General features: G+C 56.4%; 13 protein-coding genes across 27 annotated transcripts; 7 read left to right on the top strand and 6 right to left on the bottom strand.

Annotated features, from left to right (window-relative positions):
* Window positions 1-2,358: 2,358 nt before the first annotated feature.
* On the bottom strand, window positions 2,359-15,621 carry SPPL2B (signal peptide peptidase like 2B). Its single transcript, XM_084795189.1, is given in 16 exon segments — window positions 2,359-3,652; window positions 4,289-4,449; window positions 4,982-5,059; window positions 5,332-5,431; window positions 5,520-5,582; window positions 5,654-5,728; window positions 5,904-5,985; window positions 6,934-7,050; window positions 7,503-7,599; window positions 7,764-7,903; window positions 7,992-8,131; window positions 8,212-8,301; window positions 8,619-8,755; window positions 8,758-8,800; window positions 9,683-9,802; window positions 15,465-15,621. Coding segments are annotated over 16 exon segments (1,743 nt in total). The 5' UTR covers window positions 15,516-15,621; the 3' UTR covers window positions 2,359-3,403.
* A 25-nt stretch (window positions 15,622-15,646) lies between these two features.
* On the top strand, window positions 15,647-18,194 carry LSM7 (LSM7 homolog, U6 small nuclear RNA and mRNA degradation associated). 2 transcript variants are annotated; one of them, XM_084795190.1, is made up of 4 exons: window positions 15,647-15,694; window positions 16,120-16,213; window positions 17,125-17,196; window positions 17,922-18,194. In XM_084795190.1, the coding sequence occupies exons 1-4, from the start codon at window positions 15,689-15,691 to the stop codon at window positions 18,062-18,064; spliced, it is 315 nt and encodes a 104-aa protein (XP_084651316.1). In that variant the 5' UTR covers window positions 15,647-15,688; the 3' UTR covers window positions 18,065-18,194. The 2 variants fall into 2 exon arrangements, with proteins under 2 accessions (XP_084651316.1, XP_084651317.1); XM_084795191.1 differs by having other exon boundaries at window positions 15,649-15,694; window positions 16,123-16,213.
* A 9,545-nt stretch (window positions 18,195-27,739) lies between these two features.
* Window positions 27,740-38,198, top strand: LINGO3 (leucine rich repeat and Ig domain containing 3). The gene is made up of 2 exons (XM_084796684.1): window positions 27,740-27,831; window positions 34,946-38,198. The coding sequence occupies exon 2, from the start codon at window positions 34,992-34,994 to the stop codon at window positions 36,759-36,761; it is 1,770 nt and encodes a 589-aa protein (XP_084652810.1). The 5' UTR covers window positions 27,740-27,831; window positions 34,946-34,991; the 3' UTR covers window positions 36,762-38,198.
* A 3,385-nt stretch (window positions 38,199-41,583) lies between these two features.
* On the bottom strand, window positions 41,584-44,234 carry OAZ1 (ornithine decarboxylase antizyme 1). The gene is given in 6 exon segments (XM_084796116.1): window positions 41,584-42,002; window positions 42,074-42,159; window positions 42,236-42,408; window positions 42,486-42,572; window positions 42,574-42,631; window positions 43,996-44,234. Coding segments are annotated over 6 exon segments (684 nt in total). The 5' UTR covers window positions 44,142-44,234; the 3' UTR covers window positions 41,584-41,868.
* A 124-nt stretch (window positions 44,235-44,358) lies between these two features.
* JSRP1 (junctional sarcoplasmic reticulum protein 1) lies at window positions 44,359-55,186 on the top strand. 3 transcript variants are annotated; one of them, XM_084796114.1, is made up of 8 exons: window positions 44,359-44,571; window positions 49,900-50,375; window positions 51,487-51,609; window positions 51,928-51,965; window positions 52,927-53,038; window positions 53,148-53,330; window positions 54,428-54,528; window positions 54,641-55,186. In XM_084796114.1, exons 3-8 carry the CDS (start codon window positions 51,492-51,494, stop codon window positions 55,115-55,117), a joined length of 1,029 nt encoding a protein of 342 aa, XP_084652240.1. In that variant the 5' UTR covers window positions 44,359-44,571; window positions 49,900-50,375; window positions 51,487-51,491; the 3' UTR covers window positions 55,118-55,186. The 3 variants fall into 3 exon arrangements, with proteins under 3 accessions (XP_084652240.1, XP_084652239.1, XP_084652241.1); XM_084796113.1 differs by having other exon boundaries at window positions 44,359-44,643; XM_084796115.1 differs by lacking the exon at window positions 44,359-44,571 and having other exon boundaries at window positions 49,816-50,375.
* A 1,060-nt stretch (window positions 55,187-56,246) lies between these two features.
* Window positions 56,247-58,607, bottom strand: AMH (anti-Mullerian hormone; the record flags this gene model as incomplete). Its single annotated transcript, XM_084796112.1, has 5 exons — window positions 56,247-57,127; window positions 57,228-57,390; window positions 57,479-57,587; window positions 57,772-57,914; window positions 58,205-58,607. The coding sequence occupies 5 exons, from the start codon at window positions 58,605-58,607 to the stop codon at window positions 56,281-56,283; spliced, it is 1,665 nt and encodes a 554-aa protein (XP_084652238.1). The 3' UTR covers window positions 56,247-56,280.
* A 307-nt stretch (window positions 58,608-58,914) lies between these two features.
* Window positions 58,915-64,952, bottom strand: SF3A2 (splicing factor 3a subunit 2). The gene is made up of 9 exons (XM_084794788.1): window positions 64,826-64,952; window positions 62,935-63,096; window positions 62,671-62,742; window positions 61,441-61,487; window positions 60,913-61,022; window positions 60,317-60,366; window positions 60,103-60,243; window positions 59,939-60,007; window positions 58,915-59,855 (listed from the first exon to the last, which is right to left on the bottom strand). The coding sequence occupies exons 2-9, from the start codon at window positions 63,058-63,060 to the stop codon at window positions 59,013-59,015; spliced, it is 1,458 nt and encodes a 485-aa protein (XP_084650914.1). The 5' UTR covers window positions 63,061-63,096; window positions 64,826-64,952; the 3' UTR covers window positions 58,915-59,012.
* A 114-nt stretch (window positions 64,953-65,066) lies between these two features.
* On the top strand, window positions 65,067-69,746 carry PLEKHJ1 (pleckstrin homology domain containing J1). Of its 4 annotated transcripts, none has more exons than XM_084794790.1 (7): window positions 65,067-65,439; window positions 65,544-65,611; window positions 65,682-65,748; window positions 66,545-66,643; window positions 66,756-66,846; window positions 66,960-66,987; window positions 67,054-69,746. In XM_084794790.1, the coding sequence occupies exons 1-7, from the start codon at window positions 65,346-65,348 to the stop codon at window positions 67,162-67,164; spliced, it is 558 nt and encodes a 185-aa protein (XP_084650916.1). In that variant the 5' UTR covers window positions 65,067-65,345; the 3' UTR covers window positions 67,165-69,746. The 4 variants fall into 4 exon arrangements, with proteins under 4 accessions (XP_084650916.1, XP_084650915.1, XP_084650918.1 ...); XM_084794789.1 differs by having other exon boundaries at window positions 65,128-65,439; window positions 66,924-66,987; XM_084794792.1 differs by lacking the exon at window positions 66,545-66,643 and having other exon boundaries at window positions 65,128-65,439.
* On the bottom strand, window positions 67,979-108,730 carry DOT1L (DOT1 like histone lysine methyltransferase). 3 transcript variants are annotated; one of them, XM_084794785.1, is made up of 29 exons: window positions 108,389-108,730; window positions 98,805-98,848; window positions 97,175-97,249; window positions 94,587-94,650; window positions 93,222-93,450; window positions 90,974-91,068; window positions 90,489-90,551; window positions 86,409-86,464; window positions 85,716-85,795; window positions 82,861-82,929; window positions 82,307-82,413; window positions 81,417-81,458; window positions 80,472-80,579; window positions 80,158-80,389; window positions 79,831-79,944; window positions 79,311-79,402; window positions 79,121-79,222; window positions 78,767-78,904; window positions 77,649-77,774; window positions 77,013-77,497; window positions 76,775-76,910; window positions 76,206-76,352; window positions 75,434-75,563; window positions 74,346-74,902; window positions 73,929-74,134; window positions 73,015-73,079; window positions 71,804-72,757; window positions 70,597-71,230; window positions 67,979-69,912 (listed from the first exon to the last, which is right to left on the bottom strand). In XM_084794785.1, exons 1-28 carry the CDS (start codon window positions 108,467-108,469, stop codon window positions 70,632-70,634), a joined length of 5,196 nt encoding a protein of 1,731 aa, XP_084650911.1. In that variant the 5' UTR covers window positions 108,470-108,730; the 3' UTR covers window positions 67,979-69,912; window positions 70,597-70,631. The 3 variants fall into 3 exon arrangements, with proteins under 3 accessions (XP_084650911.1, XP_084650912.1, XP_084650913.1); XM_084794786.1 differs by having other exon boundaries at window positions 71,804-72,754; XM_084794787.1 differs by lacking the exon at window positions 70,597-71,230 and having other exon boundaries at window positions 108,389-108,727.
* Window positions 108,731-120,967: 12,237 nt separating this feature from the next.
* On the top strand, window positions 120,968-157,625 carry AP3D1 (adaptor related protein complex 3 subunit delta 1). Of its 2 annotated transcripts, none has more exons than XM_084795488.1 (31): window positions 120,968-121,342; window positions 130,257-130,352; window positions 132,917-132,997; window positions 134,348-134,428; window positions 136,270-136,377; window positions 137,022-137,151; window positions 139,840-139,979; window positions 140,066-140,139; window positions 140,657-140,706; window positions 141,699-141,748; window positions 142,194-142,242; window positions 144,094-144,239; window positions 144,499-144,878; window positions 145,712-145,943; window positions 147,137-147,282; window positions 147,656-147,797; window positions 148,213-148,284; window positions 149,085-149,160; window positions 149,250-149,437; window positions 150,458-150,531; window positions 150,969-151,137; window positions 152,025-152,096; window positions 152,448-152,555; window positions 153,443-153,580; window positions 153,766-153,813; window positions 154,223-154,412; window positions 154,938-155,026; window positions 155,141-155,226; window positions 155,536-155,657; window positions 155,829-155,908; window positions 156,574-157,625. In XM_084795488.1, the coding sequence occupies exons 1-31, from the start codon at window positions 121,247-121,249 to the stop codon at window positions 156,667-156,669; spliced, it is 3,609 nt and encodes a 1,202-aa protein (XP_084651614.1). In that variant the 5' UTR covers window positions 120,968-121,246; the 3' UTR covers window positions 156,670-157,625. The 2 variants fall into 2 exon arrangements, with proteins under 2 accessions (XP_084651614.1, XP_084651615.1); XM_084795489.1 differs by having other exon boundaries at window positions 120,969-121,342; window positions 152,019-152,096.
* A 1,161-nt stretch (window positions 157,626-158,786) lies between these two features.
* On the bottom strand, window positions 158,787-161,507 carry IZUMO4 (IZUMO family member 4). 3 transcript variants are annotated; one of them, XR_014781824.1, is made up of 10 exons: window positions 161,140-161,505; window positions 160,971-161,051; window positions 160,818-160,889; window positions 160,338-160,364; window positions 160,152-160,227; window positions 159,996-160,043; window positions 159,888-159,902; window positions 159,629-159,698; window positions 159,409-159,423; window positions 158,787-159,109 (listed from the first exon to the last, which is right to left on the bottom strand). XR_014781824.1 is itself a non-coding variant. In XM_084795611.1 (9 exons), exons 1-9 carry the CDS (start codon window positions 161,381-161,383, stop codon window positions 159,022-159,024), a joined length of 666 nt encoding a protein of 221 aa, XP_084651737.1. In that variant the 5' UTR covers window positions 161,384-161,507; the 3' UTR covers window positions 158,787-159,021. The 3 variants fall into 3 exon arrangements, 1 of the variants encoding a protein (XP_084651737.1); XR_014781825.1 differs by lacking the exon at window positions 159,629-159,698 and having other exon boundaries at window positions 159,725-159,902; window positions 161,140-161,504; XM_084795611.1 differs by lacking the exon at window positions 159,629-159,698 and having other exon boundaries at window positions 161,140-161,507.
* A 323-nt stretch (window positions 161,508-161,830) lies between these two features.
* MOB3A (MOB kinase activator 3A) lies at window positions 161,831-178,418 on the top strand. Of its 3 annotated transcripts, none has more exons than XM_084795614.1 (5): window positions 161,831-162,069; window positions 166,773-166,874; window positions 170,146-170,644; window positions 174,132-174,334; window positions 176,708-178,418. In XM_084795614.1, the coding sequence occupies exons 3-5, from the start codon at window positions 170,224-170,226 to the stop codon at window positions 176,735-176,737; spliced, it is 654 nt and encodes a 217-aa protein (XP_084651740.1). In that variant the 5' UTR covers window positions 161,831-162,069; window positions 166,773-166,874; window positions 170,146-170,223; the 3' UTR covers window positions 176,738-178,418. The 3 variants fall into 3 exon arrangements, with proteins under 3 accessions (XP_084651740.1, XP_084651741.1, XP_084651742.1); XM_084795615.1 differs by having other exon boundaries at window positions 166,668-166,874; XM_084795616.1 differs by lacking the exon at window positions 166,773-166,874.
* Window positions 178,419-187,667: 9,249 nt separating this feature from the next.
* On the top strand, window positions 187,668-198,331 carry MKNK2 (MAPK interacting serine/threonine kinase 2). Of its 2 annotated transcripts, none has more exons than XM_084795566.1 (14): window positions 187,668-187,806; window positions 187,949-188,065; window positions 191,630-191,717; window positions 191,809-191,910; window positions 191,990-192,087; window positions 193,738-193,817; window positions 193,944-194,017; window positions 194,182-194,286; window positions 194,367-194,422; window positions 194,527-194,622; window positions 194,857-195,051; window positions 195,384-195,548; window positions 195,958-196,001; window positions 196,300-198,331. In XM_084795566.1, exons 2-14 carry the CDS (start codon window positions 188,015-188,017, stop codon window positions 196,523-196,525), a joined length of 1,380 nt encoding a protein of 459 aa, XP_084651692.1. In that variant the 5' UTR covers window positions 187,668-187,806; window positions 187,949-188,014; the 3' UTR covers window positions 196,526-198,331. The 2 variants fall into 2 exon arrangements, with proteins under 2 accessions (XP_084651692.1, XP_084651691.1); XM_084795565.1 differs by having other exon boundaries at window positions 194,527-194,631.
* The last annotated feature ends 5,057 nt before the right edge of the window (window positions 198,332-203,388 follow it).

Raw genomic sequence — 203,388 nt, 5'->3', positions numbered from 1 at the left:
CCCCAGATCCCCTACAGGCCAGGTGAGCTCTCTGCCACCCCAGCACCCTGAACTGTGTTTGTTTGTTGGAGGCAGTCTCATTACATAGCCCTGGCTGTCCTGGAACTTGCCACGTAGACCAGGCTGGCCCGGAAACCAGATTCTCTTGCCTCCCAAATGCTGGGATTAAAGGTGTGTGCACAATACCCATCTCATTATTTACTTGTTTTTAGTGGTTTTTTTCTTTGTTGTTGTTGTTGTTTTTGAGACAGGGTTTCCCTGGCAGCCCTGGCCTTCCTGGGCTCACACTCTGTAGACCAGGATGGCCTCAAACTCAGAGATTTGCCTGCCTATGCCTCCCAAGTTCTGGGCTTCCCAACACGGATGCTGGGGACAGAACTCAGGACCTCCGCATGAGCAGCAAACACCCTCACCCCTGAGCCGCGTCTCTACCCATCTATCTCTAGCCTGTTTGCTCCCAGGCTGAGTTACAGGACGGCAGCCATGTCTAGCCAGTATTTACATGGGTGCTTTGACCGCTGAGCAGCTCCACAGCCTGGGAAGCATCTTTCAAGCTTGTCTTGCGATTTCTTTGAGGAGAAGGGGTGAAGGCCATAGGGAGCCATGTGCAGCCTGGAACAGGGGCCTCACCTGGGTGGGGTGTCACCTGGCCTCCTCGCCACTTGGCCCCCAGCCAGGTCCCCTGGCTCTACTGCGTCCCTTGTCCAGCTGACGGGTGCTGTGTGCACCCGGCTGGGCTCATGATGGCCTTGTGGCTCAGTAGCTGAGACCGGGCAGGTGTAACTCTCTAGAGTCCTGGGTTTAGGCTGGGCTCCAAACCCCTCCCTTCCTAAGGATGCTTCCGGTCTGCAGAGAGGTGCTGTCACTTCACAGGGACACAGAATGTCACCTCGCAGCTCTGCTCCTCACTCTTGGACCAAATGCCCAGGGCTACTGCTGCTGCTTTCTTCTTCTTCTTCTTCTTCTTCTTCTTCTTCTTCTTCTTCTTCTTCTTCTTCTTCTTCTTCTTCTTCTCCTCCTCCTCCTCCTCCTCCTCCTCCTCCTCCTCCTCTTCTTCTTCCTCTTTCTCTTCTTCTTCTTCGACAGGGTTTCTCTGTGTAGCCTTGGCTGTCCTGGACTCACTTTGTAGACCAGGATGGCCTCGAACTCACAGCGATCCGTCTGCCTCTTGCCTCCTGGGTGCTGGGATTAAAGGCGTGCGCCACTACCTCCTGGCTTCCCTGGACTTCTGATAGCCCACTAAACCTGCCAGTGGGAAACAAGTTCCCCAATTCCTGCTAACCTCAAGGCTGCCAACACCCACCCCTCCCTAGCTGGGCACCCACCTTTCCAAATGCTCCCTGTGGGTCCCTTAAGCGACTCCAGTGATCTCGTCCAAGCAGCCTGTGTTTCAGAGTAGATGTGGGTCTCATTCTGTCCCATCAGGCCAAGCCACCTGGGACAGAGGTGGGTTTTGGACTCATCCATGACACACATACATCAGAGGAGTGTCTGAGCCTTCACTCAGAGAGGGTGAGCAGGGGTGATGGATGCTCTGACCCACGCATCAGCAGGTGGGTGGGTGGGTGGATGGCTCCACAGTGAAACAGGACCACAGAGCCTCGGGCAGGACAGGGAGGGGCACTGTGAAGTTAGCAATCTTGTGGAAACACTCCTGTCAATAAATACCAAACCAGCACAGTGCAGTGTCTGCGCGCAATGGAATATTACTCAGTTGTGGGGGGAATATAAGACTGTATGGCACTTCTGTCTTGTAACCCAAAGGTTGAAAGCAACGTCTCAAACAGTTACAGGGACGTCCTTAGCTGCACAGGTCACAGCAGCTGATTGGCAGGAGCAGCTGTGTGTCCACAGAGATGGTGGGTGGGTGTACTTGGGCCTAAATTGATTTTTCTTTCTTTTGGTTTTACAGGCTGGCCTGGAACTCTGATTTGCCTGCCTCTGCCTCCTGACTAAAGGTGTGCGGCACCACTACCCTGGTTTTGTGTTTTGGTTTGTTTCTTTTGTTGAAGGTAGGGCCTTACCACAAAGCCCTGTCTGGCCTGGATCCTGTAGTACAGACCAGCTGGCCGTCACCATAAAGACGCACCTGCTTGTATGTGGATCCTGCAGTGTAGACCAGGCTGGCCGTGAACGTGGAGATGCACCTGCCTGTGTGGGCCACCACTCTGTCAGCTCAGCAGGGGTTTGGGGACCACACAAATCTCTGGTCCCTTCATGCAAACGAAAGCAGGGCATCATGGAGACAAGTGGTTAGGAACACGGGATCCGAGGCTACGGCTCCACCCACCCCAGCCACACCCTTGAGCACAAGCCACACCCTGGCTTCCACCACTCTGGAAAGACAAGAGGCCAAGGTGAGTATGAAAAGCTGTTTAATCCCTGACAACCTAAGCCAGGGCCCTCAGGCGGCACAGCCCAGAGCTCCTCCGACCAGCTCAGAGACGGAAGAACTGCATGGACACCCAGTACAAAATGGCTTGTTACGTCCGAGTGGCAGAAGCCGGTGGCTGGGCCACAGCGCTCCTGTGCCTGTCCATTCTGGTCGGACAGGGTGCCTAGGGACCGTCCTCCCTCCCACTCACCCCCGAGCTCTAGGAGCACCCCCAGCTATTGCCACCTGCCACCCTGCGGCAGACACCTCTTTCCATGCAAGTGTGGGTGGACATGGGTCCCAGGCTCCATCACAGCGTGTGGGGACCGTGGCCTCTGCCTCGGTGACATGCAGCATATGTGGTGGGCTCCCTGCAGGCAGATCTGTCGTGGAGTCCAGAGCCTGGTTGGTGAGGTAGAGGTCAGCTGCCCGGTCCAGAAGCCACCGTCAGGGCAGAGAGCTGCGGCCGTGGCGCGGAAGGCTTCCACATCCGAGCTGAGGGCAGTCTGCTGGGCCGTGGACCCATCCACGCCCGGCCAGCATTCTCAACTCCATCTTGATGTGGAACCTCCTGAAGGGGTTTGAACCCCAGCGTCGGCCTGGGCCTTTGGGCAGGGTGCCCACATTTAGGCCCCTCATGGCCGCTCCCAACACAGAAACCTGTTTGGCTGGCGGGGATGTTGCTCTGGCCCCAGAGAGCCCTGTCCTGTGGGGGGAGGTGTGGCCAGTTGGGTGCATCCTCAGGGCGGGCTAGCATTGGCAAAGCACCAAAGGCAGCGGCCTTGCATGGAGTGGGCAGCAGATGAAGCTCTTGGCCTGGTGCGAAGCAGAGCTGGGTGCTGGGGTGCAGCTGTGGGGGGGAGGACAGGCGCGAGGCCTCAGAGGGCTGAGCACCATGTTAGAAAGGGCACAGCGCAGGTCTGTTTACCCTGGTGGGTGGCAGCTGTCCCTGTCCCCTGCAGGTCCCAGGTGGCCAGCATCTGTGTGGCATGGAAGGCTGCGAGGGCCCAGCTCTCGCGCCTCCTCTTCCTAGGCCGAAGTCCCTGGCTGCACCACAGGGCTGGGCTGGACTTGGCCCACATTTGTAGGGTTGGGGGTACTGTCCCCTGAGCTGTCAGGGTCTGCAGCTCCTGCGTCCTCAGGCAAGGCTGCCTCCTCGGTGGGCAGGGGGCTCTTGGCTAGCTCTTCACTTGGAGGCTGCTGGGAGAGGGCTTCATCTGCGTTCCTCGGAGGTGCCGGCCCCTTGGTGGGGGCCCATGGAGACTGAGGTCCGTCCTTCTGCAGAGAGGAGGGGGCTGTGAAGCTGGGACAAGTGTGGGGCAGAGCCAAGCCCAAGTGCGGGAGACTTGAAGCAGGAGGCGTGCACAACCACCCAGAGCCAGAAACACCCAGCTCCCACCAGCCAGCTCCAGCGCCATCCAGGCCTCCTGAGGCCCAGGGCAGCTAGTCCTGGGAGCAGCTGTGCGGGCCCCTGTGCTCCCTCTATACACTGCACCCACTCACGCTGACAGTCAATCCCACCTGTGGCAAACAGTAACCCTGACCCAGCCCTGGGCAGACCTCTGCCTACCCCAGCAGCTGCCCATTAGAGCAAGAAGCCCTAGCTCATGAGGCCCATGGGGAGCCAAGTGGCATCCACTGCCTAGGGGGGCAACTCCCCATCCCCTCACAGCCCTGCACCGTACCCTCCATGCTCTCTGGCTGGCACAGGACCTAGGGGTTTTTGCGTCAGGAATGCTCACAGCCTTGGGTCACGTCAGAGTGTCCCCCACAGAAAAGCACACAGCCTACAGCACCATCGTCCAGAAGCAAGGAACCCGTGCCAGGGGCCAGCGGGGCACAGGGAGGTTGGACTCAACTTGACCTGGCGGCCTTAGGGGGCTATCGCCGCAGTCATAGCAAACTGGTATTCACCACAAAGCCGGTGCCCGTCCAAAAGGCACCCATCTCGCGGCGCCACAGTGCCACGGTGCAGCTGGTCATCAGTGTGCAGGGGACCAGGTAGAGCAGCGCAGGCTGGCCACTCTGCATGAAGACAAGCGCCACGAAGGTCACCAGGAGGCCCAGGCCGTAGGCTGCATGGACAGAGTGGGTGTCAGGTGCCTGGTCAGGGCACTGCTGTGGGCAACAGCGGGGAACAAGGCCAGGGACTGGGGACAGCACGGGCCGCAAGCTGGGCACCCAGAACCACGCTCGCTGAGGCAGACAGACTGTAAATGGCAAGCCAGTTGGGCCACAGGCGGCTGAGAGAGAAAAGGAGTCGCAGCTGTGCAGGTCAGGAAGGACGGCCGGGGCCTTGGGAGCCGTGTGGGAAGGGCACCACCACTCCCGGCAACCTGTGCCACACACACCAGGCACCCGACTAGGTGACATTTAAAACCAGCCTGGGGGGCTAGAGAGATGGCTCAGAGGTTAAGAGCACTGGCTGCTCTTCCAAAGGTCCTGAGTTCAGTTCCCAGCAAGCACATGGTGGCTCACAACCATCTATCCTGAGATCTGGTGCCCTCTTCTAGTCTGTAGACAGACTACTGTATAAATAATTAAATAAACCTTTAAAACCAGCCTGGGACAGGTGGGTAGAGAAGCGGGACAGCAGCCGCCACCTACCGATGGTGCAGGCCACAAAGTAGATCCTGGGGGACTGTACCTGGACGTCAAACCTGTGGCAGTAGGCTACCAGCAGCCCTGCGGGGAGGAGAGCGCACCATCACCAAGACCATTCTTGGCCACGGGAGACCATGGTGTGACAGGGTGGTGGCACCAGGCCCACACCTCAACAATACCACAGTGACCCACAGGGGTGAATGAGGACCTGGAGGGGTCCTGCCACGTGGATGTGGCAGTGAGGAGGGGCGCACAGGAGGCCACCTTGCCCCCAGACCCTTCCTGAACTTCCCGCATGGGCTCCAAGTCCCACAGCCCACCTGCTGGCCCCGCCCCACACACTCAGCCCAGACCTGGCACCAAGATGTCTCCAAAGCCCAGGAGGGAGAAGGGCCGGTCACACAGGGACAGGGACGAGGTGTTCAGCCTGGGCACCTTTAGCACCATGGGCAGCTGTGGGGAGAGCAGAGCTCAGCTGCAGCTCACACCCACCACCTCTGCTGGGGCCAAAGCCCAGGGATCGCGTGGTGGGGTGGCGTACCTTCTCCTGGGTGGATGAGTTTGTGGGCCCGGTGGCCACCTCCACCATGATGCTGTTGCCACTCTGCATGAGACAGGCCTGTCAGCCAGGGCAGGGGAGGGGAGCCGGCAGCTGGGAGGGCAAGGCGGGCTTACCTTGGTCAGGAAGGGGGTGATGAAGACGAAGAAGACGTCGTAGATGAAGAGCACCAGCAGCAGCAGCGTACAGGCCTGCAAAAGCCAGTGCCTGAGGGGCCACCCAGCCCGCCGCCCATGGCCAGTACTGCACCCGGGACCTGTGCTTAGGACCAGAGGCCCAACCAAGACTGCGCCTCTGATCACACCCCACACCCTGGTCCTCAGCCTCCGGTGTGCGGCGCACGCCCGGCCCGCTGGCAGCCCTCACCTTAAAGGTGGGCAGGCGGATGGTCTTCAGCATGTACAGGCAGAAGGCGATGCCCAGGGCGTCCTGCAGAACCCAGGCCCACCTGGGAAGAGAACGCTCAGTAACTTGGCACTCGGTGCCTCATCTTGCACCCGCACAGCCACCACAGACCCGCCCTCACGCGGCCTCAGACCCCAGAAGCAACAGCATAACCATGGCCAGGTGGCAGGGCCCCAGGTTGGCTTCAAAGACATGTGGCGTGGGGCTCCATGTGGCGTGTAAGCCAGAGTGACGGCTCCTGTCCCATCTGAACCTCCCCAGAACACACAACCGTGGAGCTCAGGAGTTGCGGCTGCCCAGAGCAGAGCCGGGCCGCTGTGGGAGCATGGCTCTCCTGCTTCTGACCGCTGCTGTGGCCACCATGTAGGACATGTGGGGACAGTAGAGACCGACTGAGTCTGGGGAGGGGCTTGGCCGCCCCCGTTCCCTCTCCTGGTAGCGTCTGTTGAAGCGCCAAGTAGCACGGAAGCCAGGAGTGCTTGGCTGCCTGGGGAGAGGGCTGAGTTGTGCCAGACAGTGTCAGCGACAACCAGGAGCCAGGTGGGGACAGGCAGGCTTGTCCTCTGGGCCACGGCGCCAGGCCTCTGCCTTGAGGCGGGGTGTGTATGCATAAAAACCCCGTGGGAATTCAGTGCAGGAGAAAATGGAGTCTCCATCACCATGGGGGTGGGCGTGGCAAGTGGCACCCGGGCATCAGGTGCTGCCTGAGCCCACGCCAAGACAGTGGTGACAAACAGTGGCTGTGGGCCAGCATGTCCCCTTGCCCTGCCCAGGAGCTGGTGAAGGGCGGACAGGACCCTTATCTAGATCCTATCAAGGCGTGGGCTCCAGGCCAGGCCTGATGAAATGGGACACGGGCAGCAGCCGCCGCGGTGTACAGCCCTCCAGATGGGCAGCAGCAGGCCAGGCTGGGCAGCGGGGGCACCCGAGGACAGCAGCGAGAGGTTGACAGGGTGGCCCTCAGAGGGGCCTGGGACGTGGCAGCACTTACTGGTCCTCATTGCGGAAGATGCCCCACACTATGGTGACAGTGACACAGAAGAGTGCCAGCAGCAGCATGCGGGCCTGTGGGCGCTTGTGGAAGTACGGCAAGTTGTTGTCGGGGACCCTGGAGGGGACCACCCGTCAGCATCCCTCCTTCCCAGGCCACGGGCACCTCCCCTCACACCACCCTGAGCATGGCCTCCTGGCTTGTGCCTGCCGTCCCCGCCCATACCTGACTATGTGGCCTGGTCCCTCTGGTTCCAGGGACCCTACAGGCCTCCACTCCGTCCCTGCTGCTCTCAGGGCCCGGGGCTCCCTCGCCCAGCACACCCCAGGTGTCTCTGAGCAGCAATGTAGACCCCTGGAGGCCTGCGACGTTGACACGTCTTCTGAGCCTACCGTCCTTGGCTGTCCCCTCCCTCTGGTACCCTGAGCCAGGCCCAGGCACCTGGAGCCCCAGAGCCCGCCCACCCACGACCAGCACTTAGTGTGCACCTGCTGCCTCTCTGGATGTGCCAGCAGGGTAGGAGACTACACGAGTCGGTGGGAGAGGGCCTGGTCAGGCCTGGGGCTCACCTGTACGTGCAGAAGGGCAGCCTGCGCACACAGGGCGCCAGACAGCTGTAGAGACCCGTGGAGGAGGCCAGGCAGAAGATGCCGATGATCACGTAGACTTCGGGGTCAGGCAAGCAGGGCACCAGGAACAGTGAGGGGCAGGAAGGGCAAGAAATCAAGAGGGAAGCTAAGGCCTCTAGGCTCTTGGGCGTGGCTCTGCTCAGAGAGGGAAGGACCCTGGAGTGGGCGGGGCTCTGGCGGGTGGGCGGGGCGGTGGCATACCCAGTCTGTCGTAGAAGTAGTAGAGCAGCACAAGCATGAAGCAGCACATGACAACAAACACGCAGATCATGACCGGCGTCACGTCCACCGCCTCATCTTCCTGCTTCTCCGGCCCATCATCTCGCTTATGCTTCATGTACCTTCTTGGAAAATACCGCGGTCACCCAGGGCCACCGCTCTGCCTGCCTCTCAGCCCTTCCCGCATGCCGGGAGTCCAGCCTCACTCACTTCTTCACGTCGCGGATGCCAGCCCAGTAGCCCCCGAGGGCGACGGTGCCCACAGCCATGAGGAAGATGATGACCATGTTGTAGTCCATCACCGGCTCGCTCGGCGCGTACAGCGACACCATCACCGCGTGGCCAAAGCGCTGTCCCCAAAGGAGAGTGGATCAGAGGGTGGGGGCCACTGCGTCCTAGCCGCCCGCCCTACGGCCTGCTGGCTGCCTACCCTGAAGATGTCTTGCAGGTCCCTGTGGCTAAGCAGGGCCACGGGGATGCTGATCTCCTCATACTGTGTCTTGTTGCCTCCGGGAGGGACCTGTGGTGACAGGAGCTGTGGGCTCATCCCAGCCCTCGGGGACAGCACCAATCCTTCCAGGCACCCTGAGTGCCCAGCTCTGCACACCCTGCTTCATGAGGGCAGTGCGTCCTGGGCTCCAGGTTGGCAGTGCCAGGCACCAAGCCCTGGGGCTCCTCTGCACTGCCCCCACAGGGGTCACTGGTTAAATCACAATTCCTGTGGCTGTGGTGTCCTCGGGGACCCTTCATGTCCCATGGTCCTTTTAGCATGCAGAAGCCAGGGCTCCCCAATGCTTCCCTACCACCCCAAAGGTTACAGAGACCTGGGCACCCTACCAGCTTCTCAATGCTGACTATCACCAGCCCACGGGCCCCATTGCCCTGGGCCAGCCGCACTTTCTCGTAGAAGGTACAGTTGCCCCTGGCCACCAGCACGACTTGGTTGGTGAAGTCCTCTGCAGGAAGATCCAGGGGGAACAGAGCTGCGTCGAGCTTAAGTCTCGAAGCTTCAGGAGAGCCTGTAGACGGGGATGGGGTCATGGTCACCAAGTCCCACAGACAGACAGGGGGGCAGCACGCACTAGCTGTCCCTGTCAACAGCCACACCAAGGCAGCCAGGCCTGTTGTCCCCAGCTGGTGTAGGGTCAGAGGGCTGCTCTGAGGATCCTGTGAGGGACACACACGTTCATACAACATGCAAAGCCAGGAACAGGTGCACTAGGGCTCACAGAGACCTCACCCCCCCACACACTGCACGTCCTCCAAGTGCCTAACAGGTGTCCGGGCTTCAGTACTGGTCACAGTGGTGTGAGCGTCATTCAAGGCTGAAAAGGCATGCTGCCCCACTGTGAAACTGTGAACCTGGAGGCTGGGCCAGCCATATACAGCCCACGTATGCACACTCGTGTGCGCGCGCACGCGCACACACACACAGAGAACACAGAAGCCCATGCATACACCACTAAGTGTAAATGGGAGGGGTGGGTGGGGGTCCTCTCAGAGGAGCAAGATGCACAGCCAGCCACCAGCTGGGGGCTAGGGTGACATGCAGAAGACATGGAAGTGTAATGCCAGACCTAGGATGCCATCCTGCCTTAGACTGTCACTACTGAGGTACCCTCTGTCCTGGTCCATCACTGTAGACTAATGGTGACAAGCCTCCTCCCCACTGCTCTCAGTCACTTTCTCCTCCTGAGCATAAAGACCCAGGCGCAGAGGGATGGAGGGGCTACCCACGGACCCCCAGGTGAGTGGAACCCACGGACCCCCAGGTGAGTGGTAACCCACGGACCCCCAGGTGAGTGGAACCCACGGACCCTCAGGTGAGTGGCAGGAATCAGACTCCAAGAACGGGTGTCACCAGTAGGACAGAGGAGTGTGTGGCCCAGTGTGATGCTCACCACTTTGTTGAGGTCTTGTGGCAGGTGGGCCCATTGCGGGTTGTAGAGGATGCAGTAGTCCCTGCCGCGGGTGCCACCTGTCTGGGACACCACGCGCAGCACGCCGAACTCACAGGCCACCTGCAAAAGCAAAGCGGTGGCAGGGACACCAGACAAGAGCACCTTCCTGAGCAAGGTAATGGTGGCACAGGCCTGTCGTCCCAGCACTCGGGAAGCTGAGGACGGATTGGCATGAGTTTGAGGTTAGCCTGGGCTACAAAGACTTTGTCTCAAAAGAGGGGAGTCACTTCTGTTCCTTGCACTCTCCTCCTGGGGCTGCAGTGCTGGCCATGCCCACAGGCAGCAAGTCACTGAACGGCTCTGAGGCGCCTCCAAAGCAGGGAGCTGCAGGTACATGGCTGCTTCCTAGAATCAGCTAGGTGGGACCAGCACTTCTGAGGGGTCTGGCCTGCAGCCTGTCTGTCACCTATCAGGCCCACCTCAGCCTCTCCCTGGTGACTTGCTACTTACTGGGGCTGCGCAGGGCCCGAGGGAAGCCAGTCAACGCTCGACTAGAGCAGAGAGGGACCCTAGGACTGAGGCAATGCTGCTCGCACGCCTCAGAAGCCCGGCTACGGCCCTGAGCTGGGGATGCTCCCCAAGCCACATGTGGAGCTAAGGAAGGATAGCCGCAACCCATGAGGGTCACAGAGCAGGCCACAGTTAGGCCAGGCACACGGCTGAGGCTCAGCTTCTGTCCAGAAGGAGGCTAATGTCCTGGCCCTGTAGGCCTCTGATCAGGCGGGGGGGGCGGGGGGGGGAGGGGGAGGCAGCAATGGAGGTGCCGGCTGGCCGTCACAGCTGGGAGGATGTGTAAGTTAGAGCGGCATTGCCTGGGCTGCAAAGACTCAAACCCACGGCAAGAAAAGCAGCAGATGGTGGAGCACCTGGGAAAGGAGACTGATGACGACCTCAGAGCCACCCTATGCGGCTAGACACTGAGCCCACAGTTGGTCACACCTGTAACAATCAGGCCACTATTGCTCCAGCAGGCACATACCCCATGGCACACAGGGTCCCCCAGCAGCCTGCAGCGACTTCCCCGGCTACAGCAGTTGTGCCTGGAGCAGGCTGCCAGCTTAGTCCTGATTTATGTCTTTTGCAGCTACTTTGTGGTGTCTTTAGCATTGGGGACCTGCTGTGGTGTGACACTTTATGGTGTTTTTACCAATGTGTGGGATAGCATTATATAATGAAACTACACATTTAAAAAGCATTTTGTGAGCCGGGCGTGGTGGCGCACTCCTTTAGTCCCAGCACTCAGGAGGCAGAAGCAGGCGATCGCTGTGAGTTCGAGGCCAGCCTGGTCTACAAAGGGAGTCCAGGACAGCCAAGACTACACAGAGAAAGCCTATCTCAAAAAATAAAATAAAATAAAAATAAAAAGCATTATGTGTGTCAGTCTGTGTGTGCTTGCGTGCACATGCTACAACACACATGATGCTATAACATATGGAGGTCAGAGGACTTTTCTTTTTTGAGACAGGGCATCTCTGGGGTAGTTCTGGTTGCCCTGGAACTTGTTCTGTAGACCAGGCTGGCCCCCAACTCATAGCAATCTGGCTGCCTCTGCCTCTGCTGTGACTTGAAGGTGTGCCCCACCACATCCGGCTCTGGGAACCTTTCTGTGGAGGCAGTGAGGACCCATTGGGCCTGGGCAGCTAAGAGGAAAGGACATCAGAAAGGGCACACTGGCCAGGGCCACGCTAAGCTCGGGGGGCCACTTCCCTCAGCAGGGAAAGGCTGGGTGTGGAGGCACGGATGGGGAACCCTCCTGTAGTTCTCTGTTCCCAGTCAAGTCCCGTCAGCTCTCTGGTCTCTACACTCTGAACCCTGCTGCTGTGGTTGAGGAGCTGGGCAGGGCTGCCTTGCATGGCTCTGCCCACTCAGGCTCTGTGGTGGAACTCCCTATGTAGACCAGGATAGCCTATAACTCACCAGCCTCTGCCTTGAGTGCCAGCACTGAAGGAATGCGCCACCAAGTCTAGCCCAAGGCTCAGGGCACGTCACAGAGGAGAAAGGCCTGGGAGGGGCTGGGGGTGTCTAAGGCTCAGGACTCTACCATAACATCCCTAGGTTCAGAGAGCTGTAGGCCTGTTGCAGAAGCTGAGGCCACACAGGCAGCCCTTGTTGGGGAAAACATCCCAGGGCCCACCAAGCCTGTTGGGAGCCCTAGGGATGCCGCACTCTCAGGACACCAGCTTCTCAGTGACAGCCACCCATGCTCCTGTAAGGACATCCCATAAGGTCACTGCTTCCCTAAAGCTCCACCTGGGTGGAAGCGTTTCTGTCATGTGGGTGACCTATCTGAGGCAAGCAGATTTTGTTACACTTTCCCAGAAGTCACTCAACACCTGGGCTCTTGGAGCTCACTCCTCGCTCAGGGAGAGACTGGGTGTCGCCTGAAGACCTGCTGTAGAAACAGGCAGGGAGCATGGTGGCACTGGCTGAGGCTGGCACGGTCCCCACCAGAATGCCTGGGTTTCTCACACAGATCTGGCTTGCCAGCTTTTAGGGGTGCAGCCCCAACTCAGATAAGGGGCCCCCAACTCAGCATGAAACACCCTAAGAGGCCCTGGGTGATCTCACGATGGCAGCATGGAGAAGGCCCCCTGACACAACTGGGGACCTTGTTTTTAAGCACCTGACACCAACCTTCCCCACAAGGACCGTGTCCCTATCTGCCTCTCCAGGCTGCGGGGTGTGTCCCAGGAAGACGAGCTGAAGGGAGAGAGAGGCAAAGGGCAGCAGAGACCACAGGGCTCAGAGCACTGGCTCACTCCGGCCTCCTTCCTACCTCCCCCCCTCCAAAAGCAGCAGAGCCAATCCCAGCGGGCACCCCTCAGTGTGGCCCTTGAGCCATGTGTCCCTCCCTGGAAGTTCCTTTCACGAGGGATTTAGGGGTTACATGGGAGCCAGAGTCCACATCCCAAACTCCTCCTGCCATCTGTGTTTATAAAGTTTTATTGGTACACAAATAAGTCTACTCCTGTGGTAGGCCCACAATCCGGCTCCCTCCACCCTTGGCCCCAGCAGCAAGGTAGCTGTGACAGGGCCTGGAGAGCAGGGAGCATTGCCACCACCCCTGCCAGAGGACAGGCAGCCCTGCTGTGGCTCAGGATGGGCTCTCTGTGAAAAGTGGCTTTTGTGTAAAACGGAAATTGAGAGAACTGCCTCTTCACAGTGGCCATTTACCAGCACAAAGGCACATTCACGGCCACCCACCCCGCAGTGCGCATGGCAGCCTGGACTCCAGCACCACAGCTGGAGGCCACAGTGACACTCTGAACAGGTCAGGCTCTCCCAAGAACCAGCCTCTAAGGCGCCACGTCCCGGCCACACCTGACAGAGAATGCTCACTCAGACTCATCTGAGCGTCAGGCCCCAATACCACCTAAAAGGGGTGGGAAGCCGAGAGAACAGAATACGGTCACCTGGGAAGGAAGGTGGGGGCCCCTCAGGAACACGCGTGGCCTGCACAGTGCCCCTTAGACCCACTGCACACGCCGCTCCTGCTAACAGGGAGGGGGAGGGACAACTCAGAGTCAGTCCCAGTATCGGGCAACTGGGCCAGGCTGTGACCCAGGCAAGAACGGCACCCTGTCTGCCACCCACCAGATGTGGGAAAGGGAGGTACAGGTGCTTGCATGCAGGATAAGATCCAGGTGACACCCATCATCTGCCCAGTAAGGTCCCCAAGCACCCAGCTTCCCTGTCCAGCCAGGCCCAGGCCCTCCTGCGCTCACTGCCTCTAGCCCTGCCAGAGAACAACTTCTCCAGGAGCAAGCGCACTGGGCTGAGGGGCAAGACCCTACGTGCAAACTCCAGTCAGCTCATCCTCGGGGAAAATGCCATCTCTCACACCCTGGGCTAGCACCTGCTGCCCACAGCAGCCAGCCTCTCCCATCCCTCCTAGTCATCCTTCAGAGCCTCCCAGTGTCACTGTCCCTGAAAAGCCCTCCATCAGACCAAAAAAAAGAGACCCACAAAAAAGCACAAAAAAGGGGCAGGGCAGCCTCAGGACAGGTCCAGCTGAGACAAGATGACCAAATAAATAAATAAATAAATAAATAAATGAGAGAGAGACACAGCCCGGCCTGGTGGCGCACGCCTTTAATCCCAGCACTCGGGAGGCAGAGGCAGGCGGATCGCTGTGAGTTCGAGGCCAGCCTATTCTACAAAGTGAGTCCAGGACAGCCAAGGCTACACAGAGAAACCCTGTCTCAAAAAAAAAAAAAAAAAAAAGAGAGAGAGAGAGACACACACACACACACACACACACACAAAGAAACAAGAGAATAGCCTCAATGGACATCACCCGCCCAAAGAGGCCAGCTTCCAGAGACAGGCCAGTGGCCTGGTAAATATGGAGCCCCTGGACAGCTGGCAGGATGCAGCAAACCCTGGCACACTTTCAAACGCTCATGGCTAGCCAAGAGTGAGATGAAGGCAACCAAAGGGAGAAGTGGGCCACGTGCTGCAGAGGCCAGGGACCACACATGTGGGGAATGCCTTCACGCTCGGCCAGTCAGGGAGGCACATACCAGGGAGGCCCGCACTGGGGAGGGAGGCTGGGGCAGAGCTGCAAGCTCACTGCCAGCCTGAGCTATAAAGGGAGACCCTGTCACAAAAGTCTGTAATCCCAAAAAAGAACAGAGGAAGTGCTTTGAAAGCGATCCAGGCCTTTGTCCCACAGACAGAGTCCACAAAAGAGGAATATATATAGTGTGTGTATATATATATATATATATATATATAGAGAGAGAGAGAGAGAGAATATATACACATATATATCTATATACATATATGGATATGTATACACACACACATATATATACTCTCTCTATATATATAGTAACATGCACTTGTAATAGTACACACAGACCCCTTCCCACCATCCCCAGTAGAACCCAACAACTGCATGGGGGGGGCGGTGCCCGAGGCTGTAGCACTCCCAGATCTACTGGAACTGGAGGCTGGTGCCACCAAAACAAAAATCAAACAAACAAACAAATAAAAAGGAATCTAATAACTCAGCCAGGTGTCATGACGCAAGCCTGTCACCCCAGCACCTGAGATAAAAGAGGCAGGTGGTTTGAGTCCCAGGCTAGCCAAAGCCCCATAGGGTGCTCAGGGCCAGCCTGGGCAACATGGCAAGTCAGAGAGACCATCCAGGACTGCAGAGCAAGCTGGAGGCAAGCCTGAGCTGCGGAGCAAGTTGGAGGCCATCCTGGACTGCGGAGTGAGTTTGAGGCCAGCGTGGGTTACAAAGTGAGTTCAAGGCTAGCCTGGGATACACACTGAGTTCAAGGCCGGCACGCGACCTGTCTCAGAAAACAAAGCACGCCAACAGCCAACCCCCTGCCTGGGCACCAAGTCTGGAGTCTTACAGGGGGGCCGCATCCCGTGCACACCCCTAGGTCCCCACAGCCGCGGCTCGTCCCCGCGTTTTGCACCGACCCTGAGGTGGGGACCCCATCCAGCCCAAGGTCACGGAGCAGAAGCCGGGGCTGCAAGCACCTCGGGGGCCGCGCTGGACGCCTCCGGGGGAGGAGCGCGGGGACTCGCCCCATTCTGCAGAAGGGGAAAGTGAGGCTGGCAGGGGGCTGCGGCGGCGGTTGGGGCCCCGGGGCGCAGGGCGGGCTAAACCCGGCCGGAAGTCTGCGGTGGCGACAGCGAGTGGACCGCAAGGTCACGGCTAGTCACGAGTGGCGCGGCCGTGCCGACCCGCCGTGGCGCTCACCTGGGCCGCGAGCAGCAGCAGCAGGGCTACGGCTAGCCGCGCCGCCGCCATGTCCGCCGGTCCCACCGCAGCTCCAGGCGGAAGGTTTCCCGGCAACGCCTTCGGGGGGGGGGTAAGACCCCGCGACGCGCATGCGCCGAGCCTGCGCGTGCGCGGACGGCCCTCCCCACCCTGGTTAGAAAGGGGCGGGACGGCGCCTGCGCAGAGCGGCGCGCGGCGGCAAGATGGCGGTGAGCATTGCTGGGTATCGGGGAGAGCGGGGCTTCGGGCACGAGGGACGGTGGGAGCGAGAACCCAAGAGCACAGAAGGAGCAAGAAGAGGGTGGCGGACGCCCGAAGACGGATAGGGAGACAGGGACGCGGAGGGAGTGGGGGTCACATGGGACCGGGCGACAAGAGATGCTAAAGAGGGGGATATGGGGTTGCAGTCGCGGAACGTGGGGGTGCAGACCAGGCGACATGGGATGCTGTCTGGGGGACATGACGTTACAGATTGATATGGGGATGCTGAAGGGGGTGGAATTCAATTAGGACGGGAGATGACGATGAGCCTGCCCACAGGGTTATGGGGCGTTGGCGTTGTGCCAAGCCCAGGTAATAGGGATGTGAGAAAGCAGGACCCTCTCGTCAGCCCCACCCCTACCCCACCCTCCAGCAGGACAAAGAGAAAAAGAAGAAAGAAAGCATCTTGGACCTGTCTAAGTACATTGATAAGACCATCCGAGTGAAGTTCCAGGGTGGCCGGGAAGGTGAGTCCCTAACACAGAGCTGGGCCGGGGTCACAGCAAGCAAGGGAAGCCACACAGTGCAGGCATTCCAACTAGGGCTAAGCTTGGGCCGTCCTGTACCGTCAAGAAGTGTTCCCCAAGTGTGGGTGGGGAAACTGAGTCTCAGGGCAAGGGAGCCAGGTGGGGTTAGCACCCAGACCAGTATGGATGTATCCTGAAGGAAGAGGCCAGTAAGCCATGAGGAGGTAAAGTAAGCAACAGGAAGGAAGGAGTGCCCTAAAGTCCCAGGATGTAGCAGGAACCCAGAAGGCTTCCCAGGAGTGGGAAGATTGAAATTTCCAGGCCATTGTAAGCTATGTAGCAAGACACTGCCTGCCAAAGTTGGCCAGGGGTGGGGCTGTAGTTCAGTGGGTAGAACATTGGTTCAGCATGCGTGAGGCCCTGGCTTCCATCCCAACACCGTGTACACCAGGCACGGCTGTACAAGCCAGCCATCTTGCCACTGGGGAAATAAAGGCCTGTGCAAATGAGACCCTCTCAAAAAGACAAAACAAAAAAATAAAGACAGCCGGGCACCGTGGCGCACACCTTTAGTCCCAGCATTTGGGAGGCAGAGGCAGGTGGATTTCTATGAGTTTGAGGCCAGACTAGTTGTTTTGTATTTTATGGAAACTATGTGGAATTTGGTTTGGGTGACCATAAAGTTTTATTGACAAGTGGCCCACCGTGAATTCACTATCTATAGCCCCCATCCACACTGGAAAGAAGGGGGTTGGAGTCAGTCACTGGACCACCACACCAGGACACGTCTCCCTATGAGTTCTCTGCGGTGTGGCAGCTGTCCCTGACCTGTCCTTGTACTGGGGATGGGGGGGAGTTAGGGGATAGCTGACCTCGTTCTCCATCTCTCTCCTCCCCCCATGTTCCCCAAGCCAGCGGCATCCTGAAAGGCTTTGACCCACTGCTCAACCTGGTGCTGGACGGGACCATTGAGTACATGCGAGGTGAGCTGGCCGAGCTTGTCACAGCAGTGCTGCTGGGGCCTGTTCCTGCTCCACAGCTGTGGGGTCAGGTCGCAGCTGCTGGTGACCTAGGGTGCAGGCTGGGGTGCAGGTTACTTCCTGATAGCTCCAGCGTCTGGTCACCAGAAGGAAGGGCGGCAAGGCCCCCGACGTGAGACTTCCAGCTTAATTCTCCTCAGCTAGCTGGCTTTTCTCTCAGCCCTCGGGAGGGCAGGAATGGTGGCCTCTGTCCTTTGCCTGGGATGTCTGCCTGTGTCAGTGGTTTCAGGGCCCATGGGATCACAGCAGGCCCACCCCATAATACCCTGAAGAGTTCCTTAACCATCAGGCTATAGCCTCTCCAGTACCTGTGACAGCTACTTTCTAATTGCTTACCGGCTCCACCTGCTGTCTACTCTGTCCAGGGCCTTTGCTGTCCCCACAGATACCCTTTGGTGTTTATGGGGTGAACATCAGCCCTTTAGGGGTCTTGTAGCACACTGGAGGCCGGTGGCTCTTGCCTCAACCACCTTCGTGGTGCGGTAGTATAGCCCTGCCGGCCTGACAGGTGTTCCCGTCCACAGTCAGCTCTGAGGGCCAGAGTGTCTGCGTCTGTCAGTCCGCAAGAGAGAGCTGGAATAAAAATTCCCAGGCCCTTCTGAGGTCCTGGCTGTGGCCTGCCGGGTGGGAGGACACGCCCTCAGTTCCTCTTGCCTGTCAATCCCCAGACCCTGACGACCAGTACAAGCTGACCGAGGACACGCGGCAGCTGGGGCTTGTGGTGTGCCGAGGTACCTCCGTGGTGCTCATCTGCCCGCAGGACGGCATGGAGGCCATCCCCAACCCCTTCGTGCAGCAGCAGGACACTTAGCGGTCGGCTGGCGGAGAGGCCAGGACCAGGGGCCTCCCTCCCGCAGTGAACTTCCGTTTGGTGTTTTGGTCTTTTTGGTTTTGTTTTGTTCTGTTTGTTTTTTTAATAAAATTGCCCACTTGAGCATCCAGCTGCCCTCCCCCACCCCTTCTGCTTTGTCACTTTGGTGTCCTGAGCAGCCAGGGCCAGGGCAGAGGCCTGGGCAGGGCTGAGTGCAGCACAGCAGGAGAAGGAAGCAGCACTGTGCCAAAAAGATGACACCTGGATCTGGCCAGGACCTGGCTCCTCCCCCCTCACCCCCCACCTCCCCACCCCCTCACCCCCACCCCCGCATCCCTCAGCCCTGCCCAATGCTAGTTCCCTTTACCCCAGAGAGCCAGTGTAGCAGTGGCTGGCTGGGAGCCTGGAGCCCCGAGGTCCCTCAGGCCGGCATGACACCTGCCACTAGGAAGCATCTTGGGCTGGGGCAGGGCTCCGCCTGAGGCGACAGACCAACAGCTGAGTTGGGGACTTAGTCCTCACAGTCCCTCCGCTCCATCTGGCCTCCCCCTGCAGCCTTTGCCTCGTGGAGTGCAATTACAAAAGCTGGGTTGGACACCTCGGCCACAGCCCCCAGGGAACGTCAGCCCACTCTTTAAGTGTGGGAAGGCCAGGCAGGGTCCCTACTCAAGAAGAGTGTAAGACTTGGAGCCAGCCTTCAGTGCTGCCACCCTCCCCTCAGCTCCCCCAAAGTCAGCAAAGCTTGTTCCTGGCCCTCCTCAGAATTGCCACTACTCCTCACCTCCAGGAGGCAAAGCCCCTGTCTCCCAGCCCTCCCTCCTCCTCTGAATGCTGTGTAACTTAGGAGGAGTGTCCGCCCTTGCTGAACTCCAGTCTTGAGGGAACACAGAGGCCCTGCCCTACCATAGAAGGAGCAGCGTAGGCTCTGGAGAGTCAGAGCTCAGAAACTGGCATGGTTTCGCTCCACTTCACCTGGGAGTGATGGACCAGTTCCTAAAAGAGCTGCCCTTCATGGGGGTGATCTGCACAAAGTGGGGTGCCCCCTGCTAGCTTCCAGCTACTTTGTTTGCCTTATAGTACACGGCGTGATGCACTGTCGTACACCACAACAAAGTGGTGGATGTTGTGCTGGGAACTTAGCCTCGCTGGCAAAGGAGCACAGAGTGTCCCTGTTCCCTGTAGGAGGGCCCAGAAGCCGCAGCTATGTGGGGAGGCCAGCATAGAACATGTTGCCTTGGAGACGCAGAAAACTGCAGACCCTATCAACTCTGGTCCAGTGAGTGTCTTGAGGCCATGCCTGTCTGTCAGCCCTGCGCTTGGGACGCCGAGGCAGGAAGGTGGCAAGTTCCAGGGACAACCTGGGCTGCAGAGTAGGAGCCGCCTCAGCAGTACAGCAAAAGTGGACCGGCACCAGGAGGGCGTGGCGGGTCAGAGTACTTACCCTCAAGCCTGCTGACCTCAGTTTGGTGCCCAGAACATACAAAGGTAAAAAAGCAAGTCCCACACATGCCATTGACACTTGTACCCATGGATAAAAACAGACTGTCCACACACGAGAGGTGATTAAAGAGCTGCAGGCTGCTGTCTGTGATACAACAGCACAGACATCGGCACAGCCCAGGGACAGCTGCGGGCTGAGCACACACTGTACAGATGAGTCCCCACTTGGGGATTTTTTTTTTTCTCTAGAAAAAAATTAGCCGGGCATGGTGGTGTGTAGGCTCAATTTTCTTTCTTATCAATTATATTTTATTATGAACCTATTAAACGAGCCCACCTCCCTAACAACCTGACTAATCCAAACAATCGGAAAAGGAGATTAAAGAATACCATAATGAAACCTTAAGGATATCAGTTCTGAGGCCCTTCAGTGGTGCACACCTTTAATCCCAGCACTTGGGAGGCAGAGGCAGGCTTCTGTGAGTTCGAGGCCAGCCTGCTCTACAAAGTGAGTTCCAGGATAACCAGGGCTACACAGAAACCCTGTCTGGGAGGGGGGGGGGAATTAGAAAAATTATTTTCTCTAATTTTTGTGATTTTTTTTCACATGTATGGATGTTTTGCCTGTGTGTACTTCTGTGCACTATGTGCCTGGTGGTCACAGAGGCCAGCAGAGAATAGAGAGTCCCCATGGAGTGGGAGTTACAGGCGTTTGTAAGCCACCATGTGGATGCTGGGACCCAACACTGGACCTCTGCAGCAGCTGAGCATCTCTCCAGCTCCTAATTTTTATAAACATTTTTAATATTGTGTGGCACATGTGGATGTCAGAGAACAGTTATGAGAGTCAGTTTCCTACGTCCACGTAGGGATAGAAGACACTCTTCGTCTGGTGTGGTGGCAAGCAGCATTGCCCACTGAACCATCTTGCTGCCCCTAATTTTTATTTTATGTATTTTATCTTATTTGAATTTTTTTTGTTGTTGTTTTTTTGAGATGGTTTCTCTGTGTAGCCTTAGCTGTCCTGGACTCACTCTGTAGACCAGGCTGGCCTCAAACTCACAGCGATCCACCTGCCTCTGCCTCCTGAGTGCTGGGATTAAAGATCCCCCCCCTAGGCCTGGCCTCTAATTTTTATTTGAAACTTGAGATTTTGCAGTTGTGTGACTCAGTTTTGTAGACAACAGTGTCCTGTCGCAAAGTCAAACGGTTGGACATGTCTCAAGAGTCTCTTGCCACCTTGGGACATGAGAAAGTGTTCAAAGGCCTTGGCGAGCCGGATCCAGCTCTGAATGTTTTAAATTTTTTAAAAGGAGAAATTTAATATTTAATGTTTTTCCTTAATATTACATTGAAATTTTAAATTTTTACCAGGTGTTGGGAGGGAGACAAGCAGATATGGACGGGGACACGATGGGGATTTAGAGAGGTGAAGAGGCAGAGGGGACAGAGCAGCAGAGAGGATCCAGGCTTCCGCCACCCACCCCGCTGCTTGCCCTGCCAACCTGCTGCCCCCAGACCCCGCCCTTCCTGCTCCCCAGCCTCCGCCATTGCGGGCGCGGGGGCTGCAGCAGGGGCCTCTGGCCATCAGCCCAGGGACCCGGCCTGCTGCACGTGCTGGTCACCACAGCCCTCCAGGTCTTTGCTGAGAGGCTGCGGGTCTTGTGCAGGGAGGCCCCACTCTGGGAGACCCTGCAACTGGGGAACAGCAGACATGTCACAGCTTGACTGCAGCTCATCCGGACAACCCTTGAGACGCCAGGTCACAGCAGCTTCCAGAAGCTTCAGAAAGTGGGCCAGATCCTCCAGGCTCCGATGGTCAGCACCACTTGCCTTGTCTGGCTCTCCCTCCCTCCCTCCCTCCCTCCCTCCCTCCCTCCCTCCCTCCCTCCCAACCTCTTCATTAGTCTGCTTTCTGCAACGGGACCATGCGGCTGTGGCCCAGAGACAGTAAGAAACTTCGACCTAGCGTCACACAGCTCCTTAACTATGGGGACATGGGGATACAGCCCAGGCGACATGGGGTGCTGGTGAGGGGCACGGGGATGCAGGTACCACAAAGTGGGGGGCTGTGGGGGCCGTGGGCATAAGGGGTGGGGTTCCAAATCCAAAGGGGCTATTGCTGTAGCTTAGAGATAGACTGCTTGCCTAAGCCGGTCATTCCCCACTGGGGACGTGCTTGGAGGCAGGAGGATTAGAAGTTCAAGTTCACCCTGTCTCAAAAAACCAAAAATAATTAAATAAATAGAAGTTCAAGTTCATCCTCAGCTATAAGGGGATGGGGACTGGGGAGCAAGCAGGTGGGGACAGAGTGTAGCCAGGACCACAGAAAAGGGACACCTCCTCTCTCACAGGGAGGCCTCGCCCCAGCCCGGGTGCTGTTCCGGAAGAACCCCAACAGCTCCGTGTACACTGGGACCTTCTGCCACCTGACCCCCTGCATCAGGGACAGCGTTGCCGCTCTCTGCTCGGGGAACTGGACAGATCAGGCCTGACCCAGCCTAGCCATGAGGAGTGGATTCCCACAGGAAGGATCCAAGGGGCTGTTGGCTGCCGGGGAACACCCCAGGCACAGGATGGATGGAGGTTGGGCGTCCCAGGAAACCTCTTTGCAACTCTTCCACAGCACCTGTTGCCTCCTCGCTCCCCGTGGGCTCTCCAGCTTTCCCCACGGGGTGGGGGGCGGGGCCAGGTCTCTTACACAATAAAAGTCTATAGTAGGTGATCTTCAGATGCTACAGCCAGGACCTTGCTCTACCATATCCGGCAGGGCACGGTGGCCCCGAGCAGCAGAGGCCACGAATCTCCCAGGCACAAAGGTCCTGTGACCACTAACATTCTCATGCCAAGCGGCTGTGTGAGCGTGAAGCCAGGGCGGACAGCAAAGGCAGGAAATGGAAGCTGAGAGGGTCAGACTGGGTAGCACATACCTCTGAGCCCAAGTATGGGGCCACTGTGGCAGGAGGATCGCCAATTCAAGGCCAGTCTGCGCTATATATTCAGACCCAGTATCCAAAACAAAAACGGGCTGGCCAGATGGCCCAGTGGTTAGAGGCACTCGCTGCCTGACTTCTGTCGCCAGAACCCACATGGTGGAAGTGAGGACCGGCTTGTCCTGTGATCTGAACATGACCAGATCTACACCCACTTGGGGAACTTGGAATCAAACAAGCCCCACATCGGCCCACACTCCCACTTCCAGCTAGTGCTGTCAAAAATAGGCCCGTGATTCAGCCATATCCATGGGTCACCTGACACCACGCATCCCCCTAACTCCATCCGCCAAGTGAAGTGACATCAGGGCTTGTGGACTTGCTCAGGAATAGCGACCCACAGGGGGGCTGGGGGCGTGGTCATGTGAGGAGCCACCACTTAGAATTCCCCAGTGAGGGGCTGGGGGTGTGGCCAGGGTGGAGCCCCGCCCAGAATCCACCAGGGAGGGGCTGGAGGCGTGGTCAGGGTGGAGCCCCGCCCAGAATCCACCAGTGAGGGGGGCTGGGGCGTGGTCATGGTGAAGCCCCGCCCAGAATCCCCAGCGAGTGGGGAACTGGGCGTGGTCAGGGTGGAGCCCCGCCCAGAATCCCCCAGTGAGAGGCGGAAGTAGAACTCCAGGGTGAGCACTTTGAGCGCTGACAAGCCCTGGATTCATCAGCAGCACCACAAAGCCACAAAAAACAAATCGATCTGGAAGCTCCCCAGGAACTCATGCCTCCAATTTTTGTTTGTTTGTTTGTTTGATTTGGTTTTTCGAGACAGGGTTTCTCTGTGTAGCTTTGGCTGTCCTGGACTCGCTTTGTAGACCAGGCTGGCCTCGAATTCACAGCGATCCACCTGCCTCTGCCTCCCACATGCTGGGATTAAAGGCTGTGCCACCACGCCCGGCTCATGCCTCCAATTCTTAAAGAAACTAGAGGCAGAAGGAGTATTTTCCAACGAGTTCTGAGGCAGCAGGCCCCGCCGGAAGAGGTTGAGACAGAAGCCAGAGGCTGGGGCAGTTAACCCAGACTGGTATGGGCGAGACACACCTGCGTCCTGGCTTTTCAAACCACAGGTGCCTACATCGAGCTCTGAAGCCAGCATGGCAGAGTGACACCATCTCAGGAAAATCTTCATTCATAGGCAGCCAGGCCTGGTGGCCCATACTGGCGTCGCATTGAAAAATGCTGAGGCAGGAGGATGACGAGCTGCAGGCTGGTTTGGGCAGTGAGATGGTGCTGGTCTCCACCTGGCACTTGGTGATAGCCAGAGTTCTGCCCTGGGACCTTCACAAGTTGACCTCTGACCTCCGCGTGTGTCAGTATGCATGACCCACTCACAAAATAAATGTAAGAAATATAATTTTTCAAAAATGATTCCGGGCCCCAGTTCCAGATGTTGCATGCGCCCTTAATACCAGCCCTCAGGAGGCAGAGGCAGGCGGATCTCTAAGTTCGATGCCAGCCTGGTCTACAGAGCGAGTTCATGGACAGCCAGGGCTACAGAGAAGCCCAGTGTGTGTGTGGGGGGGGTTATCTGTGTGTACCCCAGCTTTTGAATTCTGGGCATTTGAAGTGAGGTCCTCATGCTTGTCAACAAACACCTTCACCGACCGACCGAGCCAGCTGCTAGCCTTTTCTTCTTCAGTATACGTATCGGCGCGTCGCCTACATGTCTGTACACGTGTGGGCCATTTCTGAGCAACTCAGAAGGGGCTGTCAGGTCCCCCCGGGACTGGAGTCACAGGTGTATGTGAGCTGCCCTGTGGATGCTGGGAACCGAACCCAGGTCCTCTGTGAGAGCAGCCAGTGCTCTAATCACTGAGCTATACCTTTAAAGCCAAGAGACCACTCTCCTCCCTCGCTCCCTCCCTCTCTTTCATGTTTTGAGCCTGTGGAACAAGAGGCCATTTCTTCAATGATTTCTAGTAAGTTCCCTCTGGGAGCGGAGTCCACATAGGAAGGGCCCTCCCACACCGCCAGGCAAACCCGGCTGTAATTCTCTCGGCCTAGAGCTTTGTGTGTACCTAACTTCCCTTCCGGTACCGTTTCCGACGTCACCACCCCTGTGACTGTCCAGACACTTGTTGACCACAAGCAGCTGTGGGGACAGCACATATCTGCTCAAAGCCGTGGGGACATTAACATGATCCACGGTTTACAGATGGGGCCATTAGGCGTCAGAGAGGTCTGTCACTGACCTGAGGACACACAGCAATGAGCCTGTGGGCCCAGAACACCTGGAACCCTTCGCCTCAAACCTTAGTAACACAGGGGAGCCCACTGGTCGGGAGTTCAGGGGTACAGTAGCTCTCAGCTGCTGAAGGGAAGATGGAGGAAGAGGGGGGAATTCGTTTCAAAATTCATTCCTGCGTGTCAGCATGGGGACCCCCACGCTGTCCCCAGACGACTCGGAGTTGAGCATGCCTGCCCTCCCTCCAAGGCCGTCACTCATCCCCCCCAAGCCACACCCACGCTTGCTTCCTCACAGGCTAGAGCCACCCTTTCCACCCAGGTGGTCCATCTCCATGGCAACGTCACATCTGCAGGTGGTCGTAACCTTGGCAACCAGGTGCTAACCGCCCCACTGCCTGGAAGGCTGTGACCCTCCTGTCACTCTCCCACGCAACCTCCTCACCGAAGCAAGGCAGCTCTGAAGAGCTGCAGGGTGGGGGTGGGGGAACCTGTGGAGGACACTGAGCTCAGAGACGGCAAGAGACATCCCAGGGTCACACAGCAGCCGGGCCTGGGGACGCCACACCCACCACCCTCAGTCAGGCCTTACACACAAGTTTGCTATCTATTAAGTGCCAGCTGTATGTCCTCAGCTGACTCCCACGGGTGACGCACTGGCTGAGGGGATAGGGGAGAGAACGCGGTGGCCTTCGGAAGCCCCCCACTCTCTCCTGCTCAGGCCACGCCCATCCTGTTCGCCGTCACCTATGCCTTTAGTTCAAGCGAGAGCCTGGGACGCCGAGCGTGTGCAGGGAGGCCTGGCTGCAGGGAGACAGGGGGAAGGGAAGACATAAATATGATGAATGAGTAAATTATAGGATATCTTAGGAAATTGCAGGGAGGCTGGGAGCGGGGGACAGAAGGCGGCTGGGTGGGGATGTGAGTCAGGAGGAAGCAGGGGCGGGCAGGGCAGACGCTAGGGAAGGCAGCACTCGGCTCTGTAGCGGGAACAGCATGTGCAAAGGTCCTGTGGCGGGAGCCAGGCCCCTCCGCTGTCCTGCTCTCACTCTCCCATCTCCAGAGTAACGAGAAGGAGCTGGACGGAGCGCCCCACCCACCCACCACCCGCCCCAAGCGCCCTGGACCCCTCCCCGGGTCATTAAAGCTGTAGTCTGCAGTGCTAGGTACCGGAGCTCCCTGGTCCTCAGACTTGGAATATCCCTGGCCCTCCCTGGACCCACCCCTGGCTTTGGTGGTAGCTGTCTCCTGATCCGCGGAAAGCCTGGTATATACCATGTAGTTTTGTATGCAGTAGGCACTCAGCACCACCTGTCCATCAGTTCCCAGAACCAGGTTGTCAGAAGCTCAGAGCCACAGGAAACCTGCCTGACCTCACATAGCATATCAGTGCAACGACAGGGCCCACCTAGTGTGGAATTGGGGTCTACCTCCAAGGATATTGGGGTGGTCACTTCTTTTTCTGGGCCTTTCCTTGGCTCGGAAGGGAGTTTCTCACTTGCTTCCTGACCACATGGCTCGAGGACGGACCTGGTCTATGGCCTCCCAGGATGCAGTTTCTGGGCCTCAGGCCAATGCGACAGTCTGGGAACGGAGCCTGCTTGAGTCACAGGTGGCGGAGTCAACGCCAGGCTGCCACTAAACCACTGGAGGACACAGAGGGCGCACGAGGGGTGTTGGGGGGGGGGACAGTGCAGGACATGCCCCAGCTCCCTGCAGCGAGGCCCACAGGTCACCCCTCACCAGGGACAAAGGCAGCAGAGCCTCCAGCGCACTCACATTGTCACAGCAAGGACGGGGCCATGTGGAGCCAGTTCCTTGGGATGGATGCTCACAGGGCCTCTGCTATAGGGTGACACCCTCTTCTTTCTCACACCTCCCACCCTGCACCCCTCGGCCTGAGCCCCCAACTGCGGCACTGCTGGTCCTAGACAGTCCATACCTCAGCTTTTTCTTCCTCTTCTCCTTTTTTTTCTTTTGAAAGATTTATTATAGAACATACAGTGGTCTACATGTACCCATGCAGGCCAGAAGAGGGCACCGGATCACATTCTAGATGGTCGTGAGCCACCAAGTGGTTGCTGGGACTTGAACTCAGGACCCCTAAAAGAGCAGCCAGTGCTCTTAACCTCTGAGCCATCTCTCCAGCCCCATACCTTTGTTTTTAAAGATTTATTTTGTTTTGTTTTTTTGAGACAGTGTCTCTCTATGTAGCCCTGGCTGTCCTGGACTCACTCTGTAGACTAGGCTGGCCTCGAACTCACAGCCTCTGCCTCCTGAGTGCTGGGATTAAAGATTTGTGCCACCACCGCCTGGCTGAGACTTATCTCTCCTCTCTCTCTCTCTCTCTCTCTCTCTCTCTCTCTCTCTCTCTCTCTCTCTCCCCACCCCCCACCCCTACCCTGTGGACACGGGAGGGCATCAGACCCCTTGGAACTAGAGTTTCACAAAGTTGTGAGCTACCATGTGGGTGCTGGGATCTGAACGCTGGTCCTCTGCAAAAGCAGCCAGTGCTCTAACTGAGGAGGCTTCTTTCTGGCTCCCCCTCTATCTCTTTGTAGTGTATGCATCTGTTACCTACACCAGGCCTCATGTGCCAAGGTGCACAGCAAGGTCCGGGTGCAGGGAAAGACTCCAAGGGTTACTGTGGCAGCCACAGCCCTAGCTGGCAGGTGGAGAAAGGCCAGCGGGGAGCAGTGGGGAGCCTAGGAGCTCTCAGGAACTCAGTGAGGAGCAAGGCCACTGGGGATGAGATTTGGCAGTCCTGACAGGTGTGCAGTTCCATGCAGATAGAGGAGGTCTGGCTTGGGGGGAGGGAAAGTAGAGAGTTGGCGGTTTCCAGAAGGTTCCAATGGGACAACCTGCCCTATCTGAGGAGCTCCCAAGCATTTCTCGGTACTCAGTGTCTGCGGAGGCCGGGAGGGCCCGGAGATGCCAGGCACGCGGAGTGCCCGGGGGCTGCGTCCCCGTCTGCCCCCAACCTGCTCCAACACGTGTCGCGCGCGCCCCTTGCAGCCCGCGCGCGCCCTGGCCATGCGCACGGGGATGCGCAGCGGGAACGCGCACGGCGGAGCCCGGGAGGCGGCGGTGGCGGCGGTGGCGGTGGCTCCTGGCGGCTCCGAGCGGCCCCCGCGCCCTGTCCGAGGAGGAGCCGCCCAGGTGAGTGTCAGCGCTGCATTCCGGAGACCCCATCCCCCGAATCCCCAAGCGCGCTTCTCTCTAGCCCTTCTGCGGCCCCCGGAAAACTTCGGGGTCCTCCTCGCCTCTGGAGATGCAGAGCCTAGGGAATCGAGGGGCACATCTCGGGGAGCACCCTGGGGGACGCGGAATGGGGATGCGCACTGCGGCAGGGGGACACCCGGGATGGAGCCGCGGCTTGGCCACCTGAGATCGCCGGCCAGCCAGTGCAGGGCGATGTGCGCGAGGTGAATTGGGGGGGTCTGCACGCAGGACTCACGCATATTTGGGGTCCCGATCCCGTGGGAAGGGACTGCGGTGCTGGGTAGAGCCTCCCACTGGGCAGGCCTGTGCCCCGTAGCAGCCACGGTGGTCGGAGCATCTGTCCATCCCATGCCAGAAGCCAGGCCTGGTGTCCCCTGGGTACTGGGCCTGACCAGGGAGGCCACTGGGCCCCATTCAACAAGTTGGGAGGTGCAGAGCTTGGGTTCCAGTTGGACAGGTGTTCCCACCCCATCTTAGAGTCCCCAAGACACAGGTGTCCTTCTATCCTGTGGGGGAGGACTCAGAAGTTGGGGGTCTGGTGCATTGGGGAAGCTGCGTTGATACCAGGTGGTTTCTTGGTGGTCGTGGTGGTGGCAGCGGGCAGCGGCGGCACCCAGAGCCCAGGCTGAGACTCTGTGGCTCTGAGTTGCATGATGGGGGAGTGGGGCGAGGGGCGGGGTGGGATCGGATGCCTGCAGTTTGGTGGCGGCAGGAGGGGCTATTTAGGGGTCGGAACCCGATGGGAACTTTTAGCCAGAGCAGAACTGTCAGGCGAGGTAACCCAGGAGGACTCCCTGGAGGAGGCTTTAGGCTACACAGGTTGTCAGAAGGTGTTAAGGGCGGAATGACAGGAGGCAGAGGGGCTCAGCTGGAAACCTTTTGGGGGTCCTGAAGGCTTAAAAAGCTCAGCCCTGGCTTGGATAGTCTCAGGTAACCCCATAGGTGTCCCTTCCACACAGAGGCCCGGATGAGGTGGGGAGGAGGAGGAAGCCACCTAGGATAGGGTGGGAGGCTCAGTGGGGTACCCCTCAGCTTTTTAGTTGCTCTCCATCCCTGGTTCCTTCCTACAATTGACATCCCATCGCCCCCAGGATCAGGGGGTGTCAAGGCTGCTCCACCCTCACCCGGAGATTGCGCCAGGGCCACTGGGAAGTTCGAACAGTCGGCTCCCCCCCCCCCCATGCAGCACGCATGCGCGGCCGGCCTCAGTGTTTCCATCTGTAGAGTGGGGGTGGCCGCTGCCACCCACCCCCAGATGCAGCCAGGCATGTGATCGCGCCTCGAAGGAAGGGCGGGAGCACACAAGGTCCTGAAGCCGAGGCTTTTGTGCCTCTACCCACAGGGCTGTCATTCCTGGGCGCTCCTGACTCACTACCGACTCACCAGGTAGGCAGCCTGGTAGGAGAAGTTTACCCAGCGACCCCGTGCGTTCGGGGCGGGCAGCCTGGGTGAGCCGCCCACCGCCTCCCATGTCAATCTCGAGCTGAGAATACTGACGAGTTGGGATTTAGTTTAAAAACAAAAAACAAAAACAAAAAACAAAAACCAGAGCTGGTGTGATGCTCAAATTCCAAGGCATGATCACTCTGGCCCTGAGTCCCCTTCCCCTCCTCCCACAAATGTCGTGGCTTCTGTTCTCAGGGCTGGTGCATGAGTGGACACTGTGTACACTGAGGGCTTGAGTGTTCGATCATCTAGAACCTTCCTGTCCTTCACTTTTGTGGTGGGGAAGCCCACTACGCCCCTCGGGCACAGGCTACTAAGGAAATTGGGTCAGGAGGCCCCCCTACCCCCCAAATCGGTAGACAGGGACCCATGGCAGATGGGAGGCTAATTAGGGCTTTAATGAATTGTCATGGATTAAAAGCCCCAGGAGAACCTAGATCTAGGACAGAAGAATGTTCCAGGCCTGGAGCTGGAGGGGGGGGGGCTGGGAAAGTGTCCCCAAAAGTGTGGTCAGAGAGAGAGTACTGTGTCGGGGTGTTGCCAGGCCTGTCCTCACCCCCAGTTTATCCCTATTCTCATTGTGGGGGGGGACCAGGGTTGAAGGACAGGTGGCCACTGACCCATCTCCCCACGGCGCCGGGGTTCATCCTTTCCCAGGGCCTCAGAGTCTTGCGGCCTCCAAGCTGCTCCATGGGTGTAGATCTTGGGGGCCTCTATCAGTCCTCTGCACTGTGGCTTCGGCAGATGTCGGACCCCTGGGACGACCCCATCTTCCCCTCAACAGGAAACAGTGCCTGGCTGCTAGAGGCCACTCCCTCCCCGAAACCACAGTGACCCTGGGTGCGAGTTCCCCCAGCTGCCATAGGAGCTCATCCCCCCTAAGACCTAGGCAGTGGGGCTGGCCCAGGGAGCACCCCAGGGCTCTCATCTCCTGTCACCCTCCTTGCCACAGCTCCAAGGTGACACTGGGCCCCAGAGCATCCAGGGCAGTCCTGAGCTTTTGAGGGCAGTGAGTTGGAGACCTGCTTCTAACCTAGGTGGAAGGGTCTAGAAGCAAGCCAGTCAGCGGACAAGCTGAGTTTTGCTCCCTGCCCCAGCCCAGGGGACCTGCTGAGCCTTCAGCAAAACAGGAAACTGGCACTCAAGAGGGACATGGCAGAGCAGAGCTCTGGACCCGGGGTGTGCATCTGTGAACACATATGTGGAGGTCACGGGACAACTAGTGGCGGTCTGTTCGTCTGTCCCACCGTGTGGATCCGGGCTTGGCAGCAAGTGCTTCATAGAGCGCGTTTCTGACCACGCGCCACTCTCTTGTCCCGTGTTCCACCAAGCCTCCCTATTGTCCCCTGCACTGACTGGGACAGGGTGACCTGGTCTCAGCTCTGCAGCCCCTCCTCACTTTCTCCACCACCTTCGGTTGAATTAGTTATTCGTATTTATTATGTTTGTTCACCCTCAGTGAGCGACAGGGACGCAGTAGGACGCACTAGGGCACCGTGGTAGGGACATATCCAGGATTTGTGGGTACCCAGGGGCTGGAAAGTGGAAGGCATGATGACTCGTGGTGCTGTGGGTCTCTTTTGGGGTGATGGAGATCTGAGTTAGAGGTGTCTGTTATATGTGGACGTGCTTAGAGGCCCTGGGAGTCCACTTGAAATTGTGGGGCCCCAGCTCAGGGTGACATGACCTACGGGTTGGGAGAACAGTGACCAGTGAGCACTCAGGACCAGCCCAGGCTCCAGGCCCTGCCAAGCCACTGCGGTGGCTTCTCATGCATATTAATGAGTCATGTCCTTGAAGCCTTAGCTGACTCTTTCTTCCACGGGGTCCATACCGGACGGATGTGCCAGACCCCCACGAAGCCCAGCCAGGGCGGTCTCAATGGTGGCTGCATGAGCCGGCCCAGGCAGTCTGGCGTCAAGGGTTCCACCATAGGCATGGGGGTGAGAGGCCAGAAGTCTTGAGATTCTGGTCTCTGAGGCAGCTGTCTGCCCCCGTGGTCAGGTGCAGAGCCTCTGAGGGGCCTTTGGGACAAAGCTGCCCCCTTGTTATACCTTTTCTATTCTTAGTTTTGTGCTGTTAGCATCGGGGTCTCTTGCAGGCAAGACTAGTGCTCCACTCCTGGCCACGCCCCCAGCCCCTCACTGGGGGATTCCGTGTTGGGCTTTACCCCTTAGCCACACTCCAGCTTTCTTTTTCTGTTTTTCTTTATAAATTAAAAAAAAAAAAACTTATTTGGGTTTGGAGGATATGGGTCTGTTTTTTATTTCTTGGTTGTTGTTTTCTTTCTTTTTTTCTTTTTCTTTCTTTTTTAAAATTAATTATTTATTTAATTATTTTTGAGACAGGGTTTCTCTGTGTAGCCTTGGCTGTCCTATAGCTCACTCTGGCTGGCCTCAAATTCACTGAGATCCACCTGCATCCACTTTCCAAGTGCTGGGATTAAAGGAATGCACCACCATGCCTGGCTAACGGCCCCCCCCCAACTGATGTATTTATTTTATATGTAGAGTATTTTGGCTGCCTGTATGTCTGACTGTGCAGCATCTGTGTGCAGTGCCCCTAGGAAACCAGAAGAGGGCATCAGAGCCCCTGGAAATACAGTTACAGGGGGCTGTGAGCTGCCCGGTCGGTGCTGTGCTCTGCCGGATGAGCCGTCCCCAGCCCCTCGCGTTTGTTTTGAGGGAGCAGCTCACTAAGTTGTGGCTTGTCCTGGAACTGACTGGTCCTTCCTCCGCCTCTGGGGAGATGGGGTAGCAGGTGTGGGCCACTGTTCCCATAGGTTTGAGGTGTCTTTTTATTCTTATTTCTTTGACAGAGCTGCCAGCACCTGGTGGGTTGCTCTGGGGGTTGAGCAGAGCACCCCTTTTTTTCTGGCTTGTCAGAACACAGGGTGGAGCCAGGACAGCTCAAATCCCCAGGTGTGAGCTTCAGATGTGAGGGACCAATCTGGGAGACACCAGAGAGGTCCCTGTCCTTGGAGCTGGATTGAGGGGGAGCCCAGGGGGACTCACACAGGACAGGCAAGTGACAGAGTACTTAGCCAGTGCTACTGCCTCACACCTGTCAGCGCTTGGGAGGCTGAAGCAACTGCAGGATTGACAACAGCCCGAGGTCTGGCTGTAGGTCTCTCTGAGCTAGTCTCAAAGTCAACAGCAAGAACAAAAAAGCCTCACAGTAGTTGGTTGAGTCCTCAGAAGGTGAGAGACACTTCACCTCGGGCCAGGACCTCCAGAGATGTCTTTGTGGGTATCTGTCCCCCAAGGCCACAGGGCAAGAGGTGTGACAGAGAGATCAGCCATTGAGCTAGGCACAGCCCCCCAGCCCCATTCCCAGTGGCCCGGAAGCCTTCTCTCTGCCTGCCTTCTTAGACATCAGGCACCAGCAATCCAGAAGGTTCTGACCCTACAGTGATCCTCAGGTCTTCCGGGGCTCCTATCATGCCTGCCTGTGCCATCCAGCACCCCTAAGTGTGCAGAGGTGGGGAGGGCGTTCCCACCTTCCCGCCCTCCCACGCCTCGGTCAGCAAACACCCAGAGAGGGCAAATCAGGCCCCTCAGTAAGCACACAGTAAAAAGGGGCTGGGTCCAAGTTGGGAACTGGCAGTTGCCTCAGACAGCTGCCCGCACCCCCTCCCACCCCACCTCCCCCCTGCTGTTTTTCTGACATCCTTTGGAGGAGATGACAGCAGCAGGCCTGCCAGGAGAGGTTAGAGTTGAAAAACTAGGTCACCCTTTGAGTGGCCCCTGCTGGGCTGGCTCAAGAGATCTGCTGTCCCTGCGTGGTGGAGTAATTATAGGGAGAGCACTCGCTGAGCCCTGGAGGGATCTTATGGCTGAGGTTTGACAAGTGGAGGCCAGAGCGGGTGCAGGGGCCATCAGTGATCACCCAGGGAGGCTGTGGTTCAGTGGCTGCGACCCAGAGACACCTGACCTATCAGTGCTTGGCCATGTTTGCCAGAACTCGAGGGTCTTTTCCAAGCCTAGGTACTCTGGAGGCAGAGACTAAGATCAGGTATTCAAGACCAGCCACACAGACGGCTCCAGGCCAGCCTGAGCTACTTGAAGTCCCATCCCCCCAAAAAAATATACACACAGCAAAGTCTGCGAGGGGCTGGGGTACAAGGAGTGGACGCTTGTGTGGCTGTGAGGCAAAGAGGTGACGGTGATGGCTCAGCGGTGAAATGCTTGCTGCTCAAGTCAAAAGACCTGAGTTCAAATCCCCGTACCCCACATAAGAAGATGGCACAAAGGCACACTTCTGTCTAAAAAAGTAGGAGGACCCCTGGAGCTTGTGGCAGAAGAGTCTGGCTCAATCAGCAGACGTTGGGTCCCACTGAGAGACATGTCTCAAAACACAAGATTGAGAATGAATGCACAAGACTGTGTCTAACTCTGGGATCCATACGAGTGAACACACAACAAGAAAGACAGACGCAGCTGGGCATGGTAGCGCAGGCCTTTAATCTCTTGGGAGGCAGAAGCACGCAGATTTCTGAGTTCAAGGTCAGCATGGTCTACAAAGTGAGTCCAGGACAGCGAGGTCACACGGAGATACACTGTTTCCAAAAAGAGAGACAGAAGACAGGATTTAGGCAGGGCTCCACCCTGACCACGCCCCCAGCCCCTCACTGGGGGATTCTAGGCAGGGGCTCTCTCCTTTGTGCCTTTGCCTTCAGGTCAGCCTCATAGGCCTGGCTTACTCAGTCAGCAAGGCTGCTGGTATGCTCTGTGGAACACTGAGGAGACAGGGAGGCCCGCACAGACTGAGAGGTGCTAGTAGTCTTGCCTGGGGGGCTTCAGCTGCTAAGATGCCATAAATAGCTGCCTGGCAGATGGAAAGCTGTGTTGCAAAAGAGGCCAGGCAGCTCAGTCCAGCTGTCCCTCTGCCACCTCAACCCCTGGGTCCCGGGTACAGTCAGGCTGCCTGGGAGAAATAGAGGTTCAGCCTAGTCAGGCAGGCACTGCAGGGTTCTCCTGCCCTCTGTCCCCACCTGTAGCTCAGTCTCCCTCCATCCAGTCTTAGGGCTTTTGTCCTGGCTGTCCCTCCAACCTAGAATGCTTTCTCGTAGCCACTGAGACTTACCATGAGTCACCAATTGGGGGGCCCACCTGTCACAGTCCCAGACTCCAGACAGCCAAGCTCAGTGTCCACTAGGCCTGGTCCCTCTAAGGTGCTGGGCAGGGACCTTCCTGTCTCTTAGGTTCTGAAGCATAGCTATACCACCCAGTTCTGCCTCCATCTTCAAAGTCAGCCTCTGCTACGTAGGGCCAGCCTGGTCTACGAGCGAGCTCATCCTGGGCTTACGAGCAAGCTTCTTTTTGGCCCCACCCACTTGTTCTGAGTGTTTCTTGAATTCTCACTGAGTGGCCTTTGGGGACTTGGTCTCTCATGGAGCACAATGTCCTCAAGGGGCCTGCAGGTGTGGTTCGGAGCCTCGCTCCATTTCACTGCTGAGTAATACTCCACCGTGGATGGCCCAGGCTGTTCCTGCTGTCTGTCCATGGGCTCCGAGTTTCTATCACGCATACTGTCACTGTGGGCATCCGTGTTAAGATCGTGGGTCAACGTCCCTGATGCCCCCCCCACTTGCGTCCCATTCCAGGTGTCCTGGACGATGCTGGCGTGGCCCTAGGCCCAGACCCTACACCATGACCTGCTGGCTGCACATGCTGGGCTTGCACTTGCTGCTGCTGCCCACGGCGCCCCTGGCTGTGGGCTGCCCCGCGCGCTGCGAGTGCTCGGCGTCCACCCGCACCGTGGCCTGTGGGCGCCGCCGGCTGACCGCCATCCCTGAGGGCATCCCGGCCGAGACGCGCCTGCTGGAGCTGAGCCGCAACCGCATCCGCTGCCTGAACCCCGGGGACCTAGCCTCGCTGCCCACCCTGGAGGAGCTGGACCTCAACCACAACGTGATCGCCCACGTGGAGCCGGGGGCCTTCGCCAACCTGCCCCGCCTGCGCATCCTGCGTCTCCGTGGCAACCAGCTGAAGCTCATCCCTCCCGGCGTGTTCACGCACCTGGACAGCCTCACGCTGTTGGACCTGAGCGAGAACAAGCTGGTCATCCTGTTGGATTTCAGCTTCCAGGACCTGCGCAGCCTTCGGCGGCTGGAGGTGGGCGACAACGACCTGGTGTTCATCTCCCGCAGGGCCTTCGCGGGGCTGCTGGGACTGGCCGAGCTCACGCTGGAGCGCTGCAACCTCACGTCGCTGTCCCCGGAGTCGCTGGGCCATCTGCGGGGCCTGGGCGCTCTGCGCCTCCGCCACCTGGCCATCCCCGCCCTGGAGGACCAGAACTTCCAGAAGCTTCCGGGCCTCTCGCATCTGGAGATCGACAACTGGCCGCTGTTGGAGGAGGTGGCCCCAGGCAGCCTGCGTGGGCTGAACCTCACGTCGCTGTCCATCACGCACACCAACATCACGGCTGTGCCCGCCGCCGCGCTGCGACAGCAGGCCCACCTCACGTGCCTCAACCTGTCGCACAACCCCATCAGCACGGTGCCACGCGGCTCGTTCCGAGACCTCGTGCGCCTGCGCGAACTGCACCTAGCCGGGGCCCTGCTGGCCGTCATAGAGCCACAGGCCTTCGTGGGGCTGCGACAGATCCGCCTGCTCAACCTGTCGGACAATCTGCTGTCCACGCTGGAGGAGAACACGTTCCACTCGGTGAACACGCTGGAGACGCTGCGCGTGGACGGCAACCCGCTGGCTTGCGACTGTCGCCTGCTGTGGATCGTGCAGAGGCGGAAGACCCTGAACTTCGACGGCAGGCTCCCCGCCTGCGCCACCCCCGCCGAGGTGCGCGGCGACGCTCTGCACAACCTCCCCGACTCCGTGCTCTTTGAGTATTTCGTGTGTCGCAAGCCCAAGATCCGGGAGAGGCGGCTGCAGCACGTGACCGCCACCGAGGGCGACGACGTGCGCTTCCTGTGCCGCGCCGAGGGCGAGCCCGCGCCCACGGTGGCCTGGGTGACGCCCCAGCACCACACGGTGACGACTGCCAGCCGGGGCCGGGCACGCGTGCTGCCCGGGGGCACGCTGGCCATCGCGGACACGCGGCCCCAGGACAGTGGCACCTACACATGCGTGGCCAGCAACGCAGGGGGTAACGACACCTATTTCGCCACCTTGACCGTCCAGCCGGCCGCCAACCGGACCCAGGGCGAAGGGCACAACGAGACACAGGTGGGCGTCCGGTTCCCGCTGGACCTCACCACCATCCTGGTGTCCACCGCCATGGGGTGCATCACCTTCCTGGGCGTGGTCCTCTTCTGCTTCCTGCTGCTCTTTGTGTGGAGCCGCGGCCGCGGGCAGCACAAGAATAACTTCTCCGTGGAATATTCCTTCCGCAAGGTGGACGGTCCGGCGGCCGCGGCCGGCCAGGGAGGCGCGCGCAAGTTCAACATGAAAATGATCTGAGCCAGCCCCATTGATGGGCTTGGAGTGGGAGACCTCCGACCAGTCTCAGATAATTTCCACCTATGCATATTTTTTCCCAGGGGTTAGGCACCGCGGCTGCTACAAGTCAGCTCACAGGCAGAACTTCCACGTTTTTTTGTAGACATCTGCGGACTGTTTTCCAGCAGATCACACCTTTTGCAGTTCCTGAAGTGTTTTCTAAGGGTTTCAACCTGTCTTTCCCGCCCTCTGCTACGGCTGCTGTGCAGGGACCGGAAGTGCTGGGGACACTCAGGGTCCAAGGTTCCTTATGCAGGTGCAGGCTGTGGCCTCCAAGTCCTTTGTCCTCTGTTTGCTCTACTCAACAGTCAGGTCCCCCAAATGCCTATAGTGGGGTCCCGGGACACAGGACAGACAGTGTGGCGAGTGGTTCCTCCTGGGCTGTGACACCACCTGTGTCACACACATGGCCCAGGGCTATAGTAGGGACTGCACTGGCCCAGCTCCTGCTCACTGCTAATTGGCCAACCCAGGGCTCCCCCAGGCTCGCAGCCACCCTGGGAGCCCTGCCCCCCCTCTCCATCCCTCCAGGAACTTCTGGGCCAGTGGGGCCACCTGCCAGGAGAAGCCATGTGCCCATGACCCCTCTGGATGGACATCTGCTAGCAGGTCCTAGGATGGACATCCTAGGAGCCTCTCAGGCCAGCCACACCCACTCTGGGATGGTGGGGGCGTGGCCAGAGGCAGGGCTGGATTGGAGCGCTCAGAGGTCCGACAGGTCATGACCCAGTAGCCTCTCCCACACAAGTTCCTCCCAGCCTCCACCTCTGTCCCTTCACAGTTAGGACACTGTTGACAGAGGGGACTTTGTGGGACTTAGCCAGAAACCAGGAAAACATGGACATTGTAAGACTGCAGCTCTCCTCCTACCTGCCCAGCTGTGACGACTGTGGTCCACTGGGACCCTCCGGGTCTGAACTTGCCACCTTTGCCTCTGTGCCAAGGCCAGGCCTTGCAGAGGCCCCCAATTGTGTCCAGACAGAAAGTCAACTTCATGCAAGGAAAGACTCAGGTCAGGCTTGGCTGGTCTGAACTTGGCTGGGAACGTGGGTGCCCTCTGGTCCTGCCTTCTCTAACCTTTGCATCCATAAAAAAGCGTCCCCAGGATGTGAGTGGAATGACATTTTCAGACTCCACCCCTGAGCCTGACAGGATTGACCCCTTTGATCCTGGAGCATCCTCTTCTAAGCCCCTGTTGCTATGGCAACCCCAGGGCCCTCAAAACAACCACCAACGAAATCCAAGTGCCTTTAGAGTCATTAAAAGACAGGAGGGGTGCACTCCGGGCAAGGTTAGGGTTCACAAAGTGTCAGTACATTACAGTGGGGTTCCCCAGTCTCAACAACCTCTTATCTTCTGCTGTGTTTGACTGAAATCCAATAAAAGAACCTGATTTAATACAAGTCAATTTTTTAGGTGGTATTATTACCATAGTAGGGGTGGGGGTGGGAGACATGGTGGCTGGGTCCCTTCGTTGAGATTTGGAAGCTACGTGGGTCTGATTGCAAGCGTGATGCAGGAGAGAAGCTGGTGGTGGCAGATACCAGGTGACCAGACACTGGAGGTGGAGGCAGGAGGATCAGGAGTTCAGGGTCAGCCTCAGCTTGGAAGCTGAAATGTTTATTGTCAGGGCTGGGGCTCACCTTGCATGCGGGAAGCCCTGGCTGTCCCCAGCACCTCAGACACTTGGTGTCACCAGCAGCTGTGTAATATGTCTGTTATCTCACACTAGGAGGCTGAGTTCAAGGGCAGGTGGGCTACTGAGGGAGACAGAGTGTAGGTGACTGTGGCAGGCAGGATCTGGGAGGTGAACACCTTTACTGCAGCACCGAGGAGGACAGTGATTTTCCCACAGCCACACAGCAAGTCAGGAGAGGGCTGGGGAGTTCCCTAAAGATAGCCACAGCTCTGTACTCGACGGAGGCACCAGGGACCTCCTAGATGCCCCACCAAAGAAGACACAAACTTCGGGGAAGCGAAGGCCCCACGATGGGCTGCTTTGGTTGTATTTTTCCATAAAGAGAAGGCATCGGAGCACCTGGCTGGAGAACCCAGCCTGTCCTTTTATAATTTATTTCTTATCTATTATTTTTGAAGACAAACTCACATAACCTAGTCTGGCCTCAAACTTACTATGTAGCTGATGGTGATGTATGTCACCACGTTCATCTTTGTGCCTCCCCTGCCCTAGGGCCTGCTCACTTCAGGATCTCACCTCCTGGCTTCTGTCCCCACAACATCCCATCCTTGAGGGTGCCAGAGGTGAGAGGTAGCCCTGGGAAGGTCCCATCCTAGGTCTGGCTTGTCGGCATGGGTCTGACACGTGGGTAGAGGGGGCCTGGTTGTCGCTGAGTTCTTGGGGACCACGTCTCCATGTGTCTTCCTGTTCTCTGGACAGGACGTTCTGTTGTCAGACCTGTGGTGGGTGCTTCCCAGTACCCTGAAAGATGACTGACATACCGCTTCACAGGTGAGAGACCGAGTCAGCAAGAACAGGCCACGAGGACCGCACAGCACCATGCAGGTACTGCCACAGGACCGGAGTCCAGGTGACGTCTCTGTCTCAGTGGGCCCTTGGAGCAATCTCCACGATCTGTGCACACGTGCTGTGTACATGTGCCCCAAACCCCCACAACAGTAAGGGCAACTGGAGGCATACACGGGGAGTTGCTGAATTAACAGCCCCTTCCTGACCAGCCCACCCCACCCTCAGCCAGCAGCTCTATTCAGGAGCCCCACTGGGGCAGATACCCAGGCTGGGCTGGGTACACTCACTGTTCTAGGCCACAAGCACTTTATGGTCCAAACAAGAACAAACCATTTCCCAGCTGTTATCCCAGCTATTTGGGAGGCTGGGGCAGCATTACTTCAAGGAAAGCTTGTGTGTTGTGAGATCCTGCCTCAAAATAAAAGTTAAAGTAGGAGGCGGATGGTGGTAGCACACGCCTGTAATCCTAGCACTCAGGGGGCAGAGCCAAGTGCATCTTTGTGGCCAGCTTGGTCTACACTGCCAGTTATATGCCAGCCAGAGTTACACAATGATATTGTTTCACGAGGGAGAGAAGTGGGCCAGAGGGATGGCTCAGTGGTTAAGAGCACTGTCTGCTCTTCCAGAGGTCCTGAGTTCAATTCTCAGCAACCACATGGTGGCTCACAACCATCTATGCCCTCTCGTGTCCTCTTCTGGTGTGCAGGCATACATGAAGATAAAATAAGTAAAATCTAAATAAGTGAGAGATGGCGAGAGGAAGAAAGCGCTGTCTTGGCCTTGCTGGGGAGGCCAGGCAGCTAGCTGGCTGCTTGGCAGCCTCTTGGGTCTGTCTGTCTGCTGTTAACACTGCATGTGACCTGTGTATCCAGTGAGGTTGCTGGACATGTCTCTGACCACACCTCTTTGGGAGCAGGGAAAAATAAATGTGAACACCTGGGGTTCCTGAGCAGAAAGGCAGTTTCTCAGGCTTGAATGGCACTTCTGCTGAGGATAGCCTCCACCTTTTTCTCTGACTGTGTAGACGAGGCTAGCATGGAACTCAAATCCTCCCGTCCCAACCCTCAGATACTAGGACAACAGCTATAGCTTTGTAGTTCTGAGGCCTTGGTCAGGGAGGGATGCCTGCTAGGAAGGATCCCTAACCTGACCCCCAAGGACTGGACTACCAGGTTCCTGCATGCTAACATCTCTGCCTATGTGGGCACTGGCGGATGTGCAGGTCATCCTGACACCCATGATCTAATGTCTCTCACACAGCTGACTTCCTGAGACCCTGGCCCCCAACACCCCTGTGAGAATGGCTGTCATTGGCTGAAACCTATCAGGGTCCCTGGAAACCATGCATTGCTTCCTGGTCAAAACAAAAAAGCTGGAGTAGCAGCACATGCCTGTCACCCCAACACTCAGGTCATCCATCCTTGACCACACAGGAAACTCAAGAGTAGCCTGGCTATGAAGGACCCTACCTGAAACACAAAGGATCTGTGCTGCTGGCCAGGGGTCCAGGTCTCCACGAAGTAGGCAGTCACCTCACTGATTAAGACGGCCAGCTGTGCAACCACACACATGGAAGATATTGAGGGTCTTTGATGCCTGAAACTTGGGGCTACCCAGGCCCATGTACATCCACACATGCCCAGCTACTTGCACATAAATTACTTCTTGTGACCAAGTTCTCCCAATCTATCCACTGGTCCCCAATGTGGTGGGTCCCATGAGACACAGGAGCCCTGCACCATGTGGCACTGTGCACTGGTTTCTCAGTCAAACCCCAGCAAAGGGGTAAAAAAAGGCTTATACAGAAGCCTCGCACCTTTCCTGTTCAGCCACCGTTCCCTACTGCGCTCAGGGCTACACTCCCCACCACAGCTGCTAGTCTCCTGGCCCACCCCGCATGCACCCTTGCTGGATCCTCTAACCCACGGTAAGCAGTAATGCTGCATTTCAGCTCCCATGTCCTGTCTACAATCCAGCTCCCACCCTGCATGGCTCCAGTGAACAAGGCACCCCTGCCCAGGCTGTCCCCCATCCCAAAGTGGCCAGCAGGCAACACTGTAGCCCTGTACCTCATATCCTCCACTTTCAGCCAGTTGCCCGAGGAACAATCACAGACCCCACAACCTCTCAAGTGTCCAGGACCCCTCAGCCCCACCACCTACTTAAGCAGGGACTCAGCAGTGACTGGAGGCCAGGGCTACAAGACCCCAGGAAACCTCCTCCCTGGTGGAGACCCTGGACAACAGCTGACAGGAGCCCGACCCAGCCCCAGGGGCAGGACACAGACACAGCCAATGAACGAGATCACTTTATTGGGTTTGAGCCAGGGGAGGTGACACTATCTATCTTGCCAGACTTCAAAGGAGGCTGCTCTAGCACAGGTCACCTGACCACCTTAAACAGCAATAAAAAAGTAAAATAGAAACCTTTATTTAGAATTAAAGCCAACACTTGAGTGTGACAAACACAGCATTCAGCTCGAAGAAGCACCCCGCTAATGGAGTGAGCGTTTATTCTGCACAATCACGACATGTGGACAGACCCAGGAGAGGGCGCAGGGACACTGGGCAGGGCTGGCACCTAGTCCTCCTCGCCCGGGTCCTCTCTCTCCAGCGTGTAGACCATGAAGCAAGCGTCGGGTCTCTTGGGGACGAGGGGATGCCCGGGTCTCACAATCTCAAAGCCAAGAAAGCTGAAGGTTCGAAGTAGGGCGGCTGTGGGGGACACAGGGTCAGAGCTTGGGGTGCTACAGGTTCCCTCCCCAGGTCCTCACCGTGACACCCACCTCTGTCCTCGCGGTTCTTGGGGAAGCAGATGAAAACGTGGTCAGCCCGGAGCTGCTCCTCTGCAAACTCCAGGAGAGCTGCAAAACTGAGGACAGCACACGGCCATGAACCACCTGCAGCCAGGACCCAGATCCCTTCAGCCCCAACGGGAAGTGACCCACCTGTCCTTGCTGCCCTCAGGCAGAGGCCCAGCTGGGAGCTCGATGTAGAGGCCGCCACCGTTCCACACCGCCCTCCAGGTGACCTGCTTGGCCTCCGTGAGCGTGGACTGGATGCTCAGGACCCTGGTCTTGTCGTTAGACGTTGGCTCCTCTGTCACATTCAGCCGCTCATCCTGGAGGGGCAGGGCTGTGAGGATGGCCAGCCTGCTGTGCCACTGACAGCCCCCCCAGGCTCCCCAAAGGTACTCACGGAGTACAGGATGCTAGCTGAAAGACTGTGATCCCGCTGACTGTTCCCTCGCCCACCTGGGATCTTCAGGGGTGGGTGAGGGACATCAGGAGCACCACCGAGGCCCCGGACCCAGGTTACTACAGCAATGAAGGGCGACCCTAGAACTGTAGCAGAGACAGTGCTCAGGTGGCAGTCCTGGCCACTCAAGACTGGAGTCAGTGGCCCCGGGTCACTGCCCCTCACCTCGGTGGCTCTGCCCTTCAGGACCTCAGGCTGTGTCACCTCAGCACTGTGGTCCACCCCACTCCCCATGCTGCCAGCTCTGCCTCTCACACCAGGCCACTTGCTCCTTTCCAGACTCAGGCCCAGCCCTCCCCAGCCCCCAGGCAGCAGCTACCAGTGATCCCTAACTCCACCGCACCCCACACCTCTATTATGCCCTGGAGTTGCAGACAAACCCAAGGGCCCTCCATTTCACACGGCCACCATCCCAAAGGCCACCCTCTAAACTTACGCCCTTCCCAAACGAGTCCCCACCCCATACCCTTCAGGTGAGACTCTCCATCCCACCCAAGTCCCTGCACTGAACTGCCCAGTGAGCACAGAGTTCACACCCCTGCCCAGAACCAGACTCTCCCCCCCCCCCGCCACCCCCAAACACTGACTCCATGCCCTCACAAGTTAGCACCTTGAGCCGTCCAAAACCTGACCACTTCCTAGGTGCTCCTAATGCTAACCAGTCACTCCGCAGTACCGCAGTCAACATCTTTTTTAACCAAACCCAACCTAAACCCTAAATCTAACCCCAGCCTCCCTGCAACCTGTGACCGTCGCCCCGAAATCGACACAAGCTCCTCCCCCCAACACAGCAAATCAGATCCCAGATTCTACCATTAAATGAGTCCTCAACATAACCGGAGTCCCTCCCAAAGCACCCCAAACCCGGGTCTTCTGCGAAGACTTCCCAGACCCGAGAGGAGCCCCTCCTCTGGAAAACATACGATTTATCAACCCAAGCACCCGCCCATCTAACCCCAAACTCTCCACCACCTGACATGAGAACTGAGTCACAGATCAGAGAAGCAACCCCCACACTCGGGTTTCTAATCTCCTTCCCAAATCTAGGGCTCATCCCCCAACCCCCTGAATCTGACTCGAACCCCAAGTCGGATCCCAGACTTTCGCGCAACGACGCCTCCCGTCCTCCAGCCTAACCAACCCCGAGTCCCCGACCTGTGACTTCCTAATCCCACTCGAATCCCAAATCCGAGCCCGTGACCCGCGCCACAGGCCCCGCCCCGCCCCGCCCCGCCCCGCCCTCGGTGTGATTGTGGCCGCCACAAAGGGGCGGATCTCGCGCTGCCGAGACTTATCTGGCGCCCCGAGGCCGACCCCGCTCCGGGCCTGCGCGTACTGCGCTTCCCCCCCCCCCCTCGCCAGGGCCTGCGCGGACGCTGCTTCTGGCAGCTTTGCTTCTGGAAGCTTCGCCGCGGCGGGGGGCGGGGGGTGGGGGGGGCAGGGCTCTCACCTCTCGCTGCTGCAGCCGCCGCGGCTGTGCTGACTGAGAAGCGGCATGGTGCGGCTGGCGTGGAGCGTGGCGCTGCGTTTGTCCCCTTCCTTCTCTCTGGCGAAGCAGTGGCTGTTGAGGATCCGCTGCAGGGAGGATTTCACCATCCGGCCGCTGGGGTCCGAAACCAGCAAAACCTCCGCTGCACTCTCCGCGCCGCTGCTCGCCGTTCGCAAAATGGCGCCGGCGCCGACGCCCGCTTTTATACGCGTCGTCATCGCAGGCCACGCCCCTACACGCAGGCGTGAACGCAGTAGCGTGAGGCGACGGAGGAATGGGATGGGGCCACGGAGGCGGGGGGTGGGGGGGCGGGGAAAACAATACCTCCCGCCTCCTCCGGCTTCTGATTGGCGAGCAAGGACAGACAGACGGAAGGTTTCCGTTGGTGATTAGTCGGGGCGCTCGTAGATTCCCGCCCTCGAGTGTTGCGTCACTCTGCGGGCGCTGAGACAGGAAGCCGCAGAGCCGTCCCGCCTCCACAAGACTCTGATTGGTCAATGTAGGAAAACGGACGGCGTTCGGCCCCACGGAGGATTGGTTAGAGCCCGGGCTAGTCCCGCCCTCGGGACGTCACGGCGTGGGAGGGGGCGGAACCTCCGTCAAGTCGCCGTACGTGACGCAAGCCCTGTCCAGCGCGGTGCCCAGGGCTAGGCCTCGGGGTCCCCAAGGGCCGCGCTAGGACCTGGGCCTGTGGCACTGCAGTCTCGTCGTCTGTCACCTTCTCTACCTCTCACCATTGTGGTCCCGCCCAGCGACGCCACGCCCCTAGCGGCTGATTGGCAGGACGTAACTGTCAAGAGCCTCTGAGGCTGAACTAGGCCGTTTGACGGGTGCCCATCCACCCCCACCCCCACCCCCACCCCCACCCCCACCCCCACCCCCCACCCCCCACCCCCACCCCCACCCAGGACACAATTATTCTACTGGTCTTGTAATAATGGAAAATGACGTTCTAGACTAGAACTCTTTGCTTTGAAAACAACTTACGATTTAAAAGAAACACAAAAGTTAAGACATTATATTCTAGAGAAATATTTATTTTTCTTTTTATTCTTTATTTTATTTTATTTGGTTTTTCGAGACAGGGTCTCTCTGTGTAGCCCTGGCTGTCCTGGACTCGCTTTGTAGACCAGGCTGGCCTCGAACTCACAGCGATCCGCCTACCTCTGCCTCCCAAGTGCTGGGATTAAAGGCGTGCGCCACCACGCCCGGCAGTCTAGAGAAATATTTCATGTCAAATTTGAATTTAAACAAAAAAATTTTTCTCAGACCCAATTTGAAGGTTTTTTCCTTATTATTATTATTATCTTATAGAATTTACTTATTCTGTTTTTATTTTCCTCTTTTTTTCTCTTTTTTTTTTTTCTTCTTTTCTTCTCCTTGTTTTTCAAGACAGGGTTTCTCTCTTTTTTTTTTTAAAGATTTATTTATTATGTATACAATATGATCAGATCACATTATAGATGGTTATGAGCCACCACGTGGTTGCTGGGAATTGAACTCAGGACCTCTGGAAGAGCAGTCAGTGCTCTTAACTGCTGAGCCATCTCTCCAGCCACCAGGGTTTCTCTTTATGGCTCTGGCTCTCCTGGACCAGATCTGTAGACCAGGCTGGCCTTGAGCTCACACAGATCCTCCTGCCTCTGCCTCCCAAGTGCTGGGAAGGCACACACGACCACCACCTGACTGTGAGCAAACTACAGTGTGATCCAAACAAAATCCTGAATTCAGTAAAAGTCCGTGGTGGTGATGAAGGTCATTCATCCAAGCTGAGGCAGGAGAATTACTGTAAATTCCAAGTAAGCATTTTCTTCGGGAAAATCCCTTGTTTTGATAAATAGACGGGCCTGTAATGGTGGCCTACGCCTTTGCTCCCTGCGCACACACATGCACACATACACACATAAATACACACACATACACACATACGTACATACACACACCATTAAAGTTGAAATTTACTAACAATAATACCTTTTTCTTTCTTCCTTTTTTTCTTGCCAGGGTCTCTCCCTATAGCCCCTGCTACCCTGGAACTCCATGTGTAGACCAGGCTGGCCAGTTTAATCCTGTGTCTTCTGAGAGGAAACTTGGTCAAATGTTGCCCATTCTAACAGCAATTTGACATAAGCCACCATCTTTCGCTTTTGAGTTAAAATCAGAAATGGTTTCATCTTAGGAGCATGGGGGGGGGGGAGCGTAGAGGGGAGACTAGAGCTCACAAGCGCCTGGAACCGCAGCTGCAGGAGATCGGGTGCCATCCCCCCATCTTCTGGCCTCTGCAGGCACCAGACAGCTTCCTCCCCTGCCCCTCCCCCCCCCGTCTCCCCACCTCCCGTCTCCCCTGTCCCCTTGTCCCCCTGTGTCCCCTGTCCCCCTGTCCCCATCTCCCCTGTCTCCCTGTCTCTCTGTCTCCCCTGTCTCCCTGTTTCTCTGTCTCCCTGTGTCCCCTGTCCCCCTGTGTCCCCTGTCTCCCCTGTCCCCCTGTGTCCCCTGTCCCTCTGTCTCCCCCTGTTTCCCCTGTCTCCCCTGTCTGTCTCTCCTGTCCCCCTCTGTCCCCTGTCCCCCTGTCCCCATCTCCCCTGTCTCCCCGTCCCCCTGTCTCCCTACAGTGGAGAACAATATTAGCTCTTTGGGGGGCTACTGGCATTGTGCCGTGGATAAAGGGGCTTTCAGGCAAGTGTGGCAGCCTGGCTTTGATCCCGGGGACCAGAGCGGGAGGAGAGGCCTGGCTCTTGATTGCTGTCCTCTGACCTACACTAATGTGTACGCACACATAAGAAAATAAAAACCCTGCCCGCTGTGGTGGTTCACACTCCTAATCCCAGCGTTCCAGAGGCAGAGGCAGGTGGATCCCTGAGTTCAAGGCCAGCCTGGTCTACAGAGTGAACTTCAGGACAGCCAGGGCTACACAGAGAGACCCTGAAGCGGGCATGGGTGAGGGTGGGGGTGGGGGTGGGGGTGGGGGTTGGCAGAGACAGACACAAAAACACAAATGAGGGTCTCATTAGTTTAAGGTTTCTGTGCAGGAGCCTCTGCTAAAATTGGCAACAGAAAGTTGCGAAAAGAGGAAGTGTTTACCGAACTCGGGGTAGTATCTCCTTCAGGGTTTGTTTTTTATACTCACAAACTGGCAGGCACTCTGCAAAACGGGAAGGGGTGTGGTCACCTGACCTCCTCTCCCGCAGCAGAAAGCTGTGGATTAGCACTCCATCCCCACATTTTAGGTGGTGCTGGGGATGGAACCCAGGGTTCTAGAAACAGTTTCACCCCTGACCACGCCCACAGCCCCTCACTGGGGGATTCTAGGCGGGGCTTCACACTGACCACTCCCCCAGCCCCCTCACTGGGGGATTCTAGGCGGGTCTCCACCCTGACCACGCCCCTAGCTCCTTGCAGGTTAAGAGTATTGGCTGCTCTTCCAAAGGTCCAGAGTCCAATTCCCAGAAACCACATGGTGGCTCACAACCATCTGTAATGTGATCTGATGCCCTCTTCTGGCGGGCAGGTGTACCTGCATACAGAGCACTGTATACGTAATAGATAAATCTTTAAAACAAAACAAAAACAAAAAACAAAACCCAGAAAAGAAAACAGGATAAACAAAACTAAAAGGCAGGTCATGGTGGCTGACTCCTTTAAGCTTGTTATGAAAGAGACCCAGGCAGATCTGTGAGGTCATGGCCAGTACGGTCTGCATAGTGTGTTCTAGGCTAAATCAATAAAATATAAAAACAAGCAAAAATAACAAGTTTTAAGGGCCAGGAGGAAGGTGGAAAGGGCTAGTCTGAAGACCACACTGCTGATGAAGACTCAAGGGCACACTACACCCCTCACTGCCCCGCAGCCCTGACTCAGCAGGGCGCAGGCTGACGGGACTCAGTGGCCACAGGCCCTACCCTAGCTGCTGCTCAGCTAGAGAGCCTGGTCACTTGGCAGCAGAGAGGAGCCAGGCTGCCACACATAGTCCAGAGGGTGGGTCGGTCTGGGGACCTAAAGTGAGAGAGCAGCTCTTAGGGTGGGAACGTGTTTTCCACTACTATATTGGCAGTATTTTTATTTTGCATTGCTTTTCTCAGTTGAAACAGAGAGAGAGAGAGAGAGAGAGAGAGAGAGAGAGAGAGAGAGAGGAGCATTATATAGTGGCGCACGCCTATATCTCAGAACTTGGGAAGCAGAGGCAGGTGGATCTCTGTGAGTTCGAGGCCAGCCTGGTCTACAAAGCAAGTTCAGGACAGCCAGGGCTACACAGAGAAACCCTGTCTTGAACCTCCCGTCCCCTAAAATAACGCTCCCAAAAAAGAAAGAGTGAGGGGAAAGTTCAAAAAAGAAAATAAATAAATAAATAAAAAGAAAGAAAGAAAAGCAAAGAAGAAAAATGTTTCTTTTTTTTTTTTTTTGGTTTTTCGAGACAGGGTTTCTCTGTGTAGCCTTGGCTGTCCTGGACTCACTTTGTAGACCAGGCTGGCCTCGAACTCACAGTGACCCGCCTGCCTCTGCCTCCCAAGTGCTGGGATTAAAGGCGTGCGCCACCACGCCCGGAAAAAAATGTTTATTTTTCAATAGTGTGTGTATATGAAGACATTGGATAATTTTTTTTTTTTTGAGAAAGAGCTTGTTTCGAGAAACCCTGTCTCGAAAAAAATAAAAAACAAACAAAAGAAAGAGCAGGGCGGTGGTGGCACACACCTTTAATCCCAGCACTTGGGAGACAGAGGCAGGCGGATCACTGCAAGTTCCAGGACAGCCTGGCCTACATAGGACAGCCAGGGACAGAGAAACCCTATCTCGAAAAAACAAAAGAAACAACAAAAAAAAAAAAAAAAGAAAGAAAGAAAGAAAAGAAAAGAAAAAAAGAAAAGGAAAAATTTAAAAAGTGAAAACTTTGTCACAAGAGTGACAATGATTTGCATATGGCATGATTGGTCTGGGCTGTGTTTGTTGACTGACAACACAACTACATAGCAGGTGATAAAGTCATGCAGGAAATGTGTCATCATGAATCGCTTCCTTACTGCCTTGAGGTGTTGCAATGCAAAACGCAGGCTCCCCAGCAGGTGGCACTATTTTATTTTATTTTATTTATTTATTTAGGTTTTCGTGCATTCAATTTGTAGACCAAGCTTACAGTGATCCACCTGTCTCTGCCTCCTGAGTGCTGGGATTAGACACATGCGCCACCCACCCAGCTAAGGTGGCTATTTTGACACAGTGTTCTACTAGAGGAAGTCCTGAAGGCAGGGAACACTTTTCTTATTTATTTATTTACTTACTTACTCACTATGTTAGTGCTCTGCCTGCATGTACACCTGCAGGCCAGAAGAGGGCATCACACCACATTACAGCCGGTTGTGAGCCACCATGTAGTTGCTGGGAAGTGAACTCAGGACCTTTGGAAGAGCAGCCAGTGCTCTTAACTTCTGAGACATCTCTCCAGCCCCTCAAGGGAGCACTTTGCTAACCTGAAATCCCACTTTGCTCTTGAGGAAACTGAGGTCTAACCCGGGGTGTCACAGGACCTAGACTCCTCATAAAAGCCTTGTTTACCTGACAGTGTGAGATGAGTCCACCTCCAGGAAGTCGGCCCTTGACTCCCGTTCCTTATTCCAGCCTGTATAAGCTGCATATGACACTGTTATGTCACTGTGTCCACAGTATCTACCTAGAATCCCCCAGTGAGGGGCTGGGGGCGTGGTCAGGGTGAAGCCCCGCCTAGAATCCCCCAGAGAGGGGCTCGGGCGTGGTCAGGGGTGGAGCCTCGCCTAGAATCCCCAGGGAGGATCTGAGGTTCTGGATTCAGTCCACCTTATCCCAAAATAGATAAATCAAATTAAATAGTCTGTCTTTTTTTTTCTTCCGTGACAGGGTTTCTCTGTGTAGCCTTGGTTGTCCTAGACTTACTTTGTAGACGAGGTTGGCCTCGAACTCACAGCGATCCGCCAGCAAATTAAATAGTCTTAAAAAGAAACCGTTGTAAGTGAGCCTGGAACGCAGGGCGGGGATGAGCCTGACGAAGCCAGAAGCTCCCGGGACAGCTGCTGCTGGAATCACAGATGCGGAGGCCACCGGGCTGCTGCGGCCTTCAGACACCAGCGCAGCAAGCAAGGTCCCCTGGCTCGTGTGCTGAAGGAGGCGTGAGTCACCCCTCAGCCAGCTCTCTGCTCCGGACCAGTGTTGGGGTGGAGACCACTCTGCCAGTGACTGCGTAGAAGTCCCTCCTCCTGGCTCCCTGGCTCTGTCCAATTGGTCCCCCAGCTGTCTCTGGCCACCTGTTGCTGTCCATCCCAGGCCTCCCTTCTGTAAGCCATCCTGTTTGTGAGGCCCAGCTCGGAGGCTGTAGGGTAAGAGGGGCTGTGGGGGAAACCTGGACGGAGGTGTGGGTGTGGGTCCCTAGAACTTGGTGCAGGGATCTCTGGTGTCCGTTAGAGTCTTCGGCTCCAGCGACTGTCGCCCCCCAACACGCACACGCACACACAGAGGGAAGGGTCAACACACACGCACACACAGAGGGTAGGGTCAAACTCCTGCCTCTCCTGTATTTTGGGCCCCTCACCCACCCACCCCTACTGGGAGAAACCTTCCATGGTTTTATTGTTATTTCATTTAAAAATACTTAATTAAAAAATAAATTAAAAGTAGGTAATTTTAGATGTGAGGATGCCCGATTCCCTCAACTGGTGTTACAGACAGTTGCGAGTCACCATGTGAGTTGCTGGGATCTGAGGAGTTTCTCCCTCCAGCTGTGGGGTGTGAGTAAAGGAGATCAAAGCATTGGATTCAGACCATGTGGCTGTTGAGCCATCTCGCTGGCCCATCCCTTCCCTGGTTTTAAAGCAGTGTTTCTGTCTGGGTACATGGCCAGGTTAACACTGGCACCCAGAGGCCACAGAGACGCTGCCTTTTACCTTATAAGCTAGGCTTGTGTCTGGCTTCCATTTGGCCCTATGGAAAGGGGCAGCAAGGCTAGCATCATGACTGGAAAATCCTCAGGACCCTTGTCCTGCCCTGTCACAGCGAGGGCCAGCCAGACCAGGCTGCTGGGGCTTCGGCACCCCCTGCCCCCCGCCGAGTCCCAGGTCAGGTAGGGGACTCAGCGCTAGGTAGCCAGCTGAGGGGGGTTGGTAGCAAAGGCCTGGGGACAGGCTGGCCTGCCAGGCTGACCCGTCCTGTTGGCTTTAGACACTGGATTAAAAATAGGGCATGGTCTGAGAGAACATGAGCCGGCCGTGGGGAGCAGGGTTCCAGTGTGGGCCTTTGGGTGCATTTCTCTGTGACCTTGGATGGGCTCTGTGCCTCTCTGAGCCTCTGCTTTGTTCCTTGATCCACTGACAGATGCCGGGGGTCCTCCTGCGGCTGGGCGGCGGGGAAGGGGTCCCAAAGCGGGGCTGAGGGCACCTAAGAGATTCCGCAAGCCACACCCTGTTCCCCCTAACCTGCCCGTCTGTCTTCCAGTCTCCATGACAACCAGGGGCTTCGAGGATCTGGATGGAGGCCTGGGCAGCTGCCTCCCCAGCGATGACTTCCCATTACTGGAGGAGCCACACCCAGGCCGGCGGCCCAACAGCAAGGCGAGAGGTAGGGTGACCGGTGACCTGGGAGAACCTGGTGGCGCAGCTTCCGAGACAATCTCCAGGTGTGGCCAGGACTAACTAACTAGCTGGGCACCGTGCAGCTACGGACCTCTTGTTCCAGGGGCTGGGCACACAGATCTGGATTGGATCTGTGCCTGGAGACGTGATCTATGTCTTTGGACAAAGGCATCTCTGAGCCCCATGTCCCTTGTCACCTGAAGTGGAAGCTGTAATCTCTCCCTGGCAGAGTAGGAGAAGGTGACGGGATGGGATCCGGTCAGGGGTGATGACTACCCGAGTTTTCTTCTTGTTTCACCCGCAGGGACATCCAGGCCAGCCGACTCTAGCACCTGGACACAGGTGAGTAGCTATGTCCCCAACACTCACTCCGTAGACCAGGCTGGCCTCGAACTCACAGACATCCATCTGCCTCTGCCTCCAGAGTGCTGGGATTAAAGGTGTGCGCCACCCTGACCTCTGACCTCTTGCCTCTACGTCCCCCAAGGCTGGGATAACAAGCATGCCACCACAACTGGTTTATATGTCACTTGGGATGGGGCCTCGGGCGTCCTGTTTGCAGGGCAAGCCACAACCCCGCAATCCTCAAAAAAATTTTTTTCCTTTCATTTGTATTTAATTTTTATTATTCTATGTGTTTTGTTTGTTTGTTTTTTGTGTTTTGAGACTGGCTGTCCTGGAACTCCCTCTGTAGTCCAGGCTGGCCTCCAACTCATGGAGATCCACCTACTTTGTCTCCCCAGTGCTGGGATTAAAGGCGTGTGCCACCACTGCCCGGCCTTCTTTTATGTGTTTTGTCTGTGTGGATGTGTGCCTGATGCCCGCAGAAGCCACACGGAAACACTGTATCTCCTCCTGGGACTGGTGTCACAGGTGGCGGTGAGCTGCTGTGTGGGTGGTGGGAATCGAACCCAGGTCTCTGAGGGAACTGCTAGTGCTCTAACCACTAGGGGTCTCTCTAGCCTCTAGTCTATTCATATATGCTACATTTAGATGTACATATAGATACATTTCTATGTGTGTGAGCACAGGCACTGCGCGGAGGCAGAGTCTCCTTTTCTCCTTCTCCCACGTGGATCCTGGAGCTCAAGCTCGGGGTGTCAGGCTTGTGGGCAGGGGCATCATCCCTTTTTAGAGACAAGCGTTTCACTCTGAAGCGCAGGCAGGCATCCAGCCCCAGTCAACCCTGCTCACTTATCCTCCTGGAGGTTGAGATTACAGAAAGAGCTACTACGATGCGCTTTTGGGGAGATGGCATTCCGCACCCCATCTCCCCAGAAGACATCTGCACTGTCCCCTACAGGTCCTTCAGGACCCAGCGACAGCTGGCACTGTGGATATCGGGCCCAAGAAGATGGAAAGAGAGCTCGTGGCTAAAGAGAGCGACAGCGCAGGACCCAGCAAAGCTGGAGCGAGTGGGTTTGCTCGGGAGGGCGGGGCGGGCGATGGTGAGAGGGTGGGGCTTATCCGCAGCCTGGGGCGGGGCAGGGTCCACAGGCGACCGATCCACGCTCGTCCCCGCAGGTCCCCGGAGCGTCCCTGCGCGCAAGAAGTCGCAGGCTGCACCACCCCTGAAACCTCCCCCGCCGCCGCCGCCGCCGCCGCCATCCAGCGACGACCTGCCCTGGGGAGACCTGACGCTCAACAAGTGCCTGGTGCTGGCCTCGCTGGTGGCGCTGCTGGGCTCGGCTTTCCAGCTGTGTCGGGGTGAGCTCTGCAGGGCTTGCACAGGAGTGGGGGCGATGCAAGTCCTCTCCAAAGGGCAGGGGTGGGGGTAGGGGGAGCATTTCCTTCAGCCTTGCGGAGGCTGTAACTCCACTGTTCCTTCAGACCTTGTGCTCGGGGTCTCTTCCACATCCTGGGAACGGCCAGTGGGGACTGAGGGTCAGACCTTGGCTTCCAGCCTGTGGTGTCTACCATAAATTTTCACAGCCAGGCCCGGCTTTCAGATGTTCTGGGCTTATTTGTCATTCATTTTTTTTGAGGCAGAGCCTCCCTCACTATGTAGCCCTGGCTGGTCTGGAACCCAGTATATAGACCATGGGGGCCTCGAACTCACAGAGATATGCCTGTCTCTACCTCCCAAGGGCTGGGATTAAAGGCGTGTGCCACCGCAGCCCGCCTGGCCTCCGGCTTTGACCCCCCAAGAGCTAGGACGACAAAAATACACCTTGGGGCCTGGCTTTTTTTTTTTTTGTTTTTTGTTTTGTTTTTTGTTTTTTTGAGACAGGGCTTCTCTGTGTAGCCTTGGCTGTCCTGGACTCGCTTTGTAGACCAGGCTGGCCTCGAACTCACAGCGATCCCCCTGCCTCTGCCTCCCGAGTGCTGGGATTAAAGGCGTGCACCACCACGCCCGACTGGGGGGCCTGGCTTTTTGTGTTGAAGTCTAGGCCTTACTTTTGTTTTTGTTTTTGTTTTTCTTCAGAGACTCGCTTTGTAGCACAGGCTAGCTGGGGTCTCAAGGCATACCTCCAGCCAAGATGACAAGCACAGATGATGGAGGCTGGTTCCCCCCTTTCCTTAGAGAAGGGTCTATACCCCACCCCGGGGTGGAGGATCTCACCCCCACATTGTTGCTAGCCACCTCCATGCGGCTGCGGTGGGGGACTTCAGAGTGTGTGTGTGTGTGTGTGTGTGTGTGTGTGTGTGTGTGTGTGTGTAGGGGGAAGGTCTCAGGAAGAGGTTGAGGTATCCCAGCTGCAGGAGCCTGCTGCACCTCGCTGCGAGGGTAGAGAGGTCTGGGGCTGAAGGGGAAGAAGATGTGGGTGCGCTCCATCCTCCAGCCCAGACTGACTGATTTTCAGACGCAGTAACTGGAGAGGCAGCGGCAGCGGGGGCGGCGGTGGCTGCTCCTCAGCAGTGGGTCCCGCCCAGCTCTCCACTCAAGAAGCCAGTGTCACCCGCGGTAAGCTTTCTTTCCAGTGACTTGGGGCTGCTCACCCAGGGAGAAGGAGGGTGAGCCTGTGGGGAGGTGAGTGGGGACCCCAAGATCTCACCTCGTCTCTCCCTCTCTGTAGCCTAAGTCTCAGGTCTCCGTGCCCCCATCTGGGCAACCTGAGCCCAAGCCTGTGCCACCCGGGCCCCAGGCTCAGATGCAGGTCAAGCCTGAGCTACCAGGGAGCCCCGAGGCTACAGAAGGCCAGGGAGAGCCTGGTGAGTCCACCCCGGAGGTCTCTGGGGAAGAGAGCTCACCTCTAGGGGACCGAGGGTCTCAGGAGAAGCTGCGGAAGGAGAAGCCAAGGAAAGGGGAGAAGCTGAAGAAGGAGAAGCCAAGAAGGGAGAAGCCAAGGAGAGAGGAGAGGCCGCGGGCCACCAGGGAGCCCCGCCAATCCCTGCCCCGGCGCTGGGAGGCGCGGGAAGGAGGCCCTAGGCCAGGGAAGCGGGACTCCAGGGAGTTCAAGCGCGAAAAGCGCCAGGCCTGGGCTCCCCAGAGCCTCCACGACCGTGACAACCGGCCCAGACAGAAACACCGCGGGGGAAAGGGGCGCGACTGATCCTGCCCGTGGGAATCCTGTTTCCCCTCTCTCTGCAGCCCTGGTAAATAAAGCTCCTCTGTGCCTGGACCCTAAGGGTCGGTGAGATGGTGAAGTGGGCAAAGGCGCTGGCTGCCGAGCCCAACCACCTGCGTTCCATCCCTTGACCCACAGCGCGGGGAGTGGGGGGGGCGCGAGGGAACGACCCGTTAGTTGCCCTCTGCATTAGTGTGTGCAGTCACGCCTGGCTTACCGTCCTGATTTTCCTGTCTTAGCCTCCAGAGTGCTGGCCTGACACTACTACTACAGTTGGCGTTTTTGTTTGGGTTTTTAAAAGATGTATGTGGTGGCAAACTCCTGTAATCCCAGCACTCTGGAGGCAGAGGCAGGCGGATCTCTGTGAGTTCGAAGCTAGCCTGGTCTATACAGCCAGTCCAGGACAGCCAAGGCTACACAGAGAAACCCTATCCCTCGAAAAAGAAAACAAACAAAAAATGTGTGTGTGGTGTGTGTATGTGTGTGTGTGGGGTGTGTGTGTGGTGTGTGTGTGGTGTGTGTGTGTGTGTGTGTGTGTGTGTGTGTGTGTGTGTGTGTGTGTGTTGGGATGTACAAATGTCCTTTGCCATTATCTCCAGCTCTCCCCCCCCCCCTTTTTCTTTTTGTTTTTTTGAGACGGTTTCTCTGTGCAGCCTTGGCTGTCCTGGACTTGCTTTGTAGACCAGACTGGCCTCAAACTCACAGCGATCCACCTGCCTCTGCCTCCCTCCCAAGTGCTGGGATTACAGGTGTGCACCACCGCCCGGCCCCTTTTTTGGTTTTTCAAACTGCTTTGCCCTGTAGTTCAGGCTGCCTCCTGCACTGCGTCTCTCCTGTGGGCTGGATACCTCTCCCCTCCACACACACAACTTAATTAATTTAAAGTGACAGGGTCAAGGAGTTTAATCCCATGAGTTGAGAGGTAGGGGCAGGTGGATCTCTGAGTTGGGGGACAGCCTGGTGAGTTCTGGGACAGCCAGGGTTACACAGAGAAGCCCTGTCTAGAATAAAAGTGATATGGACTGAGCTTCAGCAAGGATGAAGAGAAGAAATAAATCAGGCCTTGCACTTAAGAAGTGACAGGAGGTCCCTTCCAGCTGAGTGTTTGCTGATCTTTATTGGGGCTCTGACTTGGGGCAGGGCGGCCATCACCGGCAGCCGCACTCGGTGGCCACCATGTTGGGCACGTGGTGTGCGCTGATGCGCTCCTCAGACAGGCTGATGAGCAGCTTGCCCGCGTAGGCAGTGGGCACGCAGCAGGGTACGCGCCCCAGGGCGGCCCCTCGAGCCTGCATCTTCAGCAGCAGCACCACGTGGTTCCCGTAGCGCGGGTTGCGGTCGGACTGGGGCCACGCGCATGCGCCCTGGCAGTTGTTGGCCTGGTAGGTCTCCGGGATGAGCACCGAGCGTTCTGCGCTCAGGTCCACGCTCAGCTCGCGCAGTGAACACAGCCCGTTTGCTGCTGTCCCCGCGCTGCGCCCGGTCCTCCCGCGCCCTTCCCGCCCACGCCACTCCGCACGCAGACCCTGCAGAGCCTTCAGCAGCAGCAGGGCGCGTAGCGGGTCCCCAGGGCTGCCGGAGTTATTGGGGCACAGCTCCAGGAGGCGCGACAGCAGCGGGGGCGCGGAGGGTGGCAAGCCGGGGAGGTCCCGCAGCTCCGAGGCCGCCGCCTGGAGCTCCACAGCCACCCTGCGTGCTAGGCCGGCTGCCCAGGGAGCAGAAGCGGGGCTGTGAAGCGGCGTGGGTTCTCCCACGGTGGCCGCGGTGGGTGACAGCAGGAGCAGGGGTTCCTCCCCGTCGAGCAGGCGTTCCAGTGCTGCGGGGTCTGACAGGTTGACCAGGCCCTGTGGGAAGCTGGCCAGCGCGTCAGGGTCCAGGGCTAGACGTGTGTGCGAGGACCGAGTCAGGTGTCCCCGCAGCGCACGCACCAAGCGGGTGAGGGTCTCTAGGAAGGGGTCAGCGCTGTGTGGCAAGTCCTCTGACTCCAGAGACAGCCTGGAATAGAACGCAGTGGACCGCCTGTGGGCGTAAGAGGCTGTGGGGACCTCCTCTACCTCCCCCACCTTCTTAGTTTTCTCTCTAGCCCCGCACGCACCCGGGTTGCGGGAAAGGCATGGTGTCCAGCTGGCCGTGCGCTGGCTGCGGGGACGGCCCGGCAGGTGGCGGCAGCAGCAGCAGGGTGGGAGTCATGCGTGTGAAACAGCGGGAGTCGGAGCCAAACAGAAAGGCCTGCAGCTGGGCGATGCTTAGGGCGGCACCTGCGGAGGGTAGGCACGCGCTGGCTGGGGTCAGGGGTAAGGGCAGCCTCTTTCCACACTGTCTCCGCTCTCCTCTGCCTGGGCCTACCTTCTCTGCGTGGCTGAAGGGTTAGGGCCAGGCCAGGGTCGCTCCAGGCACCGGCTGGGAAGTCCACAGCCAACACCAAATAACGGGTGTCCCGAGTAGGGCAGAGGTTCTGTGGACACAGGGACTCAGTGAGCTTGGCCTGGGGATGGCCGGGCTCCAGGCACCGCCCCTCCCCCTCCCATACTGGGAGTAGATTCCTTGTCCTGAGCCCAGGAACCCTTCCATTAGGCAGATCGCCCTCTCCACCCCACCGGAGGGTTGTTGGGGGATGGCCTCTCGTGTCTCTCTGGTACCTGTGTGCCCTGCAGCCCAGTCCCTGTGACTGTGACCTGGGGGCCGGGCCCAGGGTAGAGCACCAGCAGGGCCTGCTCCCAGGACCTGGCTTCCCCAGCTGGAGGCTCTTGGAACTTCAGCAACAGCCTGGGCTCCCATATCACTGCGGGCAAATACTGGAGTCAGTCTCTGAGGCCACTAGCTTCTACCCCTAAGCTAAGGCCTGTCCTACAGACACCCCTAACTTGGGATCTTCTGGGGCCGTGTAGGCCTGAGGGACCCTGATCCAAGGTGTGAGGACCTTGCTTGAAGGGACACGGTGGCCCTGGCTGTCTGGGAAGGGCCATCATGCCCACCACAGCTCCCTCAAGGGTGTACAAGGCTCTGCCCGACAGCCAAGCAAGGGCACCTCCCTACAGCCCCAGCACACAAGGGTGCTGAGACATCACGTACCTTCAGCCAGATGCAGGACCAGCAACTGCTGCCCCCCAGCCTCCCCCAGCCAGGCACCCAGGCGCTGCAGAGCTGGCAGGGTGGGCTGGGAGCCAAGACTGCAGACTCCGAAGGTGGCCAGGTCTTGGGGTCCCCAGTGAGACTCCCGTACAGCCTCCAGGAAGGCACGCTCGTAACTCCCCAGCCCCCCGACAACCCTCAGGGAAGCTTTGCTCACGTTCCCCTCTCCTTTCAGTGTCATCTGGCACGAGGGCTCTGGGGGACTGCTGGGTGGCCAGATCCCATCTTCAAGGAAGATGAGGCCCCCAGTGCTGGTGGCCAGCTCCTTGAGGGTGTCAGCCTGTAGCACAGCCCCCAGGGTTGCCGGCAGCAGTGCCAGCAGAGAGAGGGGTGGCCCCTGCATGGTGGTGAAACAGAGGCTGGGTGGCCCTGCCTTTATGTATAGCTGAGCCGGAGTTCTTGGGAGGAACACCCCTATCAACTCCGGAGGTGACCTTGGGGGACAGTGCCTGGCGCCCTGCATGCCCAGCAGGTGGGAGGCAGCCTTCTCAAAGTGCTTTCTGTCCTCAGAGCTGGGCCCACAACTGTCCTTGGGTAGCTCCCATCTGCCTAGGGAGCCCACCTGGAGGACCCACAGGCCCCAGGGCCACGCCTTCACCAGAGGCAAGCAGTACCCGCCCATCCCCACCAACACACACTGCAGACATGGAGACACGGGGGAGGCTGTTTAATAGGCTCAGGACAGGACAAAATAGAAAACCTTCCAAGGACTGGCCATGGGAAAAGACCACACACATGGGGCGCCTGCTTAGTTGCCTGGTGGAGGGGGCGGCATGTTCCCAGGGCCCTCTGAGGGAAGTGGGGGCCTTAGCATGGGGGGCATAGGAGCTGGGTGCACTCCAGGATTTGAGGGGTGAACTCCTGGAGGCTGAGGGTGGACCCCAGGGGCAGCAGGGTGGACCCCAGGAGGAGGCTGGGGATGCACTCCTGGTGCCTGAGGGTGGATCCCAGGGGCTGGGGGATGTACCCCAGGAGCCTGAGGATGGACTGCAGGAGCAGGTGTGTGTACCCCTGGAGCTTGAGGATGAACGCCAGCTGATGGCGGAGGGTGCACAACTGGAGCTGGTGGATGCACACCTGGAGCTGGTGGGTGCACACCTGGGGCAGGTGGGTGCACACCTGGAGCTGGTGGGTGCACACCTGGGGCAGGTGGGTGCACACCTGGTGCTGGTGGGTGCACTCCAGGGGCTGGTGGGTGCACCCCAGGGGCTGGTGGGTGCACCCCAGGAGCTGGGGGATGGACCCCAGACGTTGGTGGGTGGACCACTGGTGCTGGAGGGTGTACCCCAGGAGCTGGGGGATGAACTCCAGATGTGGGTGGGTGGACTACTGGGGCTGGGGGGTGCACCCCAGGAGCTGGTGGAGGCATCTGGGGAGGTCCAGGGGGCCCAGAGGGAGCAGGCCCAGTGGGGGGCATAGGGGGTAGAGGCAGGCCACCAGGTGGAGGTGGGGGCAAGGCATCAGGGAGTGGTGGGCGAGGAGGAAGGCCATTCATTAGTGGAGGCGGGGGCCGCTTGACGCCTGGGGGTCCAGCTGGGAGACTGGGTGGGGCTGGGGGCTTCTCCATCTTAAAGTGGAACTGAAGAAAAAACTGCAGGCCAGAGAGAGGAGAGTGAGCGACTGGGGCAGGGCCACGGGTTGGGGGTAATACCCACGCAAGGCTGCGGCATTCACCTGCTTGGTCTCTCGGTTCCAGTGGGTCCAGAACTTGCCCTCAGCTTTGTCAATCTCTCGGCTTGGTACCTGGGGAAAACGAGTCACAGGTTGGAGCACCCCAGGGAGGGGCTGGGATGACAGATGGTGGATATACCCCCCATAGTGTCCCACGGCGGCAGTACCTTGAAGGCAATAGTCTCGTAGGGCTCGGCGGCCATGAGCAGGTACTGCCAACGGCGGTCCGGGGGCTCAATCCTCTGCTCATAGGCAGACATGAAGCGGTGGCGTGGCATGATGCCCTCTGCAATCTCGGGGTAGTCAATCTGTGGGACATGCACAGCCCTGTTGGCATCACCACCCAGGTGGCCGGCCCTCCCCTGACTGGCCCCAACTCACCTGGAACAGCAGGCTCTGCTGGCCCATCTCTGTGTCCCTCTGCTTCGTCACTGCAATGCACAGGGAAATGGGGCTGTCTCATGTCACCAGTGCACACCACAGCAGGGGGATGGGGCTGCCTCTTGTCACGGGTGCACACCACAGCAGGGCCTCTCATACAGGGCCCGGCCTCTGCCCCCAGGCCACCTGACTAGGACCTCAAGCGTAGGAAACCCAACCCAGCACCTCATGCAGGGCCACTGAGGAAGGCCCAGAAGAGAACAGCAGTGCTGTCGCAGCCTCCTCCCAGCCCAGCCTACCTGCCAAAAGCAACAACTCTTGGGAAGTTAGTTTCCTGGATTCCTGCTGGCCACATGACTGGCTTCCTGACCAGGCCAGGCCACCCAGGGGCCTCTGCTGAGGGGCTGTGGGAGCAGTGACTGGACCATCCTGCCCCCCCTCCTTCTGTCACTAGTGGGGGATGGGTGCTTATCGGCCACCTGGGGCTCCTGGCAACACTTGTGGGGAGGGCCGCTTGGAGGACAGAGAGAGGCGCTGTCTGTGCAGGGACAGGGCCCTGAGCCCACTCGCCCGGCGGCCGGCACACACAAGCACACCTTTGTAGCCAGGGCGGCCAATCTTCACAAACTTCTTCACCTCCACCTTGACCTTCTCCGGCGCAGGCTGGGCGGGGGCCTCCTTGGCCTCCTTGGCTGCTCGCCGGGCCCTGCACACAGGAGATGTCGTGTCAGTGCCTGGCCCTCCAACAGCCACCAAGGCCAAGCGCCCAGGTGCCAGAAGCCCCCTCCTCCTGCCCTTGGAGTTATGAATAGGATGAGGGCAGCTCAGCCCTAGAGTCCACCAAACGGGACAGTGTAGTGAGTGTCCCGTGACTGCCACCGTCCTTGCTCTTCAGCCATCTGCTTTGCAGTGAGACGGTGAAGCTGAAACACTGGGCAGAGCGTCCTCCCTTCTCTCCCCAGTCACCCATCCCAAGTGAGGGCTCCCTACCCCCACCCCCGCCAGACAGGGTCTCTCTGTGTAGCCCTGGCTGGCCTTGGACTCAGAGACCCGCCTGCCTCTGCCTCCCGAGTGCTGGGATTACAGGCGTGCGCCACCATGAGGGCAGTGCTGTAGGGGCTCACAGGTTAGTCTGGTGTTTCTTCCCTTGGGTATGGGCCAGGTAGCTCCCCTGCAGAAAGAAAGGAAGACATGTCACTGAAGGTGTGGAGGGCAGCTCTAACGGTGCAGGTGTGGCCTACAGCTCGCTGGAGCTCAGGAGTCTGCGGGCCTCTCATAGTGGCTGCGGCTGCACTGGGGATGTGTGGCTCACATGGCACCCTCACTCCCCAGGACTTCCTCTGTGGTCAAGACCAGCATACACTCCAAAGGCCTTCAGCGCTGAGCCACCGCCACCACTGGAGCCGGGCAGCTGCCTGGGGAGCTCCCAGCAGGGTGTGGAGACCTGGGACACAGCTCACCTGGGGCTTCAACCTCACCGCATTTCTTTCTTTCTTTCTTTTTTTTTTTTGGTTTTTCGAGACAGGGTCTCTCTGTGTAGCCTTGGCTGTCCTAGACTCACTTTGTAGACCAGGCTGGCCTGGTGATCCACCTGCCTCTGCCTCCCCAGCGCTGGGATTACAGGTAGCTGGCTCTAATGGGCCCCCATTTTAACAAATGTGTTCCACTTCCTGCTGATTGGTTGGTCATCCAGTGGAGTGGTGGGGAGGTAGCTTCCTCAACTACCAGCAGATCCCAGAGTCTTCTCCCCAGAAAGAGGACAATAGCTATACCACCCCCCCACCCCCCGCCGCTGAATCCCAAATGTGGAAGCAGCCCTAATGCCCTGTCATCCATCACTATTTGTGGAGACACTGACAGAGCAAACATGCTGGCTCCTGTTCTTTTTTTTTTTTTTTTAAAGATTTATTTATTTTGTATACAGTATGCATCAGATCACATTATAGATGGTTATGAGCCACCATGTGGTTGCTGGGAATTGAACTCAGGACCTCTGGAAGAACAGATAGTGCTCTTAACCACTGAGCCATCTCTCCAGCCCCCTGGCTCCCATTCTTGACACCAAGGACAGCAGAAGAAATAAGACAAAGGGGTAGCTGGTGTCCAGCCAGGCCTACAGTGAGCTCCAGGCTAGTCAGAGCTGCACGGCGAGGCCTCACCCAGCATCGCTGAGCCCCACAGTGAATCCCCAATGTGGAGGAAGAAAGAATTTAACCAGAGCAGACCAACACCGAGTGAGCTGTCGGCTGGGGGGGGGGGGCTACCAGTGTCACCTCACTAAGGTAAAGAAGCTGGGGACAAAGGCAGGTAGGGCACACACTTCATTGTTATGCAGGGTCAGGTAGGGCACACACCTCATTGTTATGCAGGGTCAGGCAGAGCTTGCATTCATAGGATCCAAGGTGGTTCTTCATAAAGTATGGATCCTGGGAGAGAACAAATGCACCGTGAGACCACTAAGCCTGGCCCTGCGGCCCAGGACTGCGGAATGGCAGGGAGGCCGTGGCTGTGGGGACCTGTCCTCAGGCCCCAGGAGGCTGTGGCTGTGGGGACCTGTCCTCAGGCCCCAGGAGGCTGTGGCTGTGGGGACCTGTCCTCAGGCGCCAGGCAGCCCGCACCTTGTTGATGTCGATGGTCTCGAGGGCCAGTTGCCGCAGCCGCTCCCTGCGGTCCCTGTTGCTCTCAGAGGAGGAGGCCACGCCCCCACTCCCCGTCTTGCCTCCAGGGCGGTGCTGAAAGTCCATGGTGCAGGCCCGGGGGCTTTCGGGACAGGAAGAAACCTGGGGGAGCAAACAGTAAGGCTGAGTACACTGGCCATGCTGCTAGGACCATGGGGTGGCCAAGCTTCAGGCCATCCTTTGTCTTGAACTCCTGATCCTCTAAGTGCTGAGACTGCAGGTATGAGCTGCCTTTGCCCGCTGAGATTCACAATAATCACCATCATTACTGAGACATGGTCTCTATGGAGACCTAAAACTCTACACAACCAGCCTGGCCTCTGCCTGCCTCTCGCCGGCCTACTGCACAGGGCATATGGAGTGTTCCCAGTCTCCCAGGACCTGAGAGCACGCCTCAGTGCAGCACGGTGCTCTGTAGCAAGGTCCTACCTTTTAGGCCCAGCCACAGCCTCCTGGCAGTGCCCGCTGAGGGTGGGACACTGCACAGACCAGCGTCTGCCCTGGCCCCTTGGCTGAGAGCCGTGAGCCAGCAGTTCTTGTCGTCATTGCTGGAACCTCACACAGCAAAAGCGGCTTTGCAAATGTGATCCTAATTATTTACAAGGTCACCGCAGCGCTTGCCAAGAGGTAGGACGGTACGACATCACTGCTGTCAGCTCTGAAGGAAGAAGAGGCCAGAAGCCCAGGACACAGGGGCCTCTCGATGCTGGGATGGCTGACAGGCGATGGGGCAGGACCAGCCTGCTGGATTCATTTCACACTCAGCCACACAAGAAATAAAAAAAAAAAAAAGCCAGGTGTGGTGGTGCGTGCCTTTAATCCCAGCACTCAGGAGAAGCAGGGAGGCAGGCAGATCTCTGTGAGTTTGAGGCCAGCCTGGTCTACAAAGGGAGTTCAGAACAGCCAGGGTTACACAGAGAGACTGTCTTGAAAAACCAAAAATAAATAAATACAAAATAAGTTTGCAAAAAGCACTGCTGTTTTCGCAACATACCCAAGTTCAGTTTCTAGTACCTAAACTGAGTGGTTAGGGTTTTTTGTTGTTGTTGTTGCTGTTGTTTTTCGAGACAGGGTTTCTCTGTGTAGACCAGGCTGGCCTCAAACTCACAGTGATCCACCTGCCTCTGCCTCTCGAGTGCTGGGATTAAAGGCGTGCGCCACCACGCCCGGCCCCAGCCCTGTGATTGTATGGGTTGACATGTGAAACTTGCAAGAAGAGAACCAAGGGATGGGAGCCATGTGACCCCAACGCCCATCGTAAGATTACCTAGAAACAATCAATAGGGAAAGAAAAGTGGTATTTGTGAAGTTAATGGCCTGGGAAGTGGCTATCACTTTTGACTGGATATTCCGTTATCTTTTGATCCCAGCAATAAGCCTACTCCGGTGGGCGGGAACAGCAGTCGCCAGGTCCCGGACTAACAAAGAGGAAAACTGAGGCAACCAAGGAGGTCAAAATACGCTCCAGGCGCACCCTTGTAATCCCAGCACTCGGGAAGCAGAGGCAGGGGGATCGCTGTGAGTTCGAGGCCAGCCTGTTCTACAAAGTGAGTCTAGGACAGCCAGGGCTACACAGAGAGACCCTGTCTCGAAAACTAAACAAACAAATAAAAGAAACAACAAAAAGACAGTCCGAGACCACGCCGGAAGCCATGGAAACCCGCGACCCAACGGGCCTGGCGAGGGCGAGCCGCCCTCGCGCGCGCCGAGCCTGAGGGAGGAGAGCGCGCCCCCGCCCTCGCACCGCCCCCCCCCCCTCCTCCTCCACGCTCTCGCTCCCTCTTCCAACCCCTTTCCCGGCGGCCCCACAACCGGAGGCCTAAATCCTCACCGGCACCCAAGGCCGCGCTGCCTGAACTCGACGGCCACGACTTAAACGTGCGCGTGCGCACGACCGACTAGGCGATCACTTCCGGGAGCGTCGTGTGTGCGCATGCCCGGCTCACGGGCTTTGCTTCAAGGGGCGCGAGAAAAGGAGCGCCGGGGCACTGGGTGCGCGTGCGCAGTGCGGTGTACACGCTCTCGCTCTGTCCCTAAGGCAAGTGGTGCTGACCTATCGCGACAGGATGAAATCGTTAGGTTTCATCGGCCCGGGAAGGCGCTTCGCTTGTCGTGGGACACTATGAATCAAGCTCAACGCCCCACGTTTAACGTGCTAGGCGGTTGAGGAAGGGCGATTTCCTTCCCTTCCCGACCCGCAGGCTAGCGTCACGCAACGCGCAAGCGCAGTAGTCCTGCTGGGACTTCCGAGATCTTGCCCTGAGACTTTTGTGGCGCTCCCTGCGGCTTCGCAGAGGACGGCGGCCGAGAGGCAGGTCGCGTTTTTCGTTCGCGCGGATCCGTGCGGCGTGATGCGGTACAACGAGAAAGAGCTGCAGGCGCTGTCCCGGCAGCCCGCAGAGATGGCAGCCGAGCTGGGCATGCGGGGCCCTAAGAAAGGGAGCGGTATGCCGCTCAGGGCCGCGGCTGGAGCACTTGGGCGGGCCGGCGAGGTTCCCGGGGAGGCGGATGACAAACAGTTCCGCGCTGAAACCGCCCTGTGTTTGCAGTGGCCAAGAGGCGGCTGGTGAAGCTGGTGGTGAATTTCCTCTTCTACTTCCGCCCGGACGAGGCCGAGGTAGGGGCGTGGGGGGCGCTGGGGACCTGCGCGGCCCGGAGGCCGGCGCTCATGGCCGTGTCTCGCGCAGCCCCTCGGAGCCCTGTTGCTGGAGCGCTGCAGAGTGGCCCAGGAAGAGCCCGGCGGCTTCTCCATCAGTAAGTGTGCTGGTCCCCGCTGTCCCTGCTCCGGACTCTGCTCCGCGCACCTGTCTCCCTTTTACTCCCCCAGGAGCCTCCATTTGTCTTGGATCCCGCCGTCTCCTGGGGATCCAGCGCTCCTCCAGCCAGCTGTCACTCAAGAGTACCCCCGGGGTCTGGTTCCCGCTGATGTGGTCTTAGTTTCTTCCCCGACCCTCTTGCCTATCCGCAACAGGGAGAGGTGCAGCTTCTTGCGCAGACTTGGTTTGTATAGCAGGAGCAGTCTCTGCCACAGGGAAGGTGTAGGCAGGGCTTCTGAGGCCAGGAAACGACGCCTGTCTCAATCATTAATAGTACCGTCTTGTAAAGATTTGGCCATCATGTCTAGCTCCCGTCATCCAATGCGAATCTCCATCGCACCCCTATTTTCTGCTTTTTGCAGGTGTATGTGGAGGCCAGAGGTCAGTTTCTGGTGTCCTCAGTCACCTGTGCCCTCCCGCATTAAAACATTTACTTATGTGTATTTGGTGTGAGTGAGTATGCCAGTGAGGTCAGAGGACAACTTTGGGTAGTTGGTTTTTATCTTCCACGGTGTGGGTCCCCAACACCAAACGCTGACCATCAGGCTTTGGCAGCAACGCCTTTGCCTGCTCAGCCACTTCATCAGTCCTACCTGGGACATGTTTTTAGGCTAGACTGGCTGGCCATCTCCTTCCTCAGCACCGAGATCACATCCACATCCTGCTCTTTGACATCTTAGACAGGCACTTTACTGACTGAACCATCTCTACAGTCCTGTATCCATCCAACGTAGGGCCTACCCTATCCACTCCCAATAACCCAACCTCCCAGTGGGTTCCCTATGTGTGGGTTCAGGGGTCAGGACTCTGGAGGTGCCTGTGTCAGGCAGAAGGTAATGTTAGAATGGGAGAAGGTGCCGTTTGGAACTCTGTTGAGAGGCCAGCAGGATGTGCGCTGACTGGACGCTGAACCAGAAGCGAAGCCCTTCCTTTACCTCTCTGCAGGCTTCGTGGAAGACCTCAGCAGGAAGTATCACTTCGAGTGCTGTAGCCAGGAGCAGTGTCAGGAGTGGATGGAGGCTCTGCGGCAGGCCAGGTGGGGCTTTAGGGACTGCAGGGAGCTGGGAGGAAACATGGGGGGATGTGACCAGCGAACCCAAACCTTTCCTCCAGCTACGAGTACATGCGACGAAGCCTTGTCTTCTACAGGAATGAGATCAGGAAGATGACAGGCAAGGTGTGTGGGGCTGGACGGGTGGGACAGCTTTCCCTGGCCCTGCTCACAGCCATGTGCACCCCACAGGACCCTCTGGAGCAGTTTGGCATCTCGGAGGAGGCCAGGTTCCAGCTGAATAGCCTGCCGAAGGATGGGCGCACTGCTTGTGTTGGCTCCCAGCTAGCTGTGTTGGACTAACCCTCGCGGGGCCCCTGGGTACCCTGGGAAGTGTGTTTTATAGGCTTAAAAACATCTGTTCAAAGCCAGAGGTCCAGAGGAGGTGGGCAAGGGTTGTGGTCCCCATTGCCCGTGCCATCTCCCTGCCAGTGCCCCTCAAGTGCCCACACCCAGGAACTGAGCCTGGGCCAGCTCCCCTGTCCATTGCCAGATGAATGTATAAATGCTAGGTGAAGCTGTGAATGGTGCGGGTTCCCTCAGCCAGCTGTGAACCCCACTCCTGCTGATATGACAGAGCAGGCCGTGGTGCTGAGCCCGCGGTGCTGAGCCCGCTCTTTAATAAAGGTACCTCTTTTCCAAGCCAGTAGACTGAGTGAGAAGGGCACACGGGCTAGTGGGCCAGGAGTGGTTGTGACATCTAACCCCAGCACATGGGAGGCAGAGGCAGATGGACCAGGTTTGAGGCCAGCCTGGTCTACAAAGGGAGATCCAGGTGATGTCTCAAAAAACTAAAAAGACAACCAAGAGCTGGGCTGGTGACACACACGTTCAAGTATGGGTGGGGCTGGGGGCACAGGCTCTGCTCCTAGTACTGTGCCTGGTACTGGGCTGGATACCCTCAGTGGGGAACTAGAGAACCCTGCCTGGCTTTTGGGTGGAGGGTACATCTAAGTGGGAGTCTTAGGTGGCCCCCGAGGAAGAGAACCAGAGTTCTGCCCATTTGATGGGGACCCATACCGTCTGGCTTTCTAACCATTGTGTGAGAGCCTTGCCTCAGCAGAGTCCCTGTCTGCCTCACAGTAGGTAGACATCTGGCAAAGAAAGACTGGCGCCAACAAGTGAAAACGGCTTTTATTACTGTGTCTAGAGGTGGCAACAATGTGTGAGAGGCCTTGGGGATCCAAGGGAGAGAACAGTGCACCCGTTAAGTACAGAGGTCAGTATAAGAAGAGCAAAGCTGCATCAAGTCACAGACAGGCCAGCCAGGCTGCCAAAAAAAAAAAAAAAAAAAAAAAAAAAAAAAGCTGTAGGTTCAGGGTGGGAACTGGGAGGCGTGTCAGGCAGAGTCCTGTCTGGGCTAGCACGGGAGCGGGGCCCAGCCCTTAGGGCTTCCTATCAGTTCCTGAGCTCAAGCCCTGCAGCAGCCTCAGGCAGGGTGGGAGTGGGACCACTGAGGCAGCCTCACTCTGTCTGTGCTAGAACCATCAGCCACAGGATGCCTGGGACCACGATACACCATGGTCAGTTTACTGTGAGTTCCCGTTTCCTATGGGCTCAGGAAAGGACCTGCAGCTGTGCCCGGAGCACCTGTGGCCCACTGGGCCATGCGGGCCAGGAGCACGCATTGTCTGTCCCCTAACACTCAAGTAAGGTGGAGGCAGCGACCACTGGAGCAGCAGCTGCCAGGGTGGCAGGCGGTGTGTACAGTGTTCACTCAGTGTTTTGTTCCAGGCCTGGGATTTGCTAGCTTTGTCCCGGCCACCCTGCTCTGCAGCACCTTAGCTAGCTGTGGTGTGCAGGGACAGGCCTGGCGGACATGAGCACCATCGCGGTGGGGTGGGAGGGGGTTGGGAGAGGACACCAGCACCATCTTCACAGCTGCTTTGGGAGGCAAGTCAGGCTGGGGTTGGGGGGAACATGGCCTCTCCCCTCACAGCCCCCTTACCACAACTGGAAGTGAAACAGCATCGAGGGCAGTCCCCTGGCCTCTCTGCTGTCACGCCCAGTGCACCTGTCCCCGGGGCCAGGAAGAAACACTCCTAGACACAGGCAGCAGCGCCCACAGTGACCAGAGGCCCTGGGCAGCCCAGCACATCTGGACCGCACTCCTGCAGGGTCCCTGGCCAGTGCCATTTTTGTGTGCATTTGAATAAATAAAAGTATTTTTCCTCCTCACTTTTCTTTCCTTTTCTTTAAAGTTCACTGTGCATTATACAATCTAAAAATAAATGCAGTTGAGTCTATGAAATTTATAAATCTCCATCACATCTCTATAAAATACTGTCACTTATGTGACTCTCTTATACACAGATGCCAGGGGACCCACAGTGGGCCAGCCCCATGTCACCTGGCCAGCATGCCCCGAGCCAGAAAAGTAAAGAAATACAAAGTAAATGCACTTGTCACAGGAGCCACGGAGCCCTGCAGTAGCGGCCCTCACCTGTCAGCACCACTCAGCCCAGCTGGGCACCCCGGTCCTACCTCAGCCTAGTCTGCACCCACTGCAAAGGCACGCCTGAAGCCACAGGGTATAACAGTGGGGTGTTCACAGTGACAATAGGCGAGTTCAGCCCCCACTGAGCATGCCTGGCGTGCTTTTGGTGTCAGAACAAGCTGTGGGGGGCATCTGAGAACTGTTTGGCCATGGTCCGCATGTGGGGCAGCACCCGAGGCGGAAGCGGAGGTGGGCAGGCATGGGCTTGCTGGTGAGATAGCACCGGGACGGAGTCAGGAGTCCTCATGGTGGCCAGCCCGGCAGGCCAAGTCTTTATATGATTCTCTCTCACAGACACTTAGACGTCTCAAGAGGTTGTCTTGGACGACTTTGATGGAATAAAATAAGTCAGAATTGCTTATACTTAAAAAAAAAAAAAAAAGATAAATACTTTGTCTAAAACTATCGACAGTACAAACTGGACCAGTCCAGCACCTCCTGTGGTGCCGCCGATTCACAGTGGCTCCATGTCTGGCTCTGCCGGCCTGGCAGGCAGCAGGCTTGGTCCACACCGTCCTTGCATAGGTCGTGGCTGAGGTAGAAGTCCTAATTACCTGCAGGAAGGAGGGGCACAGGTTAGATGCGTTCACGCGCCCGCCATGGCTCAGCTGCCCCGAAGGACACGAGGGCACAGGGGGGTGCTCCTGGCAGGTGCTGGTGGGCCCAGCCCCCTCCAGCTCTGCCTTGCTGAGCACACAGAGTGAGTCAGCTGGAGAGGTTCTAGCCCTCGGACCTGCAGATGGCATCGGCCTGGCTGTCCTATGCTATGCCCAAGCTACTGCCATCATGTGGCTGTACCCAACGGAGGCCAGAGGGCTGCCGCCTGGCTCATCTTTACTCACATGTCATGTCCCTACCACCATGATGACAACCAGGCACCTGTTCCCTGGACCTCAAGCCCCAACTCTGTGGACAGTCTAGAACCTCATCCACTGACCACCTTCTTTCCCCTGGACAGGTGGACTAGAGGGCAGAACCTTGGTCTAGAGCTAGAAATGCGACCCCATCTTGATAGGCTGCTAAGGGCTAGGAGCCCCATGGTGGGTGAGGCTCCCTTGCCTCTGGTCAGCCACACTTGAATCTCATCACCTCAGCTATCCACTCAGCTGCTGGCGGAGGACCAGGAAGTCTTGCCTGCCTCCCTTAGCCTCCCATCTCTACCACTCAGGACCCGGGGCATCTGCCGAGCCCCGCCAGCCGTCTTCTGGGCAAGAGGGACGGTGCGGCTCTAGCCTTACCTTACAGAACATGAACTGCTAGCTAAGCAAGGTCTTTATCGAGGCTTAACCCCTGAAAGGTGCGCGGCATAAGGAGGCGGCATGCCAAGGGAAACCCACACAGCAGATGGCCCAGAGGAGCTGGCCTGTGGGGCGGCGGGCGCGGCCTGCGCCAGGGCCAGCCGGGGCAGGGGCTGGTGGTGCACCGTGAAGGAGGGGCGGGAGACCTTATGTGGGAGGGAGGCGAGCTTGACAGATAGAGAGGCGTTAGCAGGCTGCAGAGAGGCGGCAGAGGAGGGGGGTAAGAAAGCATTGTTAGCGGGGAGGGAGGCCAGGCCCTGCAGAAGCACTGGCTCAGGGTTAGAAGCCAGGAGCGCAGGCGGAGGAGGAGGCAAGGCAACGTTAGGAGGAGGGGGTGCATGGAGGACAGGTGGCCCTGCAGGGGGCCGGCCCAGGTGCTGAGGAGGAAGTAGGGGAGGTGGAGGGGGCGGCCTAGTCTCAACGGAAGCCGCGGCCTGAAAGGAAGAAGCCGGGGTGCTGGCCGCTGCCTGCAGCGGGCTCAGGCCCAGCGTGGCACTGCTACACACAGCCCTGCTGCCGACGCCAGCTCCAAACGGGTGAGCAGAGGCGGAGGGCACCGCGTGGGTAAAGACACCTGTGAACAGGAGAGAAAAAGCAGCTTCAACAGGCGGCCACACAAGAGAAGCACAGCCGCCAGCAGGGAGGAGGCCAAGCGCAGGCACAAGCAGCAAGCAGCAGGCTCAGTGAGGGACACTTACCTGCCAGGCCGAGGTCCCGCCCCTCGGGCCCACCTGCCCGCCCCTGCCCAGCCAGGAGCGCACTGTGCCTGGCCTGTGGCCCAGGCTCTGCACCCCCCTGTGTCTGAGCAGGCCCTCCTGGACGCATTCTTGCACCAGGCCTGCTTCCACGGACCGGCCATGAGGCGGGTAGGTGGTCACCTCAAACAGGGGATGCCCCAGAAGAAAGGCCTGCCCTAGTTTAAGTGCACGTGGTCTTCTGAAAACAAGAGGCATGTGTTACGAGGCTAGGCAGCAGTCTCCTCCAGTCACACGCCTATGAAGAAGATGGTCTGAAGAAGATGGCCTGCCAGGGCACACTCCCTTTGGGCCCGCTGCGGGGCTTGAAAGGAACCTCTAAGTGGATGGTGAGGGACTGAGCTCCTGGACTGGGGCCAGAAGTCCTCACACGTCAGCCCTGACCTGCCTACCTCCAACAGTTCCGCCGGCCACTCCGGAGGAGAAGCTGCCCATGGTGTGCGAGTTGGTCAGTCGGGTCGCAGTGGATGACACATGCACCAGGCCCGCAGCAGCTGGCACAGTGCTGAACAGGGACTGAAGCACAGAGGAGCCGGCCACGGAGCCCAGGTTGGCCTGCAGGGACATGGGTCCCAGAGTGAACTGGGGCCCCGGGGTGAAGGTGCTCAGGAAAGGCCGGGGAGCCTGGGCAGTGGGCGTCACACTGCCCGCAGAAGAAGCCACAGTTACAAGACCAGGGCCACCGAGGAGGCCACCTGGAGGCACGGCTGCAGCGGAGATGAAGAGGTTGTGGCCGCCCTTGAAGTCCAGCTCACGGTCACGACCTTTGCTGGCCCTGCTACCATGTGGCAGTGTGACCTTGTCCGAGGGCCCGCACAGGGGCAGGGCCTCGCCTGCCTCCTTGCCTGCACTGCCCTCGCCCTTCAGGCCACCCAGGCCCTCGGGCTGCCGCCGGCTGAGGAAGGGGTTGGCCTCTGTGGTACCATCCTTGCCCCTCTGGGTCGGGAAGCTCAGGGAGGCACTCAGGCCAGCCACGTCGGGACCCTTGTGGGAGAGGGAAGCACCGTCATTGAAGCTGTGTAAACCGAGGTCCGCAGCGAGGCCCCCACTGAAGGTCAGGCCGTTGGGAGGGTTGGCGCCAGGGCTCGGCCCCTCAGCAGGCGCCAGAGAGCCCACAAAGCTCTTCCTTGGGTGGGAGGGGAGCTTGGCCTCAGCAACAGGCTCCTCCAGGCCCGGCCGGAAAGAGAAAAGGGGGCTGTGGCTCAGTGCAGACCCAGCCTGCAGTGGACTGTCCATGGCCTTGGCCAAGCCCAGGTCGGAGATGGGTGAGAAGGTGGACTTCCATTTGCTGCTGTTCACGGGCTCGCTCGAGGGAGCTGACTTCCTTCCCACTAAGCCACCACCTGCTGGGAGAAACCAGTGGCCGTGAGCTGAGCCTGGGGAAGTGGGCTGTGCCTACTATGGGCGCTGAGAAGCATGCCACCAGGCAGAGGTACTAGGGAGGTGAAGGAGGCCATGCAGCTTGAGGCTTCTTTTGCTGAGCACATGAAAGCCTCTGGTCCCACCCTCCTGACCATCCATGAACAGATGCATGCCCAGGAGGGCCTGCCCTGAGCACAAGGCACCCCCACCCCAGGCTCCAGGCAGGGAGCAGAGCACTCACCGTTTTCCAGCGTCTTCGGAGGAGACTTGCTTTCTAAGGAAATTGTTGCAATTTTTCTCTCAATTCTGTACAAAGAGAATAGTCATTTACCTTTGAGTCTAAGCACTCAGAGAGGACCCAGGGACTCCTAGCATGTACAGCTTTAAAAAAAAAAGAAAGAAGGCCGGGCGTGGTGGCGCACGCCTTTAATCCCAGCACTCAGGAGGCAGAGGCAGGCGGATCGCTGTGAGTTCGAGGCCAGCCTGGTCTACAAAGCGAGTCTAGGACAGCCAAGGCTACACAGAGAAACCTTGTCTCAATAAACCAAAAAAAAAAAAAAAAAAAAAAAAAAAGAAAGAGAGAGGATCCCAAGGCTGCCCTCAGGGCCCACGTGGAAGGCCCTCTAAACAAACCCAGAATAAATCTGGGCAGCCAGCAGTACTGCGGTCTGTGCGTGGGCTGCGCTGGGGGCCCTAGAATGCTCGGGCTGTGGCAGAAGACCAAGATATGTGGCAAAAAACACACATCTCTAGCAGGGCAGCCTGGAGGAGCTTGGTCCTCTGAGCCTAATGCAGCAGAGGCCAGGCTCAGAAGCAGACCACCACTCCACAGGGATCTGCAACAATGTGCTAAGATCCCTGGGAACAAGACACTGGGTGGCCATCTTAGCCTGGTGTCAAAGTCAAAGCGCGACCAAAATGCACACATGCCGTAGCAACTCCACCGCCTCACTGAAAGGTAGGTACATGGGACCTCATTGAGTGGCCACAATGTAGGTGGGGAGAAGTGGGGTATGTGACAGCTCGGACGCAGGTGGAGCACACACGAAGAAGGCCTCATGGACGGCCAGAGCTCCACGCAGCCCAGCATCAGGGTGGTCAGCTTGGAGAGCTGGACGATGGAGCAGTGCACAACTGGCCCGCCCAAGCACTCACCGGGCACTGCTGGGCTCGTCCTCAGAGCCCGGCTCCTCGTCTGAGGTCAGTGGCGAATAATGAGCCCCATTGGTCGGGCCCAGGGGCCGCTCCTTCCTGAGCACCGGAGGCTGATCGTGGTCTTGGTAGGGAGTAGGGGAGCTCTTTAAGGAGTTCTCAGGGGATGAGATGGCTGTGATCTCCAGGGGCTGGTTGATGTTGCTGACCTGGGGGGTCAGGGAAGGGCAGGTGAGGAACATGCCCCGGCCAGGGACTTGGAGACACCAGCCACCATCAGCTCCTTGTGAAGGTACGGGTGGTGGGGGGAGGAGAGGGCCAGCAGGGCCACACACTAGCCACCGTCCCTGCCCGCTGGACTCCAGCCCCACAGCACACATGAGTGGCCTCCCCACCTGCCCCGACAGACCCTGAACTTGCCATGGAGTTGAGGTTGAGAGGAGATCCTGATGACTGCGTGAACAGGCCAGCCACCGTCGGCAGAGCCCGGCGCTTGGGGGACACACCCGTGCTGAGGCTAGGGGTTCCAGTTGATGCTCGCTTTCTTCTGCTACGCTTGCGACTGTCCTGCCCGTGGTTCTGTACACAGTCCCCACGTGTGCCAGAGGTCAAGGGGCTATGCCTGGTGGAAGGCGACTGCTTGGAGTTGGCACCAGCTGCAATGCTGAACACAATCCTCCTCTTAGCTTCGCTCTCTGCATCTGAGAAGGCTGGATCGGAAGGCAGCTCTCCCTTGCTGGTGTCAGGCAGCGGGCCCTGGGTGGCCACACTCAGGCGGGGACTGGCTGCAAGCTGGTGGGCAGGAGAGGCAGGGCCAGAGTTGCGGGGCTGCGGTGGTGTACTGCGAGATCCCATGCTGGCAAAGAGGCTGCTGGGACCGGAGGACTCATCAAAGACAGCAGATTCCATTCCAGAGGCCAGAGGTGCTGGGCTGCTGGCTAGGGCCCCGCTGATGGCCACTGAGCCAGCATAGAAGCCTGCCAATGAAGACACCAGTTCCTCAAGGAAGGCAAGACCACCAGGCCTTCTGGTGAGGGATGTGAGGACACCTAGCTCTGGGAGGGACACGCTGAGGTCAGGCCTGGCTTCCTAGAAGTAGAAGTGAGGGCTCCCAGGCCAGCCTCATAGTATGGGCAGGTGTGGTCACGCCAGGCCACAGAGGAACATAGCCTCCAGACTCTATCATCTGCAAACACCACGCACACTGGGCGCTGTCCTTGCTGTGAGCTGCCGGGCCTTCAAGGGCCAGCTAACCCTAGCATAGGAGAGCTTTCCAGAAATGGACCAGACCTTAAGCATCCCTTGGGAAAGGTGCCTGGCCTGCCCTACCCCAAAACAAGTCAGCAGGGGACAGCCACATACTAGTCACACAGGATCCTGGACTCAGACCCTCAGATCTACCTGCTGTGTGGCCTCAGTCCCTATTTCTGTCCTGTAACAGGATCTCTTCCCGTGGGAACAAGGCAGCTAGCGGGCAGATGCTGCTATGGGTAGAGTGGAGAGGTCACCTGCGGGCGCCAGGGCGAGGCTCTTGCTCCCTGCTGCACTGCCCCCTGCACCATGGGCGGAAGCACCGATCTGCTTGTCAAGTGTGGATGAGGAGTCTCGGGGCTGCGGCACAGGGCTGGGAGTGCTCCTCTGTAAGAAGAAAGCTGCCTAGTCAGAGCAGGCTTGAGAGCAGCAGCCCCAGCAGGAAGCAGGCAGTGGGGCAGAAGGGCTGTGGCAGGAGAGGAGCCGGAGATGACAGAGCTGTGCTAAGCCCCAGAGGCCAAGCAGAACGGCCAGGCCACATTCAGTTAACAAGGACTGAGCCAGGCACTGGGGAAGATGGTCCTAAGTCAAGGCCATCACAGCCACAGGACAGGCTCAATCCAGCCAGGGACACACAGGACCCTCCCTTAGATGGAGGAGCAGGAAGGCAGAGCTGCACAATGCCCCCAGCCCGCCTCTGTGAACAACAGGTCGATCACTCCTCATGTCCAGCCATCAGAAAAGCAGCCCAGGGCCACCACACCTGTCACTGCTGCTTGAGTGGCTGAAACCCTCCTGAGGGGGTTTTTCCCAGTTCTTTTCTTGTTTCTGCCTCTTACAAAACATACAGGGCCCAACTGCATGGCAACAGAGTTAGCTGTGGATGCGGCCCTTGGCAGCTCTTGGGCTGACCACATGCTCAAACTTAACAGCATCCAACAGTCATAAAGACCAAAGTTGTACCTGGAGCCCCACCACAGCCAGCGCCACCACCACCATTACCACCACCACTTGGCCTGGGACACTCACCGCCCTCTCAGCACGGCTGGGCAGCACCACACTGGCCAGTGGGATGCTGACGGGCAGCTTGTTGGGCTGGACTGTACTGAGCGGAATGCTGACAGGCAGGCTGGTGATGGTCTCCCCATGGCTGCTGTAGGCACGCTCCTTCAAACCCTGCCAACAGATGGTCATGTGTCACCCAAGCCTGGAAGCCGTCCTCAGCTCATGTGCTGACAGATCCTGCAGGCTCCTTGTGTGGAGCTGAGGATGCTGCGGGCTGCCTCGTCCTCCCAAACTACCCTCCATCTCTGCGCACACAGTGGAGGCCCCAACCTCTTAGCCCCACTCCAGATGCCTCAAGCAACTGGCTAAACCATGCTCCAGCACACGAGCATCTGAGTCGTGGTCCCGTGGGAGACGCTGACACCCTAGCCCCCCACAACCACACCACGAGGCCTATGGAAGCTGGTCCCCATCTCCTCCCCAGGCCTCCATACTAAGCTCCATGCACCCTACAGAGGAGGAGCCTCTTGGAGTGCTGCCTTTGCCTGCTCCAGTCCTCACACACCACGTGGCTTCTTCTACACAGCCCTCACCTTCTCACTGCCCTTCTCTGAGGTGAGAGGTGAGGTCGCCGGGGAGGCTAATGGCGGATCCTGGGGACTGAACTTCATGCTGTTGGACAAGCCAGGGCTCTGGTAGGGAAGGGTGCTCTCCTTGGTGTGCTCTGCCCTGCAATGAGAACCCAGTCACTGCCCATGCCCGGAACCCCCCCCCACCCCCCACCCCGAGGCAGCAGACGGTGGCAGAGTGCCTCTGTGTACCTGTACTCACCGAGAGTGTGGCTCACTGGCAGCTGCTTTGCTAGCTCCGGTGTGGTCCTGGCTCAGGTGCCGCCTCAACACAATCTTGGCAGGTGACAACCGGGAATAGTCAGGTAAAGCCAGGCCCGACGACTTTTCTAGGCGAGGCCGGCCACTGTGGCTGGGGGTGCAGGGTACGACCTCCTGGTCCAAGGGAGAGGCCAGATATTGGGGGGTGTTCTGTTTGGATGAGGACCGGCTAGCTGCACTGCAGAGCTCGTAGCTGGCGGCATGGCCATTCATGGAGAGCTCGGGGCTCATGCTGCTGAGGTGTGGCAGGGAGATCTTGGCACAGTCCAGCTCAAGGCGCAAGCGCCCAGCGTCGGTCTCCAGCTCGCGGCTTAGCGCGCCCTTGCCGCGCAGATGCAGGGACAGAGCGTCGTCTGGCGGTACACAGGACTTCAACTGCAGGAGCTCCTGCTGGCGCTGGCTCTTCTCCAGCTCCACGATGCTGATCTACAGGTGGGTGGAGCGTCACAGAGCAGCCTGGCTCCTCCCAGCAGAGAAGGGAGCCTGAGGCCACGCACACCCCTGCTGTCCATCATCACAGATATCCTTCTTAGGGTGGGACAGACAATGGGGTCTGGCGCATCACCTGACACCCTACCTGCAACTCCAGGCAGTGTCGCTGCTTCTCTGAGATCTGGCTCCGCAGTGCCTGCTTCTCTTTCCGCAGGTTCTCCAGAGACAGGGTGGACCAGTCCAGCCTCAGCTCCTCGCACCGGGCCCGGAGCTGTGGGCACATGGACAGGAGTCTCAGCAGCTGAAGGCAGCAAGGGCCAGCCCCTCTGGCAGCACACTAGATCCCTCTTACAGTTGTGGCACATGGCATCACCTCCCACTCACAAGCCAGGTGAGAAAGGCCCGTGTGACATAGCACCAAGACCCTGACAAGAGGTAAAGAGTCCCTGGCATGATCCTTGCCGAGCCCAGTAGGAGCACGAGGAGCAGATCCAAACCCAGCACCAGGGCACACCTCCGAGATGGTGAGTGGGCGCTCCAGCCTCCACACCCCGCACACACAGCCGCCACAGGCCCCCCTGCACACACAGCCGCCACAGGCCCCCCTGCACACACAGCCGCCACAGGCCCCCCTGCACACACAGCCGCCACAGGCCCCCCCCTGCACACACAGCCGCCACAGGCCCCCCCCTGCACACACAGCCGCCACAGGCCCCCCCCTGCACACACAGCCGCCACAGGCCCCCCTGCACACACAGCCGCCACAGGCCCCCCCCTGCACACACAGCCGCCACAGGCCCCCCCTGCACACACAGCCGCCACAGGCCCCCCTGCACACACAGCCGCCACAGGCCCCCCTGCACACACAGCCGCCACAGGCCCCCCCCTGCACACACAGCCGCCACAGGCCCCCCCTGCACACACAGCCGCCACAGGCCCCCCCCTGTACACACAGCCGCCACAGGCCCCCCTGCACACACAGCCGCCACAGGCCCCCCCCTGCACACACAGCCGCCACAGGCCCCCCCCTGCACACACAGCCGCCACAGGCCCCCCCTGCACACACAGCCGCCACAGGCCCCCCCTGCACACACAGCCGCCACAGGCCCCCCTGCACACACAGCCGCCACAGGCCCCCCCTGCACACACAGCCGCCACAGGCCCCCCCTGCACACACAGCCGCCACAGGCCCCCCCTGCACACACAGCCGCCACAGGCCCCCCCCTGTACACATACAGCCGTCACAGGCCCCCCTGCACACACCAGCCGCAGGCTTTGGCTCCGCAGCTCACTGTTGTCCTTCTCCAGCTGCTCAGACTGCTCCCGCAGCTGCTGGTTGTGGGCAGAGATCTCCTTTTGTGCCTGGATCAGGTCATTGTAGGTCAAAGCCTTCACACCCAACTGGAGATGCAGAAGACAAAGCGAGGTGAGTGGAGTCCCAGTGCAGAGAGGACAAAGGGGACGGTAACCACCCTACAACCCTGACCCAGGTATGGCCAAGGCCGCTCTCTGCTTTGCTTAGCTTGCCAGGTCAGTACTTCCGTAAGGACAAGGAAAGCTAGTCTCTGGCTGTGCCCGGAACCCTGGTCTGCTGAGGTGGACAGGCAGCCCGGTTACCTCATCCAGCTTCTGCTGGAACAGCCTGCGAATCTCTTCCTTTTGGGCCTGGCAGTGACTGAAGAGCTGCTGTGCCGTGCCCAGGAGCTGTGTGTTCTTCTCCTGCAAGAGGACATGAGCAGGTGACTTCAGTGCCCACCGGGAGACCCTAAATTGACCACGGGCAGTGAGGTGGTAAGCGCCTGCACACCTTCTCCTGGTCCAGAAGATGCTGGAGGTTGGCCTTGTACTGTGGAGTCTTCGTGTAAGCCAGGAACTGCAGGTACTGGATCTTGAAGGACTCTGAGTACACAGCACAGCATGTGAACCAGGGCTGATGCCAGCACACGCCCTTGAGAGGAGCAGCAGTGGGGGCCAGCAGGCACAGGGTGGCTATATGGGGCTTGGCCTGTTACAGGGCCATCTCTACTTGTGACTTTTCTCACAATGTGGGCGCTTCCCTCTTGGCAGAATGGACAGCCCTAAACCCTTAAAACAGACCCCCCTTCCTGTCAGGGGATGCCAGCCTTCCCTGTGTGGTGAGTTGTTCTCTATCAGTACCGATGGGTCACACATGTCCCCAGATAGGGCCCAGGGTCCCTGAGGTAAGTCAATCCCAACCACACATAGGGCCAGCCCAAGCCTCTGCCATGCCGCCCAGCAGGCTTGACTGGATCCTGCCACTCCCACAGCCCCGACTCAACTGCCTCAAGGGCAGACCCGTGACCCACCTAAAAGCTTCTGCAGCGCAGGCGGGGTGGGTGCCACCAGCAGTGGATTGGGGGAGTGGAGCTGCGTGCTCGGAGGTAGGTGGTAGAACGGGCTGTGAGGTGCCCTGTATGTGTCTACAAGAGAGAGGGGTTCCCCATCACCAACCACAGTCCCACAATACAACTGTAGGCAACAATTACCCCAGCTTGTCACATCTGGGACCCAGATCCCCACAGAGCACCCCCTGGTGCAGCTGTAGGCCTGGCTCATGGCACAGGGTCGGGACGGGGACCCCAGCGGCTGGAGACCTGTGCCCACTCTGCCATGCAGGGGAGAAAGAGGCTCACCCTGGGGCGAGGCTGAGGGTGGGGCTGGGGGTGGAGAGCACAGAAGATCCAGTGTGCTTTGGCTCTTCTTGGACTTGCGCTCCGCATTTGCAGCACTCATTTTCTTAGGCCGCCCACGCTTACGGCCAGCCATCTTCCTCCCTTTCTTGTTCAGTTTCTTCTTCCGTGCTTTGGAGGGAGATGGCTTTTTGACAGTGGCCACACCTGATTTCTCTTCCTCAGCAGCAGAATCCTGAAGGACATGGGAAGGCAGTGAAGGGCCACAGCCTGGGCACCCACCGTCCACCAGCCACCTGCAGGGCAGGGAGTCTCACCGCAGGGGCCTCCGTGGCAGCGGCCTTGCTCTCAGGGACCTTGGTCGGGGTAGTTGCGTTGCTCTTGCTCTCCCGCTGCTGCCGGCGCCGAGCTGCCTCCTGCTCCTCCTGGAGGAAAGTGGTGGACAAGTGTCCAGGGCGCTGTAGGACCCAGCTCTGCCCCAGCATGAATCAAATAGCCACACACACAAAAGACACTGGGAGAGGCCAGTGCCCAACTTGGACCCCACAGTCCCTCAGTGGGGAAGACAGCAGCTGGCCATGGTGCTGTTGCCCAGCACTGTCCCTGCACTGACAGCAGCAGGGCCGCAAGGTACATGCCAGCTGGCAGAGACCCAACGTACAACACGGTCCCCAAAGAGCTAGGCAAAGGCCAAGCACATGTGACGTGAACCCAGTAGCTAAGCTGACTCTTATGAAGTGCGCATGTGCGTGCCCTCGCGCCATCAGGGCAGGCTCAGAGCCTCACTGAAGATACACTCTGTTCACAGACTCTGGGGTGCCAGGTGGATGCACTCCTTGGTGGTCACCACTGCAAGCGACAGCTGGTGGCTTGCTGTGCTCTGCTACTAGTGCCCACAGAATGAGGACGTCTTTGCTCACAGCTCCCCGGGACAGACAGGCAGAGGCCCTGCGGGTGTGACTGGAGAAGCCCTGCCACAGAGTACAGTGCCCAGCCTTCTGGGGCTCCAGAGACAGACACCCTCAACCCTGACATGGGGACACACAACACTGGTGACAAACCATGTGCTGGCTCCTGTCCCCTTTGCAGGACCATCATGCACAGAAGACGGACACCCAAGCCAATACTGAGCTTAGGGCCTTCGGGGAGCCCAGGAGGCAGAAAGGTGCCTTCCCCACAGGCTGTTGGGCCTGGGGTCCTTGTCACACACAAGCAGCCATGAAGTGTGTATAGAATCAGAGTCAGGGGAGATGCAAACTTACCCTGAGTTTTGGATTTTTCAGACTAGAAAAATAGTTTTCAAGCTAAAGAGAAAAAGAAAAAGCTGTTAGAAGTAAGCCCCGAGACAGGTAGTAGTGGTGCACGTCTTTAATCCCAGCACTTGGGAGGCAGAGGCAGGAGGATCTCTGGGAGTTCGGGGCCAGCCTGGTCTACAAGGCGATTCCAGGACAATCAAGGCTTCACAGAGAAACCCTGTCTCTGGGGTGGGGGTGGGTGGGGGAAGGGTAAAAAAAAAGTAAGCCCTGAGCATGGAAACAGGGTGGCCACACTCAGATGCTGTGCCCCAAAGAGCTGCCAGGAACACCAGCAGACCCCAAAGGTGGCACAGCTGGAGTGGTACCTAGCCCAAGATGGCTGCCCCCCACTCCCCACGACTGCTAAGGACCCAGGGCCAGGACTACCCAAGGGGGACCCCAGCTGCCACACCGGGAGTCTGTGTGATGCCACTGGCAAAAGGGGACCTCATGCCTCATCTCAGGAGCCTTGCTTGGCTCTCCCTCTTTACCACAGCAGGAAGGGCAGGTCACAGTTGCTGCTGCTGGCTGGCAGCTGTCAGTTTACAGCACTGACTCAGGAAGAACAACTGTCAACACTGGAGCCCAGAGGCCACCAGGACAGATGGAATGCCATGAGGAAAAGGCCAGCACACAGCTGGGGAAGGCTGGTGGGAACAAGTTGAGAATGGGTAACAGAGACCAGAGGCCTCTGGGTAGCAAGGCCAAAAATGCTATGGTTCCTATCTGTCAGAAAGAGCAAGGGCCAAGGCCCAGGGCTGCCAGGGGTCGTGGCCTATGAGTCTCTCCCACTCGATAGGGTGACAAGTGGGGCACACAGAGAATGCTTAACATGCTGCAAAACTATGGGCACTCACTATGGTGCGGTCAATGGTGTGCAGGTAGTAGGAGACAGGCTTCCCAGTCCACGACACAGAGCCCTTCAGGGGTGACAGCTCTACCACACGCATGATGGTGCCAATATCTGTGGGAAGATCAGCATATCAGGACTGCGGTAGAAGGCCTGACCCCTGAGCGACTGCCCACACTCCCACAGCAGTCTGCACAGCGGCATCCTCTAGCCTGCCCAGCTGCTCAGACAGGGGAATAACCTGGAGCTCCTCAGGAACAAGGTGGCAGGCCCATAGGAATAGGGTCAGGCTTTGAGATCAGCCACTATCAAAGCAAGCGTGCAGATCCTGAGCTGGGCCAGCCACTGCAGCCCACAGGACAGCTAGGCACGCTGCAGGACTCTGCACCCCAAGGCCTTTCTTGGGAGTGCCACTTCCTCTTGAAGCATCATGTAGAGAAAGAGACAGGTGTGGTGTATGATGGACAGAGGCTGGGAAGCAGCTAGTGAGCACCCTCCCTGCAGGGCAGAGCCCATGTGACTGAGTATGGGAAGCCAGGCACCCTGTGCACCAGCACTTACCACTCAGGTTCCTGCTGTTGATCCTGAAGTTCAGAGGAGCAAAGGGCTTTGAGGATACGATTCTGCCGCCTATAACACAGAAGCCCGTCACTGGCGCATGCACAAAAGCCCACAGATACACACAACTGGAGACCACAGACCTCGGCATGGGTTGAGGCACAAGTGAGGAGTGTCTGCCCAAAAGATGCTAGTTCGGGGCTGGAGAGATGGCTCAGTGGTTAGGAGCACTGTCTTGCTCTTCCAAAGGTCCTGAGTTCAATTCCCAGCAACGACATGGTGGCTCATAACCATCTATAATGTGATCTGGTGCCCTCTTCTGGCATGCAGGTATACATGCAGATAGAGCACTCATACAAATAAATAAATAGTTAAAAAAACAAAAATGCTAGTTATCCTGAAACTCCACTTGATGCTCACCTGGCCCTGAACTGTGGTGACAGCTAGGTACGCAGGTAAAAGCACACAGAAGGATGAGACTGCTGTGCCACATGCTGCCAGGAAGAGGAGGAGGAGATGGGCACAATGGCCTGCCTGCAGTGGTTCCCTTAAAAACCCAACAGGAGGAGACCCACAGGCATGGTGGCTCAGTGGTTACGCCAGCATTCCCGTGGCTAAGAGTCTGAAAAGAAACTGGGCTATGTAGCAAAGCCCTGTTAGAAACAGGGCTGAGAGCCGGGGGGTGGCGCACGCCTTTAATCCCAGCACTTGGGAGGCAGAGGCAGGTGGATCGCTGTGAGTTCGAGGCCAGCCTGGTCTACAAAGCGAGTCCAGGACAGCCAGGGCTACACAGAGAAACCCTGTCTGGAAAAACCAAAAAAAAAAAAAAAAAAAAAAGAAAAAAAGAAAAAGAAAAAGAAAAAAGAAAAAAAAAGAAACAGGGTTGAGAGTCTGATTTACTGCTGTAGCCCTTGAGGCTGGGGGTCAGAACTGAGTCCCAAGGGGGATAAAGAGCCACATCAAAGCATAAAAAGAATCTAATTATTCAAATCCATGACAGACACAGAGGAAGAACCTTAAAACATGGTAGTCTAGGTGTGGAGGTGCATGCCTTTAATCCAGAGGTGGGCAGATCTCTGCAAGTAGGCTAGCCTGGTCTATGTAAAGAGCTCACGTCAGTCAGGGCCACACAGAGAGGCCCTATCTCAATATAACAAACACCAGCCAGACTCTTGTAAATGCTGCAGATTCTTTTCCATATGTCAGACAGTGGTGGGGGATGGGGCAGGCATGATGGCTCCCATCTGTCCTCAGCACCGGGGAAGCTAAGACAGCATGGTGCTGGGACAGCCTTTCTCAGCATAGACACGCATCTGCAGATGTTGTGCATAGGTCTCTGGCCCCACTCAAAGTCCTGCTTTTTTTGCCCTGTCTGCCCAGCCAGGCCACACCAGGCTGACAGGCACGGGCTGGTCTGGCTTCCACCCTCTGAGCTTCCCTGACAGTGATGGAAATGACCTACTGCCCATCAACACCCACAGTGGGTATTTCTTGTTGTTGTTTTTTGATTGTTTGTTTTGAGACAGGGTTTCTCTGTGTAGTCCTGGCTGTCTTGGACTCACTTTGTAGACCAGGCTGGCCTCGAACTCACAGAGATCCACCTGCCTCTGCCTCCCAAGTGCTGGGATTAAAGGCGTGCGCTACCACCGCCCGGCCACAGTGGGTATTTCTGATGAATAGGTTTAATCAACTTGACACCAACTAGGGCCTTCTAGGAAGAGGGAACCTCAACTGAGAAAATGCCACCATCAGACTGGTCTGTAGTCAAGCCCCAGGGGCATTTTCTTGATTGCCTGGTGTGGGAGGCCCAGCAGGTGGTCCTGAGCAAAGTAGCTGAAGCTGAGATTAAGTCAGCCTTCCTCCACCGAGGCTCCTGCCCTGGCTTCCTTTGGTGGTGGACCGTGATCAGCTGTTCCCCCACAAGCTACTCTTGGTCATGATATTTATAAGCACAGAGAGCACACTGGGACAACACTGCGGCAGCAGTCAGCAGGGGAATGTGGGATTCTGAGGGCAGGGATGGGGTCGGAGCACTGTCACTGAAGACTGGGGCTGGCTGTCATCAGAGCCCGGCCCACCTAACAACTGAGCATGTCTGAGGAAACAGGCAGTAGACAGGTTACAGGCCTGACCCTAAACAGGCAGAATTCAGACAGAAGCTAATGTGGTCAAGTTGAAGGCCAGCCTGGGTCTTGGTTAGACCCAGCTACAGTGCGATCCTGTCTCAAAACATCAATGAAGAAAGGAAAAGGAGGCAGGGGTGAAGCTCGGTGGGGAGAGTCTGCTGAGCATTCAGGCCCTGGGCCCATCGGCAGCACCCTGAAGTAACTAATCCTAAGAGCATGGAGGAGGCCAAAGACAGGCCCCACAGAAGACACCTGCCACAGCAGGGTCAGTTGCAGAGCTGGGGACTCAGGCTAAGAGGCTGGAGAGTACAGTCCCTCTCCAGGCAGCTCGACAGCCCTGGCCTTCTGCTACACGCACTCATCATTCTGAGGTGGGGAGGGCCGCTCTGCACCATGAAAGACTGACAGGCACACACATGCGCGGATACATCAGAAGCTCACAGGCAAAAGAGCCTGGTGTGGCTGCCGCAGCAGAAGATTGACTGCTTCTGAGCCAAGTTCAGCCATCTGCTGGCTGGCTGGTATGTCAGGCCGCCAGGCCTTCACTTTTGCCGTCCAGCCCAGGAGCTGGGGAAGGAGGGCAAGAGGCAGGCCGAGCTGGGGCCCCATGTACTGTCTGTCATCAACGGGGAGGGGTTGCTGAGGAGGTCCTCTCAAGGAAGACTGATGTGCCTGTGTGTCCCCCTGGAGGAGGAGGTGGTACGAGGTGTGGGGGTGGGAGGGCTGCGTTACCTTCCTTCATGTTTGCGAATCGCTCCTTCAGCTGGTGATCCACCTCAGGACCAAAGGCAAAGTTATTCACAAATATAACACTGCAAAACAATGCTCCAGGTCAGTGAGGCCGAGGCTGTGCGTGGCAGTCCTGGCCTGGACACAGCCTGCCACCAGTCCTGGCCAGGCGCTGCCCCCCAGCTGCCCCCCACCTGAGGTGAGCAGGATAAGCAAGAAAGCAGGAGCAGGAGACAGGCACACACTGCCCCGCGGAAGAGGCCACAGCCCTGGGCTGAGTCCAGCACCAGAGCCGCTTTGACTATTGGCGCTTCTGAAACAGAGCACTCCCTAGCAGTGACAGAGTTCAGGGAGAAACTGCTCACAGCAGACAGGGAAGCACGAACAGGCAGGCAGGCAGGCAGGCACAGTGTGCAGGCAGGCACTACCCCACAACAGGAAACACAGGGGTGAGGCCCAAATCACTTGGACCCCTGACACACTGACCCCATGACAAGGACAGCAGCTCAAGGGGCTGCTGCACCCCATGTGGGGCAGGACAGGGGCCACAGCTGGGTCAGCACCAAGGAGGGGCCAGCACTCTTAAAGTAGTAGACCCACACTACCACACAGGCTTACAGCAGCCACCCACATCTGGACAGCAAAAGTCACAAAGGTCCCAGCACAGCCAGCAGCACAGCCCACAGCTGGCCGTACCTCGTGTTGGCGATCCGTTCCCTCCACTCCTCCGAGAGGAAGTCGCCTCGTTCCAGCTAAGAAAGAAAGGAGCACACTTACTCATGTGCTTGCTTGGCTTGGCCCCAGCCCCGCATCTGCTGTGAGAGACATGGAATGAGCGGGCCTCAGGGAGGACGGTAGTGGACAGCTCGAGGGACAGCAGAGCCTGAACCCCAGCAGGAAGCAGCATCCACTCCAGGACAGACAAGAGGGGCCAAAGTGCTGTGCGCTTGGCCAGCCAGCCCTCCCTGCCCCCCAGACGAGCAGCATCACATAGATGTGAGCTGTATACCACACCAATCATCCGTGTCCCTTGTCACTGTCCATGAGGGCTGTGCCTACAGAGATGAGTCTGTGTACACGCTACTGCACAACTGACCCGGACCGATGGCCTGCCCACAGAAGTGGCCCTGCCCCCTGCACCTTAGCGCTGGCCAGCACCGATGGCATCCACCTCCTTCAGGCCGGTGCGTGGTAAAGGGAAAGATACCCTGACTGCCTGGAGGTATGACACTCAGAGAGCCAAGTCGTCTGGACCTTGAGTTCTAAAGGCCACTGGCTGCGGTGCCAGGCATGAGCTCAGGAAAAGAACAGTCTGCTCTATATGGAGGGCACAGGAGTAGCAGCGTTTATGAAGCCCTAAAGGCAAGGACATCCATGGACAGATGGATGCACAGACAGCATAGTCCCTCCATGCTCTGCAAAGACTTGTGGCAACCAACAGCAGCGAGGCTCTGCTACGCTACAGGACACTTCGTGTGGGGCGCCACAACAGACAGATCAACTGACCAGAAGTGGACTTTATCAGGAGCTGAGCGGAGAGCGCGGGATGTCAGCCCTGGGTCATGGGAAAGGCCCACAATGGAGGCCCCTGTGCCATGGAGTGACGGGATGACTGCACCTGCAGAGCTGCAGGCCCAGAGCCACCTCTCACCGCCAGTAGGACAAGGAGTAGCAGAGAAACCACCTGCAGGGCAGGCCTGGGCTGGAGCCAGAGCCTACTCACCCTCGGGGACCTTCAGACTCTGCTGTGCTGTACACACCAGCCAGACATGGGGAAGGGGGCTTAAGTCCTCAAAATGCAGGGCAGTCCCTGGGCCCTAGGGCATCCAACTCTAGGGCTCCCACTCCCCAAAGGAGGCTCCTAAGCTAAACCAGTGGAAGCAGAGACCAAGGCCTGCACCGTGCCTGCTGTGTAGCCTAAGCCGTTGGACAGCTAAGCAGCAGGAGAGCTGCCTGTCCCTTAGACCCTGGGTGCTGGGTCTTTAGACGAGAACGCCCTACGGTGTGTTCAGACTCCCAGAGAGAGTTCTGCACGGCTCCTCTGCGGGTGACGTGCGTGGCTGGTGGCTGGGTCCCACCACTGAGGCTGTAAGAACGGCTGCGGATGGTCCACTCCAGGAATCTGATGAGTGCCCACTGTGCTGTCTGCAGCCCACTGCCCAGGACAGACCTCACCTTGCAACTGTGTCAAGTTTGGAGCCAGCACTGCTCCCCTGCAGGTCCTAGTGCTGTCCTGGCCAGCCAGGCAGGAAGTGTGGGAGCCAGCTACTGCAGTCTGTGTCTGCAGCCATCTGGCCCGGGATGGAGGCCTAGGCCTGAATAAGGTACACCCTGCTGTGTAGGAAATCTCCATCTTCCAGGGAAGCCCCTTCGGACAGTCAGACCCTGAAGCGGAGCACATGCGCTGGGACCTCCTTCCCAGAGCACATATTAGCAGTAAGGACTGCTGAGACACGGTCACACCAGCAGAACAGCTGAGCTGCCACAGAAAGGCTCAGGTCTACTGAGCCATCTGAAGGGGCATGCTCCTGTCTGTCACACTGCCTGCAGGCTGCACTGTGTGCTCTAGGTCCCCAACTTTGGAGAGGGCCCACCCGTGCTGGGATGGGACTTGGTGATGCAGCTATCTTTGAGTCATTTCTGCTCTTTTTGTTTTGTTTTTCAAGCCAGAGTCTCTCTGTGCAGCGTTGGCTGTCCTGGAACTCACCCTATAGACCAGGCTGGCCTCGAACTCACAGAGATCCTCTTGCCTCTGCCTCCTCAAGTACTAGGATTAAAGGTGTGCGCCACCACTGCCTGGATATTTCTGCTCTAGTAAGTGGCCCCTCACCCACTCTCCTGTAAGTAACTCTAATAAAACCCAAGAGTTCACCAAGCTGGACTTTGTTGGTTCCCTATCCGGGAAATATTTCTTTCCCAAGGAATAGCATCATACCCATACCTACCAACACAAAAAAGAAAGAGGGAGGGAAGGAAGGGACACATGGCAGACCAGCATCTATGGAATGAGTGGGGAAGGCTGACACAGGCCCCACAGAAGCCGGCTAAGGGCCAGAAAAGGTAAAAATGGGTGAGACCCAAGAGGCCATGGGAGACGCAGACTCAGGCACTGCAAGAACCCATCTGCTCAGCCTGGAGCACGTGAGAGTGGAGGTGCAGATGCAGACGCAGTCCCCACACACTCCCCACAGGACACCTCGGCACAGCCCACTCCTATGACGGGGAAACCAGCATCCCAGGAGTCACAGGCTACTCTACCATCCTCCAGAGTCGGCGCTCACAATCCAGAGGCGCCTCTGAGGAACTGCTTTCAAAGCTGTAAAAGCTGCAGCTGCCAGGGTGATGGGATGTCAGGCACACTCTGAGCACATGATGTCACCAAGCCTAGGAATGTTAGGAGACATGAGCATGGCCTGGTGTCTGACCCAAGCTGGATACTGGCCCAATGGGGATGGGGGAGGGCAGTGGCAGAAGCCCTGCCAGGAAGCTGGTGTGGGTTAGGGAGAGCCAGACTCGATTCAGCCACTAGATGGAGCAGGTGAGTAGACCCAGGGGGGTAGCACCCTAGAGGCCACTGCATGGTGGGTGGCAGAAGCCCTGGCATGAGGCAGCCCGGGCTATTTTAGGCTCCCTGGCTTTTCCCCTGCATGCTTCTGAACAGCAGAAGGCAGGGCGCAGAGCTCGCCAAGCAGACAGCACATCAGAGCTGTAGCACTGTGCAGCCCAGGCAGATGCCTGTGCAGCCTCCTGGAGACAGCTGGTGGTCACTCAAGGTACCTTGGGAAGCCAGAGTGGACACGCACACAGACCAACAGTCACTCTCCATCCCTGCTGCCAGGCTGCTTCTGATGGTCACCGAGGCTTCAAGCACTGTCCTTTCCCTTAGTCCTACTCCCAGCCGGAGGCAAGGGCTACCAGCACTGAGACAGACAAGGGCGCAACAGTAACATCAGCCAACACAAAAAACAGCTGCCGGCCACACCGTGGGCTTCATCTACATGGGCCATGTCATCCAACAGTGGCAAGCTGAAGAGGAGTAAGTCACCAGCCAGCCACTTGGGGTTGGGCAGGGTCTTCCTGAAAGCTGTCTATTTCAGACAAAGAGCTTCTCTGTGTGGGTGTAGAGCTAACAAGCCCTCACCAAAAATACAAGAATTCACCACAGTTACTGTACAAATGAGGAAGGTACAGAGTCTCAGGAACTCCTCCTGGGTTCCACACCCAGCTGACAAGTGCACCTCTCCTCTAACTAACGTCCACATGGGAGGCTTTCACCAAGAAAGCGTGGGTGAGCTGGCCTTACTGCACAACTCTCAAGTCTTGCTCCAGAAAGGGTGACAGACACAGAGGGGAACAGAGCTGCGACCAAAGCGGTCAGCCGCAGCAGGTCTCTGTAGGCTGTCCCTCCCCACTGGCCCGCAGGATGACCTAACCAGATTTCCGCATCAAGAACCCAAGGGTCCAGACCCCTAATCCCACAGACTACGCGGGGGTGCAGCTCAGCCCTCGCCCAGTCTGATAGAGCTAAGCATCTGCCACCATGGTCCACAGTCAGCACGTACTGTCTAAGAATGGGCGCCAGGCCAGGGAAGCAGGGGAGGGCACAACACAGCTGAGGCTCTGCTGCTAACTCCAGAGACTACACCTGCCGTCACAGAGGACCAAAGCCACAGAAGACAGCATACGGGCACATGGAGACACTGACTAGGGTTAAGAGAGGAGGGAAGAGGGGCTGGGCTGGGACAGAGGCCGAGGGCATGGAGCGATGGCACTCACTGTGTATTCTGCATGCTTTTTTCCATACCATTTCATCCACTTCCTGAACTCTCGGTCCATGGTCTGAAAAAAAAAAGCAAGCACACAAGCTGTTACAAACTGAGGGAGGCCAAGGAGGTGGAGGGTCCATAGGCCCTACAGGATGACACTGGATAAGTGACCCTGCTGTGGAGCACATGGTGGGGGCCCCCCAGTAGAGTCACAAAATTCCCAGCCCTCCAAACACAGAGCCCCAGGACCGTTCTCCCCAGCCCCCAATAAGTCCCACATCTTAGGAGCAGCAGGGTGGGTAGAGGATGGGGGCACAGCATAGCGATGTGCAGCCTGTCAGCTCTTAGCTCAGCACCTCTGCCCACCAGGGCTGCACGCTGTGCTCACCCTCAGCACTGCAGTGCCTGCCAAGATGCAGGATGCAGCTGGGTGTCACAGACACACACACTCTAAGCTAGAGGAGCCCTAAGCAGTGAGCACACGTGACGGCTCACCTCGGCGTACTTGGCTGGGATGTCTGCTTTCTCCACTCCGTAGTGATGTTTGCAGTTGGTGGCCGCAGCGACCTGAAGGACAACCTGCCCTACACCTTCAGCCAGAGAGACACACATCAGAGTCTGCATGGCCTGCAGAGACCTAGTGGCCTCAGCCACATGACAATGTCCCTTGGCATCAGAAAGGAAGCCATTCAAGGGCACAGACCTCCCACCAGAGGATGTCTGTGCCGCCCCAGTACCCACAAAGCATCTGTTCTCCCTTAGCAGTTTGGCAGGGCCTGGCTGGTCCCACATGAAGATGGCTGCACCACGGTTAGTGCTTCACCTAAGTGGCCCTGGACAGCTGTAGCTAGTGAGGACAGCAAGAGCCCTGACCTAACAGGTCTGCTTGGGATGAGATAAAGCAAGAAATCCAGAGGCTATGCCCGGCACCCGGCAACTGCTGGCCCTGTGGAGGGAAGCTGGGTCTACCAACAACACTGCCTCAGTGTCAAGAGATCGAGGTCTGAAGATGGCCCAACCACTTACAGGCCAATCCCACATTAAAAAAAAAAAAGATTCATTTATTTATTATTATGAAAACAGTGCTCTGCCTGCACATACACCTGCAGGCCAGAAGAGGGCATCAGATCCCATTATAGATGGTATAGCTGTGAGCCGCCATGTGGTTGCTGGGAATTGAACTCAGGACCTCTGGAAGAGCAGTTGGTGCTCTTAACCTCTAAGCCATCTCTCCAGCCCCTCAATTCCACATTTCAAGTGACACACACAAGCTACCTGACTGCCCGTGCTCGGCACATTGCTTCAGGAACAAGCAGCATGCTGTTCAGAACCACAGGGGAGAGGCCACATATGACACACAAGTGCCTAGGAGATGCAGGGGCTGATGGGAAGGCATCTCCTCCAGTGTTAGTAGAAGGAGTAAGCTCCAAAGTCACGCTGCCTTGGGAGGGGTCCTGGAAGATGACAGACCCAGGAGGCTCAACCTCACAGCTGGGCCTTTTCCAGCCTGCCCCCAATCAGGTACAGGAGATGTCTTGTGCTGGAGTTTAATGTCAATTTGATACAAGATAACTCTATTTGGAAGGAGAGAACTTCAATTGAGAAGATGATCCCACAAAATCCAGCTGTAAGGTATTTTCTTAGAGATTGATGAAGGAGGGTCTAGCCCATTGTGGTGACCATGGGCTGGTGGTCCTGGGTTCTTAAAAAAGCTGGAAACCCGAGCCAGGCATGGTGGTGCACACCTTTAACCTCAGCACTCAGGGAGGCAGAGACAGGCAGATCTCTTGAGAGGTTAAGGCCAGCCTGGTCTACAAAGTGAGTTCCAGGGCAGCCAGGATTACATAGAAACCCTGTCTCAGAAAACCAAACATGAAAGGAAGGAAGGAGGGAGGGAGGGAAGGAGGGAGGAAGGGAGGGAGGGAGGGAGGGAGGAAGGGAGGGAGGGAGGCAGCTAGCTGACTGATCGAGCCATGAGGAACCAACTAGTAAGCAGCCCCCTCCATGGCGTCTGCATCTGCTCCTGACTCCATGTTCTTGCCCTCCTGAGTTCCTGTCCTGACTTCCTCCAATGATGGACTATGATCTGGACGTGACAACCAAAGAAACCCTTTCCTCCCCGCCTGCTTTTGGTCACGGTGTTTCATTGAAGCAATAGACACTCTGGCTAGGACACGCCCCAAGAGGGCTGGAAAGGCGGCTCAGTAGTTAAGAGCACTGGCTGTTCTTCCAGAGGATCTTGGTTAAATTCCCAGCAACTCCATGGCGGCTCATAACTGTCTGTAACATCAGTTCCAAGGGATGTGACACCCTCACACAGATACACATAGTCAAAACACCAATGTACATAAAATAAAAATAACTTTTAAAAAAACATGCCCCAAGAAAGATGGACAGCACCACCAGAACCACCACCAGCCATCAGGCAGCACAGCAGCCCTGCTGTGCATGTGGCCGGCTGGCCGTGTGCATGTGTGTCAGTGTCTGCCCTAAGTTTAGGTTGCACAGAGCTGGGCCCAGAAGCCTCAGCAGCACTCCTATGGCTGAGGAGCCAGTGCAGGGGTGAAAGGAGCCAGCAGGGCAGAGGACTCTGGGTTAGGACATGAACAGGGAGCACTGGTGGTGCTGGGAGCCTCAGCTCGGCCAACGTCCTCCATGAAAAGGCTCTTTAAGACTCATGTGCAGGCCTGGTGCACTGAGCAAGGCCAGCTCCAAGAACACGGACGGGCTGCAGGACACTCACCACTGCCCAGGTCTACAAACAGGTCGTCCTCAGTCATCTTGATCTCATCGATCATCTGGGCTACTAAGTCGAAGGAGGTCTCGCCGTAAACCTCGGGGGAGAAGGGCTCGTAGTTGTTGAGCTTCTCTGGGTCAGTGACCGAGTGGTTGTACACCTGCTGCAGGATGTGCCGTAGGAGCCCATTGGACGGCCGAGTGTTCAGCTTCATGGGCTGCGTGGTGCCCTTCCACTGGGGACGAAAGTGGACATGATCATGACACACCACAGCAGCAACAGCATCTGCTCGGCACCCGAAACTTGGGAGGGACACTGTCAGTGTGAGGCCAGCCTGGACCATGTACTAAGATCCTGTATCAAAAACCCAATAGGTTGCCGGGCGGTGGTGGCGCACGCCTTTAATCCCAGCATTTGGGAGGCAGACAGACAGATCTCTGTGAGTTCAAGGCCAGCCTGGTCTACAAGTTCCAGGACACCCAGGACTACACAGAGAAACCCTGTCACACAAAAGCTGTGCCTAGTGGTGAAGAGCCACCAACAGAAACAACTCACGGCAGTGCACTTGCTCCTATAAGCGCACAGGGTCAGTTTCCCTCCAAGCCGACTCCGGTTATATCAGAAAGGACAACTTCTAACTGGACCTTATACGCTTCCTGGCCTAAACCAGCCCCGGTTCCCAGAAGCCCTCCTGATTCCAGGCTCTCTGGCAGGCACGCCTGCCCCAGCACACACCCCAGCTCTCTGGCTTTGGGAGAAAAGCTTTACCTCAAGCTCAACAGGAGAAGAGCAGTGAGGAGCTGCGAACTGTAGTGTGAAGTCCGGCTGGTCCTGCACAGACACTCTGCTGTGCCTGGTACTCATCTGCTCACCTGAGGCACCAGATTGAAGGAGGCTCCCCGGAGGGCAGAAGGGCTCAACCTCCTAGTCTTGTGGGCACTCTGGCAGCCACAGCTTAGTGCTGTGTGACAAGGTGTGACAGTATAGGACAGGCCAGCTGAAGCTGCCCCAAGGAACCCTAACGCAGCAGGCTCCGCTGGTGTCTCCCATGGTAAGGTGCCCAGTGAGACAGCTGCCGCACAGAACTGCACAAGCGTCTTAGCTCAAAGATTTGCAAAGATACCCTGTGCCAGCCCCAGCTTCTCCAGACAGCCATGGCCTCCAGAGAAATGCTCCCTGACACCACAGAACCCCACAATGGCCCAGAGACCCCCGTGCCTTCTAGAAAGCGCACACCCTTACATGCTCAGGGCTGAGCTCCACTGCCTGCATCCTGCTTGTCAGCTAGCGCTTCACTGCCCTGGGAGGCGCAGAGCCAGCACCAGGCAATCCCCTGGGGGAGTGCACAGTCACAAATAGGAAGCCACCTACCAGCTGGTGGATGCTGTCAATGGCCCGGTTGTACTTGTCACACAGCCTCTGCATGCTTTCAAAACTGAAAAAGGAGAGAGGGAGAGGGAGGGGGAAGGAGAAGAGAGAGAGAGAGAGAGAGAGAGAGAGAGAGAGAGAGAGAGAGAATATGAATATGAATATTATTGGGCTACAACGTAGCTACCTTCACAGATGTGTAGAGCTGGGCCAATGAATGACCCAGGGAAGCCACAGGCTCCAGAAGCACCAACACGGCAGGCTAGCCAGAGAAGCCATGCTCAGACCGTCGCCACCACAGGACCAAGCCCAAGGGCAGTTACTAGATCTACATTCACTTGTCAATTCCATGGTCAGACTGTGTCCCTCAGATGAGGAACTTCAAAAGCAAGTCATGACAGAGACCGGGGCTAGGGCTGGGGGGCATGGTTCACCAGATAACGAGCCTGTTGCCAAGGAGGAGGTCCTAGGCTGGAGTCCTCAGAACCTACATAAAGCTGGGCAGGGTGAGGTGTCTGTGGTCTCCGAGCTTTAAGGCAGAAGGGGGTGGAGTTGGCACGTGCAGCAGTGAAAACCAAGACTTTGTCAAACAAGGTGGAAGGTAGCCAGCTGCCTAGGTCCTCCCCTACCCGAGCTGCATGAGCGGCAGGGTGCGGTGTGCTGGCCCACACCTACAGCACCCAGGAGGTGGAGATATGCACATCTGTCAGGGTTACAAGTTCAAGGCAGTCAGGGCTACACCGTGAGACCCTGTCTCCACCCGCCCGCTCCCCACACAGAGAAGGAGGAGGAGGAGGAGGAGGAGGAGGAGGAGGAAGAAGAAGAGAAGGAGGAGGAGGAGGAGGAGGAGGAGGAGGAAGAGGAGGAAGTAGAGTTGGAGCTGGAGAGACAGCCCAGATGGTACAGCCTTGGCTGCTCTTGCACAAGGACCCAGGGTCCCAGAACCTACACGGCAGCTCCCAACCCACTGCTACTTCAGCTCCAGGGCATCCTCTGCCCTCTTCTGGCTCCTGTGGGCACTGCTCACATGGTGTACAGACATATAAACAAGCAAAGTCTTAAAAAAAAAAAAAAGCTGGGCATGGTGGCACATGTCCTTAATCCCAGCACTCGGGAGGCAGAGGTAGGTGGATCACTGAGTTTGAGGCCAGCCTGGTCTACAGAGGGAGTCCAGGACAGCCAAGGCTACAGAGAGAAACCTTGTCTTGAAAAAACCAGACCAAACCAAACAACAGGAAGGCAGAATGCCTTGGAGTGCATGGGCAATGGAGGCCCTGCCCGTGTCAGCGGTGACTAGTGCTGCCGGGAGCTTGCAGACAGGCCTGCTCAATTAGGGATGTCTGTGAGAAGACCCCTGCGCACTCTGAGCACCAGGCAGCACAAGGGTGCCACTCCACACCGTGCATGCTCAGGGAGGCCCTAAATGTTCACAAAGTCCAGGGGAGCCCCATGCTGAGGAGGGGGTGCTCTAGGGCACTAACTCATGCAGGCAGCCACCTGATGCTCCAGCACTTCAGTGCCTCACACCTTTCCTTCTCTCAGAAGGGACGCAGGCCAGCAGCAGCCAGAGAGCAGAAGCTTCCAGGGCCTCATGGCCTTGTGGAAAAGCCGAAGCTGGTGGAGCACACAGCCACAGTCCAGCTGCTTAGAAGTTGGGTTACGTGCTGGGCGTGGTGGCGCACGCCTTTAATCCCAGTACTCGGGAGGCAGAGGCAGGAGGATTGCTGTGAGTTCGAGGCCAGCCTGGTCTACTAAGTGAGTCCAGGACAACCAAGGCCACAGAGAGAGACCCTATCTCAAAAAGCCAAAAAGGAAGTTGGGTCAGGTGAGTTTGAGGTCAGTGAGGTAAGAGAGCCTACTATCAGTGGGGCCAATTCCTGTGCAAGACTCTGGGTGTGTTCCCTCCACGGCAAGAGCAATCTCCAGAGGTCCCGGAGCTTCAGAGGCAGGGGGACAGGGTGGAACACCCCAACTCTACAAGGACAGAGGCTCCTGCCCTGGGGCAATGTTTTGGCAGGAGTGAGCTCCACTCACACCCAGATACGAGTCATGGGGACTGGCCCAGGCTCACTAAGGCTGGCCAGCATCAGGAGTCCTTTCTAAAAATAAGGTGGGAGGTCAAGCAAAGCTTTGCAGGCTGAGTCCAGAATGGGCCCACTCTGAGCAGGAGGAGGTGGAGCCTGGGCTGGCCTTTCTCAAAGAAAAACAAAGCCTACTCCAGGCAGCATTCCAGGGATGCCGTCCCTCTCCACCCACTCTGTTCCGGAGGAGAGGCCTGGGCTGGGCAAGGCCGGCTTCACACAGCACCTGCTGAGGCAGAGCTGGGAGATGACCAACACAGCAGCGGCAGCGTGCGGCAGGACTGTTGCTATAGAAAGGCCAGCAGTTCCCTTACCAGCCCTGGTCTTTCCCCACACATCCACTCAAGTTCGTGCAGTGTGAAGTTCCCCGGTGACGGCCTCACGCCACCAGCCACAACACTCCTCTACCAGAAGCGCGTCCTGGAGGCTTTAGACAGGTGCTTGGCAAGGGCTGGGCAGCGGCCAGTGGGAGGTGCGGCTAGTAGCCCACCCCCCACCCTTCTTGCTCACCTTTTGGTGTCATAGTCAATCAGGACATAGTTCTCCATGGCCAGCTTGAGATCCGGGATTTCCTCGCAGACCCACCTGAAAGGGAACACAGAGGTGCTGCTGGCCTCAGGCCCACGCTTGGGATGGGGTGGGGTGGGGTGGGGCGGGGCGAGCTCCTGTCCAAGTTCATGAGGAGCTACTGGGAAATCACACAGATTTTGTAAGGCCAAGGTCAGTGTTGGCAGTAACAAATTCATGTATGGTAAAAAGTAAAACATTAGCCAGGCTCGGTGGCACAAGCCAGCCACTCGGCACTGGTGAGCCGGGCTGAGGCAGAAGGTCTCCAGATTCTAGGTCAGACTGGGCTACATAATGGGACCTTTCTCTGAAGAAAAAAGAAAAGGGGGGGGGGGTGCAGGGGCAGCAAGATGGCTTAAAAGCAAGTATATAGCACAGGCCGTTCCTGGGCTTCTCCAAGGTGAAAAACCAACTTCATGAAGCTGCCCTCTGTGGCAGCCATGTGTTGTGGCATGTATGCATAGACACATCGGCCACACACAAACACAAAAATAATAAACTCTGGGGGAGGGGGCCGCACTTGGCAGGAAGTTCAGGAGCTCAAGTCTAGCCAAGACTACAGTTATGTTCTAGACCAGCCTAGGACACACCAGATAGTTTGCTGCTGGTGGTGGTGGTGGTGGTTTTTATTCGAGACAGGGTCTCTCCACACAGCCTTGATTGCCCTGAACTCACTATGTAGAGCAAGCTGGCCTCGAACTCAGAGATACTCCTGCCTCTGCCTCCCAAGTGCTGCTGCGTTCCACTGCATGAGCCCAGCCTCACACCACCAGCCAGGCAAGCTCTCCTACCAAAAGAGCTTCCCGGAAGCTTTGGACAGATGGGTGACAAGGGCGTGCGCCTCTTAGTTATGATCTGTGGACGGGGGTTGGGGGTGGAGGTTGTGCATGTATGTACTTAGGAACACATAAGCACAAGATGGGGCGACATGTGTGCCACAGAGCACATGGCAGTCTGAGGACATGTGCAGGTGGTTTTCTCCTTCCATCATCACATGGCTTCCAGGGATGAGACTAAGGCCCCTACGCTAGCTCTGTACACCGAGCCAACTCACTACTCTCTAGTCACACTGCTGGCTCCACCTCCAGGCTCTCGATGGCAAGTGACCAGAGTCCAGTCTCTGCAGTCTGCCAGGGCTTTTCCCCGTGACCTACACAGATGGCTCCAGAAATAGACGCCAGTCCCTTCCCAACAGGCACAGGCAGCCGCCCTGGCTGTCATGCCTCTACACGTGTCACAGGAGGAGGCCCTTAGTGTCCTCAAATTCCTGCCTTTCTCCAATCCACCCAAAGGTGGGGACTAGTGAAGGAAGATAAGGGGCACAGAGACACCCCAATCCATCTCACGGCAGGCGGCAACTGCACAACTGAGACCTGGCTCCATCCCCGCCATGACAGGGGCAACAACCAAGCACAGTGTGTGGCAAGGGCCATGGCGGCTGCCATGCAGCTTGATGCTTCTGCCAGGACCCCTGCTGCTCCCTGAGGAGGCCCCAGCGAGGTCAGCACAGTAAAAGCGCTGTGGGCGTCAGAGTGCAGGCCCCGACCCTGGTGCTCACCCTGGCAGCACTCACCTGATGGTCTCGATAATCTCATGAGCAGCATCATGGTGCTTGTCCTGAAAGAACGAGGGCTGCAGTCAGTCCCCAGCAACCACACAGTGACAGCCCAACTCTTGTTTCTTTCTTTCTTTTTTTTTTTGGTTTTTTGAGATGGGGTTTCTCTGTGTAGCCTTGGCTGTCCTGGACTCACTTTGTAGACCAGGCTGGCCTCAAACTCACAGCAATCCGCCTGCCTCTGCCTCCCGAGTGCTGGGATTAAAGGCGTGCGCCACCACGCCCGGCTCAACTCTTGTTTCTTGATGCATAATCACAGCACCTGGACCCCACCTGGATGCTGAACTCCGCACATTCCCCAGAGCTGGAACCTGACTCACAGCAAATGCAGCGGGTGTAAGGGGTTGGGGCAGGACTCACAGAGTCCTACTGAGCCAGTGTCTCCACCTACAACATGGGAGACAGGCGGCAGGCACGGCCACTGGCAAGCGTGAGTGCTATGCCTGAAATCAACTTTGCCCCACACGGGCGCTCTAGGCCTCCAGTCTGCCACCCTAAAATGAAGCTCAAGGATGGCAACTGAAGCCGGGCGTGGTGGTGCACGTCTGTAATCCCAGCACTCAGGAGGCAGAGGCAGGCAGATTGCTGTGAGTTCGAGGCCAGCCTGGTCTACAAAGTGAGTCCAGGACAGCCAAGGCTACACAGAGAGACCTTGTCTCGAAAAACCAAAAAAAAAAAAAGGATGGCAAGCGAGGCGCGACAGACACGACAGAGGGATGAAGGAAGGAAACAGGAGGTGCAGTGCTCCCGCCGCCCTGCATTGCCCAGCGGCCCTCAGCTTCCCGCCTGCACACTCACTGCACACTGGCTTCGCACAGCCCCAGCCCCACGATGGAAATGAACTGCAGGACCCTGAAGACTGTAGGCCTATGTCGTGACCACAGGACACAAATGCCACAGCTAGGGCCCCCAGAGCCCAGGCTCCCAGCTCTGCCAAGTCCTGACCACAGTGGACACACAGCCACCGGCCACAGATGACAGGGAACATCCGCTACAGCCCATCAACACTGACGTGGGCTCTGAGTGGGCCCCATGACCCTAGGTTTCTAGACAGTCTCCTGCTGGCGCTGTGTGGAGATGACCCCACTTATGTAGCGGGGTTCATGGCAGGAAGATACACTAAGTCTGGGGCTCAGGAAGTTTGTGGAACTTCCATGATTCTTAAGTGCTAGGGAAAGGAGACTGAACCAGGCAGCCGGCCAAGTCTTGCAGGGTCACCCACATTCAGTAAGTAACCCCAGCAAACACAAAGGTTGCCTAAGCTCCGCTCTATGGACTCAATTCTGTGGTCTGTGGCTAGTGCCCTGTCTGGAGTGAAGCGACAACTGTCCAGTCTCCCCTGTCCAAAAAAAGAGGAAGGGAGGGGAGGGAGGGGAGCAGCACTGGACAGTGTCAGAAGGGCTCTAACGCACCTCTACAAAGGGCTTTTACAGCGGAGAGCACGACCTCTACAGGTGGGCACATGGCTCAGCAGCGGACGTGTGCCTGCTATGCCCAAGGCCCAGCACTGTCAACGAAAAACACAACCCAGCTCTTGTAGGGCTCCTAAAGCTCTGAGCTTTGCTGGGCCCTCTGTATCCATAGACAGTCCTGAACTGTCTCCCAGCCGTGGCCACAGGGATAGGCATGCGGCCACCTGGGGAGGTACGGCCTCGGGAGCCCAGGCTTAGGAGAGGTGCTGACCTCTTTATCCAGCCATGCTCCTCCACTGGTCACTGCATCTGGTGCGGCACCAGGACGTCGCTGCTGGATGGCTAGGACGTTTGTCTTCCCTCTTTCCTAGAGCTAGGGTTGTGCCCAAGCCTTGAGAACACTAGATAGTAGTCACCTACTGAGCAACTTTAGCTCTTTTTTGGATTTGTGATCAAGATCACCCATATAGACCAGGCTAGCCTGAAATGTCTAATCCAGCCCTGGCCTCTGAGTGCTGCTGGGGTCACAGAGACGTGCCACTGCGCCTGGCTGACCCATATTCTTGTCACCAACACCACGGACAGTAGCTCACTTCTACAAAACAATACCAAAGTGGTCATGGGTAGTGGCATATGCCTTTAGGCACAGCAGAGATAGACAGGTGGATCTCTGTGAGGTCAAAGCCAACCAGGACTACACGGAGAGACCCTGCTAGAAAGAAAGCAAACAGGCAGGCAGGGAGGGCATGCTAGTGTAGCCCTTTGATCTAACCACTCAGGAGGCAGGCTGATCTCTGTGAGTTCGAGGCCAGCCTGGTCTACAAAGTGAGTTCCAAGACAACCAGGGCTACACAGAGAGACCCTTCTGAGGAAACAAACACACACTCTTTTATGTGGTCCCCCAAATAATATCACACCAGGAGGAGTTACACAGCAAGATGTGTGAAGCTGTTTCAAACCCTCCTGAACTTGTGCCCTGTCCCCACGCTCCCACCCCCGACCCCCATCCCCCACCCCTGACCCGTGCTGCTCAGATCTCATGCATGATGAGTGAGAGTAAGCAGAGCGTTGTCTCCACAGGGGCAGAAGAGGCAGGGACCTCACACAGAATCCCAGGACAGGGCCCTGACCAAGGATCAGCTCAAAGTGCCAGACCTCTGGGAGACAGACCGTGAGCACAGTGGGCAAACCCGAGGCATGCACCCAGCAGAGAAGCCTGGAGAGGCCTCAGACAGGAGTAGAGCCAGGGACTGCCGGCATTAGCAGCCATAGTGCCACACAAAGGGGGACTAAGGCCCTGGCTCCAGGTGGGCAGCTCCGTCAGATTATACCCCTGCTCTTGGCGTCCCACATGGCCCTGTGCAGCTCACTCTGTCAAAGGAAAGGAAGAAATCTCCACACAGGACTACGGTCATATGACATACAGGCTCAACCTGATGGGCTGTCTCAAAAATGCACAACACATTCCAGATGAGTGCGTGTGCACACACAGCAGGGAGCACTCAGTCCATAAGGTTTCTAGTAGCTTTACACTGGGGGCCCCTTGATGTTTATCTAGGCTGGCCTCCAACTTTTGGGCTCAAGCAATCTTCCTGCCCCACCCTCCCCAGCAGCTAGGACCAGAGACACACCCAGCCTAGAGAATATTTTTTTAGACTTGACCCTGAGCTCAAAAGTCCACACAGGCTTTAATCCCAGCACTCGGGAGGCAGAGGCAGGCGGATCGCTGTGAGTTCAAGGCCAGCCTGGTCTACAAAGTCAGTCCAGGATGGACAAGGCTACACAGAGAAACCCTGTCTTGAAAAACCAAAAAAAAAAAAAAAAAAAAAAAAGTCCACACAGGCCCCAGGGCCTGGCCCAGCTCCAGGCCACTAATTCACAGCACACATGGGGACACCCAGCTTCCTGGCTGCCTACTTTCCTGAAGGCAGGCGGGTACAGGATGGAGACTCAGAGGTCCCCAGGAGGACAAGTGCCCTTGCTCAGCTACAGGGACAGGGTCGAGGCCAGAGCCAGGTGCCTGCCCTGCAGCCACAGGGCTTCTGCTGAATACCCATGCCAAGCTGGCCTCTGGGGTCTTCAAGGGGACTGACATCACCTACCCAGGCCTATTAAGTGACACAGGTGAGGCACCTGGTAAGAGGGACTTCACGCTCACCATTTCCTCCATCCTAGCTGCAGGCCACTCTGCCCTCAGGGTGTGAGGACAAAGGCCAGGGGCTCAGTTACGCTTGTCTTAGAGAGTGGGACAAGCACTGAGGGAGAGCAAGCAGCTCTGCCCAGGCAGCAGCGCACTGCACCCGGGCCCTGGTTTAGCTGTCTTGGTGCGAGTAGCTGGCGCAGGGACTGCAGAGAGGCCAGGAGCTCACAGAACTTGCCCTGCAATCAAAAGGGAAGATAACCAGCCAGGCACGCGGCAGCACCTGTGACCCCAGTGAGGGGGCCCGGGACTCGCCTGGGTAGTGGAGCCTGCTAGCATCCAGATTAGCTGAGAAGGCAAATGATCAGGTCTCAGAGGAGCAGACAGTGACAGAAGAGGACACACTCATACCTTGTTCACAGTAAATAAAAGTCAGTCTATTAAAGAGGCCAGCCTGGTCTACAATGCAAGTCCAGGACAGCCAAGGCTACACAGAGAAACCCTGTCTCAGAAACAAAACAAAACAAACAAAAAGTCAATCTATTAAAAAAAAAAAAAAGAAATCAACCTTGGTGCTACCCCCGTTATTTTCCCTGTCACTCCACCCTAGGATGAAGGTGGAACAAGTGCCACCACAAGGGCCTAAAACCTGGACCATCTCACATTCAAACTCCACAAGCCAGGGACAGAGGCAGAGGCACAGGGTCCTGTTGTGCGCGGCTCACAGTGTGGAGCTGCACAACAGATGTCCACAACAGAGAATTCTCAGACAGGAAATATGCTCATGGTGGGTGGACAGATGACTGCTCATGGGGTGATGGACTGTTCTAGAACTAGACAGCTATAATAGCTGCTTGACCTATGACTACTCTGCAGGTTCTGCCAGGTACTCTGAATGCTGGTATGTGGCTCTGGGGAGAAACCCAGGGCTTCCCACAGGCTGGACAGGGGCTCCCCTATGAGCTGGGTACAGCTCCACCCCCAGCACCACATAAACCAGGCAGGTGCCATCCCAGCACAGTCAGGCACAGTCAGGAGTCCAGACAGAGAGAGGGGAGGAAGAAGCTGAGGCGGCAGGGGAGGAGAGGAGAGAGCTGCTCCAGCAACTGCATGAAGCTCCTCCCTGATGCTCGCGTCACCAGCCTGTGTAGGGCCTCAGAAGGCAGTCACGTGTGTCCTCACACTACACAGGCCTACACCGGGTTCTGAAAAAAAAATCAACCAATGTGGCTTGCATTCTGAGGACCCCAGGGAAAAAGAGGACAGGACTGACCCAACAAACAGAGCCACCTATCCAGCCTGAGATATGGGGCAGCAGTGCTATTTGTGTCCCTGAACTTCAGTCAACAGAGCATGGTCTTCCTCCACACCACTGACACCCAGAGCCCAGCTCTGTAGGGGCCCAGTGCCTGACTGTCCCCTTTCCCAGCTGTGGTGACCACAAATGTCCCTAGTCATTACCTGCTGTCAGTCCAGGACAGTGTTGTCGCCCTCCCCCAAGACTAGCTGGCTAAGCCTTCCATAAGATGGCAGTAATCCCCCTGCAGTGTCCTGTGGAGAGGTGGGTGTTCCTTACAACCCTAACAACTTCACTCTTAAAGAGGAGGCACAGGAACACTCCTGAGTCCATGAACCTACAATCACCCCCAAATAAAACATGTAAGTTGAAGCCAGCATGACATCTCGTGCCCATATTCATGAGACAGAGCTCAAAGCCTGAAGCCAGCCTGAGCTACATGCTGAGTACCAAACTGCCCTGGGTACTGAATCAGACCATCTCAGAAAAGAATTAAAAAGTGTAACTTGAGGGGCTGGAGAGATGATGGCTCAGCGGTTAAGAGCACTGACTGCTCTTCCAGAGGTCATGAGTTCAATTCCCAGCAACCACATGGTGGCTCACAACCATCTATAATGTGATCTGATGTGCACTGTATACATAATAAATAAATAAATCTTAAAAAATAATAATAAATAAATAATAAATAAATCTTTAAAAAATAATTTTAAAAAAAGTGTAACTTGAGAAAGGGCAGTGTTTCCACAAAGAGGCCCAGCTGGGGTCCCCAGCGGCCCCCAGCCTCATCATGAACAGAGGAAGTGGTCTGAATGGCACACACAGAGCCAATGTTTCACACTGCCGAACATGGAAGCCCACCATCACCTCCCCTTCCCTTCTGAAGGCGGTCGTCAGGCGCGCAGGCAGGCTAAAGGTCAATCTGCCTCCTGCCCAAGTGAGCAGGGATTAGCCGGGACACTTAACAGAGGTCAGCCACAGAAAATACCTTCTGAGTCACGATGGGGCTGGCTCATCCTACTCACGGCACGACTCACCCAGCCACCCACAGACTCCTGAGCTTATCAGAAGGGAAACACCACGACGGCCTCCTGAGTCATCAATAGAAAGGCCACCACGCCCCCCACCTCAGGTTTGTCCCCTAAGATGCCTACCAAGCAAAGAGCTAAAAATGGCCACCTCAACCTTTCTGCCAGAAGGGTCGTTCTGTGCAGATCCAGAGCCCTGCACTGCTCTAAGGACGAAGTCTCCCTCCTACCTGTCAGTTGTCCAAACCTAATCCCCACACTGGGCATTTCTGAGTGTGGACAGCAATGGCTGCTCAATTCCTCTAAGAAGCAAGCTGGGCCACCTGCCCAGGGCCACACTCCATTCCTAAGCTGCCTGTCAAGCTCCAGACCCGCAGTAATGAATGTCTCTCTGCCCTCTGTGTCCCTGGGGACACCACAGGTAGCTTGCAGGTGCCTTTCACAAAGGATTATTACAGACCTGGTAGTGCACACCGGGCACCACAGCACTCTGACGGCCAGCTGAGTTGTGCTGAGACCCCTTTTCAAAACAAATGGACTAAGCCGGGCATGGTGGGGCTCACCCTTAATCCCAGCACTCTGGAGGCAGAGGCAGGCAGATTTCTGAGTTCGAAGCCAGCCTGGTCTACAGAGTGCGTCCAGAACAGTGAGGGCTACACAGAGAAACCCTGTCTCAAAAAACCAGAACAACAACCGACTACACAGTGTGACCTGAGAGCCCGTCCTCGGGCGCAGGAGCGCCTGATGGACCCAGCAATGGGATCTCAGGCTTTTCTGTCTGCGTTTACTGGGGGAGGGACCTGACACAGCCTGGTGCACCCAGGGCAAGCAGGCACAGAACTCACTATGCAGCCAAGTTGGCCTAGCACTCCTGGTCCTCCTGCCTCCACCTCCCGAGTGCTGGGATGGCAGGTCTGACGCTGTGTGGTGTGTGCCAGGCACTGCTCCTAGCTTCCTGGAAAGCAGAGTTCTCCATGGGATGTGGAGCTAGAAGAGGGCACTGTGGAGCTGCTGTCTCCACTCACGTTGTGTGAGAGCCAAGACCCACCCCACCCCCTTGCTAGCTTCTGGACAGACAGCAGTGTGGCAGCCACAGCTGGAAAGGCCTGCAGATGTCAGGAGCAGGGCTGGGCCAGCAGAGCCAACCCTGCCAAGTGAGATCTGGGCCAGCGAGGGCCAGGCAGGTGCTGGCCGTGAGAAGGTTCTCACCCGCCACTGCAAAGCCAGTTCCAGCCAGGCTCAATTGAAGGCCTGACTCATATGGGGTGGTGACTGGGCCAGTGTCACTGGGTGAACTTTCATCTTCATCCCCAGGGAACAGCGTAGAGACAAACTGGCAGCAACACTCCAGTGGGCACCACAGAGTTGTGGAAGACTTTTTTAGCCCTTGACACTCGGATATGACAACTCTGACCTTGCAGGCTGGTGACTGCCTACTCAGTACAAAATAAGCACCCCATTTCTTGATACTCCCAGGGACAACTTTAGCTTGGACAAGCCCACTTGCATGTGTCTGGAGCTCAGATTCTAGTCTCTTTCTATCCCTTTCTCTCCCCCCCTCACACCCATGCAGGCACACTGGGGTGCAAGCCCATCACCCCAGCACTTGGAGGAGAAGCAGGATTATCACTGGAAGTTCAAGGCCAGCCACAATATAACAAAACCAAAGAAACAATAGAAAAAGAAACACTGGAGCAGCCAGGCGTCCTGTGAGTAGCAGAAGGAGTGATCACCAAACTGGCTCGCTGCCCAAAGGTCATAGCACAGCTGCAAGGAAAACTAGGGGCTCCCTCAGCCCTCAGGCAGCGCGGGCGGACAAGCCTTAAACATTCTCCCGGGGGAGCACGCCAGCCAGCGCCCCAGGGCTTCACTCATCATCCACTGGACTTTCTGGAAAAAACTGCCAGCGAAGGACACAGTATGATGGCCAAGGAGGTGGGAGGAGATGCCAGAGGGACAGTGGGAGGGAGGCTGAAGTGTGCTGCATGTACCTGAACTGTGACAGGGACCACAACTCAGAGAACTGTACCTTGACAATAGTGGACGGTGACCCTTGACAATGAAAAGAGGAAGGGATTACAATTAAATTTGAACAACTTCTACGGTTTTGCTGTTTTGGTTTTTCGAGACAGGGTCTCTCTGTGTAACAGCCCTGGCTGTCCTGGACTCACTCTGTAGATCAGGCTGGTCTTGAACTCACAATGATCCACCTACCTCCCCCTCCCAGTACTGGGATTAAAAGCGCCACCACGCCCGGCAACTTCTGTGTCTAAGAGGAGAAGTTTGCTCTTCCTTTCTTCTAGTCTTCCCAGACTTCCCAAGGCCCCTCCAGAAGCCACCAACATGAGGGGACAACTTTTCCCATTTCCCACACTCTGTCCAGTCACAAGAACAAGCGAAGACAACCTCCCCAATTTCTATTCACCAATGGGAAACTCGCTGTGCAGATCAAGCTGGTCTGCAACTCAAAAGACCCTCCAGCCTCTGCCTCAGCACTAAAGGCATGCCCAGCACACAGACACATAGGCATTTTAAAAAGTATCATTACGGTTGTTCAACGTCTGCGTTTGTGCACACGGGGAAGCCGGAAAAGCTTGGGAGTTGGTGGTCTCCTTCCAGCGCCTACTAGAGCTAGCTAGAACTCTGGCCACAGGCTTGGCAGCGAGAATCTGCTGCTGAGCCATCCTGCCAACCTCACAAGAGTTGAGGGTGGACAGCTGGAGGAATTTTCAAGGACACTGCCCAACAGAAAGGAGGCAGAGGACCAGCTAGCTGCAAGGGCACCCCAGGGCACACCCTTTCCATGGGACCCCAGTGAGGGCATGAATTCAGCGCTCAAAGACACCCCCCCATTTCTCTGCTACTCAAGGCGGACAGCCGCAGCACCCCCCCCCAGGCCCTCCAGGACTTCAGAACCCCCGCATGTCTCTGGCATTTCCACTTGGCCTGTCATGTTACAAGGGCCACTGGGATTGGGGAGTAACACCCGCCCCCCAACAATTCTGCAGGCTCTCACCAGCCCTACCCACCAACATGAAGAGACAGACAACCCCTCGGGACTTCCCGAGGCCCCTCCCGCTACGCCACCAACATGAGGAATCCCGGGCCAGCTTCTCCCACGGTACCTCCTGGCCAGTCCACCCACATCAGACCACACGCGAGGTACAAACTGAGGTGACAGCCTCTCTACCTTGCCAGGTCCTTTCAGCCTGGCCCACTGACACGAAGGAACAACTATTCAGAGCCCTCGCAACATGTCACCAACAAATGACACGACGGACCGACCTCCCCGACCTCCTAAGGTCCCTTTAGCACCTGACTACCAACCCCAGAAGGTGACAACCTAAGAGGACGGAAGGAAACGACAGGAGGAGACAGCTGGATGAGGCAGAGACCACACAGTATGAGGGGACGTGAGGTTGACAACACGAGGGGTCCCCGACCTCCCCGGTCTCGCACCCCTGCCCACAGCCTCGTCCCGGACTCGGGTCCGCAAAGGTCGGATACCCGGGGCCCCGGCGGCGGCGACAGCGCGACAGGCCGCGTCGGGGCAACGGCAGCCGCGGGCGCGGGCCGGGAACGGCTGGGGACCGACCACCACCGCCGCCGCCTCGGAGCCTCGGAGCCCCGCGACCCCCACCCCCCGGCTCCCCCGCCGGCGCACTCACGTAGACCGGCAGCGGCCACGGGTAGACGGCGGGCTCGGCGCCCACGGGCGACTTGAGCCTCAGCTCCAGCTTCTCGCCCATGTCGCTGGCGCGCGCGGCCGCCGCACCATGCTAGGCGGGCGGTTGGGGGAGGGGCGGGGCCGCCGGCGGGAAGCCGGGCGGGGGCGGGGGGCGGGCGGACGCGAGGCGGACGGCGGAGGACAGACGGCCCGGCCTGCGCCTCGGCCGCCGCTCCCGTGCGGCCCCCGGCTCCCCTCTTTGTAGGAGTCACAGAGCCGGGGCGTCTAGCGCCGCCGCCATCTTGGGCCGGCGTGAGGAGAAGGCACAATGAGCCGGGGGGTCGGGCTGAACCACTCGGCGCGCGCGCGCGGGGGAGGCCGGGAGCCGGGAGGCGGTGCGCGCCCAGGGACCCCGCCCGCCGCGCCGCGCGCGCCACCCCTCGCACGCCACGCCCCCTTGGACTCGCCCGCCTCCGACCGACGTACGCACGCACGCACGCACGCACGCGACGGCGCACGCGCGTCCTCGGTTGCCCTCGGACGCCCCCGCCAGCCGGAAGCGGGGACCCGGGGAAACCCTGCGGAGGAAACCGACAGAGGCCAGGCGGGAAGCAAGTTCACGTCCCAACTTCGCAGACCAGCTCTTTTCCCCTTTTCGCTGCTTTTCTTTTCTATTTTTCAGGGGTTTTTTTTCTTTTTCAATTTTTCCTTTTCTTGCGTTTTCCTATTTCTTTTTTCGTTTTTCATTCTTTTTATTTATTCCTTATTTATTTACTTACTTTTTTTTTCTGAGACAGGGTAACCTTGTCTGTCCTGGAACATGCTCTGTAGAGCGGATCTGCCTCCCGAGTCCTGGGATTAAAGATGCGCACCACCACGCTCAGCTTCTTTTTATTCTTTTGGGGGGAAAAATCTCCCCGCTTTTTTTTTTTTTTTTCCTTTTTCAAAGATCTATCCTCCCCGCTTTTTATGCAGTTTCACGCCAACAGAACTGTCCATCTATAGTCCAAGCACTTGGGAGGCCGAGACAGGGGGATCACAATTCAAGGCCGACTTGGGCTACAGAGTAAAATCATTCCTCATGATGGGCTGGAGAGACGGCTCAGCTGCTAAGAACAGTTTAAGAAGAAGGAGGAAGAAGAGGAAAAATAGCCCACACCATGAATCCCAATACTTAGTAGGCAGAAACAAGTGGACTTTTGTGGGTTAGAGACCAGCCTGGGCTAGAGAGTAAGTTTCAGGCCAACCAAGGCTATATAAAAAGACTCTGCTTATAAATTAATTAATTAATTAAAAATCTAATTGGTGCCCCCATAGCTCTGAAGATCCCCATTATTGATGCAAAACAAAATTATTCTTGGACTTTCCCAGAACTTGACAGAGAGGTAGGAGCAAAACTGATTTCCCTCTCCGGCCATTTCAATCTTTCTAATTCCAAAGTTCCCTCCCCTAAAACCCTTGTGAAAATAAGTTCCCTGAGGGTGAGCTGGTGACAGCTCATCAGCTGCTTTCGCCTGGTTGCTTTCCTCTTCCTGCCTTATGCTGGGCGACTCTCGCACTTGCTAGCCCAAAGTAGAAGGGCATGCTGAGCTACCAAGTGGATTCCAAGCCAGCCTGGGCAACTTAACGAGACTGGCCTGTATACTTTTAAATGGTGTATAAAAAGGCTTGGAGCGATGTAAGCATGTTGAGAAACTGCCCTTGCTAGTCTTGACACACGTAACATTTTATAACATTTTACAGCACTCAGGAGGTAGAGGCCGGTGGATCATCTCTGAAGCCTCTGCCTGAGCCAAAGTCAGCCCTATTTCGCAAACTCCGGACGGGCGCTTCCCAGACTACCCCATGGTTTTATTTGTTGGCTTCTAGGTTTGGTTTGGTTTTCTTGTTTGCGCCTTTTCTGAGAGGAGCTCCTTGTGTAACCCTGAAACTCGCTCTGTAGACCAGCCAGGCCTTGAACTCAGGGCTCTGCCCGCCTCTGCTGGGACTAAAGGTGTGCGCCACTGCCTCATCTGGTTGGGGGTCCCCTACCCCCCACCCCCCAAGGTCTTATGTAGGCCAGAATAACCTTGAAATCATTTTTGTTTTATTTCCTTTTTTGGCTATGGAAATGGACTCTCAGCTACAGCCTAAGTCCTAACCTTGAGCACCACATTCCCCACGCCTGCGTCTTCCCACGGCTGCGATGACAGGGTGCCACCATCGCGTGAGCCTTCGGTTTATCTGATCTAATTCCCCACCCCCTTCAGAGGGAGGCCCGAATCCTGTCAGTCAGTGTTACTACTCTAAGGGATTCCTTCCCAGAGCCCTCCTCCCATGTTCTTCGTGGTTATCAGTTTCTACTTCCCCTTGTATTGTCCAGAGAGACTCCATCTTTTCTCTAACGACAATATCCCATCACTGGGATTCCTAAGCCAATTTCAATGCTTCCGGATAAAACGTCCCAGGTTTCCCCAGGCTTTCGTTCCCAGAGTTAAGGACGGAACCTGGTGCCTCCTGGAAGCTGGGGCAAATATTATCACCAAACCACGCCCCCAGCCCCACCCCCACCCCGCACTGATGAGTCTAGGCAGGACTCAGGGCTCCACCCATGACCACGCCCCCAGCCCCTCATAGGGGAATTCTAGGCGGGGCTACACTCTGATCACGCCCCCAGCTCCTCCCTGGTGGATCCTTCTAGGTGGGCGCTCTCCCAGGAGCTATTCCCCGCCCTTGAATTTTTGAAATGTAGTGTTGCCAAGTTGCCCAGGAAGGTGTGAACTCATCTTTCTGCCTCAGCTCCCCAAGTGCTGGGATATGAGGGTGTGTGTGGTGGGTGAAATATGCTGGCTTATAGCTGGGGGTGGGGGGGTGGGGGAGGGGGGTATTTGCTAGGATGCGGGGTTTTACACGCTGGAACCTGAGGGGGTATGCGCTGGATGTTGGAATTCAGACCCAGGAAAAAACCGGGACAATCAGCTGAGGTGTTTATTTAACATACCAAAGCGGACCTAGCCTCCAGGTTCACCCAGTATCAGTGCCCAAGCCCCCAGTGCTGAACTTTGCCGCTCAGGGACTGAGCTTCCTCTAGCTCCCTCCCTCCCTCCCTCCCTCCCTCCCTCCCTCCTTCCTTCCCTCCCTCCCTCCCTCTCTCTCTCTGTCTCTCTTCCTCTCTCCTTGTCTCTCTCTCCCCCTCCCCCCACTCTCTCTTTATTTTTCTCCCCTAATGTGCCCCTCCCTCCCTCAACACCCCGCCTATTCCTGGGGACCACTGGGGGGTGTGCATAGGACCTCAAGAGGGCACCCCACTGTGGTCAGACGCCCACCTACTTTTTGTTATCACACTAGGTGCATCGCATGAAAGCAAGTGGAAAAGTTGGGCCCCGTTGGAAAGGGAAGTCCCCTCCCCCCAGTTGTCCAGAGAGAAGGGAAGCGTTCCCCCCTCCCCCTCCCGCCCTTTCTTTGAAGTTCCCCGGCAACTTCCCGCACTTGCTTGGTCTCAAGGCTGCTGGCCAGCTGTGCTAATTTTGGGTTTACAGCCCACAGGACTGTGTGAGTCACATCTTAAAATAAACCTCTGTCTCTATATCTGTGCGCACGGCTCTATTTCTGGAAGCCTGAGGAAGCCGAAGAACACAGGGGTTTGCGCCATCAGCCACTCCCTCCCACCCAACACTGTGTGCTCCCAGCGTAGCCAAGGATGAGTGGGAAGGATTGAAAGTTCCAGGCCAACACCACACATGTGTGAAGTCCTGGGTTGCATTGCCAGCAGCTCATAAACTGGGCGTGGTGACATAAACACTGGGAGATGGTCAGGACTCCAAGGACACCCTCAGCTATGTAGTGAGCTTAAGGTCAGCCAAGGCTACCACAGGAGACCCTGTCTTTTATTTATTTATTTACTTATTTCTATTTTTTGAGACAGGGTTTCTCTGTGTAGCCTTGGCTATCCTGGACTCACGCTGTAGACCAGGCTGGCCTTGAACTCAGAGATCCGCCTGCCTCTGACTCCCATGTGCTAGGATTACAGGCGTGCGCCACCACACCTGACTGAGACTCTGCCTTTTAAAAAGAGGGGGAGTTGGGGCTGGAGAAAATGGCCCAGAGATCAAGAGCACTGTCTGCTCTTCCAAAGGTCTGGAGTTCAAATCCCTGAAGCTACATGGTGGCTCACAAGAATCTGTAATGAGATCTGGTGCCCTCTTCTGGCATGAAGGTGTACATGCAGGCAGAACACTGTATAAATAATAAAGTTCTTTGCTTTTTGTTTTTCCAGATAGGGTTTTTTTTTTGTTTTGTTTTGTTTTGTTTTGTTTTATGAGACAGGGTTTCTCTGTGTAGCCTTGGCTGTCCTGGACTCACTTAGTAGACCAGGCTGGCCTCGAACTCACAGCGATCCACCTGCCTCTGCCTCTCGAGTGCTGGGATTAAAGGCGCGCATCACCACGCCCGGCCAGAGTTTTGTTTTGTGTTTTTTTTTTTTAAAGAGTGAGAATTGTTTCCTATGGCAACAAGGCTCTTTCCACTTTCTCTTGTAATAGATTTAGTGTTTCTGGGCTTTATGTTGAGGTCTTCGATCCACTTGGACTTGAGTTTTGCTCAGGGTTGATGGATATGGATCGACTTGCATTTTCTACACATAGACATTCAGTTAGACCAACACATCTGTTGAAGATGCTTTCTTTTTTCCATTGTATGGTTTGCAGAGACTAACCCTGACCATGCACGGGCTGGACCTGGGTGCCCCTTGCACAGGCATAGCTTACGGCAGCTCAGGCTTCATGTGGGTCAGGAGAACAGGCGCTGACTCTGGCGTGGACTCTGCTGCCTGCTTTTTGATCATGATGGGAGGGCGGCCTGGACAGGCCACAGAGGAAGAGGGTGAGCTCAGTCCTGATGTGACTTGATGAGCTGGGGTGGCTGAGGAGGGGGGGTCAACCCTGCTCTGAGGAGTAGGGGAGGGAGAAGAGAGCAAACAGGGAGGGAAGGTAGGACCCAGAGGGCAGGAGGGAGGGGCCATGACCAGGATGTAAAGTGAGGAATGAATATAAATAAAGAAATAAGTAGGTGGGGGCTCCATTGAAAGAGTGCTCCTCGCCACAGGCCTGGTGGCACACGCCTTTAATCCCAGCACTCGGCAGGCAGAGGCAGGCGGATCTCTGTGAGTTCGAGGCCAACCTGGTCTACAAAGTGAGTCCAGGACAGCCAAGGCTACACAGAGAGACCCTGTCTCGAACCCCCCACCCCGAAAAAAAGAATAGAAAAAAATGAAAAAATCCTCTGTGTTGTTGTGGTTTGGTTTTTGAGACAGGGTCTCTCTGTGTAGCATTGACTGTCCTGGACTCGCTTTGTAGACCAGGCTGGCCTCGAACTCACAGCGATCCGCCTGCCTCTGCCTCCCGAGTGCTGGGATTAAAGGCGTGCGCCACCATGTCACCATGCCGGGCAGCATCACAGGAGGCTTCTGTTCTCATGGATGGCATGCCTAAGGACTAGCTAGCATCAGTGGCTGGCTCAAGATGAGACAGTGGCAGGTGGGAAGACAGATTGAGAGGCACTGCAACTAGAGAGCGCACCCCCTTACATCACCTCCTACCAAGCCCCCATTCTGCCCCCAGCCCCTGCTCACAGCCCACCTTTCACTCCCCAAAGTGTGTCTGTCTGCTTGTCATGTAATGCCTTCTGAGATAACTTCCTGCTCAAGGCAGCATAGGGAGAGAAAGGTATTTTGGCTTGGCTTGTCGTGGGGGAAGTTCTGGGGACAGGAACTTGAGGCAAGAGATCATGTTGCTTCTTCCCTAGGTTGGCCTTAGATTTTCACAAGATCCACAGACATCCATGCAGGCGGAGCAGTCAAACACATAAAAAGAGCTGGGTGGTGATGGTGCACACTTCTAATACACTGAAGTTGGAGGCAGGGGATCTCTGTGAGTTTGAGGCCAGCCTGGTCTACAGAGCGAGTTCCAGGGCAGACAGGGCTACACAGAAAAACCCTGTCTCGAAAAAAAAAATCAAACGAAAAGAAAGCTTAGGAAGCCTTTAATCCCAGCACTCGGGAGGCAGAGGCAGGCGGATCGCTGTGAGTTCGAGGCCAGCCTGGTCTACAAAGTGAGTCCAGGATGGCCAAGGCTACACAGAGAAACCCTGTCTTGAAAAACCAAAAAAAAGAAAGAAAGAAAGAAAGAAAGAAAGAAAGAAAGAAAGAAAGAAAGAAAGAAAGAAAGAAAGAAAGAAAGAAAGAAAGCTTAGGAAACAGGAATTACCAAGATTGGGGTGATGGGGAGGCGGGATCCTGGCAGCTCAAAGTCTTCCCTTGGAGAAGCCAGAGCACAGGAATTTCAGCACCACGGAGAGCTCCACGCGCTGTCCGCCGCCTGCGGGTGGCCTACTCATTACCTGAAGCGCCTCCCTCTCCCGCCCACTAACCGCCCATCTCCCCAACTCACAGCTCCACCCCCGTCTGAGTGTGCCTCAATTTACTGTACATTCAACCCGCTTTTTCTTTTCTTTTTCTTTCTTCCTTTTTATTTTTTATTTTTGTTTTTTTCCGAGACAGGATCTCTCTGTGTAACAACCCTGGCTGTAGCCCAGGCTGACGTGTTTTATGTGTGTGTGTGTGTGTCTGTATACAAATATATATACGTGTGTGTGTGTGTGTGTGTGTGTATCACATATATTTATTTATTTATTTCAAGTGTGTGTGCGCTTTACCTGCATATATGTTTGTGCGTGCTGTGGTCCATAGAAGTCAGAAAGAAGCCGGGCGTGGTGGCGCACGCCTTTAATCCCAGCACTCGGGAGGCAGAGGCAGGTGGATTGCTGTGAGTTCGAGGCCAGCCTGGTCTACAAAATGAGTCCAGGACAGCCAAGGTTACACAGAGAAACCCTGTTTCGGAAAAAAAAAAAGAAAGAAAAAAGAAGTCAGAAAGAGTCGGATCCCACAGACAGTTGTAAGCTGCTCTATGGGTTCTGGGAACTGACCCCGGGTCTTCTGTGAGAACAGCCAGTGCGCCCCAGTCTCTGCTTCTGAGAACCACCCGAGAAGCACTCTAGTTGCATTTCTGTTGTTGTGATAAAACGCTGTCCAAAAACAACACGGAGAAGAAAGAGTCCATTTGGCTTTTTCTCCTAGAGAAAGTACTTCACTGAAAGAACTCGGGCCGGAGCTCCAGGCAGGGCTGTAAGCAGGCCTCCTGGCGCCCCACCCAGTGGGCCAGCCCCAGGGCTTTCCTGTCAATTAGCAGTCAAGCTGATCTGTCACAACCATGCCAAACAGCCAGTCTGGAATAACCGGTCTCTCAGTGGCGTCAGTCCTCTCAGGGGATCCCCAGGTTGTGTCAGGTGGAAGGTCACTGGTAGCTAGGAAGGTTTGGCAAAAAGCTCATGCGGGTATACCAAGCTCGCTCAGTGAATGTTCCCGTCAAACAATGGCTCTCCGTTGGCCCCTGCTAGCCAGTGCAGTGCATCAGCTGCACACTCCCCCACTGCGCCTGCACAGGCTGAGCTGCTTTGGTTTGTTAGTTTTCTCTTGAACTTGAACCCTTTTCCATCCCAGACAAGGCTGAGGCAGAGTTTGTCACCAACCCCTGAGCCTCTGCTGACCTTCATTCTGTTCTCATGTCTGTCAGCCTGGTCCTCCCAGAACTTCTTCTTACTCTGAATGTCTGAAGTTGCAATAGATTCCTGGTGCATTGCTGAGTGGATGGATGAGTAGGTGGATGGGTGGGTGGATGGGTGGGTGGATGGATGGGTGGATGGGTGGATGGATGGGTGGATGGATGGATGGGTGGATGGGTGGATGGGTGGGTGGGTGGATGGATGGATGGGTGGGTGGATGGATGGGTGGATGGGTGGATGGATGGGTGGGTGGATGGGTGGGTGGATGGATGGATGGGTGGGTGGGTGGATGGATGGATGGGTGGATGGGTGGATGGGTGGATGGATGGGTGGATGGGTGGATGGGTGGATGGATGGGTGGATGGATGGGTGGATGGATGGATGGGTGGATGGATGGGTGGATGGGTGGGTGGATGGATGGGTGGATGGGTGGATGGATGGGTGGGTGGATGGGTGGGTGGATGGATGGATGGATGGGTGGGTGGATGGGTGGATGGATGGGTGGATGGATGGATGGGTGGATGGATGGATGGATGGGTGGGTGGATGGATGGATGGGTGGATGGGTGGATGGGTGGATGGGTGGATGGGTGGATGGATGGGTGGATGGGTGGATGGATGGGTGGATGGATGGGTGGATGGATGGATGGGTGGATGGGTGGGTGGATGGATGGATGGATGGATGGGTGGATGGGTGGGTGGATGGATGGATGGATGGATGGGTGGATGGATGGGTGGATGGATGGGTGGATGGATGGATGGGTGGATGGGTAGATGGATGGGTGGATGGGTGGATGGGTGGGTGGATGGATGGATGGATGGATGGGTGGATGGGTGGATGGATGGGTGGATGGGTAGATGGATGGGTGGATGGGTGGATGGGTGGGTGGATGGATGGATGGATGGATGGGTGGATGGGTGGATGGATGGGTGGATGGGTGGGTGGATGGGTGGATGGGTAGATGGATGGGTGGATGGGTAGATGGATGGGTGGATGGGTGGGTGGGTTGGTGGATGGGTGTGTGGGTGAGTGGATGGGTGGGTGGATGGACAGATGGGTGAGTGGATGGACAGATGGAGCTAGTAAATAGTTGATGGGTAAGTGGAGTGATTATTTATAGATGAGTGAAGGGATACCAGGGTTGAATATCTGGCCTGGTCTACCTGCACAGACTGCCATGTCTGGGCCTGTCTGCCACTGCCCCCTGCTGGCCACACTGAGGGTTGTGGCTAGCTCTTTAACTCCCAGTGATGTCAAATGCTGTTTTTTTCTTTTTTTCTTTTCTTTTCTTTCTTTCTTTTGTTCTTTTTTTTTTTTTTTTTTTTTTTTTTTTTTTTTTTTGAGACAGGATTTCTCTGTGTAGCCTTGGCTGTCCTGGACTCACTTTGTAGAACAGGCTGGCCTCGAACTCACAGTGATCCACCTGCCTCTGCCTCCCAAGTGCTGGGATTAAAGGCATGCGCCACCACCACCCGGCTTTCTTTCTTTTTTTAAAAGATTTATTTATTATGCATACAATGTTTTGCCTGCATATACAACTGCAGGCCAGAAGAGGACACCATATCTCTTTGTAGATGATTGTGAGCCACCATGTGGTTGCTGGGAACTGAACTCAGGATCTTAGAAAGAGCAGGTACTGCTCTTAGCCTCTGAGCCATCTCTCCAGCCCTTCTTTTTTTTCTTTTTTTCTTTCTTTCTTTCTTTCTTTCTGTCTGTTTGTTTGTTTGTTTTGTTTTGTTTTTGAGATATGTTTTCTCAGTGTGTAGCCCTGGTTGTCCTGGAATCACTCTGTAGCCTTAACTCTTGGACTTGATTTGTAGACCAGGATGTCCTGGAACTCATAGAGATGCACCTGCCTCTGCCTCCCCAACTGCTGGGATTACAGGCATGCAACTGCATCCCCTTGCTTGGTGTAGCCACTGTTCTTAACCCTGAGCCACCTCACCAACTAAGTGCTTTTCTAAGTGCAATGGTTCCCTTCATTTGTTTTGGTGTGTCAAGTGGGCCAGGCTTACCCAAACTCCTGATCCGCAACCTCCTCACAGACTCCTGGCACTTCTCCACCCTTTCCTGTGGTGCTTGGCTGGGACCCAGGGTGCCTGCCTGCTAGGCAAACACTCACCCTGATATTAACATTTGTGTTGCACAGTGTGTCTCTATGTACCAGGCTGGCCTAGAATGCATACAGAGCATCCTGCCCCTGCCTCCCAGGGCTGAGGTGAAAGGCGTGGGTCATCATGCCTGGCTTCATTTTGGTGTTTTCCTCTCATGTAGTTCAGGCTGGCCTTCAACTCACCATGTAGCCTACAAAAGACTTGAACTTTTGATCGTCCAGTCTTCTCCTCGTAAGCCATAGGATGACGGGCTTACATTATCATGACAGCCTTTCTCTCTTTCTCTCTTTTGTTTTTGTTTTTGGTTTTTTTGTTGTTGTTGTTGCTGTTGGGTTTTTGTTTTGTTTTGTTTTTTTGAGACAGGATCTCTCTGTGTTCGCCTTGGCTGTCCTGGTCTCGCTTTATAGACCAGGGCCTCAAACTCACAACGATCTACCTGCCTCTGCCTCCCGAGTGCTGGGACTAAAGGCGTGCACCACCACACCCGGCCTGCCTCTCTTTCCCGCTTTGTTTATGTATTTTGTGTAATTGCAGAGTCTCCTGAGCCGCCATGTCTGGCTGTTCACCCAGCTGAGACAGTGTCTCTCTGTTCAGCGCTGTGCCCCGAAATTCCACATGCCAAGTAGGCTGACTTCAAGCTCTCGGTGGTCCTTCTGCCTGGCTAAAATGTATAAAACGCTATTTAAGTGTTTTACTTTTTATTTATTTATTTTTCATATGCATGGGTGTTTTGCCTGCATGTATATCTGTGTACTCATGGATTCTTTTTGTTTTGTTTTGTTTTTCGAGACAGGGTTTCACTGGGTAGCCTTGGCTGTCCTGGACTCACTTTGTAGACCAGGCTGGCCTCGAACTCACAGCGATCCACCTGCCTCTGCCTCCCAAGTGCTGGGATTAAAGGCGCCACCACGCCCGGCTATTCATGGATTCTTGTTGTCTGTAGACAGAAAAGGGCTTGCAGCTCCTGGAACTGGAGTCACACAGTTGTGAACTGCCAGGTGGGATGCGGGAATTGAACCCAGATCCTCTGGAAGAACAGCAAGTGCTCTCAAACACAAAGTTATCCCAGCAATCCACCTGCCTCTGCCTCCTACGTGCTGAGATTAAAGATGTGTGCCACCATGCCAGGCCTTCCAGGTCCCATTTATTTACTGAAAATATTTGTTTTTAATTTTTCTTTATTGTCAAGCACTATGCCGCATGCCTGTAATCCCAGCACTTTGAAAACCCAAAAGCCAAATAATAATAATAATAATAATTAATTGTTCTTTATTTTGATTTGTGTATGTGTGAATACCCACTTGATTTTTATGTGCACCATGTGTATGTAATTCCTCCCTGAGGCCAGGAGAGGAAGCACAATCTTCTGGAATTCAAGTTAATGTGAGGCTATGAATCTACTACTTTTTATTTTGTTTCTGGCTTTTTTTTTTTTCGACACAGGGTTTCTCTGTGTAGTCTTGGCTGTCCTGAATTCGCTTTGTAGACCAGGCTGGCCTTGAACTCACAGCCATCCGCCTGCCTCTGTCTCCCAAGTGCTGGGATTAAAGGCGTGCGCCACCACGCCTGGCCTTGTTTCTGGCTTTTTGAGACAGGGTTTCTCTGTGTAGCCCTGCCTGTCCTGGACTCACTTTGTAGACCAGGCTGGCCTCGAACTCACAGTGATCCGCCTGCCTCTGCCTCCAGAGTACTGGGATTAAAGGCGTGCATCACCACCACCCCGTGAGTCTACCAGTCTAATTGGTAATGACAATAGAAATCCAGTCTTCTGCAAGAGCAGTGTTGGGTGTCTTATAACCATGTAGGGTTCACTCCAGCCCTATTGGTATTCATTTTGTATTTTTAATTTTAATTATTATATTAGGTGTATAGGTGATGTCTTGCCTGTGGATGTCTGTGGTGGTTTAACTGAGAATGCCCCCCCCATGTGCTCCCATGTTTAAGTACTTGGTCCCCAGTTTCTGAGATTATTTGGGAAAGAGTAGGTGATGTGGCCATGTTGGAGGAGGTATGTCACTGAGGAGGGCCTTAAAGGTTTTAAAAGACTCTCACAATTCCTAGTGTCTGCCTCTGCTTCCTGACTGTGGCTCAAGATGTGAGCTCTCAGCGCTTCCTCCTGCTCTGCCTTCATGGGCGCTAGCCCTCTGCAAACAGGAGCCCAGTTAAATGCCCGGCTCAGTCTCCCAACCTTTATGTTTACGTCTTCGTGTACCCACTGCAGCATTCAAGGCTGGCTCTGAGCTCCGGATTCTCCTGCCAGCATGGCAGCCTGTGTGTTGGTATTTTCAGACAGGGTTTCATATAGCACAGGCTGGCTGGCAACTCTGGGCTGCTGGTATGACTGACTCCTGACACCTATTCCCACCTTGTCACCGTATAGATTCAGGAAAGGTTGGATATATACTTCAAGAGGACTTTGCAAGCCGGGCGTGGTGGCGCACGCCTTTAATCCCAGCACTCGAGAGGTAGAGGCAGGTGGATCCCTGTGAGTTCGAGGCCAGCCTGGTCTACAAAGTGAGTCCAGGATAACCAGGGCTACACAGAGAAACCAAAAAAAAAAAGGACTTTGCAGAATATGCTCCACGTGGGAGCTCCGCCCTCTTCTAACCACGCCCACACCAGACCACGCCCATTGCTGTCATTTAGCCGAGTAGGCCGACGCGGCCCTCGGATCCCTTAGGGGTGTGGTTAGAAGGTCTGCGGGGTTCCTGCTCACCAATGAGCCTGCAGAGCGCCGCACTGGAAGGGGAGGGCATTAAAGCATCAAGGGCGGAGTCTGCATTCCTATTGGGTGGCGTGTGGTTGTCAGGGAAACCGCAGTGCGAAGGCGGGGCCTCCTGGCGAGGCGGGTCTTCCGGGACGCGGAGACTCTTCGTCAGCTGACCCACCGCCATCTTGGCCGCCATTTGCGAGCGGCCCTGAGCTGGGAGGCTAGGGTGTCTGTGGGAGCGGGGGCTTCATCGCTTGCCCCTCTCCGCAGACCGGTCTCCGGCCACGGCCGTCGCTCTGGCCTCCACGTCGTCTCCTCCGCGGCAGCCGGAAGCGCAGCGCGTCGCGCGCCGCCGTCGGTGCGGCCCCCGGGTCCCCGCGCCTCCCAGGGCCGCGGCAGCGGCGTTCCCCACAGAGGCCGCCACCCGCGGGCCGCCGCGATGGCCCTCAAGATGGTCAAGGGCAGTATCGACCGCATGTTCGACAAGAACCTGCAGGATCTGGTCCGCGGCATCCGCAACCACAAGGAGGACGAGGTGAGCCGGCGCGGAGCGGGGCTGCCCGGCTCTTCCCCACAGCCCATGGCCCTCCGTGGAGTCTCCTCCTCCTCCTCCTCCTCCTCGACCCCATCGCCATTACAGTCCTGCCTGCTCCGGAGCTGTGGCTCTGCATAGCCCCTGGCCTCAGTTTACCCCCAGCAGTTACTGTCGGCTTGAAACAGACGCTGTCCAAAAAAAAAAAAACCCAGCTCGGGTGTCATGGGAGCCACTCCCAAAGTCTCCCAAGTTTTTTCCCACTTGAAACAACCGCTGTTTCAAAAGAAAGGCCCAAGTGTGTCAGGTCTTGCAATCGGGTGCCTCAGTTTACCTGCTTGGAGAGCATTTAGCCTTGCAAGGAACTAGCACAGATACACGCTTAGCAAAGGTTCTCTCACCTGAGATTGTTTCTGGATCGCATATTGAGGAATTAGGGGGCCTTCCCAGGGAAATTAAGTCATGGGTCTTCGGCCTCCCATTGCGAAACCCCCTTGTCAGGAAAGCATCGGTCCAGGTTGCTGTCTTGGGCATTTTCGGGAACCCTGCCAGGTCTCAGCTCTTCTCTCCAGATCCCTGAACGACCAGTGTTGTTTGCTGCTAGTGACCCAGCGTTGTCTTAGAATGAGGAAGCCTGGCTTCAAAACTGGAAGCTCCAAAAATGGGGGAAAGTCAGTGTGTGGGAGCGATTTTTCCAGAAGTTAAAGCTGTGACCACGAGCACCCACTTCCTTTCCTTCCCCCCCAGCCTGTGACCTAGATTAAGGAAGAAGTGAGATAGCGGCCGCCCAGTGCCTGGCTCAGTGGAAAGACCCAGACCTACACAGGCCTCCTGGGCCCGAAGGCCATCCTGAGACAGGGCGGTCGTGCCAGGTGCCTGCCGGTCCCTGCTTGCTTTGTGACACAGGGCTCAGGAAGCAGGTCCCTGGCCGGGACAGTCATCTCTGTAGCCTCCTTCCCTGCTTCCCTGCTTGGCCTGTGTTTTGCTGACTGTCCTGCCCTATTTGAAATTTCCTCTGAAGCCTCTTGTGGCTCTCTCTGTTCTTGAGATGGCTTCCACAGTCCCCTAGGAACCCTGCTCCAGCACCCTGAGGACAGGTCATATTCTAGCTTGGCTACCTCACACGGGCTTTAGCTAGGAACAGGACCCAGGCTGGCTCGAAGCTCATGATCCCCCTGCCTCAGCCTTCCCAGGGCTTGGATGACTGATTTGGAAGGGTATGTGTCATGTCCTCAGGAGCCTCTGTTGTGTTTTGCTCTCCATGTCCCCCACTGTCCTGTACCCCCAAGGCCCACGTCTCCATGTCCCCCACTGTCCCATACCCCCAAGGCCCAGGTCTCCATGTCCCCCACTGTCTCATACCCACAAGGCCCAGGTCTCCATGTCCCCCACTGTCTCATACCCACAAGGCCCAGGTCTCCATGTCCCCCACTGTCTCATACCCCCAAGGCCCAGGTCTCCATGTCCCCCACTGTCCTGTACCCCCAAGGCCCAGGTCTCCATGTCCCCCACTGTCTCATACCCACAAGGCCCAGGTCTCCATGTCCCCCACTGTCTCATACCCCCAAGGCCCAGGTCTCCATGTCCCCCACTGTCTCATACCCCCAAGGCCCAGGTCTCCATGTCCCCCACTGTCCTGTACCCCCAAGGCTCACATCTCCATGTCCCCCACTGTCCTGTACCCCCAAGGCCCACATCTCCATGTCCCCCACTGTCCTGTACCCCCAAAGCCCACATCTCCATGTCCCCCACTGTCCCATACCCCCAAGGCCCAGGTCTCCATGTCCCCCACTGTCTCATACCCACAAGGCCCAGGTCTCCATGTCCCCCACTGTCTCATACCCACAAGGCCCAGGTCTCCATGTCCCCCACTGTCTCATACCCCCAAGGCCCAGGTCTCCATGTCCCCCACTGTCCTGTACCCCCAAGGCCCAGGTCTCCATGTCCCCCACTGTCTCATACCCACAAGGCCCAGGTCTCCATGTCCCCCACTGTCTCATACCCACAAGGCCCAGGTCTCCATGTCCCCCACTGTCTCATACCCCCAAGGCCCAGGTCTCCATGTCCCCCACTGTCTCATACCCCCAAGGCCCAGGTCTCCATGTCCCCCACTGTCTCATACCCCCAAGGCCCAGGTCTCCATGTCCCCCACTGTCTCATACCCCCAAGGCCCAGGTCTCCATGTCCCCCACTGTCTCATACCCCCAAGGCCCAGGTCTCCATGTCCCCCACTGTCCCATACCCCCAAGGCCCAGGTCTCCATGTCCCCCACTGTCTCATACCCACAAGGCCCAGGTCTCCATGTCCCCCACTGTCCCATACCCCCAAGGCCCAGGTCTCCATGTCCCCCACTGTCTCATACCCACAAGGCCCAGGTCTCCATGTCCCCCACTGTCTCATACCCACAAGGCCCAGGTCTCCATGTCCCCCACTGTCTCATACCCCCAAGGCCCAGGTCTCCATGTCCCCCACTGTCTCATACCCACAAGGCCCAGGTCTCCATGTCCCCCACTGTCTCATACCCCCAAGGCCCAGGTCTTTATGTCCCCCATTGTCCTGTACCCCCAAGGCTCACATCTCCATGTCCCCCACTGTCTCATACCCACAAGGCCCAGGTCTCCATGTCCCCCATTGTCCTGTACCCCCAAGGCTCACATCTCCATGTTCTCCACTGTCCTGTACGCCAAGGCCGACGTCTCCATGTCCCCTACTGTCTCGTACCCCCAAGGCCCACATATTCATATTCCCCACTGTTCCGTACCCCCAAGGCCCACGTCTCCATGTCCCCCGCTGTTCCGTATCCCCAAGGCCCACATCTCCATTAGGAATTGATGTGGATGGACTATGCACCTCAGTCCCACAGGTGTCTTTGGTGTAGTGAAGGTGTTTATTTTTTTAAAGATTTATTAATTTATGTATACAAGCACTCTGTTGCATGTATGGCTCCGTGACAGAAAAAGACATCAGTTCTCATTATAGATGGTTGTAGCCACCAGGTGGGTTCTGGGAATTGAACTCAGAACCTCTAGAAGAGCAGTCAATGCACTTAACCTCTGAGCCATCTCTCTATCACTCAGGAGGTGCTTTTTTCAAAAAAAATGTTGGTGTGTATTATATGTAATACTGGTTTGGTTGTTGTTGACACAGGTCTTAATGTGTAACCCTTGGAATTGTAATCCTCTTGCCTTACAAAGGCTTGAATTGTAGATATGAGCGTTCTTGAAGTTCTGTGGGTTTTTAGTTTTGTTTCTTTCTTTCTTTCTTTCTTTCTTTCTCTCTCTCTCTCTTTCTCTCTTTCTTTCTTTCTTTCTTTCTTTCTTTCTTTCTTTCTTTCTTTCTTTCTTTCTTTCTTTCCCCTGTCCTGGAACTTGCTCTGTAAACCAAGCTAGCCCCAAACTCAGAGATCACCTGCCTCTGCCTCCTGAGTGCTGGGATTAAAGGCCTGGGTCACCACTAAGGTTATCGTTCTCCCCCGCCCCCTTTTTTAAAAAGATGTATTATGTATATAGTGTTCTGCCTGCATGTACACCTGCATGGCAGAAGAGGGCACCAGATCTCGTTATAGATGGTTGTAAGCTACCATGTGGTTGCCGAGAATTGAACTCAGGACTTCTGGAAAAGCAGACACTGCTGTTAACTGCTGAGCCATCTCTCCAGCCCTGAGGTTATCTTTTCATTTAAATATTTATTGCTGGCATGATGAAAGACCTTTAATCCCAGCATTTAGGAGGCAGAGGCAGGTGGATTTTTGTGATGTGGAGGCCAGCCTGGTCTAGAAAGAGAGTTCCACGACAGCCAGTGATACACAGAGAAGCCCTGTTTAAAAATAAATAAGCAAAGTATTTATATTTTGTGTATATGGGCGTTTTGCCTGCATGTATGTCTGTGCACCATGGGAACACAGTGTCATCAGATCTCTGGGAATTGGAGCTATGGATGGCTGAGAGCTACGTGTGGGTGCAGGGAACTGAACCCAGGCCCTCTAGGAGCGCAGCAGGTACTCTTTACCTCTGTTGTATCTCTGCAGCCCCTTTGAGATGATCTTACTCTAACTTTGGCTGGCCTGCAGCTGTAGACCAGGCTGGTCGCCTGTCTTCTCTTTCCCAACTCTGGAATTGTGAGTTTGCAGTACCATACCCAGTGAATTTCTGTCTTTTTAGTGATAATGTATCGTGTGCATGCGTGCATGCGTGGGTATTTTTTTTTTCAAGACAGGGTTTCTGTGTGTAGCCCTGGCTGTCCTGGACTCACTTTGTAGATCAGGCTGACCTCGAACTCACAGAGATCCGCCTGCCTCTGCTTCCTGAGTGCTGGGATTACAGGTGTGCATCACCAGGCCCAGCAACAGCAGACACACTTAACTGCTAAAGCATCCCTCCTCTTTGGCCTTTATTCTTATGCCCCTCCCCCACTCTCTGCTGTGACTTCCGAGTCTACAAGGACTGGCTTAGTAGGTCTCTATCTCTAAGCTGTGGCCTCCAGCCACCTCACTCTGCTCTGCCTGCCTCTGCCTCCTGAGTGCTGGCATCAAAAGGCATATCCAACTCTCACACTTTTTTTTTTTTAATTTTAATTTATGTGCATTGGTGTGCGGGTGTAGATCTTGGAGTTACAGACAGTTGTGAGCTGCCATGTGGGTGCTGGGAATCGAACCCGGGTCCTTCGGAAGAGCAGACGGTGCTCTTAACCACTGAGCCAACTCTCCAGCCCCCAACTCTCACACTTTTGATGCTATTAAATAAAAACAGAAAGTATCCTTCCCACTTAGCTGCCCCCACCCCTTCACAGCAGCCACTTCCATGAGCACTGGCACTGCAGTCATGAGGCCTGACCTCTGTGCCAGCTGCCTGGCAGAAAGTTAAAAAAATGAAAGTGAAACAAAATCCACAGAGTACTTACACTGTGGGATATCTATCCCCAGCACTGCCCCTGGGTAAGTTTCTCTGCGTGCTTCTGGGGCTCCGCACCCCTGACTTTCAGCATTTTTGTAGACTTTCTCTGGGCACTAGCCCGTCTGTGTGCTGTGGTCAGCCCAGCTTGGTTGTTTCTGTAACTCTGGTGTAACTATCTGGTGGGTTTTAGCTGTTCCCCTTTGATGTTGTTCCAGAGGTCAGGTGGAGATGGCTTCCTGTGGCGGTGTCTGTGGGGCTGGGAGTTAGAGAGGGCCAGGGGACACTCCTTGCCCGTGTCAGTGCTGTTCTGTTGCTGGCTCTTGGAAGTTTTTAGGAACGAGAACCAGAAATGCTGCATGGCACTTGTGGCATCCCAGGTGAGGTCTCAGATCTCTCAGGAAGGAGGTGGATTGACCCCACTCATCGGTGACCTGTGTGTCAGAGGCCACCACTCTGCCCTAGCTAGGGACCGTGCTTCATTTACCACCATCGCCTGGCCTCGCTGTGCTTGGCTACTTCCATAGCTTGCTTCTGTCTAGCCACAACAGGTTTCTTCCGGTTAAAGCCCAGGCTTGTGCAATTCTGTGTCAGAGTCAGCAGCTGTCTGGGTCCTGAGTTGGACTTTGCTTGTTATAAATACTAGCTAAGCTCTTTGACAGGCTGAGGGGGTCAGGCTTGGTTTTCAGGATCTCACACTGTAGCCCAGGCTGGCCTTGAACTCACAGAGACCTCCTGCTTTTGCCTTTTAGTTACTGGAATGAAAGGGATGAGCCTGGAGGTATAGGAGAGGCCAGCCCTGCCATGCCTAGACCCAGGGAGCAGCCCAGGGAGGTTTAGGTGTCCCCAGCTTTGAGGATTTACACCCCCCCCCCCCCCCCGCGCCACTGGAAGGAGCTTTTTTTTTTTAATGTCTTGGGGGCTAGAGCGATGGCTCAGCGGTTAAGACCCACATGATAGCTCACAACCATTTGCCACTTTGTCTGTGTCCATGTAGAGATCAAAGGACACCTTGCAGAGTTGGTTCTCAGGATCATGTCTTTGTTGTTGTTTTTATTTTGTTTGTCATTTATTTTGTGGTAGGCTGTCACTGTGTAGCCCTGGCTGGCCTGAACCCTGCTTTGGGAACCAGGCTGGCCTCAAACTCACAGAGCTCCACCTGCTTCTGAGTGTTGAGGTTAAAGCAAGTGCCAGCATGCCTAGCTGGAGGGGCAAAGCTTAGTGTGGCTTCCCTGGCACTTGCAATGTGGGAGACTTGCAGAGAAGGAGCTGGCAGAGGCATGAGTATCATGACAGTTGGGATAAGGGGCACATGTTTGTACGCCATGTGTATGTACATAGTGTCTGCAGAGGCCAGAAGAGGGTGTTGCATCCCCTGTCACTGCGATTAGATAGAGTCTTTGTAGCTGCCAGTGAGTGCTGGAAATCAGGCCCTGGTCATATAAAAGATCAGATTGTGCTCCAGCCGGGTGCTGCTTCTAGAATTGTGGCTTTCTTTTCTTTCTTTCTTATTTTTGTTTGTTTGTTTCTGAGACAGGGTTTCTCTGTGTAGCTGTCCTGGATGGAACTCACTCTATAGGCCAGGCTGGCCTTGATCTCAGAGGTCCACCTGCCTCTGCCTCCCGAATGCTGGGATTGAAGGCGTGTGTTACCACACCAGCTGTAGTTTCCTTATTATTTTCTCTGTTCTTGGATTCAGGTTGCACAGTCTCAGCTCCTGAAAGATAATTCACTTGGTGAATTATTCCTCACACCCGTGAGTGTGTGTGTGTGTGTGTGTGTGTGTGTGTGTGTGTGTGTCGTGTGGTGTGCTGTGGCAGTCAGGACATGTCTGAGTGAGTCTCTGCTGTTGCTAATGTGCACAGGCTAGCTAGCCGATGAGCTCCATGTCGCTGTCAGTCACTGGGATCCCGCGTGTGTGCTGTTAGGATTTTAGCTCAGGTCCTCAGCTTGAACAGCACTTTACCAGGTATGCTTTCCTCCAGCCTATTCCTTTCTTTGTTGTTTTGTTGATTTTTGGAGCAGGGTTTCTCTGTGTAGCCTTGGCTGTCTTAGACTTGCTCTGTAGACCAGGCTGGCCTCGAACTCACAGGGAACCACCTGCCTCTGCCTCCCTAGTGCTGGGATTAAAGCTGTGTACCACCACACCTAGCTTCCTTTCTTTGTTTTTTGTTTTTTAAAGTTTTAAGTTACAAAAATTTTTATGTGCGTTGGTGTTTTGTCTGCATGTATGTCTGTGAAAGTGTCAAATTTCTAGGGGTTGGAGCTCTAGGCAGTTGTGAGCTGCCATGTGGGTGCTGGGGCTTGAACCTGGAACCTTTGGAAGAACAGCAAGTGCTCTTTTTTTTTTTTTCAGCAAGTGCTCTTAACTGCTGAACCATCTCTCCAGCCCCCTTTGTTTCTTTCTTAATTTGGTTTTTGAGTCGGACTTTGCTATGTACTCCAGGCTGTCCTGGAACTCACCACATAACACAGGCTAGCCTTGAACTTGAGGCAATCCTTCTGCCTCAGCCTCTCAGGTGCTGTGATTTCAGGTGTGCCCCACGAGATCTGGGCACTTTAGGTTGTGTTTTGGGCAGCAAGTGGCCTTCCCTCCTGAAAACCAGGGGGTACCGATTGCAAGCATGCTGGACCACTGCTCTGAGGATCTGGGTAGGCACTGCTGGGCAAGCAGAATTCTGCTACCCCTGGAGTTTCCATTTGGTTCTTTCTTCATCCCACCCTACCTCCGCCTGAGGTGCTGTCCCTTCCACAACGGGCTGGCCTTGAGTTCTTTCCCTTTTTAATCATTAACAGTCTGGCTTCTTTGCAGAGGGACAAGTCATTCCTACACCGGGGTGGTCCCTGAGGACCCCTGCCTGGCATATAGTTATTTGAGGCTGGCAGACTGTGGTGACACTTGTTCGATTGGATTCAGTCGAGATGGTAAAATTCAGGAAAGTACTCTTGAGTAGCTAGGCATGATGACCCACCTGTCATTCTATGGGGGACAGGAATTTAAAGCCAGCCCAGTTACATGGCTGTCTGAGTTACATGAGACCCTCTCTTGAAACAAATAAACTGGGCGGTGGTGGCGCACGCCTTTAATCCCAACATTGGGGAGGCAGAGGCAGGCGGATCACTGTGAGTTCAAGGCCAGCCTGGTCTACAAAGTGAGTCCAGGACAGCCAGGGCTACACAGAGAAACCCTGTCTTGAAAAGCCAAAAAAAGAAAAAGAGAAAAAGAAAAAAAAAAAAAGGAAGAAACAAACTTAAAGATCAAAAAATAAAAATAAAAACACCTGTGCTTTTGAGAGGTTGTTAAGCAGCTGTAGCTCTTCCTTAGGACCCCGTGCTAGGGACGAGATGCCATAGGGACAGCAACTACATCCACTACCAGAGAAGTCCACGCAGCTCCTGGCACATGGAAGCTGGTGTGCTGCTCTCACATGTGGCTGAGGGCATCACTCCATACCTGCTGTGTCCATACCTCAGCACCTCCCCCAGCTCATGCTGTCCTGGCGGGGGGTGGGGGGACACACAGTAGGAGACAGGGCTCGAGTCTGTCTTCTGGACTTGGTGCTTCAATTCTCGTGGGTCGACCTGACCTGTCTGGCCCAAGAAGTTGTTTGGTAGATTTGCAGAGCTTGTGCCGGAGGAGGCAGAAGGTGACTGCCAATGGTGATAGGGCTGTGCAAAGCAGCCCGTGGGAGGGAAGGGAGATCTCCGTGGCCCTGCAGCATCAGACCATACATACAGGAGAGGGCCTAGGTACAGCATATCCGCCCCCCACTGAAGGCTGTCACCTAGAGCAGTCACTGTGGCCCCTCCCAACTGCACATGTCTGCTTCCCACCTCTAGAGTCTCCTGTCAGTGGAGAATAGGTGCCCAGTTGGTCTTTGAGAGACAGCCTGGGAGCGTGTGCTCACCTGGCATGCACCAGCCCTGATTCAGGTCTCTGTGCCCCTGGGCTTGCTGGAGCTCTGTTGTCCCCATCTGACAGCAGCCTGGCCACTGACGCTTCCACTGTCCCTGCTGTCTCCACTCAGGCCAAGTACATCTCCCAGTGCATCGACGAGATCAAGCAGGAGCTGAAGCAGGACAGCATTGCTGTGAAGGCCAACGCTGTCTGCAAGCTCACCTACGTGAGTGCCCCGCGGCCCCGCCTGCCTGTGTGTCACCTGTCCATCACACCCCGCTGCTGTGCCCCTGCGGCCCCGCCTGCCTATGTGTCGGCTGCCCGTCACACTCTGCTGCTGTGCGCAGCACAAGGTTCATGCACGGTCCTACCTAATGCTTCTGTGGCCAGTACAGCTTGGGCATGTGCTGAGGGGCTGGGGAGCCTGGTGGGGAAGCTCAGGCTCTGAACTGTCCCTTTTGGCTGCAGCTGGACCTGAGTGTGATGCCTCCTGCCCCCATTCCTCCTCAGATGGGGAGGTGAGGGGCCATGCTGCATTCTCAGTACTGGAGTGTGCCACAAGGCTGTCAGAGGCTAGTTCACTATCCATCGCAGAAAGACTTGACCCTTTTTTTTTTTTAATCTTGTTTATTTTTGGGACAGGGTTTCTCAGTGTAGGCCTGGCTGTCCTGGAAATCACTCTGTAGACCAGGCTGGCCTCAAACTCACAGAGATCTGCCTGCCTCTGCCTCCTGAGCCCTGAGATTAGTGGCATGTACCACCATGCTAGCTTTTTCCATTTTAATTTCTTGTAAATGTATTGATTAATTGATTGGTTTTTCAAGATAAGGTTTTTCTGTGTAGCTGTGCCTGTCCTGGACTCACTTTGTAGACCAGGCTGTACTCGAACTTACAAAGATCCACCTGCCTCTGCTTCTCAAGGGCTGGGATTACAGGCGTGCACCACCACGCCTGGCTAAACATCTTTATTTATTATTGTGTGTACATTGTGTGTGGTGAGCTTATGGGTACAAGTCAACCTAAAGGAGTCACTTTTTTTGTTTTTTGTTTTTTGTTTTCTTAAGATGTATTTATTTATTTATTACATACACAGTTCGTGCTTGCATGCCTACACACCAGAAGAGGGCATCAGATCACATTATAGATGGTTGTGAGCTACCCTGTGGTTGCTGGGAATGAAACTCAGGACCTCTGGAAGAGCAGCCAGTGCCCTTAATCTCTGAGCCATCTCTCCAGCCCACTTTCTAAACTTTTTGACATAAAGTCTAAGTTAACTTTTGTAAAATTTTGTGGGTTTTTTTGTTTGTTTGTTTTGTTTTTGAGACAGGGTTTCTCTGTAGCTTTGGCTGTCCTGGACTCGGTTTGTAGACCAGGCTGGCCTCGAACTCACAGCGATCCGCCTGCCTCTGCCTCCTGAGTGCTGGGATTAAAGGCGTGCGCCACCACGCCCGACTCAAAATTTTGTTTATTTATTTTCTTTTGCACAGTCTCTCTGTGTAACCCTGGCTGTCCTAGATTTCTCTCTGTAGACCAAACTGGCCTCAGACTTATAGTGATCCTCCTGCCTCTGCCTCCCGAGTGCTGGGATTGAAGGTGTGCATTACTATATGTCTGGCTCTTTATTGGGGTTTTTAAAAAGTCTAATTTAGCCAGGCATGGTGGCGCATGCCTTTAATCCCAGCACTTGGAGGCAAAGGTAGGTGATCGCTGTGAGTTCGAAGCTAGCCTGGTCTACAAAGCAAGTCCAAGACAGCCAGGGCTACACAGAGAAACCCTGTCTCAAAAAACCAAAAACAACAACAACAAAAAGTCTATTTTATGTGTATTGCTATTTTGCCTGCATGTATGTCTGTATCACGTGTGTGTCCCAAGTTGGCTTGAATTTTCATTCCTCCTACCATAGCTTTCCAAGTGCTCAAATCACACACACCCATAACTGTGTGTGTCATGCTGTGGGGATTTTATACAGTGGCATCATGTTCTCAGTTGTGAGTGTTTATCTCTTAGTGTTATATGAGCTTGTGTTCTGAGACTTTATATATTCTAGAATCTTTTTCCTTGTTAAATTTTTTTAAGTGCTGGGTAGAAACTCAGTCCCTCACACATGCCAGTCAGGGAGTCTTGTGCTGCCACACCTCAGTGCCTCACTGGGGGATTCTAGACAGGGACTCCACCCCTGATCACACCCCTAGCCCCTCACTTTAGGGGGCTTATGGTGGGGGCTTCACCCCTGAGGAATTGTCCCTCTGAACCACCTTTAGCCTTGTCTGAGTCATTTGTTGAAAAGAAGATATAAAAGCCCCCAGAGGTGGGGCTAGAGAGATGGCTGGTCCTGAGACAGGAGGTCCTGAGTTCATGCCCCCCAAAGTACCTGGTAGCTCACAGCCATGTACACTGGGATCTCACGCCCTCTTCTGGCTTGCAGGTGTACATGCAAATAGAGGACTCATGCATAAACTAACTCTTTTTTTTTTTTTTTTAAGTTTTTTGAGACAGGGTTTCTCTGTGTAGCCTTGGCTGTCCTGGACTCACTCCGTAGAGCAGGCTGACCTCAAACTCACAGAGATCTGCGTGCCTCTGCCTCCTGAGTGCTGGGATTAAAGGTGTGCACACCACCATGCCCAGCAATAAATCTTAAAAAAATAAGTCCCTGGAGGTTTGTGATGGATAAGTTTATAAGACTAAATGCCTTTTGTTCTTCCATGTGTGGTATGAATGTTCTGGTTATGGCTGAAACATTTGTCCCACTATCTCCTAAGTAAATCACTGTCTCCATTCTTCTCTTATTAGTTACAGATGCTTGGGTACGACATCAGCTGGGCTGCCTTCAACATCATCGAAGTCATGAGTGCCTCCAAGTTCACGTTCAAGGTGAGGACCTAAGATGCAGGGCAGCCAGGTATGCTGTGTGAGGCCCCTGTGCTGTTCCTCCCAGCTGGCACTCACATGTGCAGGTGAATTCCTGTCTCGGTCTCAGCAGTGTGGCTCAGTGCCGAAGCTCTCCAGATTGCAGTAGCTCCTACTGCGCCTTAGCCCCACAGATGGAACCCAGCCTCTCTCAGCACTACGCTGAGGGAGCTGCTGTTGCCAGGGAGCGAGACAAAACCAAAAAGCATGATGCTGAGTATGGGAGCACACTCCTGTTATTCTAGCATGTGAAGGCTGAGACAGGAGGATTGCTATGAGTTCTAGGCCAGTCTAGGTTACAGAGTGAGACCCTGCCTTTAAACAGCAAGAAAGAACACCATGAGGAGCCCTGCTGAGGCCTCACCCCTATTCCCTCAAGCATTAGCCGGTCCCACACCCAGGATATCCAGCTGTAATCCCAGCACTGGGGAGGCTGAGGCCGGAGAATTGCATATTCTGTGCCAGCCTGGGCTACTGAGCATAAAAGCACTCCCACGGTTTTACTTGTCTGTGGCTTGATAACCAGGACATGGTGTTTTCTGTGACATTGCATCAGTGACACATGGTGGGATTTCTGTTTCTGTTTGGTTTTGGTTTGGTTTTGGTTTTCTTATTTGTTTTGGTTTTTTAAGAGAGGGTTTCTCTATTTATCCCTGGCTGTCCTAGGCTCGCTTTGTAGACCAGGCTGGCCTCAAACTTACAGTGATCCACCTGCCTCTGCCTCCCGAGTGCTGGGATTATAGGTGTGCGCCACCACGCCCGGCTTGATACTGGTTTGTAGGAGTGGCTGCTGTTTTTAGTCTTCCATGCTGTGGGCTGGCTTCAGATCCCCAGTAGCTGAGATTGGTCTTGAACACCAGTATTCTGCCTCTCCCTCTTGAGTGGTGCCATGACAGGCTGTGAGGCCCAGCTGAAAAGCACTATTGTCCCAGGGCCTCTGATAACTGATTATGGGGTCATTGTCATGGTAGGTCATTTCCCCTGTCACCTGTGCACATGTGGCATATGCTGAGTGCACCCAGCCTAGCCCCTAAGCAATTCTCTTTTACGGAGGGATTGGATAGTATGTCTTGAGAGCCAGGGTGCTGCTGCCTGTTTGGCAGTGTGGGCAGAACTGTCTGCACGTGCTCGGAGAGGCAGTAGGGGAGGATTCCTCGGATCCCTGTGTCCCAGTGCCCCATCCCCCTCAGTAGGAGCTCCTTTGGAGATCCGGGTGCCCTGCATCCATCACCCTCAGTGTCTCCAGGTATTTGGGTGGTCCTGATGGGGCTCAAGGTGGCTCTGGCTCTGATGCTGTGGCTGTTGACTCTGCAGCGTGTTGGCTACCTCGCAGCCTCCCAGTGCTTCCACGAAGGCACCGACGTCATCATGCTGACCACCAACCAGATCCGCAAGGTAGGCCCTGATGCCTTCCTGCCCTGTGTGCGCTGCACTCCACCTGTCTGGGGTGGCTCTTCAGGGCACTGACACTGCTCACATTCCCCATGCCTCAGCACATGGCACATGTGGTCTTAGCAAGCGTGAGCTAAGGGCTTGAGGGCTTGAGCCTGGAGCTTTGCATGTGCACTCCCCGTTGCCGTGTTTATTACTGCAGGGCAGCTACAGCCTCCCCAGCCACACTGCCCATGCTGCTGCCTCCCATTGCCTGTCAGTGTCCTGTCCCCTGATGGTCAGTGAGTGACTCAGTGAGTCAACCAGCCCTCCTTGACCATGCTGTGCCCCTTCTGCCTGCCGTGTGCACCTGCCTTTTCCATACTGCCAGCTCCATTATAGTTCCTGTCATAGGGCACAGCCTTCATCAACAGGGCTGGACCAGGGGCAGGACTCCTGCTGCAGCTGGGGCTGGGATTCCAGGAGTGTGTTGTGGGCAGGTGTCAGGTGGAAGAGGAATCAGTAGATAGGAGCCACAGTAACATAGCTAGGCTTGTGGTGCTGATGAGGACAGAGCCTCGCTGAGGCAAGGGTGAGGTTAAGTGGTGTCATGGTCACAAGCAATGTGGGCAGTATCTGGATTATGGGGTCAGTGTGGCCTGAGTGACTCAGAGCAGTTACCTGGGCTAGCAAGGGTCTGAGTGATCAGGGCCTTCTAGGAGCAATGGGGGCCTAGGTGGGTGGGGCCTTCTAATTGTCCTGGACTTGAGTAGCCAGGCTCTGGGAGGGAACTAGGAAGAAGAGGAGTGGCTACAGAGGTGAGCAGGTTTGCGGCTGGACTTAGGCCAGCTCTGGGATCAGCATTTTGCTCTCTTGGTGCCTGTAGTGTGAGGCCGTGGGTTAGGCCTTCCTCCTTAAAACATGTAGATCAGCTCCATAAGAGAAGGTTAAGGAGTTACCACTGTCCTCAGCACTTGCTGACTGATGTCCTGGCTGGGACCTGATGTCTGTCTAACTGAGACCTGCTTGTTGACTCAGCACAGGCCTGTGTCCCTGGCCTCTGCAGCTTCTGTGCAGCTTGCAGCAGCCTGGGACCTGGGGAGAGAGCTCTCAAGGCCAAGCCTCAGGCTGTTCTGCCACATCTGCTTGCCTTCCTGATGCCATTCCTACTAGGAGGGCAGTGATCTCAGGGCTCCCACTGCTTTCTTCTCTGTCCCTCTGGGAGGTGACACTGCGAACTCTGGCCATGAGGGCAAAGAGCTTATTATAGCTTCTGATGCTGGTTTGAGCCCACTATATAGGGAAAGGCCCTAAAGTTCAAGCATTCTGTTAGCTATGAGGCCAGCGCTCCCCATGTGCAGCATAGCTGGGGATCCTTTCGAAAGTGGATGTAGCACCTACAGAAGTGCGTCCTCTAGTGATAGGTCTTAGAGACTGGGAGGAAGTTGAGGGAGGTGTGGACAGCTGCTGGCCTCAGTCTTCTGCCTCCGGCCCCTACTTATTAGAAGGATGAACTCAGCATTGGCCCAGAGCATCTCAGCTCAATAAGGGCCAGAGGATGGTCCCTGACACCATGGGGAAGTTGCCAAGTAGAAACAGGTCCCTACAGCATTGACAGGAGCCAGGAAGTCCTTGCTCAGGAGTTGTGACTTGCAAAATAGCCTCTGTCCCCAAGGAGCCCAGACCTGGTGGCCTCCATGCAGAGCCTTCTGATCCTCCTCCTCCTCCGACCTGTGTTCCAGTTCCTTGATGACATAGAGGAGCTGTGAACTGCCCCCTCATGCTGAGCTGCAGGGTAACTGGGATACAGACATACAGATAAGTCTCAAAGGATTGCCACTGACCCTCCTGTTGTCCCCTTGCAGGACCTGAGCAGCCCCAGCCAGTACGACACTGGAGTGGCACTGACTGGTCTGTCCTGTTTTGTCACTCCAGATCTTGCCAGAGACCTGGCAAATGACATCATGACTCTGGTGAGTTTCTGTGTGCCTGCCCCACCCTTTTCCTTCATCCAGCCATGGCCAGAGCCCAGTGCTGAGCCCTCACTCTGAGAGTGCTGCTGTGTGGTCAGGTGGATGTGACTGAGTACAGGGTGTGTGTGTGTGTGTGTGTGTGTCAGTCAGAGCCTGCTGTCCCCATCCAGACATAGCAGAGACCTGTTACAAACAGAGCTGCAGCTGTTGTGACAGATTGCCCCGGCCCACCTGGTAGATGTCTGGCTTGTGAGGCTTTCCAGATAGTTGCCAGCCCTGTGGACTAGATACCATGTAGGGCTGCATGGAGCCCCCTGGAGCCTTATGGGCTAAGGGTTAGTTCCTGCCTGTGCCAGTGTAGAGACTCGAATGGAGGAGGCTCAAGTGAGGGCGGTCTGGAACGGGGCCACACGTTATAACCACATCAGTTTTCACAAGTGACTATGGCCCTCTGTGGGCCCAGCACTGATGATGAGGAGGGAGGCTGGCCTGGGCTGGTGTCATTGCACCTGCATGCAGGCAGATCAGAGGGTGGGGGGTGGGGGTGGGCGCAGGGCTTGCTCTGGGTGGTTTGGAGGGGGTGAGACATGGAAGAGTCAGGGGCACTGGGCAGTGAGTCACCAGCCACCCTGCTGTCCCCGCAGATGTCTCACACGAAGCCATACATCAGGAAGAAGGCAGTGCTGATCATGTACAAGGTGTTCCTCAAGTACCCTGAGTCGCTGCGTCCTGCCTTCCCCCGCCTCAAGGAGAAGCTGGAGGACCCAGACCCAGGTTGGTGATGGGAAGCTCTGCCCAGCCAGTTCCTGGAAGGACAGGAGGGTGGGGGATGGTGGGAACATGGGCATGGGTCTCAGCTGCAAATCCCCTCCGATCTGCACTGGTGATGGATAGCAGCCACGAGCCACAGTACACATGGTAAGTTGAGACTCCATGGTTCACAGGGCCTCAGGTCCTGCCTGGACTGAATGGATAGTCAGGTCCAGCACAGCCAGCTTGCTAAGAGGGCAGTAGGGCCCAGGGGGCCCCTAAGAGCTATGTAGCTGTGGCAAGTGAGTCAGTCTTGCTCTCTCCCACCTCTGCAGAGCTAAATGAGCAGGTTCGGGTACTATAGACCTCAGATCCAGTGCAGGAGCCCTGAGGGGCTGGGGAGGCTTTTTTTTTTTTCCTCTCTATCTCTCAAGACAGGGTTTCTCTGTATAGCTCTGGCTGGCCTTGAACTCAGACAGCTCCGCTTGCCTCTGCCTCCCGAGTGCTGGAATTAAAGGCGTGCGCCACCACTGCCAGGCTGTGGAAGTTTTAAATGTCATTAAAGTTGTAGTCATTTAGGATTTGAGCACACGAGCACCTCCTACTCTGAGACACACAAGTAGAGTGGCAACTCTGTCCCTCCGAGGCTCCTGCTGCCTGCGCCCTGGAAGCAGCATCCTGAGACAGGTTGCTGTAGCACATCTGCATGGTCTGTGCTTGAAGCCCGCTGTCTCAGGCTGTGTGTGAGGCAGAGACCCGGGAGATGAGGCTGGGAAACCAGTGCACATCCAGGCCCCTGAGAGGAGCACACACTCCAGTAGAGCAGGTCTTATAGCCCAGACCACACGTTACAGCAGCCACACAGCCCAGCATGGGCCTCGGAGGCAACGTCTGCCATCAGCTCCCTGAGACTGGCATACAAGGGACCCACCTGGCGTTTTACTCATGGGGCAGATGAGTGTTTGTGCAGGTGTGTTCACAAGAGGAGGCTAGGCCTGGAAGCCTCTCATTTCCCAGCCTACAGGCTGCTGTCTGTCAGGGAAAGATAAGGCCCAGAGCAGCACATAGCTCAGCAGTGAGCACTCCTCCTCAGTGGGCCAGGCACTCAGTTCAGCTGATTCCAGCTGGAAAGTAGAAGGGCTCTGGCCACCCTGTGGCTCACTGCTTCCCTCCTTCAGGTCCTCAGCAGGCTGAGGCAGGAGAATTGTAAGGACAGCCTGGGTTATAGACTGACACCTTGTCCCAAGGTAAAGTGGAAAGGCAGAGGCTGGGGCTCAGGTCATGGGATGCCCGGCACATAGTAAAGCAGGTGTGGTAGCACGTTCCTGGCCGTGGAGGCAGAAGGGCCAGGCGTTCAAGGCCAGCCTGGTTCCAGGGGACCCTGCCTTAGAAAAAGTCAGCAGTGGCTAGGGCTGGGCATGGCAGTGCCCTCTTGTAGGAGGGGCTCTTGAGTACCCTGCCTAGCTAGTGAGCTGTCAAGAACTGCTCCTCCCAGCTCAGGGACACAGCTCTTACTGGGGCTTCTCTAGATAGGACAGATGTGATGACTAATCATCGTTGGCCACTTGATTGTCCCTCTCTGTCCTCTGTATGCCTTGGGTGGTCTTTTTGGTGCTGTCCTGAGCCGGGGCAATAGCGAGCAGAGCCACCACACTGGGGCCAGGACATTCCTGTGCATGTGCCTTGCTGTCATTTTGTGCTTCTTTGAGTGTGTGTGAAGGAGCCTAATCAGGGTGGTGTTTAGCCTGGAGCTGGGTGAACCTTCCCTTGGGAGAGAGCAGTGTGGTCCATGTCCTGTCTGTCCCCTCCCAGACAGGGTGGCAGGGACAGAACAAAGAAACAATCCCACTCGGGTCTGCTTCTTAAGAGACCGGGAGCTCACTGGAGTTGCTCACACAGCACAGGCAGCCTACACTGTTGAGTCGTCTCCCTCCCACATTAACACCCATTTCAAGAAAGCCAAATGGGGCTGGAGAGATGGCTCAGAGGTTAAGAGCACTGTCTGATCTTCCAAAAGTCCTGAGTTCAATTCTAGCAACCACATGGTGGCTCACAGCCATCTATAATGTGATCTGATGCCCTCTTCAGGCCTGCAGGCATATATGCAAACAAAACACTATATATAATACATCTTTTATTTTTTAAAGATTTATTTATTTCTTATGTATATAGTGCTCTGCCTGCATATATGCTTGCATAACAGAAGAGGACATCAGAACACTATAGATGGTTGTGAGCCACCATGTGGTTGCTGGGAATTGAACTCAGGACCTTCGGGAGAACAGCCAGTGGTCTTAACCTCGGAGCCATCTCTCCAGCCCAATAAATAAATCTTAAAAAAAAAAAATTCAAAGGGGCAAGGTGTAGACAAGCCATCTATCCTAAGCAGGAACAGTGTTCCCTCAGCTTCCCTCTGCTCAGAGTAGCCCCAGGACTGTTGACTGGGCCACATGGCTGGGCTCTCGCTGGCTGTGTGCATGCTGACAATCGCCAGTGTGTGCTTAGGCTTCCACAGTGAGCCCTGTACCACATGTTCCTGTTGTCCAGGGTATCCCTTTGTAGATGGGCGCCTCCTTTTCTGTGACGGGATGGTGTGCCCTGTGGGTATGACTGTTACTGATGTAAACAGGGATGTCCTTGTTGATGGAGACACCACCTTGGTAGCAGAATGTTCCACTCTCTGCTGATATGGACCCCTTTCTTGGTCTTTAGGGGTGCAGTCTGCAGCTGTTAATGTCATCTGTGAGCTGGCACGCCGTAACCCTAAGAACTACCTGTCCCTGGCCCCACTGTTTTTCAAGCTCATGACATCTTCCACCAACAACTGGGTCCTCATCAAGATCATCAAGCTGGTAGGTGCGGAAGGGCGGGCGTGTGCTGGGCCTGGGTCCATGGCCTATGGGCATTCCCGGTGACTGTGGCACCCCTCTCCCTGCAGTTCGGTGCCCTGACTCCCCTGGAGCCCAGGCTGGGCAAGAAACTGATCGAGCCTCTCACCAACCTCATTCACAGGTACCTACTCCTCACAGGGCACTAATGGGATGGGGGTGGGATTGGCCCCCTCTTTGGCTGCTACCAAGTTGGGCAGGGACACTGGTGCCACTCTGACATCCACTCCTCTCCACCTCACCCTCCTTGCCTCACTCTCTGCCCCAGCCTCCTGTGGGTGCTGGATTCATAGCACTCGATTCAGTCACCTTCCACCTGCATGCCCACAAGGAGCAGTGCGTTCATGTTGCCCTTAACTACCCTGCGGCCCAGGGCTTCCATGTCCCTCAGACTGATCCTCTGCCAGGGTGGCACAGGAGAACCTGCAGGCCATTGTGACGCATGCAAGGACGGGGCTGCGGGTGGGAGAAGTCAGTGGTGGGCTGCATTCCCTGCCCACAGGGAGGAGCCACAGTGATCACATGGTGTCACTGGGCTTTAGCGGGGTGGCAGTGACACTGCTCCCACAGAGCCCAGCAGAGTGACCATGTTTGTGGGCAGCACTACTTGGGCGGGGTCCTCATACCTTCCTCTCTCTCAGCACCTCTGCCATGTCCCTGCTATACGAGTGTGTGAATACTGTGATTGCAGGTGAGTGCACTGACATAGCCCTGCAGGGAGGGCACTAACGGGGTGGAGGTGGGATCGGGCCCCTCTTTGGTTACTACCGAGCTGGGAAAGGTGCAGGTCCTCCTGTGAGCGGCCTGAGCTGCCCAGCACCCAGAGCATCCCTAGGTGAGGCCGCGCCCCGCCCAGGCTTTCTTCTCTAGTGCTGCTGTAAGCTCAGGTCTCTCCATGGCTCATCTCCCAGCCCTTCTCAGGCCTCTTTGCAAATTTGAGAGGTTATTTCCCAGCTTGGGGACAGAGCCCAAGACCAGCTCATGGTCTACCTGGCAGGCCCATGCAGCAGACCTGAGCTGAGGTAGCCATTTCACCCAGATCACCTAGGAGCCAGGCTGAGAGACAGCAGTGTGCTTACTTTGCAGGCATGGAAAGTTGAGTGCAAAGTCATGGCTGGGCTGTGTCACCCTAGCACTGGGGAGAGGAGCAGGCAGATCACTCGAGCTTGCTGGCAGCCACTTTAGCCAGTCAGTGAGCTCCAGGGTCAGCCAGAGACGCAAGCGGGAAGGGTGGCAGACGCTGCCTGCTGTTCCCCTTTGTCTTCCTGTGCACACACATGCACACAGCATACCCAAGTAGAGACTTAGGACTTGGGCCCAGCATCCTTGTGCTTGTGATTAAACACAGCCTTCCTCTCTGCTATCCTGCCTCAGGGGCTTTGCAGGGTCTTGGGCCAACTCTGCCCAGCACAGGTCTGTTCCTCAGACCCCAGAGAGGAAAAGGAGTTATGAGTGAGCCTGTCTTAGGTACCGGTACTTTAGGCCCAAGAACTTGTGAGGGAGGGCGGGAAACCCAGGCCAGATCCCTGGCTTCCCAAGGCCCAGCCTATATCCGCTTTCTGAACATGCAGCCGCCTCAAGCCTCCTGGGAGCCAGGCAGCCAGGTCCCTGCTGGTGGGGATGGGTCAGTAGGGTGTCAGGGTCTGGCTCAGGGGCACTAACCTCAGACTCCATGTGTCCCAGTGCTCATCTCACTGTCTTCCGGAATGCCTAACCACAGCGCCAGCATCCAGGTAAGTCTCTGTGCATGTCAGAGGGACTAAATCTAACATGGTGGTCAGGTTCCTCAGCAGTGTAGAGACAACTGTGATCACCTCCAAGGTCACTTTTCACAAACAGCTCAAGTATGCAGGAAGTCATCTAGGCCCAGCCCTCCCACGGGTACCTCCTTTCTCCACTGCTCCTCCATCTGCCCTGTGAGGGCCAAATCGGCTTGCCTGGGCAGCTGCTATGTACTCACTCTCCCGCACTCTCACCTCCTCACTCCCACTTGTCCTCACTGGCACCTGCAGGTCCACTTTGTCATGTCATGTCTCACTTCCCCAGTGAGAAGGCTGCAGTCACCTGCCCTCCCTGTCCCCAGATGCATGCCCTTGGTCAGGGCTGGTAGTGGGGTGGAGAGCAACACCCAGCCCTGCCTGGGAGGACGTGACCAGCGTGGCTTTCCCCTCCTCTCAGCTCTGCGTCCAGAAGCTGAGGATACTGATAGAAGACTCAGACCAGAACTGTAAGTCCCTCCCACCTTCCTGTCTTCCACACCTGAGTGCTCTGCCCAGGAGTCAGAGCCCCGCCCCTGAGGACCAGATGCTCAGGCCCTCTGCCCTCTGCTGCCCTAGTGCCATTCCAGCATGAGGACTGTGTGGGGTGCCTGGGAGCCCTCACCATGGCGAGGGGTGCTTGGTGGTTGCAGGGCCGGCTTCTTGGAAGATAGGGCTGAACGGACTGTGGTGGGGACAGCAGACAGGAAGGTGCTCCAGGCTGGGCTCGTGCTGTGTTGTTCGAGCACACTAATGTGTCAGGGTCACAGACAGACCCACCTACGCCTCAGAAACCAGCTATGTGGCACAGGCTTCAAGGTCATGGTTGGCAACTTACTGACTTCAAGGTTAGCCTAGGCTACATAAACGTTGTCTCAGAAATAAATGGTGAGATCTGCGCTCAGGCCACGGCTGCGTCTTAGCAAGCAGGAGGCTGCAGCAGGACAGTTGGGAGATCCAGGTCAACTTGGTTCCACAGCAAGACCTGTGTCAAAACAAAACAAGGGGGCTAGTGAGATGGCTCAGTGCATAAAGGTGCTTGCCACCAAGCTTGATAGCCTGATTTGATCCCTGGGACCACATAGTGGAAAGAAAGACATTACTCCTACAGAGGGTCTACTGACTTTGGTGCACCCCCATATAAATAAATGGTTAGGCTTTGGGGTTTTTTTTTTTTTTTCTTTTTCTTTTTTTTGTTTTCTTTGGCTTTTCAAGACAGGGATTCTCTGTGTAGCCCTGGCTGACCTGGAACTCTCTCTGTAGACCAGGGTGCCTACCTCTGCCTCTGGAGTGCTGGGATTCCAGCTAATATGAGTTGTTTTTATTTTGAAGGGCAAAAGGAGGCTTGGTGTGATGGTACACACCTATTGTCTTAGCGCTTGGAAGGAGGTGGTGGATTCAAGTCCAGAGTCCCTCTGAAAGTCTGGCTACCATCACCCCAGGCCTCAGGGAAGCTTGCAGCAACCCACAGCTGCCTTGTGTCCCCACACTGCTCTCTGGTTAAACCTGCTCCAAAATGGGGTCCATGTCAGTGCCATCCCCTGCTTCCTCAGGCCAAGGGTGAGCTTCCGTTGTCTACCACGTCCCACCCCTCACCTAAAGACAGACAGCCCATAGGGCACAGGGTCACACGGATCCCCACCTCAGACCGCAGCGTCTCAGCCGCTCTCATGTCTTACTGTTGGGAGGTGTCCCATTTGTCGATGGGACCACCTCTCACTCTGTCACAAAGTGAGGCTTCAGGTTCTGGTGCACAGCTAGACTAGCAGCCATTGTCACTTCAGAGCATGTGGGCAGGGTCCTGGGACGCACAGTCATTGAGCTGCTTTTCTTGTTTTGGGTTTTTTTTTTTTGTTTTTGTTCTTGTTTTTTGTTTTTTGAGACAGGGTTTCTCTGTGTAGCCTTGGCTGTTCTGGAACTCTCTCTGTGGACCAGGCTGACCTCAAACTCACAGAGATCCGCCTGCCTCTGCTTCCCAAGTGCTGGGATTACAGGTGTGCGCTACCATGCCCGGCTTTGTATTGTTTTTTGAGACATGGTTTCTCTGCATAGCCCAGGCTGGCCTTGAACTCAGAGATCCGCCTTCCTTTCCCTCCTGAGTGGTGGGATTAAAGGCGTGTGCCACTATGTTGTGAGAGGTTGGGGTACACAGCCTCCACCTTGGCTTCCTGGGGGCGTGGCTTACAAAAGTGACCATCAGCTATAAGCATCTCCAGTTGGGGCCATCGTGGCTGGAGGTGGTTATACATTCCCTCTGTTGTACCATGGGTCATGCTATTCCACTCACTGTGCCCAAGCTAACAGCCACTTGGTCTTTACAGTAAAGTACCTGGGGCTGCTGGCCATGTCTAAAATCCTGAAGACGCACCCCAAATCTGTGCAGTCCCACAAGGACCTGATCCTGCAGTGCCTAGATGACAAGGACGAGTCCATCCGCCTGCGTGCCCTCGACCTGCTTTATGGAATGGTGTGTGGCCTGCAGCCTTCGAAACTTCAGCACCTGGGCCACTGCTGCCCAGGCTGCTGGGGTTAGCCTTGGCCCCTGTCCAGGCTCTAATGGGGCTAGGTACCCAGTGTGAGGGCCTTAGTCACTCTCCCTTGGTCAGACACAACTCTGCTGTCTCGGGAGGAAACTGCCCTCTTGGGCTCCTAAGTCCTGGCTCGGCTGTCAGCGGTAATGGCTGTCTGCGCCTGCCTTTGCTCACCATCTGGCTCTTTTGCCGCAGGTATCCAAGAAAAACCTGATGGAGATTGTAAAGAAGCTGATGACCCACGTGGACAAGGCCGAGGGCACCACCTATCGCGATGAGCTGCTCACCAAGATCATTGACATCTGCAGCCAGTCCAACTACCAACACATCACCAACTTCGAGTGGTACATCAGCATCCTCGTGGAGCTGACGCGGTTGGAGGGTACCCGCCATGGCCACCTCATTGCTGCACAGATGCTGGATGTGGCCATCCGGGTCAAGGCCATTCGCAAATTTGCTGTGTCCCAGATGTCTGCGCTGCTTGACAGTGCCCACCTAGTGGCCAGCAGCACTCAGCGCAACGGCATCTGTGAGGTGCTCTATGCTGCTGCCTGGATCTGCGGGGAGTTCTCAGAGTGAGTTGGTGCAGCCTGGCGGGGGTACGTGGGCAGCCCGTGTCCCTCCACGGATGGCCTGTCCATTTGGGTCACACTGGCTATGCAGAGGTTCCTCTAGATCGTAGACCATGGAGCAGATGTGCTCTGCGTCCCAGCTGGGCAGGCTGCCACCATCAGGGCCCGGCCTCACCTTCCTCAGTGGCAATGGTGAAGCCCATCCCACCAGCCCTGAAGCCGCCTCATTGAGCGCCACATGCAGCTGCTTTGCCTTCATGCCAGGCTCCAGGAGTACATGGGTGGGTAGGCTGGGGTGGCTGCAGCACTGCGTTCCACCTCACACACCTGGGTCAGAGGACACATAACAGCTATGACACAGAGCAGGTGTGCGTGTGTTGTTAAATATCAAACTCAGGAGTCAGAGATCTCATCTCTCTGGAAATGATGGAATTTGCCCAGTACCTCCCATTGCCCCAGGGCTCAGCCCACGCAGCAGCATATCAGTCCCTCTTTGAGGACTCGGTGGGAGCCCTCTCCTTGAACCCCACAGGGCAGCCACAGCACACGGATGCCAGGAGCTCATTGGCAACTTTTGTGGTGCTGGGAATTGAACCCAGGACCGCGTACAGATCAGGCAAACACAGGTCCTCTGTCCTCTGTCTGCTGGTGACAGTCACATCTTTGCCCTGGTTTCTTAAACTGTGCCCTTTTGTATGTGTTCATGGTTCTCGGTTTCCCACTTCTGCACAGTGAGAGCACGTGCCCCAAGGCTGTGCTTTAGCTGAGAAGCACAGGCCCTGCTTCCCTGGGTCTGTGGGTGTGCTCAGTAGCCTCATGCAGCTCCTGTCCCCCAGGCACCTACAGGAACCCCAGCAAACCCTGGAGGCCATGCTGCGGCCCAAGGTCACCACACTGCCCGGCCACATCCAGGCTGTGTATGTGCAGAATGTGGTGAAGCTGTACGCGTCCATCCTGCAGCAGAAGGAGCAGGCTGATGACGCTGACGCTGCGCAGGACGTCACCCAGCTGCTGGTGGAGCGGCTGCCGCAGTTTGTGCAGAGTGCTGACCTGGAGGTGCAGGAGCGGGTAAGACCTGCATACTGGGGATTCTGCTCATGGCTGAGACTGAACATGGCAAGGGCGTGGCTCATGCCGTGTAGGCACATGCGGGGCTGGCATGGGGTCAGGCAGGAGGGCAGGGATACCTGCTCACACCCCACACCTCAGAGGCAGCAGGGCTTCAAGGTCCACAGCTGCCCTGCATGGCATCTCCAGCTGGGGCTGCGCTTGAACACGTGTACTCACATAGCTGTAGCTACACTCAAGGCAGTGGTGTTACCAGGGCCCCCATGTCTGGGAACATCTTGGCCCCTTCCTGGTCCTTATCCCCAGCACAACCAGTAGATGGGAAGGATTTTCTCCCTTCTCCGGCGCGTTGTTGAAGTCTCCAGCCCAGCTGAGGCTTGGAGCCCGTGGGCAGGGGTTGGGTGTGGATGGGCCTGAGAGCCAGGGCAGCAGGTAATAGGGCTGGGCAGGGCCCTGCTTTGTTTGTTTGTTGTGGGTCAGGCCTTGAACCTGTCTGTGTCAGGCATGTGCTCTGTCACTGAGTCACACTCCAGCCCGGGACAGCAGGTGGCCAAGGTCCTGGGCTGACACCTGAGCATTTGGGCCCAATGGCCAAGGCTGCTTTTGATACCCCATGGTAATGTCAGCTGTCACTGAACCAGGCGCCGTGTGGGTTTTTTTTTTTTTTTTTTTTTTGGTTGGTTGGTTTGTTTTTTGAAACAGGGTTTCTCTGTGTAGTCTTGTCTGTTCTGGACTCACTTTGCAGACCAGGCTGGCCTTGAACTCACAGCGATCCGCCTGCCTCTGCTTCCCGAGTGCTGGGATTATTGGGATGCGCCACCACGCCCGGCTTGCCATGTGGCTTTTACTAGGTCTCTGGAGACCCTCTTTTGACAAGCTCAGGTCTGGGCGCTAACCCATCCATGGTTGAGGAGCAGGCCCAGGCTGGGCCCTGTAGGAAGTGTGGCTGCACACTGAGCCACACCTGCTGTTGGTATGCTTATGTGGCACAGTGGCCAGAGCTGCCTTGTATAGCTGTGTGTGCACAGGACTGAGTGGCCTTTGGTAGCCCCACAGGAGGTGACATTACCTGGAGTCTTCTCCACTTGGGCTGACTCCCTCCCTGTCTGAGATGGCCACCGACATTGGCTGGGTGTGTAGCTGAACCACAAGGGGAGGGGTCAGGCACCCCATTCTTGGTTGCTGTCCCCTAGGCATCGTGCATCCTGCAGCTGGTCAAGCACGTGCAAAAGCTGCAGGCGAAGGGCGTGCCGGTGGCCGAGGAAGTGAGCGCCTTGTTCGCAGGAGAGCTGAACCCTGTGGCCCCCAAGGCCCAGAAGAAAGTCCCAGTTCCTGAAGGGTGAGGATTGGGGGCTGCAGCCACTGAAATGACCCTGATCAAGGAAATAGTTAGGGGCTTTCACACCTGCCACCAGCCAGAGTGACAAGAAATGGCCCTGGGGCTAGGCGGCCTGAGCCCGCCCTTGCTCACTCACACAGAGCCACCCTTCCTGGGACTGCTGCTAGTCCCTGGTCCTCCGGAGCGTCCTTGCCTGCCATTATCTACCACATCACATGGCCTCTGGGTGCCTCCCAGCCGCCTCCCTGAGGTGCTGCTGTTAAAAGATGTCACAGGCACCTGGTGGCCTCTACTTGGGCTAAGTGTTGTGGTGGTAATAGTAGGACAACACAGAGGAGACCAGGCCACCATATGACCCCTCTGTACTACCTAGCCTAGACCTGGATGCCTGGATCAACGAGCCACCGTCTGACAGTGAATCTGAGGAGGAGAAACCCAAGGCCATCTTCCACGAAGAGGAGCAGAGGCACTCTCGACGCAGGCAGCCTGAGGAGGATGAGGAGGAGCTGGCCCGGGTGAGCATGGCATTTCAGGAGCAGCCAGTTCACTAAAAGTAGTGTCAGGCCAAGGGCATCTGGGGCTTGGCCATGCTATCAGACACAGCCTGTGACACATGGGCCAGAGGACTCTTGACTTCCACCTTGTCCCTTTGTCCAGAGTCAGCCCCTCTCATGAGTCCCCCTTTCTGGACCCTCAACAAACACTAGAGTAGGAATGGTGGACAGGAGCTGTGGCTCAGGATGGGTAGACCCAGGCCAGCCCTTTTAGGAGGCAGGAACCTCAGGCAGTCCGCCCACCCGGGAGCTCCGCCCACCCAAGAGCTCCGCCCCTTGAAGTGCTTTTAAGCTTTCTGCCCTGCCCACCTGGGGTCTTGGGACCTGGGCTGGCAGGTCTTGAGACACATGCTTATGTGGAGTCCTGTTCCCACAGCGGCGAGAGGCCCGGAAGCAGGAACAAGCCAACAATCCCTTCTACATCAAGAGCTCCCCGTCCCCACAGAAGGCAAGTGGCATCCTTGAGTGTCCCTCACCAGCTGCCTTGTTGAAGCCTCAGGAAAGCAATGGACTTACAGCAGCAGTGCCTGGGTAGCCCAGCTGCGCAGAGCTGTGCTGTGTCTAGGTCTTGGAGAGCCCTCTGTGGTCTGGATGGGCCCAGAGGCCCTGACTGCTACCACAGGGTGGACGCTCTGCCCACCTGGCCCACTGTACCCACAGGCACAGGTCGTGCTGATCCCACACGGGCAGGTGCCTGGCTCCTAGCCCTCTGCAGATCCTCATGCCCCTGGGAGATTCCAGCTTTTGTGGTAGGAGGGTCACTACTGACCATGATGGCCTAGAAAGAGAGTTGATAGCACCCCTGGTGTGGAGGGCACCTGCTCTGGAGTTAAGCTTCCATTTTGGAAGAAGCCAGGATTAGCACTAGAGCTCTGTGGGGAGGGTAGAGCCCTTGGCCGGCACTACATCACCCAAGCACGGTCACCCAGCATTCAGGAGATAGACAAGACAATCAGGAATTTAAGGTCGTCCTTGGCTACAGAGTGAGTGTGAGGCAAGCCTACTAAAGTCCCTGTGTCCAAAATAAATAAATAAAAAGTGACAGTCATGGTTAGATTTTTATCTCGGCGTAAAAGGAAGGCTGCAGTTAGTCCTTCCTCACAGCCTGTGGTGTCACCTGGGCTGTGGGCCCATCTTCTCTCTATGGAACCTGGAGCGGATGAGGAACGCCCAGTCTGGCACATAGGGCCCCCTCTTCCTGCCTCCTGAGCCGCTGAGGCTCACTGACACCCTGGGTCCCTCCTTCAGCGATACCAGGACGCACCAGGCGTGGAGCACATCCCTGTGGTGCAGATCGACCTCTCGGTGCCTCTGAAGGTTCCAGGCAAGTGTCTCTTGGCCCTGAGCTTATGTGCAGGACATGACATGACGGGTTCTGGGTGTTGCTGAGCTGTGCCACCCACGCTCCCACAGGCATGCCCGCGTCCGACCAGTACGTGAAGCTGGAGGAGCAGCGGCGGCACCGGCAGCGCCTGGAGAAGGACAAGAAGAGGAAGAAGAAGGAGAAGGGCAAGCGCCGTCACAGCTCGCTGCCCACAGAGAGCGACGAGGACATTGCCCCTGCCCAGCGTGTGGACATTGTCACTGAGGAGATGCCCGAGGTTAGCCTCTGCCCAGTCCTTTCATCCTTGGTGGCAACAGGCTGTGTGTTCCTAAAAGTACAGGGGCAGGAGGCTGGCTCGCTGTGAGCAGACAGCTGTGTACTGATGCAAAGCACAAGCCCCTGCGACCGCGGCTTCACTGCGCTCTGTGCTGCCAGCCCCGCTCTGGGTGGCACTGAGGGACGTCCTCCCAGGCTGAGCCGTGGGTGGCACTGAGGGACGTCCTCCCGGGCTGAGCTGTGGGTGGCACTGAGGGACGTCCTCCCGGGCTGAGCCGTGCGTGGCACTGAGGGACGTCCTCCCGGGCTGAGCTGTGCGTGGCACTGAGGGACGTCCTCCCGGGCTGAGCCGTGGGTGGCACTGAGGGACGTCCTCCCGGGCTGAGCCGTGGGTGGCACTGAGGGACGTCCTCCCGGGCTGAGCCGTGGGTGGCACTGAGGGACGTCCTCCCGGGCTGAGCCGTGGGTGGCACTGAGGGACGTCCTCCCGGGCTGAGCCGTGGGTGGCACTGAGGGACGTCCTCCCGGGCTGAGCTGTGCGTGGCACTGAGGGACGTCCTCCCGGGCTGAGCCGTGCGTGGCACTGAGGGACGTCCTCCCGGGCTGAGCTGTGCGTGGCACTGAGGGACGTCCTCCCGGGCTGAGCCGTGGGTGGCACTGAGGGACGTCCTCCCGGGCTGAGCTGTGCGTGGCACTGAGGGACGTCCTCCCGGGCTGAGCCGTGGGTGGCACTGAGGGACGTCCTCCCGGGCTGAGCCGTGGGTGGCACTGAGGGACGTCCTCCCGGGCTGAGCTGTGCGTGGCACTGAGGGACGTCCTCCCGGGCTGAGCCGTGGGTGGCACTGAGGGACGTCCTCCCGGGCTGAGCTGTGCGTGGCACTGAGGGACGTCCTCCCGGGCCGAGCTGTGCGGGTGTGGGCACGACAGCAGACAGCCCTGCTGTTTGGGGCAGAAGGGACTGAGCCTCCACCAACACCTGCGGTTGTTAGTTGACTGAACACTGACCCCTCCATTCTTTCAGAATGCTCTGCCTAGTGACGAGGATGACAAAGACCCCAATGACCCCTACAGGGCACTGGACATTGACCTGGATAAGTAAGTGAGGGGTGTAGGGGTACACCTGGGGTGCACCTGGGCCGGTGAGGTCCCCATTCCCAGGGTGCTGAGAAAGCTCTTAGCCTTCGGGGTGGGGGTGGGGGAGTACGTGGCCATGGCAGAGGGGTGTGTGTTTGCGTGTGATGCCGCGCACACCCTGTGGTGAGGGGCTCAGTGCAGTGCCTGCTGTGTGAGGATGAGAACCTGAGGTTACCCTCCAGCACCCACTACAAGCCAGCCCTAGCAGCCAGAGCACAGTGGCCTCTGGAGCTCAGTGGCTGGCCAGCCTGTCCTTCACATGAGCCGTCATATCCAGAAGTGGGCGGGAAGCCCGGGCGTTTGCTGTGCAGGCAGAGGGTCCACTCCTGGCACCACAGCTGTCATGGGCACTTGCTGGCGCCTCAGCCTGGTGACCTCATGTCCTCACCTCTCCCAAGGCCCTTGGCTGACAGTGAGAAGCTGCCTGTCCAGAAGCATAGAAATGCGGAGACAGTGAAGTCTCCAGAGAAGGAGTGCGTCCCTGGGGTAGAGAAGAAGAGCAAGAAGCCCAAGAAGAAGGAGAAGAAGCCCAAAGAGCGAGAGAGAGAAAAGAAGCTGGACAAGAAGGTGCGCACCTGGGGCTCCAGCCTGAGCGCTGAGGGCAAAGCCGGCCAACCCCACCTGAGGGCAGAGCTGGGCGCAGTGAGGAAAGGAGCCAGGGAGGCCGCGCACAGTGAGCTGCTGTCCGCAAGCTAGGCCTCTACAATCTGTCCTGGGGAGCATGCGATAGCCCTGTCACAGCCTCCAGCTGCTTGGTTTGTTTTGAGACAGGGTCTCACTGTCACTCCTGCCAACCTGGAACTCACTATGTAGACCAGGCTAGGCCCAAACCCACAGAGATCCTCCTGCCTCTACCTCCTAAGTGCTGAAATTAAAGACATGTGTCATCATGCCCAGCACTCAGGCTACTTTTACCTTGCATTTTGAGACTAGATCTCACTGAGTTCTCTAAGCTAGCCTTAAATAGTCAATCCTCCTGCCTCGACCTCCTGAGAAGCTGAGGTAACAGGCCTAGCTAAAACTGTATTCTATTTCTTGGGTGCCCTCATCAAGTCTAGGATCCCAGTGATGCTGCTGAGGTGTAGCTCAGTGTGGTGAGGTTTAGAGATAGCCCGTCTGCTGCTGGGGCTGTAGCATCATACCCAGCCACAGACAGGCCAGATCCCAGGACTGCCCTGACTTCTAGGCCAACCTGGGCTACAGTGGGATAACTTGGGTCAGAACGCACACACTCCATGTACTCAGCTCTACTGCTTTCTGTGATGTCATTACCCTCTGCATGGCTGGTGGGTGCAGCGGACACCTGTGTGAGAGCAGCCAGTACTCAGCATGACTGCTGCACAGCAGGCAGGCCTTTCCTGTGGTGGGGAGGGGAGGATGGCAACTGGCTGGAGACCAGCTCTTGTCCTAGCCACTCCCTGCCTTTGCCAAAAACACTCTTCTTGCAGCTTCAGGGCGAGGACTTAGACTTCTGGCTCTCTACCACCCCACCACCTGCTGCTGTCCCCGCTCCTGTCCCATCCACGGTAAGTGCTGGCCCCACTCTGAGTGTCCCCTCGCCCCAGGAGCTGGAGAGTGGCAGGCATTGCCCCTACAGGCCTGCAACAATGAGTGGAGTCCAGCCTGTGGGAGGCCCTGGGTCAGGCCCTGTGCCCACGCTCCCCTCCTCGCCTGTGTCTGTTGCTGTCCTGCGGGGCTCTGCTTGGCAGAGGGGTTGTCCACAGAGATCCTTTGGAGGGTGTCCCCGACCCTCACCTGGGGACAGCTCTGGTTAAGTAAGTTCAGAATTCCTTTACTGCTGCTTCTCAAGCTGCAGCCTTGAGCAGTCAGGGGGTGTCACTCTACCAGAAGTACCCCTGCCCTTTCTGTCTCTGCAGGAAGAACTTGCTGTGAGCACTGTCGCCCCTACTAAGGATGAGTGTGAGGTCCTCAAAAGGGAAGAGCCAGAGGATGAGGAGGACCACATGGATCATGACCAGGAAAGGGTGAGGCATGCAGGACAAGCCACCCAAGGCTGTGCCTGAACCCCAGGCCATAGGCACGCTCACAGGGGTCTCAGTAGTGGCTTCCTCCAGAAATGGCTGCTCCTGATGCTTCAGCCTCTGGAAAGGATCTGGTGGTTCCGGTGCAGTTTCCAAGCTGTGCGCCACAGCGCTATCTCATGGCAGAGCCTTCCATCGCCCCTGAGCAGTTAGTTGGCCACATCCCCTCCTGCACCCCCATCACCCTTGCATACACTTGCGGTCTCTAGATGCACCAGTCATGGAGTCCCATGACTGGAGTCCCTCCAGTGTCTGGCTCATTGAGAGCATCTCTGATGTTCTCTTCTTTTTAGAGAGATGAATGGTGTGTGTGGAGGATGCTCTGTGGTCCTGGGATCTGAGGTGATGGAGCAGCAAGCTCTCTTCACCACTAAGCTATTAACCCAGCCCGAGCCCCTCCGGAAGCCCCCTCATGTGTGCTGCCTTGGAGCCTTGCTCGTGCTCATAGCTGTGATACTTCCGTGTGTGAGGTCATTCGTCCGTACATGCTGGGCTATTGGCCCTGGCTGGTGTGAATGTAGGCACAGCTCTCTGTGAGCACTCCTTCCTCTGCTGTGGCCAGTGAGGTTGTCCCTGTATGACAGTCTAAAGTCTTGCTGCTCTGTGCTGTGGATTTGCCTTCCCTCTGACCAGCTCCTACTACTGACCTGTTGGCCCCAAGGTTCTCGTGTCTGCCGGGCCTGACCTCCACCAGCCATGGTGACCTGTGGGATTCCTGGCTTTGCTGTCCCACCTGCTCCCCCCTCCCCCTTGTGACGTGAGGGGAGAGAATGATGGCAGGGGCCTTTGGCGGGCGGGACACATGGGCCTGAGCGCAGACTCTGCTTCAGAAGTCATCTCGGCACAAGAAGAAGAAACACAGGAAGGAGAAGGAGGAGAAGCCACGAGACAAGAAGAAAGCCAAGAGGAAGCAGGAGCAGGCGGAGCCGCTGGAGAACGGCGCGGCAGAGGAGGAGGAGCCCATCCCGGTGAGCACGATGCCGCCCTGTCAACCCAAAGCTGCCACCCAGGTTCTGTTGGGAGAGGACACAGGGCCTCTGCAAGCTGTGCTGTGTGGTGGCTCTTGCTCCTCAGGAGGGTGTCATTCCCAAGCATGGGCTCTGTAACCCAGTCCCTGTCACCCAGAGCTGACGACAATGTCTCTCCTCCTCAGCCCATGTCCAGCTACTGCCTTCTGGCTGAGAATTCCTACATTAAAGTGGTAAGTGGTGCTGGGTTGCTGAGGGGCGGGGCACCTGCTGCTGGAGCACACCGTCTCGAGAAGCCTCGCAGAGCTCCCAGCAGCATCAGTCAGTGTAGGCCCACTCACAGTAGCCCACCACAGCTGCAGAGCCCAGGGTGGCCAGGCCACCTGCGGACAGCCTTGCTGGCAGAACAAGGATTACAGCTGTGCACCATAGTCTTGTGCACCACTAGCCGCGAGCACAGTGTGAGACTTTGTCTCCAGGAGCGACAACGCAGGGCTGGGTGTAGCTTCATGAAGGGTGCGTGCTGAGGGTTACGTCCTGGGCCAGAGGCAGCTTTCACAGGAGTCACTGTCCTTGAGCGTGGCTGTGAGCTTACTCCCCTCAACTGGTCCCTGGTGCTTGACCCTACCCTCGCTCATGCAGACATATGACATCCAAGCCAGCCTACAGAAGGACAGCCAAGTGACTGTGTCTGTCATCCTGGAGAACCAGAGCAGCAGCTTCCTGAAGAACATGGAGCTCAACGTGCTGGACTCGCTCAACACCAAGATGGCCCGGCCAGAGGGCTTGTCAGTGCACGACGGTGTGCCCGTTCCTTTCCAGCTCCCCCCTGGTGAGCCTGTACCCATCAGCCCTGGCTTTCACCGTGCCAGCCAGCTCTGCTTCCCATCCCCACCTGTGTCACTTTGGCTCCTACACAGTGGACTTAACTAGAGCTCATACACTGGGCGGTGGTGGCGCACGCCTGTAATCCCAGCACTCAGGAGGCAGAGGCAGGTGGATCGCTGTGAGTTGGGGGCCAGCCTGGTCTACTAAGTGCGTCCAGGACAGCCAGGGCTACACAGAGAAACCCTGTCTTGAAAAAAACAAAACTAGAACTCCTAGGGACAGCTGAAGCCATAGGCCCCAAGCTTGTGGTGTCCCATGTCCCGGGACTATTCTTGGGGCATGGTGAAGCCACACATGCTGGCTTTCACCTGGGACACTGGGCTGGGGTCAGGGCCTGCAGCAAGGCTCATTATTTTTGTCACTGTAGCATCCCAGCCAGCTGTGACACCCCAGAGTCAGTGCTGGCCCACTGGGTGAGCTCTGACACTCCAGAGTTGGTACTGACCCACTGAGTGCTGTCTCCCATCAGGCGTCTCCAATGAGGCCCAGTTTGTGTTCACCATTCAGAGCATTGTCATGGCGCAGAAGCTCAAAGGCACACTGTCCTTCATTGCCAAGGTATGCGCTCTCTGCTGGGCTCCAGCGCCCCTACCCTGCCCTCGGGGGGTGCCAGACATCGACAAAAAAAAGGGTCTGCCTGGGAAGCTCACCCCACAGCCTTTCCCCTCACAGGACGATGAAGGAGCCACCCATGAGAAGTTGGACTTCCGGCTGCACTTCAGCTGTAGCTCCTACCTGATCACCACTCCCTGCTACAGGTGTGCACCTCCGCCCCACCACACACCCTCCCAGCTGGTGGGAGGCAGGCCGGAACTTGTAGGCTGCGAGGTAACATGAGACTGCTCAGGCCCTCAGCACAGGCACCGCACACCCCCTCTCCAGCTCCAGACATGTCTTCGCTGTCCTGGTGCTGCTTCTGTCTGAGGCTGACTCTGCCAGGTGGCATTGCAGACGACTGCTACTCTGTCCCCAGCCCTGCCCTGTGTGCCTCTGATGGTCTCGTGCAGCCGAAGTACTCCTGTTGGGGTGGCAGGCCTGACCCCACCCTCACTTCTGCCCTCCCACAGTGACGCCTTTGCCAAGTTGCTGGAGTCGGGAGACCTGAGCATGAACTCTATCAAAGTCGATGGCATTAGTATGTCTTTCCAGAACCTTCTGGCAAAGATCTGCTTCCACCACCATTTTTCTGGTAAGCAACATCACTCTTGATGGATCCATCCCACAAGTCACAGGAGCCACCCTCCCACCCCAGCCAGGCCCTTCCTGCACAGGGCCTGAGCCCCAGCTCCTGTGTCCTGGCGGCCCTGGCTGGAGAGGGCCCTGCCAGGGAGCATGGGCCTGACTCCCCCACCTGTTGCAGTTGTGGAGCGAGTAGACTCCTGCGCCTCCATGTACAGCCGCTCCATCCAGGGCCACCATGTCTGTCTGCTGGTGAAGAAGGTGAGTCCCCAGCAGCGGCAGGGCACTCTCAGCTACAGGCTGAGTTTCCCACACCTGCCATGTCCAGGGCTCTTCCTCAGGGTCCCCATCCCAGGAGGTCAGCCAGACTCCCACAGTTAGAGCATGCCCCCCAGCTGTACCACCCCACAGTTAGAGCACGCCCCCCAGCTGTACCACCCCACAGTTAGAGCACGCCCCCCAGCTGTACCACCCCACAGTTAGAGCACGCCCCCCAGCTGTACCACCCCACAGTTAGAGCATGCCCCCCAGCTGTACCACCCCACAGTTAGAGCATGCCCCCCAGCTGTACCACCCCACAGTTAGAGCACGCCCCCCAGCTGTACCACCCCACAGTTAGAGCACGCCCCCCAGCTGTACCACCCCACAGTTAGAGCATGCCCCCCAGCTGTACCACCCCACAGTTGCACCAGGCCCTCCAGGTGCTGCTGTAATGGGACACAAGGCAAGGGAAGGACAGACAGTGTGGGCTCAGCACTGTCAGGCCTGGTGGGCGGTGTGCACACTGAGCAGGTCACTGCACTCCAGACCAGTCAGGCTGCTGCGCTTCAAAGCTATAAAGTGAGGTCTAGGCCAGCTGGATAGGAGGGGTGGCTTTTGCAGGCCTGGGCCCACCCCTACCCCATGTACATGTGGCTGTCCCCTAGGGGGAGAGCTCCGTGTCGGTAGATGGGAAGTGCAGTGACGCCACGCTGCTCAGCAGCCTGCTGGAGGAAATGAAGACCACGCTGGCCCAGTGCTGAGTGGCAGCGCCCAGGATGCCCAGCAGACCACAGGCAGATGTGATAGGTCTTGCCTCTTTGTGTACTGTCCCCGCACCTGCATTAATTTAACGCCACCGGCCTCCACTGTGTGACCCTGAGGTCCTGTGTTGCATCAACTTATTTTATTGTCCTTTTCATTCCAATCCACACTCCTGTGGCCCAGAGGGCCATCCCAGCCCCGGCCAGCAGGGGGCTCCCAGCTCCACCCGCTTCTTGAAGGTGGCTGTGGGGACTCCAGGGTTACAGCAGTGGGGCTGATATGGCCCCACTCTTGTGCCTCCATGCTGTGTCAGGAGGAACCCTTCCAGCTGCTGCTGTCACCAAATAGGCAACTGGTAGCACCTGTGGAGAGCTGACCAGGCCAGCTGGCAGGCTTCCCCCAGAGCCCGCGTGGCCAGGTGGACAAAGTGTTCTTGTGGGTGGTCTGCAGCTCAGCTGCGACAGCAGGGATGGATGGCCCTTTGATTTACTTCTGTTCAACAGAATTCTGGTCTGTCTTAGGGTTCCATTGTGGGGGGTCAGTGAAGGAGTGCAGTCTATGCCCCTCAGTTTGTCACTACACATCATGGGCTTGTCCCTGCGCTGGGCCACAGCTATGGAGGGCTGAGCGCCTTGCAGTGGAGGGTGTGCATCCCAGGAGGATTCGATGCTCGCCCCGCCAATCCTGGGCCAGGTAAAGGGACCCCAACCTGGATACGGGGTAGCTGGGCACAGCTGAGCCTTCCTCAGAGGTGACACTGGTCTACAGACATTCTGGCTGTTCTTTGAGGACAACTGTCACTCTAGCATGTAGAGGACTCTGTTACCGACCCCACGTGACCCTCAGCTCTATGATGTTCCATGATTGACGTGCTGTCGACATTCCCATGTGAAGGGAGATATATCACGCTGCTGACGATCGGTGTCACAATGACCCAATAAAGAGTCGAAAAACATTGTGTGTTGTGTTCCCACCATACCCTAGGGCACTTCCCCAAAATGCCATTTAGGCTCCTGGGGCCCAGTGAGCTTCCCTAACCTTTACGTATGGGTGCAGGCAGAGCCAGAGGGCAGTGTTGTCCTGCACCACCACTTCCCCCTAGTCCCTGGAGATGGGCTCTCACGGAGCCTGCAGGTGGGTGGCAAGCCAGCTTCTTGTCTACTCACCGCTAGAATTCAAAGTCAGGCTCTGAGGCATGTACAGCGAGCACTTTGCCCACTGAACCATCTCACCACTTTCCCCAGCCTGGGCTACACAGAAACCCTGTCTCAAAAAAAAAAAAAACAGCAGTCGACCATAAGGTACACACTATTTCCACACACACACTTTTTTGTGTGTGGGGTGTCTTATGGTCCAAAAAATACAGTAGCTGTGCACACTGCCCGTTGCTTGTGGTTGATGAGTGGCCACAGTACAGCTTGAGCTCCCTACACAAACCCAGTGTGGTTCGTCCAGTTCACACTGCCCTACCACTCAGTCCCTTTGAGGGAAGGAAGGGCTTGTCATGCTGCTGTGTAAAACCCCTGCTACCCTGCAGCTTCCAGTGTGAGCCACATCAACAGTGGCACCCCTGTTAGTGTGGGGCCAAGGAACACTATAAGCGGCAAGGAAACCAGGTGGAGGACACCACAACAGAAGAGGTGGCATGCAGGAGCCCTGGATCTCCTGGACCCAGTCAGCCACCCCCACCCAGCTTGGTCACCTGTTCTTAGGTACTCACACACTGGCCTGGCCCAGCTTTTATCCCCTCTGCATCACCACCCGGAGGCCGGGAGAACTATTCAAGGTCAACCTGGCCCCTGGGGCTGAGGCTTTATCTCACAGGAGGGCAGAACCTGGGTTCGGTGCAGGAAGGCCTGATGGCACACCTGCCATCCAGCACTGAGGAACATCAGGAGTTCAAGGTCATCTGCTGCATGGCATGCTCTGGGCTGACCCCACCCTTCTGCAGCCCTACTCAGTCACTCAAGAGGACTGGGATGCTGCAGGTACCAGCCAGGCTGTTTGGTCCCTCTCTAAGTAGGACACTGGGATTCCCCTACGCCCACACACCGGGTTCAGGCGAAACTCCCATGCCAGCTAAATCTCCTGGCAGAAAATGATTGTTGATCATGAGAAATGTCAGGGCACTTTAATCAAAATATCTCTGGGGGCCCTGCCCAGGGGGACCTCCATACTATCTACACAAGCCCATCTCCCTGCCCTCCCTGCCCTGTCCCAGCTTGGGCTCCATGGGAGTGGGAGGAGGTGACCCACCCAAGGTAGGCCACTGCAAGCCTCTCCCAAAGGAGCAGGCTACAACAGCACAGTTGAGTCCTGGCCCCCACTGGGGTTTGGGCAGGCAGCCTCTGTCAGTGCTGGGTCAGACACTCAGAGGCATTTTCCAAGGTCAGGTTGACCAGATGCTGCTGTTCCAGACACCTTAAGCTCGGTGAAAGGCTTTGGGGGAGGAGGAGGTACCCTAAGCCCCATTGGTCACACGTGCCCTCCCACCTCCCTTCCTTGGCTGCCCAGCTAGCCTGTTTGAAAGCCTCCTGCCTCAGCTTCCTGGAAGGCTGGGGCTATAGGTAGGCACAGCTACACCCACTCTCTGCCTGTTCTTAAGCCCTGAAAAGTGCCAGGTGGGGCCATCACCACCCCCAACACCGACCATTTCAGGCCCTATCGCTTGACTTTGGAGCTCTGTGCTTCCCCCAGGCCAACTGCTTCTCTGTAGCCTTATTTCCCAGTTCACTCACAAGGTTGGCGCCGTTCTGCTCATGCAAGGTGAGGCCGCCGGAGGAAAGGAAGACAGGTTCACGCAGTGGCCACACAGGTGGGTGTGATTACAGATGTCCAGCGTGCCCCTAGGCTCACAGGCCCGCCCAGCATCCCTCCCCACAAGCCTCCTCCCATCCCTCCTCCCCTCCTCCCCTCACTCCCATCCCTCCCTTCCTCCCCTCTCCCCACCCTTCTCACCTCACCCCATCACTCTCTGCTCCCCCCTCCTGAGTGGAAGGCCTGATCTTACCCGTTGCTTAGAGTATGTCTGAAATAGAATGGGGCTCCACTTACACCCTTCAAGTCTGCTACCAACTCAGGGTAGCTCATGAAGACCCTTCAGCCAGGATGGGCTGCCCCCTTCCTCCAGCTGAGCTTGGAGACCCTTGAGGGGTGAGGGTGAGGTCCTCCTGGGCCTCTGCAAGCTTCCAACCCTCAGAGTGGAGAAGGAACTTACTTGGTCCAGGCTTGTCTACAACGACAGTAGGTTTGGAGTCAGGAGACCAGGCAGCCTCTCTCAGTGTTCCCCTGTCTGAGTCCTGGTACCCAATAAACCCCAGCTCACATGTAATTCAGAAGGTCATGTACAGCTGAATGCCACTGCGATGATGTCCTGAAGGGGACAAAGGTGCTGGGGTATCCCCACGGCCCAGGCTCCCACCCCTGCCCAAGTGATGATCCTGGGGCCCCAGGGGCAGCAGGATTGGCAGCTGAGCCATACTTGCAGTCATAGCCAAAGCAGACCACATTCGTGTCTGTGCAGTTGATGCAGGAGATGGCCTCAAACTGGGTGATGCCTGCAATATATGAGAGGCAGCCGCAGGCTCCCCTGCTCCGTCGCTGTCCCCACCCCACCAGCCTGGGCCCCTGCTGCTGTGGCCCTCAGCCTGGACCATGGTTCACTTACCACAGTTACGCTGACAGTTGACTCGGCCTGGGAAGGGGGAAGACACGACAGGACAGGGCCTTCTGACAAGGCCTATAGCTTAAGAACCCAGCCCCACTTCTGTTTCTGTAGCCCAGGCTAGCCTGGCACACAGAAGGTATCCTAGGCTGATGTGTGACAATCCTCTTGCCTCATTCTCTCATTGCAGAGCGCTGGGATAACAGGCATGTACCACGTGTGTTTTATAGAAGTGGGAAGGGGTCCTTCAAGGAGGGCCCCAGTGCCAGATGGGGCTAACCTAGGAGAAGGGTGGTTACAATGTCCCCAGGGCCACAAGGACACTAGTTTGACATGTGAGGGGGTAATGGGTGTGTTGGTGACCATTCATGCAAAAAGGGCCTCCTGCAGACCCACTCCCTCCTGAACCCTGCTTCCAGTGCCCCCAGCCCGGAAGCACCGGCGGTCACAGGCACTGTCCCCTCTGTGGAGCCCACTGCTCACTCTCTATGATGGAGTTCTTGATGAGGTGCACTTGCTCCCAGAAGATGTCCCGCAGCTCATTGGGTAAATACCCTGATGTGGGAGTCACAACAGGGCGGTCAGGCTCAGGTGCCCGGCGGCATGCATTGGCCCTACCTCAGTTTCCCTCTTTACCTGGGTAATACATTTTCCCCTGGTACAGCTGGTCCATCTTCCGGTACACGACTGTTGCCACTTGAGCCAGCTTCTCCCGGGCTGAGGGCGGGAGGAAGAGGAAGCAGATGAGCGGCCCTGCCCTGGTCCCGGCTGCTCTTCTGACCCTAGGATGGGCTCCGCCGCTCACTGATCTCAGGGGGGATGGACAGACGTAGCTCCTTCATCGTGTTCTCGCTCCAGTCGCTGAGCAGCACCCGGGACACGGGGATGTCACCTACCCACCAGGACTTGAGGTTCAAGTGGCTGCTGTAGAAAGAGAACTTCTCCGAGAAATTGGGGTCGCACTGTAGGCAGCCCCGAACCAGCGCTGCTGTCATGCCCAGGCACAGCAGCACGGCCACGGCCTGGCCCGGCAGGCAGTGCCCAGCCATCAGCGCCGCCAGCGCCGTGCACTCCAGCCGCACAGCAGCCAACGGCACCGCTCGCGCCACGCCCCGTCACCCCGCACCAACGAAAGGCGCGCGCTCTGCACCGGGATGCGCCATCCCCCGCCCCTGGCCCGCCTTGCCTCCAGCTCTAGCCCCGCCCCTTTCCCGCCCCGGGCATGGTCCCGCCCCTGCCTGGCCCTACCCCAGGCCTGACTCCGCCCCCTACCGGAGACCGGGATAGCTCTGCCTGTCACCCGTCCCCGATCTCTTACTCTAACTTCCGTCCCACGCCTGGCTCCGCCTCTGGATCTGGCTCCTCCCCAGATCTGGACATATTCCTGTTACAATTGGCTCCTGGTAATGCCAGTCTGCCTCGCCCGTATTGGCTCCGCCCCATCCACAGCGCCGCACGCATGCGCTAAGGCTCGGCCCCGCCCTCCAACCGTAGGACTCCAGCCAATGAGCAGCGCCTGCCCTAGTCTCTGGGGCTCCCGGGTGCGGCCGCGCCTCAGTCAGTGCCCGCCTTTCGTGCCGGATCCTCGGGAGCTCGGCCGCCACGCCTCTGTCCGCCCCGGCCCTTTAAGGGAAGTAAATCCGGCGGGCGCGGCCAGGCGGGGCGGGCGGCGTGTCCCTCTGCGAGGCTCGGCGAGAAGGGCGTGGGTCGGCTCCGGACGTCCTCAGGCGGCCAGGTGCGTGCTCCGAGGGCGAAGGCGGGCGGCGGGGACCCCGTACCTCGGCATGACAATGCCCAGCGGCTCCACAGGGGCCCAGCGTGGGAGGTGGGGACCTGAACCTGTCAAAAGGGGACGGGGGGGAAGTGAGCGTCAGGGATCGCAACCCCCTTTTTTAATATTTGAGGTCTCCGGTAGCACAGGCTGGCCCTTCAAGATACCGGGTCGGACCCTCCGTCCCATCTTCCGCCGCCAGACTAATTTCTTTGAAACGGTCACGTTTCCGATAAAAATTCACTGACGGTCTGGGCTCTTGTTCAGGGGTGAAGCGTTTGCCTTGTGTGTAGAAAGCCCTGGGTTCCATCCCGCTACTCATCACCGCTCCCCCGCCAAAAAAAAAAAGAAAAAAGAAAAGAAAAAGAAAAGCCATTGAGAAGGGGGACAGACCGGGTGTGGTGGCGCACATCTTTAATCCCAGCAGGCGGGAGGCAGAGGCAGGCGGATCACTGTGAGTTCGAGGCCTAGCTGGTCTACAAAGCGAGTCCAGGACAGTCAAGGCTACACAGAGAACCAACCCGGCTCGAAAAACCAATAAATAAATAAATAAATAAATAAATAAATAAAAGCCATTGAGAAGCGGGGACAGGGGAAATTCAAAAACAGAACACAGAACGTTAACTTTAATGGCAGTTTCTTTTTTTCTTTTTTCTTTTGGTTTTTCGAGACAGGGTTTCTCTGTGTAGCCTTGGCTGACCCTGACTTGCTTTGTAGACCAGACTGGCCTCGAACTCACAGCGATCTGCCTGCTTCTGCCTCCTGAGTGCTGGGATTAAAGGCATGTGCCGCTATGCCTGGCCATAAAATAAATTTTTTTAATTAAAAAATAAGGACAAATAAAATAAAATAAAATAAAAAATAAGGACAGAGAAAAAGGCAGGCCTGGGGTGCAGCCTGCTTGTGACTGGCTGTGTGGTGGCCTTGGTTCCATCCACAGCACCAAAGAGGACCAACACCTATAACCAAGATGCTAAATCTCTTCTATCACGTTTAAGACATAACCAGTGCTGGGCTGGAGACACCTGTGGCTGTGAGCACCAGCCGCTCCTGCAAGAACCAGGCTTCAGGTTTCAACCCCCACATGGCGGCTCACAAGCCTTAAAGCAGTCCCAGAGTCTGAGAGTCTGACGGTCCCTGCCCCAGTCACACACATACATGCAGGCAAGCACGTCTCAATATCCACCCCACAGGCACATAAAAAAGAGACAAAACGCAAGGGTGGGGGATCCTGCAAGACCCACAGATGAAAGGCCAGGGCCGACCCCCTCAGGTAGTCCTCCAGCCTCACGCACTCACCATAGTGCACGTGCACTGTAAATAGCGTACTGATGGATGGTAGTGAAAGCAATGACAGCAGGTGAAAAAACAAATGTTAAAATAAAAAGAAGTCTTGTAATCCCAGCACTCGGGAGGCAGAGGCAGGTGGATCTCAGAGTTTGAGGTCAGCCTGGTCTACAGACTGAGTTCCAGACAGCCAGGGCTACACAGAGAAATTCTGTCTTGGGGGTGAGAGTGGGGAACCAAAACCTAAAACTATTTACTATTGTGCATGTGTTTGTGTGATGCTTATGCTCCACTTGCCTGTGTGTGGATGGCAACTTCCTGGAGCTGGCTCTGTCTATCAGTTGCATTGGAGCTGCCTCTGTCTATCAGTTGCATTGGAGTTGGCTCTATCAATTGCATTGGAGCTGCCTCTGTCTATCAGTTGCATTGAGCTGCCTCTGTCTATCAGTTGCATTGGAGTTGCCTCTGTCTATCAGTTGCATTGAGCTGCCTCTGTCTATCAGTTGCATTGGAGCTGGCTCTGTCTATCAGTCAATCGCATTGAGATTCCACAGAGCCGTGTCAGGGCTCCAGGCCTCTGCAGCAAGCGCCTGGAGCCATAGTTATTAGTTACTTAGCTTCTGAGACATGGTCTCACTGTGTAGCCTTGGTTGTTTTTTGTTTTTTTGTTTTCTCCAGCCAAGGTTTTTCTGTTTTCTTAAGCCAGGGCTTTTCTGTGTAGACCAGGCTGGCCTTGAACTCACAGCGATCTGCCTGTCTCTGCCTCCCAAGTATTGGGATTAAAGGTGTGGGCCCCCACTGCCGGCTGTATTTATTATTTTTTAAAGACACAGCATCTTGCTGTGGGGTCTAACTTGGCCCAGAGCTCTCAGCCCAAAGCCATTCTCCTGCCTCAGCTTCTCAAGTGCCACCACTGCAGGAGAGCTCTTGGTTTGCAGCACAACTGAGTGAGGTCAGCTGGGTTTCAGCCACAGAGGTAATGCCTCGGTGACCTCTGCATGACCTGAGTCTGCCGCTGTCCTTAGGGGTGTCTCAGACACTGCCTTCCACGTGCCTGGCGGGGGGGGGGGGGGCGGCAGAATGGGGGAGGCTGTGCCTCTCTGTCTGCCGCACGGTGCAGGGGTTTTGTTTGCATGTGTTGTTTGACCCTTAAAGGAGTTTGCATCCATCTTATTTTGCGTGGGAGGAGGGGGGGTCTGAGCTGCCCGTCCTCTGCGTGGATTCCGTTGGAACTCAGTCTCCCAGGCTGTGGCAAGTGCGTTAGTGTTTCTTCTCTCCAGCTCTATACTGGAGCCCATGAGACTCGGTCCTTCATCTCTCAGGAAGCTTGCAAGCTGCCACTTCAGAAGCCAGGCGTGGCAGGCAAGTCTGTCTGCCTAGCGCGTGAGGGAGGGGCAGGAAGAGCAGGGCTCCGTGAGGCCCCATTCTGAACAGAGTATGGGTTCAGATCCTCACTGTGTGCCCCTGTGATGTTCACCAGGTGGGATGGCCCCGCTGTCTGTAGACTTCCGGCAGGACCCCCTTACTAGGAAAAGTCCCGGTGGGTCATGTGCAGCCAGTGCCCAATGGAAATGCTTCGGCCTGGCCAGGCTGTGGAAATCCCCCCAACTCCTCCGAAAATGACTTCACAGGGAAGTTTCCAGGAATCTCCACAGTTGGGAACTCTGCTGGCCTTCTCAGAATGCCCAGCTTCGAGTGTCTTCACCAGAAAGGGTAGAAACTGACAGCAGGGGCTGTGAAGTGGAGGCCAGCATAGGAGCAGTTCCTCTTCTGAAGACCTCCCCGCCTTTCCCTCACCCCAGGGGGACTGGGATTTGGAACCTTAGAACACATTCCTAGGAAGCACTTACCCCTGACCACGCCCCCAGCCCCTCTTACCCCACCCCCCCCACACCCCCAGCCCCTCTTACCCACTCCCCCCCACCCCCCCAGCCCCTCTTACCCACTCCCCCCCACACACCCCTACCCCCTCTTACCCACTCCCCCCCACACCCCTACCCCCTCTTACCCACTCCCCCCCACACACACCCCTACCCCCTCTTACCCACTCCCCCCCACACACACCCCTAGCCCCTCTTACCCCACTCCCCCCCACACACACCCCCAGCCCCTCTTACCCACTCCCCCCCACACACCCCTACCCCCTCTTACCCACTCCCCCCCACACACACCCCTAGCCCCTCTTACCCCACTCCCCCCCACACACACCCCCAGCCCCTCTTACCCACTCCCCCCCACCCCCCCAGCCCCTCTTACCCACTCCCCCCCACACACCCCTACCCCCTCTTACCCACTCCCCCCCACACCCCTACCCCCTCTTACCCACTCCCCCCCACACACACCCCTACCCCCTCTTACCCACTCCCCCCCACACCCCTACCCCCTCTTACCCACTCCCCCCCACACACACCCCTACCCCCTCTTACCCACTCCCCCCCACACCCCTACCCCCTCTTACCCACTCCCCCCCACACACACCCCTAGCCCCTCTTACCCCACTCCCCCCCACACACACCCCTACCCTCTCTTACCCCACTCCCCCCACACCCCTAGCCGCTCACTGGCAGATGGATTCTAGGCAGGAGCTCCACCCCTGCTTCTTGCTTATTTTGGTTTTGGTATTTTTCTGTATTTAGATCAGAAACTCAGAGTCGGTTGTGGTGGTAATCTCAGCACTCAGGGAGGCAGGTAGATCTCTGTGAGTTCGAGGCCAGTCTGCTCCAGGACAGCTAAAGCTACACAGAGAAGTCCTGTCTTTAAAAAAAAAAAGCAAAAGAAAAAAAAAAAAGAAAGCCAGAATGTACACTCTTATAAACAAGAAAATTAGCCTTAGTTTCTTCATCAGCAAAATAGATCTGTGCCTGCTGCCCTGTGGGAAATGGTCACTGTTGTAAAGGTCCCCTCTAGGGCTCCAGTCTGTAGTCCCAACCCAAAGCTGACTCAAAACAGCAGGGGTGCAGAGGCCTCATTTCAACTTTGCTTTGTCTTTGTTGGAGTGCTGGGTGTGAACCCCAAGACTTAGGCACTGCCCTCCCAGCCACCCCCAGTGTCCCTTTCCATGTGGAGATGGCCTAGAGTCCTTGCTTGCTCAGGTTCTGGGCTGCCCTGCCACAGAATGAGCACATGGAACCAGCTTGGGTCCTGTCCCCAAGGTGGCTGCCGGATGAGGAAACAGGGGAAGGAAGTGGGTGACCCTGGGCTCCTGAGCCCTGTGCCCTGGCCTGGGAGGGGTCAGAGCCGCATTGCCTAGCGCTGTTTTCTTGTTTTGTTCTCAGAAAAGGCGGAAGAGGAGTATGTGGGTGCTGGGGTAAAAGAGCAGTCTCAGCTTACCTCCTGTCCTTCTAGAAGATTCTAAGTGTCTGTCATGTCCTGTTCATCAGTGGGACAGACAGTCTGGAGAAGAGGACCCAGAGGTGCTGGCATCCCGTTTTGAGAAGCTGTTGGAAGTCCACTGAGAGGACCCGAGAGGAGGCACCCAGACGGTGACCAGGGACTGTGGGGAGGAGGGTGACAGCCTGTGGCCAGCCTGGGTCTCTGCCAGAGAACATTTGTACCTGATAGAAAGCAGTTGGTTTTGATAGGGATTCTACCCATCCCAAGAGTTTCTAGAAAATATTTGCACAGGGTGGCGGCGGCGCACGCCTTTGATCCCAGCACTTGGGAGGCGGAGGCAGGTTGATGTCTGTGAGTTTGAGGCCAGCCTGGTCTACAGAGTGAGTCAAGGACAGAGAAACACTGTCTCAGAAAGAGAGAGGGAGAGGGAGAAGGAAAGAAAATATTTGCTTCTCCCTTGAAAACAAAACAAAAAACCCTCCTACTTTTTAAGAGGACACAGGCGTGTGAGACAGGACACAAGGCCTTCTGCCACTCCACTTTCTAGAACGGTCTTGGTGGGAATGCAGTGGAGAAACAGAAAATGTTGTGAAAGAGACCCACAGCAGGCTGACATGCTGAGGCCAGCCTAGCCCTTGCAAGGCTTCAGCAGGCGGATGGAGACTCAGGGCCAGCCTGAGCTACACCATGAAGCCAGCCCAGGAAGCTAGTGACCTGTCTCAAAATAAAACTTAAGAACTGGACAAATGAAACTTTCAGAACCTTGTTGGTCTGGCCTCTGCAGGGATCATCTCCTTTGAGGTGGCGACACCCAGCTGAGAGGGTTAACCCTTCTCAAAGTCCCCTGAGGCCCAGGAGTCTCCAGAGCGGGTATCATACAGAGGCAGGGGGGTCCTGCTTGCCCCAGCTTGACAGCACTGAAGGAAATCCCCAGAACTGTCCCCGAAAGCCCCGAGGGATTGGCAGCCAGCAGCAGGTGGTGGCTCCCCAGCTCCCTCAGCACAAGCCAGAGGCCAGGCTTGTCCAGTCAGGATGGCTGTGAGCAGCACCTGCAGGTGCACTGGCTTGCAGAGCTGCAGGGTAGGTAACAGCCACAGAGAAGGGCATGGGCACTGCTGTCGTCCTGACTGGCATGGAAGGCCTGGGCGCCAAGCCTCTGCCCTGGATGGTGAGGGCACGATGAACAGGGGTGAAGGCAGCAAGCATGGGCCTGCAGCAAGCATGGGCCTGCAGCAGGGAGGCATGGAGCTGGGGACCCAGCCCTGGGGACATGTGTCAGTAGATTCCTGAGTGTGTGCAGGCCTGAGGCACAGTCCACTTCAGTGTCCCACCGGGGCTCCCTCGGGCTATGGGGCCGGACAAGCCAGCTGTCGGCTTCCCACCTGGAGAATCCTTGGGGCAGGGGATGTGCTGCCTTGCCACCTCCAGGGGACCCTGTGGCTGTCATGATGGGGGATGGTTGGCTGTCCTGAGCAGAGTGTTGTCCCCGTGTGCAGTGGCTGGGACAACAAGGACACTGCTTCCGCACCCCACATGACCCAGAACTCCTCACAGAGAAGCCCCTGGCCCAGTGGCCACTGTGGCAGAAGAGCAGTCTGGGGCCTCAGGGGACCTGTCTGAAATGGAGGTGGCATTTCCTCAGAAGGCTGTGAACTACACAGGGCCTAGTCAGGTGAAACCCAGGAGTGCTCACAGCATGTGGGGGTGGGGTGGGGGTAGAGGTGGGGGTAGAAGTTTGGGCCTCTCTGTGTCCACAGCTGTTGGCCCACAGGCTCCTGCCTCAGGGTACTGCTGCTGGTGTCCCCCGTGATTCCCACGTGAGTGCTGTCACATAGTTGTCGACCTCCATTTCGTTTTTAATTGATTTTGAAATGGGCTTACTATATAGATGAGGCTAGCTCCAAACTCATTATGTAGACCAGGCTGACCTAAAATTCACTCAGTAGAGCAGCCTGGCTTTAAATTCACAGAGAGCTGCCTGCCTCTGTCCCAGAGGCTTTGTTTTGTGTCTGTGTGTGACTGGGTGTGTAGCTGAGGTTGGCCTTGAATCCCTTGCTTGTGTGCTGGGTGTGTACCATCTTATCTTCTAGATTTTTCCCATAGCCATGTTGCCTCTACAGTCAGATGCTAGGGGTGGAGCTGACAGCAGAGCCCCGGGGAAGCAGTCTGAGCTTCGTCATTCCCGGGTCCAGGCCGTCTGAGGGCTTGCTGCAGTTTTGTTGACATCCTCATTTGTGTGCCCTGCGGCTCAGTCACAGTATTAAATACAGGCTGGATTGTACAGCCTCCACCTCCATTCCAGAACACTTCATCCCCTGTGAACTGAGATGCCCCTTCTCAGCCCTCACAAGTCTGTCTCCTGTCATGGAGTCCCACACTCATGTCCCTTTCTGTCTGGGCCACCACACCTAGTCTTGTGCCAGCATCTCCCCCATGCATGGCTCAGTTGTACACCATGCATGCAGTAGCCAGGGTCTGTGTCCGTTGTCCATGTGTGGACCCTGGCCTGAGTGTTGTGCTATGTAGCCATGGCTATCATAGCTCTGCGTGGAGGGGCCTCCGCAGGTACAACATGGTGGCTGCGAACCATATAAGCGAAAAGAAAAGGCACTGAGGGTTGATGGGAATGTTGTGAGAGCTTGGTTATGTGGCCTGGTGCCTGCTGTCCCAGCATGAGGTGCAGGCTACATGGTGAGTTGGAGGCCAGCCCAGGCCACAGGAGACCCTGTCTCCAAATAACCACACAAGTCGTTTATCGTGAGTGAGGTGGGGCTGCCTACTGGGTGGGGCCTGCCCAAGCCCAGTGCTGCTCCCCCACCCCCACAACTTCCCCTTTCTCTGCTGTTGTTTCTCTAGTTACAAGCATCTTGTTTGATTTCATGGCCCCGCCCCATGCCTTACCTAGCCCCTGGGGAGCAGGGTGCTGTGGTCTCCCCTGGCACAGGCGGAGGGCAAGGCCTCCTGACTTGTCTGGAGCCTGGCTTCCATCCCCAGCTTGTGGAGGAGGAGAGCTGACGGCTGCCCAGCTAACCCTGAGAGACCACGCCAGGGCTGCAGACCTCTGCACATGAGTCACATCCCGAGGTCTGGGCCCCAGGCATCTACAGGCCGCACCACCTCTTCTTGTCACCTCCACGTGTCCTGAAGGAGCAGTCAGAGCAGGGGCTGGGCTGTGTCAGGCTGGCACTTTATGTCGTGTGACCATGTGTGTGTCCCCTTTGGGTGAAGCTGGGTCTTGCCAGAAGTCTGCAAGTGTGACGCTTGTTTCTAGAAAAGTCCCTGTGCTTACACAGGCCCCAAGTCTTTACCGCAGCCCAGGCTGCTCTGGGATTTGGGGCAACCCTCCTGCCTCAGCCTCTTGGGTACTGGGATGACACCTGCACACATGCCCAGCCCTAGCGCTGTCCTCTCCTGTTTTAGGCCCCTGAGTGACCTGCAACACAGGCTGCCATCGTGCATAGTCTCTGCTGCCTCTTCTGAGAATCAGGTGCCACTAAGATGTCAAACCCATTCCTCAAGCAAGTGTTCAACAAGGACAAGACGTTCAGGCCCAAGCGCAAGTTCGAGCCCGGCACGCAGCGCTTCGAGCTCCACAAGCGTGCACAGGCGTCGCTGAATGCAGGGCTGGACCTGCGGCTGGCTGTGCAGCTGCCCCCAGGTGAGGACCTCAACGACTGGGTGGCCGTCCATGTGGTGGACTTCTTCAACCGCATCAACCTCATCTACGGCACCATCAGCGATGGCTGCACGGAGCAGTCGTGCCCGGTCATGTCCGGGGGCCCCAAGTACGAGTACCGCTGGCAGGATGAGCAGCGCTTCCGGAAGCCCACGGCGCTGTCCGCCCCCCGCTACATGGACCTGCTCATGGACTGGATCGAGGTGCAGATCAACAACGAAGACATCTTCCCCACCAGTGTCGGTGAGTCGGGCAGGCCCCCCAGGCCCTGTGCTCTTCACTTTGACAAGAGCTTCTGTGGCTTACGCTGGCCTTGAGGCTGGTCCTGAACTCCTGACCTTCCTGCCTCAGACTCTCACGTGCTGAGATAACAGAGCTCTGCTGCACCTGGCTCTTTAGTCACATTTTATCATTTGTTTTATATTTTATTCATTTATTTGAGACATGGTCTTGCTGTCTAGCACTGGCTGGCTTCGATTTGTTATGTAGCCCATGCTGGCCTCACACTCTCAGATACCGCCCCGCCCCTCCATCCACCTGAAGTGCTGTGAGTCAAGGCACGCAGCACCACGCCTGGCCACCTAGTGTTTTGTTTTGTTTTTGGTGCGGGGAGGGGTTTGAGACAGGGTTTCTCTGTGTAACCCTGGCTGGCCTAAACTCAAATCTGTAGATCAGGCTGGCCTTGAACTCAAAGCAATCCTCCTGCCTTTGCCTCCTGAATGCTTGGATTACAGGTGTGCGCCATCACACCCACCTCACACCTAGCCTTTTTTTTTTTTTTTTAAAGATTTATTTTTCATTTATACAGTATTCTGCCTGTATTGTGCCTGCACACCAGAAGAGGGCACCAGATCTCATTATAGATGGTTGTGAGCAACCATGTGGTTGCTAGGACTTGAACTCAGGACCTCTGGAAGAGTAGCCCGTGCTCTTAACCTCTGAGCCATCTCCCCCACACCCAGCTTTTATTCATACTTTAAAGGGTATAGATTAGTCCAGGCCTGGGGCTGGTGAGAGGAACAGAACTGATAGTGTGAAAAAAAAATGTATGTATATTTTTGGAGTTTATTAGAGTGGATTCTAGCAGTGACTGTCTCCTGACAGAAAAGCCAAGAATCCAGTAGTTGAGTCCATGAGGCTGGATACTTTAGCTGGTTTTCAGCATATGTCAAATCCTGAAGAATTGGGTTCTAACACCAGCGAAGGAATGCCTCAGCGGCAGGGTAGGTGAATCCGAGAGCGAGGGCAAGTGGGCAAAAGTGACTGCTTCCTCCTTCATGCCCCACCTTTTTTTGTTTTTTATTTTGTTTGGTTGGTTGGTTGATTGGTTGTTTTTCAAGACAGGGTTCTCTGTGTAGCTCTGATTGTCCTGGACTCACTCTGTAGACCAGGCTGGCCACGAACTCACAGAGATCCGCCTGCCTCTGCCTCCCGAGTGCTGGGATTAAAGGCATGTGCCACCACTGCCTGGCCCTTCATACCCTTTATGTGGGCTGACACCAGAAAGTGTGGCCCAGGTTTAGGGTGGGGCCAGTCGAGAGACTCCCCACTCACCGCACAGAACTGGGTGGTGATGGTGATCACCTTTAATCCCAGCATTCTGGAGGCAGAGTCCGGCAGATCTCTAAGATTGAGGCCCGTCCGGTCTAGAGTGAATTCCAGGACAGCCAGGGCTACAGATTAAGACGCTGTCTTTAAAAAACCAATGAAGGAAGGAAGGAAAACAACAGAAACATAGTAAACCGAAGTATAAAGGGACAGGCAAACATCGCTGTGGCCTCCTTGGCCGCCTAGAGCAGGCTGGCTGCAGGCCTGAGTTTACAGGCGCACAGGGCCTGCCTGTCCCAGTGTGGAGAGGCCTCGCGTCTTTTGGCTCCAGGCCCCTTTCTCCATCCCCAGAGCTGGCAGCATGGCTCCCCCAGCCTCCTGCCAGATGACCTCCCACCTCCCTCTGGATACCCCATGGTGACACTGAGTCCCGGATGACCCCAGCTGGAGAGAGTGGCGTCATTCAGTGAGTGCAGGCTCAGTGCTGCCCACTGCTCGTGTTGTCAGCTTCTAGATCAGGGTTCTCAGCCTTCCTCGTGCGATGACCCCTCAGTACAGGTCCCGCTGCGGTGACCCCTTAGTACAGGTCCCGCTGCGGTGACCCCTGCTGCAGTGACCCCTCAGTACAGGTCCCGCTGCGGTGACCCCAGCCAGGAGATTATTTTCATTGCTACTGTTAGGAATCATTACACAAATACCTGAAACCCAGGATACCTGATATGTGACCCCAAAGGAGTCATGGTCCACAGGTTAAGAGTTACTGTTCTAGAAGCTGCCTGCACATTTGCTCTATAGCGCTGGGCGTGTGGACACCCAGGGACAGTTGCTGCCTTGGCTGTCCCTCTGTATTGGGACACACATAAAGTCATACAGTCACATGCTGTGTGTTAAGTGTCCTCAGGACTGTGTAGAGCCCCAAGGAGTGTGTCACCATGCTGTGGCAGGGTGACAGCTGCCAGGCCTGAGGGAAAGGGCAGAGCAGGGTGGTCAGAAAGGACTGGGCACAGCCAGGTGGTGGCGCATGCCTGTAATCCCAGCACTTGGGAGGCAGAGGCCGGCGGATCGCTATGAGCTCGAGGCCAGCCTGGTCTACAGAGCAAGTCCAGGACAGCCAGGGCTACACAAAGAAACCCTGTCTCAAAAAAACAAAACAAAACAAAAAACAAAGCCAAAAATGAATGACTGAGCTCATCTCAGAGAGGAAGGCCCCCCACTCCAGAGAGGAAGGCCCCCCATCCCAGAGAGGAAGGCCCCCCATCCCAGAGAGGAAGGCCCCCCATCCCAGAGAGGAAGGCCCCCATCCCAGAGAGGAAGGCCCCCATCCCAGAGAGGAAGGCCCCCCATCCCAGAGAGGAAGGCCCCCTATCCCAGAGAGGAAGGCCCCCATCCAAGAGAGGAAGACCCCCATCCCAGAGAGGAAGGCCCCCATCCCAGAGAGGAAGACCCCATCCAAGAGAGGAAGGCCCCCATCCAAGAGAGGAAGACCCCCATCCCAGAGAGGAAGGCCTCCATCCCAGAGAGGAAGACCCCCATCCAAGAGAGGAAGACCCCATCCAAGAGAGGAAGGCCCCCATCCAAGAGAGGAAGACCCCCATCCCAGAGAGGAAGGCCCCCATCCCAGAGAGGAAGACCCCCATCCCAGAGAGGAAGGCCCCATCCCAGAGAGGAAGGCCCCCATCCCAGAGAGGAAGGCCCCCCATCCCAGAGAGGAAGGCCCCCATCCCAGAGAGGAAGACCCCCATCCCAGAGAGGAAGGCCCCCATCCCAGAGAGGAAGAACCCATCCAAGAGAGGAAGGCCCCCATCCAAGAGAGGAAGGCCCCCATCCAAGAGAGGAAGACCCCCATCCCAGAGAGGAAGGCCCCCATCCCAGAGAGGAAGGCCCCCATCCCAGAGAGGAAGGCCCCCCATCCCAGAGAGGAAGGCCCCCATCCCAGAGAGGAAGGCCCCCCAGGGCCCAGAACAGGCACTTCCTGTTCTTAATACTTGGCAAGAAGCTGGTGGGGACCCGGGCTGTGTGATTTGGAGCTGCACCTTGACCTCTCTGAGACTCGTCTGTTGTCATCCCTGGGGCTCAAGGTGGAGCTCATCTCAGGCTAGGCTGCCTGGGCTGAGGTGGGCTTTGGGGTTCAGGCCAGCTGGCCCTGAGTGGTCTCCTTCCCGGTCCCTCTGCCCGCCTCCAGGCACACCATTCCCCAAGAACTTCCTGCAGGCAGTGCGCAAGATCCTGTCGCGGCTGTTCCGCGTGTTCGTGCACGTGTACATCCACCACTTCGACCGCATCGCACACATGGGCTCTGAGGCGCACGTGAACACCTGCTACAAGCACTTCTACTACTTTGTCACCGAGTTCAACCTCATTGACCCCAAGGAGCTGGAGCCCCTGGTGAGCAGAGGGGTGCGGGTTGTGGGGTGCGCACCATGCCTCCTGCCAGGCGGGATCCAGGCCACCACTGGCCAGAGGACGTGTTGGTGCCGGACCACACACCAGGCAGGGACCGGCGTGGCTTTAGCTGAGGCCCTACCTGTGCTCGCAGGACTTCTGCTCCCTGTGCCAGAAGCCCGTCCGTCTGTGTGGCCTGGCGTGTGCCTCCCAGAACATAAAAGTCCCGAGGTTCTAGCTTGCCATGCCAGAGAAGGTGCCACATGGTCATCTCATGCTGTGTGGCTCACAGTGGGATGCAGAACTGACCATGGGGGGGACTCGCCTGCAGCACCCCAGGACATATGGCCTGTGCTCCCACCTCCCAGGAGACCAGGGGGTGCTTTTTTATTTATTGATTGATTGCTTTTGCTGTTTTTAAAGATTTATTTATGCCAAGTAGTGTTGGCACATGCCTTAAATCCCAGCACTCAGGAGGCAGAGGCAGGTGGATCGCTGTGAGTTTGATGCCAGCCTGGTCTACAAAGCGAGTCCAGGACAGCCAGGGCTACACAGAGAAACCCTGTCTCAAAAAACAAAAACAAAAACAAACAAAACAAAACAAAAACAAAAAAATTTTTTTTAATTTATTACATTATCAGTGTTTTGGCCTACATATACACCTGCAGGCCAGAAGTGGCACCAGATCTCATTATAGATGGTTGTGAGCCACCATGTGGTTGCTGGGAATTGAACTCAGGACCTTTGAAAGAACATTCACTGCTCCTAACTGCTGAGCCATCTCTCCAGCCCCTAAATTATTATTATTTGTGTGTGTGCGCGCGTGCGCGCATTGGTGTTCTGCCTGCATGTATATGTGTGTGTGAGGGTGTCAGATCACTTGGAATAGAAGTTAAAGACAGATATGTTGGTGCTGGAGATTGAACCTGGGTCCTCTTGAAGAGCAGCCAGTCTCTTAACCTCTGATTCATCTCTGTAGCCCTAATTGATTTTGCAATTTATTTTATTTTTCTTACATTTCTTAGTATCCCAGACTTGCCTTGTGATTTATTACATAGCCTATACTAGCCTGTAAGTGCTTGGACTATAGGCCTATGCTGTCATGCTTGGCGACAGTCTGCTTTTAATGTTTTGTTTTTTGTTTTTGTTTTGTTTTCTTTTTTTTTGTTTTCTGAGACAGAGTTTCTCCATGTAGCCCTGGATGTCCTGGACTTGCTTTGTGGACCAGGCTGGCCTCGAGCTCACAGAGATCCACCTGCCTCTGCTTCCCGAGTGCTGGGATTAATGGTGTGCACCACCACACCCAGCCTGCTTTTAAATTTTTGTCCTTTCTTCAGCTTGACTTATTTTTATTTTTTGTGTACAGTGTGTTACCTACATGTCTGTCTGTATACCACATGTGTGTACACTGAGGCCAGAAGAGGGCATCAGATCCCAGGAAACGAGTTTTACAGGGTTGGGAGCCTCCATGTTGACGTTGAGAACTGAGCGTGGGTCCTCTGCAGGGCGTCAGTGCTCATAACTATGGAGCCATCTTTCCAGCCCCATGCTTTTCTTTCTTTCTTTTTAGATGTTTGGTGTTTTGGTTTGGTTTTTGTTTTGTTTTTTTTCTTTTTTTGAGACAGGGTTTCTCTGTGTAGCCTTGCCTGTCCTAGACTCACTTTGTAGACCAGGCTGGCCTCGAACTCACAGCGATCCACTTGCCTCTGCCTCCCGAGTGCTGGGATTACAGGTGTGTGCCACCACCTGGCTGTAGTTGTTTGTTCTGAGACAGAATCTCATGTATTCTAGCCTGGCCTTGAACTCCTGATCCTCCTGCCCTCTCTCCTCAGTGCTGAGGAGACTGGTGTCACTGCCTCTCCTGGCTCTTACAAAGAGCAGCTTGTCTGCTTCCCACTGCTGACCTTCTGTTAAGTCGTGTTGGTCCATGGCATCAGGTGGGCTTAAGTCACAGCACGAGTCCACATGGGCCCAAAGCAGAGCCCAAGCTCTCTGACCCTCTCAGGGAGCTCCCCCACCCTGCCCCTGGCCCAGTTTTCTTTTTCTTTCTTTCTTTCTTTCTTTCTTTCTTTCTTTTTTAATAATGTGTTTTTATTTTATGTACGTGGTGTTTTGCTGCCTGTGTATCTGTGTGATGGTGTCCTATCCCCTCGAGCTGGAGTTAGACGGGTGTGAGCTGCCATGTGGGTGCTGGCATTTGAACCCAGGCCCTCTGGAAGAGCAGCCAGTGCCTGGAACCTCTGAACCATCTCTCTAGCCCACAGCCGCGTCCAGTTTCTTGCATGTTTTCAGTTGTGTGAGAGGCCTTTGCTCCCTCTGTCCCCTGCATGTGCCCCACACACTTCCTGTCTTCTCATTCGTGCCTTATTTTTGCAGAAGGAGATGACATCACGAATGTGTCACTGAAGGCCCCTCCCAGCCACCGAGACTCATGGCCACCGCCAGGAAGTCCATGCCTGCTCCCTGCAGCCTGTGTCTCAGGAGCATCACCCCCTCATGCCACCCGAGGAGCAGCAGCAGGCCCGTGGTTTCCTCCCTGTCACGGTGGCTGTGAGCCTCTCTAACTTTAGTGCATCCCCTTGCCTGTCTCCAGGGGGCTGGACTTGGATTCTGGACCCTGTGCTTTCAGCCGCTGGTTTACACTGTGTTTGCACCACAGCCTCTGGCAGGAGGCACGATCCGGAGCCATTGCCAACGTCCCCGCCTCTCTTCTCCATGTCTGTTCGCCTTTGCAGCCATGACTTTGGTACATGTGGCCACAGCACTATCCTTCACTTCCTGTCCTGGAAGGGAGGTAGCACCGTATCTCCTCCATTTAGAGCCACATTGTGTGGGGGTGATCACATGGGCAGACATCATACCTCCAAAGACGTACTGATGGGCCACGGCCTCTCCTGCCCAGCCTGCTGGGAGCACCTCTGAGTGGTGCCCCTCTCCAGCACCCCAGGCCGCCCTGACCTGCACACTGAGGGTCGGCCAGCCAGGGTCCATACCATGATTGTCTTTACAAGTGTGAAGGGGAACCGGGCAGTAGTGGAGACACTTTTATCCCAGCACTTGGTGGCAGAGGCAGGTGGATTGCTGTGAGTTCAAGGCCAGCCTGCTCTACAGAGCAAGTCCAGGGCAGCCACAGCTACATAGAGAGACCCTGTCTCGAAAAACAAACAAAGTTGTAAAGGGGCCGCTCAGCGGGCAAAGCTTTTGCTGTGTAAGCAGGGGCCCACAGCATGGCCCCGCGTGACCCACACCCGGGAGAAAGCCAGGGGGATGGCATTTGTATTCCAGCCTCAGATATGCAGACACAGGTCCCTGGGGGTGGAGAGTGAAAAGGCAAAACGGGCATACAACCTGATTCTGTCGTGAGGATTTCTGTCTCCTTTTTATTTCTCTTCTTTTTACATTGTTGGTTTTGATTTTTAAACAGGGCTTTTCTGTGTAGCTCTGATTGACCTGGAACTTACCATGTAGACCAGGCTGGCCTCAAATTCACAGAGATCCTCCTGCCTCTGCCTCCTGAGTGCTGGGACTCAAGACCTGCACCACTGCCCCCCCAGCCAAATGGAGATTTTAGAAAAAAACCTTTAGCCAGTTACTAGTGGCTGCCCTCCTGAGAGCAGTGTCCAGTCTATCCTGGAAGGGGTCTGGAGCTCCCAGAGTCGGGGGGCACTGCCTGTTGTGTAGCAGAGCTCTGTGACCCCGTGGACCACAGGACCAAACCCCAGCATGGAGGGCATAGCAGGGTGCGACTGTCCCCCACGCCAGCCTTCCTTTGAGACCCCTGCACTGTGACGATCCCAGGAAATTCAGGTTATTTCCCGAGTTGGGAAGCTGTCACTGAGCTAAATGAAAGGAGTACAGTTAACAAAATGTCAGTGCCTGAGCCCACAGCCTGAATGACACTCCTGGGTCCTTCCAGATGTCACTGTGCGCAGTGCTCCAGCCCTGGAGGAGCCCAGGGAACAGCCCTCAAGGCTTGACTGAATGTGTGTCTCACTGTGCCAAACCCCGGCAGCCCAGGAACGGCTCCACCTGCCTCACTCCACCCCACATCTGTGCAAGCTAAACAATAAAGTGGTCCTCTTGATGACACTGCTGGCTGCTGTTTCTGTCCCACCTCCACCCTGTAAGAAGCCTGGTGACAAGCTTTGATAACCCAGGATAGCATGAAGCAACACAGAAAACAGACTCACAATATGCAGCAGGCAGCTTATTGGGGTTCTTTTTTTCTTTTCGATATAGGGTTTTCCTACTGCATGAATGCGTATGATGTGTGGAGGTCAGGGAACAACACTGGGGAGCTGTTCTCTCCCTCTATTCCCCCCCACCCAACCCCACCACCCCCAGCTCCTCACTGGAGACATCTGTGTCCACTGTGGGCTGAAGAAACTCTGGCTCCCCAGGCGCTGGCTGTAGCGCTGCTCCTCATCCATAGAGGGCGCTGTGGGCTAAGGAAGGGAGAGGCCACTGCGTCCGGGTGAGGCAGCAGGGCCAGCCCTCAGCTTTCTCCCTCAACTTTTCTCGCCTAGGGGAGAAGTGGGCAGAGCTCAGGGCAGAGTTCTGTTTTAGTGTCAGGCAAGCGAAGGAGAATGTGGGGGTGGCCTGCACCTGTCCCCAAGAGGCCCTGCTGTGGTCATCACTTCAAGACATCCCATCATGGTCTTGTGCTCTCCTTGGGCTCTGCAAGGAGACTTTGCAAGGCATTAGCTCCTACAGCAGGTCCCAGGTGACATAGGTCCTCATCTGAACCTCAGGGCTGGGCCAGCCTGTGTTTAATCAGTGAGGGTCCATGGCTCGTGCCAGAAGGCACAGGTGCAAAGGGGGGGGGCATGGCCACCAGTGGATCTGTCCCCCCAGCTTCCCGGTGGGTATGGCACCCTGGATTTACCTGCTCTGGGCATTTCTCATGATGGGATCCTACACTTTTCTGGCTGATTTTGTCACTGAGCATGTGTCTCCAGTGTCCCTCCATACTCCTGGAATGACACCCACGCTGTAGCCAGGACTCCTGGGCTGACTTTTACTGGCTGCCATGCTGGCCTTGGCACACACTGTGTCCAGCATGGCTGGATCTTCTGATGGCCTATGTGGCCACTGCTCTGTTCACCCTGGGATCCCCTCATCGAGGCTGTCCCCAACATAGGTGTCCAGAGAAGGCAAGGCCACTGGTGTACCAATTTCTGGCCTTCCTCAGCAAGTCCCCTCCAGACCCCACACGGTCCCCTTTAGGTTCCTGGTAACACCTGTGTGGTCAGGTACCAGGGGCTGCTATATTCTCTGCTGAGTGTGAGGCAGGCCTGTGCCCTGGTCATGACTCAGGCAACTGGTCCAGATCACCAGAGGCATCCCACTGAGGTCAGCCCTCTGTGTCCAAGGCTAGCCAGGTCACTGTCATCCTGGGTGAGGCTGGGCACTAAGTCAGTGAATGCTGTTGGTTTGTCCTGTTGCCTAGGGACACCCAAGATTCCTGCCACAGTGGCAGGTCCAGTAGACAAGGACTGTATCCCCTAGGGGCCTCTAACAGACAGATTGGTGCCTTCCACCTTGCCGTGACACCAGCTACCCCTTAGGTTAAGATGGAGGGATCGTACAGCTGTTTCCACCCCCAGCTCCAGGATGCTCTTACCTACCTGCACTGAAACTGCCTCCACCTTACACTAACTGCCACCATCCCACCTCTTGTCTCTGGCTCTGCTGGCTCCAGGGTCTTTGTGGAATGTCCTGTGTCCGGCTCATCCCATGAACCACCGTGTTCTGGAAGTCCCCTCCATGGCCTCCAGGACCTTACTTTATTTATTTATTTTTTTTAAGATTTACTTATTTGGCCAGGCGTGATGGCGCACGCCTTCAATCCCAGCACTCAGGAGGCAGAGGCAGGCGGATCGCTGTGAGTTCGAGGTCTACAAAAGTGAGTCCAGGACAGCCTAGGATACATAGAGAAACCCTGTCTCGAAAAAAAAAAAAAAGATTTACTTATTTATTATGTATACAGTGTTCTGTCTGCATATACATCTGCAGGCCAGAAGAAAACACAATCTCATTATAGATGGTTGTGAGCCACCATGTGGTTGCTGGGAATTGAACTCAGGACCTTTGGAAGAGCAGCCAGTGCTCTTAACCTCTGAGCCATCTCTCCAGCCCGTTACCTTTTTTTTTTTCCCTTCAGGACCTTACTTTAAATTACTAGAAAAGATTTACTTATTATGCTGGGTACAGTGGCGTACATTTTTAATCTCACTCCTCAGGAGGCAAGCAGATCTCTTAATTCCAGGCCAGCATGGTCTACAGAGTGAGTTCTAGGACACCCTGGGCTACACAGAGAAACCCTGTCTCAAACAAAGGAAAAGAAAAGAACAAAACCAAATAACATTTGTATGTGTTAGTGTTTTACCTACACGTTTGTGTACCATGTGAGTGTATAGTGCCCTTGGAGACCTTTAGAGACTGTGGACCCCTGGAACTGGACTTACAGGCAGTTGTGAGCCACCATACGGTTGCTGGGAGTCAAACCCAGGTCCTCTGCAGGAGCAGCCGGTGCTGCTAACTGATGAGCCATCCCTTGAGCTCCAGACCTCTTTCCTTGACATCTGATGGGCTGGAGAGAGGGTTCAGTGGTTAAGAGCACTGGCTGCTCTTGCAAAGGACTCAGGGTTAATTCCCAGTGTAACAGACCTCAGCACAACTGACTCCACGATGGAAGCGCCATGCAGGCTGTAAAACTCAGCACGTAGACAGCGTCCCGTGCCGAGACACAGGCCTAACCCACTGAAGTCCTTAGTTAGGAAGACTCGCTGACCTTGCTTTTGGCTTCTGACATTGAGCGTCTGGCTAACTGTTCTTGCTAAGTGAGGTGTGTCAACTCAGGATGTGGTTTTGTGCTAAAAACTCAGCCTAAGAAGTGCTCCAGGCACACACACACACACACACACACACACACACACACACAGCAACTGCAGCGTGGCCACTGGCTGGCTCATACTTTCTGTACCATCTGAGTTGTCTTCTTTTCTTTTCTTTTTCTTTTTCTTTTTGTTTTTTTGGTTTTTCTAAGACAGGGCCTCTCTGTGTAGCCTTGGCTGTCCTGGATTATTTATTTTATTTTTATGTACATTTGTGTTTTGCCTGAACGTATGTCTGTGTGAGGGTATCAGATCTTGGAGTTATAGACAGCTGTGAGCTGCCAAGTGGGTGCTGGGAATTGAACCCGGGTCCATTGGAAGAGCAGTAAGTGCTCTTAACCACTGAGCCATCTCTCCAGCCCCTGAGTAGTCTCCTGTGGTGGACACCCACAATACCAGAGCCACATAGTGACTCACAGCTGTCCGTGACTCCAGCTCCAGGGGAGCCGGTGCCCTTTGCTGTCTTTCATGGACCCCAGGCACACATGTATTATTGCACTGACACACAAGCAGGCAAAACACTCATACAGATAAAACATTTTTTAAAATATTAGTGAAAAGAATTGCATGTCGCTCTCACAAGGGGCCTGCGTTTGGTTCCAGTCCTTGCATTGGAGGCTCTCGGCCACCATGATTGGCTCGGACTGCCACTGTCCTCCCTTGTCATCCACACTCACACATAACTTTAAAATAAAACATTTTTTTGGTTTGTTTTTGAGACAGTCTCTCTGTGAGGCTGTCCTGGACTCAGTCTATAGACCAGGCTGGCCTCGAACTCACAGAGTTCCACCTGCCTCTGTCCCTGGAGTGCTGGGATTACAGGCATGCACCACTAGGCTGGACTGTAAAGCATCTTTTCATTAAGGTGCTCAGCAGTTAGGCGCACTGGCTGCTCTTGCAGAGGGCCTGGGTTTGGTTCCAGCACCCACACTGACCAGTTCACGAGCACCCGTGACTCTATAGAGTTTCAGGGGACACATCAGCCTCCTTTAAATTCCGCTTGTGGGCACCAGCACACATACAGCATAATCAGACACATATGCTCATAAGTAAAAAATGAGAATAATTAAAATGAGCTATAGTGGTGTACCCTGTTAATCGGGATCAGGAGTTCCATACAGGAACCCCATCTCAAAAATCCAAAAGGAAAAGGAAAATTTTAAGCTTGGGAGGCGTAGGCTAAAGCCAGGAGTCCCACAGTCACAGGAGAACCATGTAGCTTTCGCCTGCCCTGCGGACCGCACCCTCCCCAGCTCATACCCTGGTCCTCAGAATCAGTCAGCTGCCTGCAGAGCGACTCCTTTCAGAGTGGCTACACAGAGAAACCCTGCCTCGAAAAACAACACGAAAACAAAAAAGTGGCTAGGGACACTCAACAGTAACAACCTACTAGCTAGAGTTGGCTCTGGTCTTTCCCTCTCTTTTTGTTTTGTTTTGTTTTGAGACAGGGTTTCTCTGTGTAGCCCTGGCTGTCCTAGATTCACTTTGTAGACCAGGCTGGCCTCGAACTCACAGTGATCCACCTGCCTCTGCCTCCCAAGTGCTGGGATTAAAGATGTGCGCCACCAGCACACCTGGCTGGCTCTGGTCTCTCTTTAGGCCCCTAGAAACCTATTGACCCTAGGCTGGAGGAAGAGCTCTGGGATGGCTGAACCAAATGTGTTACCTGGCAACCGCTGGCTTCTGAGTGTCAAGGGGCTGCAGATGGGCTGTGGACCAGCACGGCAAGGAACCCGTCTGTACCTTCCAAGGGCCTGTTATGATAAGGGGACTGGGAAGTCAAGCCTGTACCCACCTTCTGCCAGCTGCCAGGGCCTGTCTCTGTTTCTTCCCCGGTGGCCTGGGCCCCATGTGGCCAGGCTGGCTGCAACAAGTGACTGCTACGAGTTTAGGAGCTTAAAGGGCCGAAGGGTCATCTTATGTGACTAGAGGTTACAAGTCTGACAAGGGTTAAAAAAATAAGGCCGGTGTGGCCAGGCTGGCCTCCCTGGGCTCTGGCACGTGTCCCAGTGTGTAAGGCTAGCTGCTGCTTCCTCTTGCTTCCCAACCAGCAATCAGTCTCCCTGACTCTGCTCTGACCCTGTCTCCCTTTGAGGGGACCCCACAGTGACACTGGGCCTCCAGTCATCCATGATGGTCCTCAGCTCAAGTTTCTTTCCTCAAGCCCCAGGAAATGACGTGCCACAACCCTCTTGGGACCTCACAGCACAGTAAGAAAAAGTCCCTATTCAAACCCCAGGTTGTAATATGTGACACCCTCAGTCCCCGTGAGGGGACAGGCCAGTAAGGACCAGGTGACCAGGGTCTAGGCCTCCCAAAGCCACCGGGTGTCCTTTACAGGGCTGGGACAGGGTGATATGGCTTTGAACCAACTGCTGAGCCAGTGCTTCCTAGGCACACTGTACAGCCCCTGTCACTCCCTTAGGGACAGTAAGTGCCATGCTGGTTTCCAAGGGAGGTGGGCCTTGTGTGGTGTGACCTGATCAGGAGGATGGGGCCCCACGGCTGCCAGGACAGTCACAGCCTGGTCAGACCTGGCAGTCACAACTCCCTGGCCACGCCCACCGCTCCCGGGGCTTACTCCCATGCCCCAGCATGGGCACTGACAGGCCTGGGTTCTGTCCTTACTCTGCCCAGTGACTGGGACAGTGAGGTGACTCAGCCAGAAGGAAGGCTTGCTTGCAGCCAGTTGCATCAGATTAGCCCTGTGGCCATAAAGTCGACTTTGACTTGGATGCATGCTTGTCCCTCCGCTGGGGTACCCCCCCCCACTGGGCTGTCTGGGGGTAGAGTGCGAGGTGAGTGCTGCGGCTAGAGTGCCAATCCATTCCTCAACCTTAGGTGGCCATTCTGACCGTGGACTGCGGGGCTGTGGGCTCTTCTGGAACCCTCTAGGTGTCGATGGAGTCCCCTTAGCCTGGGGTGACAGCTTTGAGCAGGTTAGAAAGGACTGACCCCCTCCCCTAGGGGTGCAGGCGCGTGGGGATTCTGCGGTGCTCCTAGCATGGGTTCCACAGAGCTGTGTCACAAGCACAGCGCTTGCTCACACTCACAGATGTGGACAGAATCTCATGTCGTGCACGTGGCAGGGTGGTGGGAACAGGAAGTGGGAGACAAAGCCAGATACCTGAGGCTGGGGGACATGACGGCCCATTCCTGTCAGCCCAGAACAGGGACAGCTGAGGCCGTGGAAAACTTGACACTAGTCTGAATTAAGCAAAGTCTCTCTTTCAAAAAAGCAAATTAAGGAGACCTGAGAGATGGCTCAGTGGTTAAGAGCACTTGGGCTGTTCATCCAGAACACCACGGTTCAATTCCCAGCACCCACATGGTAGCTCAAAACTGTCTGTAACTCCATTTCCAGGGGACTTGACACCCTTGCACAGACATACATGGAAGCAAAACCCCAAGGCACATAAAATAAAAAATAATCTAAAAAGAGCATGGTGGCTCAAGCCTTAAATCTCAGCACTTGGGAGGCAGAGGCAGCCAGCCTGGTCTACAAAGTGAGTCCAAGACAGCCAAGGCTACACAGAGAAACCCTGTCTCGAAAAACAAAAACATCAGGGCTTGGGATATTGCCAAGGGAGGAGCCATTGCCTAGAACCTCCCAGTGAGGGGCTGGGAGTGAGCGAGGTCAGGGTAAAGCCCCCTAGAATCCTTGAGTGATGGCTTTAGGCATGGCCCTAGCAGGTGGGGGGGTCTGGGTTCCATTCCTAACCTGGTAGGAGGCAAGGAAAGAGAACCCAGGAGCCAGCCCGTTGGGAATCAGGCCAAGTGATGCAGGAAGCTGAGGCTGTCTGCCTAGGGCCTCGCCTCATTTCCTGTTTGCAGCCTGAGTCGGCTGAAACCTACTGCTCCTGTGGTCCCAGTTGGGCCTAACACCTTGGATAGTTCTAAGCCCCTTCCAACGTTGGCCACCTCCTCTGGGATCCTGGGTTGTGGGGGGAGTAAACCCAGGACCTTCCCCGCCGCCCCCCCCCCCCATCCTTTCTGCCTGCCCTGGGCATGTCTGTCCTCTGCTTGGCCTAGACCCTCCCATCACCTGGCCAGCCAAGCCTACTCTGGAAGGACAGAGGAAGCAAAGGGGCTCACACAGGCTTCCTGCAGACATTGCTTTCCAGAAAGCCAATGACATGGCCCTGGGCCCGCGACTGAGCCAGTAGGGGACAGGGGACATCAGGCCCTCTTGTGACCCCAGCTCCCCACTCCCAACGCTGGGAGCCTAGCTTGTAAACAGGCTGTGGATGTAGAGACTTGACAGCAGGCTGGCAGCTTGCCCGGGGAAGGGCAGGGCAGGGCAGGGCAGGGCAGGGCAGGGCAGGGTAGGGTGAGCAGCTCCCAACCCTGCCTGCCTGGTGCCTACAGGGTGGCACAGCCCTTTCCTGTTTCAACTAGCTGTTCTTTCCAGATGAAGCATGAGGGGTCCCTCTGTGTCCCGTCCCCCTCGTAGACCCAAGGTGACCATTCACAATGCCGGAAGACATACTTGGCCGTCAACTCACAGACCGCATCTTACACAGGGTGGACAGAGCACCTCACAGGGTCCCCACACCCTACTTACGAAGGTTTAGCCTCGTGCCCTGGGAGGGCTGCAAGAAGAAAACTGGTGTGAGGGCCCAGCTTCTCATCCCTGGCCTTCCTCAGTTTCCCCTTTTTATAACACGGGGGCTCTTGGAGGGAGTCTCAGGAGCAGGCTAGGGTAGTAAGGGCACTGGCTCTGGATTAGGGAACAAGACTGCCACCTCCATCAGGGCTTTGCAATTTAGCTATTTTCCCCAACTTCTGAACTAAGCTGCAAGGAAGAAAATCCCTGGCTTAGGGCTATTTCTAGCCGTCCATGTGAATAGCTGCCCCAGGTGGGCCGCTTGAATGTGGGTGCCAACCTATGTTCCAAGGGCACACTGCAGCCGCATGCTGGGAATTTGGGTAGAATCTTATTTGACTTGTTAGCTTGAGAAGGGGTCTATCTAGGTAGCCTCAAGCTACAGAGACTGGCTGGTTTCAAATTCGAAGGAATCCTCCTCCACCCCCTGAGGGCTAGCGAGCGTGTGTGTGTGTGTGTGTGTGTGTGTGTGTGTGTGTGTGTGTGTGTACACGCGCGTGAGCTAGCATACAGGTGGAGGTTAGTCATGGCTACTCATGGGAGTCAATTTTATCCCAAGTGTCCCCCAGGAGCAGTTGTCAAACTTGGTGGCAAGCTCCTTTGGCAGCCGAGCAGAGAGAGGGCTTTGTTTGTGCCCACCAAGAAGAGACTCCTCTGAAGACCCTGTGCTGAGAATTCTGTCCTGTGCCCAAATCTGTCCAGGTAATGACGCTAACAAAGACGACAAGGAAGCTTGGGAGCTAGACACGTGACCTGGACGTCGAGCCCACCTGTCACCCTTGCAGAGGACCCAGGCCTCAGCCCAGCACCCCACATGAGGCAGTTCACAGCGGCCTCGAACTCCGCCTCTCCTCTGGCTTTTCACGCACACGCATGCATGAGACACACGTTACTTACACAGGCGGGCATGTGTGTGAGCATGCACACACATAAATAACACGCTCGAAGTTCATGGGGCTCCAGCCTCAGTGGGTTGGTGGTGACCACTCGGAGACAAACACCACCCTGGAGACTCAAAACCTCTGTGCACGGAGGCAGCCGAGCCAGCAGGCACCAACTCAGTTTGACGGTATCCAAACCTGAATCGGGGATCCCAGCCCCTCCTGTCCCAGGTACCCCTAGAAGAACTCCCAGGACCCAAGAGGCTCAGAAGGCGGCCATGGCTGGACATAGAGCAGGAGCCCAGGCCACGGGCATCAGTATTCTAGCTCCTAAGTAAAATTAGGGTGAGCCTGCCCTCCTTCCGCAGCTGACGGCGGCACCCTGCTCAAGGACAGGGGTCAGAACCTCTAGCAGCCTAAGTCAGGTGGACAACTGGCCTCAAAGCCAAGACTGGAGCCGGCAGTGCCCTTCTGCGCAGGCGCAGGCGAGCCAGGGCGGCCACTCCGGTTGCCAGCGCCCTCCGGGTCGCGCAGCCGCACTCGATGCCTTTTGCCACACTCCACCCCCCCACCTTGGGAGCGCGCAGGCGCAGCAGACGCTAACATAGCCCTCCGCGTGCCCCTCTGCCCTCGGCGTCCAAGCTCGAAGTGCGCAGGCGCGTTCGGCGTCGCCACCGCGTTCAGCGCGCAGCTCCTGTCGGCGTCCCGCTAGGCTCCGCCCCTCAAGCTGGGAGCGCGCAGCCGCATTCTGCATCTCCCGCCGAACTCTGCTCACGGCCGCCCTCGGGGCCCCTGGAAGCTCCGCCTCCTCTGCTCTGGAAAGGGCGGGGACTGCGCGGAGGGGCGGGGCAACTCCGGGACCGCGCCTATAAAAGCGGCCGCGGCGGCCGCGCGCGCGGCTTCTCTCGGCGGCGGCGGCCCAGCGGAGGGGTCCGTGGTGGCGGCGGTGGCGGTGGCGGTGGCGGTGGTGGCGGCGGAGGCGGCGGCGGCGGTGGCCGTGGCGGCGCTGTTCCCCGCGCAGTCCTCGGAGCGGGGTCCGGGCTGTGCGAGGTCGGGTGACGGCGCAGCGACGCCGGCCGGTGTCCGACCCGGGTGAGCGCGGCGCCAAGGGCGACATTCTCCGTGGGAGGAGGGCAGCCCGAGCTGGGCGCGGGAGCTCTCCGCCGAGCCCAGACCGCCTCCGCCCGGCCGAACGCCTCGCTCAGCCTCGGCCCTTTGTCTCCTCCGCCCGCAGGGTCGCCTCCCAAGCCGCCCCCCGGGCCCCGCGTCCCCTCCCCCGCTGGCAGGGCCCGGACTGAAGATGGTGCAGAAGAGAGCAGCCGAACTTCAGGGCTTCCACCGTTCGTTCAAGGTGAGGGGGGTCCTGTCCGGGGGGGGTGTTCCACTGCAGTGCCGGGTGCGAGGCGGCGAGGGATGAGCAGAGCCCACCCGGGCGGCCGGTGCAGGGCCCGGGAGGGGTGCTTGCGGCGACTCATGCGCCGGAGGTGGTGGGGGTCAGGCAGGCCGCAGCGCTGTGCCCAGCCGCCTAGTAGCTCTCTCTTCCAGGACCCCCACCCCCACCCCTAGTCTTGTGATCGGTGGCTCTGTGTCCCTTGCAGTCAGCCTGATCGCAGTCCGGTCTTTATCGTGTTTCTGTGTGTGATCCTAGGCAAATCTAGTGTTTGTGCTTCTTGCAACTTCTAAACCTGCATTGTGCTGCTCGGGAGAGTCAGTAAACTGCCAGCCCCGTCTCTAGCTTCCTACTTACTCTCTTCCATGAGCTGCCCCAGGCTCCCCTGGGATCTGTGACTGTGTCCCTTGCAATCTCTCAGCCCTACTTCTGTGTGTGGTCTCAAGTGAAACTTAACATTTGTCCCCCCAGCAATCCTTGGGCTTGAAGCAGGCTACACCCTGTCCCCAGCCGCCCAGTAGCTCTCTCTTCCAGGACTCACCCCCACCCCACCCCCAGCAGGCTGGTAATTGGTGGCTCCATGTCCCTTGCAGTCAGTCTGACCAGGGTCCTGTACTCCTCACCCCACTTTCTGTATGTGGACCAACACTTTCTGTGTCTCCTGTGCTGGCCTTGTTCTGGTTGGTGACCTCAGACCACAGCCCTGTGTCATGCTGCTGTTAGGTCTTTCTTTCATGGACTCCCCAGGTTGGCTTGTGATTGGTGCCTCTATGTTCCTTGTGGTCTTTCAGCCTGGTCTCCCCCCTTACTCTGTGTGTAGTCCCAAGGGGAACCCTGAGTCTGTCCACTGTAGTCTCCAAGCTGGCTGTGTGCTGATTGGTTGGGACCAGCGGCCTGAAGTCTTGTGAGTAAACCCTGGGGCACATGGGTGTGCTTTGCCCCGCTGCAACACCCCACTTGGTGGTGGCCTAATGGACGACCTTCCCTCAAGACACCCCAGGCCCAAAGTGTTATTTCCTGTCAGAACAGGAAGTTTCTGTAGTGTTATTAATGGTGGCTGGTTGAGACTTGTCTTAGATGAGTGAATCTAAGGGGGGGGGGGCAGGTACTAGGCAGAGCCCCCCATGGGGCCTGGCCTGAGGGACGAAGTGATGTCAGCCTGCCCACCCCACCCGGAAGGCTGGGTTATGTAATGGCTGCCTGGGCAGGGACCTGTTGCCCTGTGGAGAAGGCAGGAGTGTGTCTGTGCACATGCCTGCACCCCTGTGGGAGGAATTCCCAGGCCTAGCCAGCCAGTGCCCCTGGCCGGCTGCCCCACCCCTGCCTTAAATGTCTGTGACCCTTGGGCAGCTGCTTTAGGGCTGAGCAGAATGAGGGATGGATCTGAGAATGTCACTTAAGAGTGTTTTTTTTCCCTCCTTGGGCTTTGTGTGAGCCTAGAAGGGGTCAGCCAGGCTGCCAAAGCAAACCCTAGGTCTAGATGGTTCCAGCCACCTCCAGCCAGGCCTGCTGACTCAAGGCCCTTGGCCAGACCCAGGGGAGGCTGGCTGGGCCAACCTGGACTGCCCACACAGCACTTGGGACTGCAGGCTGCCTGCCCTCTGCATGGCCACTGTGCAGCTCTGCACAGAGCCGGGGCTAGGGAGGCCTGGCTGATAAATGGCCCTGCAGGTGGCCTGAGACTGGTCCCTCAGATCCCCTCCTGGAACCCCAACCACACGGCTGCTTCCTTGAAGCCACTGCTTTTCAAGTACCCTGAGTCTGCAACTGAGCAGAAAGGCACACCTGCCAGGCCTCCTGGGCTTATTTACCTACTTTTCTATTTTTCCTCTGGTGTTCAAGAGGCGCTGGGGATGGAGCCTAGGGCATAATGCCTGCCAGACAGATGCTCTACAAACTCAGCTGCAGCCTAGCCCTGGTTTCCTGTTCTTAATGTACAAATTGGGAGAGCGTCAGGTAGCCCTGGGGGTCTCCCTAAGAGGATGTGCTCCTGTAGAGCTTCCTGCGCAGAGTTCTGGCTGTCCCTGGAGTCCCAGTCTGAGGTCACAGAGCAGGTGCCCTGCCTAGTCTTTGATCGCAAGCCTGGCTCACTCTCCCTTCTAGCTGCTCGACAACCCCCATCTTGTGTGGTGCAGGCGGCTGCCTGGGCCTGGTAGGTGCCAAGGCTTATCAGAGCACTGGGTGTGGCTGCCCCTCTTTTGCCTGCCTCCTCGAAGTTCTCTTCTGGGGGACATTTTGCAAGGACCTTCCCGTACTGCTGTCCTCTGGTCTCCAGGTGGCAGTCATCCTACTGTAGCCCCTTGGCGTCTCCCTAGGATATTGTGGAGAGACGTTTCTCCCAGATAGCCCTCTTGTCAGCTCCTCTACTGTGGCTTAACTCAGGTCCCCCATGGCCACTCACGGTCCACACCTTGTTCACTCTGAAACTGGGGTTTGCCTCAGTTTCCAAGCTTGCAGACTACCACCCAGGTGACAGCAGTACCTGTCACGAAGAAGTGTTTTATTTCCTCATGCTCCTATTCAAACCAGGAGCCTTGAGCTCCTACCTTTCCTGGCCAGTCTTAAGACCTTGCACCCATCTGGCAGCTCGGTCCTTTGCTGTCCTACTTGAACTATAGGTATGAGTTTGAACCTGGCCAGCCAGCCTAAGAAGGCTCCATGGATGGGGCAGGGCCATGAACACTCACGCCAATGGGTGCCTTGCCTGTGAGCCCCCCCATGCCACTGGCAGCACCTGGTGTTGGCAGTCCTTGGGAGATAGGAGGCTTTGGATAGCAAGTTGAGAGGGGACCACATACCAAAATCTGCTCCTTGCCTATGACCCCCCCCCCCCCGCCAGAGCCTCCCAGAAGTCAGGCACTGGGTGGGCATGGGGAGAAGCGTGCCACAGGGAAACTGAGGCCCCAAAACCAAGGGTGTGGCCCTGAGATAACCTAGGAGCCTGTGGGAAAACAGGCTGGCAGCCCCACCCCAGGCTCTTCTACCACTACCCCCGCCTTTGATCCCACGCCTGCCCCTGAGGTCAGCGCTCAGTCAGCTGGCTGGACAGGACTCCCCATGCTACCCGGGAGCAGACAGGGCAGACCATGCGGCTTAGACTTCCTGTCATCAAGCCCCGGCTTTGGAGAGGAAGGTCATGTTCCTCAGCCAGGCGACAGGGTTGCGTGGTGCAGTGGACATGGCTGGGCCATTCTTTGTGGGGTCTGGCTGCCTCCTGTCCCATACCAGTGACAGAAGCAGGTGACAACCACGTGGCCCAATATCTCCTGGTAAAGTCCCTGAGTTGAGATTCTCTGGACTCCAAGGGAATCTGCCTTCTACAGTTCTTTACCACTGAGCCCCTGAGGCTATCCTGAGAAGGCCCACCTGCTGAGTACAGAGGGGGCAGTCACAGGCTGTTGTGCCCTCAGTGCCCCCTGGGTGGCCAGCTTATCTCTGCCTCATCACTGTGACGGAGTGATCCTTTTGTAGCTGTGTATTGGGGTATTCTGGCAGAACCATCTTGAACATGTTAACCCCCAACAGGGGCAGAATCCTTTCGAGCTGGCCTTCTCCTTAGACCCAGCCCAGCACGGGGACGCTGACTTCAGCCCACAGTGTGAGGCTCGGCCTGGTGAGCACCCAGGAGGTGGGCAGGACGTGGGGGTCTCTGTGTGGAGATAGGCTAGGCCAGACAACACCATCTGTGTCTCTGTCATCTGCAGACATGCCCTCCAGCCAGCCCATCGACATCCCGGATGCCAAGAAGAGAGGCCGGAAAAAGAAGCGCTGTCGGGCTACAGACAGCTTCTCAGGCAGGTTTGAAGGTGAGTGGCACAGGGTGTCGGTTCTGCTGGGGAGGGGACACTGGGCTACTAGTCCCTCACCTCTCCACTTGCACCCCAGATGTCTACCAGCTGCAGGAGGATGTGCTGGGGGAAGGTGCCCATGCCCGCGTGCAGACCTGTGTCAATCTGATCACCAACCAGGAGTATGCTGTCAAGGTAAGCTGCCCCCCCACCCCAGGGCCAGTGGGCCCCCAGATGACAGCCTTGGAAAACCAGTATCTAAAAATGGCCCTAAGACTTGTCACTCAGGCCCCCTGGGAATCCAGGTCAGACCTAGAGCCACAGAAAGGCAGGATGACAGCTGGTCCTTGTCCATTCCACCTTCTGGAGGCTAGCAAACCCTAGCATAGCCACAGGGGACTGGAAACTTGTCAGGGGCCATGCTGGCCTCACTGTCCCTGAGTCTGGTCCTCTGCCACTAAGCACTGGCCTGGAGAGAGGCTGCAGAAATTGAAAACCTGGGGCCGGGCGTGGTGGCGCATGCCTTTAATCCCAGCACTCGGGAGGCAGAGGCAGGCGGATCTCTGTGAGTTCGAGGCCAGCCTGGTCTACAAAGTGAGTCCAGGACAGCCAAGGCTACACAGAGAGACTCTGTCTTGAAAAAAAAAAAAGAAAGAAAGAAAGAAATTGAAAACCTGGTGCATCACTGGGGTCCTGGGCAGCAAGGGGTTTGGGGGGTGCACTACAGATCCCCAAGAGAGTCTCGTGTGCTCGTCCCCTTCCTGTCTGTTCCTAGAGCCCTGACAGGCCCTGGTAGAGCCTAATGACCTGCCTGGGTGTGGCTGCCGCTGGCCTGAAAAGGAAAGAGGGGCACATTTTGGAGGTTGGGGTATCAGAACAGTGGGCCCTGTCCCTAGGTGTGCCCAGGCAGGTGCTTAGCTGACGCTTTTCTCCTAGTGACCCTTCAGGGCAGCCCTGTCCTTTGTCATCTGCAGACAGGGAAGCTGAGACCAGAGGGGACAGGTAACCTTAGTTGTTGTGGCTTCTCACTGCTGTGAGCCAGAGTGATGGGTGCCAGCACCTGAGGCCTTCCTGGTGATGTCCCCAGGGATCACTGACAACCCAGGGGCAATGGGAGGTGGCGGTGGCAGCACAGGACATGGCTGAGGCTGGCATGGCTAGAGAATATTAAAAGCAGCCAGTGGCGTAGACTCACTTCCAGAGAGGATGCAGGTCCGGCTACTCCACTGCCAGGAAGGGCAGACGTTTCTATGGTGCTGTCCCCAGCCTTCCCAAGGGTGGGGCTGTGGCTTATTAGTGTGAACTAGAGTTTGGTCCGCCCTTCAGATCTGGTTTGGGGATGGAAGGACCCTTGCTGGACTGGGTGTTTGTTACCAGGCCCCAGGGCAGGGTCCCACCCAGTGGGACCCTGCCCCCCCACCTGCTGAGTGTCTGCCTAAGAAGAGGAGCCAGGGGGTCCTCTTGAGAGCAAAGGTCCTGTAGGGACAGCGCCTCTAGGCCTTCTGTCTTCTGGATGCAGTGGGCCTGGCATCTTGGAGTTCAGGTCCACCGGTCTAAGCCAGACCTAGGCCCATGGGGCCAGCAGCCAGGTGGCACAGAGCCGTCTTGTTGCATGGGTCATGTGAGAGCTAACACTGCTTGGCCTGGCCCTTGCTGGGGCAGGGGATTCCTGGGGCAGGGTGGAGAGCTGGCTTCTCCTTCCCTCCCTCGCCTGAGCACCAGGGTGCCCTGCTCACATTCTTGCTGCAGTCTGACTTCGCAAGTTCCAGGCCCACAGCAACGGAGCTGATGTGGGGTCTGGGTAGCCTGTCGGGGTCTTGGTGACTTCGTGCTCCCTGCTTGCAGATCATTGAGAAGCAGCTGGGCCACATCCGCAGCAGGGTGTTCCGGGAGGTGGAGATGCTGTACCAGTGTCAGGGGCACAGGTAAGGTGGCTGTCCTGGGCCTTTTGTGCAGGACACTGGCTAGGCTCCATGGGGGGGGGGGGGCGGTGCACACCTCCAGATGCCTCAGTGCCTCAGTTTCTTTTCTCTGTCTTCTTCCCAACTAAGGAATGTTCTAGAGCTGATTGAGTTCTTTGAGGAGGAGGACCGCTTCTACCTGGTGTTTGAGAAGATGCGTGGAGGTTGGTGCTAGTGGGCAGGACTTGGCGTGGGCGCTGGGGAGTGTCAGGAAGGACCTTCCTGTTCCTGTCAAAGAGCCCTGGGGGCAGCCCCCGTCGAGGGGAAGTGGTGATGGGAGGTGGCAGGTCTATGGAGGTGACCTAGCTCTCCTTGGCCTCCACCACAGGGTCCATCCTGAGCCACATCCACAGAAGGCGCCACTTTAACGAGCTGGAGGCCAGTGTGGTGGTGCAGGACGTGGCCAGTGCCCTGGACTTCCTGCATAACAAAGGTGTGGCAGGTGCTGTGGGGCGGCCCTGGCCTGGTTGCTTTAGAGGCACCCACCACTGACTCCCTGCTCAACCTTCCCAGGCATCGCCCACAGGGACCTGAAGCCAGAGAACATTCTGTGTGAGCACCCCAACCAGGTGAGGCTGCCTGACCACCCCACCGCGCTTGGCCCTTCTCTTCAAGGCAGCAGAGGGTGGGAGGTATGCAGGCAGGGCCCCTACAATGCCTGTCTGACCCCCAGGTCTCGCCGGTGAAGATCTGCGATTTTGACCTTGGCAGTGGCATCAAACTCAACGGAGACTGTTCGCCCATCTCCACCCCGGAGCTCCTCACCCCGGTGAGGGCAGTAAGTGGGGCGGGGCCGGCAAGCAGGCACTGGGCTCAGGTGCGGCCAGCTGGCTCTGCAGCGTTCCTCCGCTAGCCTGGCCTTCCGCTTAGCAACAGCAGCTGGTTGGCTGGGAGGGGCTGGGGGTGTGGTCAGGCCCATCACCTGCTGAGTCGGGCGTGCCTCAGCAGTCTCTGATTGGCTGGAGGAGCTGGGCGTCCCTCCTGACTTGTGCCCGCCCCACAGTGTGGGTCAGCCGAGTACATGGCCCCAGAGGTGGTGGAGGCCTTCAGTGAGGAGGCCAGCATCTACGACAAGCGCTGCGACCTGTGGAGCCTGGGCGTCATCCTCTACATCTTGCTCAGCGGCTACCCGCCCTTCGTGGGCCACTGTGGCAGCGACTGTGGCTGGGACCGCGGGGAGGCCTGCCCTGCCTGCCAGGTGCGCCCTGCTTGGGTCCCTTCCCCGTCCCGCACTGGGCCTCGATTCTGGGCTCCTGGATTCCAGGACCTCAGGCCTTTTTTCATTCTTTTTTATTTGTATGAGTGTTGGGCCTGCCTCCGTGTATGCACCGTAGCAGTGCCTGGTGCTGGTGGAGGCCAGAAACGGCAGCGGGGGCCTGGAGCTGCAGATCGGAGCAGCCAGTGGTCTAACCACTGAACAGCCCTGTCTGGCCTTGGCTCTCATGCAGTATTTATCTCCCACCCCCTGTTAGGGCATATGAATGGGTCCATGTCTGTTTTGGGGTGACTCTTTCCCACCCCCACCCCCAGAACATGCTGTTCGAGAGCATCCAGGAGGGGAAGTATGAGTTCCCCGACAAGGACTGGGCCCACATCTCCTTCGCTGCCAAAGACCTCATCTCCAAGCTGCTGGTCCGAGATGCCAAGCAGCGGCTGAGTGCTGCCCAAGTCCTGCAGCACCCCTGGGTGCAGGGGGTGAGCCTTGGGGGGTCTGAGGAGGGGAGGGGACAGGGATCACCCACATACCCTGTACCCTAGCTTCATCTGCTGGTCACTGGGTTTCCACAGCAAGTATACAAGAAGGGTGTGGCCATGGCTGGGAAAGGCTCCCAGTGGGCCTTGCGTGCACCCTCCCTGCCCAGCTGGGAGCTCAGCAGCCTGTCTGGGGTTGGCCACCCCACTCCCCAGTGAGACCCCCCCTCCAGGTAGCTTGCTGAGTGCCAGGCCAGCATGGCTCCTTCTGGGGACAAAGGCGTGAGGACACAGGCTGAGGACAGCGGGGGTGGGGGGGTGGGGTCTGCTGACGGTGAACACTTGAGCTAGTGTTAGCCAGGCCTTTCAAGTGCCCACTGATCCCTGACCTTGCCCTGCCTTCTCCTTGCAGTGTGCCCCAGAGAACACCCTGCCGACACCCTTGGTTCTGCAGAGGTGAGGCCTGGGATCTTGAGTCATGGATGTATTTGGGCTTTTATTTTCCTGGGGTGCAGGGGGGCTCCTACACTGTAGCCCTACAGATGCTGAGCAGGTACCTTAGCACTGAGCCCCTTGGGATGTTAGCGCCACGGAAGCCCAAGTGGGAACCTGGCTCCGAGCGCTGTGTTGTACCAGGTGACCCAACAGCTCCCGTTTGGGGTCTTGGCACCTGGAAGGGCCTGGAGTTGGTGGGTGCCTACAGAGGGCTGCAGAAAGGGCCACGCTCCGGTGACAGTCCCCATCTTGTCCTCAGGAACAGCTGTGCCAAAGACCTCACGTCCTTCGCGGCTGAGGCCATTGCCATGAACCGGCAGCTGGCCCAGTGCGAGGAGGATGCCGGGCAGGACCAGCCCGTGGTCATACGAGCTACCTCACGCTGCCTGCAGTTGTCCCCGCCCTCCCAGTCCAAGCTGGCCCAGCGGCGCCAGAGGGCTAGCCTGTCAGCCAACCCTGTGGTCCTTGTGGGGGATCGCGCATGACCCCCCCGTAGCCCCTTGTACATATGCCCTCCCCTGGGGGACCTGAAGGCTAGGGACCTGGACGCCCCTTGCCACCCCAGGCGCCAGCTCAGCTGGGTCCTGCTGGCGGTGTAGGGATCTGTTGGGAGGTGTTTGCTTTTTCTCCCTCTCCTCGCCCTGCCCCTGCCTACTTGGCTTTGTTTTGTTTGTTTTCCTTCTGCCGCTATTGAAAGCAAGTGCCCCGGAGGAGGGCGGAGGGTTCGGGCCACTCAGCCTGCACCCCACGATGCTCGCCTGTCAACTGTGAAGGTCCTGCCACCTGCGCCCCCACCTCCACTCCAGCCATTCTGCTGTCTTCCAGGGCTGGGGATCCCGCAGGGTCAGCGCCCCAAACCTCTCCCTAGCCCTCAGTATTGTCAGGGACGGGCCCTCCTGGTGAGCACAGTAGTCCTGTCTCCCCACCAGAGCACCCCTGGGTCTAGGGCAGGGCATTCCCTGTTTTGGATAGGGACCTCTGGGGCGCAGGTGGGTAGGGACAGCGCACTCAATTGATTCCCAGTCCCCATCACCCACCTGCCGTGTCCCTTGGAGGGCCGACAATCAGTGCCCCCTCCCAGGCCGCTTACTCCTTCCCCTGGGAGAGGCCTGTTGCTCCCAACCCAACCTGGGGCAGAGCTGGAGGGGACCCTGCACCCAGCTAGCTCCATCAAGGCCGGAGAGGTGCTGGACAAGGCCCACATCAGCAAACATGGGGTCCCCACAAGTCTCCCCACCCAGGGCACCTGAGTGCCCCTTCTCAGGGCTCAGCTGGCCATGTCCTGCCCCACGTTGCTCCTGGGTCTGGGGTTCTTAAGCCCTTGTGTTAACCAGAGCTGCAGCCACACCCGGGGGTCCCTTACCTTCCCTCTGCCCACAAGGGCAGCGGCTTGGGTGTGCCTACTTTCAGGGTTGAAGCTGCCTTGGCCTCCCTCTGGGCACCCAAGAAAGGCTGGGAAGGGATATGGTGGCTCTGCAGTGTCCAAACCTGAGGCCTGCGGACTGTTCCTAGTCACCAACTACTATGCAATACGAGTTCCCATTTTCTTGATGGCCCTGCTGGTCTGGGGCGGCTGCCAGGGGCCAGGCCACTCTGCCCTGCAGCTGCTCTGCTCAGGTGTCTACAGGGCAGCCTCTGGCCTCAAAAAGCCTTGGTCAGGATTGTTTGTCTTGTTTAGTTTAGGTTGTTTTTTTTTTTTTTTTTTTTTTTTTTAAAGAATAATTTGACTTGCTTCCCTGTTCTTGAAGAGTACTTGAATGTCGGGTCTGATGGTGGGGGCCTGGGATACCCACTGCCCAGCACTCTCCCACCCTCCTCCCCAGTCTCATAGGATCGTCACAGTGGGGGAGGGAACATGCCTTCAGTCCTGCCCTGCCTGTCTCTGTGGACACATTTCCAAAGACCCCCCCTGGAAGGTGGGGGGCTCCCAGGCACCCCGTTCTCACTCAGCATGACTCAGCTGTCTGGCCCCTGAGGACTTGCCCCCCTGCAGGTTCCATAAGCAACGTGACTGGACAGTGAGCAGGCAGTATTGATTCCCTCCCCCCAGCAGGGCTGTCCTTCCCTCGGTCCCTCCAAGCCCAACCTGGAGGACCGGTCAGACCCCTTAACTGTGAATGAGATGACCCTGGGCGGCTCGTCCACAAGCCGTGCTGTAGAGTGGGGGACATGCAAGCACTTTCAGCTCCATCCTACCAGGGGAACTGACCGCTCTGACTCCTTTCCCAACTGTCAACGCCAGGATTTTGTATTCTGTTTTGTAAGGATTTAATAAAAGTCATTTAAAAATCTCTGTGCAGTGACAGCAGCAGAGGTGGTGGCTGCCTGCAGGTCCCGAGTCACTGGTTCCTCGGCTCCGGCGCACCCCCCTGGACGCATCCCAGGGAGGTGACATCACCATCACCAGAGGGAAGTACTAGGCTAAAGAAAAACAAGCCTAGGACCCAGAGGGGTGGGGTGACATGCCCGGAGAGAGAGTGGTCTGGGCGGGGCTTGTCTCTGAGCAGATGGGGTCCCTCGCAGCCCAGGCTGGCCTCAAACCCTGAGTAAGGGGGGATGAGGACCTTGAATTTCTTGATCTGTTATCCCCTACCTCCAAAGTGCCAGAGAGACGCAGGCCTGTGCTCCCCTTGACCAAGGTGACCAGGCTTGATCCTGCCTGCTTTAACTACCAGTCAGGGACTCTCAGGAGGGAGCTGGTGCTGTGCCAAACCTGTGTGTCACCACAAATGGAGTCCAGTTGGGACTCTGCCTCACAGCCAGAGGCCTGCAGCCCTGAGCACCACTCCCGGATTATCCTGCCCTGCCACTCCACAGACAGACGTGGAAGAGGGCGGGCTCCTCTGGCTTCGAGAAAACCACAAAAATAAATTCTAGTGCAACCTCTACTAGGACGAGCTGTTCCTGGCAGGCAGCAGAGGGCAGGGAGCGGTCACCACCCGAGCTGGCAGGACCTGGTGGGGTGTGGTGCCACCTGGGAGGGTTAGAGCTTGGCATGTGGCCCCTGAGCGCAGGAAGGCTGGGAGGTGCAGGGGCTTGGCGCAGGCCAGCAGGTGGCTCAGTGGGCAGAGCTGTCCTGCATGCCTGAAACATTGAGGTGCACACGTAGCCTGCAGCGCATAATAGATGGCTGGGTGCAGGATCCAGAGTTCAAGATCATCCTCTGGGACTTTGAGCCCAGCCTGAGTGATAGGGGATCCCGTCTGTGAAGCTCCACCCACTTGCCACCACACCCAGACCACCTCAGTTTGACGTGCTGGCTCGTGAGGGAAGTTCTCCTCTGACTCCCACACACAGCCTTAAATAAAATTATTTTGCTAGGTGTTAATGTGGGAGACAGAGGCAGGCAGATCTCTGAGTTCAAGGCCAGCCTGGTCTACAGAGTGAGTCCAGGACAGCCAGGGCTACACAGAGAAACCCTGTCTCGAGAAAAAAAAGTTCAGTGAATGGTCAGGCATGGCGGCTCATACCTTACACAAGTCCCACCACTTGGGAGGCAGAGGCAGGCGGATCTCTGAGTTTGAGGCCAGCCTGGTCTACAGAGTGAGTGCAGGACAGCCAGGGCTATGTAGGGAGACCCTGTGTTTCTTTTTGTTTTTCTAGAGAGTTCCTCTCTGTATCCTTTGCTGTCCTCGAACTTTCTCTGTAGACCAGGCTGGCCTTGATCTCACAGAGATCTGCCTGCCTCTGCCTCCCTGAGCGCTGGGATTACAGGTCTGGGACACTGATTCACTGAGTCCGGGCCACACCTTTCATCACCAGCACTCAGAGGTAGGTGGATCTTCTTGCATTCAAGGCCAGTCTGGTCTACACAGTTAAACACTGTCTCAGAAAACAAAAAGGCTGTAGTGAGTTAACACACTTGCGAGAGTGCGAGGAGCTGATTGGGCCCCCAGCACCCACTGCAGTCCAGCGCATAACATGTCTGGAATGCCAAGGCCTGTGAGGTTTGACAGGCAGCTTGCCAATTAGCCAGGCTGGCACACTCAGTGTCACATGACAGGTCAAAGGCAGGGTGGGGGGGACACAGAGGTGGGGATGAAGAACAACACTCAAGGTTGTCCTCCCCGCTGCCTGCTGCACCCCCCTACATGTGCACACATCTGCACCAGTCAGTAAACAGATAAATGTCACAAAGAAACTCACAGAGCTATCAATGAGGTAAACTTTTATTTCAGGATAAGTGGCCACGACTGGTGACAGAAGGTGAGCCAAAGGCAGGGCTCATGGAGCCCAGAGGGAAAGAGGAAAGAGCCAGAGCAAGATGTTGTGGTGTCCAGGAAGAGAGTGGAGTCTGGCAAGGAGAATTCAAACAGGGTGGTCGCTACCACAGGGTACAGCCTGTTGTCAAGCATCACTTCGGCCTGCGCACTGTGGGCAGTAGAGACTCACGGGAGATCACAGAGATGTCATTAGTTTCAAGTCACCGGAAGGGAACGGGGCAGAAGGAACTGGAGTCTGGGGTCCCATGGTAATGAAGATAGCAATAGGCGGGTTTCAGAGACTTTCCTGCCAGAGGACTGGATAGAAGGCAGGGAGGAGGACCTCCAGGGCTTCCTGTGGGCGGGGAGGCTGGACAAGGGAGCCAGAGCGCAGCAGATGCTGTGAGGCTGAGGGTGGCTGCCTCTGACCCCGTCTCTAAGGCACCCCTTATTAACCAGATTTCTGGGGCTGGAAAGACAGTTTAGCAGTTAGAGCATTGGCTGCTGGTGCAGAGGACCTGAATTTGGTTTCCCGGACCCACAGCAGCTCTCAACTATGTGTAAATCCAGGCTCAAATGGATCTGATGCCCTCTTCTGGCCTCATTGGGCACTGCACACAGACAAACATACAGGCAAAAGAACTATAAATTTTTTTGATTTTTTGTTTTTGTTTTTTTGTTTTTTGTTTTGTTTGTTTTGTTTTGTTTTTTGAGACAGGGTTTCTCTGTGTAGCCTTGGCTGTACTGGACCCGCTTTGCAGACCAGGCTGGCCTCGAACTCACAGCGATCTACCTGTCTCTGCCTCCCAAGTGCTGGGATTGAAGGCGTGTACCACCACACTGGCACTTTACATTTTAGATTTTTAAAAAATTTAAATAAGGGGCTGGAGAGAGGGCTCAGAAGTTAAAAGCACTGACTGCTTTTCCAAAAGTCACGAGTTCAATTCCCAGCAACCACATGGTGGCTCACAATCATCTACAATGAATCTGGTGCCCTCTTCTGTCATGCAAGTGTACATGCAGGCAGAATACTGTATACATGATAAATAAATCTTTTTTGTTTTGTTTTTTTCAAGACAGGGTTTCTCTGTGCAGACTTGGCTGTTGTGGACTCGCTTTGTAGACCAGACTGGCCTCAAACTCACAGCGATCCACCTGCCTCTGCCTCCCAAGTGCTGGGATTAAAGGTGTCCACAACCACGGCCCAGGCACTAAATAAATCTTTTTTAAATGTATTATTATTATTATTATTATTATTAATAATAATAATAATAATAATATTATTATTATTATTACTATTACTATTATTATTTGGGTTTTTGAGACAGAGTCTCTCTGTGTTAGCCTTGGCTGTCCTGGACTCACTTTGTAGACCAGGCTGGCCTCAAACTCACAGAGATCTGCCTGCTTCTGCCTCCAAAGTGCTGGGATTAAAGGCGTGCGCCACCACCTCCAGGCAGTTTTGGTTTCCTTAAAAATTCAGTTATGTAGCTGGGCGTTGGTGGCACATGCCTTTAAAATATACATGCCTATAAATAATAATAATTATATAAATTAATAAACAAAAGCCTGCATGATGGCTCTCATATATTTGGTGTTTTTTTTGTGTGTTTTTTTTGTGTTTTTTTGTTTGTTTGTTTGTTTTTTGAGACAGGGTCTCTCTGTGTAGCCCTGGCTGTCCTGGACCCGCTTTGTAGACCAGGCTGGCCTCGAACTCACAGCGATCCACCTGCCTCTGCCTCCCGAGTGCTTGGATTAAAGGCGTGTGCCACCACGCCTGGCTTGTTTTGTTTTTTGAGACAGGGTTTCTCTATGTAACCCTGGCTACCCTGGACTCTCTTTGTAGACCAGGCTGGCCTCAAACTCACAGTGATCTTCCTGCCTTTGCCTCCCTAGTGCTGGGATTAAAGGCGTGCACCACCATGCCCAGTTTGTGTGCTTCTTTTTTGTTTGTTTTGTTTTATTTTTTGGACAGGGTTTCTCTGTGTAACCCTGGCTGTTCTGTACTTGCTTTGTAGATCCGCCCAGCTTACTGATTTTGTTGGTTTTTTGTTTTGTTTTATTTTGATTTTTTTTGTGTGTGTGTGTTTGTGTGTATGTGCTTCTTTGAAAAATATTTTTTGACCTGGGTGTGGTGGTACATGCCTTTAATCCCAGCACTCGGGAGGCAAAGGCAGGCGGGTCTCTGTGAGTTCGAGGCCAGCCTGGTTTACAAAGCGAGTCCAGGACAGCCAAGGCTACACAGAGAGACCCTGTCTTGAAAAAACCCAAAACACAAAACAAAACAAAAAAAGCAAAATGAAAACCCAGGAAAGCAGGGAGCATGGTGGTGTAGGGCTCCCTCTAGAGGCTAGAACTACTTACAGAAAAGTGACCAGAATTCACAACCGCCCTTTAAGGAGGGTTGGCAATGAAGCCTGGTGTGTGTGGCCCATCCTGAAATTCTGCGACCTGGAAGGAGAAAGTAACAGGATTGCTCGGAAGCTGGCGATGGTGGTGCCCTCCTTAATTCCAGCAGAGGCAGGCTGGTGGGATCAAGGCCAGCTTTGTCTACAGAGCGAGCCTAGGACAGCCAGGGTTACGGGGAAAAATATATCAAAACCAAACAAAAGAGCAGAGGAAGCCGAGCAGAGGTGGCGCACGCCTTTAATTCCAGCACTAAGGAGGCAGAGGCAGGAGGATCGCTGTGAGTTCGAGGTCAGCCTGGTCTACAAAGTGAGTCCAGGACAGCCAAGGCTACACAGAGAAGCCCTGTCTGGAAAAACAACAACGGGTTGGAGAGCACAGTACTCAATGTTCTTCCAAAGGTCCTGAGTTAAATTCCCAGCACCCTACATGGCAGCTCACAACTATCTGATGCCATCCTCTGGTATGCAAACATCCATGCAGAATACCCATATACATAAAACAGATACATAAATAAAAATTAAAAAAAGAAAAAGAAAAACAACAAAAGAGCATATGGGATTATGGTAATGATAGTTAATGGTGTAGTGGCAGAGTGGAGCTCCAGCCTACTTTGCCCTAGTTAGGAGGTAGGGGCGTGGTCAGGGTGGAGCCCCGCCTAGAACTCCCCAGTGACGGAATGAGGGCGTGGTCAGGGTGGAGCCCCGCCTAGAATCCCCCAGTGAGGGGCTGGGGGCGTG

The sequence above is a fragment of the Acomys minous genome (assembly GCF_964271855.1).
Source record: "Acomys minous genome assembly, chromosome: 9".
Taxonomy (NCBI): Eukaryota; Metazoa; Chordata; class Mammalia; order Rodentia; family Muridae; genus Acomys; species Acomys minous.
Note: the sequence above shows the minus strand (reverse complement) of the source record. Positions and strands in the feature narration are given on the sequence as shown.

Coding starts and splice junctions, on each gene's coding strand:
- LSM7 (XM_084795190.1), top strand. Junction 16,214..17,124: donor GTTCCAGGGTGGCCGGGAAG/GTGAGTCCCTAA, acceptor ATGTTCCCCAAG/CCAGCGGCATCCTGAAAGGC. Junction 17,197..17,921: donor GACCATTGAGTACATGCGAG/GTGAGCTGGCCG, acceptor GTCAATCCCCAG/ACCCTGACGACCAGTACAAG.
- LINGO3 (XM_084796684.1), top strand. CDS start 34,992: ATGACCTGCTGGCTGCACATGCTGGGCTTGCACTTGCTGCTGCTGCCC.
- JSRP1 (XM_084796114.1), top strand. CDS start 51,492: ATGACAACCAGGGGCTTCGAGGATCTGGATGGAGGCCTGGGCAGCTGC. Junction 51,610..51,927: donor GCCCAACAGCAAGGCGAGAG/GTAGGGTGACCG, acceptor TTTCACCCGCAG/GGACATCCAGGCCAGCCGAC. Junction 53,331..54,427: donor GGCTTTCCAGCTGTGTCGGG/GTGAGCTCTGCA, acceptor ACTGATTTTCAG/ACGCAGTAACTGGAGAGGCA.
- SF3A2 (XM_084794788.1), bottom strand. CDS start 63,060: ATGGACTTTCAGCACCGCCCTGGAGGCAAGACGGGGAGTGGGGGCGTG. Junction 60,244..60,316: donor AGCAGAGCCTGCTGTTCCAG/GTGAGTTGGGGC, acceptor CATGTCCCACAG/ATTGACTACCCCGAGATTGC. Junction 60,008..60,102: donor ACGAGACTATTGCCTTCAAG/GTACTGCCGCCG, acceptor CGTTTTCCCCAG/GTACCAAGCCGAGAGATTGA.
- PLEKHJ1 (XM_084794789.1), top strand. CDS start 65,346: ATGCGGTACAACGAGAAAGAGCTGCAGGCGCTGTCCCGGCAGCCCGCA. Junction 65,612..65,681: donor TCCGCCCGGACGAGGCCGAG/GTAGGGGCGTGG, acceptor TGTCTCGCGCAG/CCCCTCGGAGCCCTGTTGCT. Junction 65,749..66,544: donor GCCCGGCGGCTTCTCCATCA/GTAAGTGTGCTG, acceptor CATCCAACGTAG/GGCCTACCCTATCCACTCCC.
- DOT1L (XM_084794785.1), bottom strand. CDS start 108,469: ATGGGCGAGAAGCTGGAGCTGAGGCTCAAGTCGCCCGTGGGCGCCGAG. Junction 80,580..81,416: donor TGAAAAATCCAAAACTCAGG/GTAAGTTTGCAT, acceptor ACTTTCCTCCAG/GAGGAGCAGGAGGCAGCTCG. Junction 79,223..79,310: donor ATCTTCTGGACCAGGAGAAG/GTGTGCAGGCGC, acceptor GTCCTCTTGCAG/GAGAAGAACACACAGCTCCT.
- AP3D1 (XM_084795489.1), top strand. CDS start 121,247: ATGGCCCTCAAGATGGTCAAGGGCAGTATCGACCGCATGTTCGACAAG. Junction 136,378..137,021: donor CAAATGACATCATGACTCTG/GTGAGTTTCTGT, acceptor CTGTCCCCGCAG/ATGTCTCACACGAAGCCATA. Junction 154,413..154,937: donor TCCTTTCCAGCTCCCCCCTG/GTGAGCCTGTAC, acceptor GTCTCCCATCAG/GCGTCTCCAATGAGGCCCAG.
- IZUMO4 (XM_084795611.1), bottom strand. CDS start 161,383: ATGGCTGGGCACTGCCTGCCGGGCCAGGCCGTGGCCGTGCTGCTGTGC. Junction 160,365..160,817: donor CAAGAACTCCATCATAGAGA/GTGAGCAGTGGG, acceptor CCCCCTTCCCAG/GCCGAGTCAACTGTCAGCGT. Junction 160,228..160,337: donor CAACTGTCAGCGTAACTGTG/GTAAGTGAACCA, acceptor CATATATTGCAG/GCATCACCCAGTTTGAGGCC.
- MOB3A (XM_084795616.1), top strand. CDS start 170,224: ATGTCAAACCCATTCCTCAAGCAAGTGTTCAACAAGGACAAGACGTTC. Junction 170,645..174,131: donor CATCTTCCCCACCAGTGTCG/GTGAGTCGGGCA, acceptor GCCCGCCTCCAG/GCACACCATTCCCCAAGAAC. Junction 174,335..176,707: donor CCAAGGAGCTGGAGCCCCTG/GTGAGCAGAGGG, acceptor TTATTTTTGCAG/AAGGAGATGACATCACGAAT.
- MKNK2 (XM_084795565.1), top strand. CDS start 188,015: ATGGTGCAGAAGAGAGCAGCCGAACTTCAGGGCTTCCACCGTTCGTTC. Junction 188,066..191,629: donor GCTTCCACCGTTCGTTCAAG/GTGAGGGGGGTC, acceptor AACCCCCAACAG/GGGCAGAATCCTTTCGAGCT. Junction 192,088..193,737: donor ACCAGGAGTATGCTGTCAAG/GTAAGCTGCCCC, acceptor CCCTGCTTGCAG/ATCATTGAGAAGCAGCTGGG.